General features: G+C 41.6%; 6 protein-coding genes across 10 annotated transcripts in view; 3 read left to right on the forward strand and 3 right to left on the reverse strand.

Moving 5' to 3' along the window:
* Positions 1-1010: 1010 nt before the first annotated feature.
* Positions 1011-5951, forward strand: STEAP4 (STEAP4 metalloreductase). Its single transcript, XM_056857972.1, has 4 exons — positions 1011-1463; positions 1953-2480; positions 4788-4952; positions 5682-5951. The coding sequence occupies exons 1-4, from the start codon at positions 1011-1013 to the stop codon at positions 5949-5951; spliced, it is 1416 nt and encodes a 471-aa protein (XP_056713950.1).
* An 8275-nt stretch (positions 5952-14226) lies between these two features.
* SRI (sorcin) lies at positions 14227-32142 on the forward strand. Of its 3 annotated transcripts, none has more exons than XM_056857970.1 (8): positions 14227-14296; positions 24605-24688; positions 26670-26739; positions 27341-27384; positions 28128-28275; positions 29053-29166; positions 30830-30888; positions 31934-32142. In XM_056857970.1, the coding sequence occupies exons 1-8, from the start codon at positions 14270-14272 to the stop codon at positions 31958-31960; spliced, it is 573 nt and encodes a 190-aa protein (XP_056713948.1). In that variant the 5' UTR covers positions 14227-14269; the 3' UTR covers positions 31961-32142. The 3 variants fall into 3 exon arrangements, with proteins under 3 accessions (XP_056713948.1, XP_056713947.1, XP_056713949.1); XM_056857969.1 differs by lacking the exon at positions 14227-14296 and adding an exon at positions 19295-19373; XM_056857971.1 differs by lacking the exons at positions 14227-14296; positions 24605-24688 and adding an exon at positions 19302-19373.
* Positions 32143-43671: 11529 nt separating this feature from the next.
* On the reverse strand, positions 43672-164473 carry ADAM22 (ADAM metallopeptidase domain 22). Its single transcript, XM_056857095.1, has 31 exons — positions 162491-164473; positions 154251-154327; positions 121112-121178; positions 111386-111468; positions 107691-107754; positions 106909-106978; positions 100908-100978; positions 99517-99591; positions 90972-91043; positions 90304-90470; positions 89095-89179; positions 88066-88156; positions 87655-87706; positions 85500-85599; positions 83322-83393; positions 82195-82287; positions 81526-81606; positions 81289-81339; positions 79957-80020; positions 78360-78465; positions 76512-76634; positions 75934-76102; positions 75250-75355; positions 73834-73924; positions 71652-71669; positions 68817-69011; positions 65259-65359; positions 64251-64317; positions 55393-55479; positions 47266-47389; positions 43672-44605 (listed from the first exon to the last, which is right to left on the reverse strand). Exons 1-31 carry the CDS (start codon positions 164471-164473, stop codon positions 44585-44587), a joined length of 4626 nt encoding a protein of 1541 aa, XP_056713073.1. The 3' UTR covers positions 43672-44584.
* Positions 164474-194105: 29632 nt separating this feature from the next.
* Positions 194106-214799, reverse strand: DBF4 (DBF4 zinc finger). The gene is made up of 12 exons (XM_056857411.1): positions 214704-214799; positions 212296-212471; positions 210020-210214; positions 209418-209468; positions 207369-207438; positions 207178-207254; positions 206333-206363; positions 205973-206015; positions 204980-205111; positions 199843-199957; positions 197922-198046; positions 194106-195227 (listed from the first exon to the last, which is right to left on the reverse strand). The coding sequence occupies exons 1-12, from the start codon at positions 214747-214749 to the stop codon at positions 194207-194209; spliced, it is 2082 nt and encodes a 693-aa protein (XP_056713389.1). The 5' UTR covers positions 214750-214799; the 3' UTR covers positions 194106-194206.
* Positions 214800-220909: 6110 nt separating this feature from the next.
* On the forward strand, positions 220910-237834 carry SLC25A40 (solute carrier family 25 member 40). Its single transcript, XM_056857409.1, has 10 exons — positions 220910-221000; positions 221859-221918; positions 225983-226089; positions 228568-228635; positions 229710-229834; positions 232816-232989; positions 234246-234355; positions 235430-235511; positions 236513-236593; positions 237684-237834. Exons 1-10 carry the CDS (start codon positions 220910-220912, stop codon positions 237800-237802), a joined length of 1017 nt encoding a protein of 338 aa, XP_056713387.1. The 3' UTR covers positions 237803-237834.
* A 5777-nt stretch (positions 237835-243611) lies between these two features.
* Positions 243612-288358, reverse strand: part of RUNDC3B (RUN domain containing 3B) — a 45723-nt gene continuing 976 nt past the window's right edge. Inside the window, exons 2-11 of one of the 3 annotated variants that reach the window (XM_056857406.1) lie at positions 282665-282780; positions 281081-281214; positions 279388-279473; positions 278268-278357; positions 276470-276550; positions 274559-274727; positions 274026-274183; positions 253348-253494; positions 248909-249030; positions 243612-243850 (exon numbers count right to left, since the gene is read on the reverse strand). In XM_056857406.1, the coding sequence (XP_056713384.1) occupies positions 243705-243850; positions 248909-249030; positions 253348-253494; positions 274026-274183; positions 274559-274727; positions 276470-276550; positions 278268-278357; positions 279388-279473; positions 281081-281214; positions 282665-282780 (1249 nt within the window). In that variant the 3' untranslated portion in view covers positions 243612-243704. The remainder of the gene's footprint in view (positions 243851-248908; positions 249031-253347; positions 253495-274025; positions 274184-274558; positions 274728-276469; positions 276551-278267; positions 278358-279387; positions 279474-281080; positions 281215-282664; positions 282781-288358) is intronic. The other 2 variants (XM_056857407.1, XM_056857408.1) reach the window with 2 other exon arrangements.

Raw genomic sequence — 288358 nt, forward strand, 5'->3', positions numbered from 1 at the left:
GGGGAAGGCCTTGGCCTCTATGCCCTTCCACAGTAGCTAGTTGGCCACTCTGTGGGGCAGGATGCTGGAATAAACAGACCATTGGTTTAATCCAGCAGAACACTTGCGTGCAACACGCATGAAAGAACACATAGACAGCTAAAACACATTTTATTCAGTGTGGTTTCTCCGAGGAAAGCCTTCCTAGGATTGCAGTCAAAAATGCCTTAGCTCCTCTTGGCTAAGTTGGCTTCCATCCCCACAACTTCATTGTCTTCCGTTGGTGGCACTGCAGCTCACACTCCCATGGTTGCATTGCTCAAATGCTTGGCACTGCAGCTCACACTCCCATGGTTGCATTGCTCAAATGCTTGGCTGGAGATTAATGGTGGCAGTTGCACAGTACTCATTTGCCCCTCCTTCTTTCTGCTCTTTTAAAACTGCTACCTGAAAGTATCTTTCTTTAAACTTTGCTTGTCTCCATTCTTGATGCACCATATGTAATATCAACATTTGCTTTCTGTTGCTGGTTGCGATCAATTCTAAGGAAAATTGAGGTGGTCTCGCACTGGTGTAACATACGTTTAGGAAAGTGCATATACAAAATCTGTCAATTTTATTTTTCCCCATTAGATCTATCCATTCTCTGCACCCTGGAAGAAGATTTAATTTCTTTTGCATTTATGAGGGACCAGAGGATGCAATAGGTCTATACAGATCAAATAGTGTTGCATAAAAACACACCGGAAGCAACCATTCACTGTATTATTTGGCAGGTGCCAGCCTGATCTCCAATGGCAGCATAAGGCATGTCTTTTAGATGTAAGCAAGGGATCCCATGCAACCACGTTAGTCTGTAAATCACTGATAAACTGTCTTTCAGATGGGGGGTAGCTTGTCAAATACCAGTGCATGTTGAGGATCAGGCTATTGTGAGTTCCTTTACTCATTGTAAGTGAGTTGTTTTTTTAAAACAGAACTTTAGTATGTACTATCTTGTACTCTAACAGATACCCAGATACATGGCCAAAATGGAGAACTTCACCACTGCAATGCCACTTACTTCAGATCTACCTAACAAGAAGCAGACTGTGTGTATTTTTGGAACAGGAGATTTTGGAAGATCTCTGGGACACAAGATGATGCAGTGTGGCTATTCTATAGTATACGGAAGCCGAAATCCTCAGAATACCAAACTGATTCCTCAAGGAGCCACAGTGTTATCCCATGAAGAAGCAGCCGAGACATCTGACATCATCATCATAGCAATCCAGAGACTATATTATGACTTTCTTGAAAGGTTAAAGGAAACTCTCACTGGGAAAGTGTTGGTGGATGTTAGCAACAACCTCAAAATAAACCAGTATCCTGAGAGCAATGCTGAATACCTTGCCAAGCTGCTACCAGAGAGTAAAGTGGTGAAAGCATTTAACACAGTGTCCGCATGGGCTCTACAGTCGGGAGCACTGGATGCAAGCAGACAGGTAAGAGTATCTCTGGAACAAAAGGTCCCCTGCCCCCTTATGTAAAGGGCAGCCACAGTAAGTAAGGTTGAAAAGTCCCATTCCATGTTCAGATCTCCACTTCATCAGACGTGACAAAGGGGACTTTGACTCTCATAGCTTATACCCTGGTCTTTAAGGTGCTACTGGACTCGAATCTTAATCTTCTTCTGCAGACCAACAGAGCTACCCACCTGAAACAATGTCCCTGAATTGTTAGACTTCAGGTCTTATTCTCTGTACAAAATCTGAAGGCACAACTGTCTTTGTTTTAGCTTCTGTCCCTAAGAGCCAACAATAAAGGTTGTTATGCAGAGGCAGGCAATGGCAAGCTGCCTCTGTTTGTCCCTTGCCCTGAAAACCCTTCAACATGAGAACAACCAGATTCTTGTTCAGATATACCATTACAATAAAAAAGCAAAATATTCCTTTGTTGTTGTTCTTATTGTTGTCTGTTTGCTTTTGCTGCAGGTGTTTGTCTGTGGCAATGACAGCAAATCAAAAGAAAAGGTGATGGATATTGTTCGAAGCCTCGGCCTCACTCCGTTGGACAAGGGATCACTCTTAGTGGCAAAAGAAATTGAGGATTACCCGCTGCAACTCTTCCCTATGTGGAAGTTTCCCATTTATCTGTCTCTGGGCCTCACGGCACTTTTTTTTTTCTACTGTCTAATCCGCGATGTAGTCTACGGTTACGTTGTGAGAAAAAAAGACGTTTCCTTTTTCATAGCTATTACTATTCCAAACCGGGTCTGCCCCATTGTGGCGCTCATCCTTCTTGCTTTGGTTTACTTGCCTGGGATCTTTGCTGCTATTCTTCAGTTAAGCAGAGGAACAAAATACAGGCGCTTTCCGGACTGGCTAGACAAATGGATGCTTTGCAGGAAACAACTTGGCCTAGTTGCCCTGGTTTTTGCTTTCCTACATGTTTTGTATACACTCGTCATTCCTATACGCTATTACGTAAGATGGAAATACAACTCTTATGTTCTTGATCAGGTAAGTTGACATGGTGCTGTTTCTTGTCCTATTTTGCCACCAGCCTTGAGGGGTGGTACAGTTTTGTAGAACCACAGGTTGCTGTGTGGCTTCTGACGTCAGTGGAAATACACAACACCATGCTTGTTCTACTCCACTTTGTGCAGGGGAAGGGCCATAGCTCAGTGGTGGAGCATCTGCTTGGCATGCAGAAGGTCCCAGGTCCAATACCCAGCATCTCCAGTTAAAGAGCTAGGCAAGTAGGTGACGTGAAAGACCTCAGCTTGAGACCCTGGAGATCTGCTGCCGGTCTGAGTAGACAATACTGACTTCGATGGACCAAAGGTCTGATTCCGTAGAAGGCAGCTTCTTGTGTGTTATTGTGTTCAGATAGTGTTCTCCCCATTGCCACCTCACTTACACAGAGACATCTGAGGGGAAGGGCAATGATGAAGAAGGCCTAGTTCATGTGGAAGTGGTATGTTAATCACCTAGGCCTTAAGCCCTGGCTCAAATCTAATTACATCCTCAGGGATGCAGTGGGGCCTTTCCAGTCTTGTTGCACCCCTTTCACAGTCTGTGGCCATTGTAAAGACTTCAAAATGTATTAACAAGTTTTTATCCTACCTTTCTGCCCTTACAAGGGCCACCAAGATGGCTAACAATTTAAAGCACACATGATTTTAAAAATCACATTTTAAAACCATTAAAATCAACTCCCCTAACACATATAATTAAAACAATTAAAAACAGCTAAAATACATACAAACATAAAAACAGCAATTAAAACATTGGTTAGGAAGGAGGGATCACTGAGGGAATGCCAAACAAAATTTAAAAAAGTCTTCCCCCACTGGTGGACGACGCTAACAGAAGGGGGCAGATGAATCTCTTTGGGGATAAAGTTGTAGAACTTTGGTGCCATGACTGAGAAAGCCCTCTCCCGGGTTGCCACGTGCCTAACCTCAGAAGTCAGACCAGCACCTTGAATTGTGTAAAGAAAGAAAATGAGAGCCAGTGTAGATGGACCAAGAGTGGAGTGATATGTTCCCTCTGACCCACTTCATTCAACATTCTGGCTACTCCACTCTGTACCAACTGACGTTTCCAAACTCTTCTCAAGGGCAGCCTCACATAGAGCGCATTGGAGTCATCTAATCTAGATGTAACTGCAGCATATATCACAGTGGCCTTTTCTGCCCAGGAAAGGTCACATCTGGCAAACCAATCAACATTGATAAAAGGCACTCCTGGCCACAGCTGCCACCTGCTTATCCAGCAGTAGGCCTGGGTTCAAGAGCACCTCCAGACCGTGGACCTGTTCGTTCAAGGGGAGTGCAAACCCATCCAGAACAGGTGGCACCTTAAATTCCCAGATCAGACCACTTACCCACCAGTGGCACTTCCATCTTGTCAGGACTAAATGAGTCCACAAGAAAGAAAGCTCAACAAATTCAGTTCATACACATCTGTCTATTGCATTTTTATCTCACCATTCCTCCAAGCAGCTCAGGGCAGCACATCTGGTGTTCTTCTCCCTCATTTTATCTTCACCACCACCCTGTAAAGTAGATTATTTGCATCACTGCTTTGGACTGCTTCTCACTTATGTAACCTGGTCCATTGTCTTAGGCTCTGAGCCATCCAAAGGGCATTTGTGCTGGAGGCCTCTGGCAGACCAGGACAATAACATTTTATGGGATTCCTGCCAGAGTCAGTTTCTGTCTTTTCGTCCACTCTTCCCTTAGGTAAAGGCAAAGGTAGCCCCCCAGTGCAAGCACCGTGTCATTACTGACCCATGGGGTGACATCACATCCCAATGTTTACCAGGCAGACTTTGTTTATGGGGTGGTTTGCCATTGCCTTCCCCAGTCATTTACACTTTACCCAGAGCAAGCTGGGTACTCATTTTACCGACCTCGGAAGGATGGAAGGCTGAGTCAGCCTTGAGCTGCCTACCTGAAACTGACTTCCGTCGGGATCAAACTGAGCTCATGAACAGAGCTTGGACTACAGTACTGCAGTTTACTACTCTGTGCCACAGGGCTTTCCTTACTTCACTATATATTGCCCTCAGTTGACTGAAACCAATGTGGGCAAGCAAACCTTCACCTTTAGTCCCCATAGAGGGGACCCCTTTGTTTCCCAGCCTTTTACCCTAATTAACTGAATATTAACAACCATAAAGGTTTTCTCTGCACCCTAGCGGGTGCCATTTTTCATCCCTTGAAAGGCAAAGATGACACAAGTTTACAAAACTAGCAAGATCAACTTATGGACTCATGGTTACAGACTATTAAAATCTGTTTTTAATTTTCTTCACTTTAGGCACTTAAGAACAGAACTGATCCATTTAATACAGTTAATGGCTGGATTAGTGACTCCTATGTTTCTCTGGGTATCTTGGGCTTCTTCCTGTTTCTACTGCTCGGAATCACATCCTTGCCCTCTGTAAGCAACAATGTCAACTGGAGAGAGTTTCGGTTTGTCCAGGTAAGAACCCGTCACCAGAATTTCTCCTCTTCTTGTGTTCCTATCCAAATTTGCTCTGAAGTGAGATCCATCAAATACAGCATCTCCTCTCCTACACCTGAAGCCAGCTGGGTGACCTTGGGTTAGTCACAGCTGTCTTAGAGCTCTCTCAGCCCCACCTAGCTCACAAGGTGTCTGTTGTGGGGAAGGTAAAGTGATTGTAAGCCGGTTTGATTCTTCTTTAGTGGTAGAGAAAGTCGGCATATAAAAACCAACTCTTCTCCTTCTGCTGTTCACTTCATATCTTCCTATCTTACACAAAAGAAGGAACACGGTGCCCCACAGGGCTAATTATTTGAAGGTCTGGCTCACATGATTACAGCTGTAAGCTTCAAGAACATCATCATCCATAAGTAGAGTAATCCTGGTCAGCACAACAACACAATAAATCCTTAGCTAATGCATCACAGTTCTTGCCATTGGTAAAACTTGCAGAAGGACACAGTGGCCATCATTAGCCCAAGATATCCCTAACTCAGTTCAGGCTGTGACAAAAAGGAAATTTTAGTCCAATAGAGATTAATTTTGACAACTGTAGAATTCTCTTTTAAGGGCCCCAGTGCCTTTCACAGAAAATGTTTGCTTTATAAGGGAGAAGAATTGAGTTCCTTGGAGAAAAGCCAGAGAAAAAAATATAATGAATGACTAAATGTTTTACAATTATTTCTTCTCTCTTTTTTCATCCCACAGTCCTATCTGGGCTATCTGACATTGGTTCTGTGCACTGCCCATACGCTGCTCTATGGTGGAAGGAGGTTTTTGAGCTCTAAATCATATCCATGGGGACTTCCTCCTGCTTACATCTTCTCTCTCATTATCCCTTGCATTGTGTTGGTCATTAAGTTTTTTCTGGTATTTCCATGCATCGACAGACCACTCACGGCAATTCGACAGGGCTGGGAGAGGAAACCCAAAGACCTACGTGAGTCACACAACAACCTCAGTGGGTCCTCTGTATAAATTCTTAACCAATGTACTTTGACTTGTACATAACTGCAAATCGCTAGAAATGGCCAAGGAGCGGCCAACGGAGACACACTTTAAATGGCTCACAGTTATGAACACCATAATCACTCTGTTACCTAAATACAACCATTCTTGGCATCAATTATACTATCATCATCTAGTTTCCATTCTGCCACAGAGGATGTGTGTTTCTTCCTATGTCTGGGATTGGAGGAAGCACTTAGAACTATTTCCTAGCTTCTAGCTAACACAGAAACCAATCTTGCACTTTTCTTTTAGTTTTAGTTTTTTATAAAAAAAAAATTAAAATATGTATTTTCATTATATCTGTTGTTAATCCAATTCCTTTGGCGTAATTATATATATTTTTAATGCCCATCCCTCTCTCCGCCTCCTTACTGGTTCTCTTTCCCTGATATAGCTAGGCAACTAGTGAATCTATTTCCCACACCTCCTCTGGCACCACTTTCTGATACACCCCGGGCATGTACTTCTATGGCGCCTGACATTATTAGCTAGGCAGTCTGGGACTACTTTTCCCAGAGTGCACCAATGCCAGCATTTCAGATGTGCCAAAAAGAGCCAAAAAGAGCATTCAGAGTAAGGTTGCCAGGTCCCTCTTCGCCACCGGCAGGAGGTTTTTGGGGCGGAGCCTGAGGAGAGTGGGGTTTGGGGAGGGGAGAGACTTCGATGCCATAGAGTCCAATGGACAAAGCGGCCATGTTTTCTCCAGGTTAACTGATCTCTATTGGCTGGAGATCAATTGTAATAGCAGGAGATCTCCAGCTAGTACCTGGAGGTTAGCAACCCTAATTCAGAGTGTCAGAGGAATGAGATACTCTGCCTACAGTGGCCCCCTGCCTAGCCTGGTCAGCAGCAGTGATAAGCACATCAGCGGCCCTAGCCAACATACAATAAATGGGGAGGGGCAGATATTTCCCTGCCAGCTGCATTATCTCCTCCCCCACTCCACCTGACTACTGTGACTCTACACAAAACTGCCAGATGCCAGAGCAATGGAGAGATCGTATTATTACTGAAGGCAATTAATTTTTATATTAATTATCACCATAATGAGCATATAATGGTTTTTTTTTCATTTAGTTATTTGATTTGTTACTGTGCAAATTCAGGTCCCTGTCATGAAGTTGAGCATCATATTTTAAAATTAAGCATGTCAGCTATGAATGAATGTGAGCCATCAGGCCACAACAATAATTTTGAATTATGATTTCCCTTCCTGTTGTGCTCCTTTCCAGATGTATATTCTTATTTTAATATTAAAAGCGCTTCAAGCATTGCAAAACTGGCAATGGTTTCCCAAAATATTTGTATAAATATGTTGTGTGAAATATCCACAAATGTATACATAGGAAAGCTATTTTTATGAAGGAATTTGGTCACATTTGAAGCTGGCTGTGGCTTAATGGCCAAGAGCCCTGTGGCGCAGAGTGGTAAGCTGCAGTACTGCATTCCAAGCTCTACTCACGACCTGAGTTTGATCCCGACGGAAGTCGGTTTCAGGTAGCCGGCTCAAGGTTGACTCAGCCTTCCATCCTTCCAAGGTCGGTAAAATGAGGACCCAGCTTGCTGGGGGTAAAGGGAAGATGACTGGGGAAGGGACTGGCAAACCACCCCATAAACAAAGTCTGCCTAGTAAACGTCGGGATGTGACGTCACCCGAAGGGTCAGCAATGACCCGGTGCTTGCACAGGGGACCTTTACCTTTATGGCTTTATGGTGGTTTTTGGGTGGGGGGAGAGGGGGTAATCTTACACAGTGGACTTTTTTCCAGTAAATGGATAGCCAGTGGAATATGATTTTCATGACTATTGCGACCCAGAGCTGTGGATGAAAGCAGAACTTCCAACTACACATCTGCTAAAGAGGAGGGAAAGGAGTAATAAATCCATCAGAGAATTCCCTGTGTATATTTGTTGCAAGATCCCTGGAGCTAAAAAAAAGAATCAAAACAAAAAGGAGTTTTGTGGCACGTCAAAAGCCAGTTGACTTCAGTTGACTTTAAAAAAGTGTGTTACTCTGCTAGGATTACACTGTGGCCAGTGGAGAAAAGCTAGCAAATCAGGTTATGATTAAGTGATCCAGAATAGCAGAGCAGTAGTTAGTATCAGGGTAGGACCTGGGACAACCAGCTTTGAATCCCTGTTCTGCCATCGAAACTCGCTGGGTGACTCTGGGCCCATCACAGTCTCTCAACCTAATGTGCTTCACAAGACTGTTGCTATGAGGACAGAGTGGAAGACAAGAGAAAAGAGTGATAAACTGCTTTGGGTCCTGATTAGGGTGAAAAGTGGGATATACATTTTTAAAATATGCATCCTCACAAGCTAAATCAGCAACAGGCAAACAGTTCAGCTAACTAGTATATACAACATGGTTTACTGCTGTATTGGAATAAAATGTATGCCACTTGGAAATCACTATGTACAAGTACTGTTCATTAAAAATGTATACTAGATATATTTTTAACATAACATCCATTTTAAGAAGCAATTTCTCATTGTCTTTGTTGCTTTGTGACTGTAGTAACACCTTCAGATTTCTTGTTTTTTGTTCCTCCTTTGCCAAGGAACAGCACATTCCTAACTTCCGAGGACAAAAGTCCTCAGGAGGCCAAAAAGGAGCTGTGCCGGCATTGGGCTCCCCCGCGCCAGCGAACGGGCTACTTAACGCCACGGTGAGTGGCCCCAACACCGACGGGGAGGCCCGGACGCCGTCCTTTTGCCGTTGCCATAGCAGCACCGCCCAGGGACGCTGGCTGGGCCTTCCGCCGGCGTCCCACCAGCGCAAAGGCTCGCGCCGGCATCCCAGAGGGCATTCCCGGGGCATTCCGGGGGCGGAGCTGCCGATAGGCAGTTTCCTGTCCCCTTTTGGCACAGCACACTGGTGGGGAGAACAGCATTGCTGCTACTGTTTTTTTGCAGGCGCAGCATCGCTGTTCTCAATGGGACGAAAAGCCCCATTTAAAAAATAAAAAGGCTTTTGAAAGGCTTTTTAAAGCTTTTCGGCAGCCGGGGAACAGCTTAGGAGGCACGGCGGTGGCGCCTCAGCCACACCGTCCCCGGCCACTGAAAGCTCAGGAATGGGCTGTAAGAATGGGAATAAAATAATTAAATGGAAGAGAGATCTGGCCATCCACCCTGTACCAAGAAAATCAAGAGAAGAACCTTGAGTAATGTAGAAGTTTACATATCTGAGCCTAACTAATGCAGTTTATAAAGTCTACTTGTTAAACTTTACTGCTTAATCAGATTACATAGCAATAAACAGGGCCACTGGGTACAATTCATTGCAGAAACATGCTTCAGTGTCTTTTTTTCAGTTACGGTACTAAAGCTAGTTATGGTCAAACATCCCCATACTTGATGTGAAACTCCTTGAAGTTTTGCAAGCATCTCTGGTGAACAATCAAAAATGTTTACTAGGCACTTGCGAATATTTGGTTGGATGCTTGCAAGATGTACATGTTCACACGCATATACACAGATGACCATTGCTATGCCCATACTCCTCCCCCCCACCTGGCCTCACTACCCCCTCAAGCCCCATCATCCTTTTCTAAGGAGGGGAATAAATTGCCGCAGAGGGCAGCTCTTTAAGGTCCAACTGGTGCTGATATTTTCCATACATTACCCTTTCTCAACCTTACTCAGCTTGACATCCTGTTGAGTTCATAGGTATTGTAGTTTTGATCTCCACAAATCAAACTTGAAAGCCTAAGAAAAACCACAATCTCCATTAGCCTAAGCAAAACGGTAAGTTCTAAGCATATACCAACAGCAACTACAGTATAGGTGCTTGTATGATGGTGGTGGTGATGGTGGTGTGTGCGTGTGTGTGCTGTCAAATCACAGCTGATTTATGGTGACCCCATAGGGTTTTCAAGACAAGAGATGCTCAGAGGTGGTTTGCCATTGCCTGCCTCCGCATTATGACCCCGCTATTCCTTGGAGGTTGCCCATCCAAATACAAACCAGGACCTATGTCTTTTTGCACCCCAAGATCCTGTGGCCTTCCAAAGTCATGAGGCACAGATGAATACATCCATTTTGATATCAAGGTAGGGACTCTGAGTTAAGACAGGAATTTCCCAAGCACTTTGAAGAGGAAGTACCCCAACTTCTGAATCTTCCAGGAGAATATTAATCTAGGCTCTTTTGTGCGAACATCGAAAGCTTCGCACATCCATGTTTGCAGTGTAATAACCAAAACTTTCAGAATCTTCTTCTGAGAGAAGAAGCCCGACAGCTAGGGTTGCCAGGTCCCTCTTCACCACTGGCTGGGTGTTTTTGGGTCAGAACCTGAGGAGGGTGTGGTTTGGGGAGGGGAGGGACTTCAATGCCATAGAATCCAATTGCTAAAGCAGCCATTTTCTCCAGGTGAACTGTTCTCTATCGGATGGAGTTCAGCTGTAACAGCAGGAGATCTCCAGCTAGTACCTGGAGGTTGTCAACCCTACCAGCAGGCCATCCCTGACAAATTAAAATCTGTACATTTCCCTCATACCGAAATAATACAATAAAGTCTTTCTTAAGAGTAATACAATTGCAAAAACAGTCAGAATGATGTACAAGGAAACCTGGTGACTAAACTAACTTGGACAGTACTTGGTGATTAAACTAACTTGGCACTACTCTCTGTGCCGTGGTGATTGCGGAAAGAAGATGACACAAAATCCAAGGAGCATCCTCCCGACAGGCCATCTGAATGACAGCAGTCACCCACCAAGCGAGCCAATTTGGTTTCTAATTTGGAATTTCCTCTGCCCACGCTTTAGCACTGCTGCAAAATTTTCCTATCTTGAAGAGAGACAAATTATACATGTCATTTCCAGGAATGTTTTCACTGTCTAGGCTGCAGGTCTCATTTGGGGCTTAAATTGCTTTTCATACAACACTGCCCAAGATAAACTATTAGTACAGACAGACCCTTACAACCTATATAGCTGTGGGCAGTTTTTCTATTTAGTTGGGAGGCTAATTCCATGAGTCTGACAGCTGTGCAAGCAAAGCACCTAACGGGATCTTATACTGGGGTCCCAGGGGCACCACTAGCAGAAAATTAACTATCAGCACTCCTGACCTTCCAGTTGTGCTATGCAAATCCAGTTTCATGACTGGAGGAAAGTGAAATTGGTGACCTTCTGGCCTCCTTACTTAGAAAACTCTGGATCATGGCGGCTTATAGTGTCCTTGAAACGCAACACAGGCGCAAGCCAACCATATATGAACATGAGAAGAGCAATGCTGTTATCAGACCAAGAGCCCATCAAATCCTGACCAGCTACCTCTAGGAAGCCCACAAGCAGAATGACTGCAACAGCATATTCCCACCTGTGTTCCCCAGCAACTGAAATAAAGAAGCAAAATGCCTCTAGTACTGGAGGGAGCAGGCGTCCATCATGACTAGTAGACATGGTGACTAGTAGCCATAGTGGAACACTGCTTTACTAGGTTGATACCTGCACACATAGTGTTTGAGAGACTTATACTAACCAGTATTACAACAAGAACCTATTATACCAGATGTTTGAGTAACTGAGAATAGAATTTACAACATATACACATGCCTGGTTGGGTTTGAACTGTTTGTATTTGTATTTGTGTTCATTAATGTATTTCTGTAAATGTGTGCAGGTTTACAAAGGGTTTTAATTAACCACTGATGAAGCCCCCATAGGCCGAAACGCATTTGGTATGTGGTTATAGTTATCAACCTCAGGAAATGCCATTGTGCTATTTTAATGCTTTTAAATACTTTTTATATAGCGATTCTAATAAATTATACTTTCAGTATTATACATAGACTTATATATATTTTCCTTTCACCCAACCTTGGGTACCCACACTAGTAGCCATATGCAGGAACAATCTGGGCAAGGAGCCTGCAAAGTACATAGACGTTCCTAATTTTGGTATGCCAGAAACTGGGTTGGACCCAATCAGATTTTGTGCTGGTGAACAAAGAAGGCAGCTTCCTCTTCGAATACCCCAAAACAGCCAAGCATGGCTCATGGGTGGCTGAAAAGTCAGATGGGAGCAGGAAGTGAAAGAGAAAAATCTATTCCACATGTTAACAGATCACTTCAGGATACAATGGTTCCACATTAACATACCACACCCTCATTAGCACATTATCTTGATACTTACAGGACAATGATTAGCACATCATCTTTAATAATTTGCAGGACAATGACTCAGCTCAAACCCAACCCCCTTCTGACTATATATTACTCTTCCTACACACTTGACATGGAGAGACACTGTCCTTCAGTGTTACTCCTCTGAAGATGCCTGCCACAGCTGCTGGCGAAACGTCAGGAAAGAAAATACCAAGACCACGGTCACACAGCCTGGATAGCCTACAAGAACCGGGGAGAACAGCGTTGCTGCGCCAGCTTTTTTTGCTGGTGCAGCCTCACTGTTCTCAATGGGGCAAAATGTTCCACTTTTTAAAAATAAACAGCTTCTAAAGGGATTTTTAAAGCCTTTCGGCAGCCGGGAAATGGCTTTGGAGGTGCAGTGGCGGCATCTCGGCCATGCCGTCCCAGGCTGCCAAAGGCTCAGGGATGGGCATTAGAGGAGTAAATATAAAGGTAAAGGTCCCCTGTGCAAGCACCGGGTCAGTCCTGACCCATGGGGTGACGTCACATCCCGACGTTTACTAGGCAGGCTTTGTTTACGGGGTGGTTTGCCAGTGCCTTCCCCAGTAGGAGTAGGAGTAGGTGAGAAGAAATCCTTTCTCAGGAGAATTTGTATGTCTCCAAGCCTGGCTTTTACATTTGCACAGGCTAATTTCAGTGAACACTTAAATTGGGACACTGTGCTGTATCAGAGTCTGGTTTTCAGGGGTTGCAGGCTAAGTTACTGGAACTCCCAAGGAGCTCATAATATGAGAATCCTAAGGTGGTGGAAAGGCCAAAGATTTACCTCATGGATAGAAGCTTAGCTGATGGCTGCTGTCTGCACTCCTACCATGTTAACTAAAAATTTACAGCTTTCTGAATCCAGCAAATGTTGTGTTTTATATATATATTGCTATTGGCCTCCACCCTGGTTTTTGGTGTTATGTATGTTTATATGGTTTTCTTGTACTACTGTATATATACTTTATTTTAAATGCTTTTAATGATGAAATGTTTTAAACCAATTGATAAATAAAATGTCAAACCATTTATTAAAGTACTTTATTCCATCCAAGGAAGTTAATAAAAAGTTGCTCCCCCCCCCACATTTACCTCAAACTTCATTTGGGAATTACTGCTTTCAGAAGCCACTTAGGTCCTGTTTGAAGTTTGGGGTAGAGACCACACTGGTCAAACAACACAGTACGCGACTTCTTTTTAAACGGCATTTAAAGCCTCAACCTTCACGATATCTCTCCAGACAAAACGGTCACGCCTGAGCTGGAACCATCGTTCTGTTAAAGAAATACTGTCAAAATGAAGCTATATATTTGGATAGTGTGGTGAAATGATATAATGCCACGAGTTTCAAATTCACCACTTTGAGAAAGTGAGCTTAAATTAATCTCCGGCTGCCTACAGATCTAAAGACAACCCTCTCTCTGTAACAGACACAAATGCAGGGGGGGTTTGTTGTTACAGCTTGTTATCGCATTCCCTCAATCCCTCCCACTCTTTCCTTCCTGCCTTGATACACAGGGTGTAATTCAAAACTTCCTGGTTTGATCAAGCACCAATTCAGAATGAAGTTTTGTGGAAAGTTGGAAAAAAAAACCTCCTATGGATATTTTCTTCTTTGTGCCACTGCCAACACCTTCCTGTCTTCAAGACACACAAGTTATACAAGTCTTTTCCCGAATGTTTTTACATCTATGCAAAAAAAGAGCCCTTTTAAAAAAAAATGAGAAGGTTTTTACAAATAAGGTAAACAGAAAGGAGCAAAACTAATGTAAAATGAAAACAAGGTAAACAAAGAGAGAATTAAATACATTAAGGCAAACAATAAGCATTTATTCAAATATATTAAGAGCAGGAAAGTATTTACCTTGCAAATGAACTGAAAGTAGCTTGTGTTTGCTCACCAAGGGAGGGTTTTTTTGAACACTCCCCCAGCTATACATACCTAAGCTCATTCAATCACTGGAAAGCAGAGGAACACACTGAAAAGGTGAGCTTCCAATTGATAGAAACAGACTCATATTATACTTGGTAACTCTTCCTACTGATTGTACCTTTTACCCATCTCCTCTCTTCCCCTAAACCCTTTCGATAGGTGAAGGAAACAGAAACCCCTGCCTAGGTTGCTACCCAAGCAAGAAGCTTAAGCATGCAATCACAACCAAAGATCACTACAGTAAGTTGTTGCCAATTTTCTTTGACACCCATGAATGATCAGTCCTACATTATGTGAGGCCATTTCTAAATTAAAGAATTTGTATACCATATTGAGTACAATATCAGAACAGGGAAAGTAATTTAAAAGAATAAGACTGGAATCTTATGCCTACCTATCTGGATTAGGTCCAACTACGGTAAATTCAGCAGAACTTGAGATTTTGAGTAGTAAGCATAGTATCAGAGGGCATACCTTGAAAACATCTCACATGGCAAGCTGCATAAGACCATTTCTCAAACAGGGATCCAGGAACCCCTAGGAGTTCATGAGAATGCTCCAGGATGAATCCTACCTGATAATTTCATAGGACTAGGTGTCTGCCATCCACTGAAATAGCAGTGGTCAGACAGAAATGCCCAGGTTTGCTGAGGTGGACCTTGTGGTCTGACTTCTTGCAAAAAGGTTCTGGGTCTTGTGAGAGGACAGAGTAGCCCACGTGATGTATACAACTTGCCCAAAGACGATAACAGAGAATAGCACTGATACTGTGCATTTCTCGTGATCAGAGCCCAGTAATAGAATAGACTTTATCATCATCACATATAACAAATCTCTTCCCTGATGTGGTAACAGTTTCAGACATCTTAAACTTTAAAAATAGATACTGCCACATTTATTGTTGTAGATTCTAGACTCTGATTGTTTGAGTGCTCATTCTTGCTACTATTATCATTTTATGATCATGTTTTAAAACTGGGTCTGACTATCTTTGGTGTTAAATGTTTTAGTAGATGGATGTTTGTGTGTATGTGTGTTGTTTGCATTATCTGGAATGGAAAAGAAAGATGTAAAATAAATTGTTAATGCAATAATAAATAAAAGTTATAAACATTAACTGCATGTAGATATTCCATGTGCATAGAACATATAAAATGTGAGTTTTTTGCACCTTTCTCTCATAAAAAATATCCAGCACAAAGTAAACCAAAAGATAGACAGGGCAGATGTTGCATTACTCCTCCAGACACTATGACCCGACATAAATATGGTAGATTTGGGATACAATTCACCTGTGTCAGATTGCAAACCCAGGAAATCATTTAAATTGGGCCCTTAGCTACTGTGCATGCAATGTTAGTGTGCCAGAGATCTATAGCGTTGGGGGAAATTATGCTGGATTGCTAACATTGCGCTTTGAAATGAGAGCCAAGAACCTAAGTCTGAATGAGACAAAATTACATATGCATGGGATTTCTGCCTTCATGTAAACAACCCTGAGCCTGGGGAGGCCGCTAAGGATTTTCAGTGATGACCAAGAAAGTATCTTTGCTTGATAACTAAACAGTAGTTTAATAGATACAAAATGATGTATCACAAGCAAGCAAACAATAACATCCGCCAGAGATTAAAACAACATTGTTTCCAATTCCAAGTATGGTGATCAGTTGGATCCTGAACAGGAAGCAAGCCCTATTGATTGATTGCTACCATTTTGTTCCATGATGCTCCTCCAACGGTGCAAGGCGCTCACAGAAAAGAAGAAAAAATGTAAAGGGTTTTAGGGCGAGGAGAATAAGCCCCCTTGACATCAAGTGGAGACTCGCAGAATCAAATGAAGTACAAAACAACCTAAATGCGTTTTTAGGCTACAAGCTTTCACGGCCTTGGGTCCTGAGATGCTCAGGAGAAAGGCAGCTACATAAATGCTGGGGGAAAATAAATAAATAAAATTACTCCTGAGATATTCGACAGGTTCAAGTACAACTAATTAAAATATAGCAGGGTTTTGTTTTGGTTTTTTTTGCCCACAAGTCACATATGACTTAGGGTGACCCCGTAGGGTTTTCAAGGCAAGAGACTTTCAGAGGTGGTTTGCCATTGCCTGCCTCCAAGTCACCATGGTATTCCTTGGAGGCATCCCATCCAAATACTAGCCAGAGTCAGGGCTGAGAGTGTGTGACTGGCCCAAGGTCACCCAACAAGCTTCTATGGCACAAGTGGGGATTTGAACCTGGGTTTCCCAGCTCCTAATCCAACACAACCACTACACCATGCTGCCTCTCTCACATATAGCAGTAAGATGGACATATTTCATTACTTAGTGTTCTATTTATTTTGAGATTCAGAACAATTTAGCAAAGCCAGCCTTGAGAGATGGCATACTTAAGTATATAGGTTCTGTATTAATTCAATGCAATCAAACCTAACACAAACTTGCAACAAATAAACGAAAAAGCCTCTTCGTGGCACTATTTTTCACTGATGAGTACAACGCCAACACTTTTGCAAAGCAAAAGAAGTTTGCTTATCTAAATTCTTAGAGGGAGGGGTCATATATGTTTTGTTCTGTGGGTGAATAGAGTAGTATGAGTTATTGCTTCATTTCATTCATTTAAATTGCTCTAATAAACGCCACGCCAAGACAATTAAGCAACCCTTATCTGCATTACTTAGCAACATACTTCTACACAAGCAGATTTAGAGGTAAGCAAATAAAAGAACAAATCCACACTAATACATTGAGTTGCTACACAAGTTCTTTACACCAAGGGCGGACAATTTTTAGTCTTGGGCCACCTGTGGCCTCTTGCATTCTGAATCAGGGTTACTCCCAAATTCCCCTAATTTAACCCCAATATAGCTGTAGGGATGTCACAGCACCGAGTACATAAACCACAAATGGATGAGTACAAACTTCAAATAAGTGAAGACCATTCAAGCAGCACAGATATGCCACACTTTCAATGAGGAGTTGGTGGGACAGGGATCAATAAATGGAGCAGTACACCTACAAAAAGGTTTCTTGTCTATTTTGTGGCGAGCAAATCGGGATCTGCAGAAACCAAATTGTACAATTTCACTTTCACACAGCCCAAATAATGCACTTTCAATCCACTTTCAGTGCACCTTAACGATCATTTGCAAGTGGATTTTGCCAGTTCACACAGTAAAATCCACCTTCAAAGTGCATTACTTGGGCTGTGTGAATATGAACTGTGAAATTGCAGTGGTTTCATATTGGAGTTGTGTGCATGTATATATAAGAATTTCATCGTGTAGCTTCCCTAGGCTTGGTACGAGACTTAAGCGACGTTTACTATGCTAGGATGTGGCTGCAGCTTGATATAAAATTACATTTCCCCTTGAAGTGTCTGGTTGTCTTATATAGTCCAATGATAGACAACAAGGAAGAGGTTAAAAGCAACAGTTCTTTATTTAGCTAAACATAGACCTGGGGTGAAATAACCAAAGATAAGATGCAGGGTTATTCACCGGAGAACAAAGGAAGCTCAGTTATCATTTATGCATTCGGATGGGGCAGGCCCAATCTGCTGACAAGCAGATTGATACAAAAAAGCACCAATACACATTAGGTGTCTACTTCACATTAATTAGCATAGTAGCCTATAGATATTGCCCAAAGGCGTCACTAAGCAAGTGCTAGGTCTTGTGATCTAGGAAGTAGAAAACACATTCCTAAGGATGAAGGTAATTCAGAGCTCTCTACTGGTGAAAGGCCATACCAGGCAAGCAATGTAATCTGATGGCCTGTTATAGTTGTGGATGCCAACGTTCCCAAAGCTTCCATGTGTGTGCGTATGAATGCATAGTGTTCTACACCAGCCCTTATATCTGGGCATTACACCCTTTCCTTGCACGGTGGAAGCTTAAGGAGAAACACGCGAAGTTCCCAGGTGCTCTTCTGCCCAGCCTTTGAGGAAACCCAGGCCTGCTTAGCTCCAGGCACTTGGCCTGAGCACCTGCCCCCAACTTTTTCAATTCCCACAACCGCAAACTCAAGTTCTTTATTGTATTCCACGTGTGAAACTGTCAGAGTAACAAGTTGCCCATAATCTGACAGAGACAGCTGACAGGTAGCTGTCAGATCAGAGGCATCTAGGATGATGCAAGAGGCAGGAATAGCCTAGCAGGTTCTAGGGTGAACTGCAACTAGCCGGTTTGAAGCAGTAAGGATGATGTAATACTGTGGCCAGGTCTGCAGGTGGCCTTATTGGTTTCAGGTGGTGTTTTGTATATAAGCCTATGTAACTGTAACTCTGTGTTGGGAAGTTTGGTGGAGAGAGTGTACGTGACGGTTTGTCTTTTGTATCTGTGCACTGTAAATTAAACAACACTGTTTTCTATAAAGCAAGGAGTTCTGGTGGCGTGTCCTGGATAACTGCTAACGCGCCTGCTTCCACAACAGAAACAGCCCCTGCTTCCAAAAAACCATGACAGCGCTTAACACAGATAAAAGGCCATTTCTGCACGCGAGGTTTTGCCTTGGGTTTGCCGCTCTCCGAATGCACAATTCCCCCCCCCCATCCGAATTCTCAACACTGCAAAATAAGCCTGAGAAATAAAAATAAACAAATAAATAAAAATAAAAAATAAAATAAATAAAAATAAATAAAATGCACAATCTGAATGCACAATTTCCCCCCCATCCGAATTCTCAACACCGCAAAATAAGCCTGAGAAATAAAAATAAATAAATACATACATACAAATAATAAAATAAAATAAATAAATATAAATAAAATGCACAATCTGAATGCACAATTTTCCCCATCCAAATTCTCAACACTGCAAAATAAGCCTGAGAAATAAAAATAAATAAATAAAAATAAAAAATAAAATAAATAAAAATAAATAAAATGCACAATCTGAATGCACAATTTTCCCCCATCCAAATTCTCAACACTGCGAAATAAGCCTGAGAAATAAAATAAAAATAAATAAATAAAATAAGCTTGCAGAAATGGCACTAAAGCTGCGTTTTGGTTTCGCGAATCCAGCTTGTACCATTGCTCTTGCATAGGAGGGGAGTTAGTTTTGCCCAGCGGCAGCTCACTCCTCGCGCACTCGGGAGAGGCAGGAAAAGAAGCGAGAGGCGCTCCGTCTCCGGCACGGCGGGCCTCCTCCCCCCCCCTTTGCCCCTCCCCTCCCGCGACAATGGGCTGCCCCGGATATCCTGCGGGCGGAGTCACAGCCCGCGAGGTCAGGCCGGGAGTTCGTGGCGCTGCGGAGACGGCAGAGCATCATGGCGTACCCTGGGCATCCCGGTGCTGGAGGCGGCTACTATCAGGGCGGGGTGAGCAAGCCCGAGGCGGGTGGAAGCGGGGCGGGAGCCGCGGGGGCGAGCACGGGCACGAGCAGGCCCCGCAGCCGCCCGGACGAGGGGGTTTCCGTGGGTCTCCGGCCCGGGCCCCGCTGCTCGCCCTGCCCGCGGCCCTGCATGCCCGGTGCCTGGTTTAAGGAGACGGGGGCGTCCGATTTCCTTTATCTGGGATGACGGGCAGTGGGTGGGTGGGAGAGGGGGGGGGTTGCACTAAGCAGTGCAGCGGAAGGGTGTGGGTTTGTTTGTTCGCTTTCCTTGCGGCTGGCGCGCCTTCCCACGTTGTGTGTGTTTGTGTGTGTGTGGGTGGGTCAAGTGCCTTCAAGGCGCAGCCGACTTACGGCGACCCCTTTTTGGTGTTTTCATGCCAAGAGACTAACAGAGGTGTTGTCGAAGGCTTTCACGGTCAGAAGCTCGGCATCATTTATGCATTCGGATGGGGCAGGCCCAGGCTGCTGACAAGCAGATTGATACACAAAAGCACCCATGCACGTTAGGTGTCCACTTCACATTAATTAGCATAGCCCTATATCTGGGCATCACCCCCTTTCCTTGCACGATGGAAGCTCAAGGAGAAACACGCGAAGTCCCCAGGGGCGCTTCTGCCCAGCCTTTGAGGAAACCCAGGCCTGCTTAGCTCCAGGCACTTGGCCTGAGCACCTGCCCCCAACTTTAACAGAAAAGAAGAGAGTTTAAGAATGAATAAGGCTTGGCTTCCTGTCCTGAAAACCTCCAGACTAACAAAGACGACAGTCCACAATAGCCATGCGGATTAGCTTTGGATTCCACATGTTAACAAATCACTTCAGGATACAATGGTTCCATATTAACATACCACACCCTCATTAGCGCATTATCTTGATACTTACAGGACAATGGTTAGCTCATTACCTTCAATACTTTACAGGACAATGACTCAGCTCAAACCCAACCCCCTTCTGACTATATATTGCTCTTCCTACACACTTGACACTGAGAGAAACTGTCCTTCAGTGTTACTCCTCTGAAGATGCCTGCCACAGCTGCTGGCAAAACGTCAGGAAAGAAAATACCAAGACCACGATCACACAGCCCAGATAACCTACAAGAACCAATAACCAGAGGTGGTTGGCCAGTGCCTTCCTCTGCACAGCAACCCTGGTCTTCCTTGGTGGTCTCCCATCCAAATACTAACCAGGGCTGACCCTACTTAGGTTCTGATATCCGACGAGATCAGGCTAGCCTGGGCCATCCAGGTCAGGGCCCTTCCCACGTTACTGCGTTGTTGTTGTTTTTTTGGGGGGGAATTCCTTGGTAAAATCCCGATGGGCAGCCGTGTGAGTCTGTCGCTAGCAGTAGAAAAGAGCAGGAGTCCAGTAGCGCCTTAAAAGACTTTAACAAAATTTCTGGCAGCTTTCGTGAGTCACAGCTCGCTTCTTCAGATAGCAGCTAGAACGCCGAGTCCCATCTGCCCTTAAGTAGAGACGAGTGAATTAGACACACAGGGGGGTTACCGCATTATGTATTCCCAGCGATGTATTAAGAGTTTGAAAATGTTATTAAAAAAACATCGCTTTAAAAGGGTTTTTGGATACCACGGCTAAAAAATGGTTGGAAGATAATGACTGGATAAATAAAATGTTTGAACTAGCAGAAATGGCTAAACTTACTGCTTTAGTAAATCAAAAAGACAATGAGGAATATGTGAGAGAATGGGAGGCATGGATAATATATTGTGAAAATGAATTAAATATGGGAAAGGTTAAAGGTTATGATTTAATCTAATTCAATTGATTAAAGTAGAAAGGATGAAGTACTCGCTAATTAAAGCATATAGAAAGATATATAATTTATGGAAATGATACAACGTATTATAATGAATTAGAAAAAAAATACAGAGGGGATTATATAGATATTAAACTGATAAGAGGAGGGGAGAGGGGAAGTCAAGAAAAGTTAATATAGATTAGGCTGATTCGATTGAAATTGTTTTAATTTATGAAACTTTGAAGATGATAATAAAATTGTATGTGATTCAATTAAAAAATATTTTTTTAAAAATAAAAAATGGTTGGAAGATGTCTTCACAGCTAAAGGGGCCAAACAAAGAGGGTTACCGCACTTGTTTTCCCAGTGATGTATTAAGAGTTTGAAAACGTTATAAAAAATACTGTTCGCAATTTTGTTTGGCCCCTTTAGCTGTGAAGACGTCTTCCAACCGTTTATAAGCCGTGGTCGCCAAAAACCCTTCTAAAGCGATTTTTTATAACATTTTCAAACTCTTAATACATCGCTGGGAATACATAATGCGGTAACCCCCACAGTCAGGGCCGGCGCCGGTCATTTTTTGCGCCCTAGGCAAGGCTAACTACTTGTGCCCCCCCCCCACAATTGGTAACCATTTTTCAAAAACAGATGTCTTGTAGGAAAAAATAAAAGCACAAAACTTTTTATAAGACGTTATAATTAATTACATTCCATAGAACTGTTGCGGTACTGATCTTGCATTTTTTTCAAGACGTTAATTTGTTTAAAACTGCCCCTCAGGCCAGTTCTGCGCACCTCTGAGGTCTGTGTCCTAGGTGACCGCCTAGTTTGCCTAATGGTAGCACCGGCCCTGCACACAATCACGCCTGCTAATGTCATTCAGTTGATTATGACATTGTGTGTAATTCACTCGTCTACTTAAGGATAGGTGGACTCACATTCTAGCTGTATCTGAAGAAGTGAGCTGTGGCTCACGAAAGCTCATACCCTGCCAGAAATTTTGTTAGTCTTTAAGGTGCTACTGGACTCTTGTTCTTTCTATTGGTACAATCAGTTCTAGTAGATGCCTCTGTTGCAGGTGGAGGTTCACTCTGAGAACGGCTTTGTTCATGGCGCTTACATGTGATCGTAAAAGAGGGTGTGCCTCCCTTTGGGTTAAATATATTTGCACAGAACAGGGTGTGCCCATGATGTGGTTCACACAACCTCTCGGAGTTTGCGTATTATGCCTGCTGTAAACGCTTGAGAGGGCTGTGTTGATCCCTAGGTTGTCTGTGGTGAGGTCGTTACATGTGGTCATCAGTATACCTTACACTTAGGAGAAAAAGTGGAGCGCTAAGGTAGTAGCATGAACTGGGTTCAGACTGCAGGTTGTGGATTCTGTACCCATAAAAAAAAACACAGCAGCCCCGCCCCCGATGTGTAGTGAACTGATTTTCTTAGCCCCAGCATGCAACAGAACAACTTTGCGCTCATTGGGGGGACCCGCTTTCTGCATTTTAAGGAGGCAACAATAGGACTAAATGACAGCTGTTTGAATTAATTAGGTTTTATGACATATAGGTGTATCTAATCTGTGTGTTTTGCTTTGCACAATATGTAGCGTCCTATCTGCCGCCTTGATTCTTAGAAGTATACGGTCTTGCTTACTATCACTTTGGAATAATATTTAAAACAAAAAACAAAAAAACACTTGAGGGCTGTACTTTCTTCCCTCTCGTGTGGAGATCATCTGTGTGTAGGTGTGAAACTTTGTGAGGTAAATCGAGGATTTTTTTTGTCTGCCTAAATGTACATTCTAGCCCAGTGATCCCCAACAGGGCCAAGGCTACCAGCGTGTTTAATAGCTACTTCTTCCTGAGCCTTGGGTTTAAAATCCAAAAGGTTGTGAACGGAACAGGGGAGAAAAACAGGGAACTTCAGGCCACTCCTTGCCAGCAGACTGACTAGCAAAGCACTGAACCTGTCCCAAGCAGGTGTGTTATAGCTGTGCATCCTTAGCTCAACAATAGCCACCGCCTGCCTTCTGTTTCTGGGCACAGAAACCTCCCTGTGATGGCATAGGGAAGGAAACCCTCCCCCTTTAAAATCTGAAACCAAACAGCATCTTTCCCCCAAAGCAAATAGCCAGGCCTGGCTTTCCTCCACCTCATTGAAGCAGGGGGCATCCCCCTTTTGTGTCTTTAGGGAGCACCCATTCACAAACAGCCGCAGCCCGTTCACAAACAGCATCAGCCATCACAAGAGGATGCTTGGCTTGCAGCCTCCCATCATTTTATGATAGGCCCCAGACCCTATGGCAGCCATTTTGTAAAGGTCCACACTTCCTCATTCTTAAAGTTCTGAGAGTGCTCACCAAGATAGAGCCATACTGCTGCTAAGGTGTGATTTCTTGTCCACCTGGACATTTGCGGTATCTGGTCAAAATGGCATACTCCTTTGCCGAATTAACGCATTTAAATTATTTCCTCCGCCTGGCTTCTGTAATCTCAGATCTGGCATAGATATGAGTCACTACTCTGCAAACAAAGTAACCTGTGTTGGATGATCATAAACAAAAGCAGTCATTTTAACCCAATCCACGCAATTGGCAGTCTTATTTGAATATAGAGAGGGGGACCTATCATTCAGCCTCTGTCCCAAGGAATATATGCCTTTGTCCTGGACTGATGCTAACATTATATTTTAACAGCTTTATGTAGTCTGTAGTTTTTGTTATATGTTTGAAAACGCTGTTAAGAAAACCACTGGGTGGATAAAAATCTATTAAAAAAAAATCAGACAAGATAGGGCATGGAAAGTCCACTGGGATCCAGCTCCAGGAAATAACCTCCTGTGCCCACCTGAGAGATTTTGTATGCTGTCTAAACACCTGCTGCTCAGCTCTCACTTAATATTTACTCTCTCTCTCTCAACAAACAAGGTGTCTTTTCATATGAAAAGGCACCTTTTTGCCCAGCAACTATTTGCACTTGCTTTTGGGGAACTTCTGGAAACTGCTATTGGAAACTGTCTCTAAAGGCATATATGCAAAGGTTCATAGCCAGCAATAAACAAAAGCTTTGGATTGCTGGTTACAGTGAGTCTCTGCTGTGGAATAAGGCAGTACCTGTATGATACAAGAGGAAGCAGAAGTGAAATAGAAAGCAGCAACCATCATCTTCAGTGGCTTCTTGCCTTTGCCCCCTTTTCTGTGTACGCTCCTAAATAGAAGTGCTAAATCTCATTGTGAGTGAACATTTTAATGGTTAGAAGAATTACTTGTGATATCAGGCCTAGTTCCAGAACTATTCACAGAGTTGATAGTTAGCATTGTAACCACCTAGGAGTTGTAACCACAGTTGCTATGGAACAGCCTTCAAAACACACCTTGTTGAAAGGGTAAAGGAGAAGTATTACATATCCAAAGAACCACAGAAGTATTGACTTTAGTTTAATTCCTTGTTGGTTCTTCTTACTAGTATGGGAGTGCTCCAGGAGGACCAGCTTTTCCTGGTCAAGCTCAAGATCCCTTATATGGTTATTTTGCTGCAGTGGCTGGGCAGGTATGTTCTCCTTTTTTCAATTTAAAATGACCACACAAGTTCCTCTTTATTGCTGATATAACAGTGCGATGTTCCCTAATTCATTGTTATTCTAGATCAGGGGTCCCTAGGATGGTGCCCATGGGCACCATGGTACCCCCGGACACCTTTCCTGGTGCCCGCCAAGTGTTTTCAGAAAGTGGGCGGGGCCAGGTGGGGCTTTTGCCCAGTAAGGCTTCTGATTGGCCACTGGAGAATTGATTGGCTATTCAGTTTTTTTAAAAAAATGTTGCTTTGGCAGAAGCTGTTATCACAGTAAAGAATCTTCACTGTGTGCCTGAAGGTAAGCTGTAGGAGCTGTTTTCTGACTGGCTCCGCCTCCCATGGCAGCCATTTTGTGGCTCCACCTCCCATGGCAGCCATTTTGTGGCTACACCACCACCCTGTGTCAGAATTCCAAAGGTGCCCACAGGCTCAAAAAGGTTGGGGAGCACTGTTCTAGATGTACTGTACATTGCAGAATATGCAGCATGCATATCCTTAATTATCTTTACACGTCTGTTAAGCAGTTATAATGTATCACTGCAAGTCAAATATTTACACGAGTTCTGCTGCGCGTGAAAATTGGGCTTTAACTGGGTGTCACGTATGTACTTTTTGTATTGAAGTATTTGTTTTAATATCTTTTACAAAGTCCCCATTCCCACTTATTTGAGAAATGTGTCAAATGTTTCTATACTGGGAAATGGATAGGTATGTGTCTATAATAAAATGGAGAATGGGTTTTTCTCCCAAGAGCGGAATGAATGTTGGTAGCCCTTCCTGTGCAAAGGCAGGGCTGTCTTAAGAGCCATCACCAGGTTACCAGACAAAGATTCCCTCTGGGCTTCTCTTCCGCTCCCAGGTCCAACCCAAACATCATATCAAAACAAATGACATGCCTCTCCCCGGGACCAGGGAGACCAGAGCCTCTAGAATTTCCCCCCTAGTTCTGCTCTGTCAGCAGATTTATGCAGATGTTTGAACTGAGGATACTGGTCAGCATAATAAGACAGGTAGCAATGGAGAACTGTACTAGACTTTGGGTTGGATTGTCCATCAGCAGAACAGAAACTTTCTGGTCCCCCACTCCCACTTCAGCCCACTGATCTTTAAGAAGTCCTGCTCCTTGGCAATGGGGGACCCTAAGGAACAACTTGAGGGATGTGTGTGTTGGGAAAAAGAAGGTTTTTATACCCCACTTTAAGGGGAGGGGCTGTGCCTCAGCAGTAGAGCATCTGCTTGGCATGCAGAAGGCCCCAGGTTCAATCCCTGGCATCTCCAGTTAAAGGGACTAGGCAAGTAGGTGATGTGAAAGACCTCTGCCTGAGACCCTGGAAAGCTGCTGCTGGTCTGAGTAGACAATACTGACTCTGATGGACCAAGTGTCTGATTCAGTATAAGGCAGCTTCATGTGTTCGCTTTTCTCTACCATAAGGAGTCTCAAAGCAGCCTACAAGCACCTCCCCCCCCCAACAGGCACCTTGTGAGGTAGGTGGGGCTGAGAGAGTTCTGAGAGAACTGTGACTAGCCCATGATTGCCCATCAGGCTTCATGTGGAGGAGTGGGGAATTGAACGTGGTTCTCCAGATTAGAGACTGATGCTCTTAACCACTACACCACACTAGGAAGGGGGGGCTTAATGGAAATTGCCAATTTAGTCTAGATCCAACCCACCAGTTTTTGTCTGTGGCCTGATCATTGGTCTTAAGAGAGAACTAATTGGCTTAAGAAAGTTAGTGATGGTTGGGTGTTCTTTAACAAACAAAAGAATACTGACCCTCCTTGTTTTTGTCATTTACTGTTATAAAAAGTGAGTTTTTAATCGCTTTTAATTGTATGCTGTCTTGAGGGCTCTAATTGGGCAGAAAAGTGGCATATAAATGTTTTAGGTAAATAAAATAATAATTTTGGGGGGAGAGCAAGTAAAATTGGAGTGATATTTTTTTTCTGTTTTCCAAAGGATGGGCAAATAGATGCTGATGAGCTTCAAAGATGTCTGACCCAATCAGGCATTGCAGGAGCATATAAACGTAAGTTTGTGTGTGTATGTGTGTAAAGTGCCGTCAAGTCGCAGCCAACTTATGGCGACCACTTTTGGGGTTTTCATGGCAAGAGACTAACAGAGGTTTTTTGCCAGAGCCTTCCTCTGCACAGCAACCCTGGTATTCCTTGGTGGTCTCCCATCCAAATACTAACCAGGGCTGACCCTGCTTAGCTTCTGAGATCTGATGAGATCAGGCTAGCCTGGGCCATCCAGGTCAGGGCAAACGTAAGTTTAGCAGGTTTAAAAATTCAAATCTTTAATATAACAAAATTGTTAAGAGGCTTTGTGTAGTTCACTGTCTGCGTGATAATTTAAACACACAACTTCATTCTACAATTATTCACCTTTTATAACATACTGAAAAGGCTGAAATTACATAAACCCTGAGGAAATAATAACCTTGGCAGTTGACTTTTTGAGTCATGAGTCAGTACCTTCATACTGTTTAATTCCCAGCCTTCAAAATGACTTTCCTTAGGAATTGGGGGGGGGATGGAAAACAAGGGGGAAATAATGTATATTGGCTAAGAGCCTAGATGTTGCTACTGACTAATGTATTCTCTCTTTTCCCCCCACCTTTGCAACAGCTTTCAACTTAGAGACGTGCAGGCTCATGATCTCTATGCTTGATGTATCCTTTGAGTTATATGACTTTGCTTTCTTTGCTTTGAGGCTGTGGAGGAAGTTTTGTTGGGTGAAATGACTTGTAATGCTTTAAAAAAAATGCAGGTCAGAATCACCAGGTAAGTTTTTGGGTGGGGGTCGCTACCTCTTTTCTGCATTTCGTACAGAAATTTTTCCTGAGTACGAAATCTGTAAGGCATAAAGTGACTGAGAAGAAGAGTATCCAGACAGAAGTATAGATACTTTTTTTTTGTAAGCTTTGTTTATTGGTTCAACCAACCCATCTGCGTATTGAAGTAGATATTGACATATCCTCAGCAATTTTTTAGATTTGTGAGACCTTGATTGCATGTACTTTTAGACTTTGGATCTCAAATTAGTACCAAGTGACTGTGACTATTTTGTAGATGAACTGTAAAAAACAAAGCAAAAAAAAGTTACGCTACCTTGTAGGTTGCTATGATGAAATAGCATATGAGTTTGAAATGAATACATTAAGATGCAAATTGGCATATTAGCAGAAGAATGGCTTTGAGATGTAGTTTCCTTTGTACTTGAAAACAAAGTAATTGATTAGAATTTTGACTGAAAAGGCCTGGCCTGGAATGACAGCCTGTTGTATCTAGAAATACAGTTCTAGGAGACTTGTGGAGAACCTTTGTTTGATTTTTCTCGGCAACCCTGCATTGCATGATATTTATCTTGCATTTATTCTGCTGCTAAATGACATGATCCTTAGCCACGGTTCAGAGAGACATGTCTGGCACGATGGGCTTCAATGAATTCAAAGAGCTCTGGGCTGTGCTGAATGGCTGGCGACAGCATTTCATGAATGTCGATTCAGACCACAGTGGCACGGTGGATTCTCAGGAAATGCAGAAGGCTTTGGCAACCATGGGTAAGCTGAGAACAGTAGTAGAGCCCTACCGGATCAGATTGGGGGTCCATCTAGTCCAGCATTCTGTTTCACACAGCAGCCAACCAGTTTCCCAGGAAGGCCAACTAACAGGGCATAGAGGCCTGATGTTGCCTCCCAGCACTGGTGCTCAGAGGTTTGTTGCCTCTGAATATGGAGGTTCCCTTTAATCACCATGGCCACTAGGTATTCCTAGGAGCCCTGTGGCGGGGAGTGGTCAGTTGTAGTACTACAGTCAAAAGCTCTGCTCACAACCTGAGTTCGATCCCGACGGTAGACTGTTTCAGGTAGCCGGCTCAAGGTTGACTCAGCCTTCCATCCCTCCGAGGTTGTTAAAATGAGTACCCAGCTTGCTGGGGTTAAAGTATAGGTGACTGGGGAAGGTAATGGCAGACCATCCCCGTAAACACAGATCTGCCTAGTAAACATTGGGTCAGTAATGACCCAGTGCTTGCACAGGGGGATTACCTTTACCTTTTTAAAGAAGTATTTCCTTTTGTCTGTCTGGAGTCTATTGCCAGCCAGCAACTTCATTGGGTACCCCTGAGTGTTAGTAGTGTGGGAGGGATCTAAGAGTTTCCTCTGAACTGGCCATCAGGCAAATGAGCAAAAAAAACCCTCCATTTGACTTGAATGGCACTTGTGTGCTATTCTTGGTGGACTGTACCCAATTAGTAAGTAATGCAAAGCACACATAGAAAAATTTGATGACTATATTCAAACGCCCTTGTACCTTGTTTTTTGTCCTCTTCCATTTAGGATTTAGGTTGACTCCACAGGCAATCAATGCAATAGCAAAACGGTATAGTTCTCATGGAAAGATTACATTTGATGACTACATCGCCTGCTGTGTTAAACTCAGAGCTCTCACTGGTATGTTTTGTTTATTTCATACATTTATAACCTTCCTTTCTCCCCAGTCGGTGTTTAAAGCGGCTTATATCATTCTCCTCCATTTTGTCCTCACAACAACCCTGTGTTTTACTGCATGCTTTTATTATTGGAATTGGTGGGTATATTTTAAACGTTGACTCTCCTTTGTCTAATTTTCAGTGCACTTCTTATAGGTAGCTATTCATGCAAGTGAACCTGGTAACTAAAGGTAAAGGTCCCCTGTGCAAGCACTGGGTCATTCCTGACCCATGGGGTGACGTCACATCTCGACGTTTCCAAGGCAGACTTTGTTTGGGGGTTGGTTTGCCAGTGCCTTCCCCAGTCACCTTCCCTGGTAACTAGCTGCTGCCTATTCTGGCTGTTTGTGTGTGTGTTTGAGAGAGAGCACGCACAGACACAAACCGTAAAGTTAGTGTGAGTTGCTTGATGTTAGTATTTCAATGCTAGTACTTTCTCCCCCCACCACACTTCCTTAGGCTTGTTCACTCCACCATCTTGAATATATGTAGATTAACCCTCACTCTTACCTATAGATTTGTGCTTCTGCAACATCCTGTGATCAGTTCACAGAATGTTTTTCAAAAGTGCGTTAAATGGATTACACCATTAGCAGAACTGTCAACCCGCATGAATTCGCCACATGCTCGTAGTGGGCCAGTAGTCTCTGACGATCCCTTCATCATGGGTAGTCTATCTAACCTCTGTCAAACTGGGCACTCTCAGTGGCTACCTCTTTTCGGGAACAGCTCCCCTAAATCTAAATGCCAGATCCCTACCTTTTTAGCCTTCGAGAAAGCCCATAAAGGCTGCTGTTCTGGAGGGGTTTTTAATTATGATTGCTGCACTGAAGAATTCAGAAAACTTTGTTTATATCACTTGTTGAATAGCAGCAGTCTTAACATGGTAGAATTGAGAAGGGGCGAGCATCTCTATTTACTATGGGGTAAGGTTTTGCTTTTGAATTGTAGGTATTCTGTGTCTTTCTTGCTCTTAACTGCCCCGAGCCTGTTGGGAAGATAGGACATACATGTCTTTAAGTAACCTAAGTTGACTTTATCTTGCCAAAAATTGCTCTGTGAATTGGGTGTCTTTCCACTTTAGAAGTTGCCTTGAAGCTTCACCAGTTTTGACTTAAGTTCTCTTTCTCATGACATTTTACCTAACAAACGTAGGTTAAGTGTTATGATTCATATTAAGCAATCCCAGCTATTCACCTGTTATGGCTAAACATTTACTGGTTTCCAAACTTGTTTCTCCATGTTCTGATGTGCTTGCTCATAAATGTTCACCTAAACTCTGTCTTTTGGTCTTTCTGTGCGCTTAAAAACTGTAGCAGTTGTGTTCTCAATGTAGCATGTGAATGAATTCTCCCTCAGAGGACTGCACTGAATTAGGCTACGAGAAGCAGCAGTTTTAAAACGATCAAGTTGACCCACTCATTTCTAAGGAAAGACAGGCCATTAGATAAAACAAGCAAGGGGAAAGGTTGTGAACAAGACCTTTTTAACACTTAAAACAAGTTTTTTAATAACACACCAGGGCATCTTATACGTTAGTATACATCTCACATATTTTTACAGGTGGTGCTTTATATATGCTGGGTCCTCTCTCAATGCACGATTCTTCCTATGTGTTTTTGCAGATAGCTTTCGAAGAAGGGATGCAGCCCAGCAGGGAATGGTGAACTTCCAGTATGATGATGTAAGTGACTCTAAATCTGGTTTGGCTAGGAGAGATGCAAACTAAAACAGTCACCTGTACATGGCTAACTGCCATTTATTGTATGCTGAGAGCTTCAGGCATGAGTTTATTTCTTGTAGCTTGTAACCTGTCCTTTTCCAGGGAATAGAGCAGCAGTTCTGGTCTGTAATCCTGCTTCTTGGAAAAATAATTGCATTACTAGAACTTCTTAGTTAGCTTCATTAAGTTGAAAACACTTTTGAAGGAGTGTGAGAATTAGCATGTCGCTGTGTGTAGGCATTGTCTAGGAGGTGCCCAGACATCTCAGCCTTGGAGAACTGTATCCATATTGTCCAAGCTCATGTGTGTTTTCCATGGAATTCCTGGACAGTATAAAATCAGAACATGGCAGCTGGAGCAGTCCAGTGGTTCTGCCTAGTACCACATCCTGTCCCTGAAAGGCTTTACAAGTAGGTCATAGAGGCTGAAGCCTCATTTAGAGCTGGACCTAACTGTAACCAATTAGCAAAGCTGAAAGAACACAATTCCCTCCTCAGCCCTTAATGTAACCCATTACTTTAGTATGAACCGAATTAAAGTAGCAATTTATTTTCCCACACAAGTCCTTAACTCACCTGTCTCTTAACTTTTCGAAAACTCGTCTCTGGTGCTACAGGCTGCATAGCAGGGTATCCCCTGTACTCACAGAATGAGACTTTGCAGAAGATTTGGGACATATGCTTGGTTATGCCCTCAGTTCGCATGGAGCAGCACCTGCCAAACGTAGGGGGCCCGTTGTTCCCCCTGGATATGCTTTGTGTACCCAGTGTTTCCTTTATGCAGGGGAAGATCAATAATGGAAGGAAAATGTATTTCACAGAAAGTGGTCTGGTAGTATTAAGCTACCCTTCAAGGAGTCTCAGAACTTCAGGGATACAGTTCGAAAGTTGTTGTGTTCAAAATCCTTTATACCAGTCCTGTTAGCATGTTCTAAGGAAAAGTAGAGGATGATACGTGATGCTACACAGGATTTAACACATACCTTGTTGTTTTGGTCTTTTTGCAGTTCATTCAGTGTGTCATGAGCATCTAATTTGTAATGAAGGAAGAGACTGAGCATGATCAACATTCCACTTTGGTTTTTGCTTTGCACCAAAAAAAAAAAAATCATGGCTGTGTAACTAAATGGTATTTGCATATTTTATTAATATTGATTTATATGCCTTTATAGTTTTGATAACTAACAAAAGACGGAACAGTGAAATAAATGCTGGTTTGAGTTGATTGGTCTTTTGTAATTCACGTTCTGTATCAAGTAATCGCATTTATATCCAGTTTTTATCATTTCTTCCTGTACTATTAAGAACTGTTTATACTTTTTTGTTATTTTGTGCCTTTGGCATGTAGATGTGTGACAATACTGTATAAAGTGGTAGAGAAACTTGCTTTAGGGGTTCAGTGGGAACTAAGGCCTCCCAAGCAATCCAGATGTGGCTTCCCCAATACACAAACTCTTTTTTTAAAATCCATTTTTGAAGCAGAAAATATTAAATTAGTAGTTGTTTATGCTAACTATTATTTTTGAACCCAGGTGTTCTTACACTGGTAAGGTTAAGCCACCACTTATGTTTGTATTCTCGGACTTAAATGTTAACACTTTCCATAATACTTAGGGGTAAGACAGACAGGAAAGATGGAAGTAAGGCTGCAATCTCTTTGGGGACAGAGGGGAAATACCTTGAATAAATAACTTAGTTCCTCAGTAGAGGGAGATCTCCCATATTCATACCTTAAAGAAACAGAACACTTTTATACAATTGCACATTCTCAATTTAATGACTTCCCATTTAACATAATAGTTATGCTGGAATATTCAGTGTATGCTTCAGTGCATGTGGAAAAAAATGTGAATTCATGACTATGTATAATGAGAACTGCAATGTAGCATACTTTCTGCTTAATTATAAGGAGCATTCTTCTATGTTAATGAACACAGGGTGAAAATTGCATTATCTTTTTTTGTGGAGGGTCCATAAACTACAGTCAGCTCTGTGTTGATTGGCTATAATAGAAAAAAAAATCCCTGCCTGCAAACATATAACTTCTCTTGCTGGGAGTGGGGGTGGGAAGCAGGGAATCTAGTCCTTCTTGCTGAAGGCGGGGGGGGGGGGGGCTCTCTGGTTGAAACATTCCCGAAAGTACAGGATTGATGCCTGCCAAATACGTATCAATGTAGACATGATTGTGTTTAAGAAAGACTTGATCCTTTAATCACTATATACTGATCTGGTTAGCTTAATTTTACTGTAGCCTTGTTGAACAATCCAAAAAAAGACTACTAGTCCAGAAACAAAATTCAACAACTGATATCTAAAATCTCTGCCAGTTCACTGTGTTTAAATGACGAAGTGTTTCTTATCTACAAGCACTCTTGCATCTGTTCCACATGTTGGATTTTTTTAAAAAAAATCATTACTTTTTGCCAGAAGAATTTCTTGGAACTGCTTTCCCATTTGCATTTAAATATTATGCTTATCGGATTTCAGAGAACATTCTGAGCAGTTAAGAGTTCGACAGAACCTTTCTGCGTTGGGGAAGAGTGCCCTGGGTGCGCCTGCATCAATGAAAGCTCTTCATGAGTTCTCTTTGTGCCCTGTTGTACAGTGTAAACAGCCACCAAACAGAGGCAGGCAGGGTGAACCTGACCTCACCTCTCAGATACTGCATGCAGCACCCCAGATCACAATGGAATGTGCTGTAGGATTTGCTAGGTAACAGCCATGACTAGGCTGATGAAATGATAGGACAAGCTGCAACTTCAAACAGTCAAACTAAGGTGACAAAGAAGTACACAGTTCAGCAGGCTCTAGACTTTGACCGAGTTGAGAGCCAGTGTGGTGTAGTGTTTAAGAGCGGTGGTTTGAAGCAGTGGACTCTGATCCGAAGAAACAGGTTTGATTCCCCACTCCACGTGAGCAGCAGACGCTAATCTGGTTTTGGTCTATTGACCGCAATAAATGAATGAAATGAAATAATCTGGTGCCCCGGGTTGGTTTCCTCACTCCTACACATGAAGCCAGCTGGGTGACCTTGTGCTAGTCACAGCTTTCTTAGAGCTCTCTCAGCCCCACCTACCTCACAGGGTGTCTGTTGCGGGGAGGGGGAGGGAAAGTGATTGTAAGCCGGTTTGATTCTTCCTTAAGTGGTAGAGAAAGCTGGCATATAAAAACCAACTCTTCTTCTAGCTCTATAATATTTGTCTACAGTTGTCGGTAAACCCATCATGATAGTAATACCCAGTGTAACATTTTAGGTTAATTTTTAAACTGCAAGGAAGTACCGTATTATTTGTGGAACAAATTTTGAATCCTGTAGGACCTTAAAAGATTTTCATGGGGAAAAGTTTTTCTGAGTCAGTTCACTTCTTCAGATTAAAGTATTATTTCTACAATCAGTGATTATAGTACTGTTTTAAGTAGTTTGACAGTAACAGGCCCTTCCATTAGCACATGTTCTTGGGAACCACTGAGGAAAAAAACGTTGGGACTACTTTCAAAAGCCCTCCAAATTATCTAAAGGAGTTATGACAGGCAGGTAGCAATACATTTACAAGCCCAGTCATGGCAGTCAATAGACAGTCAGGCTGAGGCAGACCAAAGGTTGGGGCCCCCAAGCATAGCAGATCTTTCTCTGCTTCCCCATTCCTGTTGCAAGCCAATGAGCTTCCAGAAATGCTGTTCCTAGTGGTTGAGGGGAAGACTTGGAATGCAATGGAGAGATCAAATGAGCAAAAATAAAGACTTCCTGCTAGCAAAAGACAATTGTGCATAAATGCTTAAAAGGACTCCTTGTTGCTACAGCATTCTGAATTCTCCCACATACAGTTGTTGCACAGGAACCCATTTAAATTGATGGATCACCCACGAGAGATAATGGGAACTAACAGGACGTTTCCTTACCTCTCACAATCATTTCCCCTTTACCTCTTGCTTCCTGTACAAGCATATGTGCAGCCTTCCCCTGCAAGACTGCATGGGAAATTTTTCTCTGAAGAAAAGGAGATAGACACTGTAGGCTAAAATTACACACACACCCGGTTTAAACAGGCAATTGTGCTAAACAGCTTCCAAACAAGCATAATAGTTTCTGCCTGTTTATTGCACTTAAACGGCATGCGAAATTAGTTGTCACAAAACTTAGAACTTGCCGTTTATATTTTTGGCAGAGCTCTTGTCTGTGAAATTCACATGGGCACATTTGAGCTACTGCTGTTACTAGGGTTAGTTCAATATGGGGATGGAAGCTGAATATGTATCTTGCTTGTAATAGGACATAGTGATGTCAATGTAAGTCTTCCCGAGCGCATGCACACACAAATTGAAGGCCTTTTAAAGAATATACAAAACACCAACCATTCATTTGAAAGACATTTTTACTGATTATACAATATGTAAATAATGGCAACAAAAAAAGCATTTTATAGTAAATGTTCTCATAATAGTTGCTATGATAAACAAATTTATAAAAAGGAACACTTTTAGTTAACAGGAAATCTAGCTTAATAGATTTTATTGTTTATGGCAAAAAGCTGCAGTGATATAAATGGGCTTGGTTTTGTATCCATATTTCAAAAAAAAAAAAATTGTTCTAGCAGTGTACCAGGTAAGAATTAGGCGAGTTCTATACAGCAAAACAAGTATAAGATACAACAGGAGGCAATCTCCAGCAGTGAATATAATTATCTCTTGTTACCAAATGGGGTAGTAGTTGTTTTTTTTGCAAGAATTCAGCCGGTGGGTACCTACTACACCCAAAGCATTGTTGAAATTGATTGTCATACTAGAAACGTTTTCAGCAGCAGATTTTAAAATGTAGTAATTGTTGCTATAATTATTGTACAAAGTTGAAATAGATCTGGCCACATTCAACACAGTCATTTAATTTCATGGAAATCAAAGGGACCAAACGTTATGCTGAGATTGTTCTAAATAACATAGTATAAAGACAATTCGAAGGTTCTGTTTTTAGGGTGCATCAGGTTGCATGTCTTAGCAAACACTCCAAAGATTCTGAACACAAGGGGCTCAGCAAGAATTACTGCATTAATGCTGTTGATACATTGCAGAATTACAACTGTGATTTTATAGTTGTCAGCACCACTATATTCAAGGGCAGTAAACCATATTTACAAGTTTTGCTAAACTGTTTGTAAAAATATACTTCGCAAAACTTGAATATGTAAGGCCTCTCATACTTAAAATCTATGTGTTTTTTTATAAACTGCAAAACTAGAGGGAAAATATATATTTTAGTTTGCTTTCCCACACATTTTAGTTTAACTTTCATACAACCAACTAGTGGCCAGACCTCTGCTTTGCCATATTCTCTAGCTGCCTCTTCCCTAACCCAAGGCCTGATATTCTACTGCTTTGGTGAAGGCAATAAGGTTCAGCAAAAGAGCACTAATTTGCATGCTAGGGACCCGCATTCAGGCCCTGGCAACTCCAGTTGAAGCAATCTCAGGTAGTAAAAGCTTTGTTAGAACATAAAAAACCACTAGCAATTGGAGAAGACAGTTTTGAGCCACATGGACCAATAGTCTGATACAGTAAAAGCCAGCACCAGCCACTGCTATCCTGTCAATTCAGTTCTTCCACTGCCCCGTTCTCCTTGGTTTATTCTCCATAGCTTTTAAAATTATTTCCAATGGCTGTTGCAATTTAGGTGGGGGAAATTCTTATCAATTTCCAGATCATTTTCACCAAAAATCTATTTCATTGGGTATGAACACTAAACTCACTTTCTGATGATCAAGAAACTTGACTCACATTTCTAAATTCAAACACCAGAAGGCACACAACTGATACTGAATGGAAGCTTTTAAAAGAAAATGGTATGGGAAACAGTTTTGACTATACCTACAAATTCCTACAAAATTCCTACCTAGCAACACAGTACTATAATACTATTTACTCAAAAGGAAAAAGGGAATCATATTACATTCACATATAAGTTACATGTACCGTAATTTAAAAAATGTGTATGAAATATTTTTGTGGTGAGTTGTCTTACATTCAGGATCATCTTCCTTTTGGGTAAACGTGATAAATATTTTTTTAAAAAATCCTTTAACCCAACTACACTCTTAAATAAGCTTGACAGGAATTTCTCTCTGGCACTCCTATCTAGCATACAGTCAGTTGTCTGTCAGTATGTTTGTATGATTACACCCTGCCTTTCTCCACCAGTGGAGATCCAAAACAGCTTACATTGTTTTCCTCTCCTCCATTTTATCCCCCCAACAGCCTTGTGAGGTAGGTTTAGGCTGAGAGTGAATGACGTGCCCCAGGTCAGCCACTGAGTTTCCACGGCAAAGTGGGCATTTGAACCTCGGTCTCCCAGATCCTAGTCTGACTTTCTAACCACTACGCCAGGGGTGTCGAACTCATTTGTGAGGAGGGCCGGATATAACATAAATGTCTCTTGTGTAACAAATAAATACAATAAAATATAATGCCAGGTACTGGAGATACAAACTTTATAGAAGACACAGGCAAAATCAATTAATGATATTGTTTTTTTACTTAAAACAAACACGTTTACAACAATAAAATTCTTACAGCATTTTCTTTTATTTAACAGTCTTATTGTTCTAAGAATGTTTGTATTTTAAGTAAAAATTAAGTTTTAAAAAATAATATCAATTGGCTTTGCCTGTGTCCTCTATAAAGTTAATATTTCTAGTCCCTCGCATTCATTTTAAAACTGCGGTGGGGTGGGGGTGGCTGCCTTGGCTGGCGAGCTCGCAGCAGACTCACCAGCCCAGATCTGGACAGGGTGGTGGTGTCCAGAAAGGCAGGGAGAAAGAGAGAGCAAGAGAAAGAGGGAGAAACAGGGAGAAAGAAAGAGAATGGGTAGACCTGGCCTCCGGATGGAGATGGGTTTTTTCCCCCCCACAGAGGCCAGGTCTACCCATTGGCTTGCATGGCAGTAGACCTGGCCTCCTGATGGAGACTTTTTCCACCATGGAGACCAGGTCTACCCATTGGTTTCTATGGGCCTCCGGGGGTGGCAGGGGGTGTGCCTGGTCTGGCAAAGGACAAGGGTAGCGGGGGGGGGGGCTGGCCCAGCAATGGACGGGGGCTGCGGGCCGGGGGGGGGCACGGGCCTTGGCTCTCGGGCTGGAGAACAGCCCTCCAGGGGCCAGATCCAGCCCGCCTGTTTGACACCCCTGCACTACACCATCCTGGCTCTTGTAGGATTTAGAAATGCTTGATGACATTTTGTGGACATTTAACAGATTGGCATCATCCAAAGCTCTATTAGTACACTTCCAATGGCAGTCATAATTTGAAATTACTCCTACCACATTATCATTTTTCAGAACTAACTCTGCAGAACAGAAACAATTCACTGCATATATCGCTGCAGTGGGAAATGGCAACATTTATTAGGGTATTGAAGACCCCCCTTTTTGGCATACTGGTAGATATGAAAATCCCTGGCAATCACTCACAGAGATACCATTATGAAAGAAAGACTACCCAGCTTCACCATACGTGGATTATCCTGATCACATACAGAATTGGTATTAGAGCTTTCCCTCTTTAAACTGTGGCATCTGAAGCCCATAGGAACAGCACAGCTGTCCGATACAATCACCACCGTCAACAAGTGCAAAAAGTGTCTCGCCAAAGCCTTACAAAAGTGTTAAAATATTTGTACTTTTGGCAGTTTCTGTCTGCACATCTGGCTACTTCATGGCCTGAGGCTGCAGTAACCAGTTTTCACGCTCCCCTGGTTATAATAAGATGAGTTCTTTAAAAGCAGCTGGAGAAGAACAAGGCAAGGCTTGATGTATTTAGTTTTATTTTGCACAGTCTGATCTCAAAGCTGCTTATAGAGAATGCATCTAAATGTAGTATGATTAGCTGTAAGAGGCTCAAGAAGTACAACAGTCTGGAAAGAATAATTTAAGTCAGGCCCAAAGACAAAATTAATTCCTTCAGCATTATCTGTGTTTTAAAGGGGAATCCTTTCAAATTGAACAGCCAAACTTTTCTTTTAACCATGCCATCCATTTCTGAAAGTGTGAGAAGTGTATGATAAGCAGCATCTTTATGCCTATTTATGAACAAGGGGGCGAATGAAAGTTGTGGTCAACATTTTGAACATAGCTATAGGCTTGGATCCCACCTAGATTTCCATGGGACCAAGGGGGGAGAACCAGCGTGGTGTAGTGGTTAAGAGCCGTGGACTCTAATCTGGAGAGCCAGGTTTGATTCCCCACTCTTCCACACGAAGCCTGCTGGGTGACCTTGAGCCAGTCACAGTTCTCTCCAAACTCTCTCAACCTAAGCAGAGGCAGGTAGAATCTCTCTTGCCTTGAAAACCCATGGGATTACCATAAATCAGCTGTGACTTGACAGCACTTTCCACCACATGGGGGGGAGAGCAATTTTTGCTAATTCCCGCCCCCTTTAGCAGCCCAAAACACACCTCAAAATGCTGCTCCTGAGGGAAAGGTGAGCCCCTGGATTAGTTTAGGGGGGAATCAGAGGTCTCATGGAGGTGAGGGGGTTGGCAAAACTCACCACCCTCCTTGTGTCTACATAAATCTAGGAGGGATCCAAGCCACTAATTACTTGTTTTTTCTTTGAACCTACTAATAGATGATCTTGTACAGAAATGCAGTACAGCCAACAGTCACAAAAATTGCAAATTCATGACAGAAAATGGTAGCTGATTCTTAAATCTCTCTTAAGGAGACTTAATAGTTAAAAGGCTGATAATTCCAGATGGGTAGCTAGAGGTTATTCTGTTGCAAAAAAATAAAACAGAGGTCCAAAGTCGCCTTAAATACTAATGTTTATTCTAGCCTAAGCTTCCATGAATCAGAGCTCACTTCAACAGATGCATCATAACAGAGGTGCATCATTTCATCATGAAAGCTTATGCCAGAAGGAATTCTTTTAATCTCTGAAATGCCGCCGGACTCCTGTTTTAAAAGGCTGGCACTTCTGTATGCCAGATTGCCTTCAAGGACAAGACTTCATTGCTTACAGAAAACTTTAAATTGAGTTGGAAATATTCACAAGTCTTGAAGCAAAATGCAAATTAGTGTTATTGGACGTCTTACCTGCATTTGCTGGTTTAGAGATCATTTGAATCATCACCAATACGCATTCACTTTACAAATTAATCCTGGAACTGGTACCTGGATAAATGTGAGGTTTTGATCTCATGTACATGCACTGGATGTAACATGACAATTACTCAACACACATATAAAGAAAGTTCCATAGTACACAGTAAAGAAAGTTCCAGAGTACACGGTACACAAACTCTATGTGTATTCACTGTAACATGTGAGCAGGTATCTAGTATCTTACCTTTTCAAACTTTTATCATACTTCTTGGTGCAAGATGCATCACTTCCAACTGACCATCATCCACAACCCCTTGGCACATCAAGGCAAGGTGATAAGCTGTACTAGACCACGGAAGTAACCGCCAAAATTTATTAAAATTATTATTTAGCTTTATACTGAAATTACCGCATATTTACAAATATTAGCAATGCTCCAAGGATGGTCAATTGCAATGTTACAAGTGAATGATATGAATGGAAGACGATGAAAGCGGTGAGCACAATGTGAGTCATTATTTCTAAAGAGAGATGTTTTCTCAATGAAGATTTGCCTCAATGCCCACCAAGTTACATTCAGCTGTCTGCCCCTTCAAAAAAATCTTTGCTCTTAATAATCTGAAAAGAAGATGAATGAAGGAGGATACAGAAAAGATCACCAAACTAGTTCAAGTAGCAGATGGGTTTTATCAAATCAAAACATTGCAAAAGGCACATGATAAACATCTAAATATTTCAGCTATGGAGGACTATAAAAAGCTAATATGTAAGGAGGTTGTTCTTCAGAATTAACACAGAACTGGCCATTTTACCTTACATATTCTTGAATTTAATGGGAAATATTCTAAAAGTTGATTCCACAACCAATGAAACTAGAAAACCTATAGAAAGGCAGCCATGACTTCAATAGAGATGCCTGAACCTGAATGGCAGCTTCCATTGTCCAATCCCTACTTTAAATATTTCCAAAATTAATCTCTTATATATAACCAACAATCTCTTAGATGTTTCTTTTGTATTTGCACTTTGTACTATTTCATACTCATTACAAATTAAAAAATACTTACCAAAACATTATGCCTCTTATAGGGAAATTTATGCCTGCAAGGCCAGAATTGTATAAATATAACCTGCAAAGTCTTATAAATATACTTTAAAAGTCTTGAATATTTTACAGTTAGGGACATCCTTAACTATATATTCTCATAGAATGGACATTCTTAGCGAAATGGGATTTCTTAAAACAAACCCCATTACACGTAAGGAGGCAACAAGTGGGAACACACCTACCAAAGGAAAAGAGGTAGGAAGTTCTGAAATATCACTTATGAACTCATTCACAAATACTATAAAATGACTGGATGATGTTCTTGCCTTAAGGCTTATAACTGAGCCTTTTTTCCCCAACAGCCATGAGGGCAGTTCCCTTCGTTTCTTTCCATAGACTGATACTTTTGCCGTTTTATCCTATTCACTGCAAGGGAATATTTCCCCTGGATTTCTTTCCTAGTTGTATCTAGGAAGCACCATGGTGGAACCCCTTAGAGTTCAAAGGAAGTGTACTTCTCTTCTCATTTCAGTACGTTTGCAGTGTAAATTGTGCAGCTGCAAAGTGCCATACATAAACCTTGCAAAACATGTATCGTGGGAAGACAACTTTCTACCACAGTTGCAGTAAGGTGCTTTATTCCTATAATTTCATCTTGCATAAATTTGGAACACAGCATAACTGATTGGAACATGTTTTTTTACTGTACAGCAAAACATTTTAAAAATAAGGGTGTTTTTATGCCACCTCATCAAAAAATAATAATAATCCCAAGGCAGAAAAAATCTTTTAAGATTCTTCCCCCTTTTTCTTTTAGCTGTCTGCTTCAATTCTATGTCACAGTTGCCTGGCATTCAGCATTATTACTTGAATATAAGAATTTTTACTGGCAGTATCATGCTGCCTTCATTGAGCTTCTGCATCTGTTAAAACTGCATGAAGTCTTTTGTAAGGAATTCAGGGGAAGGGATTCATCGGTATCTTTCACTAAAAGGGAAAAATATACCCATCATCAGTCTGCAACTGGTAACTGCACAACATTCTGAACGTGCATGTTATACAGAGTTCCACTTGTTCTGTTTAAGTAGAAACGGAGAACCACCTGTGTATATTACTACTGGATGTCTGAAGAAGCTTTTTACACAGCATACAATCCATTTAGATTAATAGTCTCTGGCAATTTTATCAAAACATTCAGATGATGTTTCCTGTTTGAAATGGTGCTGCCTGCAAAGTATTATATCATCATGTAGGATAAATGGAGTACAGCTGAACTTCATAAAATGGGTATTTAATATGTACAGCAAATGTGCCATTCTGAGCACCATCACCCTGTTGTTTTTTCAGACTGCAGAGTAAAAATTGTGTCTTGTTGAAGACACAGGATGATCCAGCCAGAAGTAACCACACTTAAAGACCTATTGAGTTCAGTGGGAGAAGGAAATTTCTTGCCATGACTTCCCCCTGGCTCCCAGGGGGAATTCTAGGTCCTCTTGGTAAGCATCTCCCTTTGGATTAGGAGGCAGGCTGTAAGTTCTTTGATTAACTGTTCCAACAAAAAGTGCTCTTCCTATTTTCAAAAAGAAATCCTTCAACCTATGAACGACAATAACCCACCTCTGCCGCCCCGCCCCCCACGATACTCTAAGTGACAGAGGCATGAAAATGGCAACCAGAGCAGAACGGTTCGTTTAAAGGAAGACAAAGGACAGGGCAGGAAAGATGGACATGCCCCCACCCCACATATGGTTAGGCAGAAGCTCAGTTATATCCTGATCTCAAGCAATTCAATTGTGGGGAGAATGCACTGTGGGTGTTCAGGAGAGGAGGAACACAGAGTAAGAAATTTCCTTTTCTCCCATAGCTCCTTGAACATATCTTAGAACCTTCAGGAAGAATGAAAGCAGTGCCGTCCCACAGTGGGCTTCCAGTTAGACAGGGACGCTTGTTTAACTTTAGCCCCCTGCAATAACCTTCTCCTAAAGGTTCTAGACAGACATCATGGAGCCAAAGGAGAATGGGTGCCAATTCTCACATGAAGTTCTGGGCTCCAACCACCCTCAAAGGGCATTTTCCCACCTGAAGGGCACCGATGCATCTCAAGACTTCCGTGCTGTCAAGTCACAGCTGACATATGGTGACCCCGTAGGGTTTTCTAGGCAAGAGATGTTCGGAGGTGGTTTGCCATTGCCTGCCTCCTCATGGGCTGAGAGAGTTCTGAGAGAACTGTGACTGGCCCAAGGTCACCCAGCAGGCTTCATGTGGAAGAGTGGGGAATCAAACCCAGTCCTCTAGATTAGAGTCCACTACTCTTAACCACTACACCACACTGACTCTCTATTGATGAAGTAGGCAGGGAAATATGTGGAAGTCTTTTGATCCCATATTCATTCTTTCACAGTTATGTTCAAGTTGCCGTTTTCAAGGTTCTGGTACATTTTCCAGCATTGTTTTTATTGCACAGTTCATGCATTGAAGGTTTCCTCACTCTTCCTTGCCAGACCTACCTGGAAGAGGAGGGAGTTCCAGCCCTCACAGGTGTTAAGGCAAGAGTTCCAAAGGAGAAGTGCTCACCCAAAGAATTAAAAATAACCTCTACGAGCCAAGGAAGAATTAAACATTTACTTAATATTCTCCCATTTAAATCAATGTGACGTAAATGTGCTTAACTTTGGCTGGACAATAGCTGAATTGTCCCCTCCCCAGAGTTTGAATAAACTATATAGATTTTGGTCCAAAGCTCATTTCTGAGAGACAGTGTCCCGGTATCTCAACCACAGTATTTTTTAGAATTGCTTCTTTCCAACACCTAGATCTTTGAAGTACGTGATAATGTTCAGTCACAACATTTTTCAGACAAACACCACATTATATATGATTGCTTTGTTGGTATTTTACAACTTTTTACACATATATGCATTTCTTGTACTGAGTATATAATCACAAAAGGTAAAAAAGTCACTTTTTTGTTGGATGCTTATGTCAAATGTTTGCGTCTCATAGCTTTAGACTCCACCTGTGGAAAAGTCCTCCATTTCATATTCCTGCATGCTAATTCTACTATGATATAATGATTAATGCTTTACACATGGAAAGTGGAGAACAGAGGGATTCATGCACCTAGCATAAATGTTTACATACCAAATTCCGAATTCCTTGTTTTAGTTATTTGGGACTATATTAGACCAGAGAAAACCAACAGCGGGGACTCCAATTAGTTTTAACAGCATGTCTACATATTATCTGTCATCATGCGGAATAACCTTATCATGTTCAGTCCCACAGGTTAATATTTTGTCTATGGTTCGGTTGTTCTTACACTTGTCATTAACAAAATCCTAGTCAGCTGCAGGAAACTGACTATTCCATCACCAGGAGAACTCGTTTGCTCCATGCCGATGCACATCTCTGTCCTGTCAAACTGTCCAATAAGCAGATGAATGTTCAGTGACTCAGTGATGCTGAGTTTGTATAAAACCTGAAGTAAACAGTTCTGACATCAGCTCAGGTAGACAGCGGAACTAAATGGAAGTCTCCCATAGCTACAAGAGGGGGAAAAATGACTCATTACTGCATTTGATTTATTTTGTTATGGTTTTAGAATTAACAGCCGGTGTGATCCAGTGAACAGAAAGTACCCCAGCCATAGATTTATGTATAGCTCCAGTTCTTTTTTCCCTCCAGCCTCAGCCCTAGCTCTCTATCTGTAAAACAGTCTAGGAGAAACCTGCTATTATGTCCCGGACACAAAAACATTAGACAGGTTTGAACACCAACACAAATCCTGGTCTCCTTCCCAGCCACCAAAATTTGGTACTTCAAGACCCAAGGCAAATTCATCATTCCCCAGCATGTTTAAAATAGGTAAAGATGAGCAAAAAAATTATGGCATGATGTTATCTATGCCACATTGTGCTATATATCAGATGGCGCTCACATGTTTAGAGGATATAAATTAAGCTGCAGTTGCAAGACACAACTTCACAACGCAATGAGGACTGAAAAGCATTCTGGCAAATGAAAAGTGCTAAATGAATTGACAGTAGTAACAGAACACAACAAATGCTTTTCCATAGGAACAGGGTGGAGGCACACAGCAGGTCTTCTAAAGATTACTGAACATGGAGCCATTTGAGCTTGACTGATGGTGTAATGAGTGCAATTAAGAGATGTTTTTGAATGGCGACTTCCTGCACTGTCTTTAGTGGGCTAAGGCAAAGTACAGGAAGAAAGCAAACAAGCAAACTCACAACCTTTCAGTGTATTTCTTTTGTGAGTACTGGCAAAATGCCACCTGCCATGAGTGCTGCATAGCCCACAACATTCCTGCTACTGCAGCCATCTGCGTAATGGCCAAGCTGAAAAGATATGGTGGACCAATATGGAATATTCATACTGGGCTATACAAAGTGTGCTAAAGGGACACATTCAAGACCCTTCTAAACTGCACAGGAAATGCACTGTAAAATATGAAACATGCTCATTTATCCCACTTTGAACCAGGGTTCCCATTGATACAAGAATGATACATCTATATTATCGATATTTATAAAACTAAGCACGCTTCTGCACTTGGTTAAGTTTCACTGTCATAAAGGGGAGAAATAAAACAAACCGGGGTATATAGGTTATAATTTTGTTCTACCACTAATGGCTTGTTCTTAAGTTAATGGATGGTAGGCATCAGGCAGTGAGCACAATGGCACACAGAAAGTAAACATCACTATAGACACAGAAAGTCCATCAAAGGGGCTGCTCCCCAGTATTGCTACTGTACAAACCAAATACGGGGAACAGGAGAAGAAAGCAGCAATTCATGCTCTACCTCATGTGAAGGAGGAGCAGTCCTGTCCCGTGACATATAAAACTTGTTTGGGAGGGATTAGAAAGGTGGAGACTCTGCCATGGATACTGGCCATATAAAGCTTTTCCAGTTAAGCACGTAAGAGCTACTGGAGGGGCCGTGGCTCAGTGGTAGAGTATCTGTTTGGCATGCAGAAGGTCCCAGGTTCAATCCCCGGCATCTCTAGTTAAAGGGAATAGGCAGGTAGGTGATGTGAAAGACCCCTGCCTGAGACCCTGGAGAGCCGCTGCTGGTCTAAGTAGACAATACTGACTTTGATGGACCAAGGGTCTGATTCAGTATAAGGTAGCTTCATGTGTGTTCATGTGACCATACAGTCCAGCAGTGGCCAGAGTGCAAACAAGCAGGACATGAAGGCAAACGGCTGTTGTTTGTCTCCGACACCTGGTATTTGGACACATACTGCTTCTGAACATGGATATTTCATTTAGGATCAAGTCAGATGAGATGCAAGACATCTGTGATCTGATCTCTCAACATTTTATTTTTTACCTAATATCAGAAAACTTTCCCCTACTCACATACAGGTCCCCATACATTCAGTTTCTCTAACTAAATCACATGCACTCTCCATTCATACCAGACCTGCAGTAGAAAATGTATATTTTGCTTGTCCTGAACATCAACCAATTTTGCTGGGTGTTCCTCATGCTCATACGTCTTCCAGGATCATCTGGTTATCCACTGTGTGACAAAGAATGCTGGAACATATGGACCATTGGATCTGATCCAGTGTGGCTACTCTTGTTTTCAGTTTTATGTCTCTCCTGTAGAATTATGAGAAACTTGATCCTAACTCATGGCGCATCACCAAATACATATTGGCAGTGAAAGGAGACAAGTAAGCATCTTCTGGGCATGGAGTAGGGGTCACTTGGGGTGAGGTGGAGAGAGGCAGTTGTGAATTTCCTGCATTGTGCAGAGGGTTGGAATAGATGACACTAGTGGTCCCTCCCAACTCTATGACTCTATTGGTTCTTGTAGGTTATCCGGGCTGTGTAACCGTGGTCTTGGAATTTTCTTTCCTGACGTTTCGCCAGCAACTGTGGCAGGCATCTTCAGAGTAGTAACACTGAAGGACACTGTCCTTCAGTGTTACTACTCTGAAGATGCCTGCCACAGTTGCTGGCGAAACGTCAGGAAAGAAAATTCCAAGACCACGGTTACACAGCCCGGATAACCTACAAGAACCAATGAACTCTGACCGTGAAAGCCTTCGACAATATCTATGACTCTATGATTCTGACACATGAAATTTAAAATTATACCTGCCTATACCTTCTGTGATGCTTGTACCCAGGCATGCAGCAGCCACCAACAAGTACAGAAGGTACTTACCCTGGCACTTGCTCTGTTGGCTTTTTTCTCTTCATCAGGAAGTGGAGGCATGGGGTATGGGTATTTTCTGCTGGAGGCAATGGAACCAGTAGAAGATGATGGGGACTTTGCAGGAGAAAGAGTCCTGAAGTATTGAAAACAGATAAAATAAACAGAACATCTTGGGATAACCAGTCTTTCTGCGGTAATAGTAACTACATTTTGAAGCCTCGTTAACACTGTCAAGCAGATTTGTATAGCTGGAAGGGAAGCCAAAAGCTTTCAGCGATCATCTGTAATTTTGTGGCACAGTTCACTAGGACGCTCTTTTTCACAAGTGCAACTCCCATTAACAGCAATTGGGGCTGTGGAGGAGGCAGAGGAGTGTACTCTTTGAAAGCAACTAATAGTGCAATCCTAAGCAGAGTTACACCCTTCTAAGCTCATCAACTTCAACAGACTCAGAAGGTTGTAACTCTACTTAGGATGGCACTATAAGTAACACAAAACAAATTCACTTATTATATTCCTTTTTATGCAACAAATTGTACAATCAGTGTACACAAAGGACAGTGTGATTTATGATGAGCTGTGAACCAGAGCTAGGATAACATAATGGCTAAGAGGCTCTGTTGTGAATCTCGACACAGCCATGAACTCATCAGTAGGCTTAAGGCAAGCCTCTTCCTCTGAGAGTCAAACTACATGTGATGTCTGGATCCCCTGATATGCAATTTAGCCTCCAAAATAGCCACAGAGCAGTTCAGCTTGAATCAGGGACTCAACACAGGGGTAAGGAGGTTAAACTTGAAGCAAAACTGTCTCCTTAATATTGTACCCATCTTCTTAACTTACTGGTCTACAGGGGACAAGGAGGTACTTCTTGTTCCCCAAAACTGCTGTCACAATACATATTGCTGTCCCCACACACAGCTGCTTCTGGATGATAAAGTACATAGGTGAGTCAATCACATGTAGTTTTTTGGCTTGGTCTTAGTTCCCTACCTTCAATATGGGGACAATATTTTACAGGTTTATTAAACAGATCACTAAGATCATGTAAGTGAAATGCCCTGAACACTTTGAAGTCTGATAAATATTTTAAGTACTTTTATTAGTCTAAACTTGAGTGGTATGTGTGAGATGAACTAACCCATTCACATATTTCTGTACTGGGTTGAAAGAGTAACAATAAACAGAAGTGTTTTTTAAAAGCTACTACCAAAAGCTACTACTTTTGCCTACCAAAAGGTCACTTCAACAACCACTTACATTGATGCGTCCCACTGACACATGTGCAACTACATCAACCTAAGTTTATCACTGGCTCATAACTTAAACAACACAGCAGATATATTTATCACAGTGAATAAAGGTTGAGTTAGGTTACACAAGGGCATGCAGTTGCCAAAACTGTTAATTATGAAGAAACAAAGGCAAATACAAAGTACTAAAAAAGTTATTAGGCATGCAGGCATCATCCAGTGCACATTTGTTCCAGCCAAAGAAAGAGTCTGATGGGGATATAGACAAAAATGGACTGATTAGTAAAAGCAATCAGCATTTCTGTACAGGGTGAGTCAGGTAAAGCAGCAGCAAGTCAATGTCTGCATCACATGGAAGGCATTCTTTTTGGGCTTTTTTAGGTCAATAAGGCTTCTGCACTTTATTGACTGGAATTTTACACACAAGGGCAGGAACTACTTTAAGGTTCTAGATTCTTTCCAGAATCGAACAGACCTGTGTCTAGAACATATGCAAGATAATATGAAAGTAATAAGAACAAAGCCGCTCTGAGCCTGGCTTTGGCCGGGAAGAGCGGGGTAACAAATGGAAATAATAAATAAATAAAATAAACAGTTGACCTCCAGACAGCTTAGTATCCTGATGAAATACTTGCATGTCTCCACCCCTCCCTGCTCTTATACATATCACAGATCTTCCTTACACTGCCCCGCTCACTGGTATTGCTGGACCCCACAGTTTTAACCCCAAATTCCTACAGGAGTAGCAAACTCCTTTCTCATTGTCAGGGAAGGAAGGAATAAAAACTCGATGGCTTTCCTGTCTCCCGGGGGAAATGACCCGGCTCCTTCTTCACAGCTCCGGTTGTTTTAGAGCTATAAAAATAGGATAGACAGGAGTGCCTCCAGCAGAGAGGCATGTATAAGTGGAAAACATTAATCAAACTAGCTCGTAGGAACTGAACTTTCTTTGTACCTAACTCTGGTGTGAATAACAGACAACAAAGGGTAGAGACAAACTCCCCTGTAAAAAACATACTGTGGAAAAACTGATTAACCATGAGTAACATAGGTCGTAGCCTCTTTTTTTGTTTGTTTGTTTGCAGGTACCATTGGGAGGGGAAGACGCCCTCCGTACCTCAGAGCAGAAGGAGCCTTCACGGTAAGTAATTCAAGGCTCTTTCTCACTCTGAGGGAAGAGGGTGTCTTCAGCTCGGGACGTACCAGAGCTACCTGAAGACTAGGGTGGGATCGATTAGGTATCCTGCACCGTCTGTAGGACACTTCTGCCGAAGTTGGTTGATTCTGCAGCCAGGAGGTCCACTCTGTAGTGCCTTGGGAACATAGACTCCTCCTTGTATCCCTGGTTCATTCATCTTCTCCATCCATCCAAGATCCTTGTATTTAATGTGGGACAGAGTAGCTTCCATCACACCCAGATAACGTCTAATCTTCCACCCATAAGCTTAAGTAGACTGGTGCCCGCCCATTAGGAGGTGCAGTGAGGGAAAAAAGTATTTGATCCCCTGCTAAATTTTCCCGTTTGCCATCTGACAAAGAAAAGATCAGTCCATAATTTTAATGGTAGGCCTATTGTAGCTGTGAGAGACAGAATAACAACAGGAAAAACCCCAGAAACCCAGAAGACAAAAGTCAGAGATTGATGTGCATTATAATGAGTGAAATAAGTATTTGATCTCCTATCAACCAGCCAGATTAGGGTTAGGGTTAGGGTTCTGCTGTTGACAGAAGTAATCAATCCATCAGATTCCAAACTAGCCACCATGACCAAGACCAAAGAGCTGTCCAAGGATGTCAGGGACAAGATTGTAGACCTGCACAAGGCTGGACTGGGCTACAAGACTATTGACAAGCAGCTTGGTGAGAAGGTGACAACCCTAACCCTAACCCTGTCAACCTCCCTCGGTCTGGGGCTCCATGCAAGATCTCATCTCGTGGAGTTGCAATGATCATGAGAACGGTGATGAAGCAGCCCAGAACTACACGGGGGGAACTTGTCAATGATCTCAGGGCAGCTGGGACCATAGTTACCATGAAAACAGTTGGTAACACACTACGCCATGAAGGACTGAGATCTTGCAGAGCCCGCAAGGTCCCCTTGCTCAAGACAGCACATGTACAGGCCCGTCTGCAGTTTGCTAATGCACATCTGAATGACCCAGAGGAGAACTGGGTGAAAGTGTTGTGGTCAGATGAGACCAAAATAAAGTTCTTTGGCATCAACTCAACTCGGTGTTTGGAGGAGGAGGAATGCTGCCTACAACCCCAAGAACACCATCCCCACCGTCAAACATGGAGGGGGACATATTATGCTTTGGGGGTGTTTTTCTGCTAAGGGGACAGGACACCTTCACCGCATCGAAGGGACGATGGACGGGACCATGTATCGTCAAATCTTGGATGAGCACCTCCTTCCCTCAGCCAGGGCATTGAAAATGGGTCAAGGATGGGTATTCCAGCATGACAATGACCCAAAACACATGGCCAAGGCAACAAAGGAGTGGCTCAAGAAGCAGCACATTAAGGTCCTGGAGTGGCCTAGCCAGTCTCCAGACCTTAATCCCATCGAAAATCTGTGAAGGGAGCTGAAGGTTCGAGTAGCTATACATCAGCCTCGGAATCCTACTGACTTGGAGAGGAGCTGCAAAGAGGAGTGGGACAAAATACCTCCTGAGATGTGTGCAAACCTGGTGGCCACCTACAAGAAACGTCTGACCTCTGTAATTGCCAACAAGGGTTTTGCCACCAAGTACTAAGTCATCTTTTGCAAAGGGATCAAATACTTATTTCACTCATTATAATGCACATCAATCTCTGACTTTTGTCTTCTGGGTTTCTGGGGGTTTTCCTGTTGTTATTCTGTCTCTCACAGCTACAATAGACCTACCATTAAATTATGGATGACCACTCCATAATTCTTCGTCAGAGGGCAAACGGGCAAATTCAGCAGGGGATCAAATACTTTCCCCCCTCACTGTATTAGTGGGTTTGGTAAGCATTCAAGTGAAAGAAGCAGAAGTTACCCAGAGTAGTAATGGTGTAACCACAACATGTAAAGAAAACCTTAACATCCCAGATCTCCGCAGCTGCTGTATACTTATCAATCCAAAATCAATATGCTACTGGACCTCTTATCTCCTAATTCTACGCTCACACAAAGTACATATTGAGTAGCAGTGTCTTACATGCAGAGCACAATTTTTTTTAATGTATTTCTATATGCACCACTACAGAGGCTGCTACATATACCCAACTGATCTATGGAAAGGGAACAGATAATCTTGATTTCATTCATTAATGCCATGGAGTTTTGCAAAGTTACCATACTCAACCAGAAAAAAGTTCAACACTTTGTCACACCTTGTACAAGTAGTGGCTCTGAAATAATTCAGCAGAGCACAATTTCTACCTAAAAAGGCTGAAATAATTTCAATTCAAAAGTAATCTCTTTTTAATATTTCTTCTCCAAATCAACACTATTAAATTATCAGAATATGTATGTGTGTGTATGAGACACAGGCAGACACCTCCATATTCAGATAATGAGATGCCATTTCTTGTTGGGGGTTCTCTTACAAATCAGTTAACTACTTAATTAGTTGAGGGACAGGAATCAGAGGAGAGGAGTAAATGGACAGCTCTTGCAATAAACAGAAGCCGGGAGATCCCAAAAGGATCCATACTGGAATTAGTGCTATCTGACTTGTTCATAGATGTTTTGAGTCGAGCCCATTCTACAGAGTGAAGTGGTAAAATGGAATGTAGCACATCAGACAGTGAGTAGGGGGAAATAAAAAATGTTAATGCTCCCTTGCAAAACCAACTCTTTTCTAGTGGAAAACTAATAAGAGAATAAGTAAGGCTAGAAAATCTCTCTCTCTCGTTTTTGACATGGGGGCCATTAAAATGGAGCCCAACCTTTCCTGGGGGGGGGGGTAATGGGGGCAAGCCTTCTTCCTCCGATGGGATAGAAGTATTTAGAAGAAAGGAATCACCCAATTCAACCCAATGACATTCTGAAGATGCTTCTAAAGGGCAGGATTTGACTTCCAGGGTTCATATTTACATCCATATCATAAACATCATTGATCTGAAATGGTCTACCTATTTCAGTGGTACCTGTGACCAAGTTATGCACATATAGAAAGCAGCCTTAATTTGCAATCTGTTTGTTAATTTAATTGCCTTACCACAATATCCATTCCCTACTTATCTTCCTTGAAATTTATTTCACTGATTACTGCCTTTTTCAACAACTGTACAAGATACAGAATCTTGATCAGTACTAAACATACACTCTAAAGTCATTTTGCATGGTTATCCGTGGTTCGCAAAATAGTGTAAACATGTAACACACAAGGCAGCATGCTTCTCTACAAAATCTCTACGTGTATTTGGCAGCCTCGGCACCTGGTATTTTGCATTCAGATAAATAAAAAATGAACAAAACTAAAATTCCCAGTAAAACTTCTCACTGAATGAAACCCAAATATTCCACCCACATGGAAAATTCCAATCTTACCAACCTCCTTCCCCACGAACCCTACAAAGGGTCCCACTTATAAGTCCTTTCTGTAGCTGAGCCCCATTTATTTATTTATTTATTTGTTTGTTTATTTAATATTTAGATTTTTAACCCACCCTCTGTCCCGGCCGAAGCCAGCTCAAGGCAGCTAACATCAAATAAAACCATAATACAATAATATAATACAATACAATATACAGGAAAAATTCAATCCTGGTTAAAACCACAGGCTTCGAAATTAAAACAGGTAAGCACGTGTTATGCGCACACAGGGCCACAACTGGCCTGGGGGAAGCAATCAGGGTCCCCTGTAAAGATCAGATGGAAAAGAGACTGATGGGGAAGAGAGGCCAGCTATGATGGAAACCGCTGCTTCCCTCAACCATAGGCCTGGCAGAACATTTCAGTCTTACAGGCCCTGTGGAACTGGTCTCATTAGTTCCACCAGGCCGGATTGAGGACAGCTGGACACTTCTCGGGCAGGGGACAAGTAAGTTGGTGTTTGCCAAGTGCAATGCTCTCTGGGGGGCGTACCAGGGGAGACAGCCCCACAGATACGATGGTCCCACCCTGCCATTTCCAAGAGATTAGTTATCTAGCAGCTACCTCACTTCCAACACACAACTGATCCCATTATGTCATCCTCTTAAATTATTATTTCCCTCCTGACCCAGCTTTTCACCAATTTCCTTTTTTTAATCTTAAATTTTAAAATAACAATATTGAAATGGTCTTAACTTCCCACAGAAAAACTCTGTACATTTCCTGCTTTGCATGTTAATTTGTGTTTCTATCAGAATTCTAGAAAAAAATTTTTAAAGATGGAAACTCTATCTCCAACCTCAAAAATATTTCAAAATCCTGAAATAGATGGAATAGTTTGAATAGATGGAAATTTAATTAAAGTTTGTTCATGCCCCACAGAGTTTCAGACTACCAGTATTTCACTCCAATTGAAAATTCTTTCACAAACAACATACTTTATACTGTAATATATCAGATCTCTTTCCCCTCCTCTTATGCCCCATTACAAATGGATTTTGCTTGTCATGAAACATATCTTTATTGGTTAACCTAATGGGAACTGGCAACAAACAGATGCCAAGAGCCAATATAACATATACATGAAGAATGAAGTGGGAGTTTTCTCTACTGCTGCAATTTTGTGATCTCAGCTGACATGTAAAAAAGACCTCTATCTGGGTCTATACTGTTTTTCCTTTGTAGGAGGATGGGCAAAGGAAGTCTAATTAGGAAGTTGTGATCCAATGAACAGATTCTCTTTTAGGCATCGAAAGGATCCATACAATCACCACCATAAACCTTGCTGATTTCACCTGGTATTAGACCTACCTCCTATCTGCAAGTTTTCAAACGCAGGTTGGCCAAGCAATTGGATTAGGAAAGAGTTGATCAGTAAACTATAATCCACTTTAGTATCTAAAGGATGGAAGGTATGAAGTTTTATTTATCCCCCTTTTGTTTTTTAACATCTAGCCTTATGAATAATTCTGGAGACACAGGTTGTGTTGTGTTATTTTGGTGTGTGTGTGTGTAAACTGCCATCAAGTCACAACCTCAGCAAGGGGCTTTCAAGGCAAGTGAGAAGCAGAGGTGGTTTGCCATTGCCTTCTTCTGCAGAGTCTTCCTTGGAGGTCTCCCTTCCAAGTACTGACCCTGCTTAACTTCTGAGATTGGGCTATACCATGCCACCTTCCCTGGTCTTAATAAAAGGTATCAAATAAAACATTAAAAGGCTTTTGATTTTAAATTTGCTATGTGCTAACCTATCTACTTACCTTTTAGTCTTTGAGTACTATTCGATAAAAGAAAAAAGTGCTACACTGACCTCCAGTGGATATGCTAGGTACATTCTCTTTCTCTCTCTCAAGCCCAAATGATGTCATTACTATTTTATTTCCACCAAGGTAAAATTCCACCATTAGCTGACTGAACATTTTATAGTTTTCTCTGAAGAGAAATGCCTCATGGAACTGTTAGCTTTGGTACTCTGAATTCTAGCTGTTTAGATTAAACATTACTTGATTAGTGCTAGACATAGATCATGCCCATAAAACACTACTTGGCATCAAATAAAGAAATGACTACTGAAAGCTAGAAATGGTGATGGGAAATGCATGCACTATGAACATCCTTTTCAATGGCTTCATCAAAACATTCAGAAAAGAATTGCACAATGAAGCCCAAAAAAGACATCAGAAGGCAGCAAATGCACAAGGGCCCTTGGCTCCTACAGAAATCACTTGTATTGGAAGATACAAGATAGGAGGTTCCATCATATTTGAAATATGCTGGAAAAGCTCTTTAAGATGACAGATAATTAATTTACAAAAATACCTAAAGTAGGGTCCTTCAGTGTTTTTATTCACATCTTCTACCCACTTAGCTACATTATATTCTCTTTTGAACCATGGGTTTAAATACCTGCAAAAAGCAATGGGAGGAATAGAGAAAGCAGAATAGAGAAATATCTGAGAACACACAGGCACAAGCTCCGCAAGGATGTTTTCCATCCCCTAAACACCAGGGATTATGTTCAATCAGTGTGAATGTTGCACAAGATGTTGGCAATGCGCACAACAGCACATGGAAATCTGAGCCATGGGGTTCAAAGTTAATCAATTAGGCTTTTATTTTCAGTTTAGTCTCCTTGAGAGAAAACTTATTCATGTAATTCAGGGGCTGTTAGTCCAAAGATCTACAGATCTCTTCAATCTCCAAAGCAGAGCTCATTTTGGATACAAACAGGCTTTCAACATTACGTAATGCAGTGGGAGAGCAGAAAGAAAGGAAATACAAATGCCTCAACTTTAGGCAGTATGATGTCCAAAGCAGGAAGGGAAATGGTGAGCTTCCTTTGCGGGATGATGTACAGACTTAAAGTGCTTGTCAGAGTCCCCAGAATGGCTTTGGGCAAATCATATCTCAGCACTACATATTCAACCTAACACAGAATTAGTGAAATCTAGGACTGTTATCTGCCTTGCGCTATAGCTACACAGCAAACTAGACATTATGCCATCCTAGACTTGTGCAAAGTGACCCAAAGGAAATTAGTGGGTAGATGGTCCCTGTTTTGAAATTGGAGTGTGTGTGTGTGTGGGGGGGTCCTTTATGCTTTTCTGGCCTCTCCTACGATTTCAAATAAATGAACTCTAGATCAGAGCTAGGAGACCTTGGGTGCTTTCACGCATGCAGAATAATGCACTTTCAATCCACTTTCAATGTACTTTGCAGATGGATTTTATTGTGTGAAAAGGCAAAATCCACTTAGAAACAATCGTTAAAGTGCATTGAAAGTGGATTGAAAGTGCATTATTCAGGATGTGTGAAAGCACCCACTGACTTGCAACCCACTGCAGACAATTAAGGCTGGCCCACCTCTTAGTGCTGCCACACAGAAGCTGCTCTGTGTTCTACTTATTTTTTCATTTGTACCCTGCCTTGCTCCTCAATGGGGACTCCCAAAGGGGCTTGCATCATTCTCCTCTCCTCCATTTAACACATGGCAGTTGTTCCCACATGACAAATACTCTGTGTTCAGAGGCTCACCACACACTGGATTTCCTCAGCATCACTCCAAACAGACAAAAGAAAAATGTCTGTAGTGCCAAAAGAAAAAAAAAAACTGCCAGATCAGTGCGATGAACTCCTGCACCTATGAACAACTGCATGAAGAGGTATAGAGTCACCTCAGCGTGTGTCACCTCCTAGCATTAAAAGCTACATTCTGTGAGAGTGGCCTGTGGGCGCCATGGTGGGCCCCTTTTCTAGTGCCCACCAAGAGTTTTGAGAAAGGGAGTGGGGCCAGGTGGGGCTTTTGCCCAGCAAGGCTTCTGATTGGCCACTGGAGATTTGAATGGCTATGCAGATTTTTTTTAAAAGTTGCTTTGGCAGCAGCTGCCACCACAGCACAAGGATCTCCACTGCGTGACTGAAGGTAAACTGCTGCAGCCATTTTGCAGCTGCGCCCACCATGTTGGGTCAGAATGTCAAACGTGCCTGCAGGCTCAAAGAGGTTGGGGACCCCTTTTATGGAGGAAGAATAAGGAATTCTGGAACTCTTTCAACTATACTGACTAAATACATGCCTCTAAGGTGATCTATTCCAGTTGTTTTCTCTCTGGTTAGACTGACAAAGGCAATTATTGTACCACAGTACCATATCACCAAGCTGGGTTTCTAAACTAGGACCCTGTGCAGATGTGCCATAGTAATATCCTTCATCTTGTGGACTCCAGGACTGGGCTTCATGATCATGCTCATCCTGCCCCACACAAAGGACATCATGTGTATACTGGGGGATTATAAATATAAACAATATGTGGCATTTGTCCAAGATAAATGATAAATTTCACCATTTCCTGAGGTCTACGTCTGGTTGCTAGCCCCCCCGCCCCTCTCCCAAATATTCCAACAAGACTGAAAGGTCTAGGGTGGACCTAACTGTAGTTGCTTTTCTTGTCTGTACTGGAACTTTACTTCCTCTTTTATTATTTTATCATTTCAATTTCTAACCTGCCCTCCCTGGCTGAAGCCAGGTAATGCGAGCCCTTGCTTAGGGTGGTTTAAGTCTAGCTGTGCTACAAAAAGAATGGTAAAATGTTAATATTAATATCAGGATAATTTTTAAAAGCCAACATAATGCAAAAACAGCATGGCAACACAAATATCCTTTATAAACTACTTTTATAAACTACTGGGGGCTGAGTAATACCGAGGAACCCTTGCTTTCTGAACGGCCTCTATCCCGCTGCGCACTGCAGCCATCTGTCCACCAAGACACTCTGGAGAGCCTGGGATTTATTTGATTTAAAAAGTCATTTGTACTTCTCTGGTGCTGTAGCAAAAAGGTCAAGGCACTCTCTGTTAATCTTACTGGAGCTTCCAAAGAGAATAGAGGAGATGGAATAGTCTAGCAGCTGCTCCTTTCTCCCACTACTTTCTGTTTCTAAACAACTCATACATCCTACACCCTTCTTGCCCTCTCTGCGACTCTGCAGTGTTGCAATTGGCAGTGGCAGTTTTTGGGATGAAATGCAAACGCTTTTTTGCTCATGCTGAACTGAGTTTGTATCCTTAGTATTAACAATCAAACCTGGTTGATGTATAAAATCTAATAATCAAATGCTGTTTGTACAATTTTGTCTAAATTTAATAAAACGTATCCCCTCTATCTCCTAACCCTCTCGCACAGGAACAGTTCTAATTCTCTATAAGCCAAAAATTGTTTCTAAACTAGTATACTTACGACTGTAATGCCTGATTATATAAAGGCATGTAGTAATTATATTATATACACACACACATGTACACTCACATAGAGAGTTTGAATAAGTTGGCAATCCCTATTATGAATTGCCAGCAGAGTGCACTGCTTAGAGGTCGGTACGACCATGAAAATGACAGGTCTGAGTTAATGCACCTGCAACAAAGTAAAGTTTCGTTTCCTAATGAGAAAAACAAGACATTATCCTATGCTACGCCCTCGGGCCATTCTCATAGGGTATGTTAATTTATTAGAAGATGCTACTAATGTTTATTGGTCCTTTATTATACGAAATACTACTATGTAAGGCAAATGCCATCCCCTGATCCTGTGGTTTGTTCTCTGGTGAGTAACCCTGCATTTTATCTGTGGTTATTTCACCCCAGGACTGTGTTTAGATAAATAAAGAACTGTTGCTTAACCTTCTCCTGGTTGTCTATCATTGGCCTATAAGACAAACAGGCATTTCACGACCAAGAAAAAACTAGGAGTGCTTTATGTTTCCCATGTCAGTTCCTAATTAAAAAGTACAAGATAAAAAGCACAACTGCAAGACAAAAAATTGCTAGCAAAAGCAATGGGGGCTGATGGCAGAACGCTATGCACTAATTTGTATCTTGCAAATTTTAACGGGCTCGTGCAAGAAAAAAATGCCTAACTTTAACTTACACTTTTTATTGGAAAGGCTCATTTGGTAACCATGAAGCACTCCCACTCTGGATTTTATAAATGAGAAAAAGAGAGTTTTGAGGCTTCAAAATACCAATTACAGACAATTTTACTTCTGTTTCTTCCAATCAACCTGTTGTTGTACTTTGACCTCATGCCAGGTTGCAGTATTAAATCAGGAGGATGTAGACTCTGTGGGGTAACTGTGCATCAGTCATCATTGATATATCGTATTGCATTACATCAAAATGGTAAAACTTTGCTTAAGCCTATCTCTGAAACGAAACCAATGGCTTGACTTGGCTGGCGGTGCAACATGCAACGATGCAGAAGTTCCAAGATTAAGAGTGAAAAATTACACATCAGGCCAGCAAGAAAAAGGGCTTAGCTTAGCTCACGCAGCCATCCACAGAAGAACTCCCAAGCGATCAAAGGTTTTTGTTTTTTTTTGCCACAGTGAAACTACTGGGAAGGAACTTTTAATCAGAAAAAAATGGCTGCCCCAAATGGAAGGGGAGTTGAAACTGACCTGTGATCCCGATTCCCTGTCTGGGGGTGGTGGGAACCCCCTTGGCTTATGCCTTGGGTCGGGATTTGGTTGATGTGGGAAAGCCCAGGCTCAGAAGCATGGGATACCCTGCTGCAAAAACACAAAATATCATAGGGAAAAAAATCTAAGCCAAAGTTTATATCATTTATAACAATGAGGAAGATGCACACCTAGAGGCAAAGTTAGTACAAATTAACAAAAAAAACTGGGACTGACTATCTGGGAAAGTAATCCACTGCAACATGCTTTAACACATGCTCATACTCCAACTGTCCAGCTCCTGGTTTCCATAGATAAAGTATTATTCTATGTAACCACTTTTTTCCGTTTCCAGAAAAAGCTGGACTGTTAATGTTTTATCTTTGCAATTCTATGTTGTAAATGTATTTTGAACAGACATTTTAAAAACAGTCCTAGAGAGAGCTGTGTTTCTATTCCATAAACAATTTGAACCCAAGCAAAATAGCTGTATTTTCTGCTCTGCAGGTACGATCTTTGGGAGCAACACAACAATAACTCTGTGCACTCTATGTACAAGAGGAATTAATCAATCCCCCCCACAAAAGAGATCAGGAAGCTTTCCACTGTCTTAAAACACACCGGCAAACCCAGTTTTGTTTCCTTGAATCTGTGGCACCACTGCTACTTCCTTGAATTATAATATCCTTGTAGGTAAAATTTCATGAGTTACCCAAATATGCTGTGGTTTATTTCACTAAATGCTACCAGTTCTTTAAAAACAGAGAATTACTTCTCTTTAGGCTGTTTAGACGGCTGCGTTGCTGCTCACATAGTGAGCAGCTCACACTATGTGACAGGCTGCAGCAACCACACATTCACATGAAGTGTACATGTGTGCATGTGGGTAGTTGGATACAAATAATGTGCTTGTACATGCAAATACTAGGTTTGTGTGCATATCAACGACATTTCACTGAACACATGACTTTAGTAAATCTAAATAATATCGTTTTCTAAGTGAAGTTTTTTGAGATACGCCAACTTTTTGCTGGGTTGCCTTCTAAGCCCAGTGCCAGCATTCCTCTCAGGAATGCGCTGTAAGGCTTCAGGAGAGCTCCCCCTTCCCTCTGGTGAATGATGGCACATGACTGAGGTGGGGAGAGCGCTCCAAACCACTGCTCTTAACTACGTAGTCTCTTCAGGCAACACCCACACCAGAAAAACTATGCTGTAAACTCTGTGAGTTTTTGCATGCTATACTCTGTTCACTCCCTGTGATTATTAGAGCTTTCCATATATTCTGAAGATACCCAGAAGACCGAGTGTTTAAGCTAGTATTTTCTCTCCTCTTAACTTGGTAAGGTAAACCCCTCATATTGTATGGTCTCTTTCCCCCCAATTATTCTCTTAGGCTTCCTGCTTATAACAATGCAGCAATAAAACCTAGTATGATTATTCAAAGCAATTAAACAGATATGAGCAAGTGATCATTACAAGCGAACACCAGCGATCCCCTCCACTGATCAGCATTATTTGCCAATTGGTGTAGCCATGACTGGAAAGGTATTTGGGCTTGTTTAGGTTAAAGCTGCAGGGAAAAAGAAAGCCGGAGTTCAGTGGATAAGGGAATTATGTCCTCTATCATGCAACTGGTGTGACCTAACATTTATGCTAGGTATCGCATCCCAATATCAGCCACAGAATTCAGGGCCAGTGAATATAAACAAAAGATGGAGCTGCACTGAAACTGGAGAGGATAGCACTAGGAGGCCCATTAAGAGCACATACATTTTAAAAGTCTAAACAGAATTCAGGCTACTAGTTTTCTGACTTACAGGGACAATAGTTATAGTGAGTTGCTCTCTCCGCCCCCCCACCCTTTATAATGTGTGTGAAGTAGAGATGGTTGTGAAAGGATAAATGTGCCCTTGGAATAACACTGGCTTGTCTGTGGGAATGGGGACAATTAAATCCTAAAATTACATCACCAGTAAAGGGAGAGACAGGTATATGGTGATGTATTAGCTAATCAAAGGAAACTAAATCCCAGGTTCAATTTGCCACTGGCCAAACCGTCAAACTCTGTGGTGGATCGCTACTGGTGCCTTAATTCCTGTTATACAGATTTTTGAAGTGATTGATCAAGATCATGCTTGCAGGGAGACACAAAATAAACTTTATTTATCAGAGCTGGAATCAAACTTGCTGTCAGCATTCCTACTGATTGTGGAAGCAGAACCTCCATGTTTTTCCTTGTTAAGGCCACTAGTTATGCTACATGGATCCCATCTATGATGCAAATTTTGTAAGACCGAGTGGCATCTGTGATGAGATCTGGGGGCTCCTTAGCTATTCTTACGTTAGAACTATTCTGCAATTCCCATTAGATTGTTAGCTACAGCGGAGGCAGGGAATTAGTATTACTATTGCACATGCCAGTATAGGCATGCAACATGGGACAAGTATATCCAGACATTTTTAAACAGTCCCAGAGCAGTTTGGCTGTTGATAAGTTAATAACTAACTTGGGCTGATACTATGACCTCAAAACAATTAAAGGCTATTGCCTTTCTGGAAAAGTTTTTCCTCTGAAGTGATTGGTTTTATCCTATAGCTTTATCCTAAAGTATTTGCTGTATTATTTCTCCTTTTGAGAAATTCAGAGTCACTTTATATTTAATTAAGTGAGAGTTTATTCAAACATGGCTTCAAGCTGACATGAAGTCTGAATGAGCTGCCTTGTTCCTGGACTTGCATGTATGCCTCACTTTTTCTTTTTGCCTGATACCTCAGTTTTTTTCCCTTTTGGAGTGGTATGTGATGAATTTGTAATCTGCAATTTTATTGGTCCCATGGTTGGCTTTAAAAAGGTAAAGTAGTCCCCTGTACAAGCACTGGGTCATTACTGACCCATGGGGTGACATCACATCATGACGTTTACTAGGCAGACTATGTTTATGGGGTGGTTTGCCAATGCCTTCCCCAGTGGTCTACACTTTACCTCCAGCAAGCTGGGTACTTATAATCAGAATGTATTCCTAAACACCCTTATTAGGAAACTTAATGAGACTTAAGAAAACATGATTAGGATTGTCTTGTGAAACAAGAAAGTGGCTTTTGCACTGCAAAAATTGGTAAACGCAATCACCACTAGATCTCTTGCACTTTAGTTTATCAGCTACCCAAGACTAAACGATGTCATTTAGATTATAATCTCCACTGTGAGATTTGAGAATGTTGCTGTTGCTTTATTATTTGCAAATCTCGCCATACAACCATTTTAACTGCAATATACTTTAAGCTATTAATGCTGTGATTTAAGAAAAATGTAGCACTCACCTCAGACTCTGGGAGATTTTTTAACATAACCAAATAATATACAAATATAAAGTCTTAGTGTTGGTTTTCTCAATATGAAAAATGTCAAAGGAACTAATAACAATGGCTATGAGGTTCTGATGAGCACACGAAGTTCCACAAAACAGGAATGGCTCCATTCACTTAAGCATTAAGGTACGCTTGTGTAAGAATAGTGTCCCTCAAAAATGAATTCAAGATGAGAGCCCATGCTCACGTGGAGATCCACAAGGACACCATGGCATCATGTGGACCTCCGCATAAGCACAGGAATAGCTGTTTGTATAGTAGAATTTCTGGGAAATAGGATTTTCAAACTGGTGCCAAGCTACACTGGTACAAGTGTTAGGAGAACAAGCCATACAAGTCAGATTTATCATTAATCCTTCTATATGGCTTACAATAAGATTAACAAGTATTTCTTACAGGAGGAAGCAAAGGAGAAATTTATCCAAGATTATGTTTTTAAAAAGAATACTTTTTTAAAAAAACGCATGCTTAAACAGGGCATTAATTACCTTCTATTTTTTCAATTTTTCCTTTCACAATCTTTCTGCAGGATGCTGTTTGTAAATGGAAAGCTTCAGTTGTATACTTTATAAATCAATGGGGCAAACCAACCACTATCTGTTATGGTGGGTTAGAAAAGATTTTATATTTAATCTATTTAGCCTTTTATCAAAGCTAAGAAATCCAGCCTGTCCAGGGGCTTTGCTACATAACCCATGCATGAGTGTCCGTCCATCACTATGAGTACAATGCTTAAATGGAGGCTCAATATTTGCCTCTTAGATAATACACTATTAGCAATGCACAGAATGCACAGAAGTAGGATTCATTCATTGTTCTGAATAGGGCAGTACAACAGAATATTTGAATACATTGTTAAAAGTTGTGTTTTCGGATGGCAGCCTACAGTCTATTTCGCAATAAAGAGGGAACTTCTGGAGAATTCATGGGTGTGCTCACAGTTTTAAATGACATTCTAGTATGGAGAAATTAAACCCACACACACTTTTTTCGAGAGAAGAAACTAACCATATTGTGTTGCTTTCCTTACAATGGGGGCACAGAACGGTGGCAGTTTATTAAAAACCCTGCTCAAGCAGGATTTATTCAGTAATTAGCTAAAAAAATATGGAGGGAGCGAAGAGATTGTAATCATGGGATGGTATCCTGGCAAAGAAACCTGTGAGGGGAGGGATGAATTTTAAAAACTTTTTTTGAACATAAGGTAAAAGAAAAAAATGGTTACCACATCATTACCAGTAGTTTGAAAGAGAATAGAAGTAACGTCTGAAGGGCCTGTTTCAAATAACTTCATAAGAAATGAAACAATCAGTTGGGGAACGTCTCTGTTTGCTCTTTCAACTAGAAGGCCAAACTTACTCAGTTGAATTGGACCGTGGCCTAAATCTTTTGCCTTTGCCTTTCTTTCTGTTTCCTCCTATATTACCTGAAAGAGACCAGAAGATAAGGTAGCTAAAAATACTTCAGATCCAGAAATGTAGCACTCTAGAGGTATTTGCATTTGTTTATATTTTCTTCTGTCCCTCCGCCCTTCCCTCGCCAAACAGCTTCTCCATACATGACGTTTTCTCTCCAGCTTTTTCTCTTTCTGTCTTTCTTTCTTTCTCATTCACACTTTCAAAATTAATTTACAGTGTAGCAAAAGATTTTTGCTTGTCTGCATTTTGATTCACCATGGCTCAGTCCTTTATCATTCTTAGCTGTATTCGTGACATTTTATATAATATAGGGCCAAAACTGAAGATCACTGGATCTCCATAAATCTATTTAAAAAGTAAATTACACATGCAGTTACAATTCAAAACAGGTCTGCTCAGGATGAAACGAGGTGATTTAACCCTTCAAGCCCCACTCAGTTTTGCTGACCAAACTGGGCCCATCACACAATAATGGTTCTAACCCTTCAAGCCCCACTCAATTTTGCTGACCAAAACACAATGGTGGTTTTTAAAGGGGGAAAGCCCTGTCTTTGTAGAATATTCCCTTTCCCCATTAAATAGCTAACACTGCATGAAGCCTGCTTTCATTTACCCAAAGTAAGTGGAGGTTGAAGAATGAATTCCCCTTGTTCCTTCTTGCATGACCCCAATCATAACTGCAATCATGCACACATGCGCTTCTACTAACCGACAGAGATCCATTATCTTAATCATATCTATTTTGGCCCATAATTTCACTAGATTTGGTTTTTGGCAAGCAAAGAAGAGCTTAAGGCTGTCTATTTAAAATTCTAGTATGCGCCAATGTTCAAGAGCACAGAATGATCTAAATCCTTAAATGTGTCCATGAGGCATGTTTCAGTGCAAAGTCACAACACAGTGGTGTTGTGGCAGTGATGAACGTTGCCAATGCAATAGTCTTTCTTACCTTGCCATGAGTTACTCCTTGGTCTCCCATTTTGACAGATGTCCGAAAGGTTCTTTGCATCTTGGATTCTTTCACTCCATGAATGAGATAATCCGTTTGACCTAGAGTACACAGCAAGACTTGCATGCGGTTGTTGATTCGGGCACATTAATTTATAATTTTATCATTCATTGGTCTTTTAAAGGTCTGTCTACAATACCTCAACAGTCTGTCTAAAATAGCAGCCCGTGTATTTTTGGTTGAGTTTCACTGGTGCTCCAGCAACTGGTCCTTTATTTATAGTTATTAATACAATGGTCTGATGTGATTACTAGGATATTTAATCTATATCCATTGCACAGGGCCCATTTCTAGATGCTAGACAGGTGGTTACACTGATGTTTGTGGTTCACCTTGCTGTTTGTTTCTCTTCTGCCTGAAGTTGCACAAGATTGATTGTCAAACAAGTGGGCAGCAATGTTAAGCTAGGTGGTAACTGAGATGCCACAGCAATCCAATGAGAACTGCAAAGATTTGGATACTAGGTGATCATTGGGACTTTTGAAACTGGCTCTGGAGTTCTCAATACATCTCGGAAATCATACAAGGACAAGAGGAGGAAACAAGTTTCTCCTCCCCTCCTTGAAGTGTAATCCAATCTCATTTTGCTTCCTTCAGAGCAAACAACATGGCTGAAGAAACTTTTCTTTTCCTGCTTTGTTTCTCCAAAAGAAAGCCAGGAAGAAAAACTAACAAGTATTCACTTTCAAAACTGAGAGGTCCTTGAACTCAAACTTGCCTGCAAATCTCACCCTTGGACCTGAAAAAAAACTCCCATCTCTTGACTGGCTTATGCACAAATCCTAAATTCTGAAGAAAAAATGTGCATCAGCCATTCTACTGCTTGCTTCTTCTGTATACATAACTGCAAAATACATCTGTCAGTAATATTTTGCTGTCTCTAACATTTTTCTTGTGCTCTCATCTCCACCAGATTCTGTATACAGAAAGGAGTCACAAACAGTTCATTCCTTGCGGGGAAGGGGGTGAACCGCGGTGGCCGGGAAGGCGCAGCTGAGAAGGCTCCTTAGAGGCTTCACAGCTGCTGCAGAGGGGGAAAGCCTTTTTTCCAAAATACAAACAGGAAAAAAGGCTTTTCTCCCCATAGGAGAAAGTGGGCCTGTGCCACCTAAAAAGGTAGTGCAGGACCGCTGGCGTCCCAGGGGGCGTTCCTGGGGTGAAAAGGGTTTGGAAGCTGCCTAAAGGCAGCTCTGCCCCCTGGAATGCCCCAGGAACGCCTCCTGGGATGCCAGCGCAGGGGCTTACACTGGGAGAATGCTGGTGGGAAGCCGCACCAGTGTCGGAAGGTTGAGCTGCCGCCATGGTCCACAAAGGCCAGTGCATGTGCCCCAACGCCAGCGTCTGTGCCAGTTTGCACAGCGCAAGTGGCACGGACGCTGGCATAGGGCTCACACCGGCTCCTAAAAGCATTCCCCCCCTTTCAGGAATGCACTGAAAGACTGGTCCAACAGAATTTTTACTGCTCATTATTCCAACAGCTGTTACCCAAGACTTTTCTGATGTCAACTTGCCTATCTGAAAATAAGTACTTGTTATATAAGCAATGGGCCTGTTTTAAATGTTACAGGTAACTGGCTAATAGAATGAGGCATAAAGTATTCTAGTGCAGACAGACCTTAGGAATTTCATAATTTTGTGCATTAAAGAACAAACAAGTGACTGAAATGAGGAATACATGGAAATATGGGGGTGGGGGGAGAAAAGACATTCAGCTTAAATCCATGAAATTTAAGCAATACCCATTTTAAAAATCAAGCCGCTGCTTCTTGGAAGGAACAAAATTTTGCTCCATTGTGCATAAGTAAAACCACTCTCATGAGAAAATAATTTTCAGAGATGTTGATATATTTAGTTATCTGAAAACTTTATCAGCGGAAGACTGTTTCATTTTAAGGAGATTTTCGGGAAACCACAATGTTAATTTCCCCATATGCATAAAAGTTTTAGTCATGAAACTGAATATTGCCTGTAAGTAATTTTTCTAATAGTTGCCTGCCACATTAAAATAAACAGAAACCTCATTGGGGGGGGGGGTTACACCCCTCTGTAATAATTTTGCAGATGCATCAACGTCTGAATTCTTTTAAAAATGTGCAGCGTCCAACTGCTACATTCAAAGCTTTAAATAAGCAAATAATCTTTTCTTTGCCTAATTTCTCATTTGAAAATCCTCAGAAGAGTAAAACATCAGAACATGCTAAAAAAAGTGAAGTTCATGAATGGAGTAATTGAGGTCTGTCCATTATTAGTTTTATTACATGACAATTCTTGTAAATTGTTTTAAGATGCTGGTTAAAAAGCAATTTCATAATTGAAATCTTAATGTTAAAGAACAAAAGTTGCAAATCAAGATGACCTTGTTAACTACTCGTAATGTATTACATGCACAGAGATGAGCCCATAATTTTAAAATGGTGTATATGCCTTTTCTCACAAATGGAGCAACAACGAGTCAGTTAAATAAAGCATCACTTAACCTTTGGCTGTTAGCATTTAAGAATGATGCAGCATGCATACAAGTCTAATGCTTGGAAAGGCTATGCATGTCTCTCTTCATGCACAAAGCTCCAGATTCATAATTAAAGTGCACGTGCATGCCATGAACATATCCCTATCTAGAAGAGTCTAAGAAACCTACGCTCACTTGGGGCTTTAGACATGGCACCAAGGGTTTTGGATTAAGAATTAAATTTGGCAGAATCAAAGAGCTGATATCTGCGATATTGCTATGGTCTGATCTGTGATGGACAGTCAGCAGTCATATAACCATGTGAGCCCACGATCACACAGGAGGCTGTTTACATGAAGCAGCTTTTCAAGCAGGTTCAGCATTTCTATCTTAAATCTTGGCTTAAACACACGAGAAGTCACTCACAAAAAGTAACTACTCATGTGATGTAGCAACCATGTGGCTGTATCGCAAGCAGCCACCCATACTGATTACTGCATTAATAAATCAGGCCTTCGTTCACCAGCAGCAAGAGACAAATGCAAGCTGGGTAAGTGAATTGGGTATGCTGGTAGAAACAAAAAGCACAGAACATTAAGGATAACATTCAGCACCATGTTCTAACATTTATATTAATCCATTACATTTCATAACTGTTAATGTACGTATGACAACATCCCCATTCTTTGATTACCTGATCATAATATAAAATGTATGGAAATACACAGGCAAGAGTTTGCTATAATTTTGCTTGATTATGAACTGGCACGTTTCATAAGCTGCAAATAAATTGCTTCCAAGCATGGAGATGAAGATCAGATAACTAAGGTTACAACCAAATGCATGGTTACCACAGACCTCAGGTGTGGTAGCTAGGCTGAAATATCATATCTTAGGAAATGATATTTCTTCACATCTGATTTTTGGCACTCAATATATATATATATACTTTTTCACATGGCAAGATGGAGGATACAAATGATCAGTAATCAAAGATTGAAGGAAGTCACTTTTAATACAATTCCACAAAAGGAAGGAAGGAATCAAACCTGCTGCAAAACAATGAAAGGTTCTGACTAATGGAATAATGTGTGATGGAACAGGTAGAAATCTGAAAATGCGACAGAAAAGCAGACCTCTTCTTAGAACTAGACGCAGAGTTTGTGCTGACTCCAGGAGGCATGTCGCTATAAAAGGAGTCGGCCTCACCAGGCTTTTTTACATAATCTCCCTGAGGAATTTGTCTAAAGCATAATGAACATTTTCAAGTCAGAAACAAACACATGCAGATACCCAATATATGTAACATATATATTCAGCACAGGGGGAAAAAGAGTTAAGAAATGAGGCTAAGATATTTTGTCACATAACTCTGTAAATAAAAGACTCAGACAAAAGAATGGGTTTACAATATCCCCCCTTGAAATAATTAAACATCTAATTAAGATGCATCTTGCACACTGAGCAAATTAAGTTTAAGGTTTCTACAGACAACAGTTTCAACCATTTGATTTAGAAATCCTTTGGGGCTGAGAGTGGGGTTCGCTTAGCTACTGAAGTACCGTTGAGACCACATCTTCTCACTTCCACCCTTCCTTTTCCCTCCCCCCCTTCCAACCTCTCTTACTCCACAACAAATGGCCAATTGAAAGAATCTGTAAAAAGTCCTTTGTAATTAACAGGTAACCACTGGGAGACCTCCAATTGTGTCCAGGTGTAACCTGTCGATAGTTGAGTGGATTCTCCTACAATTGGCATGTGAGCAGAAAGACATTTGCCTCGTTCTTCCCTCCCTCCAAACCAGCAAAAGACCCAACTGAGGGATGACTTGCTCCTTCCTTTAAAAAACAAACAAACCCAAATACAATAACAGAGGTTCTTTGTGCATTCTCACCCACTACAAAGTTTTTTGTTAGTCTCTGTTTAGGTGAGATAAAGGGCGACAGGAGAAAGACAGATTTCTTTTCTGCAATATTAACTTAAATTGTTATTCAAAGATTGATATAAAAATATCAAGTTTAATTGCAGGAATCAGTTTAACTAGATTTGCTTGTAATCAACGTATACTTGTTACCTTCAAAAGAAGCAACATTGGGGTTTTTATTTAAGTTGTGTTAATAGCTAGTGGATTTTGTAAGCATTTCTTAAAGGGTACTATCTTTAGTTTCAGAGTAGTGACTTGGCACTGTTCCAGTTAATTCACTAGAGCAGACATTTATTTTACAGCTAATAGGGACTGTTGAAACACAGCTTCCCTTATCACCGTAGAAAGTCTGGGGGGATTCTTTACTACCTTGACAAGTTAAAAAAAAGAGTTAAAATCTAGTCTGACCATTTATTTATTTTTTTGAAAGTGTTAAGTTGTATTTCTATCACAGCTTTTTAAGGACCAGAAAACATTCCTGAATTTCTACAAAATTGTCTTGTACAAAAGAGGGCAGGTGCAGAATAGCACACAATGTCATGGGGAGGGGGGGTAACAACAGACTGTGCACATTCTCATCCATGCATTCACATTTCTCTTTCCTTGCATCCTGAATAAATGAGAAGATAAAGGAGCACTCTGACTGTTTACTAGGAAGGGAACATTTAATCAATATTTAATGCCACTCCTAGGCTGCTTCCATATGGCAATGATTGCGTGTATAACTCTCATTGCCATTCCAAATGCAAAGGCATCCACAGCAGCAGCTGAGCATCCACACAACAGTTTTCCTTACACTTTGCCTCTCTTCCCCCATGGTTGCTATCACCACTGGCCTTTTTAGAAAAAAAATGGCAATTGCCATATTGCTATAGCATTATAATGCTACAGCAATATAACAATCACATTTACAAAGAACCAAAAAAGCCCTCTGATGGTATGAGGGGAAAATGGCAACAACAGGGGGTTGAGTCAAGGAAAATAGTGCAGATATGGGTAGGACCTGCAAAAATGTTCACTTTCCGGTCCACACAATATGCAAACATGCTTTGACTGTGATTGTTTTAAAAAAAAAATTATCAGTCCAGGTTTGGGGAAGATTAGTACAAAGCAGGGGAAAACCTGGACAGTGGGCAAATAGGGGACAACATTGCATGGATAATTCAACGCCTCATTCATGCCTGTTTGAATGCCAAACTGGGAGCAAAACTTCCATGTGGAAACAACCTTAGTCTCGAAACACTAGCAGCATGTTGAATTATGGCAACAGCACATCCTGGACGTGGATGACTTTCTTCTGAGAGCAAAGCATTCCAAGAGGAAAGTGACAATCTGCTTTACAGAACAATGCTGCAGAACTGCTCCAGAAAAAGAAGATAGGTTTTAAGAAGTTCCATGCATAGGGCATAAAAGTGGATAGTTCCATGTACGTAAATGAGGCAAGAGGCTACTGGCATTAGCCGACATTCTTACTCTTTGTCAACAAAACCTGAATCTGAACAACGGCGAAATCTAATTAATGCAAATTCAGTTCAGACATTATGATAGTCTGGAGTCATTTGAAAATTCTTAGTGAAGGATTGTTACACGGTAACCAAACTTTAATTTGGTCCGGAAGCTAAGTTCAATGTTATGGCTCCTAAGAAAGTAAAGCTGTAATAGAAAACACAACTTTAAGGATTATTTTTAATAGAATACAGGAATCCAAGTCTTAAGGCAGAATACATTACTGCAAAGAGGAGTACCAAGTAAATTGGAGGGGCAAAGGTAATTTATTTAACAGGAGATGCTAAGGATTGAACCTGGGACCTTCTGTACACAAAGCATACCTAATTCTAAGCCACAGCCCCTCCCCAAAATATGACTTCCTCGAAATAAGTATATCCCCTGGTAAACAAAACATAGGGGCCACCATTTCAAGCCTGCTCAGACAATGTAGCCACACTGCTTTTTCACCTACCTCTGTCTTCGATAGTTTCTTACAAGAGGAGGGAAGAGAGAAAGAGTGAGTTACCACATCGTCTTTGCTATCACTCTATTCAGTGTTTTAAACAAAAAGGCATCAAATATTAAAGAAGCCATAACCGAAACAGACTGTTTTTTCTTTTTTACTAAGTAAGTTGTCATTGAAACGGAACAAGAAAACATATTTCATAACATTGTGGGGAAAATGCATGCAAGAAGCATCAGTTTATGCTTGAAATATGTAATCCAAGTGCAATAAATGAATGCCCTGTTTTCCCCTGTTGTTGGGGAAACAAAATTTCTGCTTTATTGAAAGTATAAAACTATTGCCCTGGATTATCCACACTGGCCACAATTTACATAATTTTCACTCAAGAAGCAAGAGCATAACCTCTTCTGCTATTTTGGTAAAGCTATCTTGCATCCTAAACTGATGTAACATAAAAGAGCACTGCTGGAACAGACCACCTGTTCCTGCATGCCTATAGGGCCAGCCAGATGTTTTGAGGAAGCACATAACCAAGATGCCTCTCCCCTGAAACCAGCGACTGCTATCCAGAGGCACATGACTTATGAACCAGGAGGTTCCATTCAGCTATCATAGCCAATAAACTTAGCTCCCATTAATTTGTCCAGTCTTCATTTAAAGCCATCTAAACCAATAGTCACCAGTACATCATGCAGCAGTGAATTCCAAGCATTAATGAAGTACTTCACGTTATCTCTCCTGAAGCTATTGCCAATCATGAAGGAGAAAATTTTCTCTCTATGCATTTTCTCCACACCTTTATTCATAATAAATACTAATGCTATTGCTATGTGTGGAATTTAAGAATCTGATTACTTAACACACTTAACCAGAAGGTGTTTTTTTTAAAATTTTAAGAAGATGTACTTTCAGTATATTTAAGTTCAGTGCATGAGTTTAATATTCATTTTCTCTAGTCTGGGCAATACTTTTTCATTATAATTGCTATATTTAGATGGACACACTCAGGGCAGGCCCTGACCAAACAAGGCCCCTGGTGACCCCTGACCAAACAAGGCCCTCCGGCATTCCCTTCCTCAAATTGGTTCGACTTTTGAATACCTTGTTTTTTATTGTACCTATAGTCTACTTTTTTGTCTTTGATGCATGACATACATGCATGATTTGTGTGTGCGTGTGTGTGTGCAACATGCCATCAAGTTGCAGCTGACTTATGGTGACCCCAGCTCAGGTTTTCAAGGCAAGTGAGTGAGAAGCAGAGGTGGTTGCCATTGCTTTCCTCTGCAGAGTCTTCCTTGGGGGTCTCCCTTCCAAGTACTGACTCTTCTTAGCTTCCGAGATCTGATGAGATCGGGCTATACCATGCCGCCTTCCGTCCGCATGATTTATACCTGTCATATAAGACTATGCGTTTGTACTCTCAGATTTGAATTCACGTCATATATAAATAAAAATAAGCTGTTTGAATTATAAGAATAACTGAGAGGTACTATAAACTGTGTATCAGTATTGGGTAGACCAGTACTAAACATACTTGCACAGTAAGTGATAGCTTTAGAACACTAGGCCTGGTCATTTGGTTTGTACTATTTGTTTCACTCTGTTGAGTGGACAGTTGAGTGACGGCCACTTTTTAAGTTTGTGCCCAGGAAGTGGCCTGGGTTGCCAGGAAGTTGCCATTTAATTGTGCCCTGGACACACTTAAATATGGATGTGAAACCAATACTTAACAAAAAACAAAAAGTACTCAAACGTTGACAAAGTCCTAGTGGAAAATGGTTGTTGCCATTAGAGTATATAGGGTTCGATTCAAAAGAGCCCTCTAACAGTTGAGCCTTCCATGCAAAGAGCCTTCTTCCAGCAAATAAGGCATGTTCCAACAGAAAAAGGCCACCAGTAAAACAGAACATCTGGATTCAACCAAATTTTTTCTAATGACATATTGGCATCAAAGCACTTTATCCAGCATCCCCAACGCAACAAACTGAGTAAACGTTTGTAAAGAAGTGGACTGGAAAGTTACCCAAAGGTGTTTAAAAAGTGAATGGCTGAACGTATTCCCGATCATCAGGTTTATTTTGTTCAGTGAATTGTCTAATATTCTCTTGCAGTTTAGAGAATACTGCAACCTGCCAGCATGTAAAGTGGTACATACTTTTAATTTACTAAAAAAATATAAATTACTTACTTGTAACCCCAAGCAGTGATGCACAGAATGAGAGCCAACACTAAAATGGTACCAGCAATGGCACCTATAATAATATTTGTGCTAGCCACACCTGGATAAAAGAAAAAGATCCTGAGAAAACTTCATTTTGGAAAAGTACACCAAATCACAAAGCTCCTTAAAAACTACACCATTATAGGTATACATTTCTGAAATAATCTTATTTAGGCAGAGGGATGCAGGATTCAAGATAGTTGAATTAATTTGTTGAAAGAAATTTTGTGCTCTGATGTTTGAATCGCAGCACTCTGAGCTCAGGGACTTTTTTTCTTCTGGTTTACCATCCCTCCCACTTAACGTCTTCTGATGCATATGCCAATATTATAACTAGTGGCAGAATGGTGGATGCCTTGGGGGGACATCTGATAAAATTTCTTTTCATGACTCAGAGGATTGATTTCCCTTATCGTCAGGAAACTATCCAATTGTAACATATCCTGCCTTGAAGAGTGCAGCTTGGCTAGATTTCTAGAGTCATTTGGTGGAATTTGCTTTGTGTCACACTAAGGTTCTTTTTAGATCAAGGAGCAGCGATTCAGAGTGCTTTGCTTTTGGTCAACTCTATCATTAGGTTGGACTAGGTTCTTGTTATGAATCATAAAATGTAAGACTGTGCTTAGCGTTCCTTGTAATGGTAAACTAGTGTAATTATACTTGATTTCAGAATCAAGACAGAGCAGAAATAAAGCTGTTTTGAATACTTAACTACTTCAGAAAAATCTATGGGTTTCTCACGATTATGACTTATACTATAGTAATAATTTCCAAACCACGTGTAGCAAAAAAACACGCAGTGTTCCACAAGGGATAAATTCACTAATTAAAGTCTCTCAGAAAGTCAAGAGGTAGCTTCTCACTGCATATTTATGACATCGATCCACTGCCCAAGCTCCTTCCTATCAGCCTCTACTTTGGGAACATTTTTGTATCTGTAATTCTGCCCAATAAATATGCCGCAGAATTACCAGGGTCAGTGGAGGTTGTCTGTTCTGCCTCTGCACGAATCACTGCTCTGGGCTTACCTCCTTCCAATAATATGTTGTATGGGTTTTTCTGAGGTTGGGTGATTCCTACACTCCCCTTTAAAACCAAGACTTTTAATGACTAATAGAAAAGAATCACTTCAATTCTGAAAAAAGTGTTTGTTAACTATCAAAAGAGGGGGGCATATAAACACTAACAAGATGCTCTTGTTGTTTTTACAGTATGGAAAGTGAAGAATCATTCTCTTTCCTTTGAAGTCAGATCACAGAGATGCCCATAAGCATTTCATGAAAATAAGTATTTATCTATTCACAAATATTTATATCCAGCTTTTCTCCTAATCAATGGAACTCAAAGAGGCATACAAATAACATTGTGCCACCTACATCTCACCTGGATTGGTAATATTTTTGCCGCTTTTTTGTTCTGCGAGACTGGTGTTGCAATCTTCACCTGTCCATAATGGATCACAGACACACTGTATTTCATTACTGCAAACCTACAGTAAGATAAAACCCAAGATTAAAATAACCCAAATGAATGTTTCTCCTCAAATTAGAGTAAGCATGTTTGCTGATATAGACATTGTTTGTTATTTTATTTTAGAGATTCCATGTGCTCTCATGTTCACCTTGCACATCAATTCCTACTCAGAAGACAAAAGGAGCAAAAGAGAGAGAGAGAGAGCAACTGTTATTTGGGTATTCAAAGAAGTCCAAGAAAAAGCTTGATAATATAGAAATTGTTGCTACACTGATCTCCATAGCAGACATGTTGTCATGCTGATTATTGGTACTTATCCGGAGGCATTCCTGAAAGGGTCAGGAAGAAGTTCAAACTCCTGACAATACACACAATTATACGCAAATAGCCACCTCTATTGGGATGCCCAGTTTACCATTTTCAGACCAACTGCCTTATAGCCTGGTTAATAATGGATTACTTAGAAGTATCAAACAAATTGCTTCATCCCTGAAATGTCTATGCAAGAGGAACTGTCATCTACATTTAGGAGGTCCCTGTGTGGCATCCATTCAGAGTGGCCTGTACAAAACAATAACAAAAGAATAAGCATACTCCATGTCCTGAACAAATGTTGCCTGCTGAGCTTCCTGGGCAGGAGCTGAAGTTAAACGAATCCACAGCAAGACATTTGTGTTCCCAACATATCCTTTCAGGACCACAGGGTGTCCCGTCTTCTACATAGCCAAGATCTGCATCTTCCTCTAGCTTAACATGACCACCACTGCAAAGCAAACCGAAACAAGCCACTGTCAGATGAAGTTCACTTTTTACTACTATCCAAAATATTTTCTTACATTTCTTTCAATAATGTGATAAAGCTGGACAACAGCATTTGTTTGCTTTCCACAGTAAACGGGCAAGTTACAAAAAGTAGTATTCAACCAGCTTTTCCACGAGAGGAAATAGGAAGGAGGGGCAGCTTTTGACTTCTGAAAGGTTAAACCAGGGATCATCAGACCCACATGAACAAAAGTCACATGGAATCAGAACTGCAGGGAGGAAAGGAATCTGGGCAAGATTAAGTGGGAAAGCTAGTAAGGTACAACCCCCATCCCCCAAAATTCCATGGTACTCAGCTACCTAGGTACCTGCTACCTGAGTACCAAAGCATATATTATACGGAATTTTACCTGCAGTTATAGGATTTCCCTGAAGTTTGGAAAGAAGATGATGTGATTTCACCTTCAAGTTCACCAAGTCTTGGCATGTTAGAGACGATATTGGAGCACAGGAGATAGCCGCAAAGTACATCCCTGTAAGGAAAGATTTAACAGGCATTAGTTTATTTATTTAGTTCCATTATTTAGAGCAGGTCTTTCTCACTGAGAGTCAAGGTGGATTACACAGGGTAAATCAATACAATTAAACACAGTCTAAAAGGGAACAGTTATGTTCATAGGAGTGAAGAAATAGGTCAGGGGTCATCTACATGGTGCCCATGGGTGCAACAGAGTTCACTGACACCAGTCTTGGCACTCGCCAAGTGTTTTTAGAAAGTGGGTGGGGCTTTCGCCTTGCAGGGCTTCTGATTAGCTATTAGTTGATAGGCTGCGCAGATTTTTTTAAAAAAATGTTGCTTTGGCAGCAGCGGCCATCGCCGTACAAGGATCTTCCCTGTGTGACTGAAGGTAAGCTGATGCAGACCTTTAGTGGCAGCCATTTTGTAACTGTACCCACTACGCTGTGTCAGAATTCCAAAGGTGCCCGTGGGCTGAAAAAGGTTGGTTTACCCGAAATAGGTAAACTGCATCAAACCTCTGCAGACTATCAGTTCTCCAAAAATAAAATCCCACTACTCTTGGAATTACATAGGACCACAGTCAATGCAAACAAGGAGATTAATGAATAGTGATTTAATGGGAAACAGTAGCCACACAGGTTCCCTGATCAGATTGGGGTAACAGCGCAGAGGGAGAAAGTGTATCATTCTTGCATTTGTGACTAATTTTGTCAAATGAAGCCAACCACTACCCACTCAAAGACACACACACACTCAGTAGCTCTGAGAGGGAAACAAAAGATAGGCAACCAGAGGGTGCCGGCCTTCGTTTCCTTCCTAACAACTGCCTGGGGAATGTTAGTTTCAAACAGCAAAACCACATGGGGGAAGTACACCCACACTCTCCCTGCCCCACACTGCATCCATGCAGTAGCTATTTCCCTTTTCCAAAATTAATTTTAAAAAATCCCATTGGGGGGTTATGTTCAAAGATCTCCCAGCATCACATCTCTTAGTCCTCAAAAGCCTTTAAACAAAGTGCCTGAAAGAAAAATCCTGTAACAGCAGTAAGCTCCCCTTCCACTTAATCTGCAGACCCACGACCAGCCCTCTGGTGTGAATAATTCTTTTCTATAGAAGCACATGTTAATTTATCAGATAACTGGGGTTTGGGTTTTTTTCCCCACCATGTGGAAGTCATCTAGCATTGCAAACGAACATGGAAAACAGGTCTTGAATATGAGGTTTTTGTTGTTGTTGTGTGACCATGAGAAACCCATCAGACCATGAGAAGCCCATCTAAAAGGCCAACTTTCACACGGCCTGCTATCATCTCACTCCAAACTCAGCTGCTGGGAGTAAGAGTGGTGAGCAACAGTAACGAAAGAGGCTAGAAAAACAGATGCAGCTGGAGGAGCATTTTAGGGATTGCAAATGTGGGGGTGTGGGTTTGAGACGGCATGTTAGATTTGGTTTTTGCAGAAGAGGGTACATAGTCAACAATGTTTGAGGGGAACACTTCTAAAATAAATTAAAGTGGCTCAGTGGTAGAGCATCTGCTTGGCATGCAGAAGGTCCCAGGTTCAATCTCCAGTTAAAGGGACTAAGCAAGTCGGTGACGTGAAAGACCCCTGCCTGAGATCCTGGAGAGCCGCTGTCGGTGTGAGTCTACTGACTTAGAGGGACCAGGGTCTGATTCAGTATAATGCAGCTTCATGTGTTCATGTGTTAACTTTGCAAACAAAGTAGTTTAACTTACTGATTTTCACACTGTATCCAAGTATCTTTGTTTCTGCCACAGTTACCTTTCTCAGTCCCTTCTATATTCAGTCTATCGTAACAATATTTGTCAGCAGCTGTCACATCTGAAAACAGAAGTACATTTCTTTAGTTAATGACATTAAAAAAAAGAAAGAAACTGTAATCCCAAAGACTGAAACCAGGTATAAACTATAAAATATATACTAGGTACTCCAAACATTTTATTGGGTTTCAACTTGTGAATCCATCCTGGAATCTTCCATTTTGGAGCCTTCTGTCCCTGCTAGCAGAATGTATCCATGGGATCCAACACAATACTTGTATTACCTTTACAATAAACTATGTGCTTCACAGAGAATTTAAAAAATAAGAAACATCCCTGCCTGAAGGCTTTTAGCTCAAGCATTCGTAAGACACAAAACCTCAGGGATGGGGAGAAATAAAAGAAAAAGCAATTGGAGTATGAAAAGGATAATGGGGAGTTTATAAAACACTGCATCTTCATGAAAGCACACAGGTTGGTGGATTTTTAAAAATGGGAATTTGCAGTGTTTCAGATGGAATGGCTGGCTGTTGTCTATGGAATCCCAGCCTTACTGACTCTATACAAAAGGGTTTTTTGGGTTGCTGGTGTTTTTTTTGCAGCCTTACATTGATTCTATGACTCCTGTGGCTTAAAAAGGACTAGAAGATGCACGAAGGAGAAGGGACTGCCTCCTAGTATGGCGTAATGGTTAGAGTGTCGGATTAGGATCTGGGCGACCAGGTTTGAATCTCAACTCTGCCTGCTGGGTGACGTTGGATCAGGTCACACACTGTCAGCCTAACCTATCTCACGAGGTCGTTGTGAGAATAATTTAGAGGAGAGAGCAATGTTGGGTCCCCACTGGAAAGAGAGGTGGGGTATAAATGAAGTAAATAAATAAAATAAATAAATAAACGGTGACAGAAAATTTCTGACAAAGAAGTGTGAAGCCTCTTTAACACTTAAAAATTTGTTGTTGTTTTTTAAAAAGATCACGTATTATTTCTGAGGGCCATGTTGGTCTACAGTAGAACAGTTAGATTTGAGTCCAGTAGTGCCTTAGAACACCTTTTGAGAGTCAAAGTTCCCTTCATCAGACACATGATGGGTAGCCGTGTTAGTCTATCTGTAGCGGTAGAAAAGAGCAAGAGTCCAGTAGCACTTTAAAGTCTAATAAAATTTCTGGCAGGGTATGAGCTGTCGCGAGTATCTTCAAGTATCTGAAGAAGTGAGCTGAGATTCATGAAAGCACATACCCTGCCAGAAATTTTGTTAGTCTTTAAGGTGCTACTGGACTCTTGCTCTTTTCTACGTCATCAGACACAGCAGAGCAGGTGGGGACTGAAGTCCTTTTATCCTAGTCATAAGGTGGGAAAGATGTTCTAAAAAATGCTTGTAAAGGATGCGCAGCTACAATGTATATTGTAACCAACTTGATTACAATGTGATCTGTGTTCATCATGGCATGTTATATTGCCTATTATACTAGAGGTCATCTGCCTTCATGCTAAGGGAGTGGCCTTTCGAAAGGATATCAGCTAAAAAAAACAAATTTAGAGTATTTACTCACTTTCTCCCCAAATATATTTACACTGTCTGTCTCTTGTTTTGCATCGTCCTCCAAAACAAGTGCCCTAAAGAGACAGCAACACAAGGACATAAAACATTAATATTTTTTCCCATATTAAAAAAGAGCCTGATATATTTTCTAAACAGAGCGGATATATTTTCTACTACAGCAGGCTTTAGGGGAATTCACAGGTGTTGGGAGAATTCCAAGGGATGCTGTGCTTCCTGATGACATCACTGGCATCACAGTGTGCGATTTCCAAATGCTGAAATAAATGAGCTATTAGCCATTATTATTATTATTTTGGCTGGGGGGGGGGTTCCTCCTGTGAGTAGGTGGATAAGGGATTGGATTCAACAGTAATTCCCACTGATGGAAATGGCCCCCCCTGTCCCACTACAGCTCCTGGGGTGAATCAGAGATCAACAGAGGAGGGAGGGAATAGAGAAACTCACTCCTCCAACAGAAATCTAATGCTGGATCCAACCCAAAAACTAAAGAACATAAGAAAGGCCATGCTGGATCAGACCAAGGCCCATCAGGTCCAGCAGTCTGTTCCCACAGTGGCCAACCAGGAAGCCCACAAACAAGACGACTGCAGCAGCATTGTCCTGCCTGTGTTTCACAGCACCTAATATAATAGGCATGCTGCTCTGATCCTGGAGAGAATAGGTATGCATCATGAATAGTATCAATTTTAACTAATAGCCATGAATACCCCTCTCCTCCATGAACATGTCCACTCCCCTCTTAAAGCTTTCCAAGTTGGCAGCCATCACCACATCCTGGGGCAGGGAGTTTCACAATTTAACTATGCGTTGTGTGAAGAAATACTTCCTTTTATCAGTTTTGAATCTCTCATCCTCCAGCTTCAGCAGATGACCCTGCATTCTAGTATTATGGGAGAAGGAGAAAAACGTCTCCAAACCATGCATAATTTTATAGACCTCTATCATGTCTCCCCTCAGCCGCCTTCTTTCCAAGCTAAACAGCCCTAAGTGTTTTAACCACTCCTCATAGGGCAGTTATTAGTCCCCTAATCATTTTGGTTGCTCTTTTCTGCACCTTCTCAAGCTTTGTAATATCCTTTTTTAGGTGTGGTGACCAGAACTGTACATAGTATTCCAAACTTGATTTTCTTTGTTGCTGTCAAAGCTAGGATTATATAACAGGAACTAAATTCTGCCAGTAAACATCTAAAAGTAGATACTTCAGTACCTCATCTGTGTCCTTTTTACAAACTCAATCAATTTATGAACAGACCCATTTTGATTTGCTTATCCTATACTGTTACAATTTTCTATAAAAAGCAAATTAAAATTTCACACTTACCTGTTGGTTATCACATGAGTACCCATCCATTTTGTGGAGATTTGGAGAACACTAGAGATAAAGTGGAGGGAACCACTTGATAAGATGGACAGTGAAGGAGCTTTTAAAGCTGTATTATGATATCTAAAATTAACGCAAATGTAGTTTTTCAATCTTAACTTTTAACTTTGCTTCCCTACCCCAAAATTAGTTTTAAGCAACTCCATATTTTTCATTTCTTTTGTTTTGAAACCTCACCTGATTTGAAGAGCCTGTGCAACGCTCCGGAATATCACAATCATTTACTGCTTCTCTGCACACAACTCCTTTTGCTTCAAACTGGGGAAAGAAAGATCAGAACATACAGTATATATATACCTTGTCAACAGTTCAACCCAGAACATCATGTGGTGGTGGAAAGTGCCATCGAATCACAGCTGATTTATGGCGACCCTGTAGGGTTTTCAAGGCAAGAGACGTTCGGAGGTGGTTTGCCATTGCCTGCCTCCGAGCAGGCTGAGTTCAGAGAGAACTTTGGGCGGCCCAAGGTCACCCAGGAGGTTTTATGTGGAGGAGTGGGGAATTGAACCCGGTTCTCCAGATTAGAATTTGCCGCTCTTAGCAACTACATCACGCTGGCTCTGTACACAATTACTTTTTCTGGAATGCTGAACTGACATTACTGTGATGCTTCCACTGCCTTTCTGTTTGATACTGTGAGTGTCTTAGCAATACCTGCTCAACTTGCAAACTTGGGGACAAAGAGGTTATTACAAAGATGTCCTTCCTGCCAAGAAAACGTTTCAAGAATTTTTGCTAAACTCTGAAAATGAACCATGAGAAAACAAGCAAGGCCTGCTAATCTTCATGAGAGCAGACAAGCTGGTCTATTTTAAATAGCAAAACAGAAGCCACTTAAATACATACCTGGCATTTCTTGCAACAAAGTCCATTACTGCACTGGGAGGTAGCCGTTAGAGAGCAATTATGACAGCAATCGCCCCCTTCAACAGCACATTCCTGAGGAGTAGAAGCAATTGCGTAATGGAAGTTTGGAAAGAACACTTCATCAAAAGTGTCTGCAGCTTCCTCTAAATAAAACACTGTGGGCAGGAGTAACTTGAACATTAGGGTCTTGGGGAGGGGAGGTCTTAGGGTCGCTAGCTCTGGATTGGGAAATACCTGGAGATTTTGGGGTGGAGCCTAAGGGGGGTCGTTTTTAGGGAGGGACCTCTGCAGGGTATGATGCCAAAGAGTCCACCCTCCAAAGCAGCCATTTTCTCCAGGGGAACTGAGCTTGGTCATCTGGAGAACAACTGTAATAGCAGTAGGTCTCCATACATCACCTGGAGGGTGGCAACCATCAGGGCTGCAAAAGTAAACAGAAGGGAGACATCCCTTCCATTCTGGGTAAAGGCTGGTGTACTGCAGTGCATGTGCACTGAGGAAGGTACTTACAGCCCAAATACACGTTACAGGTGACATGAGTCGGTCATGAATGCCTGACCCAATTCTCAGTCACACTTGCACACAGAAACTAACTTTTTAAAAACCTCTACAAGAGGAAGGAAGGGATTCAGACCCCCCACCCTCCATTTTCACCAGAGGAAACAGTCATAGTGGGGGCTTGGGATAGAAATGCAGAGCCCGAGGAAGGGGCAAACTGCCCCCCCCTCCGGTGACCATCTAGATGCCTAAAATGGCTCATGGGGGAAGTCTGAAGCCCCTCCTTCCCCCTTGTAGTGTTTGGAGCTGTGAGGAGTGATGAAGAGGTTTTAAAGTTTAGTCCCCACATGAACGTGTGACAGACTCTGGCCAGGCACCTGTGACTCAGCTGGGATCACACGTAATGTATATTTTGCCCCTTAGGTACACAGCTAGCAGTTTATTGTATATTGTGTTTATTGAATGAATGAGAAGAAATAAGCTCCTAAACATCATCCAAGGAGCTCCTTTTTGGTTTAATTCCCCTTCTAACTATTCCAGTTTGTAAGTGAAGGGCTCTGCACCTATCTAGAAGAGCTGCTCCTGTAACTACGCATTGGAGGACTTACAGTGGGAATACCACAGTCACACTCTTCGCCGGCTTCAACAAAACCATTGCCACATATTGGAGGATCAAGAAGCTGAAACAGAAAAAGATGCAGTGGGGAAAATATTTACAAATGTGGAAAAACATTATTAAGTTTTAAAAGTTAATTAAAAAGTCAGAGCTATGTTCTCCCCATTAATCATTCGCACCAGGTAATCGTATATGTGATAACATATGCAAAATAAAGCGAAACATTCTTTTTTTCTTGTTAAGCAAGACTTAGCACTTGTTGTTTCTTTGGAAAGACTCCTATCTCTATTGAGATATTTTTAATTCATCTTTACATGTCTCTGAGTTTTACAAGCATATTCTTTTTACGTTTACTTTAAAAATTAAGGTATTTTTCTATCTTAAATATCTATCTGTATTTATGTGTTGTAAGTACAATGCCGGGAAAGATACAGAATTAAAAGAAGTCTTACAGTGCATTCCTAATGAGAGTTACTCCAGTCTAAGCCCATTCATTTCAATGGGCTTAGACTGGAGTAACTCTCCTTAGGAATGTACTATTAATGTTTCAGTTGCAGGTTTATTCTTCCTTTTCAGGGTTTTACTTTCTATATTTCAGTAATGAAGTAGTGGAAAGTGTCATCAAGTCACAGCCAACTTATGGCAACCCCGTAGGGCAGGGGTGTCAAACATAAGGCCGTGGGCCAGATCCAGCCCCTTGAGAGCTCTTATCTGGCCCATGAGCCAACTGAGGCAGCCACCCCCCCAGTCCTGATCTGGGCTGGTGAGCCTGCTGTGGGATCGCCAGCCGAAAAAGCCACCCACCCCCCCAGTCCCAATCTGGATTGGCGAGGCATGGTCCGGCCCGACCAAGTGACATTTATGTCAAATCCGGCCCTCATAACAAATGAGTTCGACACCCCAGCCGTGGGGTTTTCAAGGCAAGGGACATTCAGAGGGGGGTTTGCCATTGCCTGCCTCTGCATAGCAACCCTGGATTTCCTTGGTGGTCTCCCATTCAAGTAATAACCAGGGCTTATGCTACTTAGCCCTGACCTGGATGGCCCAGGCTAGCCTGATCTCATCAGATCTCAGAAGCTAAGCAGGGTCAGCCCTGGTTAGTATTTGGATGGGAGACCACCAAGGAATGCCAGGGTTGCTGTGCAGAGGAAGGCACTGGCAAACCACCTCTGTTGGTCTCTTGCCATGAAAACCCCAAAAGGGGTCTCCATAAGTCGGCTGTGACTTGATGGCACTTTACACACACATGCTACTTAGCTTCTGAGATTTTATGACATCATGCTAGCCTGGACTATCCAGGTCAGGGTACATTTCACTACTGCATAAGAAAAAAATCTGAAAGTTTACAATCCATCCTGCGATGCTATGCATTATCTATACAGCATGATTTATAGTACAATTATGCAAGACTACTGAAAAACAAAGATTTTTTAAACTTAAGAATAGAAAGCTGTAAACCTGCAGGAATCACTGAATAAAGAGGATTTAACTATCCTCTCCATCTGCCACTAGATGTTTAAAGAAAACACACATGCATATGCCACTGCTCTCAAGTGCAACACTTAAAAAATATAAACAACAAATTTTGCCAAGGAGAATCAACTTTATGTGTCAGCAAGCACAATGTTGTAGAGATGACTAAATGCACTCTTTGTTTTATAATTCTCCAACGGACAATAAAAATTACATTTAATTCAGATGCTTCAAGACATGTGTTCCATGACCAGGATCCAAAGGGTACACTTATATTTGATATGCTTACCCAATCTGCTCCCTCTATTGTTTCAAAAGTTCTCTTCACAGAATTCCCCAAGCTACTCTTCTGAAAGTTGCGCAAGCCAAAAGTATTTTGGCGGTTAAGGCCAAGAGCACTTTGAAACACAAAGAAACACAGGAGGAACCTGACAGTCTCTAAGGTGCTCAAGCAATTTAGCACAATGAAGCTCAAAGTCAGCAATCTTAAAATTATGGCTGGCAGACAGTGGGAAATTAGTGCAGGCTATGGCTCATTTAATAGAACTGAGAAATGACAACAGTTGTTACCGTACCACCTCATACTTGTTTGTCAGCAAGCATTTCAAGACAATGGCCATGACAGTGGCCTGAACAGAACTACAGCGCCCAATCAGAACGACAGAACATGACCTTCCCATGAGTCAAATTATATTACCTTGGAAGGTTTATTGAAAAGGCAGGCTCCACCTCCATTATTTAAAAATTCATGATACTCCTCAACATCACATTTGGAGAACTTGGATGGAAGGAAGTAGCTGTTAATGAAGAAATAAGTTTTTTATTGGTTGATTAGTTATTTGAATTCATAAATGGCTGAATTGTCCAAACGTAATTCCATGGGAAAGTGGGAGGGTTAGTTGTTTTGTTGAGCTATTATAAAATAAAACAGGAAGAACAGTGTAATCAAAATGACATTGCATTTGGGGGGTAATATCCTAAGTAATCTATATTTGTTTACCCCTATATCTAGCTTCAATTTTTTATATTGGTGGATTATCTGGGCCAGTCGTGGATACAGCAAGATTAAAAGGAATATGATCAAGGTCTCTCACATGTAAAACCCACATAAATGTTCACAGAATACAGATGGCACTTATATTTCAGTTTAAATATCACCAAGGCAAAACACGAATTCAGTTCATATGAGAAAATCATGACTCATCTGCAGAACAGAATATTTGTATGAGGCCTCAATGCAGTTATGACCTGAGAATGCCTGGTAATTATAGTTTGAAAATGTAAAATGCTTTTGAATTTATTAGACCAAAAAATGTGTTTGTCTACATCAGACAGATTACCCCTATCCCCTTCCCTTTTTTCCTTTTTGTATCCCGTATTTAAACAAAAATAAAAATTATTATTAAAAAAATGCAGTTATGACCGTAACAACAATAAACTAAACTAAACTAAGCAGTTAAGTATACATATAATAGGAGACTGATTAGCCTGGAAGAACACTGCTTGTTTTCGTATTTAGGCATGCCACTGTTCCCTTTTCAAAGTTTCAATGAAAAAACAGGCCCAGTATTATTTAAGCTGCTCTTAAACAACATGAAGAATAAAGCCTGCAATACTGAACTTGAAAAGTCCAGATGAATTCTTGGACAAACTTTGGTCTTCATCAGACAAGAAAAGGTACCCACAAGCTTTCTGAACCAATGATAAGGCATCTAGCAGAAGAACCCTGCTACATCAGACCATGGGTCTGTTTGGTCTAGCATCCTGCAGGCCTCCCTCCCCTCACATGGTTTGTAATTAATATTTAGCCATCATGATCAGCAGCCATCAAAGCTTGGGGTTGGGTCCAAGCAGCTTTTCTGCTGGTGAAAAAGGAAGGAGGCAGCTGTGGCTAAGAGGTAGAGCATCTATGCTGCATGAGAAAGGTCCCAGGTTCAATCTCTGGCTTTTCCAGTTAAAAAAAGTTCAGGTAGTGGGTTATGTAAAAAACCTGTATCTAAGACCCTGGACAGCTGCCACCAGTCAGAGCAGACAATACTGGCTGACCTTGATAGACCAATGGCCTGATTTATTATAAGGCAGCTTCTCATATTAACCACCTGAAAAGGCGATGCTGAGAATCATGGGCTTCCATGTACAAAAACCATGTGGCTAGGGCTGGTAATATGCACAGGAACTGAATGAGACTAGGGGGGAAAATGGCTGGATCCAACTCATAGCCATCTACATGAACATCAGCTTGAACCATTCAGACTATGTAGCTTCTTTAAGAAGAAGAGTTGGTTTTTATATGCCGACTTTCTCTACCAGCTTACAATCACCTTCCCTTCCCCTCCCCACAACAGACACCCTGTGAGGTGGGTGGGGCTGAGAGAGCTCTAACAGAACTGAAACTTGCCCAGGGTCAGCCAGCTGGCTTCGTGTGTAGGAGTGGGGGGGAAGGGAATCCAGTTCACCAGATTAACGTCCATTGCTCATGTGGAGGAGTGGGGAGTAAAATCCAGTTCTCCAGATCAGACTCCACCGCTCCAAGAATAACAAGAGAATAACAATAACAATTCTTTAGAAAATATTCCTTAGAGAATAACAAGGCATCGTTTTCGTGATTGTTATAATAATTCTGTCATTGTGATTTGGTTATCACTTACCCAAGTGTAATACTACTAAAGCCAATATGGTCATTGATTCACATTCTCAATGTCACCTTAAAAGTATCCATATTTCATTTTAGTAACTTTGTGAGCCTGGACGCAACTGAGGCCATATAGTCAGCATAGTTGCTTTTTAAAAAGTTCATCAACCATTAATTTACATTTACATTCCATGGCAATTTTCCTAATTAAATGCCTTACCCAGTGTCTCCCATTATGCATCCATACCATGTATCCTCACATTTACACTCACCTAAAAATAAAGAAATAAATCCCACTCAATTTGACCGTTTAAATTATTTTGACACACATTTCTATTTTAAAGCAATATTTTAAATAAATAATGTGCAGTAAAATTCCTGAATTGAAGTCCCTCTGAAATGTCAAATGAGCCAAAATTGCATTTAAGATTTCACAATCAATTATCCCCTATATTTAACAAAAGGCTCTTGCCACCCAAAAATTCAGCTGGATTCCCTTCACTGTAGTTTCTTAAAAACAAACATGTAATACCATAAAGACTGAAAAAGGGAAGCATTTAATGTTTAGAAAAGAACTGGGGGAAATTAACATTTTGAAAAAGAATGGCCATACTCGTTTGAAAAACCTTACCACTTTGCAGTTTTCTTTTGTCTGAGAAAATACCAAGATTGTGAGCCAAGGACTGTGCCAACGTAACGGACATTAAATCAGATTTTCCAAACTGAAAAAAAAGACAGTAATTGCTTTGGGAGGAAGACGTCAACCTTTCTAAACAGATTTTCAAGTAACTGCCCTGACCAAAAAAAATGATGCTCAAGCATTCAGTTCATAGATTAACCCTTCAATTGAAGATGAACAACAAGCAAGCAGAGTGATACAAAGAAAATTACTTTTAAAACAAATAACATCCACTATTACATTTCCAGAAACAGCAAAACACATGGAAAGATGCATCTGAAGCCACTCTCAATTTTGCTTAGATAACTTAGCTTTGTAACAGTGCAGTCCTAAATAGAGTTACATCCTTGTAAGCATACTTCAAATAATGTATCTCTGCTTTAGATGGCACTGTTAAAGCTAAACAAGTTGCCTGCAGATGCTAGGATCATGGAGAGGAATAGGTAAAAGACTCAGGTACAGTATATTGCCCCATTATATCATGGGCAGGTTTTTAGTTAAGTATCAGTATTAGCAAGCATCATCCTTCCCTTGGGAGCTCACGGCATTCTGCAATTGTGAGTGTGAAATTTAAAGTGAAACGTCAAACTGCTCTTTAAAAGTTGGAATAGAAGAGGGTATCAATGCTAGCATTTTTCTCTAAGACCCAGTAAAGGAACTCTAAAAGCACAGAAAGATGGTAGCCTGGCTTAAACTTCCCATTACAAGAAGTTTATCAAATTCTAGGTTAGCCCTTCAGGTTTTCACCAAAACAAACTGGTAGAGATCTAGAGGGAAGATCATTTAGAGATGAGCGCATTTTCCCCTGGCCTGGGGAACTCTAGAACTCAAGGACACAAAGGGGATTGATTCTTGAAACTTCCTAGCACAGTGCATTATACTGCGTAATGAACATAGAACTAGAGATGGTTTTGTCAAAGTACACCATGAAATGCTGAGATCACTGTGCCAGTTTGTATTTCTAGAGCTGTGAAGACTTACTTCATTCACACCTCCACCTTTCAGTAATGAGCAAATTCCACCAATGTAAGCTGCCCCACTGCGACTGCTCTGAAATTGACTCCCTCTTTAAAAAACAGAAGGAAACAATTAGAAAACAACAGCAACCTAAAAACTATAATGTTCAAAACAGACAATGGAAAGGGGATGTGTCTGAGGATTTCCCCATCTGTTGATTCATAACTTTGATAATAAGGCAGACATATGGGAATAGGTTACCATGGGTATGGGAAAATGTATCTCTGGAAGGAATGTGCTACTCACTCTGTTCCATGTGTGTATCTGCATGTCACGTAAACCAGTAGAGTTCCATATTATTATCTGCATAGTTTCAGTGCTACTTGTAAGAATCACATGTGCTGTACATGTGCTGTTAAGTTCCCACGGAGAATAGGATTAATATTGTATTTTATTTGGTTGTATTGTATTGTATTTGTTTTTTTAAATAAAGTTAAAATAAAAAAAAAACACTAAAACCTAAAAAAAGAAAGAAAAGATAACCCCTACCTTAAGGTATTAGTCAACTAAGAAAAACAACAGATGCTTGCTTTATATGCCTGTATTACTCCTTGGGAAGTCAGTCACAAGAAGATTAGATTGGAACAAACATCCAGCCTAACTATTATGGGGACAAATCAACAGAGATGGTCATAGCCCTTCTTAACTATCCAAGGAGTACTACTGCACCCTTCAAGTACTTCTCTCCAAACAAGCTCACTTTCTTCGTATCACAGTTCATCTGAGGAAATAATTACCTGAAGGGGCAAACTGTAGACTAAGGGCAGGGGGTTGGTTACCATCCACTTGCCCGGTTGGCTCTAGAAATCCCATGTCAGCTTTACAGGGGATTGGGTTTTAGCAAATATGTCTGCTGCTGGCAGTTCTGCTTTGGATTTTGAAACAGAGTACAGGTGGGCCTGGGGTTTAATCTAAAACATACTTTAGAAGAAATAAGATTGCCCCAATGGATGTTTACAGAAACTGCTGTTTAGGCTTGGGTATTAAAAAGCTGGAATTACATCACAATGAAAATACAGTTTTACTTTATTCCCTAGGCTTATTCCTGTGCATTTTGTTGAGTTGTCTTACAAGTATACATGGGAAAATGTGTCAGTCAGTACTATCACTAGAATGAGGGTCAGATCTCCCTGTCCCAAACAGTAACAAAAAAAGCTCCATTAAATTACGTACGAAAAAAGATGAACTGCATCACTTTTCTCTTTGATAAAATCCCTTCTGTATTTCATAAACGCACGCAGGGTCACCAGTGGGTTTTCAGATATGGTGAACTTGTTATCAGTACTCCAGGTTTCCATAGCAACCAATACTATCCTGGTGTTGAGTTGTTCTTCATAAATCTAGCACGTTAACAAATCAAACCATCAGCAAACAACATAGAAACTTTTGCCTCTTTTAAAATATATATCGAGCATAAAGAACAATACATTAATAAAGATCAATTGTCATCACCTTTCTAACAGACTGAACACATATATATCGAGCATAAAGAACAATACATTAATAAAGATCAATTGTCATCTCCTTTCTAACAGATTGAACACATTGTGATCAAGGCCTAAATGTTAGAATATATTTAAAGGTCATTTAAAAAAAGGATAGGTTTTTTAAAAAAATCATGCCTTTGATTCAGCAACATATTTCACGATAAGCATAAGCTTAACCGCAGGAATGGTTCTACTGAGATAAGCGTGACTCCATCCACCCTTAAGAGTCTGGCTACATCGACAATGATAAATAAAGATACTATTGCTATCACTCTCTCACTCTGTCCTGAAATTACCATCCCTATGATAAGACTCAGAATATATCTAGGACAGCAGCTGGTGAATTATACTTACCATATCTACCACATTCACTACTGATTTAGCAAAGTTGTTTGTGAGGACAACCGATAATCGGTGCTTTTTGAACTGAGAAACAAAGAAAGACAAATTCTAAACATTTTTGAAACACAATTTCCATTCAGAAATAACTTTATTAAAGGTGTTACTTGCTTGTGACTGGCAAACAACCCAACCATTAATATTGTTCTATTTGTTCACAATGGCAACTATGAAGGCTAAATGTATTCATTGGTGGCCAGCAAAAGGTAGTGAGAAAACAAACAGAATAACACTAATTTGTAAAAAAACCAAAAACAACCCTGATCTTACAGTATGCTGGGTCAGTACATACACACTTAGGATAGGAAGGTTCCAACAGCTATGCCATTGTAATGTTCCAAAATGTGACCTTAAAGTAGTGACATTACATCTGCTTGCTAGTAGATGTGGTCGTACAAATGTCCATGATGCCATTGGGTTAAACAATAACGACAAAAATTTAAAGCTGAAATCTTTGGTTTCAAATACATTATTTCACCAACTCTGTTTGTTATGACATAGATTATGTTTCACAGAATCATGTCTCAACTGTACTCTTTAGAATTAACACATGCCGCCAATTCCTTGTTTTTTCTTTCCCAGCATAAAATATTCTGCAGTCACAAGGGGACCAATATAACATTTCAAAAGTTAACGTCTCATGACGTCATGTATCAGCAGTCCAAATTGTTATTACAAATCGTATTTAACAACTGCATTCCAAAAGAGTCTAGCCTACTTAAGGCAATTTTTGCAGAAGGTTAGCATTCTTTCTCCTAAAATGTTGGGGTTCTTCTACCTTTTCTCCTGAAGGCCATGTCATACATATCTGCTTAGCAGTAGACAAAAGTAAAAAATCTATCTCTGCCTTGTTGTTAGCAGGAACAGAGTGGGAGAAACACATTGGCCAGACTGTACTAGAAGATGAGCCCCGTGGCGCAGAGTGGTAAGCTGCAGTACTGCAGTCAAAGCTCTGCTCATGAACTGAGTTCAATGAGTACCCAGCTTGTGGGGGTAAAGGGTAGATGACCGGGGAAGGCAATGGCAAACCACCCCATAAACATAGTCTGCCTAGTAAACGTCATGATGTGATGTCACGCCATGGGACAGTAATGACCCGGTGCTTGCTCAGGGGAATACCTTTATCTTTCTTACTGTGTGTGTTAAGTGCTGTCAAGTCGCTTCCGACTCATGGCGACCCTATGAATGAAAGTCCTCCAAAATGTCCTATCTTTGACAGCCTTGTTCAGATCTTGCAAATTGAAGACTGTGGCTTCCTTTATTGAGTCAATCCATCTCTTGTTGGGTCTTCCTCTTTTCCTGCTGCCCTCAGCTTTTCCTAGCATGACTGTCTTTTCCAGTGACTCTTGTCGTCTCATGACGTGACCAAAATACGATAGCCTCAGTTTAGTCGTTTTAGCTTCTAGGGTCAGTTCAGGCTTGATTTGATCTATAACCCACTGATTTGTTTTTTTGGCAGTCCACAGAATCCGTAACACTCTCCTCCAACACCACATTTCAAAGGAATCTATTTTCTTCCTATCAGCTTTCTTCACTGTCCAGCTTTCACACCCATACATAGTAATAGGGAATACGATGACATGAATTAATCTAGTCTTGGTGGCCAGTGACACATCCTTACACTTCAAAATATTTTCTAGCTCCTTCATGGCTGCCCTTCCCAGTCTCAATCTCCTTCTGATTTCTTGGCTGCAGTCTCCCTTTTGGTTGATGGTGCAGCCAAGGAATAGAAAGTCTTGAACAATTTCAATTCTTGAACAATTTCAATCTTTTTACTAGCTACCTATTATAAGCATCAGGACTGAATTCAAGGTGCTGCATGTCTTAAGTAATCTCTCTTCCTATCCATATAAACAAACAAACAGCACTGTGATAGAAACAGAACTACCATCCTATATAGGTAATTCCATGTGAGTTTCAAGGTGTCTGGGTCTCTTTCATCCCATTTCAGATTAACTTTATATACAGCGCCAGATTTTGATGTGAAGCAGGTTCTAAGCAATGTCAGTTTAAGATACCCTTACAATAAAAACAATACTTTATTTTTCAATTGCAAATCTATATATAAATGGGAGAGAACAATAAAAAGGCTTTATTTTTGCAAATGTATAAAGGCAAAGGAATGAAGAAAATTTTAATCAACCTGGCCACCTGGATCCATGCCATGGTAACATCAAGACTAGAATACAGGAATGCACTCTACATAGGTCTGCCCTATCATCAACAAATAAATAACACTTATGCATTGCTTCAAATCCCTGTAATCCTAGTTCTATTACTTTTCTCATCAAATATCTTATTATATTGATTGTGATGATTTACATTGTGTAATTCACCTTGAGTATCAATGAGAAATGTGGACTATAAATAATGCAAATAAATATCATCCATCCATTTGATTCATCACATAGTAATCTACATGGACTCCCTTTCCATGTAGAAATTTTGTCATGGTAAAAGAAGCCTATAGTTCCAGTTGCTGTTGTGACAGAAACAAAAAGATGTTCCCCATAAACACATCTGGATATAGAAGAAATTATAATTATTCTGTTTTCTACATAACTTGAATCATAATATACAGTCAAGTTTCTGTGTTGTAGTGGATTCTCTTTGAAGTTCATCAGTAAGTGGTTCACAGGGCCTTGGGGAACATCTATGATTAGAAGATGCCAAATCTCATGTGACTGACAGAAAAAATCTAAAGAATATTTGTTTCTAAAAAATGGAAACAACATATAAATGAAAAGATGAGAAGATTTGGCAATCGTTGCTATAAATGACCTTTAAAACTAAGAAGAGGGAAAATGCACTATGGGGGAAATAAGTAAATCATGCAAAGAATATAGAATAGAAAACTACAAAATGGGATAGAAAAAGGAAAATGAATATATGGGGACATATTCCTAAAAGCCTGGTAAAATGAATATTTGGTACCACTTTTATAGTATTATTTCTTCTTGCAGAAAACATCATAAGGCCAAATTATACATTACAGACGTCTCTAGATCAGCCACAAGGATTTTCAGTCAGATACAGTTTTGTGGGTTCCCTGCTGGGAATGCAACTCTAAGAGCTGTGGAACCCAATTTCGATTGGGACCTTGGTTTGCAAGGAGAGGGCGCTTAAGCCTTTCTCCTGCCATTTTTTAATCTAAAACATCCCTGGGGAGCCACTATTTGCCCTGTCAGGGGCTGCACATGCACCATCGGGTTATACATGCACCTCTTCACAGGGCACATAGTGGTCACCTATTTCAGACCAGAAAGACAGCACGGGGGAAGCTTTAACCTCCCCCTTCCCCACATGCTATGATTCTGACTTGAATCAGGCCCTATGAGTCTCAGAGTTGAGTTTCCTAAAGAAAGCTCGCAAAACAGCATCTGCCTAAAAATACTTGTGGCCGTTCCAGAGACTACTGTAGCATGTAGGCTGGTCCATTGTCAGGTGCCTATCACCAAGGCAGCAAAAGAGGCCCACTCGCAGACAAGGCTAAGACTTCTGTATCATCGGAGGACAATATTATTTTGTCATTTTAAAGATCCCAAAAGATATTTGCATAAAAAATATTATTTTGCCATTTTAAAGATACCAAAAGAAACCTGAGCCTTTTGAGAAATGATAATGTTCCTTGCATCCAGAATACTGAGAAGAGCTGAAAGTCAGGCCCGAGACAATACAACATCCTTGGGGACACCCCACTATCTGCAAGCACTTTCTACTGGGCAACTCCTTTTAACTGCACCATGGGGCGTGATTCTAACCAATAATTCCCTGTACAACCCCCCACCCCGCATGCTGTTTTTAGTTGGGAAAACAGCACCAGAAGTAGGAAGCAGCCCTTTCCCCCCCTGAATTGCAGCGGTGCTGACCAGAATCCACCGATGCAGCACAATTAAGAGGAGTTCTGTGGTGAGAGCTGACTGCTTCAAAATAGCAGTGTGTCCCCGGGAACACCTATATCATCTCATTTGGCTTAGTTAAAAAGGGAAGGGAAAAGGGGGGGGGTTGATCTGTTCAGGGGCCAGGAGCTTGCAACATTCTGGAAAAGGAGGCTTTGATCAGGAGAGGAGTATTGGGTCAAGGGGATTTCTCTCCCCCACTCAGCCCATCTTATTATATTTTATTGTCAACATGTGTGTGCTAACTTTTGATACTGGCTTTTGCAACCATTTTATAATGTACACTGCTTTGAGAATATAACTCAAGGGTCCCCAGGTTTTTGACCCTGTAGGAACCCTTGGAATTCTGAGACAGGGTGGTGGTCACAGGAGACAGAGCTAACCACACAACGTCAGGGAGTGAGATGATACATAGGTTTAATAGAAACTCTTCAACATTTCAGGCAGAAGCTCTGTTTAACTGGATGCTTTTTAAACAGAATATATTGTTTAAAAGCATTTTCTTGTATACACAGCTTACTTTCGGCCATACAGTGAAGATCCTTGTGTTGGGGGGGCGGCTGCTGCCAAAGCAACTTTTAAAAGATCTTCTCGGGCAATCTTATCTCCAGTGGCCAATCAGTAGCCCTACTGGGCACAAGCCCCACCTGGCCCCACCCATTTTCTAAAGCCACTTGGCAGGTGTAGGAAAGGTGTTGGCGGGTCCCATGGCAGCCACAGGCACCATGTTACGGACCCCTGATCTAACTTGTCAGTGGAAAGAAACTTTTAAATTTATAAAAATAAATTCTTACAGCCTAAATCTTCAATGCCCTGCCCTGTCAGATCTCAGAAGCTAAGCAGTAACAGCCCTGGCTTCCTCTAAGGAATACCAGGGTCATGAAGCGGAGGCAGGAAATGGCAAGCCACCTCTGAATGTCTCTTGCCTTGAAAACCCCAAGGGGTTGCCATAAATCAGCTGTGACTTGACGGCAAAAAAAACCTTCAATAAAACCCCTCTTATAAAACAAAAGTCTCTTATAAAAAGGTGTTCTCCCGCTTCTTCACAGCAGTCTTTTAGATATTTGATATTGCATAAATAAGTGCTGCTGAAGATTCAGAAGTGGATATTTTCCTTTGCTTTTGGCAGCAAAACCAACATTTGCAACCATTATGAAGGGGGGAAAAACACCCTTGGCAGCCTCCAGATTAGATAGCTGCCTAAATGCAAGGAGAGCAAATAATCCCAAAGTACACTGAATAAAAGATGACTACTTTCTTTCCTGTTTCTCAGGGATGCAAAGAAAAGAATCAATAACCCTTTATTCCATAAACGGATGTCTTATGTAATAATTTGGAGGAAGATTTTTTTTAGTGCCTGGATGAAACATACAATGAAATGAGGCAGGAGGGGGAAAATGTCTGCTTCAATACAAGCTTGCTATGTGTGTGTTAAGGTAGTAGGGGAAAAGTCATGGAAAGCCATGGTGAACGATAACGGGAACTGGATGGAACCGCTGAGCTCTTAGGCTCCAGTCTATGTAAGACAACCAGATAAGCACGGAATGTTGACGTGCCCCGTCAGAGCATGGATTTTGGATAAATGTCTCTTCCCCAGTACAATCGGGGCTCAGTGATTTTACTTGTTAGAGTAGCTGAGCTGCAGCTGCGAATAAAACTGTTTTTCTTGACAACGGTCTCGGGTCTCTCTCCCCCCCTACGAACCCGTTTTCTGCTACATTCCCTGGTGCAGTGACTCGGATCCGAGGGGGGGAAGACGGGGTGTTGTACCCCTCTGGCCCACCCGGCTCGGGTTGCTGGAAGCGGGGTGCCTTTGAGTTCTTTCTGGCACCAAGACCCTTTTTGGTCGAGAGAGTTACGCACAGACACCCTGATCCCAGTTTCGGGTGAGATGCCGTCCGAACCCAACAAGACCGTGAGAACCAGTTCTGCACCTCCGGAGGGAATCACAGAACTCAGGTGAGAGTCAGAAGGGATTTTAATTCAGTTTTGGTACCCTCTGCTATCAGGGGAAGGGAAGTCTGATCAACTTCCAGGTTCTGCTCGAGTAAAGCCATCAGGTTTGGCCGAAACTGCGGGACCTCAAGTCAGTCAGGAAAAGGGGGGAAGCGTGTGAGCGTGCTTGAAAATTGTGTGAGTGGTTTTGGGTTTGATTGGAGGGGTGGTCTTCAGACTTAACATCCCAGACGGCGTTTGCGCAGTTCCAAACCAGGCGACCGCGTTTGGTCATGAACAAAGCCTTGCTTGTGTGTGAGACTGTTGTGGAACACTTTGCATACACTGGTATACATTTTGGGAGGCTCATGGGTGGAAAAGTTTCCCGTAGTGACACGCCACTCAAGTGGATGTTACACAATTTCTCAAAAGTCTATCAGAATTATCCCGAATGCAACCCGAAGACCCTCCGTATTCTCTGTGGATTGGGTTGCATTCGAGGTTGGCTGGCCCCCTGAAGGTAGCTTTGACCAGACTCTGGTCCAGCGGGTCTATCCGGAAATTACCGGAGAAGGGCTCCTCCATCCAGACCAATTCCCGTATATTGATGGGTGGAGTGGCTTTGTTACAAGAAAGCTGCCAAAATCTGCTCTCCGGGCTCATGAGAATCAATGCCGCATCATGGTTCTGCGACCTCCGTCTTGCCTGAGTAAAAAGCCGACTTCCCCTCCAATCCTCCAAAACCAACCAGAGGAAGAGCAAGTCCCACCGTCATACAATTCCCGCTACCTGCCATTGCCTCTGCCGCCCCTACCTCTGAGCGGCCACCGCACGCCACCCCCCGACGCCGCAACAGTCCTGCCCGTGCTGCCAGTCCAAGCCCCTGACGACGCACCAGCCCTACCTGTGACACCAGCCCTTTATGGACCCCGGAGGAGCATAGAAGCATCACTCCCCGAGGCAGAGAAGGAGAATTTGTACAAAAATAACTGACATGAGGAACCATAGACTACAAACCCCTAAAACTGTAAATCATCAACGAATGCCAGTTATTTGAACAAGAAGTTATTTGACTGAGGAATGAATGGACTTAAGATAATAAGAAAAGTCATGCTGGATCAGACCTAGACCCATCAATCTGTTCACACAATGGACAACCAGGTGCCTCTCGGAAGCCCACAAGCAAGATGACTGCAGCAGCATTATCCTGCCCTGGCTTCTGTTTCATAATTCTGCAATGAGTGGGCTTTCTTACAAATTCTGTTGTATTTTCTGAGGAAATGGATCTGGCATGTGGAAGATCCATTTTCTTAAATGTTACAAAGCAGCTACTGGGAGCTTAACCCTTTCCACCATGCCTTTTCCCCAACAGAACTCGCTATCCCCCACCACCACCATCAGAACTGAGAGAAAAAGGGCAGATACCCATACTCAGACAAGCCATGGAGACAACAGACTTACTCTGTTGTAGGTTCTGAGCATCTGGTTTTCAGAGAAAACTCTGAATATGTAGAGCTCTAATCAGCTCTAATGGCTAATAGCAGGTTTTAGACCTCTCCTCCATTAATTATCTACTTGTAAAAAAAGGGAGACATCTAATTTAGTTGTCTTTGTCACTTATAGTGGTAGGGAATTCTAAAAATGCAAGGACTGACTAGTTTTCAATTTCTTTAAACCAACAGCAACAACAAAGAGTCGTGTGGCACCCCAAACACAAACGGTTGGACCCAATGATTCCCTTATGCTAAGTGAGGAGTGTTCCATCAACAGACTCCTTCCATCAGAGGAAGATTCCTGGGAGGGAGTAATTGGATCCAATCCTCAAAGATGTATTGGGGCACAAGCTTTTGCGAAATGGAGCCTACAAATATTCGGTGAGCTATATTCTGTGAAATCTTATACCATAATATATCTGTTGCACTTTAAGGTTCTTTTTTTGCTTTCATTCTAACAGATTAATACAGCTAATACAATAGGAGCCCGTAGCGCAGAGTGTTAAGCTGCAGTACTGCAGTCAAAAGCTCTGCTCACGACCTGAGTTCGATCCTGATGGAAGTTGGTTTCAGGTAGCCGGCTCAAGGTTGACTCAGCCTTCCATCCTTCCGAGGTTGGTGAAATGAGTACCCAGCTTGCTGGGGGTAAAGGGAAGATGACTGGGGAAGGCACTGGCAAACCACCCCGCAAACAAAGTCTGCCTTGGAAACGTCGGGATGTGACGTCACCCCATGGGTCAGGAATGACCCGGTGCTTGCACAGGGGACCTTTACCTTTTTAATACAGCTGCCCTGCCGGAATTGGAAGTCAACATATTACTTGAAGAACTATTTGGAAATTCAGAAATTATTTGGGGAAAGATGTTTGTATCATAGGGAGGGGACATAATGACAATTATGACTGCTTTCAAACTTAACTGGTGAATGTTAGTAGCATAACACACTATTCAGGAAAGAATCAAGAAGGAATGCTAGGCATAATGCTCTGTCTATATTTACTGGATTGTCTTCTGTTCTTAAAGCTGCTACTGAGTGGCCCCAGCCAAAGAGCTCAGACTTGCACAACATCTGCTGTATGGTTAGAACCATTCTGTAGTAGGTACTTTATCATTAATGTATTACAAGCACTTGCATTATTGATGATTTCAAAAAGTCCCAGTATGTAAACCTCACCATCAGATGATCATTTACAATCATTAGCTCAACATATTTTGTTTCCTCTTCAATCTTATGTGGAGTCTGATGGACCTGCAGACAAAGTAAGATGCTGTACATGTTCAAACTGAAAGAGGCAAAACATCCAATTCTGAACAAATCACATTCAAACTAATTTATTTCCTTCATTGTGGCCTCATTTAAAAACAACATCTAAAAGTATTTCTGGATGCCAAATTAGCATCAAAGCATATGTCATTCCTTCCAGTGTTTGGCTGGTTACAGACAGGTTTAACAATTCTAATATAACAGACTCAGGAATGCTTCCATAGAAAAAGGATGACGGGCAAGTCTTACACTAAAACTTTGGTCGTTGTCCAACCCCAATCCATTACTGAAATCTTTCTACTTCACAACACCCCTATGATGATTACATAACAAATAAGGCTTTACAATCCAATTGATAATCTGCAAGCTAAAAAAAATACGAAAGAAGCGAATCTGCTTATTTTGAGAATTTTTCTTTCTGCTAGATTTTTCACACAAAAAATGTCAGGGTTTTCCAGCGGTTATTTTGGTAGCACACTTCATCTCGTTTTATAGATGCATATCATGCACAGCATGCTTTTGTAGTAGCCCATTTCACAAGAGACTTCCCAGAGGAACTGTATAATTGAGGCTATAAATCCAGAACAATTCCATGTTGTGTGTGGAGAGGCAGAGCAGCCCTCTAGCACCATTGCAGGGGGGAGCTCAAATAAACAGCTCCCCCCACTTGCCTTTGCATCTTTATTTCAAGCGGATAATGTGTGAATATTGGTTCTAGCTGTACATAAACTAAAACAAATTTTATAACAAATACACACATTTGTTGGCTAAGATATATTATCTAAGCCAGAGAAAGTTTGGGGAGCAGTAATGTTCACCTAACTTAGAAGAGCTGCTGAAGCTGGTACCTGAGCCAAAGGATTACAAACTTCAGTGGTATCTATAATGGCCTGATGAACCCATGCTTTAAGTCCTGCAGGGATACATGATCCCTGTATCTTGATACTGACATGGGGTGTAGCAAGGAAACAAGTCCCCGCCTTTTCCAGGGATAATCCACACATTTCTGAGAGATGTTCAAGGGCTACCAGTTTGTTTCTGGAGAGAATTCAAAGTTCTGGTGTAAATGATTTAAGGTGAGGTAAGTCACATGATAAACAACAGCAATGGAAGATAAATGTTTTATTTGCACTATGCTAAATGCTCATTTACCCTAAAAACAGCCTTCTCCTGGTAGGCAAAAGGCTGTAGATCAGGTTTTCTTGGCAGCTTTCAATCTGTCTGAATAGGAAGAATGGCAGTTGATATGTGTGTAGCCAGAGGAGAGGGAAAACTGGCGTTTGCAGCATAAAGAGACATACCTGCCTTTTGCTTCTTCTGTGTCTTGGTTTCATAACAAATCTTTGTGATGTGGTATTCATATGCCAGAATTCTAAAACAGAATATACATTCAAGTCAATAGACTGGTAATAAAGATATGCATTTTCAGCAACAGAATGAAGGTACAAATACACTTGTCACAAGATACGGTAAGCGTTTCCAGAGTGATTCAAAACAAAACTTTACATTTTTAAACTCCCTCAAATGGTGCCCTTTTGGACTCTCCTCCTCACCTTTATTTATTTAGAATACTCAACGTTGCACCAAATGATCATACAAAAAATTCAGAACTAAAAGACAAACGGAAGAGAAGATGACAGGGAAGAACTAATAATACAAGAATTGGTTTCCTGTGATTTTTTTTTTAACGTCAGTTCATAGCTGACTTATGGTGACCCCATGGGGTTTTCAAGACAAGAGATGTTGAGAGGTGGTTTGCCATTGCCTGCTTCTGCATCATGACTCCGGACCTTCTTGGTCTCCCATCCAAACACTAACCAGGGCGGACCCTTCTTAGCTTCTCTGATCTGATGAGATCGGGCTAGCCTGGGCTATCCAGGTCAAGGCAAAAAAAAAAGTTTCCTGGAATTAGATACAGTATTAAACTTAACTAACCAATGTTAAGGTCAACAGACCTGCAAAGAAAACTATTCCCTCATTTCTGACAAAATGGACAGATCTGCAAGACATATTCAGGCACACGTGTTTAGATTCCATATGAGATACAAGAGAAACTCAGGATGACAAAGACTCATCTATTTTCTACTTTCTGATGAAACCTACTACATACCTGCTTTTCTCCTCAAGAAGAATTTAAATTGGATTACAACATCACTTTCCCCCCTCATTTTATTCTCACAACAACAAGCCTGTGAGGTGGGTTAGGCTAAGAAAGTGACTGAGCTAAGATCACTCAAGGAACTTCCAGGGAAAAGAGGGGATTCAAATGTGAGTCTGTTGAATTCTATTACAATACTCAAACAGCCATACTTTTCTGGCTATCTCCGTATTTTTAAAAGACACGATTCAGACAAATAATCTGCATTATATGAATAAGAGCCAGCATCGGCAAACAGCACAATATACCTTTTTAATAAACATTACAGATTTTTACTAGAGGCACAGTATCCTTATCTGAGTGAACACAAGCAGATGTTGTTGTGGAAGTATAACACTTTCCATCTATTTCTGAAACTGCCCTAGGAGGGATACATGAATAACTGAAAAGTGACTTTGCAGTCTCTAGAAGATAAAGACATTATAGAGAGCTTTCATGTCACAAATGATGGTTTTCTAACACACAATATTCCACTTTGTGAAAACTGTAACACAGAAGCAAAAATAATTCTAACAGGCTTAAAAATATGGTTCTTGTAGGTTATCTGGGCTGTGTAACTGTGATCTTGGAATTTTCTTTCCTGACGTTTCAGGAAAGGCTTAAAAATACTTTACATACAGGTTCCTGGAATTTTAAAAAAATGATTTAAAAATACCATTCAGTTTGTGAACATTTACATAAGTAATGGAACATTTGTAAACTGCAAAAACAGTTTTTCACCAGCAATTTTCGGTCCCCACTGAGGAGAAAACAGGGTTGCACTTACCTTTAGCTGTTGTTCATCGCTATATCTTCTGGCAGGTACACATTGGGATAGCACGTGCACAGGTCTGCCATGGACAGACGTTTTTAGCTTCCAGGAACTGAGGGTCACCCCTACCCTCCAGAGCGAGAGTGCCACGGTTTTTCTTGCCTAAACTATCATGTGCTCTGGAGGAGCAGAGCCCCCTTCCCTCAGTTCCTTCTTGTCCACCATGAGCCCCCTCCAATAAAACCAGTTACTAATGCTCCTTAATAATATAGAAGAGAGCTTACAGCAGGGCAGGAGGGAGGGACTGTTTGCCTGCACAGAACATGAACCACCGTTACAGGCAAGTGCAACCATGTTTTCATCTTGTCTTCTTTGCAGTCCCACATTGGGATTCTAGCAAGCTACTCACCAAGAAGAGGTGGGGTGTTGCACTCAATGAAATAACAACGGGAGGACTGCTCTTCCAACCTGTATATCTTTTTTTACTTGCAGGTCTAAGGCGTAACGTTTTATGAAGCTGTCTTCTGAAGACCAGGTTGCAACCCTGCAGAGGTTGCGGAGTGGGACCTTGCCAAGGAATGCAGCTGAAGAGCACTGGACTCTGGTGGAATGATCATGAACATAGAAGGGGCAATCCACTCTAGCAGATTTGTATTACTGTTTTATGACACCCACCTGGAGATTGACCTTTAAGTCTATGGAAGGCTCCAGAGTCAAAAAGTTTGGGTTGAGGATACTGGAACTGCTGTTGCTGTATATATCTGTGGCCCCTATAGAAGGGTGTTGCATAACCCTGTTGATGAGGGAAGCTCCTTTGGTATTGTTGAGGGAAGCAGGTGTCACTCCTAGCAACTTCGCAGTCTTTCTGTTCCTCCTCAAATTTGAGAGGAACTCGTCAGTAGAGGAAGAGTACAGTACTATTGAAAGGTAAATCTTCCACTTTACAGTGAGTTTCCAGCTGAAGTGCAGGGGTCCAGAGCCAGAAGTGTTGATGAAGAATGACAGCCGAAGCCATGGACTTGGTGGAGGCATCAGATGTGTGTCTGCCTTCATTTATTTCCTGCTTAGACAGTTGGATGGCCTCATTCAGGATCAATTTAGCTAAATAAAGCTTTTCCTCAGGCAACATTTCTAGATACTGGGAGAGCTTCTCCCAGAGGAAAAGCTGGTATTCCCCCCCCCCCCCATCAATATGGTCTGGTAACTGGCTATGCAGAAGTTTAGGGCAGCAGATGAATAGATGTTCCTTCCAAAGGAGTTTCCTTATCTGATGGAGAGGAGTGCTGGCCCAGGCACTGTCTGGCCTGCATTTCCTCTGCAATAATAGATAAAGGTGGGGGATGTATGGAGCGAAAGTCACAGAAGTCCTGTTTGATCCTGTACAGGTTTTCCACCTTACACAATGTTGCAGGTGGGGAGGATGGTTTGGTCCACACCACAGCTTTTATATCACTGAACCCTTCTAGAATAGGAAAGGCAACAATCCCAGGAGAGTCCGGATATAGTCTACTTAATGTTTTATCTCTAGGCCTGTTGTCTGTGGTTGTAATGTTGATACTTACCCATTCTGATCATTTATTTGCTGTACAGGTGAAGGTCTTCATTAGGAGAAATGGGTGTCAGGTCGCCAACCCTTTGATACGGGGGAGGTTGAGACTGGCACTCCAAGCTGTGGAAGGATACGGCCATTCCCTTCTCCTCCTCGGCTTTGGACTCAACAGCAGTAGTTGGGTCTGTGGTAAGATGCTGTGTTGGTTTCGGATGTCTCAGAGCCAGTGAACAGATTTGATGTGACATTGGTCCTGGACCCAGCGTGGAACTATAAAACCCTGACCAATCTGGAACATACGTCAGAGACATATAATACAGATGCCAGGGTGGCGGCGAGTAGGGCTGTGGCCAAGGCGCTGGAACTGATGGTTCTGACAGGGGAGCAGTAGCCGTGAAGTCCTATCACTACTGGCTTTGGGGGTAAGTTGATGACAAGCCTAGCAGGTTAACCCATTAAGGTCTTCTCCCATACACATTAAACACAGATCGTGTTCGTCAGTGTGGATCATCTTAGAGCCACATTGCATTCACTTCTTGAAGAGGGATTTCACTAACATCGCCACTCACCATCTGGGTAAAGACCCAGTGGGGAACGCAATAAACAGTGGGAGAGAAGAACAGTGACCGTGCATGAACAGTCTGTTCGCAAGCTGACTATATCTCAGACCACAGAGGCTGTAGGTTCTTGTTATCTGGCCCTTTGTCTCTCTCTCTTTTTTGATCAACAACAGAGGGAACACCAAAGATCACAGGAAACAAAGAAGAAAAAATGATTGGTTCTTGTAGGTTATCCGGGCTGTGTAACCGTGGTCTTGGTATTTTCTTTCCTGACGTTTCGCCAGCAGCTGTGGCAGGCATCTTCAGAGGAGTAACACTGAAGGACAGTGTCCCTCAGTGTCAAGTGTGTAAGAAGAGTAATATATAGTCAGAAAGGGGGGGGGGGTTGAGCTGAATCATTGTCCTGCAAAAAGTATCAAAGGTAATGTGCTAATCATTGTCCTGTAAATATCAAGTTAATGTGCTAATGAGGGTGTGGTATGTTAATATGGAACCATTGTATCCTGAAGTGATCTGTTAATGTGTGGAATCCAAAGCTAATCTGCATGGCTATTGTTGACTGTAGTCTTTGTTAGTCTGGAGGTTTTCAGGACAGGAAGCCAAGCCTTATTCATTCTTAAACTCTCTTCTTTTCTGTTAAAGTTGTGCTGATGTTTATGAATTTCAATGGCTTCTCTGTGCAATCTGACAAAATAGTTGATAGAATTGTCCAGTCTTTCAGTGTCTTGGAATAAGAACCTGTGTCCAGTTTGTGTCAGTCCATGTTCAGCCACTGCTGATTTCTCAGATTGGCCAAGTCTGCAGTATCTTTCATGTTCTTTTATCCTTGTTTGTATGCTGCATTTTGTTGTCCCGATGTAAACTTGTCCACAGCTGCAAGGTATACGATATACTCCTGCAGAGGTGAGGGGGTCTCTTTTGTCTTTTGCTGATCGTAGCATTTGCTGTATTTTCTTGGTGGGTTTAAACACTGTTTGTAGGTTATGTTTTTTCAAAAGTTTCTCCATCCTATCAGTGACTCCTTTAATAAATGGCAAGAATACCTTTCCTATGGGAGACTGTTTTTCCTGAGTTTTCTGATTTTTGTTTGTTTTAATGGCCCTTCTGATTTCATTTCTGGAATAGCCGTTTGCTAGCAGTGCGTGATTTAGATGATTAGTTTCTTCATTAGCACATTATCTTGATACTTACAGGACAATGATTAGCACATTACCTATGATACTTTTTGCAGGACAATGATTCAGTTCAACCCAACCCCTTTCTGACTATATATTACTCTTCCTACACACTTGACACTGAGAGACACTGTCTTTCAGTGTTACTCCTCTGAAGATGCCGGCCACAGCTGCTGGCAAAAAGTCAGGAAAGAAAAATACCAAGACCACGGTTACACAGCCCGGATAACCTACAAGAACCAATGAACTCTGACAGTGAAAGCCTTCGACAATATTAAGAAAAAATGATGTTGTGAGCCCAGATTTAGTCAGGAAAGTTGGGATAAAAATATAATAAATAAATAAAAGAAGGAAGAAGTCAGTGACACAGTAAGCTGAAGAAGCTCCTATCCCAACAGTGGCAAGAAAGGAACTGAGGGAAGGGATGCAACTCCTCCAGAGCATGTGACGGTTTAGGAGGGAAAAACAGTTAAACATTAGCTCTGGCAGAGGGGGAGCCCCCTCGGTTCTTAGAAGCTAGAAACTTCTATCCGCAGCAGGCCTGTGTATGCATAGTCCCAATGTGGGACTGCACAGAAGATGGCAAATGAAAAGTTGGGTATAAATGCTTGAAATATATAAATAAGTAAAACTTTTAACAGCAACACTGATCAAAAGAAAGAAGGATCATGATTTAGAAAAAGGAGAAGTCCAGAATAAGCTAATGAAAGAAAAGGGAAGCTTTTTAAAAAAAATGCAAAATCTGGATATAATTGGAATATGTCTCAATAAAACACTTTGTTGGATTTATGAGTTGAATTTCTTTAGTATATTTCATTTAAAAACAAACACTAATGTGTTTCTGGAAAGGCATCAGTACCCACTTCTGATTTTCACAAGCCCCTACAAAATCATTAAGTGACTGTTACAATATCAAAAAGCCAAAAGCATCCTTTCAGGGAGGAAAACTCTTTCATTAGATCACAACATAATTTAATATTTTCCATCTCCCAATGAGGCTGGCAGATTATTTTCTGCTTTTAGATTAACAACAAACAAATGAATCAAACCCAACAAGTGCTTAACACTAAATAAAAATAACAATGAAAGCAGAGTATAAAAAAGCATACCAGAGGGAAGATCATCCAAAGGAAATTCAAATAATCTGGATTTATAAACCGAATGTAAATGGAATTCCTCCTGAAATAAGAAATAACTAAATTAATACAAAATCAATCTGTCAAAGAACTCTATCTAGCCCTAAAGAGTGCATTAAAAGCTTGTTAATGAAGCTGAGCAACCTAACTGAAATTTTTAAAAACATTATGCCACAAAAATGTTTGGCATTTTTATAAAGTATAATATAATAGAACAGTTCAGGAGGTCCCTTTATAAGGGAATAGGACTGTAGTCTACCGCAGTATGTATTGTATGCATCACCTTGCTTTTAATGCATTGTCTTCTACTGCTATAACCCACTTTCTGCATGGTATGCCATGCCTTAGGCAGGTTTTTCTTTTTTGCTTATAAATTCATCCATATTGCTTCCGATCTGTTAATCCTAGTCCTACTACATTGCTCACTGGATGTCATTTGCTGTCTGATAGAACTGTTTTTTAATATTTTTAATATTTTGTCATCCACGAGTCTCAGCAAGAAAGGCAGGCTATAAATGAAGTAAATAAAATAAAATACTTTACCTTGCTGATTTCATCCATGCTGCTGATGCAGCATACCTCACAATTAAAATGCTCAAAACAGTACTGTCTTTCAAATCTCCCATGACCTAGTAGTTGACATATAAGGATTCTTAAGCTATTTACTAAAAGCATAGTTTGGCCTTCGTGATATATTCTTCCTTTAAATATCTAAGCCTTTGCATTAAAAGCACAGTTATTACAGTTCTACTTACATGTGAGGTGTAATTCTCCTCTGGTTCAATAAGATACGTATGATTTCCATCATAGAACATGCCACTGTTAAAAGAAATATAAGTATTACTTACATACTAAAATATGTAAATGTATATAATGACTTATTTTTAATTTAATGCCAGCAATTTTAAAACAATTAAAAAAACTATATTTGGAAGCTCCTTGCCAATTTCTGTGATCATTTCCTTTAAAATCTCCATCACACTTGCGGTGGAGTCAGAGGCCCATACAATCTATGAGTAAATTTTATCCAAACAATAATTTGTTTTGGAATTATTGATCATATTAACCATCTTTGACTTCTGATTTGTATGCATGGTCAAAGAGTTACACTTTTCAGACTAGGAATCAAAAGAGCAACGGCCCATCTAGAGGGGTTGGGAATCCCCAGGTTCGCCCTGGTGGACAGGCTGCCATTTTTTAAAGTTTGTTCCCAGGATCAGCCCACTATGGCAAAGTTTAAAGAAATTCCCAGCTGGGAACTCACTTTTAAAAGTGGTAGCACATCCCTGGGGCAAATCTGGAGATGCCTGTCATGTCTAGATGGGTTCTCAGTTCTTAGATAAGATAGTCAAGCTTCATGTATGAACTGCAGCTCTTGTCTCTATACAGAATATCTGGACTGAAGTGCATGTTGCTAACATGGAATATGTGAAAATGTAATTCTGTGCCTAGCAAAAGGTCTTATCAAACATCTTGACAGCAATCAGTTTGAGAATTCCAGTTCAATTACTACAGCAGCAGTGCCTACTCTTTTCCACCAGTGGGCAGCAAAAAGCATAATACAGTAAAAATACCTTGAAGAGAAGCCCACTTGAAGAGATGTACAGAACAACCATTATTATTGATAACAGTAATATTAGGAAGTGCTTTCCCTTATATAAATGGCCGTAGTTCTTGAGCATGCAACAAAATACCCTCTGCGTCTTTTGTACAGTACAGTATGCCCCAAAGCAATGGTTTGAATCCTGCAAAAAAGGCGTCTTGCAACAGGTGAAGTTCTGGTATTATGGGACAAGGAGAAAAAGCTCCCTTTATATACTTTCCCCACCCCTTGCATAATTTCATAAATCTCTATCACATTCCACCTCTGTCACCTTTTTTCTAAACTGAAAATTCCCAGATTCTTTAAGCCTTTTCTCATAGAGAAGGTGCTCCAGCCCCGTGATTATCCTGGCAGCCCTCTTCCACACTTTCCTCAGCTCGGCATTGCGCTTTTTGAGATGGCAAACAGGGCTGTATGCTGTATTCCAAATGAGGCCGCACCGTAGCTCTATACAAAGGCCATTACAGTTCTGGTTGTTTTATTTTAATGTCTTTCCTAATAATCTCCAGTATGACATTTACCTTTTTCACCAGTGCCACACACTGGGTTGACATTTTCATTGAGCCACTATAACCTCCTTTCCCTCTCAGTCAGTTCACCAGCATATCTTTAAAGTTAAGATTGTGTGTGTGTGTGAGAGAGAGAGAGGGAGAGAGCAAAGGCCTCTGCATCTATCTGCCCTTTTACAATCTTGCATTTTGTTACATGCCTCTCTAAAAATGTGAAGGCTTTGGGCAAAATAAACTTCCTTTAAATTTTAATTACGGTAAGTAAAAGCATGTTTAGCCCTCTTCTCTAACTTGTCAGATGCCCAGGACATGTTACAACAAAATTTTAAATTGGACCGTTTAGGAAACACCAATGCAAAAGTGACAGGCGGTAAAGGATACAATCCTCAGCACCTTCCCTAGGCTGTGGTCTCAGCAAGCCTTAGGATTACATGTTCAACCTAGTATATCCATAATTAATAGCAGTTGAAAGAGACCAAGAATATATATTTTTCCCTCTTGAAGAAGACCTAAAGCTGATCAAATCTCATATGTTTGAAAGAAGTGAAAAAAGTTTAAACCAAGATACTAACTCGAAGATTTCATTGCAAATCACCAACCATCAGTATAAGTAAAGGCCTATCAGCTGCCTCTAGCATCCCAAGTTATTTTTATCAGTTAGCAAACAGCATCACGGATAAAAGCAAATACCTTACGATTAAAAGGAGTCAAACAGCTGATGCATTCTGCGGGGGGGGGGGTGTTCAACACAGAAATTCAGCATTAACTTGAAATCAAGATTCTAGAGTTATGTCTCACTCCCAAGCCTTGATTATTTCAAAACATTTGAAGATATAAATTTTAGTGCAGTATGAAAAGGGGGGGATTACTGACCACCTAAAATAAACCCAGCCCTACAAATACATACCTAATTATTTAAAACATATTTAGGAAAGTGATACTATAAAATCATCAATCAATGACCATCCCATAAGATAAGTGCACGCCTTGCAGGGAAACTGAATGATGATGACAAAGAATCTTGAGGTAAGTGCTTCTATTTATAGTTGATACCACACTCATGCATGACCTTAGAAACAATTTTGCCCTCAGGATTGATCTTGCATTTCTACATATGCAAAATATAAGTACATAAATAACAATGCATTTAGATTCCAAATGCTTCACATGCATTGTCTCTTATCCCAGACTACTGACCTAGACCAGTTTTATTGAACCTCATAGGTTGAGGCTCTGAGACAGAAGGTCAGAAGCACCGGTTCTCCTTTCATAAGGAATCTTTCATGGGAGGAACGCCTCCTTCCACTGCAGGAAAACCGTCTCAAACTGATCCCACAGCTCTGCTTACCTGATATGCATGTCTGAGAAGAAGAAGAGTTGGTTCTTATATGCTGACTTTCTCTGCCACTTAAGGGAGAATCAAACCAGCTTATAATCACCTTCTCTTCCCCTCCCCACAACAGACACCTTGTGAGGTAGGTGGGGCTGAGAGAGCTGTGACTAGCCCAAGGTCACCCAACAGGCTTCGTGTGTAGGAGTGGGGAAACCAACCCGGTTCACCAGATTAGCGTCTGCTGGTCATGTGGAGGAGTGGGGGAATTAAATCCAGTTCATCAGATTAGCGTCTGCCGGTCATGTGGAGGAGTGGGGAATCAAACCTGGTTCTCCGGATCAGACTCCACCTCTCCAAACCACCGCTTTTAACCACTACACCACGCTGGCTCAGATGTGAATCAGAGAATAGCAGTGAATCAGAGGTCAAATGTGAATCAGAGAACAGCAGTGCAATCCTAAACAGTTACATCCTTTGAAGCCCATTGATTTCAGTGGACTTAGAAGGGTGTAGGGCTGCAGTGTTACTGGATCTGCTCTGGCTCGGTTTGTCCATTTGATGTGAATGCCCATTGTTCACGGGTAAGCACAAAACCTTTATATTTGTTTTTGGGTTGCTGGAAGCTGCCTTGGGAAAGGAAGCGGAGAGTGCAGGGTATGAATGTTTTAAACAAACTGCTCTTTCAGTAATCAAGGTAATTTGTGGGCCGATTCTAAGTGATACATTTTGAATGTGTGTATGCTGCCTCTCTAGACCTGCTTGAGGTAGCTAAAACAGCAAAGCAAATAAAAGTAAAACAATAAGAAACACAAATCACATCAACAAGAACAAATAAAAACAAACTCTGTAAACTATGCCAACAATATTAGCTATTAAAAACAACTTCAGTCAAAAAGTGGTAGGACTAAACAAACAAAGCCTGGCTTAAATTCTAGCACAAAGCTGCTTTTAATAAAATGATCATTCTCACTTCACCAATTTACAGCGCATCTTAATTAAACTTACTGAAGCCCGTGACATGTTGAAAGGGCAACGAAAGATTCTGGATTCCCTCGCAGATGACCGTGGTAATAACAGTGTTCTCCTCCCTGAAATCAGAAACAAACAAAACCACTAACATGGTTTCTCAAGCAAACCCCGGGTGACGTTACCAGATCCACAAGGCTGATGAGAATGGTGGGTTAACCTCTACGTGCCCAGATGGAAGGTTACACTACTGATGCAATACAGGGTATAGCGAATGTATGTAAGTTAATGTCAACATTCACAAAAAAGTGTTGGGAATTGTCAAGTTTCACAGGTTTCACACCAAATTTTGAACATTTACTGTAACACATACACAACTGTTTATAACTAAACAATTTTGAGTGAATCCTAGAGCGACGTATCACCACAATGACCTCACTTCTGGTTTTGTGCCGAAAGCAACATCGCACCTTGGCTAGATGCTGAACCACCCCCACCATATTTTACCACCACCACCCTGTCGAATGGCAGAAGGAACAGTGGTCCAGGCTAGGCGATCTCCTGCCCAATTCCACTCCCTCTTACAGCCTCTTACAGCTTTAGTCCATGCAAGTCCTATACCTCCCAACACAGATGTTTTCATGGTCAAAGGAACCCCCCTCTTCCTGTTTTCACCAGTGGAACAGCCGCTTGAATCCAGCGCAATAGTCTGTTGCTTATGGCACAAATATTTGCTTTGTGAGTTCTCATGAACTGGATCTCGTTAAATCGGTTTTGCGGGATTTGTCGTCATACAAACTGGCCCAAACTCGCTTGCAAAAGAATGTCAAGCACAGCTGTAATAGTTGCAAGCGTCTATTGGCGCGACAGTCACTGGTGGCTAAGGGAAAGCCCTTTCATGCTAAAAATAACTCACTGTCTAGAATAATAATAATAAGAAAATCAGACTCCATCGCTCCAAACCACTGCTCTTAACCACTACACCATGCGGGGGGGGGGGGGATCAACATTTGAGAAACATATTAAAATGGATTGAAAATGAAATTGATTTCAGCTGCCATTTTAGATTCGGGCGAGCAGCACAAAAAAGCTTGCTCCACAGTTTGGAATTTCCAGCTATTGGTCTAACACAGAACTTCATCTATAGCTCCCAGGAGGACACAAACTGTCCCTCTCTTCACTTCCCATGCAGAAATCTTCTAGCTACTTCTTGGGCCTGAGGAAAGAATGTACAACCCCTAATATTATTTGCTAGTCATGGAGGTGCCCTTACTGGGCCAGCCTAATGAATGTGTGTTATTTATGAAATGCTAACGGATGATTAACCTTTTGCATCAGGCAGCTATTGCAAGGTTGCTGGGTTTAAAAATCGCCATCCTCAGCATGTCGCCAAATCTAATTACCAATTACTCAAGTATCCACAAGTTTAAGTCTGCAGCAGGATAATGCACCATTTCCAGGGTGTGCAATTATTTTCTGCTGGGGCAATGAGATTGGGGGAGGGAAGAGTATCAGGGGAATGTGTACTGCAAATATGTACTTAGGGTTGCCAACCTCCAGGTACTAGCTGGAGATCTCCTGCTACTACAACTGATCTCCAGCCGACAGAGATCAGTTCCCCTGGAGAAAATGGCCGCTTTGGCAATTGGACTCTATGGCATTGAAGTCCCTCCCCAAACCCCGCCCTCCTCAGGCTCCGCCCCAAAAACCTCCCACCGGTGGCGAAGAGGGACCTGGCAACCCTATATGTAATGCAGCACTTTAATGCGGGATGAAAATTCAGATCACCAGCAAAAAAACCACTTAACATAAAAACAGGATTTGAGGCAGCAGTTATCTACTCCTGCTTTAAACAGAATGCATGACAGCAGATGTAGTTCAGACTCGTGGAGACCTTGTGACATAATCTAGAATGGGGTTTGAGGTTAAGCAACAATTTGTGCTTCCTGGCCATGAGCTACCAATAAGATGCTCAGTGGGTCCAGCCACAGGGTATGGATAAATGGCTAGCTCACTTTACTGCTTGCTGACATCTGGCAAAGATAATACAGTAGCATCTGCTTGGAAAGTGGCCTCTTGATTGCTTTCCTTTAGAGTCAAAGACTCTGGTTTTGAACAACGCCAAAGAGATACTGAAACACAAGGAAGCCAGGAGACCTTTTCCCCTGCCCTGTTACTTCAAGACGAATTATAACCATTACCAGCAGGAAACTCCACCCAAAAACTTATGAATCTAGTAACTCTACCTGTTAAACAAAGTCCTCAACATCCTTCCAGTTCTGATTTCTCAATTATTTTCCAAGCAAAATCCCAATGTTCGAGGCAGGCCTACTACTGTCATCTGTGGTTCTTTCACATGAAGTTAACAAGTACAACCCAGAGCACGCATGCACATGCGCGCACACACACACACACAGAGTTCCCAATTCATGGATCCTTTTCACCTGATTGAATCAATGTGCACCCTGACTTGAAACCTACAAATAACCCAAGCCTGAAGACCTGAGGCCAGAAAGAACATATAGTTGTATGCTTCCAAATACAACAAAAGCAAACGATTCTAGACAAATGGAAAGAGGAAATAACTGTTTAAAATTAGTCTTTCCAAACAATAACACCTTCCTTTTTTACCACCTTATAATGGTTATTTCAGAGGCTTTGTAACAAATGCCTAGAAATGTTCAAGTGCCACTGAATTGGAAGCTAGGTCAATGGTTTTAGAAATCAGGTTAGCAAGATGAGCTATTTTTAGTTATAGTTGTAGAGCACAGTGGATGACCTTTATCATGAGTGGCGCAAATCAGAATGTATGGAGCAGCATACATTCTGGTACCATGGCTAGCCTTCTCTCCTCTTCCTTCTCCATTTCATGTGTTTGTAGCAGAGGCATAGGTTTATACAAGCCATTTTTTTAAAAAAACTGATTTAGAAAATGTACCCTCTGCCAGGGACTGAACCTAGGACCTTCTGTATGCCAAGCAGATGCTGTACCACTGATCCACAGTCCTTCCCTCCCTCTTGCCTTGCAAGAGTGGCAGTTCTGTGCACAACTGCAGAGAGGGGACAAACATCATGAGAAATTCTCCAACAGGGTTTGTAGAGAGAAGTGGGAATTGCAAAATTAAAACTACAGTTCCAGTAAATATCACCTAAATGCATTACCTAAAAGGCAGTACTTGATGTTCTCCAAAAGTTTATTTTTAATTTAATAACATGGGCATCAGGCATGATTTGACAGAACAGCAAGAATTAACGCAGGACAGAATGAGAGTTAAGACTCCCTGGCCTTCCACATGTCATAAGCAAAAGTCAAGTGCCACTCAGAAAAGCGTTTCCTTGTGTGAAAACAGCAGGCGCTGTCAATGCACATAAAAACAAACCATTCGTAAAGCACTGGCTAATTTTTTAAGTATTCCAATTATGATGATATTCAACCTGCTAATTTAAAACCACCCTGACCTGGACAGCCCCAGGATCCTGTAGAACACTCTTCTCCTGCCTTTGTAAAACCCAGTTGTAACCTTTACTGCTATTAATACCAAGGAGAACAGAGAAAAAGTTTTATTTTACTCTGAGGGAAAAGTAAACTGTGGATATTCAGGACTAACTTTATACAAATGGAACATATTGAGAAATAAGGATACGGAGATAAAATTTCTTTCTAGAATATACATATTGTGTCGGAGTGGAGAGAATACCAGTAACTGTCAGACTAGTTTTAGACTTTCAAAGCTGTCACTTTTTCTTCCGGTTTCCTAACATCTGAGATTCTTCAGTAGAGCCTTTTTAAACCGCAAACTTCCATTTGCCCCAAAGCTTCCAAACAAACCTGAAAGACTATGTACGAGAAACATCAACCAGTCTGTGCCACCGTTGGCCACCACCACAGCCCACTTCCACCAGCAATGACTAGACAGAGCAAGATCCCTCACCTGCCTAAAGAACCTCTCAACCCTCTCTGACTCAAAATAGCAGTTAAATGACTCTTTTTCCTCAGCTCCCCTCACTCCCTTCTCCCTCCAAAGGCCCTGATTGACCATTGCTGGCTTCCCCTTCAAACCACCAGAGTACAGATATGAAAAAGGAGAGGACTTGGTTCTGTCTATTCTGCAATTTGCAAGGGCAATTTGCCAAGCAAGGGCAATTTGCATATACTAATTTACTGAAATATTCTGAATTAGCTTTCAGCGGCTGGGAGGAACTATACATTACTTCAGCAAATATGTGCTCCCAAACCTTCATTTGATGGAGATCAGATGGCATTTGTGGGGGAGAATGAACTAGTGTGCAAAGGGAAATGCTATTGCCTCTGTTTCTCCTCCACCAGTGGCATCCTGTCATTTCCCACACAGCTAGAGGTACTTCCAGGTCTTGCATAACAATCCCAGAGAAGTAGCTGTATTTATTCTGGCAAAAACAAACAGAAGTCTTGTAACCAAAGACTACGCCTATTTTTATTGTGCCATACACTTCTACGGACAAGTTCCCAGTTTGTCAGATCCATGTAGGGGGTTCTACTACACAGACATTTATTATTTGCAGTTATGAAGAAAAAAAGGTTCTAAATAGCTAAAATCGCCAGCTCCAGCTTGGGAAATTCCGGCAGATTTAAGGGCACTGCCTGGAGGTGGGGTAGGGGGAGCTCAGTAGGGATCCACTGAATCCACCCTCTGAAGCTGCTCCAGGGGAACTGATCTCTGCAGTTTGGAAATCAGTTGTAATCCCAGAACCTCAGGCCCTACCTGGAGGTTGGTACTCCTAAAAACAACAGGATCAAAAAGGACATGAGATTTAAGGTATATAAAAAAGTCTTGGAGTGAGGCTGGGAGGAAATGGAAGGGGGAAATGGCTTGCAGGGACCATTTGCAAGGAGGCATCCTTCGACCGGCCAGTTTTCCCTACAAACAACCAGCCATACCCATATCAGTGTTATAAAGCAAACAAAGGGATAAAAATTCTGTGTTTGCCTCATGTGTTTGTAGCATGTGAGGAAGTAAAACATTACCTCAATCAGTTGGAAGGTAGACACGGGCAGCCCATTCCTGGGCTCTGAGACACAAAGAGCTCAGGAGGCACGTAAGTGGCCCCACCGGCGTCTGTATCACTTGCGCTGCCAAGATTGGCACGGACGCTGGCATTGGGGCGCTTATGCTGGCCTCCCTGACCTGGGGTGGCAGTGCGGCCCTGGGACACCGACTCGGCCTCCCGGCAGCATCCCGACGGCACGAGTGCTCATGCTGTCGTCCCGGGGGCATTCCCAGGGCATTCTGGGGTGCGGAGCTGGCAGCAGGCAGCTTCCTAACCCCTTCCAGTCTGGGAATGCCCCCCCCCCCTATGCCTCAGCGGTGCTGCGCCAGGTTTTTGCTGGTGCAGCATCGCTTTTCTCTATGGGGCTCCCCCCCCTTTTTTTTACATTTTTCAAGCCCTTTTTTCCTGTTCATGGCCACTGGGCTCAGGAATGGGCTGTAACACCACATAAAAAAGATCTTTGAACTGTAAACTTTATAATTAGAAGCTACTGCTACAAATCACTGTTATACTTTTTCCAATAAGTGCATGTTGTTTAACTATTTAGGATAAAATATATAACAACATTATGTTATGTATAAATGTATAGCAGTTACAGGATAAAATCAACTGGTGCCCTTGGTGACATTATCGTGGTAGAAGCAAAATTAGCCTCACTAACTGTGAAACTGGACAGTAACATAAATCTGCCTCCGTGATTTATAAAATCTAAGTTCCCTCCTTGCGTGATCACAAATTCTCCTGCTTCATGATTTCATCCAACTGTGTTGCAGTTCTGCTACTAAAAAAGGATTATCTTTATTTGAAAACAATGTCAGAAATGAATACAGACATGCAAATCGGAGCACAAACAGCTGGATTGTTTAGAGCTGCTGCCGAGCAATGTAGTCTGTTTCATGCCTTATTTTTTTTATTGTTAAAAACAGCGCTTACTGAAAGGCCAAGTTATTTAAGTGCACAGTATAATCCTTCGTGTTATCCTGCTACCTATGTTATGATGGACTTAACTTGGAAGAAGTAGGACTCAAATGATGCAGAAAAGCAGTAATTGTCCAGTTGTGTTATAGTGCATCATCACAGTAAGTCTGGGCAGATCAGATTCATCAACAGAATCTTCATGCAAAACAGGGCAATACATACGTTGTATCTGCGAGGAATACAACTGATCCCCAGGTAGCTCATCTTTTATTTTTTATTTATATCCCACTTTTCTCCCCAGTGGTGATCCAAAGCAGAACAACAACAACGTTTTATTTACACCCCGCCCTCTCCCGGTAAACCAGGCTCAGGGTGGCTAGCATCATACATATACATAATAATACAAAATTTAATACAAAATTAAAAGCAGAACCAATTTTACTACATCTTTCATACAGATGGCACCATCAACAATTTTCCCTTGGGGAGGATGTTTCTTCAAGCAGTCATAATTCCAGATAACAACCGGGGGGGGGGGGGGCTGACAGTCCCGAATGATGTTATGAGACAGAAGGATAATGGAAAGGGAAAACACAAGGGAAAGACAAGGAAGAGGTGAAGGATGGGGAAGAGAAGGTGAAAGAGGGAAGGGAATCCAGCTTAAGCTGTATTACCATCGCTGAGAGCCAGTGTGGTGTAGTGGTTAAGAGTGGTGGTTTGGAGTGGTGCACTCTGATCTGGAGAACCGGGTTTGATTCCCCACTCCTCCACATGAGCGGTGGAGGCTAATCTGGTGAACTGCATTTGTTTCCCCACTCCTACACATGAAGCCAGCTGGGTGACCTTGGGCTAGTCTCACTCTCTCAGCCCCACCTACCTCACAGGGTGTCTTTTGTAGGGAGGGGAAGGGGATTGTAAGCCAGTTTGATTCTTCCTTAAGTGGTAGAGAAAGTCGGCATATAAAAACCAACTCTTCTTCTGTCCTCAACAGTAGGCCTGGTGGAACATCTCTGTCTTGCAGGCCAAAATTGTTCTCCCCTTCACCATTTCATCCTCACAATAAACTACCTATGAGTTAGGACAAGCTGATAGAATGACTGGCCCAAGGCTGCTCGATGGCAGAGTGGGGAATTCACACCTGCATCTCCCAGATCCTAGTCTGCCATTTTAACCATTACATCATGCTGGCTCTCATCTCCTCATAATACTTTACAGCTCACAAAATATATCAACAATCAAAGATAGAAAAAGCATGTTTCTTGCTTATATGTCTGCAGTTTGATATTCATCACAGAAGCATTTTCACACCATCCAGATAAAGTAACATGAGGGTTCTAGCTATAGCAAATGCTCTCTTCCTGAACTTCCTCCTCTTTCTTTGAAATCGAAATAATCTTCCCTATACATGTTCTGCAGCCAGCTTCCAAGTCTCAATGGAAAAGCACTACAGCATTACCACATACAAGAAATTAAAGAATCAGCGCTGGAGGTGGTGCACACTTGAATCTGGAATGTGGCCTTTAATTGCATACAACATACCACAACTTCACCAACAGAATACAACATTGGGATGGGCTCCAATTGTCTGTTTTTCCTTACCTGGCACATTCTGTGCTTGCTGATGCATCTCCCTCTCCCCGGATTAACATCAATTAATGCCCCAGAGCTAACTTCTGTCACCATACCCTGGAGTTCTACCAAACCCAAAAGAGTGTTCACACCCTTCTGACTTCATCTCCCCTACTGAATCCCTATAGCAGCACTGCTTGCAGTAAAATTAAAGCAGTCCTTATTTGCTGCTAAAATAACCTGACCTCCACTAAAAATAATCTCCTTCAGTCAGTCTTGAGTGTAGTGCCTTAGTGACGTCTAACAGCATCCCAATGGGTGTACCTCTGTTCCACAGCCTCCCACTCCACAAGTGTCCTGGTAGGGGTTAGTGTACAGTTCCAGGTTGGGGAAGGGGGAACAAACCTTACATCTCAGGTGGTTATAAGTTAGCAGAAGGGCATTAAACATCTAGGAAACATTGACCTGTGTTTTAGATGGGGAATGCTGCAGCTGGAGTGGAAGAATCAGTGGCAAAGAACTCAAAACTAGAACCGAAGTGGGGGAGTTCGGACTTCGGCAGTTCCCGAATAAAAACAGGCCGAATTTTGCCGAATCCGAATTTTACCGAATTTTTTTTTCAACAGCCCTACTTTAAAACAGACTTTCATTGCAACATCGCCCCTGTCATCCACCTTTCTGCAGTTTGCTGTTAGCATAAATGCATCTGCCTAGTGCAGGGGTCCCCAACCTTTTTGAATCCACAGGCACCTTCGGAATTCTGACACAGGATGGTGGGTGCAATCACAAAATGGCTGCCACAGGAAGCAGAGCCAAAAAAAATGTCAGGGAACAAGGTTCTCCTCACTGCGTAACTCTAATAGTAACTCTTCAATATTTCAGACAGAAGCTCTGTTTCTGGATACCTTTTCTAAAAAATTCTAAATATTCTTTAAAAAAAATTCTTGCGTACACAAAGACTATCTTCCGCTACACAGTGGCTGTGGTGTGGTGGCGGCGGCTGCCAGAGCAAGAGCTTTTGGAATCTGAACATCCAAGCAAATCTGTGATCACAAGCCTTGTGGAGCAAAAGCCCCACCTGGCCCTGCTCATTTTCTAAAAACACTTGGCGAACACCAGGAAAGGTGTCGGCAGGCACCATAGTGCTGACAGGTTCCATGTTGGGTTACTTGACCTCATGGATGAACACTGATGAAGTGAGCTATGACTCACAAAAACTTATACTGGAATCATTCTTATTAGTCTGTAAGGTGCCGCTGGGTTCCTGTTTTATCATTCTTACGGTGAAGAACCCCGTAAAAAAATTATATTACCCTTAATCAGCAAATGGATGGTCCCTTATAGAACATCCACTTGCCAATTCTTGCTGAACGACATTACAACTGATGTTACGGTGAAGGTGGCAGAGTTTTTTGCAGAAGTTGTAAAGGTTAAGAGTCAAACTCAATTTTAATCTAGATATGCATTATCTGTTTATCTCTGACCTTGTGACCAGCAATTTTATTATGCCAATAAAGGTGATCTGATCTGATCATTCTTACGGTGTAATCCTAGGCGGGTCTACTCAGAATCCTATTCAATGGGGTTTATTCTGTTGAAAGTGTTCTTAGGATTGCATTGTTAACCATTTAGCAAGTCTTTTTCGAGTTACAAAATATCTGCTCAGCCACAACCTTTTGCTTTTCCTTAGCTCTCTTCTTCTGCCAATCTCCTTCAACTGTCAGTTCTCAACTATAAGACTCTACTGTCACTTTAGCCTTGATCCATGGAATGAGGAGGTGCTCCAATCATACAGCTCACTATGTATACCAGTGGTCCCCAACCTTTTTGAGCCTGCAGGCACATTTAGAATTCTGACATGGCATGGTGGACAAAGGGACAAAATGGCTGCCACAAAATGGCTGCTCAGGAGGCAGAGTCGGCCACAAAATGATCGCCGCAGCGTAACTTCAGTAACACAGTGCAGATCCTCGGGCTGTGGTGGCAGCTGCTGTCAAAGCTACGTTTTTTTAAAAAAAATCTGCACATCCAATCAGATCTCCAATAGTCAATAGTTGCTGGGCAACAGCCCTACCTGGCCCCGCTCCCTTCTTAAAAAACACTTGGCGGGCGCCAGAAAAGGTGTCAGCGGGCACCATGGTGCCCTTGGGTAACCCATTGGGGACCCCTGCTATAGATCAATATCTTACTAATAGCTTGCACCAATGTAACTATGGCTGTGGGGCAAGTTACAAGTGTGCACATTCTTACTTTAACTTCCACCGTCTTTCCTCCATGTTTGATATGTCTCTCAAGGTAGTCTGAAGATAGTAAATCACTGCAATGATAGAAAAGATAAAGTATGAATATGTAACATTATATGACAGTCACTCAGCAAAGGGTTCAGCAAACACTGTATTCAGCAAACACATAAACCAACAGTAAATATTTCCTTGGTGCATTCATACATGCACACTAAATGCAAAAGACTGGAACTGAAGGTACAGTTCCATTCATAGAAGAAGTCCTTCTGCAAATGGAACAGTACCTTTTATAAGCAGAGGGACAACTTTGGATCACCTCTCACTGTGTGGATCCAACACAAAAGATGCATTATTTGTCTGCCTTTCAGCTAAAGAGAAAGTTCTATTTTAAAACTAGACTCACAATTCCTAAGAAGAGGAAAAGAAAAGGATTGTTGGATTTCAGGGATAAACTGGGTAAAGAGAAATTAAGAGAATTTATCTTAATAACACTGGAGAAGACTGCCAATTCTGCCTCCACTGTCCAAGGTGTCTCACTCTCAGATAGACTGCAGCTGCAGGGACATGTTTATCTCATTTATTTATTTATTATTTACATTTATATCCCGCCCTCATTCATGCAGGTTTCTGGTCCCCCCTCCTTTTGCAAAAAGCCTACTGCTTGGTGAGAGGGGTGAATGGGGAAATGTCTCCAGATGTGGGCAGGGAGGTACAAAGAAATCCACACCTTGTTTTCCATACCAAGAGCAATCTTGCTTTTGCTGTGATCTTTCCCAAAACATCACATCAAAGAAGGTTTCAGAAACACTGGAAAAAAGGATAATGAAAGGGAAATGGGAGGAGGGGGATGCCATGTGAATACTAAAAAAACCCCTGCCTTTGAGAGCAGGAATGGAGCTAATCATCAGTGTGAAAGCAGCATAGGGCTGATTTCAAGAAACCTAACAGAGGATAGGAAGGGGGTTAATATAGGTAAAGGAATAAGGATGGGCACGAAGGGGGTTTCTAAGGGGGACAAGTGTTAGCCAGTTATTGTCAATCTTAAAGGGGGGAAAAGATTATTTCATGAAATATTTAATTTTGTCTCAGAGATGGAACGGCTTTTCCAAGGTGTTGCAACTAATTGCCTGAAATAATGAGATGCTGTCTAAAATGAATAAATTATAGAAGAATTGTTCCAATTAACTGATAAAGACCAACATCATGATAACAGAAAGCCAGTTCCATCTTCCCCCACCATCTGACTAGGGACCACTCTGAGGCCCAGAGGCCGTTCATAAGTGAAATGTAGAACACAAAGGGGGTGTTGCAGAATCAAGGAAGAATCACATAAAATCACCTTACTTCCTCCACCATGAGCAGAAGGGAGAGAAACAGGATCCCCACCCCCATTGCACTGAATGGAATCCCAAATATTTGGAAATTCTGAATTTTTAAATTCTGAATCTGAAGGGTCACAATTAGGGTTGCCAGCCCAAGGTGGGAGATCTTTAGGGGTGGGTACCCGTGACGCAGAGAGTTAAGCTGCAGTACTGCAGTCAAAAGCTCTGCTCACGACCTGAGTTCGGTCCCGACAGAAGTCGGTTTCAGGTACCCGGCTCAAGGTTGACTCAGCCTTCCATCCTTCCAAGGTCGGTGAAATAAGTACCCAGCTTGCTGGGGGTAAAGGGAAGATGACTGGGGAAGGCACTGGCAAACCACCCCGCAAAAAAAGTTTGCCTTGGAAACGTCGGGATGTGACGTCACCCCATGGGTCAGGAATAACCCGGTGCTTGCACAGGGGACCTTTACCTTTTACCTACCTATCTGACCTCCCCAGTGTCACAAAGGTACTTCTGGCACAAACCACAGAATTTGCCATACAGTTTTAGGTGAATGATAAGAGTGGCATGTCAGCATACTAACTTCACTTCTGGTTCGTGCTGACTTTTCTTCATCCCCCCCCCCCCCCACTGACCTTGCAAGCCTTAGCATCGGGCTGCCAGCAGGAGTTCTCCCACCTAAGAGGGAGACTTGGCATACTTAGTCACAATCCACATTCCAAGTCTGAATTCTGGCGCTGCAGCTTATGTTTCATATCCCTTCCCCGGGCGACCCAGCTGGCTTTCTACAGGAGCCAATGAGATCCCCAAACTCCAAAACAATTACAAATACCTACAATGATAAGATGTGGACTTGGAAATTTTCAGAATATGGCATCATTTGGTGAATTCCGAATATTTCTGAATCCAAATTGCACATCCCTACTGGCCTGTCTTGGAAGGCTGTTGTACAAAGGTGCTTTCAGCACTGGGGGTGTTAAATAAATATAATAATAAAAGGAGGTGGTGGTGCTGGTGCCAGCTGGGTGCTTGTCACACCAGAGGTCGGGTTCATCCAGACCTCACTATGGCTACATCCTTGATCAACTCACATCCTGGGTTCAATTACTGACACAATGGACTTATGGAACCCTTTCTGCTATCGATATGAGTAATTACGGTTCTTGCCAACAGACATTTTGACACAGCTACTCTGTTACAATATTGTAGAAACATCTGGTCAGCCACTGAGATAAGTGTCTTGGAAAAAGAAGCCGAGTACTATGTGCATTAATTCTCGACAGTATTTCACAGAAAACACACATGCACTGGGATTTTTCCAATTGAGTAGTAATAATATTAATACCATCCAGAACGTCACTGTTTCCAAGTTCTTGCTAAGAACCATATGGAGAGGAAAAGTAGCATTACAGTACATTGAAAAGGTTATATATACAAATACAAAATGTAAGAGTTAAATTGTGTTTATAACCATACCATCTCAAGCCTACCTTTATCTTTTTGCCAGTGTTTATAATCTAAGATATGAACAGTATTTGAAAATATAAAAACCCTAAGAAATACAGGGAATCCCTACTTAAACTTAAGACAGACTTACACTGAGTTAATCATCATTCCCTGTTCCCACAGAATTATGGTTCTGTAAGGTGCACTAGGAAACCTAATAGGAGAATGCTCAGAAATATGTACATAGAACAGTTAACAGCAGAGCTTTGTGTACCTGACGTATCAGAGTACATAGTCTATTCACATAGAGAGTCAGTGGGAGAATGCTGGCCCTATTCCCTGCTTGAAAAAGTAAACTGGCCCCATTTACACACATTCACCACAAGCAGACACAACATGTACAGGCTTTATGAGCATAATCACCATACCCGTGTTCAAGAACATTTGAAAAGCAGCTCTCCCAATTGTAGGAATGGAGCATATGTGCTTACAGACTGTATCGGTGCTGTGACAATGTTTAGCAAACCCATGTAGGAAGGGCAGGGTCGGCAACTATGAGCAGTGGCAGGTCCAAAGTGCCTCTGCCTTTGCAGCACGCCTTGAACCCGAACACTGATGTGTCATGTACAAGGCTCCTTTGGTGAAATCATATATAGGGCCCAAGCTAGGAGGGGGGGAGTGGTACATTTTCTAATGGCACATGGGTCCATGGAGGACTTACAGCCCATTCCCTTACCTTCTCCAAAACCGTTTCCTGGCCGCTGAAAGGCTTTTAAAAGCCTTTTGCTAGCTTTTTAAATTTTAGATGGGGCATTTTGCCCCATTGAGAACAGAGGGACTGCGCCTGCAAAAAAAAACACAGTCGCAGCAACACCGCTGGTATGCCGAGCCGAAAGGAGACAGGAAGCTGCTTACTGGCAGCTCCACCCCCCAGCATGCCCCAGGAACACCCCCCGGGATGCCGCCACGGGCTTTTGCACCAGTGGGACGCCAGCGGAAGGCCCAGCTTGCATCCCTGGGTGGCGCTGCCACAGCAGTGCTGGGACACAAGCGCCTGGGCCTCCCCACCGGCATTGGGGCCACTCCGCGTGGCATTAGTAGCCCAGGCGCTGGTGCAAGGGCCCCCAACACCGGTGTAGCCCCTTTTTGGCCTCCTAAGGACTTAGGCCCTCCTAAGGCCCATCTATCCTGCTATTTATATGATTTCAGGAAAAAAAACAGTGGGATTTTTTTTGCATGACCCATTACATTGAATTATGGGGTGGGACTGTAGGGGAGGAGATACACTGCATATTTATGAACACACAACTCTGCTTTTTACCACTGCAAACCATCGGTCTATCAACATCAGCACTGTCTACTCTAATTCTCAGCCACGAAAAAAATAATGCTTCAGGCCTGATCACAAACATCCTCACAATGGCCTCTCAAGGGACAATGAGACAAAAGAGACATGACTAATAATTTGTTTCAACTGATAATCAATAGAACACTAATTGCCTAGTCACAGAATTTCGTATGAAGAAGCTGAGGCAATCCTAATTATTCAACCGCAGACTCCAGAACATGACCACAAGATCTAGATCGTATAGTTATCAATCACTGTTAATGTAGAGCAGCACGTCTCAGTTTAGGTACCATTGTCCAAATGATGAAGAACTAAGAGATGTTACATTTACTTATAACATGTGTGCCACATTCTCCATTAAAAATGCTCAGTGCTGATAACAAATAATTGACGAATAATAGCCATAACCAAAACAAGTAATAATATAACAATTAATAACAATAACATCATAACAAAAAAGAGAGCCAGCCAATTCTCAAGCACACACAGAGAACAAAAACTGATAAATAACCATTTATTCATGAATGCTGTGGACCGGAAAGTAATTAGGCTGAAAACAAAGGAATTGCAAAGAAAAGCAGCATCTTTGTTAGAATCTGATTAAATATATATAGGATCTTGCCCGCAGGGATACACATTGCTAGACTTTTATGGGAAATGGAACACTTTATTAAGAGATGCATGATGGAACCACACTGCAACTCTACTTGCAGCACAAAGTTGTCTTCACAGGGAAGCGGCCAAGAAAGAAATCTTGAGGAAGGTTGTCCATCCTCCTGGAGAGAAGTGGTTGGTTTGTTCTTGCAAATCCTTACCGTATTTAAACTATAGCTATGGTTCTGCCACTCATACTCCCTACTAAATTTTATCAAAAAGCACTCATACAATAGTTATTGGCAAAAGAGGTGTATACACAAATTCCCATGCTGCTTGATAGACAGGAAGAGTCTGTTTGCACAGCAACTACCACACTTCTATCTTACTATTCACAGGTTGTCAGAAAATATAACACTTGTGAGCATTTCACTGCTTTGTATTTTCCCAGATGTCAAAGGCTTTAAAATAAGGATATTTGTGAAATGCCCCTTTGCCAAATTTCTTCAAGCATATTCCTGGTTTTCAAGTATCAGACATTGTGACAGGGGCAAGATTAATAGTGTCAGAATATGCAGTTCTTCCACAACTGTAATTCTAGAATTATGCTGTCAGTGATGGTGAATGGACCAAATCAGAAATGAAGGTACTAACTACATTAAGCCAAGTCCTGGGGCTGTTCATAAAAACGACACAAAAAAAATTTAAGTATTTTTTTCTTCTAACAACATTTTTAATAACTTAAAAAAATTAAATTTTGCTATTTTTAAATTTTATATATATTTATTCTGTGCTGAAACAGTGATACACTAGCATCGAAAGGAGTTTTTTTAAGCTTACAGGGAATTTTTTTTCTTTTTACTAATTTTGGGGGGGCAAACATTGCTTTTTTAATGAAAGCAAAAAGAAACTTCAAGGGAAGAAAATCTAAAATAAAAATCTACCAAGGAATTTTTTTTTAATTCAGAGACATAAAATGTGTGTATAGTAAATGTGCAAATATCCATGACCAACACTTAAATGCTCTCTCTTTGCTGGAAGGTAACCAGAGTGGAACTAAAGGCATTAAAGAACTGCAGAATTATCATCGAATTGGTTCTTGTAGGTTATCCGGGCTGTGTAACCGTGGTCTTGGAATTTTCTTTCCTGACGTTTCGCCAGCAACTGTGGCAGGCATCTTCAGAGTAGTAACACTGAAGGACAGTGTCTCTCAGTGTCAAGGGTGTAGGAAGAGTAATATATAGTCAGAAAGGGGTTGGGTTTGAGCTGAGTATTGTCCTGCAAAAGTATTGTCCTGTAAGTATCAAGATAATGTGCTAATGAGGGTATGGTATGTTAATATGGAACCATTGTATCCTGACGTGATCTGTTAATGTGTGTAATCCAAAACTAATCTGTATGGCTATTGTTGAATGTTGTCTTTGTCTGGAGGTTTTTCAGGGCAGGAAGCCAAGCCTTATTCATTCTTAAACTCTCCTCTTTTCTGTTAAAGTTGTGCTGATGTTTATGAATTTCAATGGCTTCTCTGTGCAATCTGACAAAATAGTTGGTAGAATTGTCCAGTCTTTCAGTGTCTTGGAATAAGACCCTGTGTCCTGTCTGTGTCAGTCCATGTTCAGCCACTGCTGATTTCTCAGGTTGGCCAAGTCTGCAGTATCTTTCATGTTCTTTTATCCTTGTTTGTATGCTGCGTTTTGTGGTCCCGATGTAAACTTCTCCACAGCTGCAAGGTATACGATATACTCCTGCAGAGGTGAGGGGGTCTCTTTTGTCTTTTGCTGATCGTAGCATTTGTTGTATTTTCTTGGTGGGTTTAAACACTGTTTGTAGGTTATGTTTTTTCAAAAGTTTCTCCATCCTATCAGTGACTCCTTTAATAAATGGCAAGAATACCTTTCCTATGGGAGACTATGCACGGTCCATTAATGTTTTGATTATTCCTCTTTTCTGTCGGGGGTGGTGGTTGGAGTTTTTGTGTAAGTAGCGATCTGTGTGAGTTGGTTTCCGGTAGACCTTGTGACCTAACTGAAGGTTTGATTTACGGATGACAAGGGTATCAAGAAATGGGAGTTTACCCTCAATTTCCTTTTCCATGGTAAACTGAATGTTTGGATGGATATTATTAAGATGGTTTAGAAAGTCCATTAATTTTTCTTCACCATGGCTCCAAATGGTAAATGTATCATCTACGAATCAGAAAACTCAAGAAAAACAGTCTCCCATAGGAAAGGTATTCTTGCCATTTATTAAAGGAGTCACTGATAGGATGGAGAAACTTTTGAAAAAACATAACCTACAAACAGTGTTTAAACCCACCAAGAAAATACAACAAATGCTACGATCAGCAAAAGACAAAAGAGACCCCCTCACCTCTGCAGGAGTATATCGTATACCTTGCAGCTGTGGAGAAGTTTACATCGGGACCACAAAACGCAGCATACAAACAAGGATAAAAGAACATGAAAGATACTGCAGACTTGGCCAACCTGAGAAATCAGCAGTGGCTGAACATGGACTGACACAGACAGGACACAGGGTCTTATTCCAAGACACTGAAAGACTGGACAATTCTACCAACTATTTTGTCAGATTGCACAGAGAAGCCATTGAAATTCATAAACATCAGCACAACTTTAACAGAAAAGAGGAGAGTTTAAGAATGAATAAGGCTTGGCTTCCTGCCCTGAAAAACCTCCAGACAAAGACAACATTCAACAATAGCCATACAGATTAGTTTTGGATTACACACATTAACAGATCACGTCAGGATACAATGGTTCCATATTAACATACCATACCCTCATTAGCACATTATCTTGATATTTACAGGACAATACTTTTGCAGGACAATACTCAGCTCAAACCCAACCCCTTTCTGACTATATATTACTCTTCCTACACCCTTGACACTGAGAGACACTGTCCTTCAGTGTTACTACTCTGAAGATGCCTGCCACAGTTGCTGGCGAAACGTCAGGAAAGAAAATTCCAAGACCACGGTTACACAGCCCGGATAACCTACAAGAACCAATGAACTCTGACCGTGAAAGCCTTCGACAATATCATCGAATTATTCCCAGTACTGATTTCCAGTGCTGTCCTCATATATTGGGAAACAGATCTTCAAGGGACTTGATGATAAATTTTGCTGGCTTGATTAAATGAAAACAGCTAAACCCAGAGCATTGCTGATATGTAGTTCTAATGCTGCATGAAATATGTTTTTGTTTACATTAACCGAATAGCATTGTAATTTTGTAGCATTCCCACATTGTTCTCAGCATTCTAGCTCTTTAAATGTTCCAGAGGCTCCTTTTTCTGTGCAACTGCATTTTCAACACTACAACACTCTGAAATCTCCCTCAATGCTGCTAAAATATTGATGTTTCTAAAAAAAGCCATTCTGATGTACTATGTGCTATTAATACATTTAAAAGAGGACTAAATAAGGATTCAATGGCCCTGGATTGTTACCCAGCTGACAGTCACAGTACATATCAGATTTAGAACCAAAATCCCACAAAGAATGGAATACTGAACCGGGAATCATGAAGATTTCCAAGCAATAGCAAATGGGTAAATCAAATTTAGTCCTTTCAGCATTTTGTTCTTAAAAAATTGCAAACCTTTATTCCTTTTTTATATAAAAGATTTTTTTAAAATATAAACTGAACATAAAAGAAAACTTAAAAACCAGATCATGACAGCAGTTTCAATTCGAAGAAAAGGAAAAAGAAAAAGAATATAACGATATAATGAACAATATGCAATAAAAGACAATAGCAATTATGAGCTGTATATAGTAAAGTAATAATGAACATTAAACAGTAATTATCCTGATATTCTTAGCATAGGTCATAAAATACTTTGTTTAGTACTTTATAAATACAATATTGATATTAGACATTACTATAAAATGAATTGGGAAGTAAAATAGGTAAAAAAAATACTTGCAGTGGTAATTATTGTTTTATATTTCTAAAAATATTTCCCAAACATTGAGAATTAAGTTTTTCCTCCCTTTTTGATACATTATCAATACAAATATATCAAAAGTACTTTTCATAGTTCATAAATATCATTTCAACAATCCCTCTTTCTGCTCCCCATTTTTAGGAATAATAAAAAAAAACCTCTTATGTGAGCTTGCTGACAATCCCAAGCCATAGACGTGCCTTTATGCTTGCCAGATTAAATGCTTACCCAACTGTAGGTGCCAGGTTGTTTTGCGAAAACTCCATACTCAGATCGAGTTTGTGAATGTAAATCTGGAGATATTGGGACTTTACACCATCTCTTATTGTTTTGTCAGCACTGGTCAGCTCCTCGGTTGCGTTGGATCACCCCAATATTGTCTAAATACAAACTTCCCTTGGAGTCCTGGGTGATATCCCACATAATGGGAGATATTCATCCTGATATCACTAGTTCTGTTGCAAGATTTTTGGCAGAAGTGATGTCGCTCAAACGTCAAAACAAAACAAGAACGTAAACTACGAGTTGAATGTTGAAACAGATTATGTGATTTCAATGAGACTGGTTCAGGGGGAATATATTGTTATGGTATTAGTGATGCTATGTTTAGTAATTGTTTCTACTGTGTTTTAACCTTAAGTATACGTTGGGTGTTGTAAATTGATTATGTGTTGTTGTATTATGTATTATTGTTATAGTTAAGCTCAAGACCTTTGGTCAAAGGAGCTAGTAAATAAATGGAAATGGAATAATAAAATAATATGCTTCCCATTTATCTTGGAAATCTTTAATTGGTCTTTTATTCGCATAATTTGTCAATCTTGCCATTACTGCATATTCAGCAAGTTTGCTCTTCCAGTCCTCTCTGTATCGGCTCTCTTCTGCTTTCCATTTTGGTCCAAATGTTACTCTAGCCACCATTATATATTTGAACAATTCTTCAAAACATTTTGGAATATTTTTTGGTAAAAAAGCCCAATAGCATACTCTTGGCTTCCATAGTAAAATTTTTTTTTTTTTAATTTTCTGGATTTCAGCATGTATTTTTTTCCAGTATTTTTTTGTTTTTTTACACATCCACTTCTTTACATTTCCAACATTCCCCTTTATAGTTCTTATCTATCTTCTCAATATCTTTTGGAGTAATATACCAATAAAACACCTCGTACTAGTTTTCTATTAATGTTTGACTGGCTGTCCATTTTATATTTTTCATCCATATTTCCCATTGCTGGATAGATATTTCTTCCTCGAAATTTTGCATTCATTTGACCATACATTTTTTGACTTGTTCGGTTTTTGTGTTAAATTGAAGTAATAGCTTGTAAATTTGTCCTAGTAAATGCTCTTTTAGTTGCATTATCACCTTTTCAAATTCAGTCAGCTCCCTGATTATGCCTCTTCCTGTGTGAATGTCCTTTTTAAATCTTGAAACCAGCTGAAATTATAATAGCCATTGTATGCTTTTCCTTCATTTTACTAAGACTAGATTTCTCCTTGAGAGTTTATCATATCTCCTTATGTTATAAAATCATTTTTTTTTCTCACATTCGTATCATAATATGCTGCTATGGGGGACATTAATGGGGATATTGGAGGACTAATTCTTCTTCGGCTATATTCCCAAATTTTGAATAATTCATCTCTAATTGCAAGAGTTGCATTTTGCATTATATTTTAATTGATTTTTTTAGTCCAGAAATGATTACGTAAGCCTTCTTCCAAATCTGCCTTTTCTAATTTTATTACTTTTTGCTCCGGGTTTTTTAATCCATTCCATAATCCAAACCAGGCCAGCTGCTTGATAATATAATGTTCGGAATTGCTAGTCCTCCTCTCTGCAAACCTTTATTCCAAACTAATACAGCAAATATATTTTTCATTCATGAGATTAAAATGTACCGATGTTGGCAAAGAGTGCAAGATTTTTATACTGTTCTCCCAGCCCTTTCTTCCAAGGAGCTCAGAGTGGCACATGATTCTTCCCACCTTAATGTTACCCTCACAACAACTCCTTGCAAAAAGGTTAGGTTGAGAAAGAGTGATTAGCTGAAAGTCTCTCAATAAAATTCATGGCTGATTGAGAATTTGAATCCAAGTCTCCCCAGTCTTCAGACAGCCATTCTAACCATTATTCCACACTGGCTCTTCTGGTTCTCAGGTATAAAATGCCCAAGTGGGATTTATGCTAGGCCTTCTACCAGGCAGGCCCCAGCACAACTTACACTACAAGGCCAGCTGAAGTATAGAAGGCAGGGAGGTTCTGATCTGCAATCTCCACTAAAGACTAAGGGGAGGACATGACAGAAGTTTATAAAATTATGTATGGGGTGGAAAAAGTGGGTAGAAAGAACTTTTTCTCCCTCCGTATATTTAATTCTCAATGTGGCCCAGCCTGTGGATGCTTACATCTGGAGATTGCGGCCATGGACAGACCAGACAGATCTTTCTATAATTTTGAGAGAAGCCTTAGGTTTTCAGAAAATCTGAAATCTTTTAAAAAAATCTGTTGAAGGGTTAGGAAGATACCATATGAGGAGAGAAAATGCCCCTGTGGTTCTGGATATATAGAAACCCTTGAACATGTTCTTTTTCATTGTCAATATTATACAGATATCAGAGAAAGGTTCATCTCACCACTAATTCATAACTCTTCCAGCCAGTCTGGACAGTTCCATATGTCATCCCTGCTACAAGATGTTAACTCAGATATAACGTATTCGGATGCTAGATTCTGTGCCGCTGCAATTGACATACAACAGAAGAGGGGCTGTGCTAACCAGCAGTCTTGAAAATGAAGGCAAACAGTTATATTATATGTGCTCTTTCTTACCAAGTGGTTCATTCATTATACTAACTAATGAACCAGCATGTTTTATTCAGATGTGTGTTTTTTTAGACGACTGTAAATTGGTAACTTACCTGTTTTACTTGTGCTGGTCATTGACTGTAATAAAATTTCTATTCTATTCTGTTGAAGGGTTAACCTCTACCCAAAAAAATAGAAGCACCTGTAGATTTTATTTTGAAAAAAATAATCCTATCTCAGTGGCCATTGCTAGGCAACTGCAAAATCATTGCCAGACTTCAAGCTTTGGTTTCTGTCAGTAAAAGCCAGCAGGAGGGGCAGAGCCCTTTCCAGGTCTGTTTTGGTCTTTGAGAGAGGGCTTACTGGGGCTAGGCCTGGCAACAGCCACTGGGTGACTTGCTACAACATGGCTTGCATGACTCACCCAGGCCCAGTTGCTTGCTACTGTCCAAATGCAGCCACCCCACAAAAGCCAGTGTGATGTAGTGATTAGAGTTTCAGAGAAGGATCTAGGAGACCTGGGTTCAAATCACCACTCTGCCATGGAAACTCACTGGGTGATCTTGGGACAGTTGCACATTCTCAGTCTCACCTTACAGGATTGTTGTAAGGATAAAATGGAAGAGAGGAGAATAATAAAAGCTGCTCTGGGGTCCTCACTGTGGAGAGAGACAGAGTATAAACGAACTAAATAAATGTAGTGAAGATGGGCGCAAATAAAAGGCTGGTGGGTGAGTGGGAAGAGGAGAAGGAAGGGAAAGGTGAGAATATGGAGGCTGCAAGGAGTCAAATGCCGTCTCCGTCAGACTGTGGAATGCTTAATAAAAGTTATTATTTATGTAATTCACTTGTTCACCACCCTTCTTCCCAGTGGGGACCCAAGTGGCTTACATCATTCTCCTGTCCTCCATCTGATCTTGTCAACAACACTGTAAGGTATCTGAAGAAGTGAGCTGTGGCTCACAAAAGCTCATACCCTGCCAGTAAATTCTGTTAGTCTTTAAGGTGCTACTGGGCTCCTACTGTTTTCTACTGTACGGTAGGTTGGGCTGAGAGAATGGCTGGCCCAAGGTCTCCCAGTGAGCTTCAATGGCAGAGTGGGGAATCAAACCTGGATCTCCCAGGTCCTTGTACGACACCCTAACCATTACTCAACACCGGCTCTCTTGATACATATGCAGAATAGTCTAATACTGAGTAGAACCAGTATTATCAGCAAGTGAGGATATGAGTTTTAAAACTGCAGTCAGGTGCATCAAAATGGAGAAGCTACAAGAAAGCTATTTTTAAATATTGAAAGGATTCTCTTGTTCTCCTGACACGACTGTGCAGACACTGACAGTTTTAATAATCGGTCCAAATAAATTCTGTACCTTAAAAGTTGCAAACAGGCCACTGATAACCAGCACGGCTAGCTTCTGGTCAACACATCATTTTTAAAAATAAAGCTCAGCTTAAAATGTCAGACGATATTCAGTTTTGAAAGCACATATATCTGTATGTTTTAGCAAATGCAAAAGAGGCAAGACCAGGCTTTGTTTCCCTTCTGCAAGAGATGGCCATTATTATATCCTCTGGCCACTGGAGGTCCTCCTCTTAACCTTGCATGGGTCACCCTCCCGCACAACCCATTCAGGAAAGCAGCTCTATTCTGCAGATGAGGCTCTTTGCCTAGCAAGAGCTGTTTCAGCAAGGGGCTGGGAATCAGGGGTCTATGCCAAAAGAACTACTGCAACCTCTCCGCCAGCACAATTTCAGTGCTGGCAATTCATGCAGGAATGCAACCTCTCAGCCAGCAAGATTTCAGCGCTGGCAAGTCATGAAAGGATGCACCTTTGTCAGCCGGCACCATTTCAGCTCAGGCAACTCAACCCAGGAAGACTGCCAACAGTCTTCTGAAGAAAGCTTCTGCTTCACTACAGCATCACATCGTAATTTTTAAGTAGCACTGCTTCAAAGCCTTCCCAGTTTCCTAGCTACACACAACAGATAGGCTAAAGCTCTGTCTAGTAACTCTGAAGAAGTAACATCTCTAAGGAGAGAAGAAGGGTAGTCAGATAGTAATCTGAGCCTTTTCTAGTATACATTTCACTTCCTCAGTTTCAACTCCCTACAATTAATAGTTTAGGTTTGGTTGAGTGTGGCCTGCTTGACGTACTTTTCTCATCCTCAGCTCTCAGAAGCAAATTACAATGGTTATATTACATAAGGCCTTAATATGCTACTGGAATATGGGTTAGACCCAATGGCTCTCTTGCACTGTTGGGAATCTTCCATTAAAGGAAGATTCCTCTCATTGGAGGAAACAGTCCTGCATGCAATGGAGAATTCCTTAAAAGGGAGGGAGCCCCTGGATCAAAACCACTGTCCCCATTGTTCGAATCTGTGAAAGCGAATCACATGAACACATGAAGCTGCCTCATACGGAATCAGACCCCGGGTCCATCAAAGTCAGTATTGTCTACTCAGACCGGCAGTGGCTCTCTAGGGTCTCAGGCAGAGATCTTTCACATCACCTACTTGCCTAGTCCCTTTAACTGGAGATGCCGGGGATTGAACCTGGGACCTTCTGCATGCCAAGCAGATGCTCTACCACTGAGCCACGGCCCCTCCCCAATCTATAAATGATCCCCTACAACCTAGGTGAATTACTTCTGGCCTTGAGCACATGCCCTGCATGCATAAAGTTCCCAGACTCAAACCCTACAAGAGCCTCAAGCAGCAAAACTGAGGAAGGTTTCTGCCTGAAATCTTGACAATTAGAATAGACAACAAGATGGATCAACCAGTGTCAGAACTAGTTTTTCACATGTAATCTGTTTCTCCCACCAGCTCCAGTTGAGGAAGGAAATTATGGGTCCTGGTTTGGTTAACGGAACAGGTGGAGTGAAAAGGAGAAAGCAACCGTGCCTCCTGTATCCTCTACTAGTAAACGGGGGGGGGGGGTGAGAGGGGAAGAATTACCAGCGAGCAAGACACTGGCAAACCACCCCGTAAACACAGTCTGCCTAGAAAACGTCAGGATGTGACGTCACCCCATGGGTCAGGAATGACCCAGTGCTTGCACAGGGGACCTTTACCTTTAGGACAAAAAAAAAATTTTTTTAAACAAACCCATAGACCTTCTAATCACCTTTTATGCTTCACCAATAAAACTCACATAGGGTCGCCCTAAGTCGGAAGTTTATTCAACAAGTGAGAGTGGTAAATCAATGTAGAAAACACACTTATAAAAACTTATTTTCTACTTTCCTGCCCCCAGCCTCAGGCTTTCGGAAAGTCTCACCGTTTTTCCTGTTGGTTGGCTGGCTCTCTGCGGTGCTAGGGCTAATACCGTTGATGTTCAGCAGCAAACGTTCTTTTCTATCGTCACCAGGTTTGACTACTGCACAGAGTACACCTCAGCAGCTTTCTTCTCCTATTCTCCTCAGAATTCCTTCTTTTCACAGCCACCTCCGTGACAAAATTAGAGTTGCCAGCCACCAGATGGCACCTGGAGAGCTCCCACTATTAGATCTCCAGACAACCAAGATCAGTTCCCTTGGAGAAAATGTCTGCTTTGGAGGGTGGACTCTACGGCATTATACTTGCTGAGGTCCCTCCCCAAAGTCTGCCCTCCCCAGGCTCCACCCCCAAAACTCTCCAGGTATTTCCCAACCCAGAGCTGGCAACCCTAGACAAAACCCTTTTTCCCTCACAAGCTCTACTGGGGGTGGGGTGGGGGTTACTTACACACAAACACATACTCATTTTCGTTCCCTTAATAAATGGAAGAACTGTTCTCTTCTGAAGATTTATACTGCCTCGCCACCCACAGTTAGCTAGTCTTTTTCCCTAAACTGAAACACCACACTTGCTGTGGATCAACTAAGATTTAAGAAAGGAGAGAAGGAAAGGAAAGAGAAGTCGTGGTGCAGTGGCTTAGCAACGATAATAATCAATCATAAGTTCTTGAGCCGAAGCTTTTACACCATCATCCAGACAACAATATTAAATATTAAAGCAGACTGAAAGGCAATAGCTACATGTTTTTCTTTCTCTCTCCCCACCCCCTTTTTGGTTGGGGGGAACACTAGTACTTTATGATTGTTTTCAAGCAATTTATGCATTTATATGCTGTAATAAAACTTTTGCATTTTCTCTATTAAGATAATTAGCAACATTAAGTATTTCTTTCAGTGTAGCTACCCCCTCCTTTTTTAAAATTTCTAAGAATCCATCATATAGAACCTTTTTCCCAGTGACCACTATTTCGATGAGAATTAGTATAATGTTGTGCTAGTGAACACATGAAGCTGCCTTATACTGAATCAGACCCTTGGTCCATCAAAGTCAGCATTGTCTACTCAGACCGGCAGCGGGTCTCCAGGGTCTCAGGTAGAGATCTTTCACATCACCTACTTGCTTAGTCCCTTTAACTGGAGATGCCAGGGATTGAACCTGGGACCTTCTGCATGCCAAGCTGATGCTCTACAAACTGAGCCACAGCCCCTCCCCATTTTAAGTTACTTCAGGAAGTAAAGAAGAAAAGCACAGAGAAAAGTAATGAAAGTGCAGTATATTTTTCACATACTAGGAAGTCAAACACCAGAAAAATAACTTTGCTTGGTACCACACAAGACCAGAACAATGGGTTGAACATACTTATTCTTCCCCAGTATGGTGGAGCACCATCTTGCTGGAAAATCAGTTGATTAAGATTAGACAACTGGGTGATAATATGATTTTGCAAAATCTGTGGATAAAATCTGATGAAGAAAAATTGAATTCATTGAAGAAAAATGGTCAGGCATGAGTAGTAGGTATTTTCGGGCTGTCACATTCCACCTCTTGTACAACATGAGTATTTTCAGAGCCTCAGAACAATTTTCTGCTGTAATAAACGTTCTCAGTTGCTTTACCACAGGCAAAAAACTGTGTTCCATTGTGTGACCCCATTCGGTAGCTGTACCTATTCAAAGTTGTAGAAGGTTTCATATGGATGCCCTGTGCTGCAGGGTTGCCCAACCAATGGTTCCCTGATGCAATTTTATCCAGCACCTGACAGCTCTATCAAATTTTAATTAATATGGTCAAAATATGTTAAAAATGGGAAAGAGATCAGAGATATGCCATATTCTATATTTAGGCGAATATTTAGGCTTATCAAATGCCAAAACTGGTCTTTCAATATTATGGGGTGGGGGGTGGACTATTTTCTCACATTTTGTTTAAATCTACTGAATGACCTATTTAGCAAATCTCTTAATATATTCAACTGGTGAATAAGAAAAAAATGTCATCATGATTACAGAAGGTTGTTAACGTAAGAAATTTTGCTTATATATTGAGTTTTGCAACCAAAGTGGCTAACATGGCCAAAAACAAAGGTAAGAGTTTTGTACCTCTGTTGAGGATTGGACTGTGTTGTGTGTTTGTTCACATGTTATATTAGGCAAATTCATCCAAATTCCCAGCTAATTATCCAATTCAATTTCCTCTTTACTGTATTTGAATTACCCAATAACTGCTTTCCTGTTTCTCAAAACTATAGTGTGCAAGAAAAGATTTTAGCTGAGATATTTTTCAAACAATTCATTTATGCTCCTAGACGCACATTTTATATTTTATACAATTTTATATCTAACCACAGGACTGATCACATGGGATGGAATCATATTTTCAGATTGTTAAATGATATAGATCTTGGTTTATGATTATTTTTCACAAAAAGAAAAATGCATGTCTTTCCATTACTGAGTGACCTACGTCAATTAAACAGATTTCTTTGTACCATCTGCCAGATAGATTTACAAGCCTTTATAAAAGAAGTAGTAAGAGATCACATACTCATGTCTATATAAAAGTACTTCCAGTTTTATTCCCTGTCCAGATGTGCTTCTTGCCCATCTGTTATGGTCATGCACAAACATGTTGAGTGTTCGGGGGGGGGGGGCTCGATGCTTCTACTTTAATAATGCTGGGCTGAGAGAGGGACAAAAAGATGCTGCTGGAAAGAAAGCAAACTTAAAACTAGACTTTAAGTCTGACTTTTTTGAAACTAACAGCAGCACTTCCTTCTATTGCAAGCTACTTTTTAAGTTTAAATTAGTTTACTCACCCTTTCCAGTCCCTTACTTCAGTCCCATGAAACCCAGCACGAACCGAAGCAGGGTTTCTTTTTTCTTTTAACAGGGAATTTCTTCCCTGTGTTTTACCTGGGGATCCTGAAATTATCCTGGAAAAGCCGACTGGGGGGAATTGGGATTTTCAGCTACAGTTAAAAGGTGTCTTTTTCAGTTCGGATTAACTCCTTAGTCTTTTTATGTTCCTAATAAATGCTTTCCAACAGGTTGTTCACTTCTGTACTGTTTTGTGTGTGTGTAAAGTGCCGTCAAGTCGCAGCCGATTTATGGCGACCCCTTTTGGGGTTTTCCTGGCAAGAGACTAACAGAGGTGGTTTGCCAGTGCCTTCCTCTGCACAGCTACCCTAGTATTCCTTGGTGGTCTCCCATCCAAATACTAACCAGGGCCGACCCTGCTTAGCTTCTGAGATCTGACGAGATCAGGCTAGCCTGGGCCATCCAGGGCAGGGCATACTGTTTTAGTTAGTCTTTATAATGGTATCACCTTACTATAACTTTTGGATTCTTTTGTTTGAAGAACACAAATTCTCTTTTGATTTCTTCTAAATACATTTGCCTAACCCCACATTTTCTTCTTTCACTTTTTATTTAAAGTTATTGAAAATTAAAAAGGTAAAGGTCCCCTGTGCAAGCACCGGGTCATTCCTGACCCACGGGGTGACGTCACATCCCGACGTTTCCTAGGCAGACTGTTTATGGGGTGGTTTGCCAGTGCCTTTCCCAGTTGTCTTCCCTTTACTTACCATAGTCTAAAAAAGTGTTCACGCTCTTTCTAGTAATGTCCCAAAGTTAAGACAGAAAAGGAAAACCATATTACTTAAGTTTAGCTGTTTCCAGGTTTTCCCAATCTACCCCAAATTACAAATCTTTAGTACAAAGAACGAACTTCTTCCTTTATCAAATGGGATATTGCATCAGATTTCCGTTCTAGTTTCTCTTTTGGGACATGATAAAATAGGGATAACAGAATGGGGTCACTAGATAAATTTGTTTTCAACTTTGGGTGTTTATATTTTAAGTGCAACCGAGTTATCTTCACATAACAGGTTTACACAAGCTATATTGAGGCCAGTCAGCATCAAACTGGTTTACTCTTTTCAGTGAGGGAAGAAATACCGATTCCCCCAACTGCTTGCTTCAAATCCACAATACAAAACGATTTCCTCTATTATTTATCTGCATGCATTATAAATGAAAAAGGTCCAGGGGCTGAACACACCAGGATTTCATCACATCTGCAAAAAGGTTGCATGATATTTTAAAGCTCAATTTTACAGTTAGTGTGTTTACAATTATGGAGTGAAATAAAAGGCTTGGCCATTTAAACAAAGACAAAAGCTGCAATTTAAGTATTCAAAAGAAAGGTTTGATCTGCACTGTTAAACTTTGCATTACAGATGGCAGATCAGCAATATAATCTTCACTGATTTGGAACCAAATTATGTAAAGGGCAAACGTTTCTTAAACAACTATGTATATACCAGAACCCAAGGGCCACTACCTAAGTTACAATTTGAAATTTTGCTTTTATTTTGTTATATGCTATATTGTATGTGAGAAAGTGTTTTTAACAATAGAAAAGTAGAACAGAAACTCCTTAAAACCATAACACAAACTAGTAGGACTCCTGTATCTGAAAAAATGTTCTCTCATAATGGCTACCATTTTCAGTAACTCAAAGACAGGGGTTGAAGGATTCTGGGAAATCTTCTGCAGGACACATATCTGACTCAGTCTTAATTAAATATTTAACTCTTCTTCTCCCCCACCCCCACCCCAAATATCATAGAGATAGCAGTGATAGAATGTTTCCTTTGGATGGACCACTTTATTTACAAATATTCACACAGATCCTACTAAAAGCAAGCAGATCCCGAAAAATATCAAATACAACCATTAATCCTGGATGAGGCTTCCAAAGGCACTAGGAGCCAGGGGAACAAATTGGGAGGGAACTGGGAACATCTAAGCTACTGAATAATGCCTGGGCTGGGCATGTATTCCCTCCTCATTGGTAGATAATTTTTTTGTAGTGCAAATAATGAGACAGTCCAAGAGACTGCTAGATGAAAGAGATTTGACCTGGGCAAAAGCAATAGAGTTAGCACTGGCAGCAGAGGCTATTGTACAGAATGTACAAGACTTAATTCTAGATTTTAAAGACACTCAAGGCAATCAAATACATAAGATACTAATTCCCCAGGAAGTGAGTCTGAAAGTCTGAAAAGATATTTTCAATGTGTAGAGTCCTACCCTGTATCTGGATGCAGCACTACACGTTGTCATAAGTGCTCCAAAACTGGCCAGTTGGCCAGGAAGTACAAAGTAGGAAAGCCAGAGAAACACAGCAGCCTTTTACCTGGAGGGAGAGGAAAATTCAGAGGGGGTAGTCCACACTATGTAATGTTTCAAAGGGAAGAAAGTGGGCCTACATAGAGGGTGCTTTCACACATGGTGAATAATGCACTTTCAATGCACTTTAATGATGGTTTGCAAGTGGATTTTGCTATTTCACACAGTAAAACCCAGCTAAAAAGTGCATTGAAAGTGGATTGAAAGCACCCGAAGTCACAATTGAACTGAGCAACCACCCACTATACATTTAATGAGACATAGATGCCTCTTCCATAGTAATGAAAAAGGGGACTATATCAGAAATATCGCAAAGGACCTGAAACATTAGAATAGAGGTGGCTTTGCAAACCTATACAGGAGAGTGAGTTCCAGAGATGGGTTCTGTACTCATGGCTGTAAAATCGTCAACAGAAATCTACTATTGGTCATCCAAGGGAAAGGGACAAATTTAATTGGCAGAGAATGAGTTAGAGTTCAACTGGCATTAAATATTTAAGATAGACTCCCCAGCAATTCATACTCTTCACATGATCTTAGGACCTTATTCCAGGCTCTCCCAAGGAAGATTGGGAACCTTGGAGCGGATTACAGCCTGAAATATTTCATGGGAGTTCCAGTTCCTTACTCTCTCCAAGAAAAGACTGGACAAGAATTGGACTGAATGGGAAGAGAGAACATAATATCCCTTTTAACATTCTCAGAATGGGCCACTCCAACAGTGCCTGTAGTAAACCAAAGTAAGACTGTCCATATATGAAAGGATTATAAAGCAATTATGAATAAAGTTCTTCTGAGCTTGGCCTTTGGGTTGGGGAGAGCAGGGTAAAAATGCAATAAATAAATAAATAAGATAACTACCCCATTCTTAGGAGAGAATCTACTATTAATCTGGGGGGGGAGCTTTCAGTAAGGTAGACATGCCCTAAATTTAGCAACAGATGAAGTTAAAAAGTGACTAAACAGTTCACTAACAAACATTCATGAAGACATAGTATTACAGCCAATTGCCCTATGGAATTTCCTCTGCCCCAGGGATTTTCCAGAGAGCTATGGAAAATTTGTTGAAAGGAACTCCGTGGGTGGTAGTATTAATTTATGAGCTCTTCATCACAGGTTGGGAAGACAGAGAACATCTGTCAATCTTGGAAGGGTATTCCAAAGCTTAGAAAAGGGAAGAGTTTGCTTTTTAAAAAGCAGGTGTTCTTTTATGAAACCGCAAGTTATATACTTGGGCAACCAGATAGCCAAAGAAAGGTATTCACCCTGAAGCTGAAAAGGTTGAAGCCACTGGAAGTACCCCAGCTGCACATAACACAACTGAATTAAACATACCTAAGAATACTGAACTACTAATTTCTGCACAGATGGAAGGTGGTATGGTTTAGCCTGATTTCATCAGCTAAGCAGGTTGGTACTTGGATGCAAAACCACCAAGGAATACTCTGCAGAGGAAGGCAAACCACTCCTGCTTCTCACTTGTCCTGAAAGCCCCTTGTTGAAGTTGCCATAAGTCAGTTGTGACTTGATGGCACATATGCACATACTTAATTTCTCCCCAATGTCGCAGTCCTTTTGCACCACCTCCTGAAGAAAGTGGGGAGAAGGATCAAGAAAAAGCATTTCAAGACTCCAAAACAATTATTCTGGCCCACAGCACTTTTGACTCATTTTTATCTAATAAAAACTAATTTTATCTTTTATGGGGTGGAGCAGTATTGTTCCATACAATGGAGACTGGGAAGAAGAAACCTATTGGTTATGTTTCCAGAACCTAAAAAGGCAAAATGGGGCTATTCTTAACTGGAAAAGGAGAGACTAGCTGTTATTATTGGTCAATACCTATGTAAAAATAAATTTTCCACCCTGAGACTTCACAAAGTATTAGTAGAACAGTCCACTAGCACCTCAGAAACTAACAAGATTTCTGGAGTATAAGCTTTTAATAACTTTTAATGGAAAAGAAAGTCAGAACATGTTTGGACTTAATATGTCATAGGGTGGAGAAGTAAGTATTGAAGAAGCAGAGAAGTTAGAAGGGAAAATATTATTATCATGCCTGACAGAGATAATAATATATCTATTTCTATGCACACCATCCCACATGGGTCCCTGGAATTAACAAAAACTCAGACAGGACAAGTATCTTTTCAAAGGGAACTGTCAAACGGCCAAGATATGAAACAGCATCATATTTGAATAAGGAACATGTATACCTGAAATACATGTTAATACCTGAAATACTATAAGGTTAATTAAATGGAAAGGGATGGAATGAACTGGTTGGAAGGGTTTACCTGGACAATTATGAATGCATATTACAGCATCTACTGTTCTTTTATTTTAATTTCCAGTTGCCTGAATAAACAGCATCCCTGTTAAAATAACTATCACTGTAAGCACCTGTGTTTGAGGAAAGGGAGACTTAATGGTCCAAAATCGCCTCCCCTCCCTAAAAGAAACCCTGGGGAGATTATTAAGTCAATTTAAGTCTTTAGTATAGATATGCACTTCAGGATACAGGAACTCTGATATGGATTATCTTCTACCACTAAAGTTAATGGACAGGAGAAGTCTCTGTTCAAATGCACAATGAAATTAATGCCGTTATGTAGACTGGAGCAAATAATGGTTTGGATCCTACGACAGATCTTCCCGTGTGTCTCTCCAGCCATGGCAAAGGCTTACCTCTGCTGAAGGGCTTGCTTTCTCAGCCACTAGCGCTTTTGCATGTGTCATATTAATCTTTTTTCCAAGGACACCTTATGCACATGAAAGTGCTTGCAGCAGAGGAAGCAAATGCCGCAGCAGAGGAAAGCCCTAGCAAAGCTGTCATAGGAGCCAAGCCTATGAGTTTCGTCAAGTAGCGGTTGAGCTTTCGCATCTGAGAATGGGGGTGGGATCTTGCAAAGTTTTTAAAACATTAGTTTATGTAGAGCAACTCTGTATCTCCATTAAGAGACCATGAATTTTTTTTCACTGGCCAAGAATACACATTTAATTAAAAACACTGAAGCAACTCAACAGTGAACATTGCTTGATCGGATTTCCTGAACAAACTGAGTTTGGTTTCACAAACATGCCAGAATACTCCAAGGCAACTTTGGCCAAGAACACAGAGCGGTATGTTTTCTGTACAAATTAAATGCAGGAAATATGGAAAACTGGTAACATAAAAGTGTAAATGCAATTTAAAATGTAAAACCACAGAAACAAATCTGCAAATGATATAAATAAGCTTTTATTTTTAACATATGAATTGTGAGAAAGGAAAATGGAATCTTTCTGAAACAATAATTCTGACACCGTTCATTTAGTACCAACATTAAATTTACTGTGTTAGGAGTGCAGAATGTTAACACTATAGGCAGATAGAAAAATTAAACACACAGCTTTTCTTTAAATGAACATATTTCAAGCTTACTATCAGCATAAAGAGGGGAACTCTGAAAAAAGTAGCTTGAAATGAACAAGTTATTGTTCACGTTTTATTCTGAGCTGAAAGTTCACGCATTTCCTTTATATAACAGGTTTATCAATTCCCTGGTTTTCTTCCAGCGTTAAGAAATTTACTGATAGATAAGATAAAGCAATCTATTTAAAAATGTATGGCTGGCAAGCAATCAGTTCTAGTCATTGTTTGAAAACAATAGTGTAATAATGCACCCTCCAAGTTCATTTAGAACACGATAATTGATTTGTTTCTTGCCCAAAATGGCTCACGATGAGACCTTTTTTTTACTGCAAACCTTTTAAGATGATGCTTATCAGCACACTTCTATTGCAAATATAAGTTACAATAAGAAACAGGTTGTTATGTTGAAACAATTCTTGAGTATCCTGAGCAGAAGTGATCCTTTGTTTCAAAATGTTAAGCATGTTCAATATCCTTTATATCTTTCCTGCTCAGTAACCATGAAGGTTCTACATAGTTACATGCTAGTTATTATCAGCCAGTGTGGTCTAGTGGTTAAGAGCGGCGGACTCTAATCTGGAGAACCAGGTTTGATTCCCCACTCCTCCACATGAAGCCTGCTGGGTGACCTTTGGCTAGTCACAGTTCTCTCAGAACTATCAGCCCCACCTACCTCACAAGATGCCTGTTGTGGGGGGAGGCGATTGTAAGCTGCTTTGAGACTCCTTTCGGCAGAGAAAAGCAGGGTATAAAAACCAACTCTTCTTCTTCTTCTTCTTCTCATTAATGACCGAACAATCCAGGGCCCAAAATACTGATTTGGGGGGGAGAGGCTGACTTGATACCATGGAAGCGCCTGTACAAAGTATACTGTTGGGTCCCTTCTGTGTTATAGCCAGCTGGCTGGAATTATAGTGGCAGCTATCGATGAATAAGGCCATAGAATAAGGTTATGGTCATCAGTTCTGGTCAGGAGGAAGCGTCACAGGCAGGAACCCAAATAGCTTTGGTAAGCTTTTACAGTGTTAGGAAGATCGCAATCAAAAGTTGAAGGGTGACAACCTGACACACCTCACTATTCTACAGTTCCTTGGCCATCCCTGCCTGCTGGAATACTGCCACAGCTACAGCCAAGGGGCCCTGTTCTAAACCCACAGGGGAATCCACCTCTCAGTCTTAACAAAAGACTTGCAGCCCATTCCTGAGATTTCGGCCAAAACCTCATAGGAGGAGGCGAGGCCAGTCCCGCCGGCGGCCAAGCGCCACGGGACCACGCCTTGCTCCTCTGCCGGCGAGGCCTCTTCGTGGCACTGGCCACGGCATAGTGGCTGCGCCGGCGCAGGGGGGCGTTCTGGGGGAAGGAGCTGCTGGTTAGGCGGCTTCCTATCCCGGTTCGGCCCGGTACGGCAGTGCTGCGCCTACTTTTTAGCAGGCACAGCCTCGCTGTTCCCTATGGGGCAAAGGCCCCGGTTAAACAAAAAAAAAAGCAGCGAAACAGCTGTATTTTGTTTAATGGCATACGCGAAACGGCTTAGGAGGAGGCGCAGCTGCGCCTCTTCCCCACCGTCTGCATACGCCATCAGCTCAGGAATGGGCTGTTAATGTTAAAGTAGCTTACTGCTTAGATTCACATCTAGCCAAATAAAGATAGTAAACATTTCTAGTCAGTTCCAGTGGAACTGTGTCATTTAAAAAAGAGATAGAAAGCAATATCTGAACAGTAGAAAGAAATTTATAAACAAACAATTAATGCTGACTTGCAGTATATTTTATTTCATTGCATAAATACTGGCAGCAAAAGAAAGAAATTCCATCCAGATGTTATGCTGTGCTTGCACTGACATGCATAAAAGGGAGTTGCAATTTTCCATCTGCACAAATGAAATTAATATCAAAAAATAGGTGTGGAATTAAAAAAATAATTAAAAGCTTTTCAACCCAAAAAGTCATAATCTTCAGAAACCAAAAGTACCAGAATTCTTCTCAAACGCATTATTTAAGGAAACCAATGTAGATGATCTATAAACAACATTTTGTGATTCAGTTCATCTTATTCTGCCCAATTTAAATGTCAGTTTTTAACTCAAACCTGCGGGCAGAGTTTGTTCTTTATAACATAATTATGGTACACACTGTCTAAGGAGCTTTATAAATAATAAACATATTTCTATTTAAGCAAACAGCATTGGCTAAAAGTCCCAAGTTTACTTATAATCAATACATACAACTGTACAAGCATAACAGTTCAGCTCAATACTGTATACAGTTTTAAAAGCTTTTATTCACCTAAAGAGGTCACACTGGTGAAGATGTACTACTAAAAGCTCAGATTTATTAAGAATATACCAAAGCAGGATTACTGCTAGGGATCAGATTGCTACAGAGCTGCTTTTTGTAAGAGAAAAAGATTTTAAAATAAAGCTGTGAGTGTCTCAGAATCAGCTTAGCTAAAATCTATAATATAGTTTCACAACTATAAATAGGAGTTCAAAAGAAACACTCCATTAGGAACAATCATCTTTACTATAAAGCAAAACTGTCTTTTAAAGAATAAATATCTGAGGAATAGTGCATTTATGAGTAATATGACATATGAATTTGGTGGCAAAGAGCAATACTGCTTTGAGAACAAGGAAGATCCAACATTTGCTATCATTTACTAATAAATAACAATGAAAGATGTACTGAGAAGCTCAGTACAACATAGGAAAAATGCTTCTTTGGTCCATTACAAAGCATTACAGCTGAAAATGGCAAATGCTTAGAGGTTTGTGTTTCTGGCAGAAATTGCCTCTGTGCCAGAACAAATGTCAGGAACGCGCTGAATTCCAATAATATTGAAACAACACAGTTCTCTCCTCTACCAGAGATGAAGATGTTCCAAGAACAACCACCCAATGATTTCTAAACTGTTTATATGGAAGAGTTGTTAGCAACAGAAACAAAATGCTTTATTGAATGCAAACTAACGAAAATTGGCTTCAAGATACGTTGCTGCAACTGTGACACAGAAGAAGCAGCAGGAAATCAAAAACTCACTACATTTTCCAGTTTTTGTGGCTAGAGAAAACCTTCAACAGAATTATGTAGGTTTATTATTTAGAGCAACCACATTAGTCAAGTGAAAAACCACCTACATAAAACAGTTTGATAAAGTTAAATTGAAGTTACATCGAAGAAACATAAGACAAGTTTACCGTATATACTCGCGTATAAGCCGAGTTTTTCAGCCCAAAAAAAGGTCAATACGGTAGAGGGGGGAGGGGGAGGAGGGAGGGGGGAACTTACCACCGTCACCGCCGCCGGGTCGTGCACCTTTCCCCGGCCGGCAGCAGCCTTCCTGGGCTGGCAGGAGGCCCCTGCAGGCCGGGTCACCGCCGCGCCCACGCGCCTTCCTCCGGCTGGCAGCGGCCTGGAGGGGCCTCCTGCAGGCGCAGGAAGGCTGCGCCGCCGCCGATTTGCCGCCTCTCCCGGTGAGTAGGGGGTTCAGGGGCTCTTCCCCCTCCCCCCCTTGGATGGCACTGGGGTCGGGGTGGGTTGGGGTGGGTCGGGACGGCCCAGGAGGCTGGCGGGAGGGCGAGATCATCCCTGCGCTCTAAAATGGCGGCCGCCATTTTAGAGTGCAGCATTACCAGTAAAGGGAATTTCTTATTGACCCTCAGCTTATACGCGGGTCAATAAGAAATTCCCTTTTCTGGCCTCAAATTTGGGGGGTGGGCTTATACCCGAGTATATACGGTACTTATTCTGACTCCAGGAATGGTTTTCCCTATTAAGCAATCACACTGTTGCCATTTGGGGGTGTTTACTTGAGGATTATGTAACAATCCATGAAAACTTCAGCACAAGTAATTACATCTTTAACTTAGATAGACAACATAACTACATTTTAGAGCAGCTTTCTGATTAGTTGTAGGTAGAGTCCCTTCATGATCACTATGGAAAACACAAATCAGTTTTGTAACAATTTCAGAGATGGAAAAAACACTCCGATGTATAAATCGCAGAGAGGGAGTGAAGTAATAATCATGCAGATTTTAGATAAATAGATAGAGTATTGCTTGACTCACTGTTATGGATATTTTAGTTATATTAGCAGCACGGTCTTAGTTTCTTTTCAACAATTTTTATTATGAGTATTTTAGTAATGTTATGTTTCCATTTTCTTCTGTTTTTGTATTTCCATTTTCTTTCGTTGTTGTATTCTCATTTTCTCTTAATAAAAGATTTTTTTTAAAAAGAAATCACTTTTGGAGACAGGTTTAAGTAACCCCCATCTTGCAGGGATGCCACTTTCCAGGTTCTGGAAAGACCTTCTTGTGGTGCTCCCTGTTCCCCACCCTCACTCAATGGAGCAGCAGTGGGGAAATGCCATTGACATCAGGACATCACTTCCTGTTTTCGAACAATAAATGACATGATGCTCTAGAAATTTTAAAAATCTCTATGGTTTTGCCAGAGATTTTGAAATTTCTAGATTGTTATGACATCACGTCCTGTTCCAAAACAGGAACTGACATCTTAGAAGTTTCCATCCTCCCAATGCTCCTAAGGATTGCCAGTCAAGGACTGCCAGCCCTAACATGTTCACTGAACTTGTGCACTGGTTCAGTTAAAGCAGTTTCCAATTATCCAATGAAATAATGGAATATATAACCTAATCCTAAAGGTCATTTACTTTTTGCTCTGAAATAGCAAGGTGTGAAATAATCAAATGCAAGTTTATTTTTGGGAAGAAATAGACATTTTGGTTATTTCCTATCAAAAAAAGTTAACTTGTTTCATATTGTATGTTACATTGATTATATTTATCTTATTATGTTTAAATTAGTCCTTGTTTTGAATTTGCTAGATATTTTATGTGTAGTGGCAATCTCAGTTCTTTTTGTTTCATTTTTTCTATCTATTTTGTTTTCCATCTTTTGTATTAACTATTATCTAAAAATAAATAAATATAAAAAAGAAAAGATAAACTTATTTCACTGATTTAACAACAGTAAATGCATCATTCATAACTTTTGCAGGGCTCAACTGGAAAAACTGGGAGGGGGGGTCTCCTTGGGGGGAAAATGATGAAAGTTTCCCCAAATATTTTTACAAACCTTCACATCTTTACCTTACTGGCTGCTGATGTGAACTTTACTCACCTGGCTGCCTCAGAATCTTCTTTGAGAAGAGTTGTACAGACAAGTTAATTATTTCAAAGCTTTAATTAGACAGTTGCTGCCTTGCTTACCCCAGAGAATAATACAAAATAGATAAGGTAAAAATCTATACAACAGTAGTATTAGTGACAAGTGACCAGACTAATTAGCAAATCAATCTTATTTAAGATTCATGCGCCCTTACCTAAGAAAAACAAATGTGATTCAGACTCAGAAGAAGACGACAGTGGAGATTTCTATACCATTCAAGATCTCTAATCTTCATAACAGAGATTCAAATTCTCTTTCATGTCCAGTTTGAGCCTTAGTTAACTACTTACTCAAAACTATCTTAGGAAACCGGGGAAGAGCCGAGATTCAAACCCAAATGTCCTTGATCCAGGTTCAACCACTTGCCATGGCGGCTATCACACCCACGCTTGTATACTACTGCATGCTGCTGCTCTTTCTTGTTAAGAGTTAAGAACAATTTTAAAATATGTTCTTCATTTACAGTTTACATGACACTTCAACATAAACATTAGAAGGCTATGTGCCAAGGAAAGTAAAGACAGAATTTATCAGCATGTCTCTTCATTAAAATAAAAACTGAACACTTGGCTTTCCAAATGTTTGACTATTTTTCTAAATAAGAAGCTTGTTTAGATTTTCCTGGCCCTGACTTGCATAGCCCAGGCTAGCCCGATCTTGTCAGATCTCGGAAGCTAAGCGGTGTCAGCCCTGGCTAGTATTTGGATGGGAGACCCCCAAGGAATACCAGAGGCATGAAGCGGAGGCAGGCAATGGCAAACCACCTCTGAATGTCTCTTGCCTTGAAAACCTTACAAAGGCACCATAAATCAGCTGTGACTTGACTGTACTTTCCTCCACCACCAAGATTTTCCCATGCAACATTACAAAAGCTTGAGTTTTGTGCATCTCTCACTGATCTGAAGGGGAGTCTGCGCACAATCTCAATGAATTGTGCTCCTACTTGTTACCAGAAACCACCTTGTATAATGACATGCCCCTTCACATACAGATATAATTCCCAATAGCATTAGAAGAAAACAGAACCATTCCCACTGGGACAAACAGGCAAGGTAGAACTCAGCTTCCACTGGAGAGTTTGACATATTACCTCAAGCAGACTTTAGGATTTCACTAAAAGAGGCAGAAAGTTGCCACCTCACTCCATGATGATATTCTTACCACTAGGAGAGGTCCCATTGAGATGTTCCACTTTAAGCACCAAAATATTATTTTGCCCAACTCCATCGCTCCAATTTGCTCCGCATGTCAACCAGGCCAAGTTATTCTGGGTCCCAGATGTAGCGGGTGTCCAATGAAGGTTCAATCGAATTAAAAACCCTTCATGGACATCTGGTTATTTGCGAGTGATAGGATCTCTCTCGCAATAGCAGCAGCACATCTTGCAACCCGCCCAATAACACTAATCCACAAACGCCACCTGTTCCCCACATGTAAAAATGCATTCCTAATGAAAGGCCTGCTCTTTGCTTAGCTCCGCACATGTTCTACATTAAAATGAGAAACTGCCATCTTCATAGGAGAGGCCATCTCTCTCAACTGATGCAAAACATAATCTGGACCTCTTCAACCGACAGCTATGGTCTTCTCAAGCAGCCACAAGCAAATATAATTGTATTTATATAATATTTACAGAGGCTATATTCTTTAAAGAAAACAAAAATTAAATCATACATCAATCAGTTTTATTTCCTCCATTTTACACAATGTAAAATTTAATGAGCTGGTTATTTAAAAAATAACTTAGCTATATAAAGCAGAGCAAGCATGACTTGGCACTAAATATTCTGAATCTTTATTGTGCAGAATAAATCAACATGTTTCAGTTAGAAGTTTATTACTGCAGTCTAACTGGGAGTTTGAACTAAAGTTCACTGAATGGAATACCAATTTTTCTTTGGTCAAGAAGACACCAAGTAAACCTATTCACATTTAGGTTGTTAAGAAATTAGAATTTGCTATTTATATGGTTAATATGTTTTGTTGAAAGATTTTCAAATGGGGTTATAGAAAACCAATACATATGAAACATAGATATTGATAAGGGAAATATAAAACTGGCTTCCTTATCACATATGATAATTCCTACTCTAATCACCAATAATGCAAGCGTATCTGTTTCTCAAACATATTAATGTATAGAGGTATTCATTTTACATTGTATTTTTAATCAACAGTATAGTATTGTTTGGTATTAACTAGGTGAGGTCTATGAATGTGAACTCCAATCAATAAGATTTAGGAATGAAAGCCATATGAAACTTCGCAGACTTTTGACAAACTTCATTTGTCATGTAAATTCCTCCACAACTAACATATCCCAGGTTTTGTTACCCAACTTTGTAAATATGGTAAACGACCAGAATTCTTGCTGTGATTAACAATGCAAGTACTCACCATTTATTGAAGTGCTGTTCTTTTCAGGATAACGACCAATGTAATTTTTAAAAGAGTCAACTCGCAACGTTTTGATTTTTTTATTATTACAATTTATTTATTTTGTTTCTTATATACCCCACCTTTCTCCTCAATGGGGACCCAAAGCAGCCAGAGATGGGAGAGAAGGAAATAGCAATCAAGCACCTGAGGAAAGACCTAAAACGGCACGCCAGTGTTTGATTTCATGGCCTGTTAGAAAAAGGTGGTAATACAAAAATAAAAGCTGATAGCCCATTCACAGTAATCCCTTATTATATTACTTCTGCCTTCTTCAGCCTTATTTCACTATTTTTCAGTAAAATACTGGGCACTTTATAGACAACATTTTTTTTACTTTACTACAAACCTGAAGTGTACAGATCAGCTGTATTTTAAAAACAAAACAGCCTTAAATTATGCCCTTCTAGATTTTTGGTTTCTGAAGCCACAAAAAAGTGAGAAATGCTTTCCTTTCACTTGCTGCTACCTCCTCCTCATTCTGTCCTCCCTCCCATATTACTGGATGTATCCTATGACTCCCACTAAGACAGATTCAAGGCCTTTCTTCCACCAAGCCTTTTTTTTTTCAAAAGAGAAAGAGTTCCTTCAATGGAGGATGGCTTTTTCTCATGAAGAGATGCTTCAAAGAACACTTTGTCTTTGTTGATGGAAGTCTTTCTCGGTGGGAGGAAAGCTTACAGCCCGCTATAAGAGGGGGGTAGAAATGCAACGGCTGGGAGCGGAGCACCTGTGCCGCTTCCTGTAAGGCTTCCCTGCCAGAAAACAGAATAAATAAACCATGTGAAAATAGGAAAATTGGGAAACTCACCCATTGACTTCAGTGAGGCTATGCCAGCTATTTTGCTGGCGTAGCTCCGCTGCAGAGTGAAGGGGCGTTCCCAGGCCAAAAGGAGTTAGGAAGATGCCCAATGGAAGCTCCACCCCCAAAAACGCTCTGAGAACGCCTCCCAGGGAGATACGCTAGTGGGAGGCAGTGCCATGCTGCTACTGGTGTCCAAGGAGACTGGCGTAAGTTGCCCTATGCCAGTGTCCATGCCAGTTTGCACGTGCAAGTGGCACAGATGCCAGCATAGGGGTCACGCCAGTTCTTGTGCAGCTCCACTCCCCCTTCAGGATTGCACACTTAGTGGAACAGAGAGTTATAGGATCCAACCCTATGCCCGGCAAGACACAGAATTCACTGGAATATCAGCTAGGATGAAATGAGACACAAATCCCAAAAACATGTAGGCTCCCAACCTAGATAGCTACACAAGAGCTTAGATGAAAAGAGCTGAACGTTGATATTATATCTTAACAGCAGCAATACTGGTTGCAACCTCTAGTACTTTCCTGTCTCCATCAAATCTGCAAGCATGAATGCAGCTGGAATCCACCCATACCTTGCACCATACCTCTCTCCACTAGCAGGTGGGAAATTGGGTGGGTGAGACAAAGAGTTAGGAATGGCATGGAACCAGCCATAGCTGCATCCTCTATAGCTGCAAGGCAATCAAATAGATAGAAAGCAAATGAACACCCCTGCCACGAGAAACTATTTAGGGGAGAAGTTTAAATGATATTTATGCATTGCAAAGGGGAAGTGCAAACTGACTATACTGATAAATCCCTTTGTGTGCATAGGGTACTCCTTGCATGCTGTACTGGATTAACGCCAAAGGCTGAATAGATGCTCTCAGCTCAAGAACAACAATTCCTCTGTAGTTGCTAGCAACAGAGAGGCCTAGATGACAACCGCTCGACAAATACACTTAAAGAAAAAAAAACGTCTTTTCTCAAAGAAACCATTCACTTTTTAGGCTTACAGTCAAATCCACATCAGGAATACAATGCATTTATAATACATATTTACCATCTTCTGGAATTGAGCCTCTACTAACTTGCCTGTCCACACATACCGATGTTAGTTATTTTTTTCTTTCACAAAATTTCCCTACCTGGTCACCAGATGCCAATTCTTGTTCGCCCCATATCAACAGCTCAGTAGGCATTCACAAGCCTGAGACCACAGAAGCTTCCAGTAAGACTGGTACCATGTTAGAAACACATCAAAACATACTGCATACATACCAAGAATACAGGTGTACTGTTCTAATATCAATGTATTAATATATTAATGTACTTACTGGTTTAATTCTACATCCAGGATAAAAGAAGATCCGAAAGCATCAACCTGGAAGCTGGCTCGGGCAATATGAGTAGACTGCAATGTTAAAATAATTGAAATGGGTTAGCATTCAACTATCCCCAGTGTATTCTGTAAATATATAATAAAGAAAATGTACTTAGTATCAACTCAGATGTATGCAATTAGGCTGAATTATTTACTTTGAGTTTTTTCCCCAGATTGTAATGTCTCAGTCTTTTCTGCAAAATTTTACAACATCCCCCTTTCTATATTTTAACAGTCATATTCAGCATCCTTACAATTAAGGAATTTGCTAAATTACGCACAGTTAGATATTTTCCAAACATTCAAAAAATGAACAAAACTCATATTTTCCCCCTTAGCACTACAATTGCAATCTTAGTTCATGCAGGTTTGCCAGCTCTGGCTTGGGAAATTCCTGGCGTTTGGGGGGAAGTACCCAGAAAGGGCAGCATTTGGGGAGGAAATTCAGCAGAGATGTAATACCACAGACTCTACCCTCTGAATTTGCCATTTTCTCCAGGGGAACTGATCTCTATGGTCTGGAGATCAATTGTAATTCCAGGAGAGCTCTTAAGTCTCACCTGGAGGTTGGCAAAACGAAGTTCATGCCGCCAAAGTGGGAAGTATCTATACCAGTGATGGTGAACCTTTTAGAGACCGAGTGCCCAAACTGCAACCCAAAACCCACTTATTTATCGCCAAGTGCCAATACAGCAATTTAACCTGAATACTGGACATTATTGCTAGGGTTGCCAGGTCTCCAGCCACCACCTGGAGGTTGGCAGCCCTAGTAGGGGAAGGGGAAGGGATGGAGAAAGGAAGGAACTGGGAGAGGAAAGAGAATGAAGGAACTGGGGAAGGAAGGAAGGAAGGAAGAAAGAAAGGGGGGAGGGACAAAGAGAGAGAGAGAGAGAGAGAAAGAGAGAAAGAGAGAAGGTAGGAAGGAACTGGAAAAGGAAAGTGAAGGAAGGAACTGGGGAAGAAAGGATGGAAGGAAGGAAGGAAGTGTCCTGGGTCGGGCCTCAAGCCCCACCCAGGACTTGTTCCAGGATGCACACCCGAAGTTCTCCCCCCCCCCCTTACCGGCAGCTCTGGGGAGGCGGCGAGGCTACGGCACGGGATGGCGGAGACGTTGGGCCCCGGCGCGGCGGCATTGGGCACCTGCTGTCGGGGGCAGGGGAGGAGGGGGCAGCGAGGGCGAGCGCGCCAACACTTGCGACCCCGCCAGCCTGCGGGCAACCTTAACGGCGGGGAGGGAGAAGGCAGAGGCCTCGCGGCCACGCCCAAGCAGGAGGACTCGAGGGTGGCTCTGGCTACCCCACAAGCTTACCGCAGGAGTCAGGGACGAGCGCGAACGGGGGAGAGGGGGAGGACGGCGGGAGATGGCAGGCCTTTCTCCGGTGGACGCACGGCTGTTGAGGGGCCGCCTGGCCCTCCACGAGCGCCCGGAGGAGGCGGGCGAAAACGGCTGGGGGAGAGGCGCCTGAGGAGGAGGACGATGGCGGCGGCAGCCTGGAGCTGGACTGCTGGGAGCCGCCTGAGGGGGACAAGGAGGAGGAAGGCGGTGAGGAGGAGCTGCTTCTGGAGCCTAGAGGAGGAGGCCCCGCCTCGTTACTGCTGGCCTCCCCGCCGCCTATCAGCTGTTGTGGGGCAAGAGGGGGGAAGAGGAAGAAGCCAGCCGCGTGCGTGCGAGGCAGGAAGCTGACCCGCCGACGCACGCACGGTGGGGGGGGAGCTCTGCTGAGAGAGGGAGGGGCACAGACGACCCAGGAGGCCTTTTGGAGCTCACCCACGCGTGCCGGCAAAGAGGGCTACGCGTGCCGGAAGTGGCACGCGTGCCATAAGTTCGCCAACACAGATCTATACAATAAACCTATTTCAGTTTTATATCACTTTAACCATAATTCTTCCCTCGAAGAATACGGAATCTCATAGGGCGATGAGACTGCTGGGCTCTACTTCTTATGTTTTCCCATACAATAGGGGTTTTTTTGGGGGGAGACCTCACCTCAAGTTTATCTATGTTCAACCAGCAGCGTTGCCAGCTCTCGGTTGGGAAATACCTGGAGATTTTGGGGTGGAGCCCAAGGAAGATGGGGTTTGGGGAGGCATTTTAATGGGGTTTAATGCCATAGAGTCCACCTTCCAAAGCAGCCATTTTCTCCAGGTGAACTGATCTCTGTCGCCTAGAGATCAGTTGTAATCCCAGGGGATCTCCAGCCACCACCTGGAGGTTGGCAACCCTATCAATCAGTCATTAGCTATCTGAGTTAGCTATACATAGCTATACAGTCTTATGTAAGTAGTGTAGTTTATGTGAGAGATGAGCAAGTGCACACAATTATTCTCCATAAGGTTATATGTGGAACAGGAGTCACCAAGAGTTTCCTACTTTATTTGTACTGTAACAGTGGCCCAAAAGATCTGCTGATTACAGTATGCATTTTGGCTGCTGCTTTGGGGAAGCAGAGATTTGCTGCTTTCGGATGCTTGTGTACGAAGACAATCGTCAATGTTGTGGGGTGGGGAGGTGAACATATCCCCCCCTTTTCTGCCTCGGAAAACCCTTGATGTCTCTGTGAAAACTGAGACTTGGCATTTTCTACTTCTCTCTGTCTCTGTCTCTTCCTCCAGCCTCCCCCCTCCCCATTCTCTGGTATGCAAACACGGTGCTGGCTTCTTGGGCTGACGGAGAAGGGGGGGAGCCTGCCTGCAGAGGCTTTTCAGTTACTGTTCTGAAGCTTTCATTTTCTTCCCTTGAGTAGAAGAAAAATTCTTCCTCTCCTGTATGTTAAACGGGCAGGAGAGGGCTATTTATTCTGGAGAGCCCGGAAAACAGACTTTAGCACAGGCACAGACAGGATTGGCACGGCGTGGGGAGCCGGGACTAGCTGCACAGACAGGGCTGATGCGGCGTTGGGGAGGCATATGGATGCCGCCAGAAGATAGGGGCAGCAGGGGGCGCACGGCGGTGGGACTTGCTCTTCCTCCGCCGGCTTTGGAGGATTTTTTTTTTTACTCAGACACGACAAAGAGTCATAAAACCATGACACGGCACTAATTCTCATGAGCCCGAAAAGCAGATTTTGGCAACTTTCTTGTAACAGAGTCACTCCACCCATCAATATACGGGACCTGATTCAAACGGAGAAACCCTTCCCCAGTAAATACCAAGTTCTGGAATTTACGCTTCTGGAATTTACCAATTGCTTTACACCACTATTGTACAATGCAAATCACACAAGACAGTTATTGCTACCCTCAGTCTGTGACTGAGAACCATCAGTTGAAATAACCATAACCCACTACCTTCGGACCAGCCGACCCTATATGCAACACAGTCCAGTTCACAAAATATACAAAGGGCCGCATTCTGATAGACTTTTGGAAAGTTGCATGGCACCCACGGAGGTGTCACTACAGAGCTTTCTTTCCACCCATTCCTCCCAAAATGTGTACAAATGTACGCAAAAGTGTTCCACAACAGTCTCTCACACAATCAATCCATCCCTTCAATCAAACACAAAATCACTCACTCACTCTCACACGCCACCCACCATTTCCAAACCTTTTCCTGACAGAGGTCTCTGCGGTTTCCAGCCAAACCTAATGACTGTAATAGGGCAGGACCTAGAAGCTGATCAAACTTCACTTCCTCTGATTGCAGAGGGCACCACAACTGAACTAAAAAACCCTTTCCTGATTCTCACCTGCCTTCTGTGATCTCCTCCGGAGGTGCTGGCCTGGTTCTTGCGATCCTGTTGGGTTCCAACGACACCCTACCAGGGTGAGTGAGGCCAGGGTGTCCATGCATAACTCTCTCGACCAAAAAAGGTCGTGCCGGCAGAAAGGACTCAAAGGCACCCTGGCCCAGCACCCCGAGCCGGGTGGGTAAGAGGGGGGCAACACCCCATCTCTCCCCCCTTCACGAGTCATGGCACCAGAAATGATGTGGTAAACAGGGGTTCGTGGGGGGGAGAGAGAGACCCGAGATCGTTATTTCAAGAAAACAATTTATTTGCAGCTGCTGACTCAGAGGCCCGCATTCAGGACAGAATGTTATTTGTTATATGGAACTGAGTAGAACACCGACAAAAAGCTCAGATTCAAGAGAAGCATCTGGAATTTCAGATGACAAGGGGAGGAAGGTTGCAGTCTGTCCCATACCCTGAACACAGGAGAATTCGAGAGTTGTTGGGAAACAGCTGGAGTCTGTTGTATGTGGATCCTGGATTTTACCCTTCCAGCTAACCCCAGCCGCTCGTGGTGAAGAGAAAGCCTTTTCTTTTCTTTTTTTGTTAAAAATGTATAAAATGACCTGAATTAATTGTACCCAGGATGTGAATTAGAAAGTTGGTCAGAATGAGAATTGGGAAGTCGATTGAGTGGTGGAGTGAGTGGCTCACTGAGATAAGAGGGTTCTGGGATGTGTATTTTGTGATAGGAAGTATGGTGGAACGGAAAGCTGTCACTGCTCTTATGTCTCTGTATAGTCATGATGATTTACAGGTGTAAGTGTGATTAATATGCCCTTAGCAGGGACATTCTTCACAAGGGGGTAATGTAACAGTGGCCCAAAAGATCTCCCGGTAATAACTGGCATCCAGACTGCTAGGGAAGCTGGGGGAAGGAATGTCTACCTAGATACAGGCTTCCTCTCTGTGTGCTTTAAGTAAGTGGGTTAAGAGTCATGGAGTGTCACAGTGAACTATAACCAATGATAGGAGAAACTGGATGAAACTGCAACTGTACTGAGCCGCCTCTATCTCTGTAGTGCTATCAGCTTTACCCTGAATGTTGATGGGTTATCATATCTTGAATTTGGATAAATATCCCTTCCTCAGTATGATCGGGTCTCAGAGATTTCTGCCCATTAGGGCCTCTGAGTCAGCAGCTGCAAATAAATTGTTTTCTTGAAATAACGATCTTGGGTCTCTCTCTCCCCCCCACGAACCCCTGTTTACCATATCAGTACTCACGTAATTCTAACACACTGGCTGCATTCAGACTTTAACCATAGTTGAATCCACCTGTAGAAATCTGGCTTACAAATGAAAACAAACACTGCTTTGCTTTTTCACCCAGTTCAGAGCTCAAATTATCTATCTACAGTTAGTTACAGACCAGGAACTCTTCAACTCGTCAGCTACACATGAGACCAAGTAGGGATGGAGTTTGTGGGCACAAACCCCCGGAGTTCTAAACTTACTCTTGTCATGCACAAACAAAGGATGCCTGGACAGTTATCCTAAAATTATACTTCATACGAACAGATAACATTCTGCGACATACTACTGTTGGCACTAAAATTAAGAATTTGACAGAATCAAGAGACTGGTGGTAGGAAACAGCCTAACACAAAAGCATACCTCCTAAAATATGACTAATATGACTAATATAATATAAAATATGACTAATATAACCAAAGTTATGAATCTCCTCACACAATACAATCTGCCACATTCGTACGGATGCACAGATATTAAAGTACCAGTAAAAACTTTATGAAGAAGTAAAGGAAGGGGAGGGAGAGACTTGGGGAAAGAAATGGCCGGTTTCCAAAAGCTGCTGCACAGCTAAATGCTTCTGGAAAGTTTCGCTGGCTGACCCTCATATGTCGGCGAACGGGTGGGTAATTTGGCCAAACGTGGCTGCTTTGCTAAAAGGAATGTAAGATGAAGCTTTCAAGAATATCATCCTAATTTCAGTGACTAAGCAGTTCATGTTGGCTTGCCGATTTCATCGATATCCGGTCTGGCACTGGAAACTGAGAAGCATCAGCTGTTTGGGAACAAGTGCTCATTCTGCATGTGTGTGTGCTTGAAGAGGAAAAAGATTGATTGGGTCCAGCAAGCCGGTTTGTTCTTAAGAGCAACATTTAAGTAGATAGCGGGAATCATAAAAAAAAAAAAGGTACTGAAGGACTGCTGAGGAGAAAGACCCAGGTGATGAGATAGTCTTCCAGGAACAGTCTGTGTTAATCAAACTCAGAACTATTCTTACTATGCACATTTATAACGTATGCTGTGCCATACAGAATATTAAATCCATTATGGAACTTGGATTCCTTAGAATGTTTCATGATATTAAGGTTCTAGCCTTCCCAATTTCAAAATACAGTTTGAAAAACATGCATGTGCTTTGTTTGCTGTGGACTTTTGATGGTGTGGCCCACAGTCAGCAAACAACGTCTCTGTGCTTTAGAGAACCTTCTGTATAGCCTCATAAATCTCTCTTTGCATTTCTTGCGTTTAGAGATCCTGAGATCCATGAGTGGAGCTCAACTCATATAATGCTATGCACTTCCTGGGGGCTGGGGGGCTGGTGGATCACTAGTAACAATGTGAGGTACAACAAGGAAGTCTGCAGCAAGAGGGGGAAATCAGTGGAGATTTTTCATGTCTGGATCCAACCACCCTGTGCTTTTCCTCCATGTCTATTTTTTGTTTCAAATATTTCCAAAATACTGTGACTTCTGAAAGAATCCAAAGACTGCAACCAGAATACCACAATGTGAATTATGCATGCCCTCTTATATTTTCATAATTTATAGTTTCTTAGTGCAGAACATTTTCAGTGCATATAAATATTTTCAAGGCATGTCACATATTGCAGGTGGATGCAAAGATTACCCCAATAACAAGTACCTATTCCCTAGCCTGCTTTGGAAAAGGCTTCAAAATTTATACAAACTATTTTTAAAAAAGATACAACACCAAAGCCCCCAAGCCAAGCAGAATAATTCACCCAAATTAAGCTCACCAGTTTCTGTCCATGAGGTTCATAAAAATCGAGGGTACAGCAACATCCACCTCAGAGCATCATCAACAGAAGCAAAACCACCAAAATCCTCCAGCCCAGTACATAGGACAGCAGAAGCCAATGTCGAAGTTCCAAAAACCCGCATGACAAATACAGCCTTACACAGCTTCCTAAATCTTGCCAAAGAAGGCATTCTACACATTCCCATAGCAACTACAGAGAATGCTATAGCCCTAATGGAAGACAATCTGACCACTCAAAAAGAATAGCTAACTGGCACTATGCTGACCTTAACTGGCATATAGGCATATATTAGGGGAGACAGTCCCTCAAATATGTGGTTCTACGGCCATTAAGAGCTTTGTTGGTCAAGCACTGTACCTTGAAACACAACAGAAACCAGGACGGTTGCTTTAACAGCTGTGTCACATGAACATAAGACACATGAAATTCCTTTATATTCTGTCAGACCATTGGTCTATGAAAGTTAATAATGTTTACTCGGACTGGCATTGGCTTTCCAGGGTCTCCAGTAGAGGTCTTTCTCAGCACCCACTGAATTATTAATTTAACTGGCAATGCCAGGGACAGAACCTGGGACTTCTGTATGTGAAACAGATGGTCTACCACTGAGCTACAGCCCCACCACAGTGCCAGCTGCTGAGTGTCAGGGTTTCAGTACCTCGTAGCATTCCAGTAATATAAACTTCACTCCAGACGTTACAGAGAGTTTAAAGTTTATTTCAGAGAACCTTATGAGATCAGCATCCTTGAGAAATCCAACGACAGAATGGCAAGAGAAAGACAGATACAGCATATATAGAACATACAAAGAAATAATTACAAGTAGACTTTGAAATGCAAAAACATCAAGTTTCTTTGAAGCTTCCACAAGGTGTTAGGAATGACACTAGAAAGAGCCTTGGTTTCACTTACCGTGAAGGCTTCTTCTGCTCGTAGGTAAGAAGGGCGTCTTCAGTCTGGGTTATTTTCCTTTATTTGCTAGGGAAGGCAGGAATCAACAAAATTTGTAGGCCTTCCGGTTCTCTAGGGGAAATGACCCCCTCCCTTCGGAACGCCTCAGTAGTTGAAAAGCTTAAAAATGCCAATAAATAGTAATCTCTATAATTCAACAAACGATTCTTGCCCCTAATACACGAGGAACACAGGGACGGAAAAAACAACTGGTAACGAGAAACAATCATTCAACTTCAACATTGAAAAAACACGTCTTACATAAGACACCCTCCCGTAGCAGTCGCTACCTCCTTCCCTTTTTTTTTTTTTATGTTTAACTAGGGCGGGGAAGACTCCCTTCTTACCTACGAGCAGAAGAAGCCTTCATGGTAAGTGAAACCAAGGCTCTTTCTCGCTCTAGGTAAGAAGGGCGTCTTCAGTCTGGGACTTACCAGAGCTATTTGTGAACTTGGGTGGGAATTAGGTCTCCTGTACAGTCTGAAGGACTCCCAGACCAAAGGCACATGCCTCTCTGGAAAAAGAGTCCACTTTGTAATGTCTGGTAAATGTTGACAAGGAAGACCAAGTAGCAGCATTACATATTTGTTCCAAAGACACCTTGTGTCTAAATGCTACCGTGGTGGCCGCACTCCTGACCGAGTGTGCGGTGATGCCAGGTGGAGTTCTCACTCCGGAAGTCTTATAGGCCTGGGCAATACAGGCCTTAATGGTGCTACTAATAGCTGCCCGAGACATGGCGCCTCCCTTATTGGGTGCCGTCAAGGTAATGAAGAGACGCTCTGACTTTCTAATATGTTGGGTTTTTCTGATGTAAATGCGCAAGGCCCTTTTTACATCTAGGGAGTGCCATTCTCTCTCCTTCTGATTAGAAGGATTCGGGAAGAAGGTAGGAAGGACCATCTCCTGTTCAAGGTGAAAGCGAGTCTGAATCTTTGGAATGAAAGAAGGATCAGTACGGAGAATCACTCTATTCTTGCGAAATATGCAAAGATCTGGCCTGACGGAGAGTGCTCCTAGTTCCGAAACCCTTCTGGCTGAAGTGACTGCGGTAAGAAACAAAGTTTTCATGCGGAGCCACTTAAGGTCAACTTTTCTAAGGGGTTCAAACGGTGGTTTGGTCAAGGCTAGCAGAACCGAACGCAGATTCCAAGAAGGGAATCTATGAACCACCGCAGGGGATGTCAATTTAACTCCTCTAAGGAAGGCACAGATGTGAGGATGCTTTGTTAGAGGGTACCGACCTATACGAGGTACCAGCGTGGCTATTGCGGCCAATTGTCGTCGTAATGTGGAGACTTTAAGACCGAGTTTATGTCCGTCTTTGAGGAAGGATAAGACGTCAGGTACCTTCGGTTTTAGTGGATTCTTGGAGTTGCGGTGACACCAAGTGGCGAACACCTTCCAGGTAGCTCCGTATATCCTTTGTGTGGCCGGTCTTCTGCTGGCTAAGATGGTATCTACGATGTCAGTACTGTACCCCTGATCTAAGAGGCCTCGCCTTTCAAGTGCCAAACGGTTAGACGATACCACCCGGGATCCGGGTGACAAATCGGTCCTTGGAGCAGAAGGTCCTGTCTGACTGGAAGTCGCCAGGGAGGCTGAATGGATAGCTGTTGTAATACCGGATACCAAGGTCTCCTTGGCCAGTCCGGAGCTACGAACAGTACTGTGGTCCGAAGGCTCCGAATGCGCCGGAGCACTCTGGGAATGAGAGGAAGAGGTGGGAATGCGTAGAGCAGTCCGTTCGGCCACGGGGATAGGAGAGCATCCGTCCCTTCCGCTCCGGCCTGGTGGTATCTGGAATAGAACCTTTTGAGCTGGGAGTTGGCTGGAGTCGCGAAAAGGTCTACTTGTGGAAGGCCAAACCTGTTGACCATCTGATTGAATACCTCTGGGTGTAAGGCCCACTCGGCTTCGTCGAGGCGTTGCCTGCTGAGCCAATCGGCCTGGATGTTCTGCACCCCTCTGATGTGCTCCACTGATATCGAGGCTAGATGGATCTCGGCCCACTCTAGTATCTTGGAGGCTTGCTTGTGGAGAGACGATGATCTGAATCCTCCCTGCTTGTTTATATGAGCCTTTGTGGCTATGTTGTCTGTTCTGATGAGGAGATGAGTCCCCTGCAACTGGGGACCGAAGTGCAGAAGGGCATTCCATACAGCAGTTATCTCTAGGAAGTTGATGCTCCTTGTCTGCTGACTGAGATCCCAGACTCCCTGCGCTGGTTGGCCTCGGAGAGTAGCTCCCCATCCCGTTAGACTTGCGTCTGTGAACAACTGAGTAGGTGTTTCGTGGATATAAGGGAGACCCCGAGATAGGTTGGATGGGAGCGTCCACCAAGTCAGGCTCGCTCGGGCAGCGTCTGAGAGAATCAGTAATTTGTTCCGCTTTTTGGCAATGTCCTTCTGGAACGGTTGAAGGAACCACTGTAAGGGCCTTGCCCTGAAACGAGCCCATGGTATCGACGGGATGCACGACACCATGTGTCCTTAGAGCTTGGCAAGTGTCATAAGACGAGATGTCTGGGTAGCAGCCACCTGTTTGGCTAATGACGAGATGGATTCCACCTTGTCCTTCGTGAGGATGAGGGAGTTGGTTGTAGTGTCTATGACCACACCGAGATGAGTCAGCGTCTGAGAAGGAACCAGTTGACTTTTGTCCCAATTGATGAGGAAGCCATGGTCCTGTAGAATCTTGATCACGATGTTGGTGTGAATCCGACTGAGTTCTTGAGAGGGAGAACATATGAGGATGTCGTCCAGGTACGGGTGTACCTGGACTCCCTGTTTGCGGGCCTCTGCCATGAGGGTCACCAATATCTTGGTGAAGACCCTTGGGGCGGAAGTTAGACCGAAAGGTAGGGCCCGAAACTGATAATGGTCCTCCTGGCAGGAGAAGCGAAGGTACTTCCTGTGCTTCGGATGGATGGGGACGTGGAGATACGCTTCGGTGAGGTCCACCGAGGTAAGAAAGGCTCGAGGTGTTAAGGTCTCCGAGATGGACTTCAGAGTTTCCATCCTGAATTTCCTGTAGATGACAAATTTGTTCACCCATTTGAGGTTCAGGATGGCTCTCCAGCTCCCATTTTTCTTCGGAACCGTGAAAAATACGGAATAGACTCCCAAGGAGCGCTCGGAGGACTCGACGGGCTCTATGGCCTGGATGTCTAGCAGATGTTGGATGGCTTCTCTTGTGCGGAGCAATTTTTCTTTGCCTAGATTTATTTTGGAGATGAATCTTGCTGGTGGGGTCTTGCGAAACTCGAGTAGATATCCTTGAGCGATGATGGAGGATACCCAATGATCCGCATGTGATGCCTGCCAAGTTTTCGCAAAGCGAGAGAGGCGGCCCCCCACCGGGTCGATCCTGGAGTCATTGTTTGGGTTGTTGAGGCCCATACCCAGACCTGTCAGGAGGATGGGAAGAGCGTGGGGATCTGGAGAAACGACCTCCCCTCCGAAAGGAACCCCTGGAGGAGGTCCAGGATCCCTTTCGTTGATCGCCCCTAAATCTCTGGAGTGTGTGGGAGGAACGAAAGGAACGTGAGAAGGACCTTTGCTCGCGCTTGTAGCTCTTGGGAAGAGCCTTTTTCTTGTCTCTTGTTTCAACTAGAATAGGGTCTAGTTGGTCGCCAAAGAGTTTGTTTCCCTGATACGGGAATCCCATCAGGTCAGCCTTGGAATGGTGGTCCACCTGCCAAGGTCGAAGCCAGAGGGCTCTCCTAGTTGCTAACTGGGTGGCAATGGCTCTGGCAGAAAAAGAGAGGGTGTCTAAGGAAGAGTCGGCCAGAAAGGTGACCGCTTTTAGGATTCTGGACACTCCCTCCTGGGCTTTCTTATTTCCTTTAGGAACGATCTGTTGAAGTTTGCGTGTCCATACAATGGCCGCTCTGGACACTAAGGCTGAAGTGACCGAAGCGCTGACAGCTAGAGCAGAAGCCTCGTGTGTTCTCTTGAGAGAGATCTCAGCTTTCCTGTCTAGAGGATCTCTGATGGATCCCTTACCGTCTCTAGCCACAACGTCATTGGAGTGTAAAGCACACACAGGTGCTTCCACTATCGGGGGTTGAAGTAATCGGGCCGTGTCAGGGGCTAAGTCATAGAACTTCTTAGCAATGGCAGGAGTCTGTCTGCCTGCCTGCTAAAGGCTTTTCCCATTCAGCAGTAATGAGAGAGGTGAAATAGTCTGGGACTGGTAAGACCCGAGCGGGGTTGGCATGCCTGTGGAAAAATTCCTTGGAACCCTTAAGCTTGTCTGGAGCTTGTGGGTCCTGTGGTTCAAATAAATCCAAGGCCTCTAGAGTCTTAATCAAGAGCGAGGGGAAATCCTCCTGAGGGAAAAGCCTGAGCTGTTTCTCCTCTGGCTTAGGCAGATCTTCCTCAGTGGATGAATCATCCCCTTCTTCATTCTCCTCATCCGAAGAGTCTGGAGAGGATTGGGCCTGCATTACTACCGACCCCCTGGGTTGGTGAGAGGATTTGCTGGAGACAGGCTTCTCACCCGTAGGCACAGCTTGTCTATGCTGTGTACTAGAGCCCTCTAGAGGATCCTGATAGTCCTCTGGGTCTTTGATTGAGGGGGTGGGGGTCCACTAGGCCGCTTGTAGGCCGTCTACAAAAACGCTTCTTAGGAGCTCTTGGAGCTCTGCTCTTAAGGCAGCCATTCCCCCCAACTCCAAAACCCCCGCGAGCGCCTGTACCTTACCGGTAGACGTTTGTGCTGCCGAAGAGGGGTCTGGAGCTCCATCGCCGCTTGGGGAAGCCTGGCTAGCAGCCGCGGCGGTAAGCAGGGGTCTCTCCTTGCCGAATAGGTCCGCGGAGCCTTCAGCCGCCCGCGGGGTCCTCGGCGCCGGGCTAGCAGCCTCGGCAGGCGTCCGGCTAGCAGCTGCGCCTAACTTAACCCTCTCCGCCACCAATGTGGCGGCGGGTATGTGTGGCGGTTGGCTAGCAGCCTCGCCAGTCTTCTTACGTTTTCCTGAGGAGGGAAACTTTCTGTCCCCTTTCCCCTCAGGATTCAGTTTTCTTTTCCTTTTCGGATCGGGGCCTTTTTGGGACTGCGATGAGTCTCCGCGGCTGTGATCCGCCGCAACGAGGAGGCCCGGGTCCAAATCTATGGACGAAATGAATTCGTCCTGGTGGGCATCCGCCATCTTTTTTTTTTTTTTAAGGAGGGAAAAATTTAAACCGAAATTCCCCCCCCCCGGGGCCCGCAAACAAACGGACAAAAAAGGGGGGGAAAGACACGGAGGTAAGGGGGAGGAAAAAGAACGGGAAAGGAAAAGCTAGGGGAAGAAACTTTCACCCAAATTTAGAGAAAAAACGGCGGAGAACCGGCGGCAACCTGCTTCCCTGACAAAGGCAGGAAACAAAACTGAGGCGTTCCGAAGGGAGGGGGTCATTTCCCCTAGAGAACCGGAAGGCCTACAAATTTTGTTGATTCCTGCCTTCCCTAGCAAATAAAGGAAAATAACCCAGACTGAAGACGCCCTTCTTACCTAGAGCGAGAAAGGTCGACCTCAGATTTACAACGGGAAGGCTTTGAAGTGGAGGTGTTACAGTCCCCAGTCTCTGTCCCTTTTCCCATGGGAACGGAAGGGGGGGGAAAGGGCACGGAGCTTACTCATCCCGGGTCCGACTGGGTGCCCTCACTGACACTGAGGCTTGTACAACCGTGTATCCTGGGTGGCAATTTCTTTCCTGCTCAGAGATCCACCTGACTAGGTTCCAGCACGTAATCTAAGGAGCCAATCATACACTTGCAGGCCGTATAAAGCCTGGGCTTGTAAACCAGTTAATTCCTCAGTCCAATCAATGTATTACCCAGTGCTTAGGTGCTTCTGCTTATCTAACCCAGCCTGACTTCCTAGAATTTGACCCTGCCCAGCCTGGACTGTGCAACTTGGCTCTGCTTATTTCCACTTTTGAGTCTCAGCCGGAACTCAACCCTGCTTCTTCCTCTCTGGGCCTTCCACTTGGGGCTGCTCAGCTGGACTTCTGACCTGCAGCCTGAACCTGATCCTGCTCCACTCCATCCGCTGGTCCTGGTCCTGAAGTTGTATCCAGACTCTGACAGGAATTTACAGAATGGAGCAATGCAGCAAAGTCAGCAGGATGTGAGGGCGATCTGGCTGCGACATCTGTCACCCCACTGATCACCAGGGTTGATTTGGCTGATCTGGCTGGCTAGGCGGGTGTCCCCTACCTCCCTCACCGCTCCATGTGCGCCCCGACCGAAGCTGCGCGCTCGGCGGAAGAGGACGACATCCCAGACAGGAGTGTACCGTTCTTTGGTCAAGGGTGTACGATAGCTAGAACCTCCAAACAACCTGCTAGAACCTCCAAACAAGCAAAGTCAGCAGTGTCAATCTTGCCATATTTGCACATGAGTCCACATTTCCAAACACAACCAGCAGCACTGAGTGATCCAGATACATGAATTTGCCACCCAAGCCTTAGCATTCAGTACAAAAACAGGCTGGAACATTTCCTTTTAGATAGAGTCATGCATCCTGCACTTGGTGCTGGAATGAACTTTTCCAGACTAATCCTGTTTAATATAATGAGTCATGTGTTTAATTTAAAATGTATTAATGTGTTTAATTTAAAATATAGCAGGCCTAACAACCCAGACTAGCCCAATTTCATTCAGAGCATGGAAGCTAAGCAGAGTTGACCACAGTCGCTACTTTGATGGAAGACCACCATGGAAGACTGAGGCTGCTATGCAGATGCACGCAATTGCAAACCAACTCTGCTCATCTCTTGCCTTGAAAACCTCTTGGGGTCACCATAAATCAGAAAGTTCTAAATCTGAAAAGGTTGAAAGCTAGCCATCTGACAGTGCATTCCTAAGGAGAGTTACTCCAGTCTAAGCCCATTCATTTCAATGGACTGGAGTAACTCTCCTTAGGAATGCACTGTTTGTCAAACAAGGGGGGTTACCGCACTTTGTATTCCCAGTGATGTATTAAGAGTTTGAAAATGTTGTAAAAAACATCGCTTTAAAAGGGTTTTTGGATACCACGGCTTATACATGGTTGGAAGACGTCTTCACAGTTAAAGGGGCCAAAGTGCGAACAGTATTTTTTATAATGTTTTCAAACTCTTAATACATCGCTGGGAATACATAGAAAGTGTGAACAGTATTTTTTATAATGTTTTCAAACTCTTAATACATCGCTGGGAATACAAGTGTGGTAACCCCCAAGGGTACGAGCCTCTTACCCTTATTTGTAAACTTCCCCAATGAAGCTTCATTTTGATATTTTTTTCTAATAACTGGACCAAAGCACCCAAAACGTTCCAGATTCCTAAATGCTAACATCACATTTCTAATTATTTTAGCAACCTGGGACTTCTTTCATTCTCTTCTACATATCCTTTTATTTCATAGTTACCAGACTTCAGTATCTATGTAATTGCTGCGTAAATGGTGACTTTTTTGTTTCAAAACTTTAGTTTTCACATCCTTAATGGGGTGAACATTAAAAGGTGCCACCGTGTCCAGGATACACTGTTGTCTTTCTAGGCCAAGCAAAGGCTTTCTGCCAATTTGGCCAATATTCAAGCCCACAACACAAGCCTCACTGCTAAGACGGTAAAGCCTGAACTGGGCATCTGCCAGATGTTCTGATAATTAAACCAAAAAGGAATCTTGTGGCACAAGATTCCTTTTTGGTTTTGCTACCTCAGCCTAAAACAGCCATTTGTCCAAATTTTGTCATCTGGTAACTGAAGGGAGAATTCCTCAACACAAGCCCCCTGTGATATGTGGGGGAAGAATTAAAAATGTATTAACATGCATTTGAAATCTGGCTCTATAAGAAAAGTTTAAACAGCCCAAGTGGAGAACAGCCCAAGCGGGCTCATTTCAGAGGGTCAACACCATCTTTATTCTGTTTTCTTCTCTTTCACCAACAATTAAAATCCAGCAGCAAACCACCCTGTAAACAGAGTCTGCCTAGTAAACGTCAGGATGTGATGTCACCCCATGGGTCAGGAATGACCCGGTGCTTGCACAGGGGACTACCTTTACCTTTAGTAGAGCAAAACCCATCTTTGGCTATACCCTCTGTGATGGACAGGAGGCTGTCCCACCTCTGACAGGGAAAACAACTGAGCTGCTCCAGCATCCAGTCACTGTCAAGAAAGGGATGGAATATTAGCAGAAAGCACAGTAGGAGTTAGTTCAGACCTGCCTCAGGGAGAGAGGAGTGATCGCTCAGGTCTGGTTCAGCAAAACAGCAGAAAGTCTGAAGGGTAGCTCTGCTTGATAGTGTGGCAGAGTGGTTTAGCTCTGCCTCTGGGAGAGAATAGAGTCTCTCTTCTGCATCCACTCCACGCCCCTGGCTTTACATAGAATCCCGTGGGTGTGTATATAACATAACATAACATAACATAATATATATACATTATACATATACATTATACATATACATATACATATATATATATATATAAAAACAAATTGCATTATGGGAGAATGAATGTATATGAAGAAGCACAATCACACTCATTCCTTCACCCCAACACACATCATGGCATGACCGGTGAACAAAATATTTATTTATTTAAAACATTACTATGCCACCTTTCAATTCAGGGTTCCCAAGGTGGTGAACACGAAAACTCTAAAACATGTCAGACTAGGGTTGCCAACCTCCAGGTATCAGCTGGAGATCTCCTGCTCTTACAACTGATCTCCAGCTGATAGAGATCAGTTCACCTGGAGAAAATGGCTGCTTTGGCAATTGGACTCTATGGTACTGAAGTTCCCTCCCCAAACCCCACCCTCCTCAGGCTCCGCCCCAAAACCCTCCCACCAGTGGCGATGAGGGACCTGGCAACCCTATTTCAGACTTTTAAAATACTACTATATAAAAATATTTAAACCAATTGAATAAAATGTAATCGAAACACATAAAAAGACAAAAATAAAGAGGAGGGTCATAAGAATTGTGTGTGTGTGTAAAGTGCCGTCAAGTCACAGCCAACTTATTAGTGAAAGAATACTAAACAAAACAAAAAGTCTTCACCTGCTGGTTGAAAACAATGATTAAGAGACACAAATGAGTCTCCCTGGGCAGGGAATCCCAAAGTTTCAGTAGCACAAGTGAGAAGGCTACCTGTCTAGCCTCAGATGGTAAGCGCACCCAATGAAGGACCTTTGAAGACGACCAGAGTAGATGGGTAGATTCACATGGGATTAGGCTTCAACTAAACAGCATAGGACCTTGAACTGGCAGTAAGCGTACATCAGATTACAGCCTAAATGAAAATGCTTTAACCTGAACATTTAAATCAAGATAAAAACTTTCATTTCAGGATTAAACAACATTTTGGAATGAGCAAACAGTTCATTCAAATCCAGCAATGTAATTTACAGCTGCAGTAAACAAGGCAAAAAATAGAAATCTCTGTTGAATCAGCATTAACTGAGCGCCACAGAAGAGACAATGCAACTATAGCAAGCAGCATTCAAGGAGCCACTTAGTTTTGAATTCTCTGCGCACCCTCTCTATTACAAAATAGATAAACAAACAAACAAAAGAGAACCCGGCCTAGGGCAAGAATAAAGATATCCGTTCTAGTGAATCCAATTTACACAAGAAAAGATTGTAGATTTATTCTCACAGGAAAATGAAGTCTCTTTCTGAGGTCAAACACACTTTTACAAGATTAAGATAAAAATGTATTATTTCCATTCCTTTTCATCTGGTACCAAAAAAACAAACAAAAAAACCTTGCATTTATTTTTTCTTATTTGGATCTCTACCTCAGTAGATCCCAAATGCTGGAGATGGGTAAATCCATAAGCTAACACATTTATAAAACACAGCTAAAATACTGAAGTAGGAATGAAGAGAGCTAATATTACAACCGTAAAGGTGTGGCTGGAACAGAATTCTTATCTTTGGGGTGGGGAGTGAACTAACCTCACCACAGTAAAGGAAAGTTTAAAAGAGGGAAGAAAAACACTAAAATCTGCTAAGAGATTCCCCCCCTTTTTTCTATTCAAGTAAATTATCAAATCTCAGTAATCAGCCATTTCTCTGGAAAACCCAAAGCGCACAGTATCGTTCACAGTTAAGTGTTATTTTCTACAAATAATTGTTATAAGTGTCTAAAAGACTGTAGAGGACAAAAAAAGAAAGCCAAAGCAAATCACAAAACTTATAAGCCTTCTTATAAGTTCTTTTTTTGTTGAAAGCAGCAAGCAAAGAGAAAGACCCAACATGAGATGGATTGACTCTATAAAGGAAGCCATGGCCCTCAGTCTGCAAGACCTAAGCAAGGCTGTTAACGATAGGGCGTTTTGGAGGACGTTGGTTCATAGGGTCTATTCTTGCAGAGCTCCTAAGGAGTAATTCCGATTGGTGGGCACACCACTCGCACACTTCTTCACGCTGATAGACAAATTTGGTATCCTCCCAGATTCGTGGCTGAATTCTATAATAACACCATTGTTTAAGAAAGGTGATCCTAGTAAACCGGAAAATTACAGACCAATTAGTCTTTTGTCTATTATAGGAAAGCTCTATGCCAAACATCTCCTCAAGAAATTATCTGAATGGATGGCCCTTCATAATCTCCCAGGGAAAGAGCAAATTGGATTTTTACCTAACCATTTCTACAACTGATCATTGCACAGTTCTTGCATTTTTGGCAGAAAAATATCTTAAGTTCCCTAGAGGAAAGTTATATGTTGCTTTTATCGACCTTCAAAGAGCGTTTGACACAGTCGATAGACAGATTTTATGGGAGAAACTATGCCATATGGGCCTTGACAAACACCTTTTGTTTTTATTAGGTAACCTCCATTCATCCAATACCTGTCAAGTTAGATTTGATGAGGGGAGCCTCTTAACCCAAAAAATCCTGGTGACAAAGGGCGTAAAGCAAGGCTGTGTACTGGCACCATCCTTATTTAATTTATTTATTAAAGATCTCCCTGCTTTTTTGGCTAATACTGGTGGTCATGCACCTAAGCTAAGTTCTGAGAAAGTCCCTATTCTGTTATATGCGGATGACACAGCAGTCCTATCCCTTTCAAAGATGGGTCTTAAACGTTTGTTAGCTTCTTTAATCCTATTCTGTAAACGGAATTCCCTATCTATTAATTTTGATAAGACCAAGATTCTGATCTTTTCTAAGACTGGGAGGCAATCAGTTTGGAAAATTGAGGGAAGAGAAATCGAACAAGTGAAAACATTTAAATATTTGGGGGTCTCTTTTCATTATAATTTAAAATGGATTGCACACCGTCATCAGTCCCTTACCTTGGCAAAAAATAAGATGGCTGCAATAACTTGTTTTTACTATAAGAAGGGTAACCATTTTGTTCTGGCCGCCTTACAGATTTTCCAAGCCTCTGTGATCCCGCAACTTTTGTACGGAATCCCAGTTTGGATCCAGGGTTTTAATAAAGAAGTGGAGTGTCTCAGGGCAGTTTTTTTGAGACGCATCCTTGGCATCACAAACTCTGTTATTTTTCTATGTGCGCTGAGCTGGGACTGCACACGATAGAATCTGGTGCTTGGATCACTACTATCAAATACTGGTTACGCCCCCCCAAGTAGTTTATTGGCAGCTTTACATACTGACTCAACTGTATGGTCTCGGCTTATCTTAAATAGGATCAGATCACTCGGGATTGATCTTGATTCCTTGTCCAATTCCAGTGAATTATATATATTTTAGGACAATCCAAAAAAGGATATGGGACAGTGATTCCCAAATAATAAAAGCTGGTGCTGAAGGTATCTGCTCCCCTCGTTTTTTAGGCCTTTCTTATCAAATAAACTCTATGGCCCAGTATTTTTCTAACTTAACTAGACCCTCTCACCGTAGAGAATTTTTGTTGGCCAGATTTAATATATTCCCTTCAGCTGTTGTTAGTGGTAGATACAAGGGAATACCACGCGAAGCAAGATGTTGTAGGTGTCAATGCAAACAACCTGACACAATACAACATATTCTCTTGTACTGTCCACTTTTCACACAGCTTCGATGCAGCTTAATTAGCTCTCTTCCTCAATTTACTACTGCAATGACTACTGGAAACATAGGCCATTTATTGGATGACAAAAGCTTTGAAGTTACCACTCAAGTAGCTGAGTTCCTGGCCAAGGTCCTAAAGGAGGGAGAAAGAAGGAGGGGAACCCTCATTTAATTGTTTATTATAAAATTTACTGATGAACTGTGTATTCATTCTTTTTTTAGATCCATATCTATCTGCTTTACCTGTTTGCTTTGTTACTGTAAATGCCAATAAAGGTTCTGTTTTCTGTTTTCTGATTCATAGGGTCGCCATAAGTCGAAAGTGACTTGATGGCATTTAACACACATGTGTGTGAACCAGGTCTAAGTTACATCCTGCCATGACAGCCACATCCAACAGTTCCCCCTGACTTTAATTGAGGTGGCCTATTTAGAAGAAGAAGAGTTGGTTTTTATACCCCGATTTTCTCTACCTTTTAAGGAGACTCAAACCAGCTTACAATTGTCTTCCCTTCCTCTCCCCACAACAGACGCCTTGTGAGGTAGGTGGGGCTGAGAGAGTTCGGAGAGAACTGTGACTGGCCCCAAGGTCACCCAGCAGGTTTCATGTGGAGGAGTGGGGAATCAAACCCGGTTCTCCAGATCAGAGTCTGCCGCTCTTAACCACTATACCACCTAAAGTCTGCTGTGACCCCACCACCACCATCACAGTTTTGCAAATCAAGGCACCACAACTCTTAGACAGGCAAAGCAGAGCTGATTTCCTAAAAGCAACAGAGTAAGGAGAATGAGAATGCAGAGGCACCAAAATACTTGCAGAACTGCAAAATGCTTATAACCTCTGGGAGTCAGCATTCTGGTTTGTCTTAGCAATTAACTTCTCCCTAAAATTTATGCAATTGGTATTTCCCTCACTTTATTTAATAGGTGTTTTTTTTAATCCTACTCTTCTTCCATGAAGCTGCTGGCTGACAGTTCTCTTTTTGTCCTCACAACAACCCTGTGAGGTAGGTTAGTCTGAAAGAAAGTGGCTGGTCCCAAGATTGCCCAGAAAGTTTCATGACAGAGCTGGAACCTGAGCACAGGGTAGCCCAGTCCAACACTAATCACTATATAACACTGCCTCTCTAATTTCCAACTTAATTATTTTATTGAGTCAACAACACAAGACTTTATTTTCTGATACTAAGAGCTCCACGGTATCCAGAGAAGAATGAATAAACTCCTGTCGAGGATATTGCAGAAGCAAGCCACCTGCACCATCTTTTACCCTACCTACATGAAGGACAACTGTAGGAATTTAGCCTCTTATTATTATTTATTAAGTTTATACCCTGCCCTTCCTGACACTGCTGGGCTCAGGGCAGCTTTTAGCATATGAATACAATACAAAAATACAATACCATAAAAATGAATAAGAAAATCAGCATTAAAACATACAATAAAGCTTAAAACGAAACCCAGCTTAACAAAGATGGCACCAATTTAGTAAAATCACAAAGCAGACGAGTAATAGTGCAACTTGACAGTCATAATGGGTGGTGTATTATAAAATTCTTGTGACAACTAACGTGATTTCACCCAACCCCTTATTTTTAATCCGTATTAAATATAGTTCAACAGAAAAGATGTGGTAATGGAAACTAGACATTAGAGATCATCTAGCCAAGGGCTGGTGACACTGAATATAAAGTTGCACCATGTTTAAGAAAGCTCGTTTCTTTCAGATGAGTTGTACCAAACTTAAAAGATCACGCACAGGGCTCTGCTTTATACAAGGACTCTTTATGACATTAAGCTAAAAAGGCCTTATAATTTTTAACTGGCGTAACAGACCATATGTACCTATGCTACAGTTTTGTGGCATGTCACAGGCCTTGAAAACAGCAACTGTTTACCTTAAAAAATGGCTTGATTGTGAATTTAATTCATGGGAGGCAAGCGTGGTGGAGTGGTTAAGGTGTCGGACTAGGATCTGGGAAACCCAGGATCGAATCCCCATTGTGCCATGGAAGCTTGCTGGGTGACCTTGGGCCAGTCACACACTCTCAGCCTCGACCCTGGCAGGTATTTGGATGGGAGACCGAGGAATACCAGGGGCATGACGCGGAGGCAGGGAATGGCAAACCACCTCTGAATGTCTCTTGCCTTAAAAACCCTACGGGGTCGCCAAAAGTCAGCTGTGATTTCATGGCAAAATAAAAGGCAAGCAAATAAACAAAATAACGGTTAACATGGTGGAGCTATACCTCTAGGGCTACAATCCTGTACATACTTATTTGGAAGGGTGAAAGTAAGGTGGTAAGTGCCAGTTCAGAGCAGAGGTAAGAAAGTGACTGAAGTGGTAGGTCCCATCTTCTGCTCTTAGGCACTCCCCAGACAGTACTGGTAACAAATTTAAGTTACTGTCACTCCTGCTTAGAAGTACAGTCCATACTGAACTCAGAGCAATTTGCTTTGAAGTACATATACACAGGATTGGGCTGCATGAGTACATTCATACGAAGTGCTGCCCATGTGAGCAGGATGGACAACGAAGTAAACCTCCTACCAGAATACATCTACCTAGTGCAGGAACCATCACTAGCGCTTGCCTGAGATAAGCCTACTTGCCCAAAGAGGAAACCCAAACAGTGAATTTAAACACAGCTTGCAAAAGCCAACAACGAGGACAGCGTTTCGGGAAGGAAGAGACTTCACCAGGATATAATGACAGAGAGTATACCCCCCCCCCAAAAAGCACCCATTTTCTTTGCATTAAGCCAAAACACAGATGATGTAAGGAGTGGAAATATTGGGCCTCGCTGAAGGACGGCTCAGCACCACTTCACCAAGGATGGCTTCCCAGCACAGCAGTACTCAAAGGGCATTTTTCTGAGATTGCACTGTCCTTTGCTACGTGCTGAGGTGCACATAAATCTTTTGGCATCATTTTCTCCTTCACAAGGGCAGGTCTAGGCATATGGGAGCAGCATTCATATTCCACATCTAAATATCGATTCACAATAATGAGATTCAAATTATGCCTAAAAGTTCTGTTGCAGGCAATATGACTATTCAGTATGGGGGGGATCAAGGCCAAAATCAAGGATCAAGACCAAAATCTTTTATGAGCCAGAAGGTTACCACTCACTACTATATCACTGACAACACAGTGAATGTCAAAGTACACATGGGCAGTATTTGTTCTTAACCGGCTGCCTGTAAGTGTTAACATTCTGCTTGTATACCATGCCTTTTCCTCCAATGGGGACCTAAAACAGCTTGCATAGTTATCCTCTCCTCCATTTTATCCCTCAACAACCCTTTGAGGTAGGCTAGGCTGAGAGTGTGGGACTTGCCCAAGGTCACCCAGCAAGCTTCCATGGCAGAGCAGAGATCCAAACCTGTCTCAGATCTTAGTCAGATACTGTAAGTTGGTGGCGCAGAGGTCACCTGAAATCATAAAATGGCCAATCTGTTTTATTAGTGTTCAACCCCAAATCAGACTACCCAATAGGAGCTGTGCCACAATGTATCTCCAGAAATACGTCGAGCATTTGTAGCATTCACATCACAACTAACACAGTTTGTTCATATTCCTTTTTATTGGATTTACCAAAAGTTTCAAAGCAATTAGCACTCCTTGCTTCTGAGCTTAATTTAAGGATAGTACAAAATAGGAAAGAGCCCCGGGGCGCAGAGCGTTAAAGCTGCAGTACTGCAGACTCAGCCTTCCATCCTTCCGAGGTCGGTAAAATGAGTACCCAGCTTGCTGGGGGTAAAGGGAAGATGACTGGGGAAGGCACTGGCAAACAAAGTCTGCCTAGAAAACGTTGGGATGTGACGTCTCCCCATGGGTCAAGAATGACCTGGTGCTTGCACAGGGGACCTTTACCTTTTACCTTTTACAAAATAGGAAGAATGGGATCACGTGAGTGTACGATGGACACAAAAATGTCAGACGCTGAAATATGCACCATTTGTAATCATGGGGCAATGTGCTCTACTGGGCTATATTAGGGAAATGACCTATTGCAGTAACTAAAGCCATTTCTCTCCCCCAGCCCAGGCTTAAGCAAACATACTTCCCAATTATACTGATTTATCCTGCCTTTCATTCAGGATGACTTGATTTCGCAGCAACTCAATGAGAAAAGTTCAACCGTTTTCCCAAAGTCATGGACAGGAAACGACTCGAGCCGACATACACTGCAGTTCCAAGTCTTACACTCTAATCCAGGGCTCCCCAACCTTTTGAGCCTGCGGGCACATTTGGAATTTTGACACGGCACGGTGGGTGCAGCAATAAAATGGCTGCCACAACATGGCTGTCGCAGGAAGCGGAGCCAGCAACAATATGGCTGCCACAGCTTAATTTCAGTAACACAGTGAAGATCCTTGTGCTGTGGTGGCAGCTATTGCTCAAGCAACCTTTTAAAACATCTACCCGGGCAATCAACTCTCCAATACCAGAAAAGGAATCAGTGGGTTCCCACAGGTACTACGTTGGGGACCCCTCCTCTGATTACTACACCAGTCCATCTCTGATTTATGCCCAATGAGTTCATGAATGGCATTTACAGCGAAAATGGCTTTCCAGACAGGGCCCGGCTTGCGTGGTTCCCCATTGCTGGAGCAGCTGCTAACATGCAATTGCAGTGGGGCTTCCACATGGCAGGTTTCCTACAGTTTCCCTGTCCCAGTCCCCCAACACTGGCCACCCTTCACCCACCCACCCAGCCACTGGGAGTTTTGCAATTTAAAAAATCAGCACTAGAATATTAATATAATGATATATCAATATGTATACCAGGTTCTCTGAACTCCCAGCTTTCAGGGTTTTTTTGAAACCACATCTCTAAGCCACTTCCACTGCAGAGATATGCCTTTTTACTTATATCTCTAAAAAAATAAGAAGCCCCATGGAGACGGGGAAGAAATTACCACTGTGGGATAGGGTTTGGGGAAATGGCTGCCATGTGGGCGGGGAAATCCAATTTTCCTACCAACTCAGTGACAATCCAGACTTTACTGCAATCTTTCCCAAAATTTTGGAGCAAACCAGGTTTCATAAAGATTGGAGAAACGCTGAGGAAATCCCAGGAGGTGCATGAATGCACCACAATGCTGTAGGGAAGCAGGGGGATTACTCCCTAAAAGCACTGAACTTGTGCAGAAATTGATATTCTTCAGCCAAATACACCATACAGCTGGATCCTTCTGCGTTCTAACTAAATGCCTAACCCTGGATAGTCTAGGGTTGCCAACCTCCAGGTGGAGGCTGGAGAGCTCCTAGAATTTCAGCTCTCCAGAATACAGAGGTCAGTTCTGGAGACAATGGGTGTTTCTGATAGTGGACACTTATGGTATTATACAGTGCTGAGGTCCCTCCCCTTCCCCAACACTATCCTCCCCAAACTTCATCCCAAAAATCTCCAGGAATTTCCCATCCCAGAGCTGGTAATCCTACTGGACACGCAACTCCTATATTGTTCAAACTTATAAATATACCAACTTTTGTTGATATGCTAAGTTAGCATTTCAAGTCTGTTGCTAGCTTCCCCCCCCCCCCCGTTCATTTTTTTAAAACAAAAACAAAAACAGGCTTGACCAAGATCATCTAGAGCAGGGGTGTCAAGCATAAGACCCATGGGCTGGATCCGGCTCCTTGAGAGCTCTCATCTGGCCTGTGAGCCAGAAGAGGCTGTCACACACACCCCACTCTCGATCTGGGCTGGCGAGGCATGGCTCGGCTTGACCAAGTAACATTCATGTCATATCTGGCCTTCGTAACAATTGAGTTCGACACCCTGATGTAGAGAATCTTGGATTTTAAGTGAAATCCACTACATTAGATCACACTTAACTTTTAAAAAGTTGCAAATTTCAGGACTCTAACACAATTACAAAGGCAAAACTACTTTTCACTATGTAAACCTTTCACTGGGGTAAGTGGACTTGTTTCAAGCACTGAATTGTCTTATTTGGGAGAAGGAGGAATGCCCTGCCAGCAGACTAAATGGATAGTTTTCTGGACTGTTGTCCTTTTGGCCCAGACTGATCTTTTGTTTTGCCCTAAGCTGCTTGATAGATTTATTGCAAACTTAGGTCTGGGTTTCCTTTGGAGTCATCAATTCCTTGCCAGAACGCTGAGAGGGACAAAAGAGAGCAATTAGACCCCTCTCTCATTCTGCTCCCTTCCAGCATGCACTTACATACACAACTTAGCAGTCAGAATCGACTCACTAGTGGGGGGGGGGAGGCATTAGTGAATTACAATTAAGGACTATCTCGAGCACTTACAGAACATTTTAAGAGAATGATGAGAAAAATGAGCAAAACCATATGCAGTAAACACGAAGAACCTACAAATTATCCTTTAATGAAAGGGAAACACATGAAAGAACATTAAGTCAAAATGTAAAGACTCTGTGGAATCTGTATTCCAAGTGAAACATTTTAAATAGGAATGCAACTTAAAACATATGTTATTCTTTGGGATATACATTATTGTTTCCCAAATTCACTCCTAGAACACAACAGCGGACCAAGCAAATTTCAAAAAGTAACCAGAAGTTGCTTTCATCAGAGAACAAAATTCTCTTTACAATTGCAAAACTGTAAAATGTATTGTGGTGAAGCAAAACAGTACTAATGTTATCACAAACTGGCAACTACCAAGAAGAAAAGGTATATAAATAAAACTTGAAAACAAATATATAAAATATTGAAAGCCTTTTGGATAGAACACTGATTTTGCTATAGAACTTTAGATTACCCCATAGTTCAGTAGAGAACCCGCTCCTAGAAAACCAAAACTACACAGCTTCTCTTCTCCAAGTCAAGCAATCTCACACCCCCATCAATATGAAAGACATTTCTAGTGCAAAGTACAAAGAGAGTTTAATACGGTCCAAGACCAGCATAAAAACATACCAGATATACATACATAACATAACACATATAAAAGTGCATCAAGTGTGAGCCCCTATAACATCTTACAATCTCTCACTCATAAAAGCCGTTAAGCGCTTAATTAAAAATATTACATGTTTGGAATTAGTATAAATATAAATATAAAATTGCTCAACCATTAAGTTCGACCCATGCACGCCTGGTCCTCATTGCTTGCCACCCAAATTTGGCCACTTTAAAAGTTATCTCCATATCTTTGTCTGAGAGCATGTTAGAAAGACTAAAGGCTCTGGATCGCCCTGGGAGGTCCGATAATACAGAAAGAATGGCTTCTCGTATCTTGTTGTAGATTTTGCATTCAAACACAACGTGCTCGAGGGTCTCAGTACCCCATCAGCGCAGGGGCATAATCGTCCTGCATATGGTATCTTTTTGTATCTCCCTTCCAAGACGGCTGAAGGGAGTGCGTTACAACGCATCAGGGTGAAAGCCCTCCTGTATTCTGGCCTATCTAAGTGGGAAAGGTAAGACATCAGGACCACGTTGGTAAGAGTGCTGCAATTGTAGCACATGTTTTTGATTCTACTTAGGTCATGCTGCCTTTCCACGTCCAGAACTCTTTGCCTGATCAGGGCTCTGGCCTGTGGATAGTCCATTGATAGGAGCAGATATTGTGAGAGACCATAGTAGCCGACATTTCTAGTGGTGCTCACCACCCTTTTCTCAACACTCTGAAACTACCACTGGCTCAAGAAGCCTGAGGACTGGATCATCCTCTGGACCGAGGAATGTAATTCTGCCCTCTATTTTATACCCTCATTACCTAAGCCAACGTGGTGTAGTGGTTAAGAGTGGTATAGTCTAATCTGTAGAACCAGGTTTGATTCCTCTCTTCCTCTCTTCCACATGAACGGTGGACTCTACTCTTGTGTTGGTTTCCCCACTCCTACTCATGCAGCCTGCTGGGTGACCTTGGGCTAGTCACAGTTCTCTCAGAACTCTTTCAGCCCCACCTAACTCACAAGATGCCTGTTGTGGGAAGAGGAAGGAAAGGTGATTTTAAGCCAGTTTGAGACTCTTTAAAGGTAGAGAAAATTGGGGTATAAAACCAACTCTTCTTCTTCAAAGTATTAAGTTCTCAAATATGTATTCAACAGCATCTACAATTACCTTCCATCCAATTAACTAGCACTACTTGTCCAATAGCCTTTGCTACACTACTGTGAATAGAGCAAGTTTGTAGAAGTAATTTTGACGTCTTTTGGAGTTACAGCACTTGTATTCCCACCACAATCCCCTTAATCTCAGAAAAGCTGATGCCAAGGGCTAGGTGGATTCCTGGGAACAACATGTGGTATGGTGCTAGGAGAGGAGGAGGAAAACAGAAGAAATAAGAAAAATACCAACAAAAAAAAGCTTTTAAAATGTGCATTAGATGGGGGGGTGGTCCCTGCTTATTTCATTTACTTTCCCCTCCAGCATGAATTCCCCACCACAGTCCAGGCTTGTCTCCTTTAAACAAAAGAGCCACATTTCATGGAAAAGGCAACATGTAGCCATACATGTTGATGACTCAGACTTATATCGATGAATGTTTGAAATGGGAAATTTAGTATTTCTTTGTTTTAGCAAATGTATAAAACGCCTCTCCAGAGACCAGCTCGAGGTAGCTTACAACTAAGGTAATAAAGTCATTAAAACACACCCATTAAAAACAAAAGCCATTAGATAAACCACTAAAAACAAGCAGATGTCATTAGAACAAACCAGTGTACAACAACAGCATAAAATACACTCTGAGTTGCCTAAGCTTATGTAGATAAAATGATCCTCTGTCAAGAAACAGGCCATAAAACATTTAAAAGAAAAAACCCTTAGTTAAAAGCCTGGGTAAAAACTATTGTTTTAGCCTGGCTCCTAAAAGAGAAAGGTAGGTGCCGGGTAAGCATCATGGGAGAGTGCTTCCCAAAGGCAAGACACCACCACCAAGAAAGCCCTATCTCTGGATGTTATCCACCTCACCTCTGAAAGTTGGGGCACAGAGAACAGGGCTTCAGAAGAGGCTCTTAACTGGACAACAGGAGTGGAAGCAGTCCTTCAACCACTCAGAAACTTTGTGAATAAACCTTTGGAATATTTGTAAATATGACAGAATGTAAACCAGGAAAAAGAGAGAAGTTGAATATATGTTTTTAGTTTGCAGACAAACAACTGTGAACTTCAAGACCAACACAATTTTAAAAACATCGCCCATTTTTTTAAATCAGATTTTTCTGAAATTTAGCCATTTTCTGGGTAGATTATGTTAAATTTCTGACTGATGGAACACATGTTTTTGATTTTGAGATTAATAGAATTTTCAGGAATTTTAATGGCCGAACAATAACATGTCCCAACTATACAGCCATACCTATAGCTGTAGTGTAAGATCAAGTACAAATATACCCCAAATTTTAAAACATCAATCTTAGAAAAAATAAGTTAGAATATTCGACACTATTACCAATCTGTGAGGAATTTTACCAATCAACTACCTATCACCAATCCATTCCACTAGGTAATAGTGAAAAAAGAATAAGTTGTACTACACTGTCAGACTAAGAACATTACGAAGCTTTGCCAATTCACCTTTTCAACTTCAAAATCCCAGTTTCAATATTTACTTTCTTGGGAAAGTCAAGTTCATCGCCCTTCACTTTCACCCCATTTTGTATTTTGAATTCTGTGTACAATTTTCCCCATTAAAATTAACACAGTCATCAATTTTATTTCACCATTACTTTGGTGTATAAATAGAAATGAGTAAAAATGATGGGAAAATACCAAAAACTGAAAAATGAATCAGGAACATCCTAAAAAAATGGATAAAAGTAGAAGACTTACAAAAGCAATGCACATGAAAAATCTTCAAACCACAGTGTTCATATTCATGCATTCCCAATTTCAACAGAAGAAATGCTGTATTTACCCAAAAAGAGTTTTTTCCTCGAGGTGTGCTGTTAAGAAAAAGTGTTTGTGTTTTTTTACACACACATACAAGTTATAAATAATAATGCAAAACTTTGTGTACAACTTTTTTTTCCAGGGGTATCATCTTACGTTCACAATGTCTTCCTTTCAGGTAAATATGGTAGGCTTAATTTCAGATACACAGATTTTTTTAAAAAAGCAGCTACAAGTAGAGTGATTTTCCTCAAATTTTCAAAACTTTGCATCAGATACACCTCTGAGTGAAGAAAATACATGTATCCTCTGTAACATCATTTTAAATATGATGATATTACATAAATGCATGACTTTGCAATGTATAATGAAATACTTTCAGTCACATGTAACTTGATAAATATACAGCGTAGCCTATTCCAAAGGCAAATAATGGTTTAGAACGAGAGGATGACTTGCAGGTTCCAGTTTATACAGAACAATCTTCGTCATGTTTAAGGTAACTGAGTTGCTTTTGTTACAACAAAAAATTAGTGCTTGAAATGCTTGAGGATCTTTGGATGACTTTGAAAACCAGATGTACTCATTACCTTTGATAAAGGCCCATTCTTCACATTAGTGAAGATGACATCCTACGGTACCACATCATAAGTGAAACCTGATATATGCCTACGGGGTAGCTGAAAATCATGAGCAAATTATGTTAGGCTAATTCACTATACTGCAGAAGGTACAAACAATTCCCCACGCCTTGAGAGATGAAGTCAAAGACCATAAGAAACAGCCCAAACCAAAAAAGAAAGCATATACTGATTCTTTTTAGGAGTATACTATTGACCTTGGTTTGCATCAGTCACCTTGAAAGAATCATTACAGCAACAGAGAAGAACGTGTGTCAAGTCATAACCATCTCATGGAGACCCCAACCATGCGGCATTCAAGGCAAGAGAAGAGCAGAGGTGGTTTGCCATTGCCTTCCTCTACATAGCAACCCCAGACTTCCTTGGTGGTCTCACATCCAAGTACTGACTGGCTGACCTTGCTTAACTTGGATATTCAGGCTACATTACAGCAATAATCTTGCAAAACTCTGAAATGTCCATTTAAATAAGTCTGACATCAGAAACCACAATATTCAAAAACCAGTGGGAGAACATTTCAACCTTCCAGGACATTCTGTTGCAGATTTAAGAGTAGCAGTTCTCTTACAAAGGAATTTCAAAAGGAGATTGGAAAGAGAAACTGCTGAATTAGTTGATATTCAATCTAAAGACAATGCATTTACCTGGGCTGAATAAAGACCTTGCATTCATGGCTCATTACCAATGCTGATTTCTCCACACCCATCTCTCCCCTGGACATCACAGACTCTTCTGCACACCACACCTAATCCCATCACGCCTGCTATTCACATTTACATACTGTTAACATTTACATACTAATGCTTGTCTGAATTCACTCTCCTCTGCTTAAAGACAGATGGATTCACATTCTAGCTGTATCTGAAGAAGTGAGCTGTGGCTCAAGAAAGCTCCTACCCTGCCAGAAAATATTTTTGTTAGTCTTTAAGGTGCTACTGGACTCTTGCTCTTTTCTACTATAACATATATAGGAAGCTAACTTTTACTGAGTCATCAATAATCCATTTAGTTCAGTATTGTCTACTCAGCCTAGCAGTTGCTCTCATGTTTCACACAGTCATTCCCAATACAAGCTAACTGGAGATACCAAGGATTGATTCCGTGGACTGCCAAAAAAACAAATCAGTGGGTTATAGATCAAATCAAGCCTGAACTGACCCTAGAAGCTAAAATGACTAAACTGAGGCTGTCGTCTTTTGGTCACGTCATGTGATGACAAGAGTCACTGGAAAAGACCGTCATGATAGGAAAAGTTGAGGGCAGCAGGAAAAGAGGAAGACCCAACAAGAGATGGATTGACTCAATAAAGGAAGCCACAGCCTTCAATTTGCAAGATCTGAGCAAGGCTGTCAAAGATAGGACATTTTGGAGGACTTTCATTCATAGGGTCGCCATGAGTCGGAAGCGACTTGACGGCACTTAACACACACACACCAAGGATTGAACACATGACCTTCTGTATGAAGACCAGCCTGCCTTTTTGGCAGTGGAAGCTGCTGCAGAGAACACTTCCAAAGGAAATGCCCTCTGTACACGCTGTTCACATGTTGCATTAATAATACTGATCACGGCTCCAGAATACAGAACTACCAATAATCTAAAATCTAATCTAAAGAGTTAATATCACAGTTCTTTATTTTCAAAGGCTTGTTTCAGAAACTTTGTTGCCTGAAACAACTTTTAGCCTGGGGGTTTGTTTTATGGATATCACTTATGGATATCATAAAACCAGCTGCTGAATGCTGTTTTTATGCTCCCAACTTGTTTAGTGCTGCATCATTTGTATGCTAATTTTTTATGATTTTATTGCATTGATTTCACTTTATGAGCTGTGGGGGGGGTACTCTCCCCTGCTGAAACCACCCCAACCCAGGGGCTGGTACAATCTGCTGCAACCACAAGCCAGTGGTCCCTTTGTGGCACACGGGAGGATGCATCCAACCTAGCCTCCACCCCCCGTACTGTGCCTCACACCCATTTAGACCCAGCTTCCTGCTCTGTGCAGCCCAGGAAAGGACACCCCCCACACACATATAGAGGTACCCAGACAAGCTGTATATGGTACAATCTGCGCTGATTCTTTCTCTCTCCGTCCCACCTTTGGGGGGGAGCAGGACCTGGGTGGGACAGGGGGAGGGCCCTTTTCCAGCACTGGTTTTTCCTCACAGCTCGCCCCTGCTAAGCTATCTCAAAAGTCGCAGGTCACACAAAACACTTTAAAAAAGGTGGACTGGTGTACTGATATTGATATTTTCCAATTGAAATCTGAAAGATTGGAAGTTATTTACTAAGACTCTCAATTTTAAAAGTCACTGGCCTAAAATACCTTTAAAATGTATAAATTAAAGCAGAACAAAATTAATAGACATAGATCTTTTTCTACTCTATTTTACAACAGTACAATACGGTATGTATATTATGTTATGCATTATGTTCCTAGCCTGATTAGTCTGCCATAGTTTATTAAACTCGTTGAATAGTTACAAACATAACCTGATCACTTCTTTTCTTTTGATACGAGGGGTAGAGATTTCAGAAGATTTTTTTTAAGCAACTACTCCCCAATAAGTTTTAGAAGTGGGTGAGAAAACAGTCTGGCATTTTAATGCCTTTAAGCGCTAAAGATGCATGGATCTGAGATTAACCACATTCAGAGGCCCCTTTGTCAGGAAGTTAGTTAAGGGGCTTCTTTGCTAGCAAGCAAACCCCAGATCCACCCATGGATCCTTTTGGAACAGCAACAGCTTACAGTCTGTTACTGTTACAATCGCCTTGCAGGTCATACTGCTGCCAAGACCCAGCCTGAGAAGGCAACAAGGGCCATTTATGCATGCGAGGTTGTGCTTTGGATTTCCTGCTCTCTTAGGAAAAAAGTAGATTCCTTTGAAATGTGGTGTTGGAGGAGAGTGTTACAGATACCATGGACTGCCAAAAAAACCCAAAAAACAAATCAGTGGGTTATAGATCAAATCAAGCCTGAACTGACCCTAGAGGCTAAAATGGCTAAACTGAGGCTATCATATTTTGGTCACATTATGAGAAGACAAGAGTCACTGGAAAAGACAGTCATGCTAGGAATAGTTGAGGGCAACAGGAAAAGAGGACAACCCAACAAGAGATGGATTGATTCCATCAAGGAAGCCACAGCCCTCAACTTGCAAGATTTGAGCAAGGCTGTCAAAGACAGGGCATTTTGGAATGCATTGATTCACAGGGTTGCCATGAGTCGGAAGCGACTTGACGGCACTTAACACACACACACACACACACACACACAGAGATGCACATTTTTCTCATCTGAGATCTCAAAACTCTGCATGGGGGCTTCTTGTTGAGTTTTGAGAATCTGGATGGAGAAAATGTGCATCTGCGTGTACATGGTGAGGTGTCTGGAGACCAAGTCCTATGAGAAAAGGTTGAAGGAGCTGGGTATGTTTAGCCTGAAGAGGAGAAGACTGAGAGGGGATTTGATAACCATTTTCAAGTACTTGAAGGGCTGTCATATAGAGGAGGGTGCTGAGTTGTTTTCTGTTGCCCCAGAAGGTCAGACCAGAACCAACGGGCTGAAATCGGATCAAAACAGTTTCTGTCTATACATTAGGGAGAACATTCGAACAGTTAGAGCAGTTCCTCAGTGGACCAGGTTTCTTCAGGAGGTGGTGAGCTCTCCTTCCCTAGAGGTTTTTAAGCAGAGGCTACATGGCCATCGGTCAGCAATGCTGATTCTATGACCTTAATAGAAAAGAGCAAGAGTCCAGTAGCACCTTAAAGACTAACAAAAATGTTTTCTGCAAGGGTATGAGCTTTTGTGAGCTCACAAAAGCTCATACCCTTGCAGAAAATATTTTTGTTAGTCTTCAAGGTGCTACTGGACTCTTGCTCTTTTCCACTACTGCAGACAGACTAACCCGGCTACCCACTGTGAATTATCTATGACCTTAGGCAGTTCATGGGAGGGAGGGCATCTTGGCCATCTTCTGGGCATGCAGTAGGGGTCACTGGGGGAATGGGGGTGAGGTAGTTGTGAATTTCCTGCCTAGTGCAGGGGGTTGGACTAGATGACCCCAACAGTCCCTTCCAACTCTATGATTCGATGATCTAGAGAGCGGCCAATGGAAGGCAAAACCTCCCAAGGGCCTCTTGCGTTGGTGCTTGGGTCACCAGAGAATCACCTGATGGAGAAAATAAGGGGGGGTGTTACTCATTGACCTAATCCCTTATTCATGCTTTGTATTAATTTTTATATTAGGTATTGGTTTTATAACGCTGGATATGACAAGAACAGATCAATTAGAATAATATTGGGATTAGTTCCGTTAGCAAAAGATTATACAATTTAATTCTAGACGGGAGAGGGAGAGGGGGAAGTTAAATTGTTAAATTAGAATATTATTTGTTTTTCTCTTTATTACGATTATTATATTGTTTTTATGGATATATTAAATGAAGGAAAATAAAAAAAAAATTAAAGAAGAAAATAGCGGGGGGGAGGACCCAAGCCGGATTGCCCAGGGCCCACCCGATGGGCGGCGCTGGCTTTCCCAGTCCCCTCCGGCTGCAATTGCTCTGCGTGGCGCATCGGCTCCCTGCAAGCGCGCGTCCCCGGGGCAGCAGCACATCCCTCTCACCTGCCGCCGCCCCCGCCCCCCGAGAGCCGCCGCTCACCTGCTCCCCCTCGGCGCCGCTCCCGACGCGGGTGTCGAGCCGCCGGTGCCGGGCGGCGTCGCCTTCGCCCGCGCTGCGGATCAGCCGGCAAGGGACGACGTCCTGCCGCTGGGCGAAGCGGTCCCCGTCCCTGCGCTCCATCGCCGCCGACCAGGCGCCTCCTCGGAGAGAAAAGGGGAAGAGAGTCACGAGCCTTATTGACCCGAAGATGATGGGGGGGGGGGGAACGGGCACGGCACTGCCGCTGCGAGAGGGGCTCTTTCGGAGAGAGCTCCATCTGAACCGGGGGGGGGGATCGTTTGATGCTCTGCAACAAAACAAATAACCCTTTTTTTTGACGCTCTGCAACAAAACAAATAATTCTTTTTTTTGATGCTGAGCAACAAAACAAATAACCCCTTTTTTGATGCTGAGCAACAAAACAAATAACCCCATTTTTGACGTTTCCTTGCAAAAACAAAAACACGCACGCGCACCAAACGCGTCTCTCCCCCCCCCCCGAATGCTCAGCGAGGGTCACCCACGCATCGTGCCTCCCTTTCCCCCTCCCAGTCACCCGCGACGCATGCTGCAGAATCCCCGGGCAAGGTGAGGTGGTCTTTACCTGCGCCGGAGAACATCCCGAAGGCGCACAGCAGCAGCAGCAGCAAGGAGAGCAGAGAAGCCCCGGGATGCATGGCTGGCTCTTGGCGGGGCTCCTCGCCTTCCTCCGGCCAGCCGGCGGGGAGGCGGCAGGCTCACAGGCGGGCTGGCATGGTGGCGGGGAAGGCGCTGCCCGCTACTGCCTCGCCTAGCGGCGGCCGCGCGTTAGGGTCGCCGCCGCCGCCGCCTCACTGCTGCATTGGGCTCGCCTGCCTGCCTGCCCGCCTGCCCGCCCGCCCGCCGCTGGCTTGCAGAGCGTTTACTGCACTGGCTGCTTCGCTGTAGCTCGGAGGCGACAAGCTCCGCCCCCCCCCCGCCTCATCCACGTGCACGGTCCTAGAGCCGTGGGATCAATAGCCGAGCGTGGAGCGCGCGCTCTCTTTCCGTGCGCCCCACTCACCGACCCACCCACCCTCTAGCTTTGAAGGAGGAAGCCAAGCCCGGGGGGGAAGCCGGGAAATGTAGTCGTCCAAGGGACAAGAGTCACTGGAAAAGACAGTCGTGCTAGGAAAAGTTGAGGGCAGCAGGAAAAGAGGAAGACCCAACATGAGATGGAAGGACTCTATAAAGGAAGCCACGGCCTTCAGTTTGCAGGATCTGAGCAGGGCTGTCAAAGATAGGACATTTTGGAGGACTTTCGTTCATAGGGTCGCCATGAGTCGGAAGCGACTTGACGGCACTTAACACACACACACAAGTTCGGCCCAGGGTCTTTCAAGCTCACTTCTCTTCTTGGAGGGTGACGTTAATAATCTCCCCCCACACACACACACACATTAGGCAAGAAAGCTACCACCAAACGGAGGAGGGGAAGAGTTGGTTTTTATATGCGGACTTTCTCTACCACTTAAGGGAGATTCAAACTGGCTTACAGTTAGGGTTGCCAAGCTCCAGGTAGTAGCTGGAGATCTCCCGCTATAACAACTGATCTCCAGCCAATAGAGATCAGCTCACCTGGAGGAAATGGCTGCTTTGGCAAATGGGCTCTATGGCATTGAAGTCCCTCCCCTCCCCAAACCCTGCCCTCCTCAGGCTCTGCCCCCCAAAACTCCCGCCGTTGGTAAAGAGGGACATGGAACCCTACTTACAACCACCTTCTCTTCCCCTCCCCGCAACAGACACCCTGTGAGGTAGGTGGGGCGGAGAGAGCTCTAACAGAGCTGTAACTTGCCCAAGGTCACCCAGCTGGCTTCGTGTGTAGGTGTGGGGAAACAAATCCAGTTCACCAGATTAGCCTCCACCGCTCATGTGGAGAGTGGGGAATCAAACCTGGTTCTGCATATTAGAGTCCACCGCTCCAAACCACTGCTCTTAACCACTACAACACGCTAGGCTTTAGAACTACTAAAAGGGTTTACGGAATGAGGAACTCTTTATTCTAGGTATGTCACATTATGGTTTGCTCTAGTGAGCATCTAAAAGTAGGATTGGAGTTCAGTAGTATAGAGACCAACAAGATTTTCAGGGTCAGTTCGGGGAGCCAATGCTTTTAAGAGTCAAAGGCCCTTCCTCAGTTTCCTAAAGTAGTACTGGCTGTAGGTTTGCTAGATTTTAAGCTAGCTCTTCTAGTGGTCCTAAAATGATAAACAGGAGGCTTGTGGCACCTTAGAGATTCTTGTTTATTATTCTTTGTCTCATCTTTAAATGATTATTCCAAAAGTTCTTCTCTAATTAGGTTAGTTCGAACCCAGGGCAATCTCATCTTCAAATGATCATCAATTACAGGTTACGTACCTAGACGGAGAAAAAATGGTCACTTTCCTTTTATATTTTCAAAAGCTAGCAGTTATTTGAATCTGTATACAGCACACACTGGAATTATGACAACTCTATGAAGTAACGTTCTCCAAAATGTCCTATAGTTAAGAGCCTTGCTCAGGTCCTGCAGACTGAGGGCCGTGGCTTCCTTTATAGAGTCAATCCATCTCATGCTGGGTCTTACTCTTTTCCTGCTGCCTTCAAGTTTCCCTACCATTATTGTCTTTTCTAGTGACTCTTGTCTTCTCATCATGTGACCAAAGTACGATAGACTAGAAATTTTTTTATAATGTATTATTTTTACTTTTGAGTGCAGAACTATATTAAGCCAATTGTTTCTTCCTCTCACTAGAAGAAAACCAATATACTCATATTGTCTAGAAGAAATAGTTCAACATCTACACAATCATTGTATCTATTAGGCATGGGTAATTTGTTTGCCTCTCATATATAGAAGTTTTTTTTAATCTACATATATAGTAATTCTTAACATCCAACAATTTCAGCAAGAATTTTCTAAGTCTTAAATGGAATACAAAATAAAGCACCAGTTCATTATTTCATTTCAATTTCATGTCTACCTTGTATCTATTCAAAAGGCTCACCTAAGGCTTCAAGCTGTAGGCAATAGGAAAAATGCATAATCTTGCAGATACCGTATACCAATAAGCATCTTACCTCACCAGAAAGATCTGTACAAATATGACTCATTTTATACTCCTACATAGAATTATAAGGCAGTCTTTTTATAAAGTTGACAACTGTCTTTTATTATAGTTGTCAAGCCCACATGGGGCTCAAAATGAATAAAGTAAGGTTTAAAAATAATATTTTTAAAAAGGAATAATATATTTAAGAAGTATTTTGGAAGATCAGTAAACAAACATTAAGCATGCAGATGTTTCAGCTGGTATTCTGTAAACAAACAATCCTGACTGCTTCTGGAAATTTTCTGTCCCTGCTGTCCAGACATGAAGAAAACGTAATTGTGACATTCCTTTTAAGAATAGCCCTGCTGGATCAAACCAGATGTCTTGCCCCAGATCTTGGGTGTTTCCACCCCTTTCCTCACATAACATACGAAAGGCCCTGCTGGATCAGACCAAGGCCCATCAAGTCCAGCAGTCTGTTCACACAGTGGCCAACCAGGTTCCTCTAGGAAGCCACAAGTCGTCTTGACTGCAGCAGCACCATCCTGCCTGTGTTGCACCGCACCATCAGCCTCTTTGTTGTATTATTAATTCATCCGTCCGGATGGTTGCTCTTATCTACCAGCCTGGCCACATCTCCCTTTTTCTCCATCTTCATGGTCTTCCACATGCTTTTCAGTCAAATGATAGTGCAACCCCTACAGAGTTATACCCTTCTACATCCATTGAAGGAATTACATTGGGCTTAACTTCTAGACCAAGTATGGGCTTAGAAAGGAGTTATTCTGAGTAAGACTGCATTCTTACACTCCTCCCCTCTTGACTTTTATTTATCGCACTCTTACTCTCCTTCATGAATCCTGATAACGATACCATTTCATATCTAAATTACTTTCAAAGAATCATTTATACATTTGCTAACTTAAGTTCTCCTTTTCCCATCTCCATCCCACTTTTTTCAGCTCACAGGCTTATATCCCATGTTTTCCTTTCCCCCATTTCTCATGTTGTATCTGTGTAAAATTATGGCTAGCAACTGTGCCTAATGAGTAGCTTGATGTACCACACCTAGCTGTTGGCACCATATAAATATTATGTTTTAACTGATTAGTTTGAATCCCATTATCTAGGACTGTTTTGAAATCTTCAGCCTATATAAATTCATGAAAGATTCTCCAAGCATTAAAAGACAGAGTCCTGAGCATTCATCCTAAACAAGCTCCCAGAAGATAGGAATGAAATATTCGTCTAGTATCTCCCGTTACAAGATTCTTCCAACATCAGCTACATTTTGAAAAAGTCCTTAATCAGGTGAATCATAGGATTTTTTTCTTAAGATTTTAAATAATTGCAGTTTATGAGAAGACTACAAACGAATACTCTGTTTAATACTCATCTTAAAAATTAATGAGAATGTGGTGTTTGCTCCAGAAGAACTGGATGTTTTATAGTGTGGCAAGGTTATATTTCCAATACTCTCTCTGAAAAAGTGAGAGTCGAATGAGACTAGAAGACCAAGATGCTTTCTTGTGTCGGCTAAGAATCCCCTGCAACAGAATACAGTCAATAAATCTATCCCAATTACTCAAGAAGTCCCACCACTGTAGGAAAAGCTTGCAAGGAGAGCTCTTTCTTGTCTCCTAAATAGTCAATCCTTTATCAGTGCGTTTTTCTGGAAACTCTGGTAAATTTTAGCTACCTCCTTTATAATTATGTTACCCCTTCTGTCCCTCAAATATGCCAAATCAAGCAACCAATCATACGATAGCAAAATTTCTCATGCCTAGTTCAGATGTACAGTATCTTTTAAAAGGTACATTTCCTCTCTTCTTTCCCCCAGCCTTTTTATATACATACAAACACTTGGAATAATATGCACATAAGGGCTTAATACAAGAATAATCACTATATAGTTTATTACCAAAACAAAGTTTTCAAATACAATTTTTCATTTTGCCTGTTTATTCAAAACTCACGGTTGTAAATAAAGCAGCATTAAAATCCAATAAATGGTGATGAGGAGGCAGAAGTAGAAAACAAAGACCACAGAGCATCTGTATGCTGGTCTTTCCAAGAATCTTTTATCAGACTTGACTCTTTGTTCTCTGTCATACTTGAAAACCCCCCAAAATCTGAATTTGCATCACTGGTTTGAAATAATTCTAACAGCGCTTGTGTTGATGAGGTCTGAACATTTCTTGTTTCTTTTGGAATGGACGGTTCATCGGTTCGCTTTAAGTATGACTCTGTACTTTGTTTCTGATTTGCTTTATTTCTTCCAATGGAATTTTTGACTTTTCTATTAAGTTTGATGTTAGGTGAGCTATTGTCCGTCAACTCACTGGGTTCCTTGTCTGCAGCAGGACTACGTGGAAAGGGTTCTGTCTCCAGAAGGACTGAAAGTTCTCTTGGAAAGTTACTCTCCTCACCAAGGATGGCAAGATCTTTGTCAACTGTTGAATTTATCTTCTTCAAACATTTTGTTGGCAGACGAACTGTATTGTTCATCTTTCGCTTTGGGTTTGCTGGATTGTTCCTCTCGCTAAACTGAGATTTTTGGATCCGAGACTGTAGTGGGTTTGACGGAAAACTTTGTAAACTCTGTCTTGACAGAGACTCACAATGTTCATAAATTTCAGGCAAGGTTCTCGTGCACACTTTGCTTTCTTTCCGGATAGGCAGCTGGACCAAGTTTGCAGATAAAGCAACATCTGATAAATTTGAAAAATTTGGCTTTTTACTACCTTCAGTATTCCCATTGAGTTTTCTTGCTACTTCTAAAGAACACTTGGTGTGGCAGAAATTGACAGAACAGGCAGGTTCAGAGGTAGGAGAGTTTTTGTGTGGAGATTTAGGATATATTTGTGTGCGCTGAGAATCTTCTTTCACTATGTGCATATTAATGTTTTTCCTTGAATACCATCTCAATGGGATGTCTTGTCTCTTCAGTCTTTCTTTCAGTTCATCTGTGCTTGTTCCAATAAGGGGAGCAAATTGTCCAACACTACATTTCCTCCTAATAGTAAGAAAGTTACAAAGTAAACATTCAAACCAAATCTTCAAACACAACAGAAAAAAATAGAACTGTTCATAAGAAGCACAGATCAGGTGTAAACAGATTACTTCTTTTGTCCAGACCTTTGTTTACCACTAAGCTGTTTGAGGCAAAACATCATTAGCCCTACCGAACAGCCAAGTAACAAAATATTAGATGTGCACACCCAAGCAGAGGGAGAAATCAAACTGGGCCAAGAACTGCCTTACGTTTAATAAGGGCAGTGCTGAGATGGCTGCATTCACAACTCAAGAGAAAGCACAGCAAGATGCTCAGAAAAGGTAGGTGTATACATGGATATTGATGTTAGCCTTCCAATTCTGGGCTTTTCCACACGCTCGACTTATTCCTGGTTTTCTTGGCAGTCAATCTACAATCACTGGAATCCATCTGTGCACTGTTCTTCTGCATGTGTGCGCTCTCTCTGCATTTTCACAGTTGCCTTAAATGATCAAGAGTTTCAAGGGCGGGTGCTGTTGTCATTAGTGTCATCATCGGTGGTGTCACAGCACCCTCCCTTTTCTTTAAACATCCATAAGATATCAATATAGTGTTGTAATGATAGCTTAGCCAGGCTCTCTGAATCCCCAGCTTTTGTTTAAAATAAAAAGGAAGTCTCTAGCACCTGCCCTAGAAGCTATGCCTATTCCCTTATATCTCCACGAGGGAGGGCTCTAGAGACTTTTTTTAAAATGAAAGCTGAGAATTCATAGAACCTGCTTAGACTATTATAATACTATATCAATATATCGATATTTTAGGGCCTTTAAAAAAATCAAAACTGAAACCACATGTCTTCCGGGGGTGGGGGGGTAGGAGAGGAATTGGTTTGATCATGACAACAGTCCAATAATTGAAAAGTGGGCTGGAGGTGAGTGGGACAAAAAACCCCGACAGACACTTTAAGTGTGTGTTAAGTGCCGTCAAGTCGCTTCCGACTCATGGCGACCCTATGAATGAAAGTCCTCCAAAATGTCCTATCTTTGACAGCCTTGCTCAGATCTTGCAAATTGAAGGCTGTGCATCTGTGTGTGTGTGTGTGTGTATGTTAAGTGCCGTCAAGTCGCTTCCGACTCACAGCAACCCTATGAAACAATATCATCCAAAATGCCCTGTCTTTGACAGCCTTGCTCAGATCTTGCAAGTTAGGGCTGTGGCTTCCTTGATGGAATCAATCCATCTCTTGTTGGGTCTTCCTCTTTTCCTGTTGCCTTCAACCTTTCCTAGCATGACTGTCTTTTCCAGTGACTCTTGTCATCTCATGACGTGACCAAAATACGATAGCCTCAATTTAGTCATTTTAGCTTCTAGGGTCAGTTCAGGCTTGATTTGATCTATAACCCACTGATTTGTTTTTTTTGGCAGTCCACGGAATCCGTAACACTCTCCTCCAACACCCCATTTCAAAGGAATCTATTTTATTCCTATCAGCTTTCTTCACTGTCCAGCTTTCACACCCATACATAGTAATAGGGAATACAATGGCATGAATTAATCTAGTCTTGGTGGCCAGTGACAGACACTTTACACGCAAGGAAAGAGCTGACTCAAAATCAGCTTCCAGAAAACACTGGGGAAAAATGGTTTCAAAAGAACCGGGGGGGGGGGGGGGAGAGAGAACAGAAAAACAAACAAACTAAAACGAAGCAAAAACTAAACTCACAAAAATGTGTGTGGAAATAAGGGGGATAAACTGAAGCAGTATGAAGCCAAAACCAATGGGGAAAAAACCTTTTAAGTAGAAGTAAGGTAGTGGAAGGAAAGAGAAGGTAAGGTTGGGGGGTGCAGGTGAAAGAATGGGCAGCAGAAGAGAAAGGACAAGTGACAATGATTACCAGCAAGGATGCTTTAGTCTGTTAAATATAGTTATATTCTTAAATATAATCCAGAAGAAACAAGACTGCATATTTTCAGGTACCTGTTGTTCTACCATTCTAAGTGGAACCATGAGAAAATATTCAAGCTGCAGAAACAGCTAAAAGTTCCCTAAAATAAATCAATCCCAAAGAACAGGTGTATATATGAATACTGATGTTAACCATCCCATTTTAACAAGAAGTGAGGCGGTGGTAGTAGCAGCAGCAGCTATTAGCATTGTGGTTAAATGCTGGAAATACTGAGCCGCCGCCCCCCCCCCAACCGATCTTTTAAAAATGTTTGCTAGGGCTGTGCATTTGGATATTTCTAATCTGAAACAATGCCCGAAATTCCCTGTTTCATTTTGGAAGTACCCTGAAATGAAGAAAGGTACACTCACAATTTCAGGATTCCCAAAAATTCTCTCTCTGAGATGAAAGGCCTGGTTCACCACCATTGTAAACAATAGAATGAGACCCGGCGTTTAGAGTTGGATGCTAAGTCTACTGATAACAGATATGCCTGAACCCAAAAAAAGACACCTGAAATGATGTCAATATTTCCAATATTTTAGGAAAACAATAATGTCCTATCTGAAACAAAACTAAATGCAAAAATTTTCATTTGAAGTGCACGTCTCTGCTGTTTGCCCTCTGATGATTGAATTGTAAGTATAATTTTGGACTAAAATCAAAGGACTAATCAACTGTTTCAAATACCAAATGTTTTCAAGACAGTTTGTTTTGAAATTTTCAAAATTATTTGACTGCAAGATTACATACATCGGATTTTATTTACCTTTTCGTTTTTGGTGTATTTTCTCTTAACTCTACAAAGTCACAAGCAAACTGGGATATAATGTCATCCACAACTTGATAGTGAGAACTCTGTGAAAAGGTTTGGTGTTGTTCACTTTCAAGATGCTAAAATTAACAGAGAAAAAACAATGTATTGATAGTATTCATACAAGAATTTATCAATATATCTAATACTCAACATGCCAAATCTGTGGATACTTAAATCCAGAGACTGAAGCCTCATATGAACAGGCAAGACAGATCTTTCTACAAACTTGAAGAAGTCCCAGGTTTGCAGAAAACTGAAATCTTAAAAAAAAAAAAAAAAGTGAGGGGGGGGGAACCATAAGCAGCACCTATATCTAAGAAACTAACATCCTCTGTGGCTGATTCTAGGCAACCACACAGTATTGCCAGTGTTCAGCCTTGGTTTCTATCAGAAAAAGGCAGAGGAAAGGGCAAGGCCCTTTCCAGTGTTGTTTTGGCCTTTAAGATAATTCACAGTGGGTAGCCGTGTTAGTCTGTCCGCAGTAGTAGAAAAGGGCAAGAGTCCAGTAGCACCTTAAAGAGTAACAAAAATATTTTCTGGTAGGGTATGAGCTTTCGTGAGCCTTTAAGGGAAGACTCATAGGAGCCAGCCCTATCAGGATTTACTTATCTTTCTAATATATGCCATCTCTTCACTAATAAAAGGAACATGACAACTAAAAGTCCTTTGTTCAAACCATAGCAATTCAATAATTTCACATTTTAATTTGAGACAGCTAGAGAATCCTCCCTAGAGCAAGCTGTTCCTTCAACAAAATTAACCTTGATGCCTTATAATGTAGTTTAATATTTGGAATTCCTAGGCCTCCTTGAGAAGTATCTTTATATATAATATTTGCAGCTGTGTTAAGAGGCTTTCCATGACATAAAATTTAAAATAATTTGTTACCGCTGACTTAAAGTGTCAATCTTCACATAAAGATAAAGATTTTTGGTAACAAAACCATTCTTATGACAGCTGTTCTGTCTAACCATGAAATTGGAAGAGATAACCAAAAGCATAACTCCCCAAGAATCTCAGACTGCTTTTTAACATGTTTATAAGCTGCCCATGTACTTAATATCTTGGGGGATCCAGATACATAGATATTTAATAGGTGATGCTTTATATTAAATATGTAGTACTTCAAACAGTTCAGCTAACTTATATGATAAATTAAAGTCAAACTGCACACCCTTAATCTCTCTCATATTTCTAATAACAATAGCAAGGGCCTCAATAGCCAGTCTGCAGACCATTCACAGCCTAGAAGGTAGAATGCCTTTCAAAAGATATATAGACATTGATCCATTTGTTAAGACACTACTGCATAGTCAGGTCATGCCCAACCCTGTTAAGATCTCTACGTAAATCCTACGTAACAGAAACATCCTCCAACTGACATGGGCAAACGTTTCTAAGCTGTGTCATTGCTTCATGTGTTTGCCTTACTGGTAAAAGTCTGTAACTTACCCTAAGATAGCAGTTTCTCCCCACACCCCCTAACAAAGTTTGCTGAAAGGCTGACAGGAGTGCTGGCATCTAAAACATGTTAACTTCATTGTGGATGTGTATTTACTTAATAAATACAATTATAAATAAATACATTTTCGTTAGGATTATTTTAAAAGATGGTTCTCTGTGCAAGAGAGCTTGTACTATTTCATCCAAGTTATCATCTACATTACATTGCAGAACTGGCAAAGTTACAACTTTACATCTATTTAACCTTCTTCTGACAAGGAATCAAACATCTACAAAACAAAATGTTGAACTTTTTTCTTTAAGAGCAAAGAATGATGTAAAGACCTGTGGACAAATGCCTAAAAATGTTAGAATTTAGGCATATTCATACCACATAAATAAGACAGTTACTTAGGAAAGGTAGACTTACAGTTTGAAGATCATCATACTTTTTCAAACAACATTCACAATATCCTTTTCTCTTCTTGTGTTTTGCAGGAAGCTGAGCTGGAAAGGTCTCTTCTTTGTCATTGTTTGCTGGAGTTCTAGTCAAAAGGGAAAGAAAAGCCCTCTTATTCTACATTCCATAATATGGTTGCCAAGGACCCATCTACCTGTTTGCAAACATGTCTCAATAATTCACTTTGTTTAATCATATAACATCACTGACCTACTGGGGAAACAGGCTAGCGTAATATACTCAGCTTCAAAGTACCAAAATAATCAAGATAAATAATAAGCCACCACAAAAAAAACGGTAGCAATTAAATGTAAATGAAACATTAACAATTTCAGATAGGCCAAAGATACCACATTACTGGCAGAAAACAGTGAAGACTTGAAATGTCCCGATTAAGGTTAAAGCAGAAAATGCCAAAGCAGGATTACATTTGAGGATGATGAAGAAGAATAGGTTTTATGCCCCACTTTTCTCTACCTGAAGAAGTTTCAAAGCAGTTTACAATCACATTCCCTTCCCCTCCGCACAACAGGCACCCTCCGCACAACAGGTAGGTGGGGCTGAGAGACCTGTGACTGGCCCAAGGCTTCATGTGGACGAGTGGGGAATCGAACCTGGTACTACAGATCAGTGTGCTACACCACACTGGCTCAAGAAGGCAAAAACAATGACTTCTGCAGAATTACACAACTTTAAGGTTGACAAAGAAGAAACTGAAATTATTAAAGATTTTCTATTCCTTAGCTCCATCATCAACCAAAAGAGAGACAACAGTCAATAAATCAGAAGGAGACTGGAAAGGGCAGCTATGAAGGAGCCAGAAAAGATCTTTAAGTGTAAGATGTGTCACTGGTGACCATGAACAAGTTAATTCATCCCATAGTATTCCTCATTACTATGTATGAGTGTGCAATTTGAGAATGAAGAACGTTGATTCATTTGAAATGTGGTGTTGGAGAAGAGTTTTATAGATACTATGGACTGCCAAAAAGACAAATAAGTGTGTTCTGGACCATATCAAGCCTGAACTCTCTCTAGAAGCTAAAATGATTAAACTGAGGCTATTATACTTTGGTCACATTATGAACCCACTGGAAAAGACAATAATGCTTTGAAAAGTTGAAGGAAAAGAGGAAGGCTCAACATGAGATGGATTAAGGAAGCTGCAATCCTCAGACAATAGGACATTTTGGAGATAATATACCGTATTTTTCACTCCATAAGATGCACTTTTTTCCTCCTCAAAAGTGAGGGGAAATGTCTGTGCGTCTTATGGAGTGAATGCCGGCTGGGCGAGTGCGCGTCGAGACGGCGGAGATGGCGTTCCCCGCCCCGACGGCCAGCTGGGAGGCGGCTGGGGCGCACAGAGCCGGCTGGGGAGTAGCACAGGATCCATGCAAGCCTCACAGTGAAGAGCATTCCATAGGCATGGTGTCACTGCTGAAAAAGCTCTGTCTTTGGTTGCTACCTGCCTCAAGTCTGAAGGTGGGTGCACAGAGAGCAGGGATTGTGAGGAGGGTCTTAATTGGCAGGAAGAGTGAAATGGCCCTTCAAGTACCCTGACCTCAAGCCATTTAGGGCTTTAAAACATTACAATCAGCACTTTGAACTATGCTCATAAAAATGAGTAGCCAGTGCAGATCTTTCAGCATCAGGGAGATACAACCCCAGTATCCCACCCACCAGCAGTCTGGCAGCCACATTTTGGACCATCTGAAGTTTCGTGATAGTTTTCAAATGTAGCCCCTGTGTAAAGCACATTACAGAAATCTAACCTGGATGTAATTAGAGCACAGCCAGACTGAGTCAAGCTTTTCAAGGAACACCCATAACTGGTGTAATCAGCCAAAAGCCTTGACTGGAAACAGCTTCGGTTTACGAGGGCCCTCATCCATTCCATTTTTATCTATCATGTAGGTATCGTGGTGACTAACAGTGCCCAGTACACTGAAGTTAATAGGCTCAGAAGGCTGTAACTCTTCCTAGGATTGCACTGTAAGTTGCTTAGGCCTTCCATAGAAAGACCACTTTACTAACTCCAGAGTTTTGTGCAGCTTGACACATAGATATTTAGCATTATATAGTTTCCATGCGAGTAACAGATACCTCCTAGAACATTCAGATCCCAGGCAGATACTCACCTCACATACCTAATGATCTATGTGGCAAGGTGAGAAGACGCACTGAGAAAATTCCACACATGGAAAACTCACCAGAAAATAAAGAACTTTCTAGACTAGCACTAGTCTCACAATAGGTCAGCTTTTTTTGGTTGAAACCCAATAGTTACATGGGAAGTTAGAAAAATCTGGCCCTCTTAATTAGGTTATATCTAGAAATGCTGCTAAAAATAATAGTTGCTAGACAAAGGATCAGTTCACACATTTAGTTTTGAAGTGGTAAAGTCCACATGTAGTAATCCTGGTTCTGTATGAGAATCCTTGTGTTTGTATTTAAAACCTCTGAAGTTAGCAGGATACAGAACACATTTCAAAACTAGTAGTTTCAATGTCACACATATACACGCACGCACCTGTGTAAGCAGTAAATTCACCATGACAAAAGGGACAGCATGAACTCCAAGGCTATAAAACCAACTCTCATTCAAGCTAAAATTCCTTCCCTATTGCTTTTCATCACATTGTATAGGATTGATTTGTACAAATTACTGTATAAAAGGAAACCCTCATTGAATGTGGCATTAATATTTTCCACATGAGAGCCATGTATGATGTTCCATATAGTATGTCCACAAGCTGTTATAAACATACCACCTAGCAGCTAAATGTTTGTAGGGATCTCATTTAAGATTCTGTATCATACTGATAATCAGATAATTTCACAGGGATTAGAACCTTGCTTTCCCTCAGTGGTTACAGCAACTTCTTTCCACTGGAATAAAAAGCAGGCAACAAGCTGTTGTGGAAATAGGCTGGATTTGTAGAGAAACTGAACAATGAGTTCTGGAATGTGAAATACAGAATCTATCGTACACAGAGCTAGCTTTACTTCTGCAACTTCCCCTCTCCCCTAAAGACTAGGAAAGCAAATGTGATCTCAAAAGTAAATAATCCTATGAGGAATATACAAGCAGTGAAATTGTTTCAAGCAGCGTAAGAAAATAGTGAGATATTTTATATGTGGTGAAATGAACCATTTGGGAGCTTATGTTTCAACTTCCAGATTTATTGAGGATACTTGACAGAGGGGCCATTAAATTCTGTTTCCCCCAAAAAGTACATAAATACTGTAAAAAAAGCTTGAGCATTCTCATTCGCTTCCTGGGATTACTAAAATACCCAAACTCTGAAGTAACAGTAAGTACCACTGAAGGGTTCACTTATTGGAAGACGACCAAATGCTGGATTGGGGAAGCCCAATTCTGCAAGAAGTGTTCCATTAAAAACTGCATTAGAGTGGGGAAAGGATCTATACCAATGTAATTTTCCAGAAAGTGTTATTGGACAGGATGTTCAATTACACTCTGATTGCCTGATATCATATAGCTACTCAAAAGCTGAGGTCTGGGACGAATATGATTGGCAAAGTGCCACCAGATTGACAGTTACAGAATATGTTGAAGACCTGCTGACTCAAGTCAATATTTGAAATTCAGCTCCTTTGTATCCTCCTCACTCCTACAGACGTCCTTGTCCCCAGAATCACAGAACAGTACACTATCCCCTTTCTGAATCTAGCCTGAGTGAACTTTTTAGCCTTCCACCTCCCTTTTTCTTCAACTCTTTGTAACCCTTTTTCCTATTTTCCCCTTCAGGCATCTGTATCTTCCCAGGTTTTCCCCCAGTTTTTTCAACTCAGGGCATACTCTGCATCCTTCCTTCAAAGTATCATCCTCTCTTGAACTTCTTGTTCTTTCTATTACTTGTTTTCAGCCACCAGACTCCTTTCATAGAATCATAGAGTTGGAAGGGACCACCGGGGCCATCAAGTCCAACCCCCTGCACAATGCAGGAAATTCACAACTAACTCCCCCCTCCACACCTCTAGTGACCAGAAGATGGCCAACATGCCCTCCCTCTCATCATCTGCCTAAGGTCACAGAATCAGCATTGCTGACAGATGGCCATCTAACCTCTTCTTAAAATCTCCAGGGAAGGAGAGCTTACCACCTCCCAAGGAAGCCTGTTCCACTGAGGAACAGCTCTAACTGTTAGAAAATTCTTCCTAATGTCTAGACGGAAACTCTTTTGATTTAATTTCAACCCGTTGGTTCTGGTCCGACCTTCTTGAGCAACAGAAAACAACTCGGCACCCTCCTCTATATGACAGCCCTTCAAGTACTTGAACATGGTTATCACATCCCTTCTCAGTCTTCTCCTCTTCAGGCAAAACATACCCAGCTCCTTCAACCTTTCCTCATAGGACTTGGTCTCCAGACCCCTCACCATCTTTGTTGCCCTTCCCTGGACACGTTCCAGCTTGTCTACATCGTTCTTAAATTGTGGTGCTCAGAACTGAACACAGTACTCTAGCTGAGGTCTAACCAGAGCGGAGTAAAGCGATACCATCACTTCGAATGATCTGGACTTCTGTTGATGCAGCCCAAGACTGCGTTTGCCTTTTTAGTTACAGCATCACACTGCTGACTCATGTTCAGTGTTTGGTCTACTAAGACCCCAAGATCCTTTCCACACACACTACTGCTCAAACAAGTCTCCCCCATCCTATAATTATGCATTGGATTTTTCCTACCTAAATGCAGAACTTTACATTTGTCTTTGTTGAAGTGCATTTTATTAGTTCTAGCCCATTTCTCCAGCCTGTCAAGATCATCCTGCATCTGGCTCTGTCTTCTACCATATTTGCTACCCCTCCCAAATTAGTATCATCCTGTGGACATATTTTACCTTGTGCCTGTACCTCGTGTAAGCCTTCCACCTGCTCTGAAACAAAAATGAATTTTCATTTCAGAGTAGTATGCAGCAAAAAAAAGTGGCTTGTTTACTTTTTGCTTGCCACTGTAATGTCCAAGTTATATACCAAGTGTTTTTTGTAAAAAAATCCAGGCCTGCTTCCATCCTTTCTAACAATTTTTCAGATTTTGCCATTGTGCTCCACTATTTTTATCCCAGTCCCCTGCAATTACCTTTGCCTCATCTGAATTTGCTTCTGGCCATTAACATTCTTCTTTTCAACATCAAATGGACTGTAGGGTTTTGGATTAGAATAGTTGATAACTGGAAAGCTGGAGAGTTGCAAGTAAAATGGTCTGTAGTTACTAGATTAGAAGGGAAAATAAACAGTTATCTCCATGCTACTGAGCATAGATACACTCATTAGCATTTTAAAAAGTCATGAGCCATATTTCTATACCACTTTTCCTCACTGCTCAAAGTGGTTACAATAAAATCAATTTGATCTTCCTACCTTCTCCCTTCGCAATATTAGTTATTTGACATGAATATATTATTCTGCTACAGCCATTTGATATGTTATTCTCTCTCTATGCCAACTCTACATTCCGCTTTAGAGAGTTCAGACCCCATACAAGCCTATGCCATTCACCCAGGAGTGTGGGAAGCTGCAATTACAACATACAGTAGACTGCCTCCACATTATTCTTTTTTGGCCTTTTGTGTGTCATTCCTGTGATCCAGGTTGGTGGAACATTTATATTTCCAGCTGTTTGTTCTGAGAGAAAGTCAAAAAGCAACTCTGCCCTCCAACTTTTCCTTCCCCATCTTCTACTTGTCCTCCTTCCACCAGAAAGCGTTGGGAAACTCTGTCCTTTGTATATGGATGCAAAGACATGTTTCTTCAACATAACTCAACTACAATACAACATTTGAGACCAACCAACTGGTCAAACAGCTGCCCAAAATATCTAGAGCAATCCTACTGATAAACTGGATGACATATTACCATCCAACGACCCCACTATGTATGATACGATGTACTTCAGTTTCCATTCTCCCCATTCTATTATCTATTTTATCTTCTTTCTAGTACAAGCATATTTAATTCTTAACTAATAATAGAAACATATTTAATTCTTAGTGTGACTTAATAATAGATTGCCACTTAAAGCTTCTAATATACTAGCGAATGTATAATAATCCTGCTGATAAAAAGCACTTACCGTGTTCTGTCCTCTACTTTCAGAAAAGGACTTTTCAGTATACCTGTTCAAATGAATTGAAGACTGTGAACACACAATACTTTGACCAATAGGAGCCACCAGACTCACAGCCTCTATCAGAGACAACGTTGGCAACACAGTTTATCCCTCTCACCCTTGCATAATATTCACTCAGATACAAATTCAACCGGTTTTCAACGTAGATCACGCATAAACTAAGTATATACATGTTGTTTTCAACACTGGACATTACAAGCAATTATCTTATTTTGTATATTAGCTCTCGCGTTAAGAAAAACCTAATAATGTTTTTCTTTTGTTATTGAATGAAAAAGATAACATAGTTTCTCCAATACTTACTCTTGGTTTTCTGCACTGAAGACTTTTTTTCCTAATTAAGAGAAAGACTGGAGTGAGCATTTTTATTTGCTGAACCTCAAATTGTATCAAATTTTACAGCTGAATTCATAAGAAAGAGGAGCAAAATTAAGATGAGAGTTACAGAATGGTAACAACCCTTCTAAGCAATTATGAGGACCTGAGAAATGTACTCTTACTTAAAATGATTCATACAGATTTAATTAAGGGATTGAAAGTGTCATTTGCACACCACCCCATTCACAAGGCCTCACAAAAAGGTGGAAGTCAGACAGTGACAGGGCTGTGGGAAAGCACCAGCATTTTATTTATTAATTCATTTACACCCTGCCTTTCTCCCCAGTGGGGACCCAAAGGAGCTTAGTCATTATCCTCTCCTCCAATTAATCCTCACAACAACCCTATGATGTAGGTCAGGCTGACAGAGTGACTGGCCCAAGGTTACCCAGCAAGCTTCCATGGCACAAGTGGGGGGTTGAACCCAGGTCTCTCAGATACTAGTCTGATACTCTTAACCACTACCCCACAATGGCTCTTCAGCAATGGGAAGGCAAGATATTGCAGCTTGGTAAATGTTCTCTGCAAGCTTGGTTTACCTGTTCAAAGGTAAAGTCACGATACAATGAGTTGAATCCAAATACTCCCTTATGCTAAGACTTTCTCTGATTGAGAAAGACTTCTTTCTTTGTCGGTTAGATGTTTTAATGAGAAATCCAACCGAATGCATTAGCAACAAACTCCAGGAGAGGGGGTTGTTCCTCTAGCCAACATCCCTAATTCATTGCTTTCTGCCACTGTTTTATGACTACACACTGGTGTCTACTTACCACATCTTTGACTTCTGAGCTGGATTTCTTGATCAGACATAAATCTTTTTTCTTTTGATCAATATAGTTCTTAATATCTATTTAAAAAGGAAAAGGTTATAAAACATTGTATCTAGCTTCTTCTAAAAGAAGATTAGTGACAAAATGAAAATGAGTTTTGTAGTTTACAAACGGAAAAAGAAAATACTTGCCATCAACATGAAGTATTTTCACTCCCCAGCTCAAGGCATTGGATAGTATACTACCTGAAGGGATTAATTCCTGAAAGACAGGTGTTCGTTATTCTTAACATCTATATCCAAACTTATTCCATCATGGAATTCAAGGCAATGTACCGTATATACTCGTGTATAAGCCGAGTTTTTCAGCCCCCCAAAAAGGCTGAAAAATCCCAACTCGGCTTATACACGGGTCAATACGGTAATTGGGCAGTTTCTCCTTCGGAGCCGCCTGAATCGCGCTCCCGCTGACCAGCTGATTCCCCCCCACCCCCCAGCGCGCTCCCGCTGGCCAGCTAATTCCCCCCACCCCCCCAGCGTGCTCCCGCCGGCCAGCTGACCCGGGCTGGTCCTCTCGCTCTACAGCTGATCTGCAGGCCTCCAGCTGATCCACGGGCCTCCTCCGGGCCTCTTCCTCCCGCAGCCGCCATTTTAGAGCGCCAATTTGCCGCCTCTCCCAGTGAGTAGGGGGTTCAGGGGCTCTTCCCCCTCCCCCCCTTGGATGGCACTGGGGTCGGGGTGGGTCTAGAGGGCCCGGGAGGCCGGCGGGAGGGCGACCCGGGGCAGAGGCGAGATTGTCCCTGCTAGGGCTGTCAATTCGGTCCGGTCCGAACTGAAAATCAATCGAATTTCCCGATTCAGTGATTTTCAGTTCAGACGGATCCGAACTCAAATCTGGCGGGCAACCGGGGGGGCCGAATTCAGCGAGTTCGGGAGTTCGCGAATAAATTCGGCCAATTCGGGCCCCCCTTCAGGGAAGCCCGCTGAAAGGCACGGGCTGCCCTTTAAACTGATCTGCGCCTCCCAGCTGGGAGGCTCAGATCAGTTTAAAGGGCAGCCCGCCTCCCTTCAGCGGGCTCCCCTGAAGGGAGGCGGGCTGTCATTTAAACTCATCTGCGCCTCCCGGCCGGGAGGCACAGATGAGTTTAAATGACAGCCCGCCCCCCTTCAGGGGAGCCCACTGAAGGGAGGCGGGCTGTCATTTAAACTCATCTGTGCCTCCCGGCCGGGAGGCGCAGATGAGTTTAAATGATAGCCCGCCCCCCTTCAGGGGAGCCCGCTGAAGGGAGGCGGGCTGTCATTTAAACTCATCTGTGCCTCCCGGCCGGGAGGCGCAAATGAGTTTAAAGGACAGCCGCGCCTCTCCAGCGGGCTCCGCTGGAGAGGCGCGGCTGTCATTTAAACTCATCTGCGCCTGGCGCGGCCGCCATTTTAGAGTGCAGCATTACTGGTAAAGGGAATTTCTTATTGACCTTTGGCTTATACGCGGGTCAATAAGAAATTCCCTTTTCTGGCCTCAAATTTGGGGGGTGGGCTTATACTCGGGTCGGCTTATACCCGAGTATATACGGTATATAGTATTCCCAGGTGATTTCTAACACAAGCTCTTATCAGACACAGACCTGATTATCGTTAGCAAGGCTTTTGTAAAGTCATGTACTATTTTTAGTAGTCATGGTATTTCAGCAGGTGCAAATGTAGCAGCCATCAAATATCTGCACTATGCCCACTACCACTTCCCCTCCACAATGACAAATAGTAGATAGGCAAAACAAGGGCCAAAATCCATTTCCTTTTTCTTTTCTTTTGCACCACTTTCTTTTCAAAATTATTTTTATCAAACAGGTTTTCTTACTTTTTATATAGGACATGAAAAAACTAAGAAAATTAAGATAAGATGGGATGGGGAAGGAGGGTAGGAAGGAAACACTTAACGAAGATGGGAAATACAAAGGTGATAAGAGGGATACATGGGTAAAAGGCAAACAGTGAGAAATGAAGTGACAAAAAAGAAGTGGTTGTGGGTTTCCTGCATTGTGCAGGGGGTTGGACTAGATGACCCTGGTGGTCCCTTCCAACTCTATGATTCTATTCTAGTCTAAGTAAGAAAAAATTCTAGATGCATATATGAATCTGTTGGCTACTTGTCTAAGCATGGGGCTGAGAATCATTGTCACTTAAGTCATTGAGTACCCAAGGGGAGAAGAAAGTGTGGAAGTAAAACTATTAAATGATATATACCTGTTCTTTGATTGCTTTTTCAACTAAGGATTTTCCTCTGCTCATGAGCACCTGCATTCAAAAAGAAATATGAAATACATATATTACAGATTTTACATATACATATGCTACTTACATATAATTACATAAGAGATAACTTTTGCTAGCAAATAACTTCTACTAATTAAACATCGTTTGAATTAATGAACAGTCAGGATGTAACCTGACCTTGATGGCCCAGGCAAACCCGATCTCATCAGATCTCAGAAACCAAGCAGGGTCAGCTCCGTTTAGTACTTGGATGGGAGAAAACCAAAGAAGTCCAAGGTCACTATGCAGAGGCAGGTAATGACAAACCACCTCCTTCCTATCCTGCTTTGAAAAACCTACAAAGTTGTCACAAATCAGCTGCAACTTGAGGGCATTTCTACCACTAATAAGGACAAGTGCATTTTGGGTTGGAAGGACCACATCCTAGTGATTCTTTGCATCAGTTTGCAGTGATGCTTTGCTAAAGACAATATTAACCACCATTTATAAAATGCCCGGTTAGACTTGAGAAAGAAAATGAAAAGATTTGTAACATTTATTTTAAAATCTTCAGGAGAGGGAACAGGACTTACTGTGTCCACCATCTTAAATGAACTTCCATCATTCTTGTCTCTTCTGCTGCTTGGATGAGGGGAACTGTTTCCTCCATTATATATAGATTCTGGGCTTGGAACTGGAGATACTTGTCCAAGAGTCTGAGCAAATTTTGCTTCCTTTTTGTTAGAGATCAAATAGTTGATATCTTTGCCAAAGAATCCTTCTACTCTCTAAACAAGAGGGAAAGCACTGTTTTAGAAGATCTCTATACTATTTTATATAAAGCAATGTGGCTATAAGAAAGCATTTGATATCAGTTTTACAAGCAACAGTCTCCCCTCCACACACACAAAAGAACATCCTCACATGGCTTTGGACTATGAGTGAATACATAGGGGTGAATTCTGACATGGGTCTCTCACTAGGTGGGTCAATGTGAAAGTAAAATGTGTTTGGGCTGTTCATGAATGACACATCCTCAAGGGAGACTAGAGATGTGAGGGCCTGGGAAAAACCAAAGCGAGGGGGGGGGGAGGAGATTTTTTTCCCTGAGGTATTTTTCCCCAATGGAGAATGTGGAGCAGTAAAAAGAAACTCCTACGAAATAATTTCTCTTTGAGAATGAGTGAAATACTTCTCAAAGCAAGGTTTCTGTTCTTCACTCAAAATATACTGCAATGGGGGGGGGGAATGGGGAATTTCTATTTGACTGAGAAAACCCTTATTTTAAAAAGCATTTCAATCATTTGAAAGGTATAGTATGAAAAAGTCTCAGGAGCTGCTTTATTTTTCCAATGGAAAAGCCGGAAAATTCTGAGAAGCGGCGAGGATTGTGTCTATGCTGGAACTTGTTGTTTCACACCAGAGAGGAGTTGAAAAAAAGTATATCCTCTTGCTTCCCAGACACCACCATTCAGACACGTATTTCAGCAAGGCTGCACACTTCCCAAAAGAACCCCCCAATTATCTGAGTACTGCCTGGTAAACATTAGAACAGGCATAAGTAGGTCCACGGCACCATTAAAAAGGTCCACGGCACCATTAAAAAGGTTCAAGGCACCATATTCATTCTTCTACTGGCTTCCACCTAGAGCTCCAGATCAGTTCCTTGAGGGGAACTGATTGCCATTTTTCTTTCCCCAAGACGACCATACTTCCTAGTTTAAAAAACTCAGAAAGTCTCACACAAAATTCTGTCCAAACAATATGCTATCCAATTATTTTTCAAAAAAAGTATGCTAAATATCTGGACTTTTACCATTCTCTTTACCATTAAATTGGATCACACTGCTGGCTTTAGCTTAGTTCTTTACTACTCAATCCCAACAAATCTTTCAGTATACATAACAGCATTTGTCCACATTATAGCCTACCCACATAACACATTGACTACATTTGTTGTCCATGTGGCACACTGATACACAGTGCTGGTTTAGGTCTGCTTCACACAACATAAAGAATCAGATGCAAAGAAAGAAAGAGTTGCTTGTACATTCTCTTGAATGTTTATGAGAAGAATAAATCTAGAAGTTCCCAGCACCAGATTCCATGTAATAATTGAAGTTGCTATAAAATGTCATATTCTTGCTCAGCTACAAAGCTCAATGTAACTGTGAATAAAGCAGTCTGTACCTCATAGGGGTATTACGAAGTAAGTAAGAAATATTTAAAAACTTAGTAAAATAAAAAAGAGCTTTAAGAATTAACACCGTCGCAATATACATGGTACCTCACAACAATAATTTATTTTTATATTCATTGATTTTCCCTATTCATATTTCATTATCTGCTGATCATTATTTACATCACTGCCTTATCTACGAGTTCATGAGACCGTTAACCTTCTGATACAAAAACAAACAATGCAAATGTTAAATTTTAATTTTATGGACTGGATCCAAAAGGCTGCTTGGAAAACATTTAGGAATCCAGCCTGACTTTGAAGGCTCCCCTCTGATAGCCACCTAGCAGGCTACTCCAAGAGAAAATAACTGTTCCAGCTGGGAACGGAATTTAGGAAAGCATCTATTAGTGCACTGTACATCCAAAGACTTGGATCCCGGCTTTAGCATATACAGTAGAATAAAGATTTAAAATTTTCTATTCATTCAGGAAACCACTGGAAAACTGGACCAATTCAGATGACACAATGAAATATTGTTTAACCTGGATCCTTTCACTTTTGCAGTGGATTTCTTAATGAACAGAAAATTTAAAATCTTTACTGTACATGCTTTGGCTTAATAGAACAATCTACTTTCTCAGAGTTCATAGTATTCTTCATTTTTTAAAAATGTACATATGGACTTACACCTCCCAGTTCCTTAAGATCGTTCGCTATTTTCTCAGAGAGGACATTGGATGGAATATCAAGATAAAACACCTTCCCAATAAGTGGTTTGCATTTTAATTTATCTGATTTTGTGGAATCTTTCTTCACAGTTTTCAAGGGAGGTTTACTTCTGTCTGTTCTTCCTTGCATATCACCTATAATCAAAAAAAGAAACTGTAATCAGGACTGAAGTCTATTTGCATATATGTATGCTAACCAAAGTAAATGCCTTTTGTTGAGGAGCACAAAGCCATTTTTTGAAAAAACTGGATATATTGAGGCTCTTTTTCTCATACACATGTGTAAGTACATCAGAAGGTCTCAGGCTTGCATGCCTGCTGTTTTACATTCCTTATGCAATGTCAACAACTGCCTGTACATGTGCATTCTCCATTGCTTGCCCACTGCCCAAAGAGGTCAGGAAGGCTCCCACTCTCCTGGCCTTCCACAAACTATGCAAAACTGAACAAGAGGGCTTTTCTACGCAGGTAATAGGGTTGCACTGTACAAAATGGTTCAACTTACTTGGATAAGTGACAAACTGTGGTCTATACTGCTGTGTATAGCTTATTGTAAGTAGGAGCCTATTCTGGAATTTCTGTGCCACTTAATGTGTTATGTTAACACTTATGCTAAGTTTCAGTTTTTTCTGGTGGTTCCAGACTTCTAAAATCCAAATTCATTGGTTATTGAATGTTCCATTTTGTTGATTGTACCGACTATGTGTAATCTGCCCTGAGTCCGTGAGAAAGGTGGACTATAAATAATGTAAATAAATAATGACCACCTCAGTTGGAATCACAAAAATATGCAATTCCATGTTCATATATACATAGTATCTCACGGTGAGGTAGGTGAGGCTGAGAAGTTCAACGTCATCCCACAAACTTCCATGGCAGAATGGAGATTCAAACCCAGGTCTCAGATCCTAGTCCAGCATTTTAACCACTTAAAATATATGGCTATTCCCAGGCATACAGACAAAAAGCAAATTCAGTAGATTCGCATCTAATTAGCCATCTTGCTTATGCATGCCCCCTCTCTCAAATGCATAGAATCATAGAATTGGAAGAGGCTATATTGATCTGGATAGCCCAGGCTAGCCTGATCTCATCAGATCTCAGAAGCTAAGCAGGGTCGGCCCTGGTTAGTATTTGGATGGGAGACCACCAAGGAATACTAAGGTTGCTGTGCGGAGGAAGGCACTGGCAAACCACCTCTGTTAGTCTCTTGCCATGAAAACCCCAAAAGGGGTCGCCATAAGTCGGCTGCAACTTGACGGCACTTTACACACACACATATAGACCATCTAGTCCAAACCCCTGTTCAATGCAGGATCAGGCTAAAGCATCCCTGACAAGTGTTCATTCAACTGCTGCTAGAAGACCGCCAGTGAGGGAGAGCTCACCACCTCCCTTGGCATGTAAATAATAAGATCTGTGAAGCTCCTAAACACTACCTGCTAATTTAGTAAACAATACTACTTTCTGAATAATCCACAATGATTCTCTTGGGATGTTTATTACTTGAGAACTAAACTTTGCCCCACATTTTTGGGACGGCATGCAGTCTCAAACTGACACTAGTATTAAAATATACTGAAAGAATCTGATGAACTAAATCAGATCGTAAACGCATGAGCAGGACTCGTTTTATTTAGAACATAAGAAAAGCCAGGCTGGATCACACCAAGGCCCACCAAGTCAAGCAGTCTGTTCACACAGTGACCAACCAGGTGCCTCTAGGAAGCCTACAAGCAAGATGACTGCAGCAGTATTATTTAACTATAACTGTTATGCAGGTCCAAATTATTAAAATGTTTATAAGCAAATAATACATGCTCTGTTTTTAAATTTTGGACTAAATGGTAATACAGCCTAGGGCAGTGGCGAAGCCGACAAGTTAACAATGAAAGTGGGAAGAAGGCAAAAGAACAGAAGTTTTAATTTCCCAAAAAAGCAACTCCTGCTTCATCAAGTTCCTCCAGCAACTACATTTTTAAAAGTCTTAATTGCAACCAGCTGCTCCACATGGCTGTATTTATATTCTAGGTGTAGCCATATCAACACATATTATGTCTATGCAGAATAAGCTGTGTGTAACATTTAGACCTGCTTTATACAATTATCTGTTTATTTACTGCTTGAACAAAAAAACAAATCACACCTTTGAGCTTCTGAATGAAAACAAACGGGCTCTTTGCTGGCAGGCTGCTCACAAAAGCGCCCCACGGCAGCTTTTGCATTTGGCTGAGCAATCCCCAGAAGCAGGAAACAAAAATAAAAACCGAACCAGTGCAAAAGGGGAGTTCCTCCCCCACCCCCCAAGCTTCTCAGGAAAAACATTTGCCTATTTCCATCTGAAAGAAATAAAACCCAGACACTCACAGGGAAATTGTCCTCTGCTGCTGCTTTTCAAACCACTTGGTTTCATTTTCTCGGGAAGTCACATTTTTCTCTTCCCCACCTCCCTGCGACGGTTACCGCCTGCAAAGGAAACAGTTTGCAGAAAAATTCAGTGGGTAACGCTGTGTTAGTCTGTCTGCAGTAGTAGAAAAGGGCAAGAGCCCAGTAGCACCTTAAAGACTAAGGAAAATATTTTCTGGCAGGGCATGAGCTTTCGTGAGCCACAGGCTCCCTTCTTCAGAAAGTTTGCAGAAAGCGACTTTAAACACACACAAGAACTCTTTAAAGGGTTGCTGGGAGAGGGGGCGCGAGCGAAACACCGCCGGCCTCCCGCTCCTCCATCGTGGCCCACCGACCCAGTTCTGCCCCCCCCCCACAAATTTCACTCACCTATGCTTTCCCCCCCCCGCCCGGTCCTCCCCCGGGGGGCCGCGCCTGGTGTCCAGCGCCGCTTCCCCGTACCCGCCGCCCGCAGAGGGACGGTTGGCGTTTGAAACGCGCGTTCCCGCCGCGCGCGCGCGAGCCCACCCGCCGCCGCCGCCTCACCCCGCCATCAGGGGGCTCATGGAGCCCGGCGCGGCCGGCCGTGCTCAGCCTGCCCGCCTCCCGGCCATCGCCGCCCGCGCTTTCCCGCCTTTGGCCGACCGGCTGCTGGGGCCTTCCTCGCACTGAGCGGCGGCGGCGCCTCCCACCGAGGAGGGGCCTCGGCCCACGGCCCCGCGCGCCTGAGAGGGGCCTGCCGGAGGGGGAGGGGGGACTCGCTCTGGTAAGCGGGCAGAAGGGGGGCGGGGAGAGCCTCGGGAGGAACTTCCCCTCAGCTCTCCAAGCCGGGGGAGCGCGAGGCATCGAGCAGCCTTGTGGAGAGGAGGCGCTGTACGAAACGCCGGGGTTGAAGGGGCCGCTGGGGAAGGGGACGGGCGTCCTTCGACGCGGCCCGTCACGGAGCGTGGCCTGCTTTATGGAGGGAAGGGATGGTTGGTGGTGCTCGGCGGGGTAAGGTCAGGAGGTGTGGCCGCTCTCGAAAGATCCCCCCCCCAGGGGGTGGCCGGATGTGATACTCCTGACAGGCTTACTAGATTTTTTTTATTGTTGGTTTTTTAAATCAGTTTATTCAATGAAATACACCTCAACGAAAAAAACAACATGCAACAATCTTCATAGTTTAAAATCCAAGATCGGTACACAACCTTCAGGTTGACAATGAGGAAATTGAAGTTGTTCACGCTTTTCTATCCCTTGGCTCCACCATCAAGCAAAAGGGAGGCTGCAGCCCAGAAATGAGAACATGAAAGAGACTGCAGACTGGGCCAACCTGAGAAATCAGCAGTGGCTGAATCACGGACTGACCCAAACAGGACACAGGGTCTTATTCCAAGATGCTGAAAGACTGGACCGTTCTACCAACTATTTTGTCAGATTGCACACAGAAGCCATTGAAATTCATAAACATCAGCACAACTTTAACAGAAAAGAAGAGAGTTTAAGAATGAATAAGGCTTGGCTTCCTGTCCTGAAAACCTCCAGACTACAGTCCACAATAGCCATGCAGATTAGCTTTGGATTTCACACATTAACAGATCACTTCAGGATACAATGGTTCCATATTAACATACCACACCCTCATTAGCACATTATCTTGATACTTACAGGACAATGATTAGCTCATTACCTTTGATACTTTTTGCAGGACAATGTTTCAGCTCAACCCCCCCCCTTTCTGACTAAATATTACTCTTCCTACACACTTGACACTGAGAGACACTGTCCTTCAGTGTTACTCCTCTGAAGATGCCTGCCACAGCTGCTGGCGAAACGTTAGGAAAGAAAATACCAAGACCAGGGTTACACAGCCCAGATAACCTACAAGAACCAAATCAGAAGGAGATTGAGACTGGGAAGGGCAGCCAGGAAGGAGTTAGAAAAGATTTTGAAGTGTAAGGATGTGTCACTGGCCACCAAGACTAGATTAATTCATGCCATCGTATTCCCTATTACTATGTATGGGTGTGAAAGCTGGACAGTGAAGAAAGCTGATAGGAAGAAAATAGATTCCTTTGAAATGTGGTGTTGGAGGAGAGTGTTACGGATTCCGTGGACTGCCAAAAAAACAAATCAGTGGGTTATAGATCAAATCAAGCCTGAACTGACCCTAGAAGCTAAAATGACTAAACTGAGGCTATCGTATTTTGGTCACGTCATGAGACGACAAGAGTCACTGGAAAAGACAGTCCTGCTAGGAAAAGTTGAGGGCAGCAGGAAAAGAGGAAGACCCAACAAGAGATGGATTGACTCAATAAAGGAAGCCATAGCCTTCAGTTTGCAAGATCTGAACAAGGCTGTCAAAGATAGGACATTTTGGAGGACTTTCATTCATAGGGTCGCCATGAGTCGGAAGCGACTTGACGGCACTTAACACACACACAAACTTAAAAAAATTAACAGATACAATTCATACTACCACACCAAAAACATGGTTTAGTCCTCCTGACCTGGATGGCCCAGGCTAGCCTGATCTCGTCAGATCTCTGAAGCTAAGCAGAGTCAGCCCTGGTTAGTATTTGGATGGGAGACCACCAAGGAAGACCAGGGTTGCTGTGCAGAGGAAGGCACTGGCAAACCACCTCTGTCAGTCTCTTGCCATGAAAACCCCAAAAAGGGGTCGCCATAAAAATAGCTAGACTATCATTGCAGCACATCGTCCTTTCTCACCCTTGATTATAAGATTTTCCATTTTATTTACAGCTCGTAACCATAGCTCATCTAGGCTCATTGTATCACCATTTTTCTGATGTGTAGTTAACTTTATTAATACATATATTTCTTTAACTTTAACCAACCGTTCCTCTATCTTTGGAGTCGTTTTTTTGTTTCCGGGGACTGGCAAAGGTCATTCTAGCAGCAGTTATCATGTGTAACCCCATACATCGTTTATCTTAGGTTAGGGACTAAATTTAACAAGAGTATCTCAGGTTTACACGGAATGTCAATCTCCATTCCAACAGATAGGTATTTCACTATTTCAGTCCAGAACGTTATAGCTCTCTCACACTTCCACCACATATGTATGAAGTTGCTTGGTTTTTATCGCAGTACCAACAACTATTATTCACTGATTTGTAGATTTTACTTATTCTAATTGGAGTTAAATACCACATATTTACCATCTTAATTAGATTTTCTCTTATTTGCAAACTAACGGATAAATCTAATCCCTTTTAAAAATATATTCCCATTCTTGATCATTCAGCGGTTTATCTAAATAAATGTTCCATTTGTCCCTATAACCCAATGTTGAATTTAAATTATCTTTTAATAAAATTGCACATATTTTTGAAGTTGAAACTTTATCTTGGAGCATTAATTTCTCAAACTCTGATTTTTCTCTAATTTCTGTTGGTTTTTATTGTTGCCACTATGTTGTGGTATGGTTTTTAAATGATATTACCAGCCCTGAGCTGGGGAGGGCAGGCTACACATTTTAAACAAATAAATAAACTGTCTCTTCTTTTCTCCCCTTTGATTTAAACAAAAACTTTAGTCTTTCCCCTTCTTTTGGTGCTGTTGTTTTTGGGTCGCCCAGTTTTAAATGCTTTTCAGTTGTTTCCTGCATTGATTTGTTTGTAGGGTTGTCAGGAGCCTCTTTGCCATTGGCGGGAGGTTTTTGGGGCGGAGCCTGAGGAGGGTTTGGGAAGGGGAGGGACTTCAATGCCATAGAGTCCCATTGCCAAAGTGGCCAGTTTCTCCAGGTGAACTGATCTCTTTTAGCTGGAGATCAGTTGTAATAGCAGTACCTGGAGGCTGGCAACCCTATTTATTTGTGGGGTTGCTCCCCATGTTAGTTTTAGCCAACCCTATTAAATCCAAGTCGCAGAACTAATTTCTAGTGAGCCAACTGCCTGTGTAATGCCTTTAAATCCAGTTAACTGGTTTCCTTTGAAGATTAAACTGGAAGCAAGATAGCTGAATGTATTGCTTACAATTGTTTGCGGTATTGGTGTTTATCCCCAAGTGTCCAAGTTCACATCTGGAAACAGTTACATACAGTGGTATTGTTGATGTTTGAAAAGTTGCCACAAACCTTGTCCAAAATTCACTGCATGTGTTAGTAGCAAAATAAAACAAATCTGTCTTAAAGACTAGCAACGGTATTCCAATATGAGCTTTTGTGGGTCTGAGGAAGGGAGCTCTGACTTACAAAAGATCATGTTAGAATAAATGTTGCGAGTCTTTAAGGTACCACTGTACTTCTGTTTTGTTTGCTGCAACAGACTAATATGGCTGCACCTCTCTCCCTTAATAGCACTCTACCAAATCTCACTTTTTCACCGCAAGCTTGTCAGAACGTGGATTTATCTCAAAGTAGTGTTTGGCTTTAGAGGCTCTAAATTTCACAGAGGTTGAATCACAGTATTGAAATTACCTTGGATGTTGGCCTAGATCCAAAGATGCATGTGCCTAAGGGAGTTTTAGACTTGTTCTCAAACAGCTCTCCCTTCTGCTTGGCAAATTTCTCTTGAAACGGAGTTTGAGAAGCAGTTTGTGAGATTGTATGGAGATTTGGGATTCAAGGGGCAGGGGAATCAGAAATCCCCTTGGGAATGCTTAAAATAGCTTTTTTGATCCTACCTCTGATATGTGTGCTGTCAAGTCTCCTATGACTTATGGCAACCCTATGAATTATTGATCTCCAAAATGTTCTATCATTAGCAGCCTTGCTCAGGTCTTGCAAACTGAGGGCTGTGGCTTCTCTCTTTCTTTATGTGCCAATCACTGGGACACTGCATGTAGACTTCTGATTCTATTTCTGTCACCTTTTACTTTTGCTTCTTGTCTATCTAATTTTACGAGTTTCATCCGTCATCTATCAAGGCTTTTCATTTCTTTTGGCTTCAGGAATAGTTTTTGTGCATTCTTCCTTGATGATATCTCTGGTTTCAACCCATAGGCCTTCCAGTTCCCGTTCAGTTGAACTTAGTGATTCAAATCTGTTCTTTACATTGTCTTTAAACTTTTCAGGAATGTTGTTTAGATTGTATTTTGGCACTATGAATGTTTTGGTGTTTTTGGATTAGGTTTAGATGAAGGCTGAGTGAAAATTGGTGAAAGGAACATTAACAATTTGAGATATATAGATGATACCACATTACTGGCAGAAAATAGTGAAGCGACTTTTGATGAAGGTCAAAGTAGAAAGTGCCAAAGCAGGATTACAGCTGAACATCAAGAAGACAAAAGTAATGACTACTGGGGAATTACAGAACTTTAAGGTTGATGATGTAGAAACTGAAATGGTTGAAGATTTTCTATTCCTTGGCTTCATCATCAACCAAGAGAGAGACTGCAACCAAGAAATTGAGACTGGGAAGGGCAGCCATGAAGGAGCTAGAAAAGATTCTTAAATGTAAGGATGTGTCCCTGGTGACTAAGATCAAGATAATACATGCCATAGTATTTCCCATTACTATGTATGGGTTTGAAAGTTGGACAATGAAGAAGGTTGGTTCATTTGAAATGTTGTGTTAGAGGAGAGTTTTATGGATATTGTAGACTGCCAAAAAAACAAATAAGTGTGTTCTAGATCAAATCAAGCGTAAACTCTTCCTAGAAGCTAAAATGACTAAACTGAAGCTATTGTACTTTGGTCACATTATGAGAAGGCAAGTCACTGAAAAAGACAATGATGCTAGGAAAAGTTGAAGGCAGCAGGAAAAAAGGCCCAACATGAGATGGATTGACTCAATAAACAAGTCATGGCCTTCAGTTTGCAAGACCTGAGCAAGGTCTATTAATTTATAGGGTCACCATAAGTCAGAAGTGGCTTGACAGCACTTCACACACAAAAGACTTAATTTTTTCAAATGAAAACTGTTATAATGTTATAACGATACAACACTATTCAATTGCCAGTTTAAAAAAAAACTCTGAAGAGGCCCTGGTGGCATAGGGTTAATGGCAGTGGACCAAAGTGACTTTCTGCAAACTCTGTCTGTTGTTAATTGTGTGCAGTTTAAATACTTTAGTATTCAGTTTTCAGAATATAATGAAATAATAAACATGACTTGCATCATTAAAGAGCAATTGCTGGTGAATAATGCTACATGTTATAGTAGCAATCTGAGTTCTAAATATAAACTGCAGTATGCTGTTTTTACTTTTTGTAATGATTTATGTTTTTCAAGGACTAAACTATGGATTCCAACGGAAATGGATTATACAGCGTCACAACTTCTCAGCAAGCATTTTCCTCTTGTTGTGGTGCTGTTATAACATCTCTTTTGGGTGAGTATAAATATTTGAACACAATTTTGTCATTTCCACACAAGTTATTTGCCTTGGGTTCACTGCTGTTGGGAAGCAGTTTCCCCCACCCAATAGGATCATGTGCATATGGGCACTTCCCAGGCTTTCCTCTGATCTTTCCAAAATTTTCTTTGTGATGAAGTTTTGGGAAAGATTGCAGCAAAACTTCACATATATTGTTATTGTTATAAAGCCCTGGTGGTGAGGACAGGGAAACAGCCACTGCCTTGGGGACCAGGGCAGGAAATTTATGGGGAAACCTGCTATGTGGAAGCCCCACTGCTGCTGCACTGTATTGGTGGAAACTACACATGCCTGTCCCCATGTGGATCTTAGTGTTACGTTGACATACATATTCTATTCTAAATGTTAGCTAATGGGGGCAAAAAGAAGAGAAAGTTATTACCTTCCTGCCCTATTTATGAGTTTCCTGGAGGCATCTGGTTGCTATGGGAAACTGGATATATTAATTAGTTGGACTTTGGGTCTGATTCAACAAGGCTCTGATAATGTTCTTATGATATTGGCAGCCCCGTTTTGTTTGTGGTTAGTTGTAATAATTGGATTTAATTGTAATTCTTTAAAAACACAAAGTATATATCTAATTCATCATATTTGTATCCTGGTTCCTGAATAAGCTGTTACTTACCTTGCAAGGACTTCTTCAACCATGAAATCTGGAGTCTGTTTAAAGTAATGCTGATATTCTACTTATGCTAATTAATTCATTTAGTTACATTTTAAAATTGTGAGCCACACATTAAGGTATGAAGACAAAGACAATTCTTCATTTAAAATATATATGACATTGTGGATTTTTTTTTTTTTTTGCCCTAGTGACACCCCTAGATGTTGTCAAAGTCCGGCTACAAGTCCAGAGCAATCCATCCCTCAAAGGTACATCTGCATAGCTGTAGTGACTGCCTTGCTTAACACTTTACACTTCGGTAATGTGTTGTGACTGTCCTGGGCAAAGTGTAGCATGTTGATTACACATATATGAGAGTCACCGTATGCATGTTCAATTTAATCCAGAGTTAGTTAGTTAGGACCTCAGCGCCGCACTCTGCTGATGAAAATCTATTGGTGGTCCCTGGTCCTAAGAGTGTGCGACTGTCCTCGACAAGAGCCAGGGCTTTTTCAGCCCTGGCTTTGGACTAGAGGAATGCTCTGCCTAGTAATATCAGGGCCCTGCAGGACCTGAAAGAGTTCCACCAGGAACTATTCCACCAGGCCTATGATTGAGGACAGCCACAGATAATATCAATGCTGACCTTCCTACTCCCTCCCCCCTTATGTACAACAATTATTGACTACTGAATTATGGGGGGGGATTGCAGACTCGGTTTGAAGATCTTACCTTGGTGTTGGCACCCTTGCTATAGCAGGCACCATATTATATGGTGCCTTGTATTGTATTAATAATTTTAGAAATGATATTTTATGGTTTTAATGTATTTTATTGTTAAAGTGTGGTTTTAATGTTGTTACCTGCCCTGAGCCTGGCCTTGGCCGGGAAGGGCAGGTTATAGCAAGTAAGTTTTTATTGTATAGCCATAGGCTGTCACAATATTCAGTACAAAGAAATACAATAGTAAAACACAGATAACATTCACCTTTAAGAAATGGAATATAAAACATTAAAACATCAATATCAGTAAAACGGACTGAAACATTAAACCATGAAGGCTCTAAGTATTTGCTCTCTGTAAAACCTCCTTAAGCCTGATTTTCTTTGCTGCAAGTGCAAACTGTGCAACCCGATAAGAAATATGTGTGTCACAGTCCTACAGCAAAAGTTTAATTTTTTCAGTAACCGACAAAGTACTCATCCCAGCCAAAAGGGCTGCAAGAAATCTACTCCTGGGATGAGCATATAATGAGCAAGAAAGGACGTAATGTGGTAAATCCTCCAGAACAGGGGCACCACATATACAGATCTGCTGATCTAAAGGTGTTTGAGAATAGCGCCCCAGAAGCACTGCTGTTGTCATTGTTTGAAAATGTAGGGAAGTGAAATTTACTCTAAGATTTTGATTGGTAATATTGGCTAAGTAAGAGCTTCTGCTATGGTTGGACTTAATAAATTTGAACCAAGGTGCTGTTTTGGACTTAAGAATTAAAGAATGATCTATTAGTGCGTCCATTTTATAAATCCAATCTCGAAGCTGGCAATTGTCCACCAATGACCCTAACAGGTCATCTGGTATGGAATAGCGTGAAAGTATGCTGTTATAGAAGGCGAGACGTCCGGCACCTTTAGACAGAATATTAAATGACTGCTGTCTGAATGAGTTTGAACTGTCAAATTTATTCTTTTTCCAATATTTTAGGATGGCTAAATGTGCTCTTGCTTTAAGAGAAGGCAGACCTGTTTCAGCTCGCATCAAGACAGCTGAGGTCCCCTTTGGGAGGGCCAAAATACGTCTAAGAAATTGGGTCTGCGTAATTTCAAGGCTAGATAGAATATTCTCATTCCACCCCCAGATTTCAACTCCATATAAAAGATGTGGTACAACCTTACTTACAAAAAGTTTCTGTGCTGGATCAATAAGGTGGCCTCCTTTTGAATGGTAGAAGCTCAGGATCGCCCCTACCATCTTTAAGGCAGATGATCTAACTGCGGCCAACTGTGCAGTCCAATTCAAAGATTCTTTAAATATCATGCCAAGATTTTTAAAAAGCTGCATTGCTATATGGGGTTACCAAGGATGAACCATTAGGATATATTTGCCCTCTTCTTAAAAACCATAACCTTAGTTTTTTCATAATTGATGTTTAAGGCATCCTCCCTGCAATATGTCCCCAGTTGATTCAATAGTCTTCTAAGGCCTATTTTAGTTAGGGATGTTAAGGCCATATCATCTGCATAGAGGAGTATTGATATTTTCTGTTGGTCCAGAGAAGGTGGAGTAAATTGAGGGCCCGAAAGTCTCTCGACAATGTTATTAATATATAAATTAAATAATAGGGGAGCCAATACACAGCCCTGTTTCACTCCCCTACGGGTTGGGATTTTTTCGGTTAGAGAACCTGTAATCCCTACCCTAATTTGAGCATAAGTATTGTTGTGCAACTGGGAAAGTAAAAACAGCAAGCACTTATCAATATTCGTAGATGCTAGCTTTTGCCATAAGAGAGGTCTGTCTATAGAGTCGAATGCAGCAGCCAAATCAACAAATGCTACATACAATGACTTTGTTGGACCATTTATAGCTGAATAGGCCAACTGATGGAGAACTTGGCATTGGTCTATGGTATAACCCCTTTTCTAAATTCTGCTTGCATTGGGTATATGATTTGCTACGTAGCTACCCAATCTTCCAGCTTCAGGAGAAGATGTTTGCTATATAGTTTCAATGCTATGTCCAACAGACTAATCGGCCTGTAGTTGTGAGGGGCAGACTTATCTCCTTTTTTATGTATGGGCACTACAGTACTCAATTTCCATCCAGGAACTAAATAGCCCGTTTTATTAATTTGGGTGAAAACCTTGGCTAGGATGGGTGCCCACCAACTTGAAAATGCTTTATATAACTCCGGAGGGATCATATCTTCGCCTGGGGCCTTTCCTGATTCTAGTGAGTTTATTAAGCCAACAACCTGGGACTCAGAAACTGGTGCCCAATCTGGAAGCCCTACAGGGTCCAAAATAGTATTCTCGATTTGTTCGGAGGCTTGGGGAACCAGATGAAATCCAAAAACCTTACTAAAATAACAAAACCAATCATGGCCTGATATATGGGCCTCCATCCTGGCACTGGGATCCCTAATTTTGTTAGAGACCAATTCCAAAAAATGGGGATCATTTTTCTCAAATACTGCTTTTTCTAATTCCTTCCAAAAAGATATAGCACACTCCTTTTTTCTTTTTTTTAATTAACATTTTATATTTTTTTAATTAACATTTAGACCTTCGGTTTAAAAGATAGGCCATCTGTGTTCCATTGTTGGACCGTCTCACTTTCCTCATGGTGGCTATAAGTTCTTTTTTATGTATTTTGCAATCGTGATCAAACCAACCATTTTTAGCATAAGGTGATAATTTCATGACCTTGTGATTTATGAGCAAGGGCTTAAGATGGAAACTAATGGCCTCAAATGGTATTAACACATCAGCGTCTTGATGTAATATGACTTCTGTTAGTGAGGCCAATTTAGAATTAGTAAGAGTATGTGCAATTTTATTATACAAATGTTCTGATCACCTGAGTCTCCTTGCTCCTGGAACAAGACCATCTGCGGAAGTTTGAGCAGACTTTAGCTTAACATTGGACTCAATATTGACTATTAAACTCTGTGGACAGTGATCACTTATAGGTGAGTCCACAACCTCGAATTAAGCACTTGATTTAACAGTCCTGAGGATATTGCTATACAATCAACTGTACTAGCTCTACAAGTAGACAAGTATGTAAAGGACCCTCAAGATACATCAAAATTTGAACCGTGAAATATGCACAAATTAGCCAATGCAAGCATTTCCTGGAGTTTCAGTCCTTCCTTGTTTATCACCATATCCTTTGCTGTTCGTTCTAGGATCTGAGCATGCAAAGCCGTCTGTGCCTTCAAATTGACAATAGCTCTCCTCGACCCTGGCCCAATTCTAGCATTAAAATCTCCACATAAGACCATGTAAGCTCTTGGGGGGCAGGTTATAAATTTGAAAATAATAATAATAATAGTGACAGAATGAAATGGGAAATCGTATTTGTTCATCAACATTTCCTTCTTGGGCAATATCCATGAAGTGCCTCTGACATACAACTACATTCCACAGGGAATTCAGAATACCAGTGTGTGAACTAAATGGGAAATATAATACACCGGCATAAATCTTAAGATGTCTTCTCCATATACATACTTCCTGCATATAAAAATGTGCTTAACCACCCTCCCTCTGTCAACTTAAGTCTGTGTGTGTCTGCTTGTTTATTGCCTTCTGTTTATCCTTTTATCAGGAAAATGTTTTGTGGATTCTGATGGCCTTATGGATCGTGTTTGTGTCTATGAAAATGGAACCAGTAAAGGTAGTCATAAGGCATCTGGGCAGTTTACTGGCATGAGGGTAAGGTGAAATATACATATTTGTTTGTTTGTTTGATTGATTGACTAGTATCACTCCCCAGCAACGTCGGGCTCGGGGCAGCTCACAACATATTGCACAGTTTAAAACATTTACTGTGCCAGTTAAAAATCTCAACATTTTAAAGTTCTAATGGTGGCTCTAATCAACTCCAGTGGCAGGGCTAACAGCGTAAGAGATAAGGAAAACAGTCTCAGTAGAGGAAGGACAAGGGTAGGTAGGGTAGATATAACTAACAATGTAAGTTAAGAAAAGAGAAGAAAGGGGGGAGAAGGGAGGCCATCCAAGATGGAAACCGTTGCTATTCTCAACCATAGGCCTGGCAGAACATCTCAGTCTTGTAGGCCCTGCAAAATTAGAGAGAGAATTCCACCAGGCTGGGGCCAGAGCCGAGAAGGCTCTGGTCAAGGACAGCCAAGGACCACCAGCAAGTTATTTCCCATTGAATGTAATGTAATGTTCTCTGAGGGGTATAATGGAAGAGATGGTCCCGCAGGTACCCGTTTAGGGCTTTGAAGGTCAACATCAAAACCTTGAACCTGACTGGGTACTCTACTGGAAACCAGTGCAGCTAAATGTGTGCTTTCCATGGGGTCCCTGTAAGTCAGAAAGCTACTTCAAATAAAAACAAACTCATATTTAAAATAGAGCAGATGTATGTAAATTACACAGAGACAGTCATTTCTGGATTCTGGGCCAGGCTTTACATTTGGTAGTAGGATGGGCCCAGCTTGAGTAGAGTGATCAAGTTTATGGTTTTATTTATTTGTGGTATATGTTGCCCAAAATTGGGCCTGCAAACTCAGATTACAGCTATAAGATCAATATATACTATCCTAAATTTCATCAGAGTTGATAGAGGTGGTTTGACACCCCTTATGTTGAAGGTGTTCCCTATGTAAGCTTCTGCCCTAAGTCAGTTTGGGGGCTGAGCTTGTTAGACTCAAAAAATTGCAAAGGGAGCAAAACATAAATTTGAGAGTGCTTTTACAGGACTGAAAAATATTTTAGTTGAGTTAAAAGCACTTTTAACATAGGGCGTTCACAGTCCCACAGTTTCAAACCATGCCCACCTAATAATATTGCTACGAGCATAATATTGCTATAAGCACTGCATTGACCTACCGTATATACTCGGGTATAAGCCGACCCGAGTATAAGCCGACCCCCCAAATTTGAGGCCAGAAAAGGGAATTTCTTATTGACCCGCGTATAAGCCGAGGGTCAATAAGAAATTCACTTTACCGGCAATGCTGCGCTCTAAAATGGCGGCCGCCATTTTAGAGCGCAGGGCCCCTGCCCCAGGTCACCCTCCCGCCGGCCTCCGGGCCCTCCCAACCCACCCCAACCCACCCCGACCCCAGTGCCATCCAAGGGGGGGAGGGGGAAGAGCCCCTGAACCCCCTACTTACCTGAAGAGGCGGCGAATCGGCGGCGGCGGTGCGGCCTTCCTGGGCTGGCAGGAGGCCCCTGCCAGCCGGAGGAAGGCGCCCAGGCGCGTGGTCGGCGGCGGCGCGGCCGGCGGGGGCCTCCTGCCTGCGCAGGCAGGCCCCTCCCGGCCAGAGGGAGGCGGCCAGGCGCGCGGCCAGCGGCGCCGCGGCCGGTGGGGGCCTTCGCAAGGCCCCTCCTGGACAGAGGGAGGCGGCCAGGCGCGCGGCCGGCGGGGGCCTTCGCAAGGCCCCTCCCGGCCAGAGGGAGGCGGCCAGGTGCGCGGCCGGCGGCGCCGCGGCCGGCAGGGGCCTCCTGCCTGCGCAGGCAGGCCCCTCCCGGCCAGAGGAAGGCGCCTGGGCCCGGCAGCGGTGGTGATGGAGGTAAGTTCCCAACTCCCTCCTCCCTCCTTCCCCCTCCCCCCTCTACCGTATTGACCCGCGTATAAGCCGAGTTCGGCTTTTTCAGCCCTTTTTTTGGGCTGAAAAACGGCTTATACGTGAGTATATACGGTAGATGTTACAAGAAAGAGAGGGACAAAAATACAGTTGGACTGCCACCACTCCATGTCTTTTGAAACATTTAGTTAAGGCATTACTTCAGTTATGTAACTGCAGAAATGCTCAGGGGAAAGGCAGGTTTATAAATACTTTAAATAAATATCTTGTTATTATTAATATTCATCATCTATCAAACTTTTCTAGAGCCCTAATGTTAGAAACAAACTAGTCCCAGAAAAATATAGACACATGCCAATTTTAAGCATAAGGAAGCCTAATTATAATACAGCTAAAACTATTTACATTGTTTGCTAAGACTAGAGCCATGCTGTGCAATCCTAAACAAAGTTGCACCCTCTTAAGTCTGTAGGAGTCAGTGGGCTTAGATGGGTATCACTCTGTTTAATATTACACTGTTAATGTGTGAGGCAATTTTGGACCATAGTTATTTTTGCAGCTTTTTCTAGCCACCAGACAAGATTTACAGAAATCCATGACCCTTTATTTCTATCTCTGTATTTGGATATTTTAGGATGCTTTTGTGAAAATTGTTCAAAGAGAAGGTGTGAAAGCACTGTGGAGTGGACTGCCTCCATCACTGTAAGTCACATTTTCTTCTTGCCTTGCATAGTATATTTCTGTTATTGTATAGGCAGCAACAATAGTAATAACAAACTGAAATCTGTAGAAAAAGGATGCTCTGCCCACCTCCCTCGTCTGTTAGAAGCAGACATGTCTATATTGACAAGTAAGAAGTAAATAGTAGAATGAGTGTAGTTAAAATTAAATTTTAAAAACTTTTTAATCATATGTGTCTCAACCAATTGATAACATCTATATATGAATAAATTCTGAAGAAAAATATTACTTAATTTTAGATAATACATTGCAGCAAGCACAATAGAATCAGTACTCTATTTCATGTGAAAGAGAATCTTTCTTCAGTTATAACACCTGAAGTTTTTGGCAGGAGGAGTGTCTGTGTAATAGTAGGGTACTCTAAAGGAGTGGAAGGGGGGAACCATATTCTTTCAGAATAGGTTCTGAAAGTTCCTTCCTTGTTTTCCCTCTCTACAGAGCTGGTGAAAACTTTTCCAGTTACAGCTATGACTAATACTTACTTGTAGGGCATCAAACTCAAGGAAGAGAGTTGAAATTGGTCTTTCAAGGGTAAATTCTATGCCCCTTTCTAAACTAGTACTGGTGTACAGATAGTTCAGAACTCTCAGCATTTAAAGAATTTATAAAAAGTTGTAAATAATAAGAAAATGGTCTTGGTCAGGGGAAGGTTCATGGTGGGATGAATTTCGGTAATAATCACTGGTGCTATCCAAAAAGTGCCCATGAAACCTATTCTGTGTAATATTTAGTATTGTAGTCATAGTACTACCAGGGTGAAGCACTGCATTTTCTCACAAACAAATATTGCCCTCTGGAGTGCTGGAAGAATGCAATACATTTGCAGCAGAGTGTGCTACTTTTTAGTTATACCCAAAATCTTTTCTTAAAGGACTATCAGCTGTGGACATGTTGCACGAAAAAAGTCATTTAAAATAGTTCTGAGTCACTATAATATTTTAATTCGTTTGCTGATTGGTTAAGCTGAAAACAGATAATTGACAGAAATATTTCAAATGATTGACAGGCCTCACTAAATATTTATATTTATTTTAGAGCAGTGTCAGTTCCAACAACAGTAATTTATTTTACCTGCTATGATCAACTACGTGATGCCTTCATTTCTAAACTAGGAGAAGATAATGACTACATTCCACTTATTGCAGGTGGCATAGCCAGATGTGAGTTAAATGATCTCTAATATCTAGTTTCCTATACATCTTTTCTGTTGAACTATATTTAATATGGATTAAAAAGAAGTGGTTGGGTGAAGTCACATTAGTTGTCACAAGAACTGTTTAATACACCAGCCATTATGACTGTCAAGTTGCACTATTACTCTTCTGTTATGCGATGTTGTGTTTGTGAACATAAAAGAAATGTCAAACAGTTTATACTCCTTGGAGTTAAACAGACAAGATTTTCACCAAGTGGAGGCATAACCTTAACAAAGATTAAGTGTCAAGGAGTGCCGTTTGCTCATTCGTTCCTGCTTCTGCATCCTCAAATTTCTCCTCCCTTCCTTTTCAGCACTAACCGTTGTTAAAGCTATGTCTGTGCCAAGGTTAACAGTAAGCAATAGTTACTAGCATATGCAATCCAAGAGGAAAAATCTATAGGCATTCACCATCAACATAAAAACAAAGAGAAACCTAGTCAGCAACTTTACTGCAGCTTTCTGAGCCACCTGTAGCTTCTTAACCTACCCCAGAGGCAGTCTATGTACAGTACATTGCAGTAGTCCAGCACAGAGATTGCCAAAGCACCCTTTGAAGTTCCCATATCTGTTGTCTAGAAGAGGGCACAGTTGAACACATGAAGTTGATTTACAGCACATCAGAACATGGGTTCATCTAGATGAACATCATCTGCTCTATTAGCTTTCCATGATCTTTCCAAACACAGTAATCTGAGATCCTTTAAATGAAGATTCCAGGGATTGAACAAAGCATCCATTGAGCCACAGCTGGTGTCTAAGCTCAAACAGTGTGATGGCAGGAAACATGTTTGTATAAATCTGATCTACCCAGTCATGTATCAAGTGGGGAATGGAATAGTTTTAAGAGAAAAAGAGATGAGTAGATGTGGGGAGCTGAACTCCCTACTTTCTCTTTCTGCAGACCTGTACTCCTCCTCCCCACTCCCCATCAATCTTTAATACTGGAAGTGAGCCCAGCTGGGAGAAGAGTGTTTAGGGCAGGGTGTACAGGGAGGTAAACTGTATGAAATGTGCATGTGGATGAAAATGGCTCTTCAAATTGGGCCCCACCCTCTTTTATACAAGATTGGAGCAGACTCAGGTTTAAACAAATGAGTCTGTTACCATCATATGTTGCTTGACTCTCAAACTGCAAAACTGGTCCAGGAACACCTCTGAAGTTGCTCCTTCCGTGGAAGTGTGGCCCTATTCAGAACAGGCTGATGCCTCATACCAATTCCAAATTCAACTGACCTGCCCACCATCAACAACTAAGGTTGAGCTTGTTTGTTAGACCTCAGCTAGCACCTTCAAAGAATCCATTGCCTCACTGGGCTTTGCAGACAAGGAGAGAAATAACTAGGTATAGCTTGTATATCACCAAACTTCAGATCCTCACAAGACTTCATGCAACTGTTAAGCAACACAGAGGATAAAATGAATCCTCGCTGCCCTTCTCAAGTTAGTTCCCAGGGGATGGAGCAATAATTCCTCAGTATCACGTTCTGTAACCCATTTTTCCAATAGACATAGAACAACTGCAAAGCAGTGCTACAAATCCCAGTCCTGCAGCCACAAGCTATTCTACTTGCTTGCCCATGAATGGAATATTCAACTGGTCTATAATTTCCGAGTCTGAAAGGTCCAATGAGGACTTTTTCAAAACAGATCTTACAACAGCATCTTTAAGGGGCCCAGAACCCTCACAATCTTCCATAAGGAGTTCTTAACCACGGCCCTCATCAAACCATCTACTCTCCCCCAGGATGCTAGAATTAGCCAGGTACACTAAGGATCTGAAGCATTGGTTGTAGGACAGTTGGCTGTTTAAAAGGGGAGGCGGGAACTTTGTCCATCTCCTCAAGTTGTAAGAAGAAAAATGCATTTGAGCTATGGTTCCCAGCCACTTGGGAAAAAAATTATCTACCAGGTGTTGTTTACCTCCATGCCATGAAAAGGCGGAGACTGGAAGGAAGGTGGTTCAGGGTGGCCAGGCACCTCTGGCTTTCACTCCGCCGAGGCTGTGGGCGAACTGCTTGGCGGAGCGGCTTAATGTGAGAGGGATCTCCACAAAATGATCCTGGACTGCTGGGGGGTGTCACGCAGAGTAGCAGGGGGGGGGGTTAGTCCAGGGCACGGTTGGGACCTTTGGGATTTGGCATCGGCATGATTGCTGATCAGCAATTGGAGGGGCCGTGGCTCAGTGGTAGAGCATCTGCTTGGCATGCAGAAGATCAGCCATCCATCTCCACACATTAAGCATCTATTAAAGGAACAGGAGATTTTTCTCCAGGCCGGTTGGCATCCCTAATTTGAGCAATTGCAAAAAAAAAAAAAAAAAGACCCCTTATTTGACACACTTTGAAGACGTAACACTAACCATATTTAGTGCTATGATAAAGGTATGTATACAAGGAAGGGAGGATTACACAAAGCACAGGGAAGAAGAGGAGTCCAGAGGACACTCCCTATCTCTTTGCCAGGGCTAAAAGATGGGGAAATGTTTCTTCTGCACTGTCTTTGATAGTTTTGTTTGAAAAATTTGAAAATCTACTAACACGGTAGTTTGTTAATACTAATGGAAATGGATTCCATTAAAATTAAACGGACATTGAAATAACGGGTTTGAATAAAATAAGGTTATATTTTTAAATAAAATCAGTATTTGTTTAAGAGATGAAAAGTCATATACCTGTCTTTAATATGTAGCATTAAAGTTAAACTTTTAGTTGTTTAAAGTCTACATTGCAAACAGTTTTTCCTAACATTTTGACTGCTCTCCATAGTTTGGATTTGCTATGTTTGGGCCAATAGATATCTATATTATGTAGTTTTTCATTCTAGGTAAAGCATTTTAAATAGTGTAAAAAATTCAGAAAGAAAATATAGTCTTATAAACACTCATAGGGAAACTGTTTTATTACCAAACATCTTTAAGTACTTTGTTATTTTTCTCAATTACAGTGTGTTCAGCAACTGTAATAAGTCCGGTTGAATTGATTAGGATAAGAATGCAGTCTCGCCGGTTAACTTACAAACAGTTACATGCTTGCATTACTAGTAATGTAAGCAAAGATGGCTGGCTTTCACTCTGGAAAGGATGGGGTCCCTCTGTTCTTAGAGATGTTCCATTTTCAGGTATGATTTGGTTTTCAACATCACAAATGTGTGTGTGTGTTAAGTGCCGTCAAGTCACTTCCGACTCACGGCGACCCTACGAATCAATGTCCTCCAAAATGTCCTATCTTTGACAGCCTTGCTCAGGTCTTGCAAATTGAGGGCTGTAGCTTCCTTTATTGAGTCAAACCATCTCTCGTTGGGTCTTCCTCTTTTCCTGCTGCCTTCAACTTTTCCTAGCATGACTGTCTTTTCTAGCAACACAAATACTTATTTATTCTATTCTTTAGCTGTTGCAGGTTTTTCCTTTTGATGTTGTAACCAATCTGACCATTTGGTAAAGTCTAAAGACTCCAAATTCCATTCAGAGTTCTGACTCTTACTTTGAAGGCCCTAAACAGCTTGGAGCTAAGGTACTTGAAGGATTGCCACCTCCTGTACTGACCAGCCTGCCATTAATATCCTCACAAACATCTGCTCTCTGTGTTCCTCCACCTGCAGTGATGAGGCAGGTGGTAACCAGGTACATGACTTTTTCAGTTGCGGCACCTTGCCTGTAGAATGCCCTTCTCATTTAGTCTCACGTAGCACCTACCCAATAATATCTAGGCACCAGGCCAAACCCAGCCTTTTAATTATGGGTTGATGTTTCTAAACTGTTTTGCAGTCTGCTTCTAGCCTGAGAACTGTTTTATGAGACTTGTTTTGAGCTACTACTTTTTTTATGTTAGTTTTATGATCTAGATGGATTTAGAATGCTGGATTTTATTGGTTAATTTTTTATGACTTGTGCTATTGTTATGTTGTATGTAAGGAGCCTCAAGCAGGCTTTCTGGAGGGTGGGATAATTTTTTTCCCAAATGCATAAATAAAACTAAGGCATTGTCTTTCAGTTATTAAATATGGCTGTGCGGATACAATATCCACCAATGGGATATGTATTACATAATAGTGATACACTGAGTGAAGCTTTTAAAAAAGATTTAAACATTTCTCTTACAGTTTTGTGGAGAGTTGCTGTCATGTCTATTCCCAACATATTATTGTTCTTTCAACCATGTCGTTTCCTAGGGAACAGACATCAACCAATCAACCTCCCTACTCGGTTAATACTGTGTCACTGTATGAACACTTTATTATTTTAAGCTGCATTGCAAATAAGTTACTATTTGTAACTTGAAGTAACACAATTAATTCCCCTTTTCTTTCCAAAATACTTTGAAAGATGTTCTTGTTGCAGTTTTCTGACTTGGCACATTATACTGTTATCTCCATAGGGATTTATTGGTGTAACTATGAATACTTCAAAAAAAGATTGTGCAAGAGATCAGGCATACATGAGGCAACATTCCTGATCTCCTTCTCATCAGGAGCAGCAGCTGGTTCGGTAAGTATCTTGATGAAAATGTTAGGTACGTGCAAGTATTTAAGCAAAGTATGAAAATATAGGGAGCCTGAGAGTGATATAATGGAAAGAACATTAGGCTTTCCTAGATCCTATTAAAGTAAATAGCACCTAAACATACAGTTAAGTCCTGTTCATTTAAACTGAGCATCAGCATAAATACCTTTCTTTGTACTGGATGCAGTCACTATGATCCAGGTTTCTCTGAATATTCAGATGTATTCATGCATACACAGACTACTCCCATTTATTTCAGTGGAAGTAACTGATCCATACATGCAAAGAAATGCACACACAGAAGGCCATTCTGAGTGTGAAACGTAGTTGCATTTTAGGCCACAATCAAGCAAAAGTGTTTAAGCCAACTGAAATTGGTAGTGTGCTTATTTCTGTTAGATTGCAGCCTATTTAAAAAACTTAAGAGAATAATGGAGCTGCAGTACCTATTTTCAGAAAAACATCATAGTTGTGCATAGCAATAAAAGAAGTCTATATGGGTCACCATTAGTCTGTATATTAAATCTGTATAATTAATGGAATTATTAATAGACATAGCAGTGTTGTCTGAGCTGCTAAAAACTGTATACAATCACTGCATAAAATTTATACACAGTGTTTTGAGACAGGTCTTGTACCATGTTTATCATTTACCGGTAGCTGCTTTAAACAAAGCAAGTAGCTTTACAGTTCACTCTTGTGCAGGTTGCTCAAAAATATGCATGTGCTATATTGCAACTTGTAGGTTTTCCTTGCTTTTCACACATAAACACAGAGTTTGTGCAATAAATACTGTTTTGGTTCTGGGCTAAGCACTGCATTTCATAAGAATAGGCTCATGTTTTTTGTTTAAAGTGTAAAATTTTGCAGTGCTTTGGTATTATACCTTCTGTTCGACAAAGTGCAGTCCCATTCAATTCTATTGGACATTAATACTTGTAATTGTGTGCTAGATTGTGGCTAGCAGGGCAGCTGTAAGACTGTCAGCCAGCATATGTACAGTATACAAGAAATATACAGGAAATGTTGCATCTGACTGTTATACAATTCTTCCACCAGATTGCTGCTTTATTAACGTTACCTTTTGATGTAGTAAAAACACACAAACAGACAGAAATTTGGGAATCCGAAACAACACCCAGTAAGATCTTAATCTTTTACTAAGCATGTTTTTCCCAGATCCACCATGTAATGCTTTATCTAAGAAACCCCCTCCTGAAGAGCTCTCACCATCGTCTACACCTTTGTAACACTGTGGATGGACTACTGTAATGTATTCTGTGTTGCTGGCTTTAAAAAGTATTTAGAAGCTGCAGCTAGTGCAAAATGCAACTACCCAGCATTCATTAAGCCAGGTGTCCCCAACGTGGTACCTGTGGCCGTCATAGCAACCGCCATACCTTTTCTGGTGTCCAGGTGTTTTTAGAAAGCGGGCAGGGCCTGGTTGGTCTTTTGCCCAGCAAGACTACTGATTGGCTGTGCAGATTTTTTAAAATGTTGCTTTGGCAGCATCTCCCACCATAGCCCAGCCCTCCTCCCTCTGCCTTGTTATCTTGCCAGTGGGTGAGGAGGACAGGTGGTCCTACCTCACTTACTGCCTTTCCTTGATGCGAGGGGGTAAGGAGGGCAGACAGCAGCTTCCTTGCAGCATGCCATATATCACTGCACCTTGCCATGCCTGGGTGTGGGAACAAAGTGGATGTGTGGCTGCTTCCTGCCTCCCCTCACCACCTCACCTTGGTGTGGGAAGACGAGGGTGAGCAGCAGCTTCCCCAGGGCACACCTTGCCTCCCTGCAGGGGATTTTCTTGCCATCCTGGATATGCTGAGTGAACAGGGTGAGAGAGGGTTCTTCTGGTTGCAGCCTCCAACATTCTCTGCAGTGATGTAAGATGTTGTTATTTAGCTATGCATTTGAATTTATTACATAAAGACTTCTAATGGTTTTGTTTTAGGGTTATTTTAGTTTATATACAGTAGATGGGATAAGATGTTTCAGTGTTCGAAATCACCTCACTTGAATATCGTGCTTCATAATGCAACTTGCCACCTCAGCAAAAGTGAGGTAGAAGTACAGTTGACATTTAATTGTACATCCACTTTTTCTTTCAACCATTATAGCATTTTTTCTTTTGTTTCTTAGCATCACAGAAGAAGCCTGCAACAATATGGGAAGTAATGAAGAGAATTGTTGCTGAAAATGGATTCACTGGGTTATATGCTGGTAAATATCTGTTATACAGTTTTAAAAAACGATTTCTACCCTACTGGATAGTAGTAGTATTTTGTGTAAAGCAGTATCAAACTACTATAGAAAGTAAAGAAGCTGTTAAAATTGGGGGTGGGGGCTTAGTTACAATCCTTTTTTTGGTACAGAAGTAGCTGTTGCCTAAATTTTTCTTTAGGTCAGATTGGCCAGGTATCCTGGAGGTTTTTTGCCATCTTCTGGGCATGGGAGGAGAGGTAGTTGTGAATGTCCTGCATTGTGCAGAGGGTTGGACTAGATGACTCTGGAGGTCCCTTCCAACTCCATGATTCTGACTTGTAGCTTTTCCTTCAAAGAAAGAGCCACTCATGTTGGAAGAACACTCCTTAGACTGGAGGAAGACTTTGAACTTTGCTCTGTAGAGTGGATTCAGCCTCAAAGCAGAAACAAGCTATAAGGAGTATAAAAGATAATAAACAAATGTTTGAGGCTTTAATTTCAGGGCATAAGAACATAAGAGCAGCCCTGCTGGATCAGACCAGTAGCCAATCTAAGTCCAGCATCCGGTCTCACAAGGTGGTCCACCAGTTACTTTTGAGGGCCAACAGCAGGGCATAGAAGCTGAGGCCTTCCCCTGATGTTGCCTCCTGGCACCAGTATTCAGAGTTACTTCCCTGTAATCACCATGGCTAGTAGCCACTGATAGACCTATCCATCAGTCTGTCCTTTTTCTGTCCTGAATCTACTGCCCATCACCTTCATTGGGAGCCCCCAAGTTCTAGTATTTTGGGAAAGGCAGAAACAATTCTGTCCACTCTCTCGAACCTGTTTATAATTTTATAAACCTCTATCATCCCCCCACCACAGTTGTCTCTTTTCTAAACTGAAAAGTACCAGACTCTTCAGCTTTCCCCTTAATCATCTTGGTTGCAGATGGCCCACTTTGGGTGTTGAACGATCTGATTAAGCACAACAGTTCACTTGTATGAAATTTAAGCACTTCTACTGTACACAGATTTTAATGTTGAAAAATTAGTGTTTAACCACACAATTTACAAAGATTTTGTTGTTGTATGGATAGCTACAGTAATTTCTCTTGTTTCTGTAGGTATTGTTCCAAGACTGACAAAAGTTGCTCCTGCTTGTGCCATAATGATCAGCACATATGAATATGGGAAGTCTTTCTTCCGTAAATTAAATAAAGAAAGAGACATGAAGAACCGTTAATGATGTTTCTCTAAACTTCAGGTAGCATCAATGTGCAGTATGCAGAAAGCCAAACAAGATCTGCAAGAAAAAAGATTGAGTCTTAAAGTATGGCACATAAGCCTCTAGGCAGCCTCACTTGGTAGCTGTGCCATTCCTAGGTGGGCAGATCCTATACACTGAATTAACCCAGCAGGAAGGAACCACATCTTGCTGATCCACAGTGCAAGGGAAAATACAAGTATAGAAGAATGTACCTGCTGTTATCTGCAGATCTGATGCAAAGATTGTACTTTATTTCTTTATTTTATTACTTTGCCTATCCCAGGTAAACACCCCTTCCCCTATTTTAATGTTCCCGATTAGCTCAGAAAATGCAGCTAGTTATCTGATAGTAGTATACAATTCAGTTGCATTTAGCACTTTTCTTCAAAGTACTTTTCATACTATGTGTTTTCCAACAGAGAGTTACTAGCCCAGACTCCTTTATTTTAACTGTAAAATGCTACCATAATAGAAAAATTTCCATTCCATTCTTCCCTTGAAGGAACACTTGCCATTAATCTATGGCAAACTCTTTTAACCTACTGTAATTGATGATTTTCCCATCATGTGACTAAGCCAGACTAGCTGTATTAGATGAATAAGGCAAGAAGAATCATGAACTATATACCCAGTACTTTGATAAAACTATACAGGTGTTTAAAATATCCACATCAGGAAACTGTCTGTTTTCTTTATATATTGATTGTTTTGTTACCTAACCTGAACCTGCAGAATTACAGTAGCTAGAGACAACTGGCTTTTGTATTCAGTTGGGGAAATGTCCTTCTCAAAAGGGAAAAACACCATTTCACGCATGATAATTACTGATCCACACATCCAAGATGCCTGTTGGGCAAATTATTGTATGTACTTCCTTTCCAACTGCAGATGTGATTGCCTAGTCAAAGCTAGGTTATAGTGATTCCAGGCAGAGAGAATACCCATTTTTCCAAACTCACTATTAATCAGCCAACATATGAGTACACCCATGCTGTATCTATATTAGTGCAGCTGCAGCGCACATTCAACCATAATTTCAGGTACAGAAGTTAACTTTTGGTTAGCATTTATCTGGGTCATGTCAAACACTTTGGTACTACTACTTTAAAACACTCTGAATTAGGATTTCATAATTAGTTGTAGTGGTCTCATACTAGCCATGCAGCAGTGCATTAGAATGAATGTGTTTTGGCTGTTAAAAAGCCTTGCCCTCATTACTGACTGCCTTTCTGATTCTAACATATGGCCAGTTCCAATGTTGCTGGAACGAGAAGTGGCCAAACTCTCATTAAACAGAGTTAATACAAAGTTTCAGGATTATCCACACTGAATAGCATTCACTTCATTTTTCATTAAAAATGTAACAACTTTCAAAGGGAAACATTTAGAAGTAATAAATACTTGGCCAGAATGGACAGAAAAACTGGTTTTATAAGCTTTGTACTTTAGAGATATGTTTAATATTAAACTCAACTTTTGCAACATAGCTTGCATGTGGATGATTGCATCTAGCTAAGCATTGAATATTAGAAAATACAGCACTTCAGGCTGGTAGCAAGTATCAGAGATATCATAAATCACTACTACAGAACAAGTGGACATTATACATTACTACTATATTATGGATTTTATAAAGTGAAAAAACTACAGCATTATTCTGCAAGTTGCCAGTGCAATATCTCCAAGTGCCTGTTTTATTGCAAAAAAAAAATTATGCCACATTAATTGGGTAATGTAAAGTAAATGTAAGATGAAAGTACAGCTCCTTTCTCTTCACTTTAAGTTATTACAAATTCCAGGTCTGATTCTAGATAATCATACCACTAACCTGGCCAGTATTAGCTTTGCAGCTCCATCATGATTTGGATGCTCTGAATTCATTGAACATTAGCTGTCATTTCTAGCAGTTCTACCAACTTCTGAGCATGAACACTTTCATAAAAATATACTCTAGAATTCAAGAAAAGCGAACCCTGAAAATGATGGATCATCAGTACATACAACAGTAAACTACAGTTAAATTCGTACGTTTGAAAATTTGTACAGGCACAAGCCAAAATGGGGCACTGCAGAATAGCAGTTTGCCTCTCTGTTAGTAGGAGATGCTTCCATGTTCATGTTGTACCCATTCTCTCTTCTGCCTCTGTATTTGAACATCTGTGTGGTGATACCCTTCTCTGTACTTTCAACTTATCTTTTTTCAATATTTTTATCAGGTTGTTGACTTACACTGCAATCCTACTCTAGACTAAACCTAGGATTGTACTGTTAAAGCCATAGTAGAACACAGGATTGAATCCAAAGGTTCCCTTCTCACCTAAGGGTTTTTCATTCAATATTCTAGCTTGAATGTTAAAAGTGAAATTAAAATCCAAAGAGTGCTTTTCCTTCCTGTGCAAAATCTCTTGTACAAGCGGAAACGGAACAGACTTGGTCTGTGTATATTCTTGCCAAAATATTTATGAATTCCCACTAGCAACTGCATTTCCTTCTGCTGACAATTTTCTGTATCTAACCTTAATTGACAAATTGGGAAAATGTGGTTTACATTCTATTTCTGCCAGGTGGATCTGTAACTGGTTGACAGATAGCACCCAAAGAGTGCTTTTTAATGGTTCCTCACACACTCCACTAATCACTCCTTTCTAAGTGGATCAGGGATCTGTCCTGGGCCCTGTGTTGTTCAACATCTTTATAAATGATTTGGATGAAGGAATAGAGGGGATGCTTATTAAATCTGCAGATGATACTAAATTGGGAGGGGTAGCAAATACGGTAGAAGACAGAGCCAGGATACAGAATGATCTTGACAGGCTGGAGAATTGAGCTAAAACTAATAAAATGCACTTCCACAAAGATAAATGTAAAGTTGTGCATTTAGGTAGCAAAAATCACATGCATGATTATAGACTGGGGGAGACTTATCTCAGCAGTAGTGTGCGCGAAAAGGACCTTGGGGTCTTAGTAGACCAAACACTGAACATGAGTCAGCAGTGTGATGCGGTAGCTAAAAAGACAAATGCGATCTTGGGCTATATCAACAGAGTAAAGTGTCCGGATCACATGAAGTGATGGAAGGCAACAAAGATGGTGAGGGGTCTGGAGACCAAGTCCTATGAGGAAAGGTTGAAGGAGCTGGGTATGTTTAGCCTGAAGAGGAGAAGTCTGAGAGGGGATATGGTAACCATCTTCAAGTACTTGAAGAACTGTCATATAGAGGATGGATGGTGCTGAGTTGTTTTCTGTTACTCCAGAAGGTCAGACCAGAACCAACAGGTTGGAATTAAATCAAGTGTTTCCATCTAGACATTAGGAAGAATTTTCTAACAGTTAAAGCAGTTCCTAAGGAACAGGCTTCCTTGAGAGGTGGTAAGCTCTCCTTCCCTGGAGGTTTTTAAGAGGTTAGATGGCCATCTGTCAGCAATGCTGATTCTATGACCTTAGGCAGATCATGAGAGGGAGGGCACCTTGGCCATAATCTGGGCATGGAGTATGGGTTACTGGGGGTGTGGGGGGAGGTACTTTGGAATTTCCTGCATTGTGCATGGGATTGGACTAGACCCTGGCAGTCCCTTCCAACTCTATGATTAATTATGCATTAGTAATTGTTACCTTTGCCAAACCCTTTTTTTCTTTTGACTTCTGCACTTTTGAGACTCAGACTAGAAAAATCTTGAGACATTTGCTACTATGAAGCAAGATGTATATAAGATTGTTGTTAAATCATAAACAAATGTGTATGGCATCTTCTGGAGGACATAACAAGAGGTTGCAAGAAAGGATAGTTTTTTAAGAGTAAGAATGCCATGAACTTATATGAAATCAAATTTCTCTAGTGAAAGCAGTCTAATAGAACTCACAGGATCCAATCCTCTCTTTCAGGGGATGTCAAAGCTATACTGACCATGAAGGCACTGACTATTATGGATCTGCCTCGCATTCCCCTTCCTTCAGAAGGCCTTTCCAACCATGGGGTCCAGCAGCTGTAGTGGGAGAGGGGCAAAACTGCCCTGTGCATCATCAGAGCTCCACTGATGGAAGAGAGAAGTAATTTTGCCCCATCCCCACTGTAGCCACTGGACCCATTGGTTCCTACAACCCCGGAAATAGAATTTCCTGGAGTTAGAATGGATTGTTGTGGGGAGCAGTACCTAGCAATCCTTGCGCCCCTGCCCATCCAACTGGGTGTTCATGAAAGGTATTCTGTTTACATAAAACATTTTCTTGATTACAGAAACATGCTACAGTAGTGATATTACAAAATGTTTAATGCACATGCAACATATTGATACAACAGGGCAACAAATATGCAATTTGTTTGTTTTTTAATTCAGAATGCTTGGCAAGATTTCAGAACCAAGACAGTAAACTTCTCATGCACAAATATTGACTTAACTGGCTTCACACGCACATTAAAGAGTTTTGTTGCTAGCTGTAAAAGATTTTCATCCTGGCTGCTTTCATAATTAATTTAATCAGTGTGACAACATCATGATTCTTGATAAACAAATGGCTGAAGGAAGCATTTAAATATTAACATACAAATCCACCAATATAACTCTATGCATTTCTGGAAACTAGCTGTATAGATTTCCAATTCCCCATGTTCTTGAGAGTATCTAGTTTACAAGAGCATGATCATGCAAGTAGCATATAGCCAATATATAGTTTCTGGCACGCCATTCAAGTGCAAGACTGCAGCGTCATTTTGTTTCAAAATTTAGCTCAGTACATAACGCAATCCAATAAACACCATACAGAAGATTTCATGAGAGGCACATCTCATTATTTTGTCAAAACAAAGTAATCCAACTGACAGCGCAAAAATAAGCTGCAATGAAAGATTTCAAATTACATTGCTGCATACTGACAAACAATGTGTGGATCTTCTTTGGCACAATAAAGCATTTTGCCACAGTCATCAAGGTCAGAGGCTCTATGTGTATATTAACTTTTTATAAATTTGCCTCTGTTTATAACCATAAGTAAAGAACGCATTAGTCAGTACAAAGGTTTGCTCTCCAAAAAAATCTGCAAAGCTTTGGTAAAGAAACCTATGGCTTGCATTGCTTACTTTGTTTAAACTACGTCATGTTTACTGGATTGGTGGAAAATCTTTAATATGGAACCAAATGCAAGAATAGTTTTCTTCAGAACTATTCAGCGAGAACATTTACATGGAAATCTGCTGACATTGGCTTTCAGGAGGGTAAAACTCTTGAAGGAGGCAGCATAGCTTTATAGGGGGAACTTGCAGAGAGAAGTATAAATTAATTTAAATGCTACCTCCACATTCTTGCCTTTTTGCAAGTCATCCATTGTGTCAGTATACCAGCTGTCTGAATAGCTGACGAAGAGAGGCTGCTGGTTTTACTGGCCCAATTAAAACAGCGTTATAATACAGTTCAAATTCAAACCAAGATCTAATGGGTATCATTCTAAGTAATTAATTTTTAAATGGAGTCTTAATAGTATGCAATTTAAATGTTTTGCTGTTTACAGTAAATTGGAAAGATCACTTACCTGAAAAAATTTACATCATCCTAGCAAATACCGAAATTAGTGCAGTACAGTATTCTGCTCTGAAGATAAGCAAATCATGAAGAAAAGACAGATTCAGTCAGCTTTTTTTCCTTAGGAGTCATTTACAAACTTAACTGTGCATTCAATGGTTGATTTGAAAATAATATTGTAAGAAGTAAAGTCCCTTGGAGTATCCTGTTTCAGGACAACAGTAAGTCACTGGGTTTCAGACGTTGACAAGGATAGGTTAACTTTTTTAAAAAAACTGGCCTGACCTTTTAAGAGTCTTGATGGCAGGTTAGTTATGGAATGCCAAATTATTACAAACACAAAAGTCTTCTCTGGGTAAATTGGTTCAAGAAGGAGTAAGTCCAGGACTTGTCATCTCTGTTGTAGGACTTGCAAGGTATTCACTTGATTTCAAACTTGTGAGGGATTTGTAACTTGCTACTGAAGTTAGAGAACCACAGAGACCAAGTAATGAGGGAGTATCTTCTTTCCCTGTTTAAGAAAAGATAACACTTTTCAGTTATGTTTTCATACTAGTGATTGGTAGGGGGTACTAACCAATTAAGTATACAGCCTCAGTATCCTCCCCCACCCTTCTTCTCTACTGCTAGTGACAACAGTAACTTGGTTGAAACATCTTGAGGCAGACAGAGGTATCCTTCAATACCCTATGCACAACCCTTTTTTGAAGTCATCACCAGAGTTTTATAGGACAACATATAGGATCTGGTAGACTGTCCCTGGCCCTTGCATGCATTGTAGTGATTACTTTTTCAGCCATTCTGGAGTAAAAGAGAGAAATCCATAGGCTTTCATTATATGGTTGGCAGGTACAGGAATGTGGAATTGAAAAAGTAAAGTTGAACAGAAAGTGACTATACTTCAGTGCCCCTAAAAAGTTTACTCCAAACAAAACAAAAATTGAGTAGTCAAGGGATAAGAGGACAGGCCTTCATTGATTAAAAACTGGTTAGGTGACAGGAAGCAGAGTGCAAGAATAAATAGACAGTTCTCACAATGGAGTGAAGCAAGCAGTGGGGTCCCACAAGGACTGGTATCAAGATGTGAGCTATTTAATTTGTTCATAAATCAGGTGGAATTGGGGCTGAGAAGTGCAGTGTCCTGGCTTGCAGATGATGCCAAATTATTCAGGATGATGAAAACCAAGGTGGGTTGTGCAGAGCTCTAGAAGGATCTCTCTAGATTGGCTGAGTGGGCCACAACGTGGACATTAAAGTTCAGTGCACATAGGTGTAAGATGATGCACACTGTAACAAAAATTCCTAACTTTAAATATATGCCGATGGGGCCTGAACTAGACAAGTCTGAGAAGGAGAATGATACTGGGGGTGTAGTGGATAGCCTGATGAAAATGTTGACTGTGTGGCAGTGGTGAAAGTGGTAAACTCCATGCTGGTGATTATTAGGAAGAGAACTGAAATTAAAACAGCTAATATTGTAACGCTCTTGTATGCTTCTATGGTAAAGCCTCATTTGAAAAACTACAGTTCTGGTCACTCTGGCTTTAAAAAAGACTGCAGAGCTAGGGAAAGTGCAGAAGAAGGCAACAGAGATGATTAAGGGACTGAAGCACTTTTTCTGTAAGAATCTGGAGTGTTTCAATTTCGAAAAAAGACTTAAGTGGGAGACATGACAGGTTTATAAAATTATGCACTTGTGGAAAGAACTTTTTCTCCTTCCACAACAGAACTAATTGAAAAACTCACCTTCTCAATGAAGATGCAATGGAAAAAAGGAAATGGTACTTTACTCAACAAGTAATTAAATTGTAGCATCCATAGCCAATGGACTAGTGTTGGAGAAGAGGATAGATGGCTTTAAGAGAAAATAGGTCAGTCAGTGACTAACACCCATAATAACAAAATTGAGCATCCACATCTAGAGACAGTAAACTTCTGAAAACCAGGGCTAGGAGTATGAATACTGTCCATTTCTGGAAATTAATTATTTGTGGTTGCTTCTATTGCTTTGTGTTGGATTACATCCATTTACAAGGCCCATCTGAGTCATTTAGATACCTTGCATCTTCACAAATCGCCAGAAGATGGAGCAGTTTCACTTTCTGACAAGTACTGCTCAAAATCTTACAACAAAGACAGTTACCATATGGAACAAGAAATGCTAGATGTTCAAGATAGATTCAGAAAAGGAGGAGGCACCAGCAATCATACTGCAAAGGTACCCTGGTTATAAAAGAAAAATTCAGATGAAAATCAGCTTGTGTTTCATGGCTGTGGATCATGAAAAGCTAGGCTTGGTTTTAAAAGAAATGTGTGTGCCACAACATCTGGTTGTTTTGATGTGCAACCTGCACTCTGGACAAGAGACTACTGTTAGGACAGAATATGGAGAAACAGAATAGTTTCCAGTTGGCGAAGGTGTCAGATAAAGGTGTATTTTGTCTTCCTCTCTCTTCGATCTATATGCAGAACATATCATAAAGAAGGCTGGATTAGATTTAGATTAAAGTGGAGTGAAAATTAACAATCTGAGATATGCAGGTGATACCACATTACTGGCAGAAAATAGTGAAGACTTGAAATAACTACTGATGAAGGTTAAAGCAGATAGTGACAAAGTAGGATTAAACTGAAGATCAATAAGACAAAAGTAATTACTGGGGAATTGCCCAACTTCAAAGTTGACGTTGTAGAAATTGAAATGGTTAAAGATTTTCTATTCCTTGGCTCCATCATCAACCAAAAATTAGTCTGCAGCCAAGAAATGACAGGAGACTGAGAATGGGAAGGGCACTCATGAAGGAGCTAGAAAAGATCCTTAAGTGTAAGGATGTGTCGCTGGGCGAACAAGATAATTCATACTGTAGTATTCCCCATTACTTTGTATGGGTATGAAAGTTAGACAATGAAGAAAGCTGACAGGAAAGAAGTTGATTCTTTGGAAAAATGGTGCTGGAGGAGAGTTTTATGGATACCGTGGACCGCTAAAAAGACAAGTGGGTTCTACATTAAATCAAGCCTGAACTGTCCCTAGAAGTGAAAATGACTAAACTGAGGCTACTGTACTTTGGTCATATTATGAGAAGACAATACTACCTGGAAACGACAATAATGCCAGGAAAATTTGAAGGCATCAGGAAAAGAGTAAGACCCAACATGAGATGGATTGACTCTATAAAGGAAGCCAAGCCCCTCAGTTTGCAACACCTGAGCAAGGCTGTTAACAATAGTACATTTTGGAAGTCATTAATTCACGGGATCACATTAAGTCAGAAACTATTTTACAGTACTTAACACACACTCTGCATTGTACCAATAAGCTGACTTTCTCTTCCTCCTCCTCATCCTAAAGGAAACTTTTTTTTTAATTGACACGGTATCTCAGGAGCAGGAGATATAAGAACACATTTTTAGATTGGACAGTCCAGGCAGAGAATAAGAGGAAGAAGATCTAACATTCTTTGGTGGGGGAGGGGAGAATAAACCAAAAGTGCAACTACTGGTTCCTGGTTGGTACCAGAAAATTATTTGTTCTGTGTCCTGTAGAGAGTCTCATCCCTTGCACAAACTCCAGCATATGGTAACTTAACAAATTTGTCCACAAATTATTTTCAGCTGTCAAATTATACCCCACACGTGGGAAGATGCTGGATGGCCTCAATCATCTCTACAGGACCTAGGCCACCTACTTGATCAGCAGTTTTGTACAGCAGTATTCTACACAGGAGAAAAATCTTCAGCAGCTGTGAGATCCAACACAAGAACTGGTCCTCACTGATGCCACTCAATGGCATATAGGAGATATGCTTGTATGGTGCTTTCACATCTCTTCATTGACTTGGATTTTGTTTTCTTTTGAGCAATGGAAGATCAGGAAGCTCTCTCCAATCAGACCAGAAGATCTCTTGCACAAATTATTACACTGCATGAATTAAATACTGTTCTGCAATTCTACATAGTTTCACAATGTCTGGCAGTACTGGAACCCCAAAATGTATTCTCTAGTGCAGATCCACAATTACTGCAGGATTACTGCATAACTATGTATCTTATTAAAAGATGTTTGCTGAATACTGGAAAGAAATTTAGTTGAGAGAGACCCTTCCTCTAGTTTTCAACTGACATCAACTGCCTGGATCCAGCACCCTTTTTGAAATTGTGCTTTTATTTGATCTTAGTGGCAAGGAAGATTCTGAGGACTAGGGAGGACAACACTGAAATCACATCTGCCCATAAGATTGTGAGTCTCCTCATTGCTAAGGTTGTGTAGTGGTCAGAGTGTTGGTCTAGGATCTGTAAGAATGAGGTTTGAATCTCCACTGTGCCATGGAATCTCACTGGGTAACCTTTGGCCAGCCATACACGCTCAGCCCAACCTACCTCACAGGGTTATCATGAGAATAAAATGGTGGAGAGGAGAATGATACTAGCTGCTCTGGGTCCCCATTGGAGAAAAAGGTGGAGTATAAATAAAGTGAACAGATTCATTTCATTTGATGGATTTTGTAATCTGTCTTGAAGGCCATGTATGGTAGAAATGTGGGTTAAAACCTTTGAAATATTTCAGCCATTCTAAAGGATTAAAAGACCTGAAAAGATCATGAGATGGATGAGGGCCAACAAACTGAAGCTTACTCCAGACAAGACTTGATGGGCTGTTGGTCAATGACAAAGCTGCTCAAAGATGGTGGAGTCAGTCTCTCCTGGAAAGCGTTGTATTCCTCCTGAAGAAATGGGTTTATAGCTTGGAGAATTCTACTGGATCCTGACCTGCAGTTGTAGGTACAGGTCTCCTCTGCGGCAAGTAGCACCTTTAATCAACTTTGGCTGATATACCAGCTACAGCCATTGCTCGAAGTGCATAATCTAGCCAGCTATTCATGTTCAGCTCTCATCCACGTTAGAGAACTGTAATGGACTTTAACGGGATCTGCCTTTGGAACTTGTCCTGAAACTTTACTTGATCCAAAATGCAGCTGTCAGGCTATCATCAGGGAATACATATAGGGATCGTAACCCCTTGTGCTGAAAAGATCGGCACTGACTTCCCATCTGCTTCCAGGCACAATTCCAAGGGCTGGTTCTTACGTTTAAGGCCCTAAACCACTTGGATAAGGGGTACCTGAAAGACCGCCGCTGACTACTGCACAATTTAAGATCTTCTTTCCAAGACCTCACCTACAAAAGTAAGGTGAGAAATAAACAGAGCCAGGGCTTTTTCGGGGTATACACCTTGCCTCTGGAATGCCCCCCCCCCCCAAGGCTCACATGGCACCTACCATATTTTGCTTTAGGCATCAGGTCAAAAGCTTTCTTTTTACCCTAGGCTTTAAGTGAGGAATTCTATCTTTTAAAAGTGTTTTTATGGACATCTTCTAGTCTGAGAATAATTTAAATAATTTATGCTACTAAATGGTGTTTTACACTATTTTAATGCTTTGGCTTTTCTGCTATTGGATTTGATTTTATTGTATTATTATATATTGTGAGGTACCTTGAGCAGGCCTCTGAAGAGGCAGTATATAAGTTTTCTAAGTAAATAAAGTAACTTTTAAGGTAGTTACTTTACCTTCACTAAGTAAATTTAATCCATCCTGTTTTCCATCACCATCTTGGGAATGACTAGGATCCAGAGATGTCTGAGAAAGGCTAACATCTGCAGACAGCTGGTCCAGGCTGTGCAAACTCTTTCTGTAAAATCAATGATAACCAGTTTGATTCAGCATCTTCAGTGATTGTATGATATAAAGGACAATGCTTATTTAACATATATTTCCTCTTTGTTAGAGGAATTACTGAAGAAAAAAAGATGCTCCAGAAAAACACAAAGTGCAAAGTTAGAAATAAATTTTAAAATGATTTTCCTTAAAGACGAGTTGTAATAATGTAGTATAAATGTAGTAGTTCTATTACGTAGTATGCATGAGAAATTGCAGATTGTAGACAACAGTACAAATCCAGAAGTTAAGCTTCTAGCATAGCCAAGGACTCAAAAGTACTTTGTCCCACTGATTCAAAGGTTTTAACATCCAATGGAAATACCTCACTGATAAGGAATTCTGGTATTTATTAAGGTAATAGTCTATTGCAGGGATCCCCAATATGATGCCAATGGGTGCCATAACACCCGTCAACACCTTTCCTGGTGCCCACCAGATGTTTTTTGAAAGTCAGTGGGGCCAGGTGGGGGGCTTTTGCCAGTAAGGCTTCTGATTGGCCATTGGAGATTTAATTGGCTGTGCAGATATTTGCAAGTGCTGCTTTGGCAGCTACTGCCACCACAGTACAGGGATCTTCACTGTATGAGTGAAAGTAAACTGCAGCAGCCACTTTGTGGCTGGCTTCACCCCCTGTGGCAGCACCCACCACACTGTGCCAGAATTCCAAAGGTTCCCACAGGCTCAAAAAAATTGGGGATCCCAGGTCTATTTTTTTAATCCTTGCTGACTTATCCAATGTGTTATTAAAGGCATATGAAAACTATGAAGTACCACCACAGTGACTTGTGAACACAGTGAGACCTACATATATGCAACGATTTCACAGGAGCACAGGAATAGATACAGAATGTAGTACTGGGAGCAGAATGGAGCTTCCTGAGAATTTCAGCACTTTTTAAAAAGCAAGTATCTAACCTGTATGGCTGCAAAGAAACATTTGAAAGGATGTGTGGCAATGCCTGCTAAAATCTCAGAAGCCAAAAGAAGTAGCTGAGTGAAATTTACAGCAGCAGAGGCAAAGTATTAGTGTAAATACCATGACTATCAAATCCAGAATTAATTTTGCAAAACAGCAAAAGCTTTGGAATTTCTCAAAGTAAAAAATGAACAAATCAGTATCCTTTATGCCAACTGGAAAACTAAAATTTTCTAAGCACAGAACTAATTTTAGTGTTTAGTACAAAAAGAACCCAGCACAGAATTAACCAAATGAGTCAACATTGTTATTTAATTTCCAAGTCTTTTTTCCACTGATAATTTCAAAGGATATTCAAAGTCTATGAATTTTAAATGTTTTTTTTTCATCTTTTGCAAGCACTATGCAGGTATATCCGGTTTTGTCAACCTCCATAGGAACTCCTCCACAAACCCACCCACCTAATGCCATGCGTGTGCACACACACAAACACCATACTCAGAGCTATGCTAATCATTTGGGACTAGTGCTGGAATCCCTAGGATATACTCTGACATTTCTCATTGGATCTTGGCACCCTGAGTCAGGGTGGATTTCTGCTACTCAGCAATGCCAACAGGAATCCCCTGCTACTCTCTGATGACTGATCCAGCCCTTCCTTCTCTCCACTGTTCATCTCTTTACTGGAATTTTGTGTAGCAAGATTACACTAGGAAGTGAAAGCCCCCAACAATCCCATCAGCAGCTATGGCAAAAATGTCAATTTCCAAACCTCTAAGACACCTGGTAGAAAGACTAGCAGGTAATAATATCCACAGAGTTTCTAACAAAGATTTTAATATCAGCATGGTGCTACTATTTAAAAATAATTCTGACATAGCCAAGTAAATAGTAAAAGAAAGTCTTTAATGAAATAATACAGAACTGGGTAAGTTGGTTAAAGAAGAATATGCACATGCAGTGAAGGGGTGAGAGAGCAAGAAATCATGCAAAAAAGGCAAGGATGTCAAAAATACTCTATAGTGATGAATTATAAGATACAAGCAGGGTACCTGCAAGGACTAGTGTGGGGCATCTCATTTCCCCTCTTGCACTATTTCCTCTTTTCCTTCCCTGAAAGCCCCCATAGCATTTCCCCTTTTCCTGCTTCTTTCTCTCCTTCCCACCCACCCGCCAACTCACCTTTTATCTGCCCCCCTTCAGCTATATTTATTTATATCCTGCCTTTCTCTACAATGGGGAACCAAAGTAGCTGGCATCATGCAACTTAGGTGGTAGCAAGTCACCCAATTGTTGCTGCAAGGCCTGGCCTCAATGAGTCCTCGTTAAAAGGCCAAAACAGCCCAACCATTGGCCCTGTCTCTTCTCCCTATCTTTTATTGAAAAATTCAGGCTTGAAGGCTAGCATTACAGTGGAAATTGCCTAGCAATGGCCAGCAGGGGCATTTGATACAGGCACTATTTTTATCATTTGGAGGGGTTAACCCGCCCCCCCCCCCAATGATTGCTTGTTTTTTAATTTCAGATTTTCCTGCAAACCTGGGACTTCTCTCAAGTCTATAGACAGATCTGTCCTGTCTGTCCACAGACCCCAACTCTGGATTTAACTATCTGCAGATGGGCCCACGTTGAGAATTAGATATATTGACAATGTGGCTTTTAAGAGATTACATTAAAAAGTGAGATTCAAAGCTATCCCAGCTATTGTGAACTATTCTTACTATGAGCAGCATTATACAGGGAACGATTTCCCCAAGTTACTGCCTCCCTCTTTCCTGCCAGCACTATCAGATACCCAAACCATGGCTAAAATTATAACTTCTTGCTGCACAAGACTGCATTTCTGCCCTAACAGGTTCTGCACACAATTGCTAACACAAGACCAATTATAAGGTTTCACTGCAGGTTCTTAGTTATCCTTTGAAACAAATCAAAATGCATCTTGAGAGCACCGATTTTCACAATGGTAAGTATCACTGATGGTCTGAATTTCAAAATTAAAAACATAAATTTGTTGACTCGTGTATTGCAACTGCGGCACAGACACTAACATGAAGTAAACCTTTCTGCAGTTTAAAAAAACACCCCTTTAATTGCCAACGTTTGTAGCTGAAGACTTCTGCTTAATAAATCATCATTCCAAAGTTAAATTATTGCCCAAAATATGACAAGTGGGATGTTTGAGCCAACTGTGAAATACCTTAAATGTGCTGAAATGTTACTTTGAGAACAACTGGTTTAGCCTTGAGATGGAAAACTGCTTTAACTCAAAAACATAATTCATTTGTCATAACAATCCATGATTTATTGTTCCATATACAAGCCTGAGAAATCTTCAGGCTTGCTCACATGCTTCCTCCTCTCCTTATGCACAGTGGGAAAATTAAATGCTTCTGCAGCAAGTGATGGTTTGTTTTGCCTGAATTATAAACTATGGTTTGTTCTCTGCTCTCCAGATCAGTGTGATCTGAACCATACAACAACCCATGGTTTGTCACAGAAATCTATGAGAGAGAGATGTGAGGAAGCATAAGCGCTTCAGAAATCCAAGGCTTGTCCCTGTAAGACCAATGCTTGACAATCAGAAATGGTGCCAACTCAGTGAACCACAGTTTAGGCACTGGGCAACAGGATCATGAACCCCTACCTTCTCCTATCATCCCATCCCCTCCGTCATGGTACAGCATTACATTGGACCAATGGTCACTCATTAATGGTATGGTAACCCTTAGAATCAAACTTAATATTTAACAAAGTTAATATGCTCTAAACGGTAGTTAACAATGATCAAACATGATGACAAACCATAGTGGAAGAGAGGGAGAGGAATTTACATTTGAGAAAAAAAGAAATGCGAGAGCCCAAAACTATAGCTTGTCCTGCACACACCTTAACACCTAAATCTCATATACATATATAAATTAATTGCTAAAATCTAGATACTATCTATATTAAGTTATCCACAGGCCTTCCTCACTTGGATATTTGACCTTTGTCAAAGTCTGTTTAATAGGACCCCACCTCAAACTCATTAAAGAATTAAACTGTATTGAAAAATTATTTTCACTTTCAAATGGAGAGGACAATACAACTTAGTGTTATTTGCAAAAGTTACCATGAATGTACATGAGGTTCTTTGAACATACAGGAACTCCTATTTAAAGTCTTACTATTGTTATTACTATTACATAGATATGTTTTGAGATAAGGATGTTAGTATAAATTTAACACAAGCAGTTCTAAAATACACACTAATATTTAGTTATCCGTGAATCCCCCACAAAATCCCTTAACGTTTTGGTTGACAATATGGAGGGAAGGAAAATGAGATTCCTGTAATTTTAGGAGCACTGCACAAATATATCAACTTACTCATCCCATTGCTTATTTTGTTTTCGATAAAGTAGCGTATCCAAGGCAACAGCATTAACATCCAGAGCTCCTGGGGAAGGCCACTGATTGGTGAGATGGGTAGTTAATTCTTGTCTTGATCTTAAATCATTATTCTTTAGCACAGTTCTGTGAACACACAGTGAATTTCATGCCATTAGAAGTAACTTCTTAAAATCACAGAAAGAAAGTAGGACTGTACTTGGAAGATTTGCAAGCTAACATACTGTTTTTCAAGCATTGTTTCCCCTAGGAGAGACTTTTCAATCAGAATTTAAACACTTTAAGAATAAGACTAAGAGTCAAATTGAACTACACTGTGAGAACTTTCCATTATGCTACATGACACCAGCAGGTCAATTTCAAACAAAGCAGAAATAAAAGAACAGCATTAAATACTACTTCTAAGACAGCTAATATTTATCATGCTTGATTCTCAGCTAGCTAACAGGCAAAGTTCTAAGTGCCTAATTCACAAGTCTATACAATTGCGGTGGTGTTTTTACAGAGGAGGAAACCATGGTACTAAAGCAATTGATCTGCCTATACAAGCAGTCAGTGGGACAGCTCAGGACAGATCTCTTTCAAGCACAAGAGTGGCTCTCTATAGAAGAACAGAAATTACAGAACTGCTTTTGCTGCACTGCAACCTACATACTAATCATTTATTTTTATTTAATTCTGGAAAACTCCAACTAGGCAGAGTACTTAAAATGCAACTTGGTATCAATTCTTTTCTACATCAAAACTAAAACTTCTAATGGAATGTTTCATGTACTTATGGCAAACTTAAATTAGTTTGAGCTCTCAGTGTTTTGCTTCAAAGACCACATTATGTAAGCATCTTCCAAACAGACTGATAATGCTATATTGAACAATTTACTCCTAACTGGGGGAAAAAATACTACCTTCAGTGTGTGCGTGTGTGTCCAGGACAGGAAGAAAGCTCCAAAAGAATAGACACAAAGTAAAGGTCTCATGATTAAAGCCCACTTTGTGTTGGGTCACCATCTCTCTCAGCCAGTTAAATTTTAAAGTATTGTTTTTCTAACATAAAAAGTGAGGTATGCTTCACAATAGGAAAAGTCTTCCAAATGGGAAAAAGAGACAGGGAATGTTTTTAACTTAACTATACAATCATGGGTTGATTACTTACCAGTACTATGAATTCTCCTATTGGGTAATCTCCTTCACATATCCCCTCTCTATGGAGTGAGCTGTCAGCACCTTGACGACCCAAATCTGTTGAAATGTCAAATGTCATGTATGTGAGCCCATGCAACGATGTGTGTGGTGTGTTCACTGCCCTCTAACTACATGTTAGCAGTGTCAGAACTCCCATATTTGAAAAATTCCCAACACATTGAGGAAATCGGAGATTGAATACGGATTTATGGAGGAGATGACGATAGCAGAATTCTAGTTACTGATATGCAACCTAGTTTTCCGTTGCTCACTGTTTGCATCACAGTGGGCTGCCCTAGGGGAGACCTACAACTACCTTCAAGAACCGAATTTTCTTTAGAAGTGTTTGAAATGTCAGATGAAACATTTTGCCTACAAACAGTAAACCTTTGCATGCTCACTCAATATGGTTAATGTTGAAAGTAGATCCAAAGTATGCCAACTTTCGTTACATACACAATTAAAAAGTAAAACCAAGGCTGTCTTGTCCAGTAATTATGGTAAATTAGCCTAAGTACCATTGCCAATTACAGCTGCTGGGAATAGTCATTGTGCTTATCTTCCATATATTTGACCTTCCCACAGAAGTAGCAGAGACTGTCCTCATGCATTTCATAGAATTTTGGCCTCACTGTTTACAAATTTTTCCTCTATACATATGTGTGTGTGTTGTGTTCACTTACACCACATACCCATATGTAAAATGAGGACATGCCATAAATCTTATGAAGTAGACTGTAGTATACAAAAATCTGATACCACAACAAATATGTTTCTGTGTATCCAACAATCTGTAGACCTCACAAAAAAGGGCCTTTTCTGCTTCCACTGCAGCCACTGGTTTGTTCTTGGGATCAGTGGACCGTCAGAATAGCAAAGGGGGCAAAGTGGGAATCTGCAGTGGGAGGGAAGAAATTGGTAGAAATTGCCACCCCTCTTTCAAAGTACCTTTAAGTCTTGAGTGCCTTAAGTCTTGAACTGTGTGGCTGCATACAAGCTGTTTGACTTTAAGGTATCACAGAGTTGTTTTTTATTTCTACATTTCAAAATAATTTTATAGTAATTTAAAACAAAATACATAAGATTTGGTCTCATGATTTAAAGACTATCCCGTTACCCAGAATCAACAGTCTCAAAAGATTTTCATACCCTAGTAAAATTCCAAAAATGATTCTTACAACCCTTCTTCCCTGCTCTTTTCTCTTTTCAAGTGACATATACCGGTAGGTGGTAGAAGGAAACAGGAAAATGGTATCCTCATACTAGGTCTGCCAGCAGAAACAGTTGTTTCATAGCATGGATCATGGGAATAATTTTCCACACAGTATTGTACCAGATGACTAAGTTCTTCTATATGCACTGGCCATTATGTATTAGTAAAACCAAAACCTGTATTACCCCATTTTGATCCTACCTTCTCTCTATTTGGACCTGACTGGTATAAGGTTCTCTCATCCTCACAACAACCCTGTGAGGTATGTTAGGGTGAGTGAGTGACCAGACCACCCCAGATAGCATTATGGCAAAGGGGAAATCTGAACCCCAGTTAGAGTCCAAAACTAACCATTAGACCATACTAGCTTTCAAGGGTACATGAGATATTACAGATGAAATAAATCCTCTTAATACAGTTAAAACGTATGCAGAGACCAGTCCACGAAAGGACAACTATTTAATATTTAAGCCAAAATACTTAAACAATTCAAAACAGAAAAAAATCATTAGTGCTCGTGATATCCTCCTGCCAGAATATGTTGTTTAATGTAGAGTTTAATGCACTTAGGAATCACTAAGCACTCAGGAAAATAAAATGGAGCCTTAATTAGCTATGGACCACCAGAGACCCCACATGCCTACTACATGCTTAGGGACATTAGATGAGCATTTTTCTCAGTAAGCAGTAAGGGAGAAAATAGGAGAGATGTACTCCTGCGTCTGAAGGATTATAAATATTATATATATTTATACACACACACACACATAAATGCCTGATTGTGAAGGATTTTTTTATATATATATATATATATATATATATATATATATATATATATATATATATATATATATATATATATACACACACACACACACACACACACACACACACACACACACAAATGCCTGATTGTGCCTCCTCAAATAAACTTTACATAAGCAAAATATTGTCGAAGGCTTTCACGGTCAGAGTTCATTGGTTCTTGTAGGTTATCCGGGCTGTGTAACCGTGGTCTTGGAATTTTCTTTCCTGACGTTTCGCCAGCAACTGTGGCAGGCATCTTCAGAGTAGTAACACTGAAGGACAGTGTCTCTCAGTGTCAAGGGTGTAGGAAGAGTAATATATAGTCAGAAAGGGGTTGGGTTTGAGCTGAGTATTGTCCTGCAAAAGTATTGTCCTGTAAGTATCAAGATAATGTGCTAATGAGGGTATGGTATGTTAATATGGAACCATTGTATCCTGAAGTGATCTGTTAATGTGTGTAATCCAAAACTAATCTGTATGGCTATTGTTGAATGTTGTCTTTGTCTGGAGGTTTTTCAGGGCAGGAAGCCAAGCCTTATTCATTCTTAAACTCTCCTCTTTTCTGTTAAAGTTGTGCTGATGTTTATGAATTTCAATGGCTTCTCTGTGCAATCTGACAAAATAGTTGGTAGAATTGTCCAGTCTTTCAGTGTCTTGGAATAAGACCCTGTGTCCTGTTTGTGTCAGTCCATGTTCAGCCACTGCTGATTTCTCAGGTTGGCCAAGTCTGCAGTATCTTTCATGTTCTTTTATCCTTGTTTGTATGCTGCGTTTTGTGGTCCCGATGTAAACTTCTCCACAGCTGCAAGGTATACGATATACTCCTGCAGAGGTGAGGGGGTCTCTTTTGTCTTTTGCTGATCGTAGCATTTGTTGTATTTTCTTGGTGGGTTTAAACACTGTTTGTAGGTTATGTTTTTTCAAAAGTTTCTCCATCCTATCAGTGACTCCTTTAATAAATGGCAAGAATACCTTTCCTATGGGAGACTGTTTTTCTTGAGTTTTCTGATTTTTGTTTGGTTCAATGGCCCTTCTGATTTCATTCTTGGAGTAGCCGTTTGCTAGCAGTGCGTGATTTAGATGGTTAGTTTCTTCCTTGAGAAACTGTGGTTCACAGATCCGTCTTGCACGGTCCATTAATGTTTTGATTATTCCTCTTTTCTGTCGGGGGTGGTGGTTGGAGTTTTTGTGTAAGTAGCGATCTGTGTGAGTTGGTTTCCGGTAGACCTTGTGACCTAACTGAAGGTTTGATTTACGGATGACAAGGGTATCAAGAAATGGGAGTTTACCCTCAATTTCCTTTTCCATGGTAAACTGAATGTTTGGATGGATATTATTAAGATGGTTTAGAAAGTCCATTAATTTTTCTTCACCATGGCTCCAAATGGTAAATGTATCATCTACGAACCTGAACCAGACTGTAGGTTTGTAAGGTGCTGATTCTAATGCTGTCTTTTCAAAATATTCCATGTAAACGTTTGCTATTACTGGACTGAGTGGACTTCCCATAGCTACTCCATCAATCTGTTCATAAAATTCTTGATCCCATAGGAAATAACTTGTTGTCAACTTGTTCAATTTTATGAACAGATTGATGGAGTAGCTATGGGAAGTCCACTCAGTCCAGTAATAGCAAACGTTTACATGGAATATTTTGAAAAGACAGCATTAGAATCAGCACCTTACAAACCTACAGTCTGGTTCAGGTTCGTAGATGATACATTTACCATTTGGAGCCATGGTGAAGAAAAATTAATGGACTTTCTAAACCATCTTAATAATATCCATCCAAACATTCAGTTTACCATGGAAAAGGAAATTGAGGGTAAACTCCCATTTCTTGATACCCTTGTCATCCGTAAATCAAACCTTCAGTTAGGTCACAAGGTCTACCGGAAACCAACTCACACAGATCGCTACTTACACAAAAACTCCAACCACCACCCCCGACAGAAAAGAGGAATAATCAAAACATTAATGGACCGTGCAAGACGGATCTGTGAACCACAGTTTCTCAAGGAAGAAACTAACCATCTAAATCACGCACTGCTAGCAAACGGCTACTCCAAGAATGAAATCAGAAGGGCCATTGAACCAAACAAAAATCAGAAAACTCAAGAAAAACAGTCTCCCATAGGAAAGGTATTCTTGCCATTTATTAAAGGAGTCACTGATAGGATGGAGAAACTTTTGAAAAAACATAACCTACAAACAGTGTTTAAACCCACCAAGAAAATACAACAAATGCTACGATCAGCAAAAGACAAAAGAGACCCCCTCACCTCTGCAGGAGTATATCGTATACCTTGCAGCTGTGGAGAAGTTTACATCGGGACCACAAAACGCAGCATACAAACAAGGATAAAAGAACATGAAAGATACTGCAGACTTGGCCAACCTGAGAAATCAGCAGTGGCTGAACATGGACTGACACAAACAGGACACAGGGTCTTATTCCAAGACACTGAAAGACTGGACAATTCTACCAACTATTTTGTCAGATTGCACAGAGAAGCCATTGAAATTCATAAACATCAGCACAACTTTAACAGAAAAGAGGAGAGTTTAAGAATGAATAAGGCTTGGCTTCCTGCCCTGAAAAACCTCCAGACAAAGACAACATTCAACAATAGCCATACAGATTAGTTTTGGATTACACACATTAACAGATCACTTCAGGATACAATGGTTCCATATTAACATACCATACCCTCATTAGCACATTATCTTGATACTTACAGGACAATACTTTTGCAGGACAATACTCAGCTCAAACCCAACCCCTTTCTGACTATATATTACTCTTCCTACACCCTTGACACTGAGAGACACTGTCCTTCAGTGTTACTACTCTGAAGATGCCTGCCACAGTTGCTGGCGAAACGTCAGGAAAGAAAATTCCAAGACCACGGTTACACAGCCCGGATAACCTACAAGAACCAATTTACATAAGCAAACTTCTACCACCTGCTGACTGACCTCCTTGATGCAGGTGAGGTGTGAAAAAGCTGCCTCAAAGAATTTAATGCCAGTGTACAAGGCCATTAGCCAAGCACACACTTTCACAGATGCTCAATGTGTGTGCTCTTCCATTCCCACCTCCCCCATATTAGCAATTTAGCAAACTGATATCGCTAGGCAGTGTTTAAGCAAAAAATACTTCCCCAGTAGGCCTCCACAAGAAAAACAAGGTGACGATAACCTCATTGGGAACAGATTTATACACTTACATTGGACCTAGTTAATGAAAAGCCAAGCAGGAGAATAGTGATAGCATCAGCAGCAATTCCACTAAGCCTACCAACACACTTTGAACAGCAAAGAGCAGCAACAAATAGAAGCATAGCAAAAGAGAAATATCAAGCGTGCATAACCAGGAATGAAATGTGTACATCACTCTTCATGGCAAACAAATGGGAATCTGAGACATCTAAAGAAGTTCAGTCTATTAACTTAACCAGGAGTTTAGCTGGCTCCATTATGAAAAGCAACCCCCCCCCAAAAAAAACCCACAGTGGTTTACAGTGAATATGGAGTTTGTAAATGGTTCAGCTGCTTGCAATGTAGATGGTGTGAGAAAGTAACAGCAAGCATAAAATCAATATAATAGCTTCAATCTTTGGAGCAGCATTAACTATCACAATTAAACAAGCATACAGACCCAGCCATACTCACTGCAGGAAAAAATTACATATAACCTTTTCTAAATGTCACTATACTGTAATCTTCCCAGTTCCCAGAACAGTTTGACCACTGTTCTCTTCTCAAAAGTCATCACTATCATTCACTAATGGAGCCTGTATTATTGCTGTAATTGTTTTCATTGTTATTCTACAGCAGGGCTGGGGAACCTTTTTTCCGCCAAGGGCCATTTGGATATTTATAACATCATTCACGGGCCATACAAAATTATCGACTTAAACACTCGCCCACCTGGTGGCACAGGATGGTCTGTTGCACCAGTTGGGCATAGCAGTCCAGCCGCACGCCGATCGTTCGATGTTCTGCATGATCGGGGCCGCATTCTACAGCCAGCTCCTGCTACCTCTGCCTTCAGGGATGGAATGAGGACACACTAAGAACTCTCCCCCCCGGCCCCAGCACATTCTGACCCTGCCCCCTTTAACGCCTCCATTGTCGCCACTTCCGCCCCAAGCCTTCTTGTAGTACAGAGGGAATACGTTTCTCCATGGCCCAGGTGGGAAAGGGGTAATAGTTTCTTGGGCGGTCCTAGCAACTCCATAACTACCGTATATACTCGGGTATAAGCCGACCCGAGTATAAGCCGACCCCCCAAATTAGAGGCCAGAAAAGGGAATTTCTTATTGACCCGCGTATAAGCCGAGGGGCAATAAGAAATTTCCTTTACCCGCAATGCTGCGCTCTAAAATGGCGGCTGCCATTTTAGAGCGCAGGGCCCCTGCCCCAGGTCGCCCTCCCGCCGCCTCCAAGGCCCTCCCGACCCACCCCGACCCCAGTGCCATCCAAGGGGGGGAGGGGGAAAAGCCCCTGAACCCACTACTTACCTGGAGAGGCGGCGAAGCGGCGGCGGCGCGTCCTTCCTGGGCCGGCAGGAGGCCCCTCCAGGCCGCTGCCGGCCGGAGGAAGGCGCCCAGGCGCGTGGGTGGTAGCGGCGCGACGGGCAGGGGCCTCCCATGGCCCCTCCCGGCAGGGGAAAATGGCGGCGGGGGCCTGGGGGGGCCAGGGCAGCTTCCCTGCGACTGCAGAGAGGCTGCCCAGGGCCCCTCCCGGTGGGGGAAAATGGCGGCGGGGGCCGGGGGGGCAGGGCAGTCTCTCTGCGGCTGCAGAGAGGCTGCCCAAGACCCCTCCCGGCGGGAGAAAATGGCGGTGGCTCGGCAGCGGTGGTAAGTTCCCCCTCCCTCCTCCCTCCTTCCCCCTTCTACCGTATTGACCCGTGTATAAGCCGAGGCCGGCTTTTTCAGCCCTTTTTTTGGGCTGAAAAACTCGGCTTATACACGAGTATATACGGTAACAACTCTTCTGCAAGGGGGGAAAAAGTTCCTTTACTCGGCAAAACAAACTCACATCCACTCCATAACTAATTACTCTTCTGCAAGGGGAGGGAAAGTTCCTTTACTCGGCAAAACAAACTTACATCCACCTTGAATAGAGGCTATTCCTGTCCGCGGGAGGGGGCGGATCACCATTCTTAGATCCTTCTGAGCTAGAGATCTGCCAGGTCCCACAAAGGGCCAGACCAAATGATTTCCCCACCCCTGTTATACAGTAGAGAATGAGAGACTGGAGGGGGGACTCTTAGTACACATGAAGATGCTTTATACTGAATCAGACCATTGGTTCATCAAGGTCAATGTTGTCTACTCAGACTGGTAGTGGCTCTCCAGGGTGTCAAGTTGAAATCTTTCACATCACCTTCTACTGGCCGTGGCCCCTACTGGTCGTGAACTGCAATAATAAACAACAGAACACATCACCTTCTACCTGATCCTTTTAACCGGAGATGCCAGGGATTGAACCTGAGATCTTCCACACTCCAAGCACATGCTCTATTACTGAGCCACTGGCCCTGCAAAGTATGTGGTATATCATTTATATAAGGGATACAAGAAAAAGACAGACAAAGTCCTTAGAAAGGAATATGTGCTGTAAATCTTATATTTATGGAGAATATAGGCTGGAGGGAAGCAATTCATAGCGGATTCTTGTACAGAGTTGATTTCAATGGGCATAGATTAGAATAAGAACATAAGAAAGGCCCTGCTGGATCAGACCAAGGCCCATCAAGTCCAGCAGTCTGTTCACAAAGTGGCCAACCAGGTGCCTCTAGGAAGCCACAAACAAGACGACTGCAGCAGCACCATCCTGACTGTGTTCCACAGCACCCAATATAATAGGCATGCTCCTCTGATACTAGAGAGAATAGGTATGCAGCATGACTAGTATCCATTCTAACTAATAGCCATGAATACCCCTTTCCTCCATGAATATGTCCACTCCCCTCTTAAAGCCCTCCAAGCTGGCAGCCATCACCACATCCTGGGGCAGGGAGTTCCACAATTTAACTATGTGTTGTGTGAAAAAATATTTCCTTTTATCTGTTTTAAATCTCTCACCCTCCAGCTTCAGCAGATGACCCCGCGTTCTAGTATTATGGGAGAAGTTTTCCTCCCTGTCCTATTATGGAAGTTTTTCTCCCTGTCCACTCTCTCCAAACCATGCATAATTTTATAGACCTCTATCATGTCTCCCCTTAGCCTCCTCCTTTCTGAGCTAAACAGCCCTAAGCGTCTTAACCACTCCCCATAGGACAGTTGCTCTAGTCCCCTAATCATTTTGGTTGCTCTTTTCTGCACCTTCTCAAGCTCTGTAATATCCTTTTTTAGGTGTGGTGACCAGAACTGTACACAGTATTCCAAGTGTGGTCTTACCATAGATTTAACATTGCATAGGGTTGTTCTGTCAGCCTCCCTTTAAAAAACTTCCATGAGAAGACAGCTTTAGAGAACAGATGCTCAAGGAAACAGTAGTGAGTCAAAAGTTGAAAACGTTAGAAAGCTAAATCACAAGATAGGGTGCCCTTTTCATGTTTTCCGATAGATATACACATAAGATAAAACATTCTAAGCACCAATTACAGAGAGAAACTTTAACACTTGGTTCCCTGCTATTTTAAAGAAATAAGATGTATTGCATTAGATACTGTTAAAAGTGTATTTATCTATTAGCATGTAATAGATCGTTCTACAGTTACTGTTGATTTTGCATGTTGAACACTTTATGTAAAGAAGCACGTATTTAGCAATAATAGAAGCATTTGTTGAATTTGATTCTGCTGATTACTTCACCAATTGAGACTATGGTGACAGACACAACAATTGGAAATACATTTCATGCAAGTCAAAGGGGCTGACTTCTCACAAACACACTTTGGACATGGTTGCATAGGACATTCCTATGCTAAAGAACAACAGCAGAACACGTGCCCAGCAAATTCCTGGCAATACATACATTCAGCAGCATTAGGTTCTGGGCTTTTTTCTTCTTAGCATTAGACCTTGTAAAGAGTGGCCTTATCAAGTAATGACTCATGTAATCACATTTAATTTTAAATTCCATCATGTTTTAAATCTCTTCATCACACTGACTCATATCCATATTTCATTTTAAAGCCTCAGGCAGGGAGAAATGGAAGCCAGAACCAATCCAAATGTCATGGCATTTAGTGGCCCACTGTGGAGAACAAAGTGGTAAGCCGGGGAGGGTTTTTAAAAATAAAATAAAAATCAGGACATTTACAGTTAATAAGCACTGGATTTTAAACAACCATGTTGTAGTCAAGATTAATATCAAAATAGTTTTCATGATAATTGCTTCCATCTAATTTGTCCAACCTCATTCAATCATTCAGTCTCATCATGAAACACAGAAGTACCAGTTGAGCATTTTTCTAATTACTGACAGCAAGCTGCAAGTGTTGCTAAGCATCTGTTTCAGTTCTCCTCCATACATGAGATTCTCAGGCATTTCAAATGCAGTTATCGCTACCCAAAGGAGTTTGGCAATGACTGTTAGCATTAGATACAGCTGTTCCCAGCAATTGTTCACTAAAGTTCAAACTTTCCAGCCACAGGTTATTTTCTCAAGAAAAACCTGCATTTCCAAAGCCTTTAGTCCAAAACACCCAACCACTTACTAGGATGGTAACTAATGGTTTTTCTTACATGATCAGTACACATATCTTGCTAACACAAGCAATTTGCCAATATATACTGGATATGTTACCTTATCTAGCGGAATCGAACTCTCTTGTTCAATAACTATCAGACGTTATCAGCATGGTTTCTTTTGCTTTCTGAGTCAGAATCACTTCTGCCCTTTAGAGCCTTGTCCTCTTCTTTCAGAAAGTATACTAAATGCAAAGCATTTTGCTTCAAAATGGCTTTAACATATTTATAGCTAACCAGATTATTCATATTAATGATGAGTCACAAGAATTTAAATAATGCCAATAAAGAGTTAATATTTATAATATCAATTCCTAGGGGGCTGGAAAAACTGCACCAATATGAAGTTTGGGCTGAGAGGGAAGGAAGATACAACCCTGTTGTGCTCATATTACCTGTGAAGAAGTAGGGATATGGAATCAGAAATTACCTCAAATCCAAATCAAATACCTTTCATTCTTTAGAACACCAAATCTAATTCATAAAAATTATAGCAGGTGATATCCAGCTATAATTAGGGATATGGAATCAGAAATTAACTCAAATCCAAATAAAATACCTTTCATTCTATAGAACACCAAATGCAAGTCATAAAAATTATAGCTGGTGATATCCAGAAATGACCGTTATTCTGGTGTCTTGCTTGCCTGCTTTTCACAGTTGCACAAAGTATGGGGCAGCAAGGGAAAAATGATTCATGAGACAATTTAAGCAACAGGGCATATTTCAACAAGACAAGCTAGCAGATGTTTCAACTGAAGAGGGTGCATTTTGACTTTCCATAAATCATTACACTGTCTAAGTGGTTTCAGGAAGGCTTTGTTTACTCTATATAAACAGAACAGGTCCTGGTCACTTGCTATTTTGTCCTCTGATTTAGGGCTGCACCTGCCAACTAAGCACCGAAGCAAACATTTTGTTTATACCGTCTGAGTGTGAGTGTTGCAGATCGGGGAGAGAAGGAATCACAGCAAAGGCTACAGTCTCCCACACCCTGAGACCTGCAGGGGAGGCTGAAAAACATTTTGTTTATATCTTCTAGCAAATAGTCAGTTACAGATAGAAGAGAATATAGGAAAAAGAAGGATAAGGAAAATGTAGGGAAGTGTTTCCCCCTCTCCAACAGAAGGTAGTTTCTCATTTTCTCTCACTTATGGCAAATCAGAGGCATAAGAGATATCTTTACATCTTTAATTTTATTTAACAGCAGCCTTGGAGGGTCCTAATTAAGATCATGCCATGGACCAAAGATGATGGTCCTCCAATGAGTCCTCCCTCAAATGCCAAAACATCACTGACAAGGGCCATCCCCCTATCTTTTACTTACAGAAACCAAGGCTTGAAAGCTGGCAAAACATTTGTGGTTGCCTAGCAACTACCACAATGGCCATTTATTTCTTAAAGGTACTGCTTCTATTATTTTGAGAAGCTAACCCCCCATTTTTTTAGGACTTCGGGTTTTTCTGCAAACCTGGGGATTTTTGCAGAAAAACTGGGGATTTTTGCAGAAAAAAACTATCTTGTCTATTTATGGTTGCCATCTCTAGATGGAAGTATCAACAAATTTAGCCCTGCTGAGATTAGACACACTGATACTCTACATTATTTGTTAGTGCAGATCACATCTGGGTAATATTTAAAATGTCTGTGCTGCTCCTCTGTTCAGAGTCAGTTATCTTCTGTTATGTGGCATCTGAATTACTCCATAATTATTTCTTCAGATATTACAAGGACCAAATTTTGATTCATATTTCAAGTATACTACAGTAGTCTTATATGGGTACATGATAAAAATAATCGCATAACATAATATTTATTGTTTAAGGCCAAAGGCCATTACAGTCAGGACACACAAAGGGACATAGACAACTATGGCAAAAACAAGAATAATGTCAAAAACTCTTAACACATTTAAAAATACATAAACACCTTCACTATACATAATTAAAATAGTTCAGCCTTTAGACTCAGCTCCGGCCCATATTTTCTTGGCTGCCAAGGTAAATTGTGCCACTTTGTACGAAATATATTGATCCAAATTGCAAAGAAGGAAAATTAGTTTCTCCACCAAAGAAGAGCAATTTATGTCCTTTAAAATCTCAGCATGAAATTTATCGTCCCTCCTCGCCGGCCTCTCTCGGAGCTCACCATGCGGGATCTGGTGGTCGAGGTTCGAGTCCTCCTCTTCGGCGTCTTTGTGTGAGTATCGGGGGGGGCAAGTTTCTCCGGGGGCAATGCCCATTTCCCCCATATGAATTCTCCAAACTCTGCATGGGGGCTTATGGTTGAGTTTTAGAATCGGGATGGGGGAAATGTGCATTTAGAGAGCGGAAAATCCAAGGCAAAAAACCTCCCGTGCGTTTTCACCCTCCTCTCGTGGGCAGAGACCAGGTGTCCCCTGGCGCCCTGTTTCCAACATAGTGCACAATGCTGGGGTGTTATGCTTGTGGCCCAGGGCCCAGGAAGAGTTGCTGTTGCAAGGGGTGGGGGGCTTTTGGGACCCCTGGCGCGGCAGCTTGGGGGATCAACTTCCCTGTAAGGAAACAGGCACGTAGCGCCGTGGTGAACTTCCCTGAAAAAACCCAGAAGCGTTCCTAGACGTCGTGCCTCTGGGGAGTCTTTCTCCTTCACCTTCCAAAGCATTAGGGCTGCTTGTGGTGGCTAGGTCCGGAAAGGCGCTCTGCACATACTTGGGAAGCCCCCAGGTTAATGATACCTTCTCCTGTTTTTCCAGCCAGCAGCGAAAACACGGGCTTGTACTGAGGCTGCCTGAGGAGAGTTTTCCGGACTGAAACATGAATTGGGATCTCTTTGGACCAATCGTTTTTATCTCAACGCTAGATGAGGCAATTTTGCCCACTTGGAAAGGGGAGGAATACTACAGTCTCTAGGATTTAAATGCGGCGGCAACACGGAGCGAGCAGGAGAATGCGGCGTTGTGAGGGGGCAGGTACCTGGCTCTCAAAAGAAATCTCAATCGTTGTACTGTTGATATTTGGCTCTTTTGACTAATGAGTTTGCCAACCACTGCACTAGGGCGTAACAAAGAATATTGTTAAAACCAGTTAAAACCAGCTACACAAGTGGTATCTGATGCTTTGCCTTAAAAATGAACTGACAGAAATATTTCTTTGCTTTATCCAGAATCTGAATGGTGCAAAATGCGTGTTCTGAATTGTTCAGTGGAATTGCCAGCTATTGTCCACTTAAGTCTGCAAAGTCTGTTCCCAAAAATCATTACCTTGGTCTTGGCAAAATTAATGTTTAAAGCTTTGCTCTTACAGAAATTACCCAGTTCATGCAGCATCCTTCTTATGCCGATACGGATTAAGGACACCGGCACCACACCGATCGCATGTAAGAGGATTGATACCTTACCTTCTCTCCACTCAAGGATGGTGGGACTTGGAACAATAGCATTTAAATACACATTGAAAAGCAGAGGAGCCAAAACACATCCCTGTTTAACTCCTGAGTATTAGGAATCTCCTCAGTTAGGGACCCCAAGGGGCCCACTTCGATTCTAGCTAAAATAACAGAATGAAATTCCTGTAACAGGAACAATAATCATTTGTCCATGTTTGTGCCTGCCAATTTTGCCCACAGCCAATTCCAATCATTGGAGTCAAAGGCAGCAGTTAGATCTTCAAACATTGTAAACATGGACTTGGTAGGACCCTTAATACTCAGTTGCACCAACTGATGAAGAGTCAACTAGTGGTCTATCATACCAAATCCTTTCCTAACCCTGCTCATTCTGGATGGATAACATGATTGGAAATCTTCCAGTTCTCCAATCTGCGCAGAGAAATTTTGCTGTACAATTTGGAGGTTATGTCTAACAAACTATTTGGACAATAGTTCCGGGGAACTGATTTGAAGCCCTTTTTAAATACAGGCACAATAATGCCCTGTTTAGAAATTGAAGGAAAAATGTCAGTAGAATTAATCTGGGTGAACAGTTTGGCAAAAACAGGCAACCACCTGTCAGAAAAACTGCCTATACATCTCTGGGGGGATCAAGTCTTCATCTGGGGACTTATCAAAAGAAAGAGAAGCAGTAAGTCCTTTATCTCAGACTCTGAGATGAGAGGCCATTGAAGTAAAGACAGGATGCTTAAAAAATGGAGCCTGTGCCAGAGACTCTGGGTCCTGGCTGTAAGTGTGTATGCCAGTCTCTTGAAAAATCTGTGCATCCCATCCAGAAAAAAATCTGCCTGGGCCAAGTGACACAGGTTCCCAGAACAGAGACTTTCTTACCTTGAACAGCTAAACCTAATTCCTGCCACTGCAGGTTTACAGCTGCAGTTTCTTCATTTTAAGAATTTTTTTTATAAACTGATCTTAACCTCATGAGGTAGTTTGGAGCTATTCCAGATTTTTCCTAGTGAAACCGATGAGTATAATATACTCTGTCCTAGCAGCTCTACATTTTCAGTCAAACCACCCTTGACATGAAGATGATATTATTTCAAATAGTTCATTGTTAATAAACAGGGATTTAAGCAATTGAATTATGGTCCCAAAGGCAGTAATGGCATCAGAGCCATTTCTCAATAGTCCTTGATGAAGAGACCCAAAAGTTCCTTCCTTCAAAGCTTGAGAAAGCATAGTTTGTAAAAGTGGGGACCATTTAATCCTCCTTGTACTAAGTTGAGATCCTACTAATGGAACATATGCTGAGATAAGAAAAATACCATCCTCAAAATCAAGCATTAAGCTTAGGGGGAATCTCTTGGGCTAAAATAATGGGAGCATTTGCTAAGTCCTGTGGGATAGTATCCAACTCATGTTCCTCAAGAAAGCAACTAGAGGTCTCTTCGTCTTAAAATTAATAGAAGGACATAATTTCATTCCAGAGAAAGAAACATCACTATTGACCAGAGTAATTTTCATGGGACTAGAAGGGGCGGGCAGAAAATTTACCAGAGTAGGCTTAGACAAAATCACCTTAGCCACAACCTCCCTAGAACAACTAGGGGGAGGAAGAGGGAGTGATATACAGCTGCCCCTATATTACCCAGAAGTCTAAGCCTCAGCTGCTCCAGCCTATCCTTTATAACCTGTTCATCAGTGGCAAGCAAGGCTAACAAGGGCTTTATTAGAACCTCCTCCAAGTCATGACTAACAAGACCATGTTTGGGGCTAGGCTCTAAGGGAGCTAAAGGGTCATCCCAGCAAATTAAATCATGATCTGGAGCACTATCTGAATCATCCCTTGTCATGGAATTAGAAGTATGTGAAGGTTTAAATCTAAACAGTGGAGATAACAAAAACTCATTTAAAAATACTTAGATTTAAAAAATGTTTTTGACAACAAGTAATGACAGAATGGTTGAACTGTCAAATGTCAGTAATATTTTATGATCCTTGGAGTTATTAAGAAGCAAAACTGTTCTTAGGTCCCAGATTGAATTCTGCTACCAAAAAGTGTTCTCAAGTGGTTCTTGGCCCAAGATTTGGAATTCCAATAAGGGATATGCCCATTGAATCAACAGAGAATCAAGATATCCTATGAGGCTGCAATACTAGCTGATAAGAATCTTCATCCTGCTTGTAGTCTAAGTATTACAATCCATTTGGCTCCATTGTTCAACTGCAGAACCATCCTGAGTAAGCAGAACAGGTCACAGTATCTCAGCTGGCCATAATGCAGAGAGATTAGTTACAAGTTCCACTGCTAAACGGATAAGATGATCAAGCTTAGATAATACCACAGATAGCTGACTACTGTTTCTGCAGCCAGAATAGAAAGCTCCTACATTGGGTCCCCTTGAGCAACCAACACTCTTTACAGACTCTCTGGAAGCTGCTTCTGTGCTATAAACCAAGGGCACAACATCAATCATTGTAGGCATAGTTTATAGGAACTTTTAAAAATCTCAAATTTTGCTCTGAAAGAGACAGTAAATTATCTGGCTCACATAGGCACTTCCAACTACCCACTGCTTCTCAGCTTTATGCTGACTTCTGTGCTATTCTTCTGCAATTACGTTCTCCTCCTTGGTCCTCCTGGAGTCCATCAGGAGCAGAGCGCTGCCAGCCTAGCTGTTCCTCTTTCTCCCTATTCTCTTTGCCTGCTTAAAAAGCTGTGGCTGCAATGCAGCAGCAACCCTTCATTTCCACCATTCAAACTGCAGATTTCAAACTGCAGAGTACAGTATAAATTCCCTTACCATAAGCTGTCAGGGTCTAGTCAATTATCTTCAGACTGGAGATAACAAGACCTTCATAGTGTTCAATTAAAATTCCACTGAAGCTCGGGAGATAAAAACAAATAATTTGTTTACAATGTTCTCCTCATAAGGGAACCCTCCAGACTGTCTCTTGCTTCCCGGGGAGGAAAACGTATAACTCAAATCAGACTAAAAAACAAATTAAAAGGAGCAAGGTCTCAGGATGTCTGAACCAATCACCATCTTGACTGGAAGTCCCACATTAAAAATCAAATTGATAGTATCTACTCAAAGTGTGCAGATTTGCACATACGTTACAGTAGTTTTTTACATCAGTAGTTTATTCCCCAAAAAGAGCTTACTCTCATCAGTTTGTGCTACTTTGGTTCCCCACACTACTGTTTTCCCATGATATGCTATCCAATGTATTTGATTAGTAAAGCCTGCCTAGCACTTGAGCAGCCCACTGCTACCTCTCTTGAAAATAGGTCCAGAAGTAGAGTTTAGGTTTGAGTTTAGGTACCTGAAGACGACAGGAACGCCCTCGAGGGGGTGTCAAGAATCCTTAAAGCGGTTTCCTTCTTGGCTGACTCCTCATTAGACGCCATGGGGTCTGAGAGCATCAGTGATCCTTGTTGCTCCTTATTGGCCACGTCAGCCGTGGTTCCCAGCCCTGAGAGAACAGTCCACCCAGGAATCTTGGCGACTACCGGACAAGGAAGATCTTCTGCATCAAGGTCCGATTCTTCACCCCAACCCAGGCTGGTACAAGCTGACCGCCTGGGCATTGAAAGGGACAGGTTCCTATGCTTAGGCTACTCTCCAGAAATTACGGACACCATCTTAGCGTCTCGGAGACCTTCAACAATCAGAATTTATAATTCTTCCTGGAAAGCCTTTGCCAGATGGGGGCGATGTAAACGTGTCAATCCATTACGACCATGCGTGTCAGACGTTCTAGCCTTTCTACAGGATGGGCGTAAGCAAGGACTGAAGGTTTCCACACTACGCTGGCAGTTGGCTGCCATTGCCACCATAGTTCCCAAGGTCTCAGGTTTTCCAATTGCCAAACATCCTCATGTCCAGGCCTTTTTGAGGGGTGTGGAATTAGTTTCTCCACCAGTCGTCCATAGGTTTCCGACATGGAGTTTACATACGGTCTTAACAGCCTTAATCAAACCTCCATTCGAACCCCTTCGCCAAGTGGAGCTTATTTGGCTCCGCATGAAGACATTATTCCTAACGGCTGTGACATCAGCTCGATGGGTTTCAGAACTTAGCACCTTGTCAGTTAGGCCAGGTCTCTGTACCTTCCATGCGGATAAGGTGGTGCTCAGGCCAGACCCCTCCTTCTGCCCAAAAGTAAATTCTAGATTTTATAGGGAACAGGAAATAGTTTTGCCGTCCTTTTGTCCACACCCCAAAACCTTAAAGGAAAAGGAGTGGCATTCCTTAGATTTGAGATGCGCCTTGCGAATTTACATTAGGTGCACAGGCCCTTGTAGGACATCAGACGCTCTCCTTACCAATCTTTCCCCGCCCAACAAAGGAAAACCCATGTCTCGGGCGGCTATTAGCAGAACCATCACCAAGTGCATTTCTCAGGCATACACACACAGTAACCTAGCGGTTCCACCTAGAATCATGGCTTATTCAGTCAGGAGCGCGGCTACCTCTACGGCCTTTGACCGTAGGGCCCCCTTGGAAGAAATTTGCAAGGCCACAACGTGGTCTTCCATTTCAACTTTTGTTAGGCACTATAAATTGAATCTGTACGCTTCGGCGGATGCCGCCTTCGGCAGGCGCATCCTTCAGAGCGTACTACAGGACGTCTAAGCCCGCCCTATAGGGGACAGCTCTGGTATGTCCCAATCATAGATGCCCTTCTCTCTCAGAGCGAGAACGAGCCTTGATTACTTACCGTGAAGGCTCCTTCTTCTCTGAGATACGAAGGGCATCTCCCCTCCCTGACGTCCTGGATTAGCTGGTTCCTGAAAAGGGTTATTGTAACGTTAGACAGTACTTCTTAGTTCTGTTACTTCCTTCTCTGCCTTCGTTTTTTGGTCTTGTCATGACTAATATCTGTAAATACTGTTACTCCTTGTTATTCCTTGTTGTTCATAACTTGTTTTTTCCAAGTACTGCCCTCCTGGGGGACTTACATTTGAGCCCATTAGCTTCTCGGAAAGTTTTGGAGAAGAAACGGGGCGTTTCCCAGGAGACAGGATGTGAGAGCGAAGGTTTTTAAGGTCCTGCCTCCCGAAGCAAGCGAAGCCGAAACACCCAATTATAGATGCCCTTCGTATCTCAGAGCAGAAGGAGCCTTCACGGTAAGTAATCAAGGCTCGTTCCATCCCAGAATCTCAGGTCTTGAGACATTCAGCATTTTCTTATTTCAATGGAAAATGAGAAAGAACAGATATGAGCCTGGAACACATATACCAAATATCTGTCCAAATATCTGTCCACAACAACAACGCATTATGAATAGAGAATTGAATGGGTAATTCAACTAGAGACTTTACTTAGCTTGGTCATCCATGGTAACAGTACCTACATGACTCAAAGACCTGAGCAAGGAAGCAATCTAAAATATTATCATCTATTTGTTCTGGAAAAGTTACATAGGAGCAGGTACTTTCCTTATGCTGCATTTGGTTTTATTCTGTAATTTTTTTAATGTTATGCACCACTAGTTTCACTGCTAAAAAATTCGTTTCATGCTATTAGTGTTTATGATAAAAAATGTGAGGGCAATCATCCCAATAAAGCAAGAGAGATTTGCTCATGATGGACACATAAGATGCTGCAGCACTTGGGATAGACAATCTCATCCTATACTGGGCCAATAAACAAATTACCACATATATCATCCCTTTTCCATTTCCTATTGTACAGCATATTTGGAAGAGCCACAAATACCACCTCCCAGAGCACTTTAGTTCCTTGGACTGGGATAAGAGCATGTAAAAGGTTCCTGCATTTAGGAGCTTTCCAGCAGGGCTTCTAATACCTATATTACTAAATGCCCTTCCCTCCAAACACTTCTTTATACTTCTCCTCTGGATATTCATTGCCCTTCAGATAAAGATAAAATTGCAGTTGTATGCATTATGAATACACTTAGAACATATATTTAAAATGTGCTGATGTACACATATTATACATTTAGCAGAATTTATTCAGAGAAATGCCTGTGCAGCACAGGTCATCCTATACAAGAACAATGATTTACGAAGAGTCTATTTAAGGGCTGCTGTTCTTTAAGAATCAATTCATTCCATCCAATAATATTTATTTCCTTATTGAAACAAGTGATACTAATATATACTATTTGTTGATTGATATCATCAAATTGTTTGGTTAATTGTATGTCAGTTTAAAGACCTGAAAGATAAAATATGTTCCAAACAATTTTATCATTACTGCAAGAATTTTCAGCCCAAACAAGATTTTACATTTAGCACCTAAACGAGATCAAGATTTCTTCAACATTCAAACTGTACTTGATACAAGAAAAAAACTCCACAACATTATTTCTCAAGTAAAACTTTTGCTCTGCATATAACTTACAGCTGATCCTGCAGTTCCACTATGATGTACTCAAGCTGTTCTTTTTCCATTTTATGGGCCACATCAGTAGCTTCTATTTTCTGATGTAATAGCTTGTTCTGTGTGATGGATTCAGCCAGCTTGGCCTCTCTAAGGCGTACTAGCTCTTCCAGATAACCCTGGAAATACATACATATTCCTTTATGGTACTACAAAACTGGCAAGTCAAGCAAAGGTGTTAATTAATAGATTTTGTTTTGCAAAAAGCGTTTTGATGGGCTAGCTCACATTTGGTACTTATTGATGTATAGTACACTGGTTCTTCGACTAGCTTTAATGTTATGGGGACACGCACATTTTTCTTTAATGTGACCTCAACAGCTTAGATCTGTTGTTTTAAACCTGTTAGCCACCTTAGTGGCCTTGATGAGGGCAGAAAGTTGGGATATAAATTTTGTAAATAAATAAAATAATAAAATCTCTAAAATCAAATTTACTAAGTTTTCTTTTGCAATTAGCATGGTCAAATACCATGCATTTTCAGTCACTTTTACCTTCTGCTCCAGTGTAAGATGATATTTCTGTTCAACCCTTTTGCATTTATTGTACCAGCTGTTTTCATCCATGAAAAACGGAGGACCAATATTTTCTGGAGAGCTGCTTTCGCTGCCGGTACTGCCCAGTGTTCTTAGCTCTTCTTCATCACTACTGATGCTGTCAGAACTGAGAGAGAAATTTTTAAAGCTAAAAACAACTTGCTACAAAATTTAGCTGAAAAATCTCCCCACTGTTTTAGAAACCAAATGCAGCTGTTCTTTGAGAAGTAATTATCTCTTCATTTCATATGCACACTCACCACCATGCTACAGGCAGCCTGGTGAAGAGGTACCAACTATGTTCTCTACTTTGTAAAACAAAGACACTGTATTGAATATAGCTTAACTTTCCATCAAAGCACAGGAGAGGGCATGTAACTAAAGGAGAAAACAGAGCAAGACTGACCTTATCATTAGGAACGACAAGGCATATCAAGATACCACATTTTTATCCTGCCGTTCCTTCAAAGAGCTCAGGGCAGCATACTTGTTTCCTTTCCTTCGTTTTGCCCTTACAACCACGCTTTGACATAGGCGAGAGACAGCAGCTGTCAATGAGCTAAGCTGCTGATAGGGGATGTGAACATGGGTCTCTCACGTCTTAGTCCACCACACTGGTTATTCATAAATTTGCCAAGATGCCTTATATCAAGTCAGTAGAGTACAGTCAACATTGACTAACAGTGATCCATGGTCTCGAGCAGAAGTCTCTCCGATCCTAAAAGCCTTACACTGGAGATGCTTGTAATTTGAGCACATACAGCATGGATTATTCTAAGCCACTGCTTAGCCAGCAAATCTTTGGAATACCATTAAAGGCAACACACTGCGTATTGACTTATACTATGTTTGGAGCCTTTATACAGTCAGAAGTACTTTATTAGCAATGATATTTAAAACAAAAAGCTTTTTGAATGTTCAGGAAAGAAAACTTTAAACATGGTTAACCTTCAGCAGGTTGTGCTGAAGTATTTTGAATCCAAGTGCTAAAAAGGTTCTATTACACATAGACATTTGAGAAGCACTTTACAGGTGGGTTTTTTTCTGGAGTAGTGTAGCATTTTTCAGCATCATTACTTAATATTAGATATTTACATGGTTTAAACTGGTCTGCAATCCTGGTTTGTAAGCAAGAAATAGACTAGAATTTGTCATCTCATCCAATTCAGACATTGCAACAAGTTACAGGAACATGGTTGCAAACTGAGAATACAAACTGCGAATCTACAAGTAAAGCATAAGGAGAAGCAGCAGCACTGCAGTGTATGTACTCAAACCTAAGAGGCTCATTCTTAGATAAAACAAACCACAGCCTTATCTAAGTGTACTCTGAGCATACATTCCAAGTTTTTGATCTCTTTAAATGGCTGTCAAGTATTTCTATATCCTCACTGTCAAGGTCTGCCCTACCACCACAAAGATTACTAGAAAAATTTACATCACTCTACCTATAAAAAGAGTTACCTTGAAGCAGATCTCCTAAACTCCTTTTGGGTTTCACCAGAGCATGACAGCTTTTAAACAGGCTACCTTTTTGATAGAAAGTCACTGCAGTTAGCCTCCATCGCCATTCAAAAGAAGCTAGTCTTTCTCACAGGTTCACCTTGTCTCAAAACAGGTAAACATGCATAATGTCAGGCTATAAGGAGGAAAGTTTCAGGGCAGTCTAGAGTTCCCAACCAAATTCCTTTACAGCTCATGGTTGCATGAAACTCACTGACAAAGTAAAAGGAGCATATTCAACTGATCACCGTGGAAGCATCAGAGCACAGTGGAAACGGACTTCAAAATGACAGGCAAGGGGAAAGCTAACCAGCTATATACACTGATGTGTGAACCCAAGATGAAGTTTCCAGAGTAAAAATATACCTTTGGGTGAATTTCAGGTATGGTGTATAGTCTATCACAGGCGGATAATTACCATCCAGGCCTTCTCCCTTAAGACAAAAGCTGACAATGCAAGAAATCAGTAATAGTTTTCAGTAGTTGAAGGAACAGATTAGAATCTAGAATGCTGAAATTCAATTACCAACTATTTTACTTCCAAGCAATGCTTATACACACAAATTGTATAGCTATACCGTATTTTTCGCTCCATAAGATGCACCTGACCATAAGACGCACCTACTTTTTAGAGGAGGAAAACAAGAAAAAAATATATTCTGAATCAAATGGTGTACTGCCCCTGCATCTCTGCCCTGGGAAGCAGCTTGGGACCCTGGGGTCTGAAAGGGGTTGGCCGGACTCCCTGCCCCCCAAGAGGGCACCGGTGGAGACCCGCCCTGGGGACTTGTGCGGCAGCTGGTGCCTGAATGCCCCGTCTGCACAAGGGGGGGAGACGTTACGCCTGGGGAAGCACCCTGAATCCCTGAGCACGCGGACGGCGCTCTGTGCCCCACTGCCGCTGCGCGGCTGGGAGGGGCCTCTGGCCCCCCAGCTGCCTAGTGGCTTCCTAGCCAGCTCCCAGGGTGCATGGGCTCCACGCCGGGCTCCAGCGGCAGTGGCAGGTAGGGGCCTCCCGCCCCCCAGCTGGCTGCCGGCTTTAAAGCCGGCTCCCGGGGCGCGTGGGCTCCACACCCAGCTCCCGCTGCGCTGGGCGGCTGCTGGGAGGGGCCTGCCGCCCCCCAGCTGGCTGGTGGTGTCCCAGCTGGCTCCCGGGGCACGTGGGCTCCGCGACAGGCTCCCGCTGCGCGGCTGCTGGGAGGGGCCTCCCGCCCCCCAGCTGGCTGACGGCTTCCTAGCTGGCTCCAGGGCGCGCCGGCTTTGCGCTGGGCTGCCGCGGCCAGGGGTCAGCCGTGGCTCCCAGGGCCTCTTGGCAGCTTTGCCCTTCTCCCCGGGGGCCGGATTTACACACATTCGCTCCATAAGACGCACAGACATTTCCCCTCACTTTTGAGGAGGAAAAAAGTGTGTCTTATGGAATGAAAAATATGGTAATTTTCAATATAATATTAGTACAATGGACAAGAGAAGACAATGCCATAACTTCAGCAGAGATCACAAATGACCCAACTATACTGTGAGTAACAGAAGCTTCATTCAAGACTGCTGAGATACTACTTGAACTAGGCTGCAAGTAGTTTTAACTTCCCAAAGAGGAATTAAGAGTTCTTGAAGAACATTTCCACTTTCACACTTATTCTTTGTTCTAAAAAGATTTATCTATAAAATAAACCAGCTTTAGGGTAAAAGAGATTGGATTTTAAGAATATCAAAATATTTGAAAACAAATCCTTTGAAGGGGGGCTCCAGCCCACCTTTCCTTCACTGCCTGTCCTAAGGGGTCACCTAGTCAACCTCAGAGAGGAAGAAAGGGGGGAAGGGGGGTTGGGAGCACATGTTACCCTTTCCTTTCAATAGTTTTTCTCATGAAAGTCTAGGGTGGATCACCAGTGGAATCTATCCACTCATCTTAAAGGTGGGCTGCAACTTGTGCATGCTTTCCGGCCTCTCGCAAGGAGTGCAGTCATCAAGAGCTACTTGTCTTGTTGGGTGGCTACCAGTCAAAACTGGGAAGCTCCTTGCCCCCTTCAACATCCTTTAATGTAACAGTTATGGCCTTTATGAATTATAACCAGCAATCAAACAGATTTTTTTCTCTGTTCCCTGATGAATCCTTTACAAAGAAAAAATTAGGACTTAAATCCAAGTTAATAAAAAGGGATACCTGAAATCAATAGCATTGAGGCCCAGCAGCATACCAGCAAGCATGTTTGCTTCTTCTCCCATTACAATTGCTCCATCTTCATAAAATCTTCTGAAAAATATATTTATTTCCAATTCAAACAATTGGAGTCAGTTATCTGTCACTCCTATTATGCAAGTTACTAAAACTAAGCAAAGGTGCTGCCTCTGGAGTCTGCCTTAGATCAGGGTGGCACTGAAAAAAGCTACCTCTAGTTGCTGCTTATGGAACTTGAAGAGGTGTTCTCCCCACTCATACAACTGTTGCCTGCTTCCAGGGCAGACTACAAAATCCTGCCTCTGGCTCTTACTGGGTTGGCACGGTAGGGGGATGCCCTCATGTGTTGATGCCTTTGTAGCTGGGGTGATGTGAGATGAGGGAGGCCAAGTCCTGAGGAAGGTAACTGTGGAGGTAGAATGATCTGACCCATCCCTGGAAGCCAGTGCAGCTGATCAAGTATTCATCTTTTGTTCTTACAAGTGGCAGGCCTCTGTTAAAATCCCAGAAGCACCACTTGAAGTTTCCAGTAAGTCTTCAAAGGCAGCCCCACATAATGCATATTACAAAAGTTTAACCTGGGTGTTAGCAACATTGATCAGGTCTGATACTGCCAACCTTAAATTTACAGTTAACACAGAAGTAGTCCAAACTGAACATCTAGTTTTGCTGATATATTTGTGAAGTCTTCTGCAAATTAATTTGAATTACTCAGGTATATTTGTTAAAGACAAGAGCTCAGGTTCCAGTTTTGTATGATTAGTGCTATGTACAACATTCAACAAGTATACATAGTCTGTGCTTGGGAATGCTTTCCTTAGTATGCCATGTTTTAACAGTAATAAACTTTCATTGAGATATTCAGCATACAAAGCAACACTATTTAAACATGTCAACTAATCGAGTGCACAGTGTTACTCCAGTGAAAATTATCTTAGCTTGCATTTGCAAGACTCTTTGCCATCATATGAAATGCATAAAATTCACTTTACCAAAAGAAAAAGGAATTCACTTGATGACTCAAGCTCAATATTTGAATAAGTAGCAAGCAAATTATACTGAAGAGTTTTGAAGTCCACTTTAACATTTTATTAAACATAAACACCTGGTTGTTTTGAAGTCTCTCAAAGCTGTGGAAATATATTCAGACAAATGTTTTTCCATTAGTGCTACTCTAATCCAAGCTCTCCCCTGGAAAAAAAAAGAGAGAGATAGCATCAATTATGTCTTTTAAGACCAAACCATTTTTTGTAGTATTAAAGAATGTAAAATATCCAAGTTGATAAGTGGTGACATACAATGAATGCAGAAAGGGGCATGTGGGCCAAGGTGGACAGCAGCTGAGCACTTAATCCCGATCAGCACTTTTCTCCTCACTCCTATATACAGTCATTCCATTCACTCACATACAAACATTACATCCTGCATTTCATGTAGTCACATACCAAGATATTCCTCTCCCCTATCACACACTGCAATATATTTTACCTCACTGCACACATATGTATACATCACATAGGTATACCTTATTACACAAACACAGTCCTCACATCTTAGTCATACACATTCATCACTATGGTGCAGCAAAGCCCACAAATCCTCTTATTTTGATGGATACTACTCATTACCTGTCTGGCACATGTATCGGCAAGGAGACACAAACTGAGAAGCTGCCTGAGAACTATGTTAACTTCTCTTCAGTCCACTTGTTCTTCATCATCACATTTCTAATATAGTAGTATAATATGTGAGGCAGTAGTCAGGATACCAAGACAGAAGCCCACTTGGATTCCTGAAATTTGTGGTCAACCCTTAAGCCTGGCCTGAACTAAACCTCCATCTCAGAGCTCATATCACTCATCTGCCATCAGAGTTTAAAGTTTCCTTGCCTACTCATTCTTGTGCTAGCACTTTTACACTAGTGGTAGTTGCTAAGAAGGTCATCCATTAATCCTGAGAAGTCACAGGTGATGTTCAACTGTGGACAAGTCCTATTTTGGCAGCTTCTCCTCTGCACAACAGTCGTTCCTTCCACAGTATTCTCCGAACCTTGTGGAAGCCTTTAGTGATCTGACTTAACCCAAAAGTATTTAATATGATTGTTTAACAGTTCCTGACAAATCTGGAAATAGAGTACATAAACACACAGTGCCCAATTCTCACAATATTCTAGCCACTTAACAGAGTTTAAAAATAGTTTCTGCTACATTTCAAGGTTCAAGCACTGATATTTTGCAACATTTCTGGTAACAGTTTTTCAATTATTTCTTCCAATTTCCACATGCAAGTTTTCAAGTGATGTCAAATTCCTTTTAGTCAAATTCCTTTTAGACAAAGAGTACTTTATAACTGAACATGTTAAATACATCAGCACTACCAGAAGCTAGCTCAACAGACGTTTTCAAGTTATATTTCTCATTCTCTAAGAACTGAGGCAAACCATCTGCCAATACAGCATTTTAGTAACAATATCAAATCTACTTAGTTAAAATAGCAACATGATATATGAGTTCATTTCTATAGTTCACCACTGCAAGTGGAATAAAAAATTAAACAGACAGTTACATTCCAAAACACAATCCACATAACACAAACCTCACCAGTGTGTGAGGTTTCAAGTTCAACAGAACTGTTAGATTATAAAGCCTATTGACAGTATTTCTCTAGGACAGCAATTATAGATAGCTGTTGCATGCATTGATCAACACTGTCATAGCGATTTTATTTCAACAGCAAGTGAGGCATAATCGGCACACACTGTGGACTCTGAAGTTTGAAAATGAATAGCGCTTTCTGACCTTCGCTCTTGACGAACTGACATTTTCCATATTTTCAATGCTGCAGATGCAGTTGTGTGAAACTTTACGGCAAGCCACCTTAATATAATCCCAAAAGCTACGAGGGCTTTCATAGCCAAACCAGGAGATCTGACCTAAAACCAGTTGTCAGGGAGAAAGAGAGAAAAATCATTAAAATTGATACATATTTTATATGATCGAAGAACCCATGCCTATTGTTGGGAGGTGGTTACTGTGATAGAAAGCTTTTAAGACAGGTGGCATACTTTAATGCAAATTACAATTTGAACATCAAGGTAGAGCACAGTCTAAAACTTGCTGCTGCACTCTGAGAGACATCATTCTGTAATGGCATACAAATGTAGGATGGAAATTCACAATGCTGCCCCCTGCAGGTGTTTCTCAGGACAGCACAGATGCTAATGCCAAGTGGGGTAGCTGCTCCATAAAGCAACTACACCACAGGCAAGCTCAAGCTCAATGCTTCTTAGAGACAAGAAGCGGTTTGTGCTCTAGCAAGAAGAAGAGAACACGATCCCATGACAGAGCACTCAATGTCAGCCAGCTATTCCCATTTCTTGGCACTGAGAGCTTCTCCCTCTTCTCCTGTTGAGCTACTCGGCATCATTCTGTTGCTTCTGCCTGGGAACAATCTGCTGATGACAACCACACTTTGTTGCACTCTGCTAGGCCCACCTGGATGACATGAAGGAGCTCATGAAAGAATTAAGTCAGCCAAAGTGCTGAGGGTTAGCTGCCTACTGCACAGGCATCCAAAGAGACCAATGTGGACAAGCCACAGAAATACACCCTACATCCCAACAAAATAAAACATAGAGGGAGAAGTCAGCACAAAGGGCAATCAAATAAAAGTAAAGGGGAAATCTGAACCTGATATACAAGGAAAAGTGGGCTGGCAGGTGATCAAAAACTAAGCTGGACCCCAACAATGTAGATGATAGAGAAATCTATTCAGAAGCAGATATTCATGCAGGCTCTGCCTTCTCAGCAGCAGCAGGATTTACTCCTATCAATGTAGAAGAAGTTCTTTGGCCATACCGGCTTTCCTAAGTTTAGCCACCATGGCTTCTAGCAGTGAGCAGTCAAGTATTACCAACCCAATAAAATGTCCATTTGTTCCATTATTTTCTTCAGGGGTCTCAAATTGGACCCCTTTGTCCAATTTACTTGAAACTTGGGGGGGGGGGCTTTAGTAGAGAGGGAGGACAAAGGTCACTGAAAGTTTAGTGCCATTTGGTGAAAAAACAGCTGCTCCAGAAAGTCGGCCACTTTCCCACATAAATTTAATGAAAACAGTAATCGTGACCTTTCTGAAATTACAACACAGAACTAAATCAATAATTTTTCAAGGGCACACCCCAATGGTTTCCTTAAGGGAAGCCTGTGATCCATAGTTCAAGGACAGTCCTATGAATTTCAGGTCGAGCTCTCCAGGCTCTTCATAGATCTTTATGAAAAATCCATTACAATTAAAACATGTTAACCCTCATTTACATTGGAACTGCTGATATACCATTAGGAAAAGACACTGTTGAAAAACATATAAAAGTACAGCTTATGTACCTTTGAGGCGATGACTAAGAATTTGTTCCAGAATAGCTGCAAAATTGTTAAATTCTGGGGAAGAATCATCAATAGTTTCAAAACATGAACGATCAATCAGTGTCTTGACAGAAAACCTAGGACAGAAAAACCATATGATGTTTACATCTGCTCATTCAGTACCACATAATATTTTAAGGAAAGGCATGCCTTGGCATTAAATTAAATTTCTCCACTGAATTTAGAGCCCACTCCAAACAATTCATTCAAATAAATTAAAATTCAATATTATTTGAATATAGAAAAGTTTTGCAATTACCACTTACATACTGTCAGAGTATAGTTATGCAAGAAAATAAAATGTTTACAATATTTTAAGAACATAATAAGAGCTCTGTTGGATCAGATCAATAGTCTTCTTTCTAATCCGAGTCCTGTTTCCACAATGGCTAACTATATGCACCAAAAAGTTATCAGAAGTGCTTCAAAAGCTGAAACATCTTCCTATTGCTGCATCCCAACAACTGGTGTTCAGAGGGCTTTTCTTCCTGCCATCAAATCACAGCTGACCTATGGTGATCCTATAAGGGTTTCAAGGCAAAAGATGTTCAGAGGTGGTTTACCATTGCCTGCCTACGTGTCACAACTCTGCTATTCCTTGGAGGTCTCCCATCCAAATACTAGCTAGGACCAACCTTGCTTAGCTTCTGAGATCTGATGAAATCAATACTGCCCCAAAACATGGAGACACTTGTTCTGGATGACTCTGGTCAGGCCTGATTCAGATACAGCTGTGCCTTAGGTATCTAGTTAGCTTTCCTATATCAGATCATCAATCTCCAGGCAAGAGATACACCTCAACAATGCTTTAGGCTTGTTTGGAGCAGAGCACACAAGTAAAAATATTACTAGAGAATCTCTGCCTTCATTTTATCTTTTTAAAATCAACTTTTTATTAAAACATAATTATTTACACTTTTAACACTGACTAGCTTAAATATTATAATCCCATCCACTGATTTATATAGATAATTAAAGGAGAATTATTACTTTAGCTCATTAATCATCTCTCACCCAAAGTAAGCAAGTCACAAGCAAGTTACTCCTTCTGAGAGGGAGCTGATAGTCAATACAGACTCCCATATTTATAGGTTTGGAAAATCCTATTTCAACGGTAGTTAGTCATTCCCTTCATAGGGCTCACATTCTTGGCTAACTAATTATCTTATTACTTAAAACACCACACAAAGTTACCTATACTTAGCTGTCTTCTAAAAGACATACAACTATTGTGTTAACATTTGTTTACTGCTTTAATCATAACCAACATATTTAAAAGATAGTGATTATAATTTTCTCATACATATGTTTATCTGTTGGACCCCAGCTAGTACACCCCATAACTGAACTTATCTCTTCACTTCTGTGTGTACTTGACATTTTTGTGATTCTCAAAAGCTCCTGAGATCGGGACCTGGAAACATATTATATTGATTGATATTGAATTGACTAGAAACCATAGTAGTCTATCAATACTTTGTTCGTTACCTGTCTTCAAGGCAGTTCTGTTCTGGTTTTTGTATGTTAAGTGCCATCAAGTCATTTCCGACTTATGCCAATCCTATGCATTGATGACCTCCAAAACTGTCCTATCATTAACAGCCTTGCTCAGGTCTTGCAAACTGAGGGCCATGACTCCTACTTTCCTCTACTTCCTTTTGTGCAACTAATTCACAGGAGGACCCACAACCTTACTCCAAGTTTTTTCAGGAGCTTTTGACAAGCCACTTTACCAAAACTTTTTGAAAGTCCAAGAATATAATGTCTACCGGTCCACCCTTATCCACATGCTTAACACTCACAAAGAATGTCCAAAAGACTAGTGAAGCAGAACTTCCTTTTGTAGGAGCCACAGATTCTCCTTCTACCTGTTTTCCCAAAGCCAATGTTAGGCCAGTTGTTATGCTTTCCTGGATCCTCCCTCTTCTTTTTTAAATCAGTGTTATATAATATTTGCTACTTTCAATCCACTGATAAGGAAGAAATAACAACATGATTAACATGTTGCATTATTTTAGTCAGTAGTCCATCTCACTTTTTTTTTTTTAAATGTCAACAGCTACCTCACAAGCTCTTTTCAAATATTCTAGGAGTTTACTTCCTATACATAAATAATATAATTTTATCAGACCAGATGTTCAAATCCAGAGGATACAATCCTTGGCCTATGACAGCTATTATGCCTAATGAACTGCTACATTAACCCAATATGGGGTAAAGGACCAGTCTTTTTCTCTCTCGCTCACAGACAGCATATACAGCAGCCACAGCACTATACTGTTTTCCTCTAACCAGGCAATATAATGGACATTTGCAACTACTAGATATGTACGCATTTCTGGCAGAAGAGAGCTCTCATGTGCAACAGCAGGGGTGTTGATTTGCTTCGTTGCTTGGGAGGGTATTTTTACTTACCACAAATCATCAAACATGGGCTTAATTAAAGTGTTCTATAAGAAGATCTCATTAATCATTGTCAGCTAACAGAATTTGGGATCTAGGTCTATGATGCAAATTTTTGAAACTTAGTTTTGAGAGCAACTGTGTGTCTCATCTTCTTACACCGTTTAGATGTTAAGTTCAAAAGTATGTGGCATTTTTACACAAACTAGTTACCATGATACCAACTAGTTACCATGATACAAAGTGGCAAAGACAAGACAGATACAGAGAACTGAACATGGAGAATAATAGTAGCTGAATTCTGTGAGGCATATGATTGCTCTGTGGAGTTCCTATTACCTACAGCATGGCTCTTCAAGTCACCCAGAACGTTCTTTTACCTACCCTCATTCTGATACACACACAAAACCCCTTTAAAGTCATTTGGCATAAAAGATATGTCTGGGTCTCTTGATGAGAAATAATGCATGATCGTAAAGCATTGCATGCCTTGTTCCTAAAATAAAGAACTGAATTAAAGACAAACCTAAAGCATTACCTGTCCTGTTTCTGAAGTGCAGAGCTGAATTAAAGGCAGTTTTAAATAAAACTGATACAATTTAATTTAACAATGGTACCATTTGTATTTTGCATTTTAGGGCCAAAACAGACCGTACATAGAAGACCCATGATCCAATCTCTGGACATTTTCATTTTTTACTTAGAAGCAGTTGCTGGGGGCTGCCAGTTGGCTCTGAACAGTGGCTGGCTCAATCAAAATTAAATGCCCCAACATCCTATTAGCTTTGCTAGGGGAACATTACAAGAACTACTATAACCAGGAGCTGCAAAGAACTAGTCATAATGATACTACTTGTCTAATATTTGTATAATTCAGTGTCAAAACCCCATTTAAGTGCAACGTATATTCAAATGGTTAAGGCAACATTGGCAGCTCATTCCTGAGCTTTGCGGCAACGGGGAAGGCTAAAAAAAGCCTTTTTAAATTTAAAAAAGGGCCATTTTCCCCATAGAGAACAGCAAGGCTGGACCAGGAAAAACCTGGTGCAGCAACACTGTTTTGGAGGGGGGCGTTCCCAGGCTGCAAGGGTTAGCATGCAGCCTACCAGAAACCCTGCCCCCCAAGAATGTCTCCCAGGATGCTGGCGCAAGCACTTGCATTGGCAGGAGGCATCCATGGGCCACGCCAGTCCTGGAGCGCCACCGTAAGTGGCACTACACCAACGTAGGAGGCTGGTAGCCTCCTAAGCCCGTTCGGCCCCCAGCTCTAAGTCTAAAAGCAACACAAAGTATGTCAATCCTTGTTTCTCAATGCATATATGACAAACCTATTAGTTACACCATACAACAGTAGGGATAGTCTCCATATATTTTGCACAACCCAGAGGTAAACCTGCAATGGGTGCTAAGTGAGCTTAGGAAGGCCATTAGGAGCATTGCTTTCTTCATATTCCCGTCTCTACTAACCCTAACCGCCACACTCTTCCAAAATTTCCCCAACCTGTCCTCATTAAGAAATTTCAGTGAGACATGCCTCATATGAAGCCTAAGACTAAGCCACAATCAGTCCAGGGACACTTCACATTAAAAGATGCCTGCATGGGTGGCACTGTCACATATTACTTTTTGTTGCAGCTTGCTTTTAAACTTTTGATGTGCTTCTCAGTTAAACAATCTGCAATCACGTTCCTGTCTATGTAGAGTGATTCAAAATGGTTTTGTTTTTTGAAAGATGGGGCATAAACTAGTAGAAGTAAGCTTTATAATTTCACCACAGAATTGTATTATGTACTAGAGTCGGCTTTACTAAACTAACCAACCTGGAAACTATACCTATTGCCCTAATAGCACAGCCTCCCCTGTGCCAACTAAATGAGCATTAATAACGGTTACTCAGTGCTGAGACTAAGGCACTCAATGCAAGTTATGACATTAGCTAATGGGTGATAAACAGAATAACAGACCCTCAGATTTGATGGGCTTGGAAAGGAGAGAGAATGCCATTCTTGGCTCTAATTTACTCATCCACCTACATTCATTATCTGTCATTGAGACCACTGCCAGAGACCACCAGCCATGGCCAGGCCTGTTTTTTCACAACTTGGCCCTTCTTCTGAATTAAGAACAGGCATAGGCTAAGGCCAAAATAAGGAATGCATTGGATCAGCACAGCAGCATGGAAAATCCTGTGCCATTTTCCAGGCAGAAATTCCCCCTTCTCAAAGCAGCTATTAACCACAGCAGGAGAAAAAGACAGGGTCTCCCAAATAAAACTGGGGGATGCTGGGTGGCTAGAACCCATTATTTAGACAACAATGGGAACAAATGTCAAGTCAATGCATATAAGCATATTTCCATTAGTGTTCATAGAGGCTAAATGCAAAGGGCCAGGAAACATAAAGAAAAAGGGGACCAATTCACACATATGAGAATCCCTACAATAAATATAATCCTAACACGGGGAACTGTCTCGTGATCTTACTTTTCACATCTGGCAGCGTGCACACCATTCCCTGTTGCCCTGACTCTTAATAAGCAATAGCCATTCATTGATTAGAAAACAAGAGTATTCTAACATAGATGCTGAGGAAATAGCAATAAAGAAAGCCCATTGTCAGGATGCGGGATGGAGAAAAGGGAAAGATAGAGGATGTTTTTCCTATTCTGGACATGCACTGAAGATGGGTTGACAGAAACTAGTCGCCCCCTTCATGGTTTTGTCATCCTTTCGCCTTCACAGCCAAGGCCCTGGAATGGTGGACCTTTTCGCCCTCCTTCATTGCACGCTCTGGGGGCTGAAGTTCAATTGTGGCTATGGCTGCCAACTTGGAAGGCTTTAAGGGGGGAGTGGACATGTCCATGGAGGAGAGGGCTATCCCTGGCTACTAGTCCAAATGGATATTAGTCATGATGCATACCTATTCTCTCCAGGATCGGAGGAGCATGCCTATTGTATTAGGAGCTCAGTAACACAGGCAGGATAATGCTGCTGCAGCTGTCGTACTTGTGGGCTTCCTAGAGGCACCTGGTTGGCCAGTGTGTGACCAGACTGCTGGACTTGAAGGGCCCTGGTCTGATCCAGCAGGACTTTTCTTATGGGCCATTTATGCATGGGAGGTTTTGCCTTGGATTTGCCACTCTCTAGAAGCACATTTTTTTCCCATCCAGACTCTCAAAACTCTGCATGGGGGTTTATTTTTTAGTTTTGAGAATTCAGATGGTAAACATGTGCATCTAGAGAGTGGCAAATCC

The sequence above is a fragment of the Euleptes europaea genome, chromosome 11, assembly GCF_029931775.1.
Source record: "Euleptes europaea isolate rEulEur1 chromosome 11, rEulEur1.hap1, whole genome shotgun sequence".
Taxonomy (NCBI): domain Eukaryota; kingdom Metazoa; phylum Chordata; class Lepidosauria; order Squamata; family Sphaerodactylidae; genus Euleptes; species Euleptes europaea.

Bases quoted from the DNA above. Each gene is read 5' to 3' on its own strand.
- SLC25A40 (XM_056857409.1), top strand. From the start codon at position 220,910: ATGGATTCCAACGGAAATGGATTATACAGCGTCACAACTTCTCAGCAA. The intron at 221,001-221,858 runs GTGAGTATAAAT...TTTTTGCCCTAG, and splicing joins TGTTATAACATCTCTTTTGG to TGACACCCCTAGATGTTGTC. The intron at 229,835-232,815 runs GTGAGTTAAATG...TCTCAATTACAG, and splicing joins TGCAGGTGGCATAGCCAGAT to TGTGTTCAGCAACTGTAATA.
- ADAM22 (XM_056857095.1), bottom strand. From the start codon at position 164,473: ATGGGCTCGTTTCAGGGCAAGGCCCTTACAGTGGTTCCTTCAACCGTT. The intron at 87,707-88,065 runs GTAAGGTTTTTC...CTTTATTTTTAG, and splicing joins CAAAAGAAAACTGCAAAGTG to GTGAGTGTAAATGTGAGGAT. The intron at 81,340-81,525 runs GTGAGGTTTCAA...CTTTATCTCTAG, and splicing joins GCACAGGCTCTTCAAATCAG to TGTTCTCCAAATCTCCACAA.
- STEAP4 (XM_056857972.1), top strand. From the start codon at position 1,011: ATGGAGAACTTCACCACTGCAATGCCACTTACTTCAGATCTACCTAAC. The intron at 2,481-4,787 runs GTAAGTTGACAT...TCTTCACTTTAG, and splicing joins ACTCTTATGTTCTTGATCAG to GCACTTAAGAACAGAACTGA. The intron at 4,953-5,681 runs GTAAGAACCCGT...TTCATCCCACAG, and splicing joins GAGAGTTTCGGTTTGTCCAG to TCCTATCTGGGCTATCTGAC.
- DBF4 (XM_056857411.1), bottom strand. From the start codon at position 214,749: ATGAAACCAAGTGGTTTGAAAAGCAGCAGCAGAGGACAATTTCCCT. The intron at 209,469-210,019 runs GTAAGTCCTGTT...TTTTGAATGCAG, and splicing joins CATTTAAGATGGTGGACACA to GTGCTCATGAGCAGAGGAAA. The intron at 198,047-199,842 runs GTAAGTCTACCT...TGTTAATTTTAG, and splicing joins AGTATGATGATCTTCAAACT to CATCTTGAAAGTGAACAACA.
- SRI (XM_056857969.1), top strand. From the start codon at position 19,323: ATGGCGTACCCTGGGCATCCCGGTGCTGGAGGCGGCTACTATCAGGGC. The intron at 26,740-27,340 runs GTAAGTTTGTGT...CCTTTGCAACAG, and splicing joins CATTGCAGGAGCATATAAAC to CTTTCAACTTAGAGACGTGC. The intron at 28,276-29,052 runs GTAAGCTGAGAA...TCTTCCATTTAG, and splicing joins GAAGGCTTTGGCAACCATGG to GATTTAGGTTGACTCCACAG.